We start from the raw sequence: 288,358 nt of genomic DNA, 5'->3' as shown, positions 1-288,358 counted from the left end.
TTAAAGGCATATAAAGAGGTGCATCCCATTACCCATCCAAAATCAGTCAGGGATCTAAATGGATAAGACAATGGATGATAAATTGATGTACATCCACAATAACATTACACAAAATTAGCCCCCCTGTAGATTACAATTACAATTGAAACGTTTGGATAATCAAGAAAACATTATTATAAAATCTTGGGGACTAGTGTAATAAACAGCCCAATCTCCCCTCTCTCTGACAGAGCCTCCGACAAAATTATAGAGTTGCTCAACTAATAGATATTTGTACATTTTTGTAAAAAAAACTGTTCTTTTTCTGTTAAATGATTAGACTGTGATGGACAACTTTAAGGATACAATTGTATCTTAAATGTCCTGATCAGGAATTGGGATAGAACATTTTAAAATAAAATCAAGCAAGACGTTCAAGCTTTTTTTTAGGGCGGAGGGTGTAGAATTAGGGTTTTTAAAGGATATCATGGTGGGGGGTAATCTTATGTTCTTGCAAAAAAATGAAAGGGTGCCTAGGCCACCCCAAAATATGTTTTGGAGGGATAAACAGTAAACACTCATGATTTGAACCAATCAATCAAGATTCAACAAAAGTTCTTACAGTTTTCAGTATAAGAGGAATGGAAATTACAATTCTTATATATAAAGTAATAATTATTTTTTTGTCTGAAAGATTTCAATAACCAAAAAGGTATAAATCTAATTCAATAACTACCGAACTGACGCAGGTCCCAGGATGGTTTTATGCTATACTTATGCCCCCTCCCTTCCCCTTCCAATACAGAACCCTTAGATGATAGGGACGCATCCCCTAGTTGACCTATAAAATATTTATTGCATATATGGATATAAATAGTTACAATATCATAAAAAGTGTTCTAATCTTTTTTTATCTGTCCTTTATTCTGAAAAGGACAACTTGAAATTTTTTTCTCTAAAAAATTGCCAACTGTGTTGCTTAGGAAAAATATATATTTTTACTTCGTCTTAAAACCAAATCTGTGGAAAAAAATTAAGATTCTAAAATTGTAGCAATAAGAAGAATTTACATTTGATTCTAAGAATGAAAGTAAGAGTTGCCTTGAAAGGGCAGTGAGGGAGGGAGGGGAGGCAAGAAATTGAGGAATAATCAGGGAGGGAGGGGACATTGGACATTAAATTAAACTGGTACCCAAAGTTTTATTAAACACGCTCTCTTAATTGTTGACCTAAAAACTTTGGGACTTGCAATAAATTTTGGTAAAACTAACAGTGTCCAAATATTTCATTCAATAATTTCAATATGCAGAACGGTTAATTTTGTTTATCATCACTGGAGAGGGAACATAAATTTACCCTCCATCTTATCCTCTAATATCCCTGGAAATAATGGTTAAAACGTATATATCAGCATTTCTCTGTCCTGTTGCATAACAAATATTTTTCTGATATGAGCAAACGATAAAATAAATATCAATAGCGAATGGCGAAAAAAAGCTGCACATCAACATATTATGGAAATAACACTGTAGGACTGAAAGTAGCCCGGTTCAAAAGTTTGTACCTTTTAACATCAATTTTGAACCAATCGTTTTGTATAACTAAAATTTATATTTTTAAAAGTTTACATTTTTTCACAGAAAAATATTTCACAAATTCTTCCCAGGGCTCGGCAGCCGCACCTGTAAGACTCAAGGGAATCCACCTTTTACAATTTCTTGAATCAGCTGGAAGTCTAAAACTGTCCCTTTATACGTTATATGAGAATCCTTCTTTTAAAGTTTTTTTTATCTTTCAAGGCATCCCATCGGTTTTTAATTTGAGGCTTAATCTTTGCTAAGGTGCGGCGGCCGAGCCCTAATTCTTACTAAGTATGTAGTAACAGTAAGTATCCTTAGATATTTTTGTATCCTCGCCAATTTTTTAGTGTTACGTATAAAAAAAAAATTTTATGTAAAAAATGCAGTCTTCCTAGGACATAGCGTGTAAAGGACACATCACAAGGACATTGTATCTTATGAAATGGCCTACGTTGGTGAAATGATATAACTACTTTAGGGGATGCTATTTCAAAACTAAAAGAGGGATGATGGGTAGTTTTTCTAGTGTTTGTGCTTTACGTTATGTAATTGGGGTTAGGTTGGGTAAAGAGAAGCCCAACAGGGTTAGGTTAATGCAGGGATAGACCCGCAGGATTAGAGTAATCAGAAAAAAAACTATACCCCCATTATTTTCATCTTGTTTAAAAAATATGGGAATCTAGCTGGGAACTTTTAGGGAAATCAGTCTAGCAAGGATGTCCAATCTTTTTTTGTTTTTTGATGGGGGGGGGGGGGACCCTGGGAGTTGAAAAATTAAAATTTGCTGTTCATTAAGGCTATTGTTAATTTCCAACGATGCCCTAATTGTTCTTGCTTAAAGAAAAGGATAATAATACTATCAAGGCACTTGAAACCCTGGATCCGTGGAATAGACAATGGCCGTTACATTTATGTACATCCCCAAGGATGATACACCAAATTACCCCTTCTCTAGATAACAATTGGTGGTTGAAACGTTTGGACACCCAAATTCAATAAAAGTCCCCAAGTTAAGTAAACGAAAAAGAAAACGTTATTATAACCCTTTGGGTACTATGTAATATACAGTCCAATGTCCCCTCCCTCCCTGACTTAAATCGCCATACTAAAAGGCCAGTTATTTGTTACTCTATATAAGTTCACTATCTTTTATAAATTGTTTCCAATTATTGGATTATTTTGCCAGGCTACTTGCATTTGTAAGGCCTGTATACATTATTCTTGCAAAATATTAAAATATACATTGATTAAATATTGTCCTTATCCTTGTATATACTAGTGCTGTCGGAATTAATAATAGTTTCAAGGAATTACACGCACAAAAAAACTTAATTTAACCAAATAGAAAAACAATGATGACTACTAATATATGTAGCGACAATGGATCGTAATACGTAAACATAAATGCTGGTTTTGGGAAACCTCCAAGAAAATCACATTTCCCCTATAGCTTTTCCGACTATCTGCCGAACGGACACGGCAGTCAAAGTGAATTGAAGAGTAGCTTCGCTACTAAAATAATATATTTAAAAGATTAAAAAGTTGATGACAAGAATGACTACTTTTGTTAAAGCGGGCTTATAGATAGATCCGTATCTCGTCAACAGTAGAAATTGAAAAGCTCTTTAAATCTGTCTGATTTTTTATCTTATTTTGGGGATGGTGCCTCAACCAAGTGTCCCTTGAAGCTAGTGCTTAAATAAAACAGCCTGCAAAACCATTTAGAAAAATTTAACAATAATCATACATTTCTCTCATGTCTAAAAAATATAAAAATACCATTTACTTATATACGAACAAATACTACAGAAAATCTGCACTTTAAATAACCAGATTGAAACGTATTTAAAATAGTTATCAAGTTTTGCAACGGATAGTCAAAACTGTCAACTATCTAGCAATAATAGGCTGTAATATGTAATAGATAGAATTTCAAAATTTACCATTACAAATAAAATTTTAGTCAATTTGACACCTCTTTAAAGTTTAATCCTGAGATTAGAACTGTGGCGGTGATAAAATTCTGAATACTCCTTATGCTAACTTCTGCACACGCCCCTCGATTATATGAATCATAGGCGTGCACATCATAAAGAAGGGAGTGGACTATAGTCTCAGAAAGGGTGGACCTTTCCCTGATTTTTTTCCCCAGGTGCGGAATGGGGGTGGGAGGGGTTACACAATTATTTTCCTCAAAACCAACCCACCGCCCCAATCACCTACTAAAAAATCGTTCATGGGGGCGTGTAAACCCCTTCTGTAAAATTGATGAAAGTGCAAAAATGTGAGTCATTTCACCCTTTCATTCAAACAAAAATCGTGTGCATGCCCAATTTTTTTTCGTGGGGTTGATTAAGGTTCTTTTTTTTTTTGGGGGGGGGAGGGGTAGGTAAATCTTTGGAGGGAGCGGGGGAGGGACACAAAACCCCCATCCCCCTTGGACGTCCTTAGCTCATCTGTAGGCTGTAATATCAACCATTTTCTTTCATAAGGATTTTAAATCAGAATTAAACTAGATATCAAATAATGACGTCATAACTATATATAACAATTAGAAATTGAATAAACAGAAAATCTAAATTGAAAATCATTCTTATATCAACAAATCCTATTATATAAAGTAGTAAGCTTTTTTGTCGGCAGCGATGGATCTTTCTAACCGCTGAACCGATATGGTTTTCCTTTATGGTGAAGTTTCTTATAGGTTGAGGCACGGTTTTTAAAAACGATTTTGGGGTTGGGTATCTTCGCCCTAACAATAAAAAATAAATGCCCCCGCCCCAAAAAAAAAAAATTATAAATTGAGGAGGGGGTTCTTTTTTTCCCATAACACCTTTACTGCTCCTGGAGACTTCTAGGGGATTAGCCGCTAGTATATATATATATAATATATTGTGTACAGTTTAAATAATCTTGTTTATACTTACATGACATCATAGTATGTATTTGTTGGGTTTATATCAAGGACCTAAAAGGATAAGACAACGGGTGATAAATTGATGTATGTACCCATTGAGGATAAACAAAATTATCCTTTGTAGCTTAAAGTTATTGTATAAAGAGTTTGTATTAGTTTGGAACCAACCAATCAAAACTTTAAACCAAACCCAAATTTTATGAGCCAACGAATAAGAAATTGGGGTTATGAAACTTCTGGTACCAGTAAAATTTACAGTCCAATGTCCCCTCCCTCCCTATAATTAAAATTATATAATATTCATTGCCGCCTATTTATGAAAGATGTCTGCGGTTTGTTTTAAGATTTGCGGCTCGGTATAGGCTTAAAATCAGTTGTGGTTACGGCTGCCGAGCCTTAGAAAATCTATACAAGATTTGGCGGATTTTCTTATTTTGTACTTCCAAGATAAAATGTTCAAAACGGCACGATCTATAAATATAAGTTGTATATAGATAGATTTAAGCTTTATTATAAAGCAATGGGGGTAAAATCCCTTTAATCATTTACTGAAACAAATAAGACCCTTCTACCCTTTTTAAAAAATAATTTTAAACTTTTCTTCAGTTACTGTAAATAATTGAAATCCTTTGGAGCTCTAACCATGCAATAATTCTTAGAAAGCTTACTTTACCTAACCTAACCTGATATAAGCAAAAATAAAATTTATTAAATTGTGGATGGGAGGGGTATATATATTATCACCCAACCAACGAATAAAGGGACATTGCCACAATGGCTTGTTTCTTACCCAAACTCCCCCCACCCCATCCCTGAAAGATATTGCATCTCTTAAATCCACCCAAATTCTTGCCTCCCTTCCTTCCCTTTTCTGTGTGCATACATCTGCTTTGTGACATCTCCCCCCCACAACAATTCAGTCTCTACCTAGCTCTTGAGCAGGGTAGACCTACCTCGCCCCATCAACAAGAGCTGTGAATAGGAGATAATAGTATTTCAACAACAGCTTAACATTTTAAAAACAAACATTTCCCACAAAATTTCAACCAGAAAAAGATTTAAACGCGCGAAAAAGAAACAACCTGAAAAAAAATCCGCAACCCTATCTCAATTCACCACAAAAATTCATCATTTTTTAGGTGAGCAGTTTTAATATTTTTTGATGTACTTTTCTTAGTGTTATATAATATTGCAAATATTGCCTGTTATAAGCTTTGTGTGTGTGTGTGTGTGTGTGTGTGTGGGTTAGTGTAAGAGTCTGTGTGTTAGTGTTTGAGTGTTATTGATGCATTCATTGCCGAGAGCGAACATATATTCGTACTTTTGTGCGTGTGTTGCATATATTTTTAGTTATATTAATTGTCATTTCTCTAACAACATTTTCTCTTAGCATTCTTTATATTTAAATATTTCATGTCTGTTACACTAAAAGACAATTTAATGCATAATCATGAAATGTATCTATGTGTTGTAATCAGCTGATTTGTATTATGATTTGAGAGTTATAGCAGCAGCTAGTCCATTTGACCTTCACTTTATATATATTTAATGTAGAATTAAATATTTATGTTTAAATCTAACAATCAAATATCAAGAAAAGTATAAAAATGTTGTTTTTTTTTTATAAAAGAAAATTTGTAAAATTACCTACTATTTATTTTAAGATTATAAAACATGGACAATTTTGTCTAAATATAGCAAAGCAATTACAAGCTTACAAATCTTTTTTTAGAATTAGAAAACCTTAGAAAATTAATCAGAGTAAAAATAGAAATAAATATACCAAAATTCACTTGCTAAATTAAATGGTCGATCGGGAGGAGGTATAGACAAACAGACCTTAAATATAAAGTAAATGCGCTACTGACAAGAGTTTTATTTCACCTTAAATTTTTAATATGTAATTTTATTCTTTTACATAAGTTTCAAGTAAACAATACAAAAAAACTATTTTGATAGCACAAGGTTTAAGTTGAATATTTTTCCTTATTTTGATCTCATGCTGACAAAACTGATTAAACAATGGATATAGATAAAAGTGGATAATATGACAGCAGAAATTTTTTTGTTAATTAAGGTTGCTAATATAAACATCATTTATTGGTTAGCTCTTTCATCCAGTATGAGCAGATGGGATGGGAGGTTGTTATTTTTGCCAGCTACAAGTTTTACTTTATTAGGATACATGATAATCTGGAGTAAGATACAAGTAATTTTCATGTTTTTTATTATATTGCCTAAAATGTTAGGATACACTTTTAGAATCTTACATAAAGACAAAGATAATCAATAAATTCATCTGTTTAACATAAAAAGGTTGTCCTGTATATATTGATTTATTCTTATGATAAAAAAATTAAATGACAAAAAATGTCCTGTAGATTGTTGCGTAATAAAGAAAAATAGGTATATTAAAATCCATTATTTTAGCTGGCCCAAATATAAAGATAAAAGTCATACCTGAATTTTTTTTTTAAATCCACAAAACAAATGCCCGAAAAGTCAGAGGTTTATCAGATGATACCTTTGTAATTAAATCTTTTGTATCCCCCTCTTAAATTTAGTTTATTTTAAAAAAAAGAAATTTTAAATGTACAAACACAATTTGGTCTGTTAGCTTTCCTCGTATATGTATTTATTTTTTTTATAATGGATGTCAGGTCAATTTCTAAACTGTCCAGCTTGATACACATTTCAAGGGCGTAAAATACACTAAAGGGGACTCACAAATATGTTATAGAATCATTTAAACATCAACATTTAACATCTAAAATCGTTTTCTTATTTTGATGGTTTTAACAAAAATTATACCTAACATAAAAAAAATTAGTTAACAAATATTTTAATCATATAAGTGATAAATTCTTTAACAACATATATAGTTATACAGATACTAAGACACGGCAATTTTAATTTGTCTAATAAAAGTATACAAATTGTATTTTATGGTTTCTTTGTTTGACAATAAGTGTTGTACTCTACAGATGGGGGTGAGTTTAAATGCGTGCACTTGATTTTTTTTATACCCCCTCCCCCCTCTACCTCTTTGAACAATATCCTTTTTGGGTTGGGGGCAAAAATCAGTTTTACCCTTTCCCTGTGAAATTTCTTTCACAATTTGGTCAGTGGGCGTGTAATATATTTTATTTACCCTCTTACCCCCTCATATGCACTTCTATAATGGGGTGGCATTTATTATTAAAAGGCGCAGCCTAGCAACAACCAGGGCTAGAGAGTCTAGTCAGTTGTCACCCTCCTACCATTGTAATGGTTAGGGGTGGGCATTTGGGAGTAGGTTTCAGGCGTCTCCAAGCAGGGTATTTAAAGTAGGGGAAATAAATAAATTAGGCAGTGATTAGGGGAAAGAGGGGAAGGAGGCTTAATACAGGAAGAATAATAACAAAGGGGGGAATAGGGTTTCCTATTTTTTTTTCATTGAATGAAATTCTTTTTTTTTCATACACGATATTTAGAAAAGAAAATTAATGCCCTTTTCAACTTATTTTTGTATTTTAATTACTAAAGTCTAGATTTAGTTTTTTTCTATCTATTACAAATGCACTTTAAGTCCTTAGTTTCAAATATTTTCCTTATTATTAATATTTTAAAAACAGCGGTTAAAACCCATATTTAAACATATCAAGAACATAATGTAAAAAACTGTACAATTTTAAAAATAAATATATAAATAAAAATATAAAAAAATCCAGTTTTATATTATATAAGTTAGAAAATTATAAAAATAAACTGTTTGAATTAAAGTATGATTTAAATTTAAAGCGTTTTCCTTAATATTTTTGTTTGGCACCCCTAATTTTATGGTTTAGTTTTGTTTTCAACCTAAACTAAGGTAATATTATTGGTGAACATAAGATATAATTTGTATAAAAAGATATTAAAAATACATTTATTATTCAAACACATTTATTTTACATTTGAAATGATGTTAATATTTAAACTGTTTTTACCTCATGAAATGTCTTGAAAAATTACATATTTTCCTTGAATCTTTCAATTTTAAATTTTCCCCCCTTTGTTTTGATTTTATCATGAATATATAGAGGGTTATATTGATAATATATACATTTATATTTCAAAACTCACGTTTTTGTTTTGTAATGTTTTTAGCTGCTATATATTATAACTTTAAGAGTATTTCACAAAGATGATAAATTTATACTCTTATCAATTTTATTCATAGAAATTACATATACATAGAAAGTTCAAATATTAATTTTGTGTTAGATTTTGTGAGGTAATGCGAATATGAATTTTTACTTGTTTTTCCAAATCATTTTGACCCAAACCAATAAGATTATTTTTAATATTTATATAACTGCTTCTTTGTCAGACGATTGATATAAGCTAGAAACTTGAGTAAAGGTGGGACTGAAAGACAAAGGTCGTGCGAATAATTGGCTGTCAATTTCTCACTATAGGCAAGCAAACATTAAATTAACATTTAGATGAAGTATTTTAGTAGTAATTTGTTCTTGTATTTTTTAAACTTTCATAAAATCTCAGTATACTGCATGCGTATCATCAAATTTTGGTTAACATATCTAATAAAGTAATGGATAATGGATATACGTAGAGTGGATATATTAACAGGGAAATTTTGTGTTCAATCTAGGTTGCTAATATTGACCTTATTTATTAGTCAGTTCATTCATCTAGCAGGAAGTGTGGAGATGGAGTTAAGGGGATTCATTATTATAGACCGCTGCGAGTTTCACTTTACTAGAGAACATTAAAATCTGGTGCAACATCCAAGTAATAATATATCCATTCTAATAAAGTTTATTTCATTTCAGATCATGTTCTTTCAAAGCTCCTCACTGTACGAGATTCCTGGCGGCAACCTGATCCAATATTTCACCAGAATATTTTCATCCTACCAAACATTTGCGGCACAAAGATTTGAAGAGTACAAAACTGAAACATTGAGTGATAGCATGAACCAGAGTGATATGCTGCACAGGCATAGAATAATAGATAGAAATATGCAGTACAGTGGCCGTCCAAATAGGATGTATGGATAGTGTATATAAGTGATAAATTTGTACAGCATGTACATATCCAACCTCCCAACCAAGATTCAAGCCACCACCACTGCCGCCAGCTATATTAACCATAGTTGTTGTTGTTGTGGCTTGGCTGTTGATATCGGCATTCTAGAGAAATCTGATTTTATTTGTTGTGTAGTATACTCAAAATTATTATTATTATTATTAACTCATGTTTCATCAGCATTACTACAACTGATTATTGTGCTTTCAACTTTTAATTGTATTAATTATTTATGCAAACCCCTAATGTTACCATTTATAAACCTATTAATCTCAATAACTAAGTTGTTTTGCTTTGGTAGCACAGTTACTCTACAAGAATGTTTATTGAACGAAAAAATGAGCTTGCTAAAACAGTGCAGCTGTTTTTAAATGTTGCCTGTTTAGAAATACATGATTTTTTTCTATATTGCGGCGTAGTTTATAAAAATATTGAAGATCGGCGGCAGATTATATCGTAAAGTTAATAAAAAAAACCTAGCTCGAATTGAAAAAGGACGGTTCAATTGATACTTTTAACAACCTTCTGTGACTCTTTTCATCACCCGTCTTGCGGCAAACCAAAGCCTACCAATAGACACCGCAGCTTTAACATATATGTAATTTCTTAATTTAAAGATAATCAAATACTTGAAACACATTGCAAAAAGACTGGCCGTTCATTTGTCCGTTTGCTGTTTTTGATATTTGCTGTCATGGTTAAGTTTTTATCTGGGATCCGCAGCTACGGCCACTATCAGCCGCGCGGCTTTGTAAGCCACCAATAAAGCCTTATTGTCAACCGTGCGTCTGCATAGGCTGCCCAATCAGCCATAGTTTTACCAAAATTACATAAGCCTCAATTAGCCACCGTCAGCCGCAGCTAGCCCCAGCCATTCTGCTAGTGCCACTGTAACCGCAGCGGCTTTGAGTAGTTGTAGCCGCTGTAATACTCATTAAAGCAGCTTTGATAATACTAAAGTAGTAGCCGCAGAAGTTTACGCGAATTCGAGAACACTGAGCAGCTCGGAGGAATGACCATCAACCAACAGCCGCAGTTACACTCAGCAACTCATAGTCGCAGTCTTTAATAGTCACCATCAGCCACAGATACAATCTTACATTCAGCTGCAACTTTACTTCATCCTTAATCTTACAATGTAAATAAAAAGCTAAGCCTTTCTATAATAAAGGTCTGTCTGTACTTCCATATCAAATACCTCTCCTTTTTAATTTTGGACATGCTAGAATTCTACTATCAAATTTGCACGTAATTCATCTGATTTTTAGTATACAAATTCCGTAACATCACACCTTATGGGCGATTCTTCGTATTTTTCACAGTAGCTTTTCTCCTATTTCTAGCCCCTTCGGGGCCAATTACCTAACCCTGTGGGGCAATCACATAACCCAATATAACCTAACCTAACCTAAAATAACATATAAAAAGCCATTTTAAAAATACGACGAATCGCCCCTTATTGGGCGATGTTACGAAAAGGACTATTCCCCAAATTCCTTAACAAGTCCTTAAAATAACTTAACAAGGTACAATATTATAACAAAGAATCTCTATAGTCAAGTCCTGAAACAGAATCCTGTATCAAATCAATTTTGCAACAAATGTATAAATATCTTAATATGCTTATTTTGTTTAGACTTATAAATTGATATCTTGCTATTAAGTTCTTACACTCTACACTGCAGTTCTTTGTCCTATCGTCTGATTTAAGAGATCCTCCTTAATGAATATTGTCATCCTTGTTTATATTCAATGACACACTGAAAACTGTCCCGAATTTGTATTAATTTTGAGGAACAAGACTCCAGTTACGTCATATTTTTCTTTCCCGAAAAAGGGAAGGGGGAAAGAAAAAAGAGATGGGAGAAAAGGGGGTTTTCCCCATCTCTTTTGAAGAGATTTTCTTCCCCCCTTCCCTTTTTCGGGAAAGAAAAATATGACGTCACTGGAGTCTTGTTCCTTAAAATTAATACAAATTCGGGACAGTTTTCCGTGTGTCATATTCAATATTCAAGTTTTTATAAACAATATCTTTATTATTACATTTAAATATTCTTTACAAATTTTAGATTCTACTAAATATACATTTATTTTTTATATATTCACATAAAATTAATCAAAATCAACCTCAGACAGTATTTAAAATGTAAATGGTTTCTGAAAGTGAGGGCAAAAACATTAAAAATGAAATAAAAGTTTAAATTACTATATATCGTTTTACAGTACAAAAAGCTTTAAAATAGATTTTTGTCACATAAAATAAATCAATTAAAAATTTATTTCAAGCAAAAATCATACATATGTATATGACCCTAACCATTAAAAGTTTATTCAAATTTTGAAGATTTAAATAAAAGTATTTTTTCATTTCATTAAAATTTATTGATGATTCCTCAAAGTTTTTAAAGTGTAGATAATGTAAGGGAGGAAGGGAGGGGACAATGGATCTAAAATTCATATTTCTGACAGTGTTGTACTTTGGGTACCAGAACACATGCAACTTTTATTATTTTGGCAAATTTCAAAGACTTTGGGTACCAGCGCAAAGAAAGCCGGTTAAACAATTTCCAAAGCAGACGACTCTTACTTGAGTTTGAACTCTAAAATTGAATTAATTGCTCATTGTCCCCTCCCTTACTCCCTGAGATAATGTCCATACTTAAATTCAGATCCAGGGAGGTAGGGAACATTGGACTTTAAATTTTACTTGTTCTCAAAGTTTTAGTAATACGTCCTTTCATTTGTTGGCTTAAAACATTTGGATACTTTAATGATGTCGAAACTTTTTAACCACAAATTTTTATCAATAGAGGGAACATTTTCGTATATCAAAATTAGGGATGTGCTTCATTTTATCGTCCAATGTCCCATCCCTTTAGATCCCTGGGTACAGATATACTCGAAAACAAAAAGTAATAGGCAAAATTCAAAAATGCTGTTGATAAGTAGCACATCATTATACTTGATTTTTATTTTGAAAATCCGCCAATAAAGGAATATTTCTTTACCTTTCAGTAATTAACATTTTTTTTCTAGGATTTCTACGCTTTTCCCCTCTTATTTACTCATTAGATTTGTTTTAAAAATATCTGTCCCCGACTTTGTATTATTTTCCAGTCTTCGAAACCTATTAACATCCGCGGAATTAGGACCGGTTCTCAGCCATAATAAAAATCATATATAACATCGTATTACAGACAATTTTCCACAAATATTAAAATAAAAATCATAAAATTAATGCCAGTTGTGATTGCCTTGTCCATTGTCCCCTGGGGCTATCATCAATTTAACAGCCGCGGGAAGCTTTCTATAATACGATGCGATAGATAACTATTACAGTTTATAGATGAAGAAAATTTAGTTTTGCAGTTAATGAATGTCTTCTTCCTTTCCCAGGGGATTTCTCTTTGCTGGATTTTCTGAAAATAGACAAATATGTTAGATTTACAATTTAAAAATCACGCAACCTTTGCTTATAATATTTTCATCATTTATTGGGTGATATTGCCGTTTAATATATATACATCTATTTTACAACCCTAGAGGCTCAAGGAGCACTTGAAGTGGAACAGGGTAAAGTCAACACCATCCCACTTTCAGGTTTAGTATTAAAAAGAAGAAGGAAAACTAAAGGTTTTGGATGTGTCACTTTTTTCTAGGGTTGATTTCTCTCAGGAGGGTGGTGGTATCCACCCAAAATAGTTATAAACCTTCTCTGGAACTATGAAAAGCTTCACTTTAAAGTTGAACCATATCGATTTAGCAGTTAGCGGGATCTTTGAAAGTATCTTATATTGTGTACAATGTACCATTGTACATTCCCAGTTTAACTTAGTTTTTGTTGATAGGTTTTTAACTACATAGGACTGTATTTTCAGTTGGGGAATTAAATCCGTTTTTATATAAGCAGAAATATAATCTATGATTACGGTTTGGACTCTCTAAAAAACGTAATCTACCATTCCACTTGTATAAAATACTATTTATAATAATTTTTTTATGTAAAATAAAAATAATAACTAGAATATATAACTATTATGTTGATTTAAATAAGGAAATCAATGTTTATGAATACGCTGATATGTAAACATAAATGTACCATTCCAGTTTCGCCTCTATTTAAAGTGGAATGGTACATTTCAAAAATCATATCGGCGTTGATGATATCATCATCAAGAGAGGGGAAAGTGGAATGTTAGATTACGTTTTTAAGAGAGTCAAAACCGTAATCATAGATTATGTTTCTGCTTCTATAAAAATGGATTCAACTCCCCAACTGTTTTAATTTATCTTTGTTTGTAATACAAAAAAGAACTTATGCCTCGTCGTTAGCTTTTATGCATCTCAAGAATATAAACAAATGATTGAAAATTATAAACTCACATGTAAAAACCCCAACCATTCATCAAATAAAGTATGAAAAAAACTTACTACTTTATATTATTCCTATATAAAAGTAACAATGTTCTGTGTACTCGCTCTAAGCTTCTAAAAGGTCTACTCTTCCAATAGAATTCGCCCCTAGAATAAATTACCCTTCACCCCTAATCTTATTTTTCTTTTTAAAAGCGAAGCTTTTCTATAATTAGGGTCGGCCCGTACTTGACGGATATCTTTTTTGCTTTAATTTAGACATGTTAGAACAGTCCTATCGATTTCAAACTTTGCATGATGATTATTTTAGTAGTTAGATACGATTTAGAAAGGGTAGCAACTCTATAATCGTTACCAGAATGTCCGTACGTCCATTTTCAACATTTTAATTTTAAATTTTTTTTTATGAAATAATCATCCGATCGATCTGATTTTTGAAGTACTGGTTCCTATTATAATAAGGTACAATATTATAAGCGAAGCAACTATATAATCAAGTCCTAAAAATGTGTTTCCATAAACAGTATTCTGTATTTAAGAAGTTTTGCAACAAATTTACGTATAATTTTGTCAAAACTTATATTTTGTATATTCAAATCTGATTCTCTACGTCAAATCGTCTGTCATACCGTTTCAGAGCTTCGCTTTTATGGATGTTGCCATCCTTGTTAAAATTAAATGAGGAGGGTCGTCCTACCCCCTCCATTCAAAGGCCTCTAGGGGTGCATACGCTATGACTTTATAAAGTGATACAATATAGACATACTAGCGGCTACGCCCCTAGAGGCCTCTAGGGGGACTTGAGGAGAGAGTCGAATTTAATAATCAAATTTCTTATTTTAGATTTGAAAAGAAAAAGTAAAAAAAAATTTGGGGTGGCGAAAACTTTTTTTTGGAAGGGGGTGACTCCCCCCTCATTTTTAATTTTAGTTTTAAAAAATTAAAATTTTTTTTTTTTTTTTGGGGGGGGGGGATTTTTCATTTTTTGGGGTGGTTGGGGGTGTCCCACCCCCAAGAAAATAGTTATAAACCTTCCCGGGACCTATGAGAAGCTACCCTGTTAAGGAGAACCCGATCGGTTCAGCGGTTAGCGAGATCCTTCGGTACAAACATACAAACACACACACAAACACACAAACATCCTGTTACTTTATTATAAGGACTAGCGGCTACGCCCCTAGAAGCTTCTAGGGGCACTTAAGGTAGGATTGGGAAAAGTCGACCTCCTCAAAAGAGTAAAAAATTATTTTTTGGGGGGAGGGGGTGAAGACACACTCCCAAAAAATAGTTTAAAACCTTCCCAGTACATATAAGAAGCTTTACTGTAAAGAAGAACAATATTGGTTCAGCGGTTAGCGAGATCCTTGGGGACAGACAAAAAACGTTGGCATAATACCAGCTGAGTATCCACAAATTCCCCAATAGTAGCTGAGTATCCACGCATATTTCCCAAGAGTAGTTGAATATCCACACTTTTCCCCTATGGTAGTTGAATATCCACAATAGTTTCCTATTGGTATTTTCATTATATCCTTTCATAATGCTGATTCCCATGACAATAAAGCACATAAATGCAAGCAATTTACACCTTTTAACATCATTTAACTTTAATACAGATTTAGGAACCAAATATTGAAACATCCATAAAAGCGAAGCTTTGAAATGAAAGGACGAACTGACATTAACCGATAATAATGCATAAGTCTATATAAAATTATTGTAATTAGTGTAATAGTAAATTTGTAACAAAACTGCTTTTTTTCATTAGTTATTTTAAATAAATTATTTAAAGAAAACACTTCTTTGATATTTAGTTATTTAGGGACAAAAAAATATTTATTGACATTACCTACTAAATTATGTTTACTTTTATTTTTATAAATGCTGCTCTACTGCTGCTATAAGTTAATTCTATAAGATTTCATATCAAAACCTTTGTTACAAAATAAAAAATAATTGTTTAAAAACTTGTTTTTCCCCAATAGTAGTTGAATATCCACACATTTTCCCAATGATAGCTGAGTATCCAAAAATGACCCCAATAGTAGCTGAATATCCACGTGGATACTCAGCTGGTATTGAGCCAAAACGTTTACTACTTTATATATTAGGATATAGCTTTTTAGATGTATTACTTCATGTTAGTTAAAATGTCGACATAGAATGTTTAAATGTCCTGTATTATATTAACAGGGTTGGCGTTATATAAAGAAACATGATGGCGTGCTTGCCAAGTTTTTAAAACTTTCATCCTATTTTTCTTGTAAATTTAAACTTTGTCTGGATTAAGTAAGAACCAGAATCTTATTCTAATTCCATTATTAACAAGTTTTAACCATCAAAAAGTTTTCAAATTCTGGATAATCTTTGTTTTATAAATATACTTCTATTTATATTTGTTAAATCTAAAAATAAGTACTATTATTAATTTTTTTCATGTTAAAGATCGTTAGCTTTCCCTGGATAGAAAAAGCAAATTAAAAGATTATTAATTCCATTTTAGTAGACCCGGGCTAACAAAACTGGTATTAATTTTATGATTTTAATTTAAATAATCGTGGAAAATTGTTTTAATACGATACTGTACATGATTTTTCAGTATGGCGGTGAACCGATTCTAATCCAGCAGGTATTAATCGGTTTATTATACATACTGGATAAAAATTCTCTCATCCTTACAAAAAAACACTTTTTGGACTACTATTAAATCTTAATTGGGTTCTACAAACCATCAGTGTCTAAAATTTTCAACCAATAATTTTAATGAAGAGGGTCCAATAAAAAAAAATCAGCATGTTAAGTCATAAAAACTAGGGATTATTCAACTCTTTTTGGGGGGTTTTCTTTCCGTGACGTCATTAAGGGAATTTTTTCGTCTTCATTCAAATGCGTTGAGAATTACAATAAGAATCTGTACATAATAAGTGGGTCAACAAACCTGCTGGTTGAGTGGTTAGGGTCATCAGATAATTGTCATTCGTTGTAGGATTCCTCCAGAACTTTAAACTGGGTATCCACGTCCAGGTTTCGCTCTAGCGTCCATAAATACTCCTAAACATAAATAATTTGGTTAGTAAGCTGCCCTCAAATATAAGACAATTAAGATATTAGATTTAAAGTTAAACAACCATGCCTAAGCTGCAAGATAAATATAAAGATTATAATGCCACCTAATTAAAGATTAAGTTATGAAACTGTGTCTGCTCAAATGACGCATGGCTTAGCTATCTTTAAAGATAGCAAGTCATTGTGCAGCCAAACACATGCATTAGATCAACTTAGCCTTGAATAGATGTTTCTTATCACCTGGATAAATGTCTATGAATGCAACTTGTTCTTTTTTTACACAGGCTTTGTCTGTTAACAGTTCTTACTAAGCTTTAGGTACTTTCGAGGCAAGTCATTCCCATGACTTAAATGCTCAACTGACAGCAGATTTATTTGTGACCAAAGCGCCTTTATTTATGACCTTATATTGGTTGAGACTTGAACCCACAACTCCCAGACAACTAGCGAAAGTCTGGAACTAACCTTGGTGTCTCCACAGGTGGTTATAACTTTAAATCCAATGTAACCAAGAGCATTCAAAACAACCACAGCTGTTGCTTCAAGTCTAAAATAAAAATACATATATTCAAAACAACCACAGCTGTTGCTTCAAGTCTAAAATAAAAATATATTCAAAACAACCACAGCTGTTGCTTCAAGTCTAAAATAAAAATATATTCAAAACAACCACAGCTGTTGCTTCAAGTCTAAAACAAAATAATAGTCTAGTTTACAAATATTGTTGCTTTGGGTATGATGTAAAGAAATATATAAATACAATCACAGTTGTTGTTTTGGGTTTATATAACAAATTAAAACCAACTATGGGGGTTGCTTCCACCCTAATAATAAAATCATGTTTAAAAGAACCACAATTTTTCCTTCAAGGAAATCAAAAAGATATAAATTAACAACCACAGTTGCTTTCTTAACATTGAAAATAATGTAAATTAAAAAGCTACACTTGTTGCTTCCAGTCTAAACATCTGTTGATTTGGATCTAGTTTAAAAATATACACATTATGACTAACAACAGTTGTTGTTTTAAAAAAAATTTGAATATATTGGTTTCAACTCTAACTCTAATTTTAGGTTTGGAGATAAGATTTGAGGTAGCAACCACAGTTCTTGCTTTAAGTTTGAAACTAAAATTTTATCCAAAACAACAATAAATGTTGCTTTGAGTTGTAGCCAACAATTATACTCAAAACAACCACTATTTTTCCTGCAAGTTTTAAATAAAACTACACATTCTAAACAGCAAGTTAAAAATAATGTCATATTAAAAGCTAATGTTTAAAACAAAATTATGTCTAAATCAGGTGAAGCATACAATTAAATAATATTTCCTAAATGTTAAAAATAAGATCATATTGAAAACATTTATAGTTGTTCCTAACTCAAAAACAAAATAACATTAAAAGCTACAGCTGTTGACTCATGTCTGAAAATAATATTACACAGTATGGAGAATAAACATAAATATGTTTTTAATGTAACAAGAACAATATTCTCCATAAGTAGCACAGCAACATTTTCAACATTTTTGTTAAAACAAGAACAGCTTAATATTTGTATATATTCTCTACTGTATAGGTTAATAAAATAAAATATTGTATTCTATTTTTGGCAGATATTGTCAATAAATAAAGGAATTGGTATTTTGCAATAGATTATATTTAAATAGCCTATTTGATTTTAAAGTAAATTGTTACTTTATTATCTAGGTGATATTATAAGACAAACTGACAGGAGGTTTAAAGTTATAGAGTAGCTATGCTAAAAAAGAATATGTAAAAATAAGGAGATTAGAGCTACTTAACTAGGTTTTTATAAACTTTGTTTGTGTTTTATGTTTTTTTTAATTTTTTTAATTTGATAACCATGTAAAAGTACTTATTTTTGGTATATTTAATATTGATGTATGTTAGAAACAGGCTAGAACCTGCCCCGACAATGCAAAAAAAAAACAACTGCTGATATCTCAGACATTTAATGTCAAAGTAGAAAAATCTCTCTACATTATTATGCAAAGTTAGGACTTCCGGACAAAGGTCTTTATAGGTAATTATCCACTGGGGGCGATTTTCTCTTATCAAGAAGTCCAAACTCTTCATGTTGATACAATGTGCCTGTTTATGGGCGAAGACATTTATCCTACTCTTCCTATAAATGCCAAGCTAAAACAAAAGGAAAATTAAGTATAATATTAATGTCTTTAGTATAAAGCAGTGCGATCCAAAATCGAATCTAGCACCACCTCTCCGATATGGCAAGCGGTCATGCTTGAATAATTTTGTCTGGGAAATTGTTTGTGTACATATTTGTGTACAAGTTTGTACACTGGTACAGACTTTGGAATATATTATGTGAGAAGAATATTAATGTTCTTTCAGCTTCGCCCCATTAAATCTTCATTATACAGAATTACCAACCAAAATATATGGTATCCAGGTAGAGGGATAGATACTCTGAAGAATATTATTAAATCTTATTATACAGAATTAACAACTAAAATATATGGTATCCAGGTAGAGGGATAGATACTCTGAAGAATATTATTAAATCTTATTATACAGAATTACCAACCAAAATATATGGTATCCAGGTAGAGGGATAGATACTCTGAAGAATATTATTAAATCTTATTATACAGAATTAACAACTAAAATATATGGTATCCAGGTAAAGGGATAGATACTCTGAAGAATTATTAAATCTTATTATACAGAATTAACAACTAAAATATATGGTATCTTGGTAGAGGGATAGATACTCTGAAAAATATTCAATTTTAATTTTTTTAAAGCATCTATTCTCAGTGTTTCTTTCAAAATATATCTTAATATTTTTATGCTTCGTATACTTATGGATGCTGTATCCTTCTAAATGAAGATTTTGTTTTATAATTAATACTTTTTAAATTTTTTCCATTAATATTTCTAATCCTAGATAGGAACGTGTTAGCCAAGAAATTTGGAGAGGAGACAATTTAAATTCAAGTATCTATTGAGGGAGTCAGGGATCTAAAGGAATAAGACAAAGACTGATAACTAATGTAAATTTCCAATGAGGATATACAAATTTACCCCTTCTGTTGCCACTAATGCCTGAAATGCTTAAACACCCAACTTAATAAATTAACCAATCAAAAGTCACCAAAGCTAACGAATAAGAAACATTAATTTGAATCTTTGGGGAGTAGTGTAATAAAAAATCCAATACCATCTCCCTCCCTGAGAGAGAGTACATTCAATGTATTGTTATTCTACTTGTGGATAAATTAGTGCGGAAAATCCAGGGATCAAAGGGATAAGGCAATGGCAGATAAATTGATGTACATCCCCAATCATGATACACAAAATTGCCCCATCTGTAGTTGACAATTAGTGGACACTCAATTTTATAAACCGACCCATAAAAATTCCCAAAGTTAGTGAACCAATAAATAAGAAAACGTTGTAAAACGTTTGGGACTAGAGTAATAAACAAAACTTTGTCCCCTCCCTCCCTAGATAAATCCCTTATTTCATACATATCCCTACCCCTTGTCTAAAAAAAAGAAATTTAGTTACACTTTTGCTAAACAATTTTCATCCGCAACCGCCAAAAAACCGACGGTTGGTTAAGTAGAGTCCTTAATTTAAGATTTCATATACTTAAATACTTAAAGATAAAAAATAATTTAACAATAATTCAACAATCAATGGTCCTAGAAAATTATTTATCCTGTGTGTTTCTATTTTTTTTACTTTATTCGATAAATATTAGGTATTTTTATAAAAAAAACTCTAAAATTGATGATCTTTATACGTGCTGGTACGTGTTCAATATTTTAACAATTTTTTAAACCTATATAAGATAAAATTTAAAATTTTCATTTAATCTTTATTTTTACCTCTTTTTAAAATGGCTCTTTGTATAAATGTATGTTTTCTAAAACACTAATAAATTAAATGATAAAGCTATTTATAAATGCATGATTTTTGTTTTATATATTGGACTTTAGAGTAGCATTTGACAAAAAAGTCCATTTAAAACACTATAGGCTGCTCAACGAAATAAGTTTGTCTGTCAGTTTGTTTCGTTTTTCATTATATTTGATTGTTTAATTTTTCTTCGCTGCAAATTGATGTTGTAATTCTAGTTTAATCTAAAACTTTTAATGTACAAATTTTATCTGTTTTTAGCAGCGAAGCTACTCAATAAATTATTTTGTCCGTCATTAAAACAATTCTTTTTTTATGACAACTGTACTGTACATCTACTCTATGACTCTCTGTGTCCGTCAATGATGTGCTCCAAACACACCATCACAGGCTGCGACTTCAACGCCCACCATGCCAACTGGTTCTCCAAAGGAGAGGAGGATGCCAGAGGAAGAAAACTGGCTGACGAGATCTCTGACTCAGACCTAGGTATTCTGAATGAAGATCTAGACACAAGAGTCACCAGCCAGAATCAAAGCTCCCCTGACATCACATTGGCAACACCATCAATACTGCCATATACATCCTGGAAAGTGAAATCCAGTCTAAATTCTGACCATCTACCATAAATAATCAAGCTAAAGGCAGACATAAACACCTCCAAGTCTGCCGACAAAGTTTACATTAACTTTGCCAAAGCTGATTGGACTGGTTTCACCTCTTTTGCTGAGAAAAAGTTTTCCAGACTCCCAACCCCCACCTCATCCATCAGGGGAGAGAAGGCATTCAGGAAAATCATGAATGCTGCGGCCAAAAAGTTCATTCCTAAAGGTCGTATTGTTAACGTTCACCACAACATCCCCTCAAGCACCGTCAATAAAATCAATGAACAAGACAGGCTCCGGGTGCAACAACCTGATAGTGAACGTTACCAACTTCTCAACAAGGAAATAAGAAATGAGATCAACGAACACCGAAAATCACAATGGCAAGAACATCTCGAAAAATGTGAAGCAGGATCTCAGAAGTACTGGAAAACAATAAAAGGCATCTGTCAACCTCAAAAAACGCCTTCCAATACTGCCATTAAATTCAATGGTAGGATCATCTCAGCAAATGGGAAGATTGTAAACCTTCTCAATCGACAATACACACCATCAGCCCCCAAAAGACCATCAAAACAATTCCGTCAGACCATCAGACACATAAAACGGAAGAAGGCTGACAAGGTGTACAACTATACCCCCCAACAGGTCAAAGAGGCAACTAAAACCTCTAAGAACTCCAAGGCAAGTGGACCTGGTGGTATTTCTCCCATCATGCTCAAACACCTTGGAGACAAGGGTATAGAATATCTTGCAACACTCATTAACATCGCCATCAACACATCCATCATTCCATCCATCTGGAAAGTAGGCAAGATCATCCCGCTTCTCAAAAGTCGATTGATGAAGGTAAATCCTATCGGCCGATCTCTCTCCTGTCTCCAGCTGCTAAAATTCTGGAAAAACTCATCCTCCCAGAAGTCTCAGCAGCTGTAGACCTGCAGGATCATCAACATGGCTTCAGAAAGCACAGATCAACAGTGAGCGCTCTTCAGGAAGTTGACCACCACATCGCAAGCAACCTCAACAGGAAGAAACCCTGTCACCGCACCATCCTTGTTGCCATTGACCTCTCCAAAGCATTTGACACTGTTGATCACGAGCTTCTTCTGAAATATATCCTGCACCTCGAGTTGTCCGACACACTCATCAAGTTTCTCTGCAGCTACCTCCAAGGCAGACAGCAATATACTGTCTTCCGCAACTGCAAGAGTAAATACAGGGTTGTCAGACAAGGAGTACCTCAGGGAGGAGTACTGTCACCACTCCTTTTCAACCTCTACATGAGAACCCTACCAGCACCACCCGGTAACATCAAACTAATATCCTATGCTGATGACTGCCAGGTACTCAACTCAGGGCCGACTATTGACAAAATTTGTCATGAAATCAACCCCTACCTTGACCAACTAGTCAACTGGTATAAGGAACGCAGTCTGGAAATCTCTCCAGAGAAATCCACGGCAACCATCTTCACAACCTTCAGCAATGAAGTAAGCACGACCCTACCCATCATCATCAAGGGCAAAGATGTGCCGACTGTCAAGCACCCTAAGATCCTTGGAGTCACCTTCGACCCGATGCTCAACTTCGGGCAGCACGCCATCGCCACCAAGAAGAACGTGACCCAGCGCAACAACGTGCTGAAGTGCTTGTCAGGGACTGACTGGGGTAAGTCAAAGGAGACGATTGTAAACACTTACAAGGCCATAGGAAGATCAGTTCTAAACTATGGGGCACCGGTTTGGACACCATCTCTGAGCGCAACGAATTGGAGCGAGTTGCAAAGAGCACAGAACAATGCTCTGAGAGTAGCAACTGGTTGCATCAAGCTGACTCAGGTCAGCCACCTTCACCAAGAAACTAATCTTCTCCCGGTGAAGGAACACAATGAAATGCTTACCAACCAGTACCTACTCTCCATGCACCGCCCAATTCATCCCAATCACCACCTGCTGCATAAACCATCCATGCCCAGGAACATGAGGAACACCATCATCAACCACCTCCCTCATGTGGAACCCTACCTCAGAGATGGTCCACCAGTCGAACAGAACTACAAGAAGAGACTAAAGAAGATCCATGACGATGCTCACAGAGACTGCAGAAATAAGTATCCTGTAAATAAAGTTTTAATTACACGACCCCCTGCAATTAATATTCAGGAAGAAAAAAACACTTTCAAGACAGACGAGGAGCACACTAGCCCAATTAAGATCAGGATACAGCACTTTTCTGCCGTCAACAATTTCAAGATTCGACACTTCAAAGAGCATACGATGCCCAGATTGTAACATAGCGGACCACACAACTGAGCATCTTTTTAACTGTACTTTCAAACCCACTATTTTATCACCAACTGACCTCTGGACGCAGCCCAAAAAGAGCGCAGAATTTCTTGGAATATTGTAACTAAATTCATCTGCTTCCTGACCTGGCTACAAACAACATGTGCTCCACAAATTATGGATGTTGTCATTCTTGTTTTTAGTATGATTATATTAATGTATATATGCATGCAATGTAGCATGTTTTCTTTAATATTATAATAATATAGGTGATAATTAGATGCATTAACCATGTAACAAGCACGATCATATACAATTGTACAGAAGCTTTTTTTACAGATGCATGTCAGGCAAAAAAATCTTTCGTAGCTTATCAAAATCTATTTTAAAGTTACGTTTTTCTTTCTATTTGGTTTTTATTAGTTAATGATTAACTACTAGCGACTGCTTTTCTAGCACTTTAGAGGAAGAATAAGAATGTGGAAGAAAAGGGTACAAAAATAGCCAAAAACCATCCCAAAATATGAATAAACCATTCCAGGACGTATGTGATTCTTCCCTGAAATGGAAAACTCAATTGGTTCAGTAGTTTCAAGCTATAGGCAAAAAATCTTACTGCTTTATATAATGGAATTCTATTACATTTGAATATATAACTTTTTTTTTTTTTGGGGGGGGGGGGGCGCAAGCTATACCATCCCTCCTCCCATGTCTTTGAAAAAAGAATGATACTAATATGAATGATTCCCCATTGCAATATCAATTTGCTACAGTGCTGTGATCAAAACAAATATAATGCATACACCATGACCTTGTATTTTCTGTACAGGATTCATAAGAAGAATACATTACCAGCCTGTATTCGATACTTACATAAAAGCAATGAACAAATATATGCATTACTAGTCTAACAGAAAACAGATGAAAGAGATTACACGATTAACCAAAGTACATTTTTCTGGGTCACCATCTCTTTTGGAAGAAAACAGTAAAAGTGTCTGACTATGACGTCAGAAAAGAATAACAATTAACCAATGAGAGGCCGCTATATATTTTACCATTGTGAATACTGGCTTCTCATTGGTTAATTGTTAATTTTTTCTGACGTCATAGTCAGACACTTTTACTGTTTTCCTTTTGGAATATTAATTTTGTCCGAAAGCATAGAAGAAGCAAAAATAATGTGATTTGCCTAAGACGGACATTCAAACAATTTGAAAAGTATTTTACCTGATACCATGCTGTTGGTGCTGTTGTTGTTGCTGCTGTGGCTGTGTTGCCTGGTTTCATATCTTACCTGATGCCATGCTGTTGATCTCGTTGTTGTTGTGGCTGCTGTAGCTGTGTTGCCTAGTTTCATATCTTACCTGATACCATGCTGTTGAGCCTGTGTTGCCTAGTTTCATATCTTACCTGATGCCATGCTGTTGATGTTGTTGTTGTTGTGGGTGCAGTAGCTGTGTTGCGTGGTTTAATATCTTACCTGATACCATGCTGTTAAGGCTTTGTTGCCTGGTTTCATATCTTACCTGATGCCATGCTGTTGATGATGTTGTTGTTGTGGCTGCTGTTGCTGTGTTGCCTGGTTTGATGGATTAGGATGGAGGGAACCATTTATGGAACCTGATCTGGTCGGAAACTTGGCCTGGGTAAAAAATAAATAATATTAGCGTTCTAGCGGTATCGCCCATAACTTCAAGCTGCTCTGTATTTGAGGGGTGAAGATGGGTGGCAGAAAGATAGACAGAAAAGTTTACTTCTGTAACTATATTTTAATAAATTAAATTGTGGCTTCACGCCTATCCACTAGGACTTTGATTCAAAAGCAAAAAATACAAAATATCCTCAAACCATCCCAACCCATTTTAAAAAAGGCTTCCCTGATAGTCAAAATAAAATCAGTCATTACAGAGATCTTTAGATTCAATCAAAACACTGAATACTTCATGCCAATGTTTTTAAAGACCGTATGGAAAAACTGAGAATTTATCTCTTTAATCTTTAAGGCTTAAAAGGGAACCCAATGATTTTTGGGTTTTGCAAATGCCTATGGTCACAACACGCATTCAAATAAAGAAAACAATTATTATAGAAATTGCTATATTAATCATTAAACCTTTGAAAAAAAGCAAAAGTCTGAAACTTTAAAGTCAAGATTATTTTATTTTTCTGATGTTGAAAAAGTTAGGTGAAGCTTTGTTGAACACACTTTGTTGTAGAAAAAAAGTAAAATACTTACGGTCTTTAGTTTTACCTTTAAATATCTGACTTCTTGGGGCGTTAATCCGTACACAGCACAACTATCTCGGTTTGGGGTGCCTGACAAAATCAGTGTTTTTTCAAACCAAACTTTTTTTATTTGAATATGCATATTTACTAATGAGTAACAAGGAGGGAGGGGACAATGAGCTGTTTCTTACACTAGTCTCCAAAGTTTTATAATAATGTTTTCTTTTTTGTTGGCTCAACAGCTTTCGGGACTTTTATTGAATTGTATTTGGTTGGTTCATTGAGTTGAGTGTACAAAGTTTCAGCCTTCAATTGTAATCTACAGAAAGTGTAATATTGAGTATTATCATTGGAGATGCATATCAATTTATCGGACATTGTCGTATCCCTTTAGATCCACAAATGAGTAAAATCTAAAGAATCATGTTTACCAATTTTTGATATGCAAAATTTTCCAATACTGCTTAGTTATCAATATTTAATAATTTATGTTAAAACTTGGATTTTATAACCTAAAACTTTTTCATTAAGAAAATTATATTTTTTCAAAATTTAGAATTTGGAATATTGAAAGTAAAATAATAGAGCGGGCACGAGTTATATGTAACTCTTGGGGACCCTGTGCCGACATTCGATTGGGTCTTTGAGTATTAGCCAATAGCGCCGGATATATTAACACAGCCAAGTCGCAACCAAAGAGAAGAAAGCAATTTTCTGGCAGACAAAAAAAAGTCCCCACCAATTGGGCCAGATAGTTGCCTGGGTTATCCATCTATACTTATTTAATTTTGGAATAGAAATGTAATGTAAGAAAATAATTGTGAATGTAATTTAAAATGTGTTAAGATATGTATCAGTTTTATGTATGCAAAGATGGCACACATTCTGCAGAGAACGAAAAAAACTAGGTCACAAAAAACATGTCTAGGCAGCCGCAGACATTTTCACCAAACTGCTGTCATTTGATAGACATTGGATTATCGTATCCATCATCTGAAGTCCACGATATTTTTAAAATAATTGCTGGCTGGAAAATATTAAAAATTTAACAGCAACTTACTCATTTCCCTTTTTATTTCTAGTTGAAAGTAGCAAGCAGCTACCCAGCCATCTAAATAGACACAAAAATTGAGAATAAAAACCAATGGATTTAAATATTTAATAGATACATATGCAAATACTTATTTCTGTGTAGCTTCTTATGCATAAGATGTCAAAGATATATTTTGTATTTAGGCTAGAGGAAATATCAACGGTGTTTTCCCTAAATGCCTTTTGAAGCACAGAAAACTACTCACCCCTTATTTTAAAACAAAATTCAATAAAAAGGGGCTGTAGGTTTATTTTTCTTTAACTTTAAATCAAGTCAAATTAGGTTATATTGAGTAATGAGAAGCCCAGAGGGTTAGGGTACTGCAGATATAGACCCTGCTGGGTTAGTGCTCCCTGCAGGGGTTAGGTATAGGAAAAAACTATTTCCCCAAGGGGAGTTGGTTTTTTTAGTCTTCGACACTTTGATGGAAAGCATCCATATCTTATCACCAAAAAAGACCTAATTTTATGCAAGTGGGCATCTTTTTATGAAAAATTGTCCTTCGCATTCAGGTAAAAAATACTTAATTACTTTAGCCTATAGTTCTATAACGGATCCCTTAAAGTTTTTAAAGTATTACGAAATTTAGTTTACAAAAATATTGTAAAATCAACATTTATTGAATAAATAACCTTTCTTTATTATTAACCTTTTTATAATTTTCTATTGTTCTAGTATCTAAACATTTATTGAATGATTTTTTTACTATTCATAATTAAGAGGAAATGTATAGAATTGTGTAAAAAAAAACTTTATAAGTCTTACATAAAATGATGGAAATTAAGGATGTCATATTGTCTGTTTATTGATTGGTCACCGTGACCGCTGAAATTGGAATTTTGACATGTGGTCAATTCTCCTCGGTCACAAATTGCCTGGCTTAAAAAGCCATTGAGTCTTGGGCAAAAAAAACGAGAATGGTGGGTTTAAACGCCCCCCCCCCCTCCTTAGATCGATTAGGGTTAAAGCTACTTCATGAAAAACAGCCAAAGAGACATTTGTCTCAATTGTAAAACGCTGATAATTTAAATTTAAAGGCTTATATACTGTTACCTTTTCCTCCTTTTATTTACAACAAATTTGATAACTTTCATTGTTGGTTAGAGGACTCTCTTCTATCCTCAATAAATTATCAACTTTTCAATGCAGGAATAAAGGTATAGAACACGTCCACATTAGCAGGAAAATATTTGGAGAAAGCTCTTTAGAAGCGGTAGCATCTAGAGGTTTTTGTATTCGATGGGGTTATAAAGAATGGAAAATGACTTAAAACCATCCCGAGATACCTCAAGCTTAAAAAACAGCCTAAAACCACACTGGACCCTCTGGATACTTCTCTAAAGTAGTGAACTCAATCGGTTAAGTAGTTATCAAAATCTTTAGCTATAGACAAAAAAACTTTCTACTCTATATCATCTTTTTTTAAAATTATCTATAAGCTACCAAAGCTGAATTTTTAGCCGTCAGAGAAAAAACTTTCATCATCATTGTCTAATCCATGAACACCTGACTTATCGTAAACTTTATATCTTAATATCAGTGTTCAATATTTAATATCTGGGATAAGAGATTAGAAAAATGGACAAAAGTTTCAAATATCCATTGACTTTGCCAGAACAAAAAAGTACTTTAGGATTGTATACAAAAGCAAGAGGTTGTCTATCTGTGTGTTTGTAGCTTAAGCATTAGCTCAGTACTCGAGCGATATTGTTCTTCATTGACGTGAAGCTTTTTATAGGTCCAGTGAAGGCTTTTAAGTATTATGGGATTAGATTATTAGATTGGATAGCTCCAACCACCCAAGATAAACTCCCACAACCAAAAAATATTGTCTTCTCATTTACTTTCAAAATTAAATGTCTACTTAACCCTTCCTTCAAGTGCCCCTAGAGGCATCTAGGGGAGTATCCTTAAGTGGAAGGTTACAGTACATTTCAATTTTTATAGGTTGCTGTGAGTATTGGTGCAAAAAATGGGGACATGATTCCAGTGACGTCATATTTTTCTTTCCCGAAAAAGGGAAGGGGGGAAGAAAAAAAGAGATGGGAGAAAAGGGGGTTTTCCCCATCTCTTTTGAAGAGATTTTCTTCCCCCCTTCTCTTTTTCGGGAAAGAAAAATATGACGTCACTGGAATCATGTCCCCATTTTTTGCACCAATACTCACAGCACAATATATTTGATAAGCTTTAGATTTCATTAATATTTTGAAGTGATTTTTTTTTAATGTTTTGAAACTTCACAAAGGGTCCTTTATTCCTTTATGCTGGAATAAATAGCTATTGGTTTTCCCTAAATTATGATAGAAGCAATTTTCACTTTATTTATAACTATTTTCAGCACTTTTATGAGTATGGAAAACAATTTTCTCGTATTTATTCGAATCCAGTGGATAGGAACCGGTTCTCATCCATACGAAAAAACTATGTCTAACATCGTATTATATCCAGCTTTCTACGAATATAAAAATGTACAATCAAAAGATTAAAACCAGTTTTTTAGCCGGTGCCTTTGGCACCTCGGGGCTAAAAAAACTAGTTTTAATCTTATAATTGTACATTCTATATCCGCGGAAAGCCGTTTATAATACGATGCGAGAAATAACTATTGTGAAAACTTTATTTAGCATAAGCATAAAGGGAAACATTTCAGGATTTATATGCAGTTTTACCCAACCCTTCTAAGATTTAAATACCTCGCATTGAGCATTACCCACCCACCCCCCACAAAAAATAAGTTTTTATTTTATAACCGTGGGTTGTATTTAGTAACGAGGAAGTATTACGCTTCAAATAACAATTACAAGCTTCCTTTTTGAATTTCAATATTACCAATTTTATTAAAAGTACATTTATATGAATTTCCAATTGATACCAAGCAACACGAACAGTTTTTGCAATTTCTTGATGGAGGATATTGTGATTTGATGCAAATTTTTATCCTTTATAATTACCACTAACAAAACGTGCTGTTATGAATATTTCCAGTACACTTTTGCAAAACTATAAAGCTCATATTTTTGGACTACATATTGATTTGATTTTGATATAAAATTATTTGTTGTTTTCATTCTCTTTCTGAAGATTAAAATTTAATAATTAATTTGATGCCGAAAAAATTAAATACCAAAGAAAACTTTTCCATGTAAACTCAGGGACCCACGGTTAGTTAATTTCCATCAATTTTTTGAGAAAATATGCTTTTGTAACTTATATGATACTAGCGGTTGGTCCCCTAGCTTCTAGGAAATTTCAATCATAGGGATAGGGAAATACAGAAAAATAGCCTAAAACCAACCTGGTGTCTAAATGTGTAAATGAAATAGCATAGAACCACCCTGGGACTTATGTGTAGCTTCCCTAAAGGGATAAACTCAATCAGTTTTGTAGTCATCGAAAAATTATGCTACAGACAAATAAAAAATTGAAAAAAATGCTTTTAGACAGTATTGTAGTTGCCTGTTACAGGCTATTGTATCCCTCCTGTGACCTTAACATTAATCTATGATCGTTCAAGTCAACCTGTAACTTATCTTTTGATCGCTCAAATTTATACATTTTTTATAATCGCACAGAGACCTCAATGTTCCTCCACTCTCCTATCCCCCCCCCCCCTTTTCCTAAAAAGCCTTCCTAGCATATTGCTGTATATAGTGTACATTTATTACTTATATAAGACCGCTTAAAAAAACATTTAAATCTAAATTTAAAATTAAAAGGCTGTCAACACTGCCCCAAGGCGTTTTTCAGTCCTTGGATACTTGTATTATATTGTGTTAAACCTATAGTATTCATTATTTACAAAAGGAATAGTTTATTAATAAATTCTTAATGCAATGTAATTATTTATAAATGTTGATTATTAAATGTATATGTTGTTTTGTCCCAATAAATATTTGAATTTGAAACAATTTTAGAATACAGACAAATAAAAATCATAAAATTTATTTTTTTCGTTACTTTCTTAGAAGTAATGACATAATAATTTGAAGAAGGACTAACCAAAGTCAAAAAAACTCTATTTAAAGTGATCTAATATTTTAAAAAAATAAATAAAAAATTTATAGAGTGCTTTACTAGATCCTACAAATAGAGCTTAAATGTAATCCTATATTTTAGCCAGAAATCCACAAATATCTAAAAAGATAGAAGAAAATAACTTGTAAAGAAAATATTTATGGAAATATCTTCTGCTGACTAAACAAATATTCTTCTTTAAAAAACGGAAATTAATTCATTTTGGAAAGGAAACTTCATTTAAAATAATATTGACAAAATGATATATATATCTCTACGGTTTTCACAATAAAGGAAATTTATATTGAAAACAAACAATTGTGTTCAATATTAGAATTACATTTGTTTTTGTTAAAACAGTTGAAACTTTCAAATTATACTAAAAATTGCTTTTTATGGTGCAAAATAATTTCAGAAAAGATTTAAAGCAAATTTATACACTCCAAAGATGAATTTCCTCCCCTATCCAGGATTTTAGCACCTCACCCCCTCCCCAATTAAAAAGCTTAGACGTCACAGTGACGGATACATAAGTTTTAAATGATACTGTCGATAATATAAACTTATTCTCTGAAAAATACATGGTTCCAGCGTTGGGGACCTTTTTCCTCTTTTAGCAAATTGCTTAATGTTTTTTTTTGTAGTGACTTGGCTCTGTTAAAATTTTGGACGCTATTGGCTGAAATTTAAAAACCCAATTGAAAGTCTGCACAGGGTCTTCCACGGGGTAGGGACATTTCCCCTCCCCCCTTCCCCTCTTTTCTTTTACATTAATATGCCATTAACTATTTGGGGATGAAGATTAGTTAATTCAAAGTAACAATGCCCCATAGTAGTCTCTGTACCTATTGATCCAAGGAATCCTCATTTCAAAAATTAAATGGATGGTATGATGATTCATATATTGCGTTTATACAGTTGCTACGCTTTCTATATTGTACCTTTCTGTTACATGAATCATCATGCCAAGTTTGAAATCAATAGAGCTAACCGTCACAAAGTGACGTACAAACCAACGCTAATTATAGATCTGCTTCGCTGTCAAAACTGGTGCAATCTTTATTATTATAATGATAATGTGTATAGAATGGCCATGAATGTGGTGGTAATAGTTTATTCTGGTCACAAAGACTGAGTCTTTATACATTTAAGCTAAAAAAATTTCTTTCACTGCTAGTTATTTCTTTTTTCTTCCTCTAGAGGGGTGCTTCGAATTATATCAAATATAAATTTCCTTTTGGTCAGAGTGATTTCTTTCCAGTATGGCTTTTAAATATCAATATCTGCTGGATTAGAAACTGTTCTTAGTTATACTAAAAAATGATGTACCGTATCGTATTACAGACAATTTACTTCGAATAATAAATAAAAAACATAATATTAATTACAGTTTTGTTAGCCTGGGCGATAAATAAATATTCTTGATTATTATTTTAAAATGATTTCAATAAACAAGAACAGAAATAGAGCACCTCAAAGATTCTTTAATCATATGTTTATCAAAATTAACTGTTTTGCTACAGAAATGATAATATTTAAAAAATATTTTTACTATCTCACTTTTATAAAAAAATGCTTTTCAGAGAACATTTGTGAATAGTTATAAAAAAATCAAAAGATATTAGCCATCAAGATGTATATAAATTTGTAAAATTATGCAAAAAAAACAGTACAGCTAACTTTTATATCTGCATATTGGAAAGGGCATAAATAACCGCAGACATGATTATGTTATCATGGTGCATGGATTAACTCTTTATCTCATTTTTTCCAGGGGGGGGGGGGGTTAAGATTTTGTAGCGTGCTATTTACTGCATCACATATAATGCAGGTATTGATATTAAACATAAAAAATTACCCCAACATTAACAAAAATAATCATAATTGAAAAAAAAATTTTAGTCTTATAGATCAATGGGAATGTTATGACTTGGATGTTACACCAGATTTTAATAATCTATGATAAAGTCAAACTTGCAGGGGGTTAAATAACGATATCCTATCCCATCCCACCCCTTTACTCCTTCCCCTTCCCTCCTACTAGGTGACTGAACAGACCAATTAATAATGTCCATGTTAGCAACCTAAATTGACAACAATATTCCCCTGTCATAATATCCACGTCTATTCTATATCCATTATTAGAAATGTAACAGACTTTAATTGTTATTTAATTTGTTATTAATTACATAATAAACATTATTCAAATATCAATTTTATTCTATATTAATGGAAAGTTAAAAACAAAATTGGGAATTCCAACCCAGTTGGAAAAGTAGCCTTTACTGCAAAAACAAAACAAACACAATAATATAAATCTTTTGTATTATTTCTCGTAATGTCTGGACACAAATAGTAATGGACTTGTTCCTTTCCTTTATATTACATACTTACAAGAATATATACATTCGGAAACCGCCAATATGTAAATAAAGGGATTTTTCTGGTAGCTTTTTATAGTGTCTATAAAAATTACGTCATACTGGCATACCATTGGTCAATTAAAATTTATATATACCAATGGTAGTTTAGTCTGTGTATTGGCCTATCATTGGTTATTTTTTATAGGCAATATACACAGCTTCATTCTTCAACCTGTCAGTGAATTCTCTCTGGATATTTTGCTATATCTCTCTTTTTTTCCCGTTCTCTATTCCAATTTCTTCAATGTATTTATCTATATTTAACGTAAATTCTCTTTGTTCGTACTAATTAGTATGTACTAATAGGTTTTGCTAATTGTTTAAAAGTCTTAGCTTGTATTATATAAATTTGACCTTTTGATCTATCCAATCAATAATCCAAATAATTACTATAATAAAACATTTACTTAAATCTTACTAAACCCTTTACTAATGTTTACCTATATAATCATATACAATTAAATTAATGAGAAGCTAAGCCTTAGGAACATAACAGAAGTTGGAGGAGAGTGAGTGTGTTGCTTCAAATTAGTATTACATAAAAACAGAACATACACAAGAATATTCTTATCCATGTCTGAACATATGAACAGAATTTAACATACAGACCATTTAATAATGAATTTTAAATAAATCTTCAAAATTTTTGGATGTTTCTTTATTACCAAAGTGTAAATATTTTTTTTGATAAGGGAAAGTTACGTCTTTAAAACAAAAAATGAAAAAAAGGTTTAAAGAGGGAAAACTTATGATAAAACACAATATTGATGATTAGTGATTTTAAATAACAGACAAAATTGATGATAAACAGACTGAAACATCGATAATTGTATATTAGCTTTGATACTGGCGATTGGACCCCTCGCATATGGGTGCAGAAATAGACTTAAACCATACCAAATCTTGTATCTAAAATGAAAAAGCCTTACACCATCTTGGGAACAATGTAAAGCTTCCCGAAAAAGAGAAACCTCAATCATTTCAGTAGTTATTGATATCTTAAGCTTTCATAAAAAAAAACATCCTTACTACATTATAAGTTAGAATTATCTACATACAAAGATATACTACAATGAAATGTAAGTAAATAGATGTGCTATCTCATACTTTATAACGATGCTTGATTCAAAAAAGCATTCTATTGTCGGAATCTATAAAGTTGGTCAAGGTTAATGGTGTCTACTCGTGTTGCCAAACCATTAAATTCTAATCCCTATTTGATGCCCTGAATTGCCAGCTTTTGCCCATTATTTTCACCAGTTGAATGCCAACAAACATATAAATATGTAAACTAGATGGAATAATAATTTAAATTAAACAACTAAATACATATAAGGAAAACCAAGTTGACCAATTAATGCAAAAATAAAAATATGCGTATTTATTTCAGTAAAATTATTCGGCGTGGTGGGGAGGAATTTACTCAAGATAATAAGCCCATAAAAGTTCCCCTCTTCCTTAATACTGTTTCTTTTTACATTTTATTTACTTCACTAATGATACTTTTACTAATGATCAGGGAAAAGGGAATGTGATTCTGACAAACAATTCTTAAGGAAAATTTCCCCACAACCCCCTTCCCATTTTCCTTCCCTTCTTACCCACCCCTCTTCAATTACATAAAAAACAAAATATACTTCTACCTTACTTTTAAAAGGTTTCGCGATTTTTTTTGTAGAATTGATTGTTAGAATAGCTAGGCCTGACTAATGATAAGACCTTCATTTAATTGTCTAGTTTGTGTACTTTAAACTTTGGTAAAGCACTTGACGAATAGACAAATTAGAAAAGATGATATTTTACATCAACAAAAATAAAGCCAAAAATCCACACAACCCCATTTACTTTTTCTCCCCCCTTCTTACCTAATCCCCTTCAGTTACATAAAAACAAGTTATACGCCAACTTTACCCCAACAAAATATTAAACTTTGCGGCAATTTCAATTGGAATTAATTGGCTGAATAACATACTCTGTCAAAAATATAAAAAAAAATATTGGGACCCAAATATTGTTTCACCTAACTTAAAAAAATAACTTTTTTTATCCCTAGTGGCTACGCCCCTAGAGACCTATCGGTTAGATTATTTGGAAATAGTCCCTTTCGTAACATCGCCCCATATGGGGCGATTCGTCGTATTTTTAAAATGGCTTTTTATAGGTTTTTTTAGGTTAGGTTAGGTTATATTGGGTTAGGTAATTGGCCCCGCAGGGTTAGAGCCCCTCGGGGCTAGAAATAGGAGAAAAGCTACTGTGAAAAATACGAAGAATCGCCCCATAAGGTGCGATGTTACGAAAGGGACTATACCCGAGAATTTTTTAAAACAAGTACAAATGAATGGATTGGTATGAAAAACAACTGTGCCTGAAACCGCGACATAGCTGGACATATCTGATGTCTGGGCTGCGTAGTAAGACATGCTGCGGGATCTTCCTGAAATAGAATAGAAAAATATTATCTTATTTTAAAAATTGCACAAATATAGCCTTTCAAATACAAAAATAGTTATTTCTCGCATCGTATTATAAACGGCTTTCCGCGGATATAGAATGTACAATTATATGATTAAAACAAGTGTTTTTAGCCCCGAGGTGCCGAAGGCACGGGCTAAAAAACTGGTTTTAATCTTATGATTGTACATTTTTATATTCGTAGAAAGCTGGATATAATACGATGCTAAACATAGTTTTTTCGTATGGATGAGAACCGGTTCCTATCCACCGAATTCGAATGAATACGAGAAAAACATTTAAATTAAAATTAAAAGTTCTGCTATGATTTTTGATTACTAGGAGTAATGGAGGGTGGGGACATTGGGCTGTTTATTACACTAGTCCCCAAAGTTTACAGTAACGTTTTCCTATTCGTTGGCTGAATGAATTTTGGGTTGGTTCATGGAGTTTAGTGACCAAATGTTTTACCCACTAATTGTAATTTACAGCAAATGTATTTTTGTGTATCATCATCGGGGATGTACATCAATTTATCGGCCATTGTCTTATCCCTTTAGATCGAGTACCGTCACTCTATATTAATCTGTCCGCTTGTCTTGTTTGTCTAACTTCGCTTTTATAGATGTTAGACTCCACGTTTCATGAATACTTGCTCTAAAATATGCATAAAAAATTCGATAGATTATTATTCAGGTGTTGCACCAGACATTAATGTACTCTGATAAAGTTATACTCGCAGATGGCAAAATTTGCCACATCCTACCCCTTTACCCCAACCCTTATAAACGAACTGACCAACAAATAAAATCAATATTAGCACGTTAGATTGACGACAAATTTTCCTATGTCAATATCTACGTACGTATAAATCCTATATGAATTGTATAAATGCATGGGACAAAAACTTGAAAGAAGAGTCCAAATGCTAGACAGCTCAAATCAAATGGAAAACATTCTTTATTTCTATTTCTGTCTGATCAATGCTCAGAATATCTTTTAGTTTTTCTTCTCTCTCTCTCTCTCTCTCTCTCTCTCACTCTCTCTCTCTCTCTCTCTCTCTCTCTTTCTCTCTCTCTCCCTCTCTCTCTCTCTCTCTCTCCTTTTTAGGATTTTTCATTCGTCTTTTTTTAGTCAGAGAAAAAAGATAATTGAACTTAAATATTTTCTATTGATTTAATCTTTAAAAAAAAGACTATTATAATAATCAATCCTGATAAATTGTATAATGTCGGTGTTATTATCAGGCAATTATTTTAAAAAATGCCTTGGCCCATTAATATGCTTAACTCATTACAATTAAAATTTATTTTTTGAGACAAAAGATGCTAAATCAAAATGTTGATTCTATTTTTCCTGTGACGTAAACATTATGTGAAATTTTTCTTTTACATATCTATTTATTTGTGTAAGCTGCAGATGAACTTTGATGGAAATATAATTTTCTGCAGGTTAGGCTTTCTTAAATAGAGGCACAAAAACTAAATTCTTAAACAGGTTTATAAGAGCCTTTCTTTTGTCATTGAAATCAATGTTAGTTAAGGTTCTTTTTACGTGAAAATTTTACCGATGAATCTTTCCGATATGGTTCTACTTTACAACGAAGCTTTTCATATGTCCTTTGAAGATTAATAACTAACTTTGGGGAGATTACGACCCGCCCTCCCAAGAAAACTAGATAAAAATACTCCCCCCCCCCCATTTTTTTGTTTAATTTACCCCATTCACTAGAGGCGCTAGTAATGTTGAATCTGACAGGCAGAAAAAATGAGATGCCATATCACTTCTTGATATCTTTTCAGTTGAGTGGCCTTGCCTGCATAATTTATGCAAAAATATGTTGAAATTCAAATATCTATGGATTTTCTGGGTGAAAAGCATAATATTATTATTAAAAACGAAGCTTCTCTAAGATATGGATCTATGGTTAAACTGGACTTTATGTAAAAAAAATCTTGGGATGAATAATTGTTTTGTTATTTACTACAATTTATGAAGCATCAAAAACTATAGAATTTCAACGATTTTTTAAATTTTACTTAAGACTTTGATAATTGATGTATTTCTTCTATTATTTTCTTTATTTATACAGATATTTTTAGCTTATTTGTATCAAGTTTATGAACCCATGTTTTAATAGTAACACTTAACGCGTCTTCTCGTCGTCGAATCTGGGCGAAAACCGCGTCATAACAAAAGACATTACAAACAAAATCTATTGCTGTTACTTTACTTCTATGGATGTTAACATCCTTGTTATATGAATGAAAGATCTATTCTATATTTGACACCGAGGAAAAATAAAATGTCCAGGGCATTTTCATAACAGCTTTGGAAATCTTCAAACAAGGGCGCAACAATCATTTTTATTGAAGTGTTTATATTACTTACGTATTTTAAAAGCTTAGATTAACCTACTCTGTCGGTCAATTTGTATGTTTGGATATTTATTTTTTCTAGTATTCATTCGAAACGGATAAATGTCCGGTAGATTACAACCGGTTCTTATACGCACGAAAAAATGCATCTTATTATATCCAGTTTTCCACGAATATCAAAATTTACAATCATAAGATTAAACTAGTCTTATAATTGTACATTTTACATCCGTGGAAACCCTCTCCTATCTTATTTCAACTTTATGAGAAAAAACTTTTTTATATTATTTGTGCAATATGTGAGAAACTTTTCAGTTTTTATGATTTAAACAAGGATGACAACATCCATAACAGCGAAGCACAGAAACGGTAGGACAAACAGACATTAACACTTGTATAGTGTCTAAACTGAATTATCAGAATATAAAAGTATAAGAGTCGAAGCAAAATTGTAAGTAAATTTGTTGAAAGACTTCTTGATACAGGATAATGTTTATTGAGTTTATGGACATACTTACATTTTTTATTTTTAGGATTTGATTATAGAGTTGCTTCGCTTAAAATATTGTTCTTTGTTGTCCCAGGAATCAATATACCAAAAATCAGATCAAACGGATAATTAGATCACATAAAAATTTGCTGTTAAAAATTAGAAAAATCAACATGTTTAAAATGGACGTACGGATATTCTGGTAATGATTATAGAGTTGCTACGCCTTCTAAATCTTACCTAACTACTACAGGAATCATCATGCAAAGTTTGAAATCGATAGGACAATTCTAACATGCCTAAATTAACGAATAAAAGCTATCTATCTCGGACGGACAGACGTACGGACGGACGGACCGACCCTAATTATAGAAAAGCTTCGCTTTTAAAAAATAAAGTAAAAGTAAGTACAGGACTACTCAAGAGAAAAATTTCTACCTTGAAGTTAAAGTTTCTGAGCCAGGCATTTTAAATACCCTTTTAAACCCTATTGCATAAAACAAAGAAAATTTTTTAAGAAGCACCTAAAATACCAGTTATTAGGTACCTACTTTTTTGAAGAAAAATGAAATTTGTGATATCAAAAATAGATTGATTCTAGCCCAAATCATTTTGCTCAATATAATAGTTAACAATATAAATTTTGTAAATAAAACATTTTTGATGTTTGCCTCGAACTTAGTTTTTGTTTCAAAGTATAAGAACACATGAAATATATTCTTACATTTCAAACTTTAAAGATGGAGGATTTTTTTTAGAACGCTGACTCAACAAATTTGGTTAAATCCTACATAACTCGCATTAGCTGCCCCTTATATATCCTATTATATCAAGTAGTGGGCTTTTTTTTGTCTGTAACGAATGATCTCGCTAACCGCTGAACCGATCACATTCCTGATGCATTATTTGGGTGAAGTAAGGATAAAGAAGATTTAGGAATAGTCGCGAAGGCAAAATTTAGAGGAGGGGGGGGGGGGGTGGGGGGTGGGAATGTTTGGTCGACTATAGAATTATTTCATATTAACAAAAATTCTTTAAAATATATGTAGAGAACTTTTATGTACATTTAGACATGTCTTAAAAACTTTAGACACTATTATTAAATTTTTAATAGTTTGTTAATACAAGCAGTGTCCAATCTTTTCAACCAATACACAGGAAGGGTAATTTTGTTTATATTGAATGAGGATGTACATGAAGTTATTGTCTATGTCTACTGTCTATTGTATAAAATATTTTTCATGCTTGAAAGAAGCAACGTATGATACGATTTTAGGAAAGGTAATATTACAATTCCATGTTAGAGAAGACAATAGGAATGTTAAATTATTGGAATCAACATGTTTGCTTTAAACTTTTTTGAAAAGAACGTGTCCTAACTTTTGTGATTTTATTTTAACCCATTCGTGATGAGCTCCCAAAGCAAGGACGTCCAAGGGAGGGGGGGGGGGTAAAGGGATGATTACCCTCCCAAACGAATTTTTCATTTCACCCCCCCTCATTTAAAATTTACCCCTACCTTGGGGGTGCCGAAGGCATCCCCAACCATTTAGGAGGGGGTAAATACCCTCCCCCAAAAATAAAAAATCCCAAATAAAATTTTCCTGGGGGGGGGGTATACAAAATTTACCCCTTCCAACAGATTTCAGGGGGGTAATTACCCCTCCCCCCCCTTCAAGCAAATTTTACCTGCGTGGTAAATTTTTTTTTTTTTTTTTTGGGGGGGGGGTTAAAAAAAGTTTCGGCGCGCTTCGCACACCATTTAACCCCTCCCCCCCACCCTGAAGCAAATTACACCCCCATAATAAAAAAGCTTAGACGCCCCTGTCCCAAAGTTCAAAGTTTTGATTTAACGGGGTTCAACAAAATAGATTTTTTAATAATTACTCAACACAATTTAAAAAAGTAAGGTGTCACATTAAAGATCTTACTTTTTTAGTTCATAATGGCAATTTTTTTTTGCGTTTTAGTACCTTAAAGACAACTCGATTTTAAAAAATAAAAAAAAATAAAAATACTTTAAAAATTAGAGGTCTACCAAAAAACCCGATTGCATATCTAAATTCTATGGATCATTTTACATCTACTACTTACTATAAGCACCGACTAGCTATTTTTTTTAAAATCACAAAAGTTAGGACACGTTCTTTTAAATCACAATGGTTGCTTTTTATTAATCCGAGGTTTCTGTCATTTTCTAAGTGGATTACATCCCTCCCCTTTTTATTGAAATAAATTAAAAATATGAGAGGGGGAGTCTTTCTTCTGGTGTGAATTGTTACCATAAGCTAGATTAAGTAAGATTATGGCGGGAAAAGGGTCGGCCCGCATGGTTAGGGCCAAAAATATCCATTTACTATAATAAGTTTGATCCTTTTGTAAGAGAGAAACAGGAAATCTTTGAAAATGTATGTATTCTATATCTTTAAAAAAATTTTACCCTATTTTTTTTCCTTTTAAAAATAAAATTGAAAGTCGATGGTAGAAATACAGCACCCCCCCCCCCCCTCTCCTACCCCAAGAGGCTTCTAGAGGCACAGCCGCTAGTTTTAAATAAATAAGTTACCTATATAATCATCATGTAGTTGACAATCATACAATGACATCCTACGTGGCCGACCTAGATACAAAATTAATAAAATTAAGAAAGTTTTACTGCAAACGGTCAATCATAACATTTTTTTCTGATTGAACTAGTTCCATAATTAACCACGTAGGAAATAAAACAATCAATAGGCAAACAAATTTTAGAGCATGAAAATCGAAAATTCTTTAATAAAAATAACTGAATTCAAAAGATCTTCTTTAGCGAAGATTATTAAATGTTTGGAAAAGTTTTTAACTATTTTGTGTGAGCTTTCATTTGACGAAGCCCAATCTGTCCCACTTTTGAGCAAGACGATTCGTATATGACGTCATATAAAGGGAAAATAAAAAGGGAAGGGGGGTAAGAAAATCTCTTCAAAAGAGATGAGAGAAAAGGGAATCGTCTTGCTCAAAAGTGGGAGAGATTGGTCTTTGTCTTTCATTTAAATTCTAAGAAAATTAACGCATTTTTTAACAAACCTAACATTGATGTGGGCGTTCTACATAACTCCGCCCCTTGCATCAAATGCTAATAGTTTTATAAATATGTTTTATATTCATTTACAAAATTCATTTTATTTAATTATCCAATTCATTAATCAAATGCTAAAGATTAAAAACAATGAGAATTATTTTCTTTTTATAATTTGAATGAAATATTTGTATTTTTTATTATGTATTTAAAAGAACAATAGAAATATTAAATAAATAGTTTATAAAATTTTATTTTTAGTTGAAGTAGTATGAACTATATATAGTATTTATACTTATATATCGGTAACAGGATGTATATGTGCTCGTCTGTGTGTACTAATATCGCGGAACCGATATGGTTCTCCTTTACAGTGAAGTTACTATAGGACCTGGGAAGATTTATAAATATCTTGGGGGAGTATACCTCCGCCCTGGTTATAGAAATAGCCCATGCAAAATATGACACTCAATTGATATTATGTGACTTTATGACCGCATTCTTATATTGGATTAATAGATACACAGAATTTAATTTAAAAAACGATTCTTTCTCACGAGTTCAGGGTTATTTGTTATTGATATCTTTCTCTTTTAACAGTCGAGACTCCGAGAGACATACAATTCTTGAAAAATTTGATGCTCTTTAGAGCCTTACAGATTTTGCTCAAAAGTAAGGGAATTCTTTACAAAAAAAATCAGCCGTCTGTCACAAAGCAAATCACTTTTTCCTCTATAATTTCGATATCTTTGAGATACTGTCAGAGAGATCGACGGACTAAATTAGCGGAATCTTGAATGTTTCTCATGGATAACAGTAATCTTCTCAAAATATTTCAGAACATGCAGCCGAGTAAATCTTATTTTCTCCATAACGTTAGAGACTGACAGAATAGTAAATTATAGAGAAGCTTATATATGGATGCATTTAAAAGCAATATTAAACCTACCTATTTTTGAAGATTTTCCCCTCCGTCTTGAAAATAAGGATTTTTCTTTTTTAATAAGAAATATTTTTCTCAATTAATTGAAGAACAACTAATGGGCATAAACTGTTGTTGTTTGTATGTAATATTCCAGTAGAGATATGGTACACAGTAACAATCTGAAAATTGAAAATTAAATTAATTTAATAGAATTTCAGAAGGTTTAAAGAAAAATAACTTATTTAGTAAGAAAAGTATCCGAAAGACTCTTCCATTTCAAGAGTGGAGAAGGGTTAGCCTTCAATATTCAAATTTAGTAAAGTTAAACAATTTTCAATTGAAGTCGGTTTATCTAAATAAGATTAAGCTACCCTCTCTCAGGGGGATAAAATCCTTTTTGAACCTTTATAAAGAACCAGATTCGTCCAGTGGTAATCAAAAGATATTTGTATAGATATATACAATGAAAGACACATAATCTAATTTAAAATCTATCTTTCCCATTTTGCATCTATATAATCTACTTAAAATTGATCTATATTTTATTAATATTAGTATTGCAGACTTTTATGTTCAAAATTTTCCATGAATAAAAGTATAAAGGCAGAGCATAGACACTTACTTAGAAAGTATATTTAAAACTTTGTTTCAGTTTTCAAATATCATGCACCAAAAATATGAATATGTGGGAATGGTAAAAAAATTTAAAGAGACACTTTTAATATAGTATTTACAATTACAATACACTCTCATAACTGGTTTTATATACATGGGCGTGTGGAATCCTGTGCACGCCACTGCAAAGTCTATACCAAGAAAACTGAAAAGTATTCAAACGCGTGAAAAAGATCTGCATATTAAAGAGAATGGTATATACATATATGTAAATATACCTACATCTTTCTAATAAACTAGCGGCTTCGCCCCTAGCCTCTAGGGGCTTTGCCCCAAGAGATGGTAAAAAAAGTGTAAGGTGAAATTTGTAAAAAAAAAAATATTCCACAAAGGAAATCTTCCACAAAGGAATCTTCTACAAAGGACCAAGGATATTTCTTACAAAAAAAAAAAAAAAAAATGGGGGAGATTTTTTGTTTTGTTTTTGGGGGGGTTGGGGGTGTCCCACCCCCCAAGAAAATAGCTTAAAACCACCACAGGACCAAAAGGTATATACCCTGAAGAGTAGAATCCGATCAGTTCAGTGGTTACCAAGATCTTAAGGGACGGACGGACAGACAGACGGACAGACGGTCAGACGGACAGACGGACAGACATCAAGCTACTTTGTATTATAGATAGAGCAATGTTTATTTATTTTTTATTTAGAGCGAGATAACTACAAGCTAAAGCAAGGCTTGAAAATTAAAACATCAAATATATTTTCAAATTCTATTTTTTAAAAAAGCTCTAAATAAGTTTGACGAAAAAAAGCTGCTCATACGGGTTACAAATTCCTTGCAAATATGCTTATTATTTCTTACATACAACATAATCTAATTATAGAGAAGTATTTGTCGCATGTGATATGATACTATTACAGGTAGCTTGTAACATAAATTAATCACAAGATGAATTACATTATCATTATTCTTGTTACATAGCAGGAATAAGTATTATGAAAAATATTATAAATATTAACAGATTTATTATCAGACAAGGTTTTACGGCTTAAAAATTCTTAAGTCCAAAACAATAGTTGCTACTTTAGTAGTTATTTATTGCACATCATATTATATACAGCTTTATGCAGTTATTAAGATAAAAAATTAAAAGATTAAAACCAGTTTTAACCGATGCTATACATGATTTTTCAGTATGGCTGAGAAGAATTTACAGTCCTCTTCCTCCCTAAAGATGATAAAACAACTACATATAAGACTTTTTATTCATTTAAAACTTATTCATAATGCTAATGGATGTAGTCATCCTAGTTTTGAAGGCACTGGAAAAATGATTTAGAATTTCCAAATTTAATATTCTGTCAACAACAAAAACTATTTTGCATCAAAGCAGTGTGAATTTGTGAAATATGTAAAATTAAATTATTTTCCCAGCAAAGAACATTAAAAAAAATATTTGTTTTGAAAGTTTTGATAATGAAATTTTCAAGAAGGTGTAAAATTACTCCAAAACCCTACCTCTACCCCAAACCCCTTCACCCCACCCTCCCAAGATAACTCACTAGAAAAAAAATTAGGGGCAAGATTGATTTGCCGTCTAATAATTATCTCATAAATCCCAAGTAAAATTATAATTGTAAATTTTGGAAAAGATAAAATCTCTGAAATGCCTTTTATAATTTCTTACTATCTATTTTCCATAATTGAAAAAATCTCTAAATGCCAATTTCTTGACAATAAGTTGTTTTCAGATGACATTTTGGCATTTAGAAGTTGGCTACCGATTATTTTTGCAGATAAATTGGTAATAACAAGCATTTTATTTCAATAATGACATTTAAAACGATCGAAAATTGTGCGAATATAATGGAAATCTTATGAATTAACAAAAAAAAATTCTTACTTATCAGGAGTGAATCCAGTAGGGTCTTCTTTCCAAATCACAAACTTTAAAGTACTGAAGTGTAAAGTCAAAAATAGTTCAGAGATATAGGAGAACAAAATATATTATACAGAGAGGGGAAAAGCGGGTAAGGGAGAGTGAGAGAAAAAAGGCCCTCTCAGAGGAAGAATAACGCTCGTAAGAAGATGTATATTATAGGCCTAAATATGGAATTAAGATGTGGGACAGATAGAGATGCAACGAGAAAATAAGAGAGAGAGAGAGAGAGAGAGAGAGAGAGAGAGAGAGAGAGAGAGAGAGAGAGAGAGAGAGAGAGAGAGAGAGAGAGAGAGAGAGAGAGAGAGAAGAGAGGAAAGAAGAGAACGTATTTCGCGGCTGTAAAGCTAAGCACACCGCCCCTTTACCCTTTCAAGATATTTTTAAAAGGCATTAAATGATAAATTATTCTGAAGTATATATCTGAAGTATATCTTTGATATTTAAATGTGTGTTTTTGAGTGAAGTTTATATAAAGTTTTAAATTAATCATTAAAAAATCATTTATTTCTTTAATCTTTAATGAGTTGGACTTTTCTGCTTTCATATAAAATTATTGGATGTTATCAAAGTATTAGATCACTAAATGAAATAAGATAAAAGAAGGGGTGGATAAATATAAATTTAAAAAATGGGTTTTGGGATTCAACTCCCGCCTCCTCAAGTGCACTTAGAGGACTCTTGGGGGCGAGGCCGGTAATGGCTAATATAGAAAATATTTTTGGAGATATTTTATAATTGAATATAAAATTATTCAAAAGCTCATGGAAGATTATTATCAGTCATTAAAACAGAATTCCAAATCCAAATTTATTTTTCTTGTGACATATAAATGTTTTGATTGTATTAAGTTGTGGCGTGTCAGAGCATATAATATGAGGAATATGGATGGTTTCCGACAACAAATATCATCACAAAAAAACGCTGTAAAAGATTCTACGTTAAATTTTGTTTACGACGAGGAAAAATTACAATTTAAATAGCTTATTATAAGGGTTAAACAATAATTAAAATTTTGATAATTTTGAATTTGCTTGTATTTCTACAAAAGGGAAACGGGAGAGTGATGTAGATGATTTTTATCTATTTTCTGGTAATTTAAAAAAAAATCTTTTAATTTTGTCTGAAAAAATCTATCAAAATTGATTTTTTATTGTTTTTTCTTTATATGTCATAAGTAGCGCAACAATATGTATATCAAAGTAAAACTATATATAAAGTGTTGCTCTAAAACATACTAGAATGTATGTAAACTAAAATATAAATAAGGATGACAACATTGATGAGTTGCGAGCACTAAAAGTTCTTGCATAGACCAACGGACAAAATGAGTTATTGTGTATTCAATTGTCATAAAAAAAGTGAAAGAAAAAGAAAGATAAATTAATTTAATAGAAATGAAACCTTTATAACAATATTTCTTTGTCTTTAGTAGCATGATATTCAGACTGACGGACCAAGTAAGTTGTATGCTGGATGCTTTTTAGAAAGAGGCATCCAAATAAAAAAGCAGCAGTCTATATTAAATAGCAGGTGAGAAAATCACATTTCCCATAACGTTACAGACTGATGGATGGAAATACAAAGTAGATTATATAATTAGAATAGAACAACAGAAGCACTAGAAGATATTTAGTAGTCGGTCAACGAAATGTCTAACTAGAATTTTTTTGCCTTTTCTTTTGAAACCTAAAATTAAAAATTAGAATAGTACAACAGAAGCACTAGAAGATATTTAGTGGTCGGTCAACGAAATGTCTAACTAGAATTTTTTTGCCTTTTCTTTTAAAACCTTAAATTAAAAATGGTGGGATTCGATTCACCACAAAACCCCTCCCACTCAACCTCAAGTGCCTCTGTAGGTCTTTAGGGGCGTAGCCGCTGGTAAAAAATAGCAATGATTTTTGGAAGTTAATATATTATAATTATCTCCAAGACCTAATTACCTATTCATTATTATGTATATATAATTCATATTATTGTATTATGTACATTTCTTTTTTAAGTTTTGTATAATTTATTTTATAAGATTTGCTACAAATAAGTTCTTCTAATCTTATGACACTATTATAAGCAAAAGCAAAAGTTTCCTTGAAAAGTTATTATGACACAAACAAATAGTTTTATACTGCAAACAAATTGTTTGTTTTTTTAATTAAAAGAAAATTAAAACCTTAATAGTTATTTCTCGCATTATAAACGGCTTTCCGCGGATAGAGAATGAACAATTATAAGATTAAAACCAGTTTTTTTTCGGCACCTCGGGGCTAATAAAACTGGTTTTAATCTTATGATTGTACATTTTTATATTTGTAGAAAGCTGGATATAATACGATGCTAGACATAGTTTTTTCGTATGGATGAGAACCGGTTCCTATCCACCGGATTCGAATTAATACGAGAATAGTTATTTCTCGTATCGTATTATAAACGGCTTTCCGCGGATATAGAATGTACTAGTTTTAATCTTATGATTGTACATTTCTATATTCGTAGAAAACTGGATATAATACGATGCTAGACATAGTTTTTTCGTATTCATGAGAACCGGTTCCTATCCACCGGATTCAAATGAATACGAGAAATAATTTTAAACGATTTACTCAAAAATAGCCACTAAAATATTTATGACTATAAAAAACCCGGTTTATAGTCAAAAAGACATATAGATATTGTTAAACTTTATATTATGTCTGTCTGTCAATCTGTCTTTAGATCTAGCAAAAAAAACTTATTAGGTTCTAATTTTTTAAGAAAATGCCATTTTCGTTTTGAAAAATTTCATTCCTATTACTAAGTTCCAATTCAGAGTATTTTTCCTTTTTTTTATACCTAGGTACATAAACGTTTGGCTTATTTGAATAATTAAAATTGCGTTTAGCAATGTTGAGCAAAGGACAAATAAAGTATATTGTACGTCATATTGTGTTGAATAAAAAAGTAATTAATGAATAATAGATGTGTATTGGTCTATGAATTATTAGCTACGCTCAAACTTGTATCTAGGAAACTATTGATTTTTGATAGTTTTTCCAGCTACGACAACGCTCCACGCTCTGCCATAAATAGTTGGGCTTTCCAATATTGTATTTTTAACAGTGTCCTAATTGAATGGACTTCTGTCTACTTGATCGTCTTATCTACATTTTTATAGACCTTTTTTTTAAAAAAAATATTATAATTTTTTCCTTCTTGAAAAACCATAATGTTTGATTGTAGAGTTTTTATTAAATACATTGTCTTTTTATACGTAAAAGATTAACTACTCGTATTTTTTATATCACAAAACTACCATTTTTTATATTATTTTTTTGTTAATTTGAATATGATAGTTACAGTAATAGCTTTAGGTAAAATTTAATTAACTTAAAACTTTTAAATAAAATGAAAATTTAAACATTTAAACTTTTGAAATTTGTTTTTATTGTAAAAGCATGATCAAAATATTCGCATGAACAAAGACTAGTCTATTCATGACCCTGACTGTTTTTATATTTTCAATGTGAATGAGTTTATTTAATACATACATACATACTAGAGGTCCACTGAAATTGACTATTTAGAAGTGTAGAAAAACAGACCCTAATTAACAGGATAATCACATAAAAAAACGATTACAGAGTTGCTACGCTTTCTAATTTGTACCTAACTATTATAGGAATCATCATGCAAAGTTTGAAATCGATAGGAATATTCTATATTCACATTTTATAAGGTGTCTAATTCATAGGAATTAAAAAACTAAATGCTTATAAAATCATGTTTAGGTTACTGTATAATACATTGCTATAAAACTTTTTTTAACGAATATTATATTTGTATATTGCAAATTCTTTGGTACGGTTTCTTAAATCGAAAATGGCTAAATCCTGAGAAGCCTTAATACATACTTATTTCTTTGTCTATACTTACCAAAATACTTATTTAGTTTGAGTTAATGGTCAGTGGTTAGACCATAGTAAAAAAGTTATTACAATGTTTTGTTTTGATAATATTACCTAACTGTTAAATAAAGTGATCTTAAATATGAATTTTTTTAGTTTTATTTTATTGGGTAAGAATTTATATTTTATAAAATAAAATATTAAAAAAACCTTAATTGCGTTTTCAATATGCAATTTCATGGATAAATTTTCACCCCCTCCCTTTCGAGAATGTAAATTCAAAAGAAAACGTAAAAAGGATATTCATTTATAATTGTATTTTTTAACGATTTAAAAACAGGAAGCGCATTATGGAACTTAACATGCAGGGATCTAAAGAGATAAGACAATTGCCGAAAAAAAAATTTACATCCCCAATGATGATAAACAAAATTGCCCTTTTTCTGTAGATTTCAATCAATGGTTGAAACGTTTAGACACTCAACATAATGAACCAACCAATCAAAATGCAATAAAAGTCCCAAATTTGTTGACTCGTTGAGTCAACAAATAAGAAAACGTTATTATAAAACTTTAGGAACTAGTATAATAAAAAGCCGAATGCCCTCTCCCTCCCTGCACGTAACTTGGGTGTTAAAATAAAAACCAATCGCTTCACTTTTTTCTATATAAACCTTACAGTTTTGGTCCAAAACTAATAAAAAATAATACAATTCATGCCCAAGCAATGACAATGAGAAAACAATATTGAATTTTGAATCTACTTACCCTTCCAGAGCCCTAGAGCTTAAGACCTAGCCCTTGCAGAGAAATTTGCCCTACGCCGAAAGTGCATATTTTATTACAAATTTGTCTTTTTAAAAACCAATCGCTCACAATATGAACAACCATAAGTACTTAAAATCTTGTAGATAGACCCCATAATGTTTGGAGTTTTTGATGGGGCATGTAAAGACCTTTCTTTAGACACCTTAACAATGTTTCTAACACTATCTTAGCCAATTTGGCATCAAAAAGATCGACCTGGCAATCATCAAGAACTAGGAATAGACAGAGCCGTTATGCCTCAAAGTTGGATGGGAATGTCTTTTTTATGTCAAATTGGCATAGATTTAGTTAGAAACCTTGTTAAGGTGTCTAAAGAAAGGTTTTTACATGCCCCATCAAAAATTCTAAAATTATGGGGTCTATCTCCAAGATTTGAAGTACTTATGGTGGTTCAAATTGTGAGCGATCGGTTATTTTTTTAACACCCTTTATATCTATAATACAAAGTAGAACGATGTCTGTCCGCTAAACCGATCGGGTTCTCCTTTACAGGGTAGCTTCTCATAGGTCCCGGGAAGATTTATATTTATTTTTTGGGGGTTTGGACACCCCCAACCCCCCAAAAAATGAAAAATACCCCCCCACCAAAAAAAATCTAAATCTAAAATACGAAAAATTGGTTTGATTAAACCTCTGGGGGCAAAGCTCCTAGAGGCTAGGGGCGAAGCCGCTAGTATATCAAACAAAGGAACTTCGTGATGCTAATAATAATTAAGAAATTCGCCAAAAATAATTAACTGTTTAATTAAGTAAACTAGAATCATTTAAAACTACAATATGTTGGTATTGGTTATTTCCTTTTCAACTGTTCTCTTGAAATAAAATCAAATAATATTGGTCTGGACCACTGTACCTATTGCGGGTACTCATCATCTTTCATTTTAGCCCAGTTTTAATGTGTCAATGTCATATCACAATATCCATTACTAGCGGCTACGCCCCTAGAGGCCTCTAGTGTCACTTTGAATGTTTTTTATTTTTTATTTCATGTCTATGTTGCGTTCAAGTCTTAACGAAATTTTTGATTTTTTTTTCGATTTCTCTTGGGAGGGTGGTGGTACCCTTCCCCAAAATAGTTATAAACCTTCCTAGGACCTATGAGAAGCTACTTTGGTAAAGAGAACCCGATCGGTTTAGCGGTTAGCGAGATCCTTCGGTACAAACAAACAGACACACAAACAGACAAACACACATCCTGTTACTTTATAATAAGGATTAGTAGGGTGTATCAGTGGGTATGATAAAGGGGGTATAGTTGTGTGTCAACGTTTGTGATGCAATAGCTGCTCTGTTTACGATTTGTAAATAAAAATGTTATATGTTATTGATAAAAAGAAAGTTTTCCAAAATCCTGAACTTAGTAATTGCATTACATTTTTTTTATACAATAACTTTTAATAGTTATTTTTTAAAATTGAATAGCTATTTTATATCGGAAACCACATACAGCTTCCAAATTACAATTGACCAAAAACAGACAAACATCTTTATACTTTTATGGAGTTAGCTGTAATGATGAATATTAAACTTTTTAGGTATAATTGTTGGAATAGATCTTGCACAGTCAAAAGAATCTTGCAACGAAGGATTTGTAAGTATTTTATATTTAATTATCTCTTATTAAAATTAGTGAGTGAAGAAAGTCGCTCAAACAAAAATTCTTACCTTATAAAAATGAGGGATGAGGAGAAGAGGAGTGGAAAAGAAAATCCTTAAAAAAGAGATGGATAATCCCTCAATTTGATGACGTCACATGCTGATTTTTTGGGCGACTTTCTTCACTCACAGAAATTATGTTAATGCACTAATGTACTTGTGTAAAATTAATTGACAGAAAGGCTGCATGCATTATCAGATAACCTTGCCGTTGAATTAATCAAGTATAAGATATTCTTATTAGTTTAAGCACTTTTCACCACCTGTACATTTTTCATTTTTTTATGCAAAACAAGTTCAAATATATTCATAAGGATAATGTTTTTTTTCATATTAATTAAGTCTGAAATTGATTTAAGTAAATAAAAATTAATATTTTTATCTATTATTTTTTTAGATTCCAAAACTATGAATATTTTTTGGATTTCTGATAATTTAGGTCTTTTGTGGAAATGTGCAAACCTGTTTACCTGACACCTGTATTGTGGAGCTAGCTGAAAGCCAGGATGCCTGTGCTGCTGGCTCCATGCCATGTTCAGACACTGCATGCATGCTTAATAGTTGTGTCGGATATCTCTCCTCAGATTTCAGGTATACATACCTTACCCAAAAAATCGTTTAAACTGGAGAATTGTTAAATAAGTGAATATATCTTATGAAAAATTAAAAAAACAAGGATGAAAACATCCATAAAAGCAAAGCTCAATGATCAAAAAGAAGGTCTAATGAGCAATGACTGTAGAGTGTCAAAACATACTTTCTTTTTTTATGATTTGATTATAGAGATGATTTACTTATAATATTGTATCTTGTTGTCCTAGAAATCATCATTCCAAAAAGATATGAATAGGAATATTACATCATACAAAAAGTTATTGTCAAATAGTTAAAAATCAGCAAGTTTAAATGAAGGTATGGACTTTCTGGTAACGATTATAGAGTTACAATGGTTTCTACATTGTACATAGATGTTATAAGAACCATCATACAAAGTTTTAAATCGACAAAACAATTCTAACATGTCTAAATTAATGAAAAGTATAATCTGTTATGGACGGACGTATGGATGGACCGATTCTAATTATAGAAAAGCTTTTTCTTTAAAAACAATTATGGAATACTTGTTTTCTTTAGGAATGGGGTAACAAACAAAACATCCTGCCCATCTGGAGAGGTTTGGTGTGTAGAAACAGGTTTTTATTTAAATATAATAGATTTTTTTATAACAAAGCAGTGACTGTTTGTGTGTCTATTTAGGGTAGTATATTACAAGTTGCCTCATTAATTTTAATTTTTTTCAAAATAAGGAGGGGAGTCGGGGAGTATTAGTACTCAAGATGGAACTTTGTTTTTTGCATTGTTTAGATATTCAATTTATTGGATATTCATTAGTATCATTTTCTATTATAGTTCTATTGCTCTTATTCATTAAATTGGCAACAGAAGGAATTTTGACAATTTACCAGGGAAAGAGTGGAAGGGGGGGGGGGAGGTGTTGGTTCTTAAATTTTCATTCTTTAATAAGCAGATCCACATTTTTTATGTTTGATTTCACAATTAAATTAATCAAATTTACAGGAAAATGCACTAAAGACAAGGAATGCGACAAGTCAGCTCAGCAGACCATCAAATGTAAACCAGATGAAAAATACTGTGCGGAGAGTAAAAAATGTGTTCCAGACGATGACTCTGCTGGCAATAATGAAACCAAGAACAAGAAATGTCCACCTGGCACAGCCTACTGCTTGGAGACAGGTTTATGTAAGCCATTGAGACAAGGCAGACAGCTGGCGGATGAAATTATTTGCCCAGAAGGAAGTGTTTACTGTGCAGAGTTTGGAAAATGTTCTCCCAGTTGTGGTGTTGCTGTAGGAGGTAATTTCATCAACAATTAACTCATAACTGGCTCACTTTTATGTGAACTATGACAAATTGTTAATTTTTGTATCTTCTTATATTTTATTGCCTTATACTTTACAAACTCTCTTTACATATGTTATCTACTTTCTTTTTGTTTCTTTCATCATGTACCTGAGTCTGAAAGATTAACTTGCTAAAATTCTAATAATGATTCTTGTTGTAGTAGATGAGGGGTCAGGTGATTCTGGTGATGGTATAATGTGTCCTGCTGGTCAAATCTATTGCATCAGCAAAGGAAAATGCACAAAAGAATGCCAGATGGGTCATGATAGTCCTAAGGTAAATAAACAAATACAATTTTGTTAAATAGATAATATACAACAGGAGTTTGGTCTCTATCCACTTTGCAATTTCCGTCTCTTAAAAGATTTTCTTTATCATTGCTGGATTAAAGGTTGATGTTATACTTTAATCTGAAGTAGCAAAATATTCTTTTGAAGTAAAGATATTTTTAGTATATAATTTGAATGTTCTGTTATTTCTAGGGTATATCCTGTCCTCCAGGTAAAATTTTCTGCATGGAATCTAGAAGATGTGTTGATGATGACTTCAAGAATGCATTTGCTTTTGGAGATGATGATTCTGGTGCTATTGAATTAACCTGTCCACCAGGAACAGTTTATTGTCTGGCAACAGGTCAATGTATACCTAATGACAATGGATTTGGCTCAATTTATGATGATGATGATGATAACTTAGGTTATAGTTGTCCACCTGGAACTGTATATTGTCTTGAATCTGGGTCTTGTCAAATGACATCATATGATGACAATGACGATTTTGTAAGTCTTGATGATTTGGACGATGATGAAGACAGCATGCAATGCCCTATTGGATGGGTATACTGTATGCAAAAATCAAGATGTCAACAATCTTGTGATAATAGTGATAATGAAGATGATGATATAACAGACTGGATGGATTGCTCTCATGGAATGGTGTACTGCATGGAAACCTCTCAGTGTCAGAGATCTTGTCACCAAGATATGGATGATGACAACAATGATAAAGGTGTCCATTGTCCCGAAGACCAGGTATTGTTATTGATTAATCTTTTCCATTAATTTCTAGAATTAATTTAAAAAGTATAATTGCAACATTTTAAAATCTTTTTTTCTAAACTGATTATTTATTTGTAAGGTGTACTGTATGGCAGTAAAGGCTTGTGTGAATGACTGTGCATTCTTTGAGAATGGGGGCAGTGATGACAGTAGTCAGATGAATTGTCCTACAGGAGAGGTTAGTGTCAATTTATTATTTCAAAATAATATACATAAATACATAGTAAAAAAGAAATATTGTAGAAAGAATACAGACTTTTAGAACAAAGAAGAATTACCTTTTTAGGTTTACTGTATGGAGCAGAGCAGGTGTATTTCTAGTGGGGAATCCTGTTCTAATTCAACAATTACAGATGAAGAGCAGATTTCTAATCTAACTTGCCCAACAGGATTAGTCTGGTAAGATTATTTTAAAATTTTAAAATTGCTTTTCTGCTGGACACAAAGTTTTTTAGACAGTATTTTATAACAGCTCTTATGATTAAAAGCTTCAACTATGTTGTTTAGGTGTGGAAGTTCATGTGAATTTGACTGCTGTTCAGTAAAGACTGATTTGACTTCAGAATCTAATTACTCAACATGTATTCTGTCTGCACATTGTCAAGATCAAGAAAGGTTAGAAAATACTTACTTACATTTAAATATGTAGGTTCACTAATAAAAGGGATTTAACCAACATATTAATTAGCCTGTCTTGATGTGCTCCCTTTAATATTCATAATTCAAAACCCATGACTGTGGCATAACATATAGAGCATTGCCTTGTTGTCGGAAAGGTTTGAATCTGGGCCTGACAACATGTCACAATGAAAGACATTAAAAATGGTTCCTACTACTGCTATGCCAGGTGCACAATAAATAACAATGCACAGTTAGGACTTCCAGACAATGGTCATGCAATTAAAGCGTTGTTTATCCTAAGGTTGTTTGACAATATGACCAGATTTGTTTCAGAGGTACTCTAAAATAAGATCTTTTGATGTATCCCGCCCTCAAAAGCTTTCTGAGGTTCACAAATCAAACCATAACAACAATACTAAGAAATAAGATAATATCTATTTTACACGAAAATCTGGGCAATCTAAAGATAAATTTTTATGATTTCTAATAGCTAATTTAATGTAAGATCCCTATCAGTAGCTACAATCAATATATTCTTAACTTTAGCTGTTGCAAAGAGAAGTCAGGCAACCTGCAATGTTTTGGCAACTTGGATAATACACCAGAACTATCGCCAGAAGAACAGCTGAATAATACCTGTTCTATGCTACCTGATGATTTGCCAGTTGTGCAGGTATTAATTTATCTCTTAATTTTTTGTGTTTATCATTTTGAAAGTGATACTAAATTGTTCATACTGTTTTTCCTCTCTCTTTCTTTTTTTTCAACTTTACCTTCTATTACTCAACCCATTACTGGTCATTGGATACCAAATATCTAAAAAGTTGTAACATTGGATAGCTTAAAAACCAACACTCTAAATCAACATAAGGAGTAATTTTGTTTGATAAAATTAGGGAATTATATTAATCTATTTTCCATTGTTTTATCCAAAAAGAGCATTGTTAAAGACCACTATACTTTAACCCCACTTTTTTTCCACATGTATGACTTATAGGTTTATGATTCATAAACGTAATTGTTTTTGCTTTTCAGGAATGTCCAGACTTGGAGTGTCCAGTGTTAAGTGTTTGTTGTAATGGAAAATGCTTAGGATTTAGGAAAATAATTCATTCATTTTTTAAAATCTTGAGAATAAAATCAGATAAGATTTTACTGAAAGTGATTCGATGGTCAGATATTGTCTTTAAACCATTAGAAAGCAAAATATCTTTTTCATCTACTGGAAAAATAAAATTCCTCCAGAAAATTTATGTTTGATTAAGATAGATATACTGTAAGATGTCTTCAATAATTTTTTAAGAACCTTCTAGGAGCAAAAAGTAAGAAATTGTATACAATTTATCAAGTCTTTAATTTATGTATATATGAAAATGATATTTGAATATACAAGATTGCCTGAATACAAACCTTATGGCGCATCTGGTGGTAATGGTTCAAGTTCTGGACGTCCAGCGAAACCTGGGAAACCAGGAAAGCCAGGAAGACCAGGAGATGGCTCATCTTGCCCTAAGAATATGTTGTAAGTATCAATCTTTACTTATAATTATAAATATAAATCACCAGTGGCCTCTAGAGTTTCCTTATGTAAGGGAGGGGGGTCGACTCTTAACTTTTTGTTTTAAAAGAAAATAAATAAAAATAGTTTTTAAAGGGGATTTTTTTTACCCAAGACGATTTCTCTTGAAAGAAGGGTAGAGGTACCTATGAGAAGATTCACTGCACAGGATAATCATATCAATCCAGCGATTAGCGATTACAAACACATTAACAAACAGACAAAAATATAGGCAAACATTCTGTTACTTTTATATATAGGTTAAAGGATATTCTATAATTATCAAAACTAACCATGCCAATATTACTCTTAGACGAATTTTTCCCCCTCATTTATATTCTTGTTTATGTTATTAAATTAAACCAAAATATCTAATTAAAATATTCCTAAATGAAAATTTTAAAGAAAATGCAAGTAATTATAGCTGATTGTTTCACAGGATGATAAAGTATTTTAAAACTTTTATTAAATCATTAAATAATTCTACGAAATTAATGTAATTGAATTGTGTTTATATTCTGTAAACAATCTTAATAATCATTCTAATTTTTATCTGAATTGAATTTGACAAAAGCAAATAATAAAGCAAATTTTTTACTCAAAAATTGTTATAATTGAGTGCTATGTTATGCCTACCAAGAAAAACATTTAAATAAGGGGTGGGGGTTTGTGAACGACTAAGCACTCTGAGGGAAACCTCTAACCTGGTGTTTTGGAAATTATAAGTTATTGTACACAATTTTCTATTTGCAGGTATTGTAATGCAACTAGAAGCTGCCAGGACGCCATGGACTGGAGCTGTATGCCAGCCTGTAGTCCAGATCTAGTGAACTGTGTATCAGCCAACTATACCTGTGTCAGGCCAGACCAATGTGATCAAGGTATTTTTCAAACAAGGATGACAACATCTATAAAAGCGAATTAGAGAGTTTTACTTTTGTATCAATTTAGTAAAAAGATTTAAATGCTTAGACATTATAACTTTTTTACTAACAATTTAAAATCTACATGCAAAATTTTCCAAAACATGTGATTCCATTTAAAAAAAAATTGTTTAATGATTTCCAAAAGGTATAGTACATGGCACCTTTCCTCTGAAAGATTATCCTTATTTAAATGAAAGAGAGTAAAATATAACAAGAATGATAACCATCCATAAAATAGAAGCACAAATACCAGACATTTGGACAACGTGTGGTAGCGGTAAAAAAGATCACAAATGCTTTCATTATTGAAATCATTGTGAGCCAGAATATTTTTTTTTATCTGATGACATTAGTTTGTAATTTAGAAATGCAACGCTTATAACATCATGAAAAAACACAAGTCAAAACAGCTGAAAACCAGTTATTGAACGTACAGACTTTCTGATCAAGTCTTTAGAAAAGCTGCTATGTTTTAAATTTCTGTTCAGTTGAATGCCACAATCTATGCTTTGTTAAGTTGCCAACCAAAAATAAAATCAAAACATTTTCCAATAAGTATTTATTGATTTAAAAATAAGATTCCTACCCTTCATGCCTTTAGGGAAAGGGTATTAAAATGTTTTAAAAAGTAGATTAAAAAAGTTATTTTCAGTTTTAGTTGGCAACTTAATAAAAGGCGCATAGGGCGGCATTTAACTATATTATAAATATTTTAATTGATTGATTGGAACGTAGACGACCTTTTTGTCTTAAAAACCCAACTCAGTGCAGAAAATGTTAGCAGCTGAGTAACTGTAAATATACGTTCTTCTTGGAAAGGATCATTAACTTAACTTTACTTTGCTAATTTTAAAAGTTTGTATTTATATATTTTTCCTTTCCGCACGGGGATTTTTATTTCTGGGTTGTTATTTTTTTGCATCAAGTATCTTTTTATTAAATACAAGCGGCTATTACCCTAGAGGCCTCAAGGGGGGGGGGGGGAACTTAGCCCAATTTCATTTTTAGTTTTAAAAATAAAAGTAAAAAAATGTTTTTTTTTATTTTTCTCTGGAGGGGAGGGTGGTGGTGCCCCTAAAATAGTTTTAAACCTTCCCCCCAGGACCTACAAGAAGGTACACTGGAAAGGAAAATCATATAGGAACAGCGCTTAGCGGGATACTTTGGTACACACAAACAGATAGACATCCGGTTACATAAGGTTTAAGTACTTTATTATTTCAGTGGCCCCGCGAGTATGGATGTTCCCACCAGTTACTATTGGTGTTCAGTCTGACCAGCAGAATCTAGCTCAATTCAAGAATCTAACTACAGTTGTTAACAGCAAGGTACAATAATGTTTTCATTATAGTTACACTCTTTTATGTATTTTATATGCCTCTAAAGCTATAAACCTTCCCAGTACCTTTAGAAGCTACACTATAAAGGAAAACCATATCGGTTTAGCGGTTAGCGAGATTCTTCGTTACAGACGGTCACATATTTTGTCATTTTTTTATAAGGATTTGATACCAATTGTTTTTGTGATCAATTATAAGTTGAAAAGTTGTTTTTGGAATTCGCCCCTGGAAAAACATCCCATAACCTCAATTTTTCAAAGTACGAAAAATGATAACCTATATAATACTAGCGGCTTCGCCCCAAGAGGTTTAATCAAACCAATTTTTCGTATTTTAGATTTAAAAGAAAATTTTAAAGGAAAAAAAATTGGGGGGGGGGAATTTTTTTTTTCTGAGGGGGGGGAGTAGTCGACCTCACTATTTTAATTTTAGTTTTAAAAAGAAAAAAAAATGTTTAGGGGGGGATTTTTCATTTTTTGGGGATGTTGGGGGTGTTCCACCCCCCAAGAAAATAGTTATAAACCTTCCCGGGACCTATGAGAAGCTACCCTGTAAATGAGAACCCGATCTGTTCAGCGGTTAGCGAGATCATTCCCTACAAACAGACAGACAAACAAACAGACAAAAAAACAGACATCGTTCTACTTTGTATTATAGATATTCAAAACTTTTCTTAATATTTAGAAGTATACAATTGTATGGGCAAACTCACCGGAAGGCTACACATGGAAATATAATTCAACAGACAACAACACTCTATTGCCCATGTCAGAGAATCAGACTATAGATGCGGACACATCTCTAGTTCTTAGTAGACAGGCTAAAAGAACTGGCATGGGAGTAGCCGCTCTGAAAATAGCTTATGATAATGGTAAGTTTGAAATTTGATTTGATAATACCTAAATTTATTCCGTACGAAGTTTTAATTCCAAATATCAGTCCGTTAACTAGAAATGTTTAATTTGAAGTATATCTTTAAGATATAGATTTTAAGTGAATCTATCATATAATCTTTTGATAATAATTATCTTCTCTATAACATACTTGAACTATTATACCTTCTTCATGGGAAAATCTTTCTAAATTTCTTCACTGGTTTTATCTAATCATTGTTGTAATCAGGGAGGGAGGGGACATATGGTTATGTATTCCCTAGTCCAAAAAGTGTTATTACTTATTTTCCTATTCGTTGGCCTAACAACTTTGGAGACTTTCTTTGAATTTAATTAATTGGTTCATTAAGTTAAGTGTCCAAACGTTTCAACCCCTAATTGTAAACTAATGAAAAGGAAATTTTGTGTATTATTATTAGGAATGTACATTAATTTTGTCGGCCATTGTCTTATCCATTTAGATCCCTGAATACTTTTTACAGATTCAAAGCTACTTTTCCTCAAATTGCCTATTTGGCACTAAAAACCCCCCTTTTTTTAAAAATGAATAAAAATAGGCGAAATAATAGTTTTTCCCCTGCGCCTAATCCCTGCGTAGGGCCCTAGCCTTTCAGGCCTACCAAGAACCCAATCTGTCCTAACCTTAGCTAAACTAAAGTAATAAAAAATAATGGCACTTTGAAGGACATTACCAAAGAATCTAAATATAAGTTTAAAATAAACAAAGTTTTTTTTAGTTTTCCGTAATCTTATTTCTATAAATGGAAAATATTTAGGTTTTATTAAATTCTAAGTTCTTTTCTTAAATTCCATTTGTTGCAAAAACAAAATATAAATACAAACAAATTTTTGCAATTCTTCAGAATTTGCAAAGAAAAAATAACAAAAATGAAAAAAAAATAAATAAGATGATTTTCCTTAAATATAAAATTCATATAATTTTGTACTTTAAAGAGCCAGGGATGTTTTTCTGGGTGTTTCAACTTGTTCTACCTCCACTCAAACCCAGCCCTCTGGTCTTATCAAAAAGGTATAGTATTTTTTTTAGCATAGCAGCTCTTTATCCTATTTTATAAAGCAGCAAGATTTTTTGTCTGTAGCTTAAGATTTTTTTAATCGTAGAAAACTGTCTATACATGATTTTTCAGTAAGTCTGAGAACCCAGCAGATATAAAACGGTTTCGAAGCCATACTGGAAACGTATATTCATGAGTTAATATGAATCATATGTAAATGAAAGTCAAAATCTATGTCAATGTAATTGCTAAAAGAGCCCTTAAGTCTACACTATTTATTTTGTTAACATTTATTCTATTTAATTGATTGTTATAAACCAATGTAAATCGATATAAATTAACACGAATTGTAGGGTGTTTTTGTAATGGAACAGAAGAATTGCTTTGTTTTAATTACTTACCCTTAAGATAAATAAATCATACACATCTATTTTTCTTCGTCGGCTTAACGATTTTTATTTTTGATATATAACTTTTTCGAATATAAAACTACTAAGATTAAACCAGTATTGTTAGCTCCAAGGGCCAAAAGCTAAGTCTAACAAAACAAAACTTAATCTATGATTTGAATTGTTTGTAATACGATGCTATACAGGATTTTTCTTTATGACTAAGAAACGAAAACCGGCGGTTATTAATTGGTTTCCTAGCCTAATTGAAATTTTTTTTCGTGACATTTGCTATATAACATTTTTTTGTATTACTTCAGGGAGTTCGAGATAAAGGAAGGAGAAAATGGAACAATTTCACTAAACAAATATTTGACGACGAACAAGCCTTCTTATCATAAATCTTTAATTCAAAAGCTGAACAAAGGTATCAAAATATTCTATTCATTAAAGTAACATAACAAAATACGCGACTTTTATAGGACATACTTTCAACTTGTTAATGTATTAATGTGAGATAAGTTAACGTTTTAACTTTGTCTTTTTAGTAGCGGAATTACTCTTTAATTCAAAATGTCCGTCTCTGTGATTTTTATTTTATCTTTAGACTACTGAAAATTTATGTAAAGATTTCCTATTTCTCCGTTTCGCTTCTGATGGATGTTGTTATCCTTATTTCCATTTTAAAATATAAAATAGATATTTTTGATAATTTCTAAAAATACAAAAAAAATATTGTTTCGTGATTGTATGTGCTAAATATAGATTGTGTATTTTCTTAATTATTGATAACTTTCTCAAACATGAAATACTATTTTTATCTTTGAAAAAATTAATCATCGTTGCTTTTACTAGAGTCCTGGTTAAGCTGTAATACCCCCCCCCCCCCCCCAATCAAAATAAAATAAGGGGAGGGGGTAATGAGTTTTTATATTTATGCCTATACCTAACGTTTCCCTAATTTTCAATTTCATTTCAAAATGAGGTAGAAGGAGATTATCATCTCTTGGCAGGGTACTTTGTGTTGAAAGCGTAATATCGACTTTTGATTCAAGTAGAAAAATCCCTTTACCTCTGGTCAAATATTTTTTAACGTGTATTAAATAAGAATATTAATCCTGTTCTAGGAGGCTGTAATTTAAAAAAGGCCACCGAAGTACCTGGTATCTGGAGCGTCCTACTAATTTTAAATGGCCATAAAATCCACATTTTAAATCAAAATAATTATAATAATCAGAAAATGTACAATTTATATATATGCACATTTTTTCTCCCGTTTCTCTATGATCATTAATTAATGATTATTTTTTAACCGTTGATTTTATGTCGTTGGATGTGACAAAACGCTGCTTTGAGCAACTGAGAAGTATTTTAAAAACTACTTTAATTAGCTAAATATGCGAAATTAAACGTTTTGTTTAAGTTAAAGTGCTATTAATTATTAACTAAATATATTCAGTGTACAGTGAGCTGATTTCAATGGATGGCACTGGATTCTTGGAAAGTGGTCGGAAGTACATTACTCACAATGTACTTACAAAGTCCCCAATTATGGGTGTTAAGGTAATATATTTTAATACTAATGGGTGATAAGGTTATATATTTGAATATTTATAGCTTTTAGTTAGTAATTACATCTACTTCTATGATTTATATTTTAAAAGAAGGTGTATCAACTTTTTTTTTTATAGCTAGCCGGTTCTTTTAGTAAGTAGTAGATGTAAAATTTTTCATAGAATTCAGATATGCAATCGGTTTTTTTGTAGACCTCTTATTTTTTAAGTAATTTAAGTTTTTTAAAAAAATAATTAAGTCGGTTTTAAGGTACTAAAACGCAACAAAATGGCCAGTAAGAACAAAAATAGTAAGATCTTTAATTTGACCCCTTACTTTTAAAATTCTGTTGAGTAATTATTGAAAAAATTTATTTTTTTAACCTCGGTTTAATAAAAACTTTAGACCTAAATATTTTCTCAAACAGACATAAAAAACATGGGTTCATATATACCTTTAGAATCAGAAAAATATTACGAATCCATTGAAAGCAAAATTGAAAAAAAGTAAAAAAATAAAAAATTAAACAAATGGCCAATTGTATTTTTTGTTCAGGCAACACTATCGTCTTCCCTTTTTTACCCCCTCTTTACCCCCTTCCCATTTTTATACTCAATTCAAGAATTAAGACGTTGCCTGTACAATATAATATGATATTTTCATATAATTCCTTAAATTGTAGTTTATATACTATATTGTAAACTTTTTTTTTCAATTTTGCTTACAATTAATTCGTAATATTTTTCTGATTCTAGAGGTATATATGAACCCATATTTTTTTATCTGTGAAATAATAAAATTAAGTTCAAAGTTTTTATTCTCGTGGGTTTAAAAAAATCGATTTTTCAATAATTACCTGACAGAATTGAAAAAGTAAGGTGTCAAATTAAAGATCTTACTATTTTTGTTCATAATGGCCATTTTCTTTCTTTTTTTTTTGTTGCATTTTAGTACCTTAAAATCGACTTATTTTTTTTTTTTAACTTAAATTACTTAAAAAATAAGAGGTCTACAAAAAAAACCGATTGCATATCTGAATTCTATGAAAAATTTTACATCTACTACTTACTAAAAGAACCGGCTAGCTATAAAAAAAAGTTGATACACCTTCTTTAACGAAGAAAGTCAAGTATAAATGTGTCCCCTATTAGTGCGACAGAAATAGTTATTATATGGTAATATATTTTCTAAAAATTATAGATATCAGTTATAATTATATTTTATACTATAATTTATGACTTAAAGTTAAATAGGTTTAGGTTAGTAATTGCATCTACTTCTATGAATTATATTTTATCATGACGAATAAAGAATAATAAGTACAAATGTGTCTCTTACAATTGGTATTGTAAGGTATTATATTTTCTCGTATTTATTCGAATCCGGTGGATAGGAACCGGTTCTCATCCATACGAAAAAACTATGTCTAGCATCGTATTATATCCAGCTTTCTACGAATATAAAAATATACAATCAAAAGATTAAAACCAGTTTTTTTTAGCCGGTGCCTTCGGCACCTCGGGGCTAAAAAACGAGTTTTCATCTTATAATTGTACATTCTATATCCGCGGAAAGCCGTTTATAATACGATGCGAGAAATAACTATTAAAAATTACATAGCTTTAGGTCAGTAATTATATCTACTTCTATAATTCATATTTTAGATTTATATAACATTATGTTGGTAATTGCATATACTCTATGCTTTACTAGCGACTGCATCCCTAGCATCTCGTGACTCTATTTCAAAGTGATAGTCTACAACCATTCCAAGACTTAAATATCAAAGTGAAATAGTCTAAAACTAGTAAATGGAAAAAGTCGCTCGATGTGACGGCATAAAAATGAAGGAGTTGAGAGGAGAAGTGGGAAATTAACCCCCTAAAAAGAGATAGATAATTACTCATTTTTATGATGTCACATGTCTTTCTTTTGAGCGACTTTCTCCATTCACTTTCTCCAAAACTATGAAAATCTTAAGCTACTTAAAATAATAGGATATCTTAAATTTTATCGAGGAAAATTAAGATAAATAAAGTTTTTTTTTATTCTTAAACTACTTGTACATGAAACCATAAAATCTCAAAAGAATAAAGAATTTATTATAATTTTAGTTACAAATTTATATTGCTTATCTATAAACATATTATCATTGTATAGATTAAATATTCATTTGATTGGCAATGCTGAAATAATCTGACATTTAAAATAAGTTCTGCACGATACAAAATTTTGGTTAAATTACACAATTTGTGTAAGGATGCTGTGAGTATTGGTGCAAAAAATATGACGTAACAAAAAAAATTAGCCAATGAGAGGCCACTATAAATTTTACCATTGGTCAATAAAGGCCTCTCATTGGCTAATTTTTTTTGTTACGTCATATTTTTTGCACCAATACTCACAGCATCTGTTTAAGTGTTGGACATAAATTATTCAACATTAACTTACAACTCAATGATGATAAAGAAAATTATCCCTTTTTTAGATTCAGATTATGTGTTTTAGATTAAAGTTTGGACACTAAGAATTTGGAACGAACTTATTAAAATTTAATAAAAGTACCCAAATTTTTTTCTAGCAAACAAAAAAGATAACGTGGTTAAAATTTTTTGGAATCAGTGTAATTTACCATCCATTGTCCCCTCCCTTTCTGATAAAAATATCATAACCAATGGCAACAAGTACATATAAATTAGTAAAAAGATTAATTTGTAATGGAAGACTATGGATAATAAGGTTCCAGGACAAACGCAGAAGTCCCAAACGTCGGAGTGGACAAACGCAGGAGTGTCAAAATATTAATTTTATTAGTTATTTGTATACAGGTTAGGTTAGGTTAAGATATGAATATACAAATAAGCCCCCCGCAGGGGTTAGGCATTTAAAAAACCTAAAAAATAGTTTAAAATAGGTTAGGTTAATTATCTACTCCTGCTTTAGTCCACTCCGACGTTTGGGACTCCTGCGTTTGTCGTAGGACCGTTAATAAAGTGATGTACATCCTTAATGAAGATAATCACAATAAACCTCTTTGTAGATTAAAATTATAGGTTTCAGAGTTTGGATACTGTTAGTTTGAGCCAATCAATTACGACAAAGGTCTTTATAGTGTCTTTAAAAAAGACGTCATGCAATACAAATGACAAATGATAGGCCAATACACAGACTAAATTACCAATTGCAGAGGCTATCATACATTTTGATTGACCAATGGTAGGTCAGGATGACATCATTTGATATAGGCACTGTAAAAAGCTTCAAGTACGATTTGATAAAAATACCCAATGTTTTTCAGCTAACGAATAAAAAAAGAGCAGGTTTTAAAGGAAACTTTGTTTATACACATATTTGCTTAGATTGTGAACCGAGTAGCAAGACAGAGTGATTACAAGAATAAGATCTACTTTTCAACAATGAACAATCAAAGGTATTTCAGTTAAAAAAGAGAAAAAATAAGAAGTCGAAGAAAGTCCCCCAATGACGTCATAAAAATAAGGGATGGGGAGAGGAGGAGTTGGAAAGAAAACCCCTATAAAAAGATGGATAATCCTTTGTTTTTATGACGTAACATGCTGATTTTTGAGGGACTTTCTTCGTCTTCAAAAATTGTTCAGACACGACACCTAAAGACATTTGTTAAAATGTAATAGAAGTTGTTTGATATTTTATCAAAGATCAAAGCTCAGTTTCTCTTTCGTATTACAGTTTAATGTTCATTTTAGACAATATTTTTTTTAGATTGTCCTTTTTTGTAGCGAAGATACTCCAAAATTAACTTTGTCTGTCCGTCCGTAATGCTATAGTTTTTTTTGTTTAGATACCCCATACCAAAGAGCATTCAGTAAAAAATTACATTGTCCGTTAATTTGTCGGTTATGCTACAAAAGACAAATTTTTTTACTTTTAGAAACATTTCGTAATCGGATACTGTTTAATAATCTATGAATTCTTTATGCTTCGCTTCTTATGGTTGTTGTCATCCATGTTTCAATATTGTCATCCTTGTCTATATTAGTTGGGAACTGGCAACACCACCCTCCTCACAAATTCTGTGGTTGAATGAAAATCCACAGATTATGATGAAGCCAGCTGCCAACTTCTTTGGAAAAACTTGGATAAACTTAGGCAAAGCAACAAAAGCAAATCCTTATATAAAATCGACTATTATTGACAAGAAAACATATTTTCAAAACAAATCAACATAGTTTTTTTTTAATCAGAACTCAAGGGCATCATCTGCTTGAAATAGGATGCAATACACTAACGCCCAACAGACAACCATCCTTTTTGATTGTACGACCTTTGTCTGACAAGACCTAACTTTGCATATTGTAATGAGTTGCGCCATTTCTGTCATGCACCTGACAAAGCAGCAGTAAGAACCATACTGGCGTCTTTAGTTATGACGCAGTATCAGGCCAATATTCGAACCTATCACCTCCCCGACGACGAGCGTTTGCGTTTTAGGCACTTCTCCTAAAATTGCCTACAAAGCACTGAGCCTCTCCACTTATTTTGAATTAAATGAAAATAAGGAAACGTATTTTTTTAATGGCAAATTCCCTAGCAGGGCCTACACCCTGCGGGGCCTATACCTCCGGTAGGTACGTAAATGTATAGTACACAATAAACCTAACCTAACCTGACCTAAAGCAGCAAACAAACAAACTTTATATGATAGACAAGGCGATTTGAGGAATAATTTCTACTCTTTTTTTAAAAAGACAAGTTGTAGAAACGTTGCGCTGAAAATAAAATTAGTTTTTTTTTACAACAAAGTTTATGTATATAATTGTATTTTTCTTCTTACACTTCAATCTTTTTAAACTTACAATTCAATTTTAAATCAAATGCGATAAAAACTTTGACAAACAAATTTTTATTATTTATGTAAAAGATTAATGTAAAGAAAAACTTTTTTCTCTCTTCACGTTTGCAGTTTTTAACAAGTTTTTTTTTCTTAAATATCTTATTTGTAAGATTTTTTTATTTTTTAGATTTGATTCTTTAAATTAAAAAATTATAATAGACATAAAATTTCTGGCAATTCATAAATAGTTGAGTTGAGTCATATAATTTAAAGGAAGCCTGCAAGAATTACACATCTCTAAATGCTAAAATATTGAGTATAGAAATTAAATTACATCGCCTAGAAGCAAAATTAAAATGTAATCAGTTTCAGGCAACCTAACTTTCTGCTGTAAATAAGCTTTTAATTTCGCTATTTTCTCCCTTTACATGTTGCGCTGTCACTTGTTGATATAATTATTGTTATTATGTACTACAACCCACCAATCGATATATTACTACTTGGATGTTGCACCAGATATCCATGTTTTTTGATAAAGTAATGCTCGCAACTAGCTTAAATAACGATACCCTATATCAACCCCCTTTACCCATCCCCTCCCCTTCTTACTGTATGAACGAACTGACCAAAAAATTAAGGCCATATTAGGAAGCTAAATCGACGACAAATTTTTCCCTGTAAATATATCCACTTATATCCTATATCCATTAAACCACCCGACCTAAATAATGACTTTTTGAAACTGTATTGTTTATTGTTTTAATTGTGTGTTAGAAACGTATGCCATGGATTGGAATGGTTCTCCAGTAAAAAGTAAAAACATACAACTTCCTGTAAAGGTCAGTTATACAGAACTAAACACAACATTTGGTTTTTACTTTCTGTTCATTGTATATTCAAATAAAACATTATGTGTGTAGCAAAGGTACTCCATAATTAGTGTTTGCCTAATCGTTGCTTTTCCTTATAGTGCCTCATGAGCACATGGCACCAGCTTATGCCAAGTACGAAATAAATTTAAAAACAATCACGAAACCTATATGTGGGTTCCAGGTGTCGTTGGGGGGATGCTGTACGTATTGGTGCAAAAAATGGGGACAAATTTCAAATTGCTTTGGCGTGTGACGTCATACCCCCATCTCTTTTCTAGGGGGTTTCTTTCCTCCTTCCCTTTTCTTTCCCCTCACTTGTGACGTAAATAAACAGCCCCGTCAAATCAATTTAAAAATTGTCCCCATTTTTTGCACCAATACGTACAGCATCCGTTAGGGGGCAAAATGTAGTAAAATTGACGACCACTCCATTTGCCCCCCCCCCAATATTATTTTAGATTTATTTCACTAGTTGGTTATACCTGACATGACACCCCCATTTTTTTATAGATAAATTGTAGATAACCCTTATATACACCCCTCAAAAAAAAAGCTTAGACGTCCCCGATTACAATTTTTTTTATGTATATGGAGTTGTTGATCACCTTACCAAAGCATAGAATTTTAAAACTGTTTACCTAACCTTTTAGACGAAGAAGGAATAAGTACATAATAACAAACAAATTTGTAATTAGGTTGAATCTCAGAACGATGCTCCTGAAAGTTTGGATGTGCCCGGAGCTGACATTCCCCTCGTCAATGTTCAAGCTGAAAACAATGGATTTTTGGCAGGAGATCTTGCAGGTAGGAACATAGAGTAATAAAGAATCCTCAAAAAGAAATTTCAGGTGTATATCTCATTTTTTCGAATGGGAATTGACAAAGTGATTTTGAGAGCAAATTCTCTATTTGAATTAAAAATTAAGGAAAATTTAGTTATAAAAAATATTTACCAAATTTTATTAATTTCTCTGTTTTTCTTTTTGAAATTTATGATTAGATTTCTGAAACACTCAAACAATAATCTTTGAAATTAAATTTGCAATTTTCCTGAACATTCATAAAAGAAAAAAATATAATGATAGACCATGAATTTATCGCATCGTATTATAAACAGCTTTCTGTGGATAGTAGAATGAAAAATTATAAGATTAAAATCCGTTTTGATAGACCCGGGTTGCGTCAATTTATGATTCAAAGGGCGCCTTTATGAACTTTTGAGCAAGTGGATTAATACCAAAAATCTCGTTGTCTTAATTACAACTCACTAATTGATTATGGCTTAAGGGGGATGTCAAAATTTTCGGGTGCACGCCACTGACTCTAACACAATTACCAATTACTTGTTTTAGATTTGTATTACACAGACAAGGACGAAGATAATCTTGGCATCGCAGTCATCTACGCAGAGTCTTCAAGCCTTGGCAAGTGGCAGTTTAAGACAGGTAAGTTTAGTAAATTGATTTACATCCCAAATGATGAAAAGCAACAAGTACCCTTATAGAGAATAAAATAATTGTTTAAAAGGTTGTTAGTAGTTAGTTTGAACCTGCCAATAAAGATTTAATAATTATTTTTGATAAAACTTGTCTATAATTTTTGGGTACCAATTATAATTTCAGTACAATGTCCCCTTCCTCCCTCAGTGGGTAATCTGGATTTTGAAATATTCATCTTTTAGAATGATTTCATTGTATCGATTTCAAATTTTAAATGAAGTTTTAAATTTATTTTTATTAAACACTAAAACTGTTATCTAAAACTTAAAAAGTGATTGTTATAGCACTGATTGGAATCATAACTAAAAGCAATACAGTTGAGGGTCATCTAAAATTATGAAAAAGGACTAAATATGATTCATAATAGCTTCAATGATAAATGTAAAATAAATCTTTAATCTCTTATAATATAATCTATTTTTAACAATGACTATATATTATTTTTATTAATCTTCTAATATTTATTTCTTGAAAATTGTTTATCAGTACATGTTATGATCCAATATGTTTCTATTTATAAATTCTTAACCATCATTTATTAGTTTGCTTAGTCATTTTGTAACAAGTTTTGACTTAATATATAAATAATGCTGCAATATGCCGAGTTAGAACAAGGTTTTGGCAGCAGCACCATAAGCCACTCGGATTCGGCTGCAACTTAACACAAATTTGCAGCTGGAGCTTTGGTTGGCTGATTCTTCTTTCAAAGCCTAAAGCTTTTTCGAATCTGTGCGGTTAGTTGTGGCTGTTTCTTCAGTTATGTCTAAAGTCACTTGGTAAGGATGTTTGCGGCTGAGGGTGGCATAAAGTAGGGTGTTTAGGGTGTTGGTCGAGGTTTGGTCAAATACTACATTCTTTACTTATGGATGTTATCATCCTTGTATTTCATATAGAATCTGGAGAATGGAAGGACATCAAGGTGTCTGGTTACTATCCTGTTCCTGATACTATGCAATTAGACCAATCTTACAGGTTAGTAGTGTAGCTACTCTTTAACTAAAGTATGTCTGTATGTGTACCAGATATAATTTCGTCATGCACTTCACTGTTAAATTATCTCATTTTTGAAGTAATTATTCTAAATATACTTATGTTCCTTCTTACGGGAACAATAATCCCAATTTACAATATTATTAACATTACACAATGTGTATAATATTATTATTATTTGAATTTGTTATTTAAATTTTTATAGAGGAAGTGTGGGCATTACAGAACATATGAAAGAGCTTGCTTGCAAGTATAATAAGGGTAAGATTTATAAAAATAATAATAACGAGAATTGTTTCTCTATGTAGCATAATTTGAAAAGGACTCCATATAAACAAACAGCAATAAAAAAAACTACCTAAAGTAAAAATAAAATTTAATCCAATGAATTTAAAGGATAAGCAAAAATATATGGCAATGTCAGTCAAAGAAACAGTAACAAAAATAGTTGAATTTTAGTTAGTATTGGTTTTTCTAAAAACAAAAAAATTATCTTTACGCCTACAAGGACTTTTTATCAAAAACAAGCATTTTTCATTAATAGATCTATTAATTATTTTTTTTGGCATTATAATATACAGTTTTCAAGTTGATTATAACCTAACAAAGAATTTTAAACTTTTAAGTGAATATATCTGGTTTGAGAGGCTCTGAGTGTTGGTTGGATATATTTGAGCAGTGTGGGGATAACAAAGTTGTTTCTCCCATCAAATCTCTCAGAGGTAAACCAAGATCTTAATAAATAATTAGTTAGTCAAAATTCTAAGTAAACCCAAGGTTTATATTAGTTCATATATATCAACCTGTTAATATTATAAGAATATTGTATAATATTATTATTTAATATATTCTACATCAATATTAAATAGAAATAAGTGACAAATCTTTAAACTAAATTTATCAATAAAGTTAATTAAATGTATCTTCCAATGAATTTTGCTCAGTGTTCATAATTATAAACATGTAATCTTATATTTAAAATGTATGTGAATATAGGAGCGGACGAAATATTCAATACAGCCCTGAGCTGGTCATACTTAAATTATTATCATGTATAATAAATAAAACTGATAAATATACTACATTCCTGAAACCCTAATATGTAATAGATAATATATATATATATATATGCATTCTATTTCAGCCAGAAACTATTATTATTATAAACTGCAATCTCTTTCAGGAAGAAACCTTAGTAAACCATTGTAAAAACCTTATCAGTAACTCGCCCTAATTGTATGCACCTTAGGAAAATAAATCTTATCTTATCTTATCTAATTTAATTCAATGAAAAAAAAATACTCTTATCATAAATTGGGCCCTATGACAAACATAGGAGTCCCAAACGTCAGAGTGGACCATGCAGGAGTGGGACACATGTTGCAGTGAACCTAACCTGTGTAAAATTACCTTAACAAATGTTGAACCCTTAACTTTTTAATATCATAGACACTCCTGTGTTTTGTTATAGAGACTCCTGCGTTTTATTTATGAAATGTCCACTCCAATGTTTGTCCCAAAAATCCTGGGTTGTCCACTCCAACATTTGTTCCACTCTGGATTTGTCCCACTCCGACGTTTGGGACTCCTACGTTTGTCCACTCTGACTTTTTTCCACTCCAACGTTTGGGACTCTTACGTTTGTCCTGGAACCATAAATTGAAGTAAACACTTCAATAATTTGTATAATGTCTTCCAGGATATAATCTTTGTTGTTTCTGTTTAGAAATGTTGAAGCTGAATAAGAAGAAAGCCTGTATTGATTCAGGAACAACTCCTTATGAAATAGGTACATCTACCACAGATGACTTCAAAACTTCAACAGATTATGCTACAGGCAATATATATTAATACAATTTAAAATATCTTAGCAGTAGCACATTTGTAAATAATTGACATTTTTTCTTTATGAAACTATTTTGTAGGTCCTACAACCGGATTCTTTACAACTGGTGACTCAACAACATATTTTGAAGGTTCATCAGATTTCACATCTACATATTTTGAAGGTTCATCAGATTTCACAACTACAAATTTTGACTACAGTTCATCAGATTTCACAACTACAAATTTTGACCAAGATTCATCAAGCTACACTACCACTGACTATAGATCTACCAGACCTGATAAGGGGTCAAGCACTCCTTACAATGAAGCATCTTCTGCTGATCCATCAAGACCTTCTAATGAGCATACTACTCCTAGTAATGATGCATCTTCTGCTGATCCATCAAGACCTACTAATGACCGTACAACTCCTAGTAATAATGCATCTTCTGCTGATCCATCAAGACCTACTAATGACCGTACAACTCCTAGTAATGATGCATCTTCTGCTGATCCATCTAGACCTACTAATGAACGTACAACTCCTAGTAATGATGCATCTTCTGCTGATCCATCTAGACCTACTAATGACCGTACAACTCCTAGTAATGATGCATCTTCTGCTGATCCATCAAGACCTACTAATGACCGTACAACTCCTAGTAATGATGCATCTTCTGCTGATCCATCAAGACCTACTAATGACCGTACAACTCCTAGTAATGATGCATCTTCTGCTGATCCATCAAGACCTACTAATGACCATACAACTCCTAGTAATGATGCATCTTCTGCTGATCCATCAAGACCTACTAATGACCGTACAACTCCTAATAATGATGTATTTTCTGCTGATCCATCAAGACCTACTAATGACCGTACAACTCCTAGTAATGATGCATCTTCTGCTGATCCATCAAGACCTACTAATGACCGTACAACTCCTAGTAATGATGCATCTTCTGCTGATCCATCAAGACCTACTAATGACCGTACAACTCCCAGTAATGATGCATCTTCTGCTGATCCATCTAGACCAAATAATGGGCCATCATCAGTGGATCCTTCAAAGCCTACTAATGGAAACACAACTCCAAGCAATGATGCATCTTCAGCCAATCCCTCCAGACCTGACAATGAAAATTCTTCAGTGAGGCCAACAACATCAGGCGGGGAAACATCAGCGAGCAAGCCAAATGAAATTGACTTTGGCTCCAGTGTTGAGTTTGGCAAGAAGAGAAAAAGACAAGTTAGTGATGATACAACCACTCCTGAAAACCAATGTGTTGATGAAAAGGTAGAACATAAAAAATGTCATTATCATTAATTTATAGTACATTATCACTTAAAATATCTATTATCTAATTCTATTTTAGTTTGATATTCCTGGAACCAGAAATGTTAAACTCTTGTTGATTCCAGCAGATACTAGGATAAGATTCCAGCCCTCTAAGAAAGGACAATTCTGGGATAAAATACAGGTAAAAAAGTTTAGACTAAATTAAGTAATGTCCAGGCTTCTATGATGCCTAACATGACTTCCGAAAAGTTTTTGTTGGCAGTACCTTAGCATATATAATAAAATGGCAACGGTTGGTTACATTTAAAAGATAAACAAAGATCAAAGGTTAACTGATTATTTCCTTTTGTTCCTTGATAAATATAATTTTTAATATGTAGGCAATGAACAATACAAAGCTTGTATTTACTGCATGGGACGGTGCTGAAGGTCGTCCTTTCCAGACTCTTAAGCGCAGGCTTCCATACTGTTGCCAGGTAAACAACTTTTCCTAAGGGCAGCATCTATATTGGTGATTTTCCTCAAAATACCTGATGATTTAAATCAATTGAAACTACGGGGATTTATTTTGATAGGCTTATTAAGTACTGGGTAGACCAGCAGAATTAGGTCTTCAGCAGGGGTTAGGCGTAAGAAAAAAAACTACTATCCCCTTATTTTCCGTTTGTTAAATATTTTTGCGGGTGGTGGGGATTGGTCAATCCATGCTCAGCAAGTACTTCAAAGGAAATCACCTCTAAATTATAAGAGTCCTTTTTTTTCCACTTTTAGGGTTCTGTAGACTGATAAGTCTACTGTCTTTTTTTATTTTGTTCTGTGAATTTAAATTTTAATCATCTCTTTTCATTTCCTGCTCATGCTAAGAGTATTAATATCTCTATAGCCCAGTTCACAAAAGACAAAGGTTGACCTCTGAAAATTTTAGGTTAACCTATAGAATTTTTAGGTTGACCGATTTTATAAAGGTATTTGTGTGGGTTGTACTTGTTTAGGTTGACCTACAGAAAAAAAATGGTCTACCTTTAAACGTTATTTGTGAACTGGGCATATATTTCTCATTTGCCAGTTTAATTTGCTTAGGTAGTTTCTTTTGATCAATATATGTTATTCCCGTTTAGAGAAAATACTATCTAATGAAAGATTAAAACTAGGCATTTGCTAGAATCTATTAAAAGTTCTCTAACTTATCATCCACTAAGGTCTGCCTATCGATCTAACAGGTATTTCTCCATTTAATATGATTTTACTTTTAAGTGTGGTGGTCGATCCTCACTAGCAATGGACTTTACTGTCTTCTACATTGAGAGCACAGACTGCACTGGCAAACCTATTATTGCTCAGCCAAAGGTAAAAGTTGTAATAGCTATGTATCGCATTTTATCATAGACAACTTTCCACGGATGTTATAGTAAAATTTAATGAAGTTTAAACCAGTTAGTCAGCCTCTAACAAAACTGGTAATCATTTTTTGACTTTATTTTAATTATTGTAGAAAATTGTCGATAATAAAATACGATAATAGTTATTTCTCGCATCGTATTATAAATAGTTTTCCGCGGATATAGAATGTACAATTATAAGATTAAAACCAGTTTTTTATCCCCAAGGTGCCGAAGGCACGGGCTTAAAAAAATTGTTTTAATCTTATGATTGTTCATTTTTATATTCTTAGAAAGATGGATATAATACAATGCTAGACATAGTTTTTTTTATGGCTGGAAACCCGTTCTAATCCAGCGGATATTACTCGGTTTCTAAGCAATATTTGATATTTTATTAAATTTCTTGTAATTATATTAATGTGTATTTATACTTTATAACAGTTCTTTTGAAAAAAATATAGTTAGATTATTGATTAATTATATTCTATTTTGCTGAAAACAATCATAAAATTTCCCTTACAAAACCAAAAAGGTTAAAATTAACATGTATAACATGTTAATAAAATTTCTACTTTCCAAGTTTTTGATATTTGCTTCATGTTTTTATTAAATATTCATAACTATGTGAACTTTTATTACAATTACATTTCCTCTCTACATTAAATACATTAAAAGATATTTTGGTAAAATGAAGTTGATAATTTACAACATAGCTTAGAATTGTCAGAATATGAAGGTTTCTACCAAAGTCTATGTAAGTTGAATTTTAGTGTACTTTAGGAAAAAGGAAACCAGCTTATCTGAGCTAATTAAATCCTAATAATGCCCGGCTACATTTTTTTAGTCATGAATTATAGATGATGAAAAAAAAATATGATTTTTCAAAGTATAGTTTAGTATAGTGTCATATTCATTCTGATTCATTTTGTAACAGCCAAAATATAGGGTTTTTACTGTGTAAATTTACCATAATGAAACCATCTGAAAAAGTTGTGATGCATTTTTAGGATTTATTAGTTTTAATAATCTGAAATCCTTTTTTCAAAATTACACAAAAATCCAACTTAAATTATATAGACTTTGGCTTCTACTAAAAATTAGGCATAAAGTTCACCCTGTGATTTTGTGATACAAAATTTAAAATTTATTTGCTATACTTTATTAAAGCAAGGAAACCCTGTATGTACTTATGCCAGACAAAGAAAGTCAGTGATCCAAATTGATGTACATCACCAATGATGATTATTTCGGTACACCGACAGACCTCCTAAAGGGACAAACGTCCTAATGCGACAAACGTCCTAAACCTCATAATGCGACATACATCCTTGTGTGTGCGAATGGGGCGTTTGTCCATATTTAGGTATGGAGACCGCTCTTCTATGAGTACTACTAAAACCTAATTTTAATGCAATACACATAGACATTCTCATCGTCGGTTCGCTTGTTTAGAATGCTTAACCCTCTATTCCCACAAGTATAATACGAATTTGGTTGAGCTGGTGGAAGCTCAACAAAAGACCCACGCGAAGTATTATGTTGCTTTAACCTAAGAATAAATGGTTGGTTTTGATATTCGATCAGAATCATATAAGTATATTAAGTATTAAGGAAGGAAAATGTTTTTATAAAGTGTATTTATATCACAAGTGCATAAGTTAAGTATGGAAATATTTACAGGATAAGTGTTAAAATTATAAGTAGAGTAGGACAGAAATGTGCCCTAAGTCCCAAGCAGTGAATTGTGCTAAGTGTTAGAGTTCTAACATAAGGCCTGAGTTCAATTCATGCTAAGTACTAAGGGGCCTAAATTTAAACTACAATGCATGCCAAACAACTAAGTCATTACCTTTTTAAAGCCAGAAAGAGAAGTTGATGGTAGGAGAGTTAGTAAATAACTGAATAAATTCAAGAGGTACATGCTATAACATTAGCTCTGGACCAGGATTTTAGTGTTTGTCTGTGCAATTAAATATCTGTGTGTTAATATGTGACGTAAATCAGGCATGGTTGTAGGCATACATATATGTACTGGTTGTTTATATGATTACATTAACTATAAACATAATATCTTTAATAAACATATACTATTAGCAAATCACATACAGATTACCATGAATAGGCTGTCGTTACCCATATATGGTGTCATATAGGTAGAGACAGGCCTATGAATGCATAAATTGATACAAATAATGCCTTGGGCCTAGCTAAAGTAATTGTGTCTTGCCCCTGAGTGCTACTAGTTAATTGCAGGGCACGTGTCAATCAAAGGTTCATAATATGATCTATAAAGTGTTGATTTTATATCAAGCATAGATAGATAGTTGTGGATGCGAAGCATTTCTGTAAAAGTCTCATATGTACGTTCAAAGAATTTGAAAATTGAGGATCGCATCTCCATCCTAATGCGACAAACCTCCTAAACGACATACCCCCTAATGCGACAAACCACCTAAAGGGACAAACATCCTAATGCGACATTTCTTAAGTAAAACGTCCTAAAATTTTTCAAAAGTTATAAAATAAAAAAAAATCTTCCAAATTTAAGGACAAAATCCACCACTGCTGTTAAAAAAGTTGAACAATAAAATCCAATATGGCGATAAAACACACAGGGACGAAATTCAAAACCGAAATTTCTTTCTTGAATAACTTTGTCCACAGGGTGAAATTTAAAAATCCGTCCGACAGTTTTCCCAAAGTCGGTGTTGGCTACCCAACGGCATGGTTTCGAACCCGATACAACCTTGCATTAAAAATATCGACCCTTACCTCACACTTAATAAATGTGATATCACTTGAAAAGTTTTTGGGAGGTTTTACTTAAAAGATGTCGCATTAGGAGGTTTGTCGTTTAGGAGGTTTGTCGGATTAGGATGTTTGTCGCATTAGGACGTTTGTCGTAGTAGGACGTTTGTCGGTGTACCATTTTTTCTTCAATAGGTTAAATTTTTAGTAGAAACTTTTAAACACTCAATTTAATGAACCAAAGAATAAAAACCCCAAAGTTTTTGAGCCAATAAATAAGAAAACGTTATTATAAAATAAAATAAAAGTAAGATATAGAGTAGCATATCCTTCTAAAAAGACAGATAGAAATTTTCTGGCTAAAACTTTCAAGAAATACATATGAAACTTTTACATAAATATGTTTAACTCTTTACTCTCTTCATTCATACTTCTCTCTTATATATTACTTATATAAAAGTAACAAGATGTGAGTCTATCTGTTTGTACTAAAGGATCTCACTAACAGCTAACCTCGTTCTCCTTTACATTGTAGCTTTTCATATTTCCTGGGAAGGTTTATAACTAATTTGTTGAGTATACCATCCCCCTCCCAAAAAGAAAAAAAATGATTATCCTTCTCTAGTGCCCCTAGAGGCGAAGCTACTAGTATATACCATAAAAATAGCTAATTTAAACTGAATTTCGGACACAGATAAATGTAAAAAATAAGAAAACTTCTTTACATTTCAGCAGAGGCACCAAATTTAAAATTCTATTATAAAAGCGCAGGAATTCACTAAAAATGCCGCAATAAATTTTGAAATGTTGATAACATTAATGTTATACTTGTTAGACTGTTGATTCATGTGGAGTGTGTGGAGGAGATAGCTCATCTTGTAAGGACTGTAACGATGTTGTAAATGGAGGTAAGCACAAACTTTTCCCTGTATACTGGTCGTGCAGTGGTTTTAAGCTATTTTCTTTGGGAGTGCGACACCAACCCCCCTCCTAAAAAAGGAGAAAAATTAAATTAACCAACCCACAATTTTTTGTAATAAAAACAAATATGATTTTACAACCGTAATCAATGCGATGGAGATAATTGCTTTTAGTCGCAGCCACACATCAATGACACAGTTTGTCCTTGAAAAAGATGTAAAACAATAAATAGTTTATCTTAAAGTACCAAAACAAATTCATTTTTTCATTTTAATTAGAAGGTTAACCTATAGAGAGCCACAAAATAAATAAGTATATAAAATTTTGAGGGTAGACAAAAAGGTCATCGATACTACTTCTAACAATCCCCATAAACAGCTGATGTTTTATTTTCTTGAATTAGTTCATTAGTTAGTTAAAGCAGCTAATATTATCAGTTTTAAAGTACAAATAGCTAAGTCTAGCTAATAATTGAAAGAAACCCAACCAAATAAAAAAAAACTTTTTAATGAGGAAAAGTTAAAAAACTTTTCATTCTTTTAATCTAACAAGTTTAGTTTAATTCTGCTAAACTACGAGAGAGAGTCAGACAAAAGTTTAAATATCTTAATGAAACTTAATTGTGTTTGTAAGACATTCATACAATTACTTAAGGTGTTGATAATAACTAAAATATTTATAATAGATGTGCAACCTGCATTATGATCATGCACCCAAAATAACACCCCTTTTGTTGTCTGTATTACACTCCACTTGATTTGGGATAAAGTGGAGAGTCAAAATTCTAGTTTTGATAATTTAAGTTGTAATTTTAAAAAAATATATAATGAATTATTCTTTACCAGAGAGTGTTTTGGATTGTGGAGTATGTTACCCATCAGCTGGGAAAGCCAAAGAGGCACGCGACTGTCTGGGCAGCTGTCAGGGAAATGTTGTTATCAAGTAAGATATCGATAGTTTTAAAACTTAGAAGTCTGTTTGTATGTCTGACTGAGCAAATAGACATGCATTTGTTTGGTTAGTGCTAGGGTAGCGCTTTCTATACTTCTTTTATAATTCAACACTTAAAGAGCTTAGATGACCGTTTGTCTGACAGGTACGCAAATGTTTGGAATAAAATTTAGAATCTGAAAGATTTTAATTTGTTACATTTAGTAAAAATTGATATATTATTAATTAAATGTTGCATTAGATTTTTATGTATTCTAATAAAGTAATCTCGAAGCTTACTAAGGTAACGATCCACCTCATTTACCCTATTCCCTTCTTCCTGCTTGATGATCAAACTGACGAACCAATGAGGACCATTGAAGCAACCTATCTATTTTTTGTGAATAAATTATGAGCACATTAATAAAGAATCTTGAAATGCAAGATTAACACTAAACATTTATATTTATATATAACATTTTGATTTTCTTCTAGGACAAATCTAACAATAACTGGCAAGAGTAATAGAAACCAAGGACAGAAAGATGTTCAGGTAGCATATTTTCTTTAATTTTGTTTTCACAAAAAGGATGTGCAATTTTAGCGACAGTTTAAATTATAAGCTTAATTAGGCAAGTTTGTAATAAATTGGACAATTCAAACATTCCTTGATTAGAATTATAGGAATGCTTTGCTTTTAACAAAGAAAGAAAATCTATAAACAAGTTATAAAATAATTTTAGAAAACTAATTTTTGTTGTAAAGGTTTGTGTTCCTGAGAGCCAGGCTGGTAACTTTACTCAATGTGATGGCGTAGCTGGTTCTGGTGCCTGGATCAATGACTGTGGTGTTTGTGTGGGAGGTACCACTGGACTAGCTGAACATACAGGTAACTTTACTCAGTGTGATTTAGTACTTAGTTCTGGTGACTGAATTAATGGCTGTTGCATCTGTGTGGGCGGTACCACTGGACTAGCTGAACATACAGTTTACTTTACATTATGTGATTTAGTACCCAGTTCTGGTGACTGAATTAATGACTCTGGTGTTTGTGTGGACGGTACCACTGAACTAGCTGAACATACAGGTAACTTTACTTAGTGTGATGAAGTTGCTGGTTTTGGTGCCTGGATTAATGGCTGTGGCATCTGTGTGGGCGGTACCACTGAACTAGCTGAACATACAGGTAACTTTACATAATATGATGCAGTACCCAGTTCTGGTGCCTGGATTAATGGCTGTGGCATCTGTGTGGGCGGTACCACTGGACTAGCTGAACAAACAGGTAACTTTACACAATGTGATGGCGAAGCTAGTTCTGGTGCCTGGATTAATGACTGTGGTGTTTGTGTGGGCGGAACTTACAGGTAACCTTACTCAGTGGGATGGAGTAGACGTCTCAGGAGCCTAGATTATGGCTGTGGTGTTTTTGTGGGCTGTACCAATTATGCAAATCAGAATAGTTTGACTTGATATTAAGGTGCGAATTGGGGCCCGATCTGTAGGGTTAATAACAAACTTTAGAAATAAGAACCTCTTATTTTTGTTCATTAAGTGGGGTTACTTTAACTAACTAGGTGAACCTTACATAACCAAACTTAATGATTAATGCTGTGTGATAAGGGTGCAATCTAAAAGTATCCTGGGTACGAATTTAACTTTTAATTAAATGTAATATAACCAAATTATCAAATTATGTTGAATATGAACACATTAATTTGATATATAAAAAAATATAATTTGGTTATATAGTTGTCCTGGGAGTTTTAATTGATGTCCTCTAGTGGCCATGGCATAGTGAATTTAGAAAACTGTACTTTAGGCTTCAAATTGCAACCCTACGGGATTTTTATTTCAAATTTCAAAGGTAATGGTAAAGTTATTTATAGTTTGTTATTTATTTAAAAATGACAAAAAAGGACAGGCCTCTTTTTGTATTCAAAAAAGCTCAAATTTCAATAATATCATACATTTTCTATTAATCTTTTGGCTATTTATGCAACCCTTAAAAAAAATCTAATACAAAGTACATATCTTTTAAAGTACACATATTATTATGAAATAACTTTTGCCGACCAAATGCTCATGCTGTTTTCATATGAATATTTAATAAATTCCTAGGCAACAATTTTTATAAAAATAAACATTTACAAACAGAATGTCAAATTTTTACAATTTTGAAACAAACTTTTTGCATTTTTGAGGATATGTTGCAAAATAATATAAATATCGTAACACACACATAGACGTGAGGAAAGGGAGTAACAACCAGAGGTGGATTCTTTAAAAAATTTGTCCCACTAATCGCTTAGTGAGGCAAAATTGTTTTCGTGAAAAATCCACCAAAATCACATTAAAAATCTACAAAAATTGAACACAATCATAGAAGGGTTATTAATATATGATTTTGTTTATTTTTTGTAGATTTTTAATGTGATTTTGGTGGATTTTTCGCGAAAACAATTTTGCCCCACTAAGCGAATAGTGGGGCAAATTTTAAGAATCCACCTCAGCTCTTATATAAAGTGCTTTTTACAGATTTCTGTAATGATAACTTTTAGTCTAGATGGTACTAAATGAAAATAACTTTTTTCCATCTTCTACTAATTGATAACAAAAAATGGCGATTCATATTTCGATTCAACACTATTAATCATTTCTATATAAAAAAAACTCGAGACAACTTAGTTTTTTCTCATTATAAAAATAAACTACGCATACAATGTATTTTGTTTTTATAATAATGTGAGTATAGAATTATAGTTAAAAATAGAAAATGCTATCTAGCACAAAACTAAAGAAAAATAGGATACGAAACAAGAACAAAATTCGAATGTCTATCTGAAAGCGCCATAAGAATAAATTAAATATTGTGCCTACTATTACTACTACTTGATGACAAATAAAATCTGTTCCAAAACCCTTGGTTTGGTATACAAATCAGAACATTACCGACTTGTCTAGCAGAATACAAGTCCTTAATTTGATTTTTTTATACCATTTGGTAAAACCCTTTAAATGGCCAAAAGAAACAAACATACTCACTTTACTATAAAAAAATCATCTTTAACCCTTACTTACTCTAACCTAACCTAATATATTCATTACGTATGGCTAGGCCAAAAAGGCCACCAGGCACTCTTGAGGGAAGGCGAGAGGGGAGGGTCGACCCTCTACTTTTAATCAGTTTTATAAATAAAAAAACATTGTTAGGGGTATATTTCTTTCTAGGGAAAATTAATTCTTTGGATGGTTAAGGTACTCTGCCACAAAATGATTAAAATCCTTTTATGAACCTATACAAAGCTTTGCTGTAAAGAACAACCAAATCGGTTCAGCAGTTTACAAGATCCTTTAATGTAGACATACATCTTACTACTTTTATATATAATGATACCAGTAACTGTTGACCTCTGTCTTCAAAGGGATATAGAAAGCTGTAAATAGCCCAAAACCATCACAAGACTTACATTTTAAAAAAATAGCCTTAAACTATCCCAAAACCTAAGCAAAGGCTTCCTAAAATCGATAACTGAATCAGTTTTTTTTTGTTAAAATATTAAGCTGCAAACAAAGAACCTTTTTACTTTATGTAATAGTATCTTATTATAAAAAATTAAAGGTAGTAAATTGTTGATCTACTGTTGGTTTGTGGAATATTACCACTAATGAATATTGATGATTAGGTAAACATGGAGTGTGGAGGTTGTAAAAAAATCAGAGTCAGTCGGATACTGAAATAACTTTTAATATTAACAGAGTTAGATACTTAATTATTTTTCTATTTTTTATATTATATTATTTAGGTAAACATGGAGTGTGGAGGATTTGAAAAAAAATCAGAGTTAGTCGGATACTTAAATAATTTTTAATATTAACAGAGTTTGATTCCTAAATAGTTTTACATTAATATATTTAGGTAAATATGGAGTGTGGAAGATGTGAAAAAATCAGAGTCAGTCGGATACTTAAATTATTATATTGTATAAGAGTTTTATACTTAAATATCTTATATAAATATATTTAGGGAAACATGAGTGTGGAGGATGTGAGAAAGATCCACAAAATCAGGAACGGATACTTAAATAATTTTAGATGTAAAAGTTTTATGTTGAAATAAAAGTTTTAAAGAAGAAATAAAGTACACATAATTAATAACTATTGTATAGCAATCTTGGGGTTTGGACAGGACAATTATCTCTTTAATAGCATGAGGAGAATTAATTTTCGTTTATAATTGACTGACAAACGGACGGACATTTTAGATTTAAAGGAAGCTTAATCACAAAAATAAAAGACTTTCAGAGAAATAATTATAAGTCTGGATGCATAGGGAAATCTATGTCCCAAATGTGGCCAGCAGCTAGATAACTGCGGAAAGTGCAACCGACCAGGGTCAAGAAATTGGAATAGTAAGTAATTTTTACTATGATATTTCCTTTTATAAAAGTAACAGGATGTCTGTCTGTTTGTTTGTATGTACCGAAGGATTTATTCTATACATAATAATCCGAAGGTTTCTACAATTAAAGTCGGTCGGTCCATCTGGCATGTTAAAATTGTGGTATATATTTCAAACTTAATTAATGCTGTAACAGTTATAAATAATTTAGAAATCGTAGCAACTAAATACTCCGTAAGTATTTTTTTGATTTTTGGAGGAAAAAATTAAATGTCCCATTTCCTTGATTTTTCAAAGATGGATTCCTAGAAGGATTAGGTAGAATGTTATTAGTGAATCATCTTTATTATTAGATTTTCAAATGTAAGTATGCCCATATTAAGCATCAGACTTCTTTACTATTAATTATTTCTGTATGTATAGAATCATGTTGCAAACATTACGTTTAATTATTTGCTACACTTTATTCTTTACTAGCGGCTTCACCCCTAGCCTCTAGAGGCTTTGCCCCAAGAGGTATAATTACATCTTCTATTACCTATCCAGCCGAAAAAAATGCGAATGTATCGCAAATTTTCGCAAATAAATGGCAAATTCGCAAAATTAGTAAAATTTATTTTTTTAAATTGTGGGGGGGGGGAGATTTTTTTTGTTTTTTTTTGGGTGGGTTTAGGTTGTCCCACTCTCAAGAAAATAGCCTAAAACCTCCACAGGACCAGTAGGTATATTCCCTGAAGTGTATAATCCGATCGGTTCATTAGTTACTGAGATCTTAAGGGACAGATGGACAGACGGACGGACAGACAGACATCATTCTACTTTGTATTATAGATGTCCATCTTCAAATTATTTATAAAACTTAGGTTGCGAGAAGAATTTTGGAGATTTATCAAGCCAGGACTTTGATCTGCTAGCGTCAAGATACATCCAAATACAACTATCAAGTAAACTAATCATCCAAGGAGCGAAGCTAGACAAGCCTTGTCTATACATTGAGGTAAGAAAGCAGTAATCGAAAAATGTAACGTGTCAATCAAATTATTATCAAATTTGCCTTGTTTTTAAATGTATATGACTATTTTTCCTGCAAAATATTTATTATCCATCCTTTTTTTTTTATTTAATGTTAGTTTGACTATAATAAAGTACTTGAAATCTAATTAACATAATAAGATAGTAATTATCCTAAAATAATAAATCATTAGCTACCGAAGGAAGAATTTCAGGCATAAAAATTGCAGTATAATCAATTGTCCATTGAATCATTCTTGTATTGTCAGTAGCGAAGCAGCCTATAGCACCTATTCTATCCGTCTGCCTGTAGGTCCGTAGCGCTATGGGAAATTTAATTTTAACAGCTGCTATTTAAGATAAACTTATGATTTTCTGTGAAGATTCGCCCTTCCTAAGAACATCCTGTATAGAACTCATTTGGTTTCATACTACAAAAGACATATACATACATATATGTTTCTAATGATTTCTTGTCTTTCTTTTTATTTATCTTTATATTCTTCTTTCTCTTTTTTAACTCTCTCTTTTTTATGAACACATACATACATATGCTTTCGATTCTTATAATTTTTATCATCCTTGCTTCAGTATAACTGATTGCTTTAGGAGGGTGGTTTACAACGTAAACTGCAATTTGATGATGAAAACATCAAGCCCGGAGTTATCACAATGGGTGTGGAAGATCCCCCGATTGGAACCTTTACTATCTACTGTAGATTAGGTAATAATTAATTTTATGTAGACATGGTTCATAAACAACAAAAAATAAGAAGAAAACTGTAATTTTCTACTGAAGATAATGATGATATGAGTTAATTTATTAAATTTTATTATTATGTTAAATAATAGCAGCTAGTATATTGGGGCTTTCATTTCGAAGATTTAGAGGAGGGCTAAAAAATAGCTTAAAACCATCACCGGGCCTATGTGAAGCTTTCCAAAAACATAGATCCCAATCGGTTCAGTAGATATTGAGATCTTAAGCTTCATATATAATATTATACAGTGTGTTTTTTTTTATGAGCACTTTTTTGAAAGCAATTTTACCCCACTTATAGTTATCAGAATTTAATGATTAATGGCTTATTTTCTTCGTTTTTTAAGGGAAATTATGAAACAACAAAAAAAATTACAGTTTTTGTTGAAAAAGTACAGTAAAGTTGAAAATTAAAAACTTAGGTGTCAACATCTAAAAATGGTTTTAGCGCATTTTTCTTATGCTCAAATAATCAACCTTTTGCAAGAATGGCTGCTTAACACTTCAAAGTTGAGATATAGAGCTAAAAATGTATACAGATACTATTAGGGACATGTACTAGAACATATCAAAGTTTGAAGGTCATATCTCAACCAGGGAGGGAGTACTGGCCCCCCAAAGTCGACTACAGAAAATCCATTTTTTTAAGAAAAATGCGCTAAAACCATTTTTAGATGTTGACACCTAAGTTTTTAATTTTCAACTTTACTGTACTTTTTCAACAAAAACTGTAATTTTTTTTGTTGTTTCATAATTTCCCTTAAAAAACGAAGAAAATAAGCCATTAATCATTAAATTCTGATAACTATAAGTGGGGTAAAATTGCTTTCAAAAAAGTGCTCATAAAAAAAAACACACTGTATAACAGGATTAAATGTTATCAATTATATTATTTAATTGATATCATTAAAGAAACTACTTCAAATTTCAAAACTTTGGAAAACAACCTATGCATGTTATTAAAAAAATGAATCTAAAATTATATAACTAAAATATTGTTCATTATAGTTGAAATTTCCTTAATGTATTGCAACAAAAAGTTATTTTTATCCATTCACAAATTTTCTTATCGGACAAACTTTTAAATTGAAATTCTAACTCAATGTATATTTTAAATATGCTGGCCAGGGACAGGGGAGAAACAATTAAGGTTTGCCACAAAAAGGAAAAGGTTGTTTTCCATGGAGTTTTCCTCAAAATGCCTTGTTGAGCACAAAAACCCACCCAACTTTTTGAAGAAATACATATTGAAAAAAAGTGAAGGGGGATTATTTTTTTGTTATTTACTTTATAAAGGTCAGGTTAGGTTTGGTTATTATTTAGCTAATCGTTAGTCCCATTGTGTTAGGGCACCTCAGGTACAGGCCCCACAGGGTTTGGAATGCCGTCAGGATATAGGCATAGGAAAAATGTGTTCTTCTTACATAGTTATGACCTACTAATTATATAGTTGGATATTTTAATTATAGACTGTTGTAATGGTTGTAATAAAAAAAAACATAGATCAACAATATCTTTTTGACTATTGATAAGACGATATCAACTGGAAATAGATATGTTGTAATCTATTTTATAAATGTTGCTTTTTTTGCTCGATTTCTCTCTTAATTTATCCTATATAAACACTTTTTATCCAAAAGATTAAATTTTGTTGTGAAATTTAAATGAATCAAGAACGATTAAGTAGCAATGATTTTAAGATTTATTTTCTATGAGATGAAAATAGGGTTCCTTAAAAAAATCCAAAAGCTTTATTGGCGTTTGTTTGCTTATTTTCTCAGGTTAGGTTAGGTTATAGTACTAACTACCCCCGCAGTGTTAGGAATCTGTACGTATGGGCCCCACAGGGTTAGGGCTACCAAAAGGGCATAGGAAAAAACAACCCCACTATTTTTTTAAAAAATTTATTAAAAAATAAGGTAAGGAGGCAATTAGAGGAAAAACATTGCTAACACACTTAAATATACACAAACAAAGTATAAAAAAGATAAGAAAGAATAGAAAACACACACAAACTAATTTATTAAAGAGATGCGTCGCAACCACAAAATTAATTTTCTTTCAAATTTTAGCGAAAGAGAACAAGACCTTGGATTTGTATTCTCGCAAAAATGAGATGGTTAGAATATTTGATTCCAAACTAATTCAGGTAAAGATAATACTAAGATATTAAGATCTCTTTCTGATTATGTGTGTCACTTGATAACTATTTAACCACGAAGATCCTGAAAAGGTTTAAACTTATTTTAGGGGAGGGTACCACAACCTTCACAAGAGAAACCTATAGTCTTAGACAAAAGCTGAAAAATCATATCATAATTAAATAATTTTTTAAACTACCAATTATAAGAAGGCTAAAGAGGCGAGGGAGGGATCTAAGATTTTTAATTTTACTATTGAAGAACCTAGTAATAGTGTCCAACTTTTTATCTTTGTGACGTAACAAAAATCGAAGAATGAGAGGGGTGGTGGGAAAGGAAACCCCTAAAAAAGAGATGGATTTTTGTTACGTCACAAAGATAAAAAGTTAGATACTATTACTAGGTTCATTTTGACTGCTTACATTTAATTATTAGCTAAAGACAATCTCAAAATATTGAACTATAAATAAAATTAATTTGGTCTACTTGATAGGTTACAGGAGTTCAAGTTATATCAAACAAAACAAGAGAAAGACAGGTAAGTTTTCTTTAAAGGGACACAATAAAAACTGTCCCGAATTTGTATTAATTTTGAGGAACACGACTCCAGTTACGTCATATTTTTCTTTCCCGAAAAAGGGGAGGGAAAAAAAGGGAAGGGGGGAAGAAAAAAGAGATGGGAGAAAAGGGGGTTTTCCCCATCTCTTTTGAAGAGATTTTCTTCCCCCCTTCCCTTTATCGGGAAAGAAAAATATGACGTCACTGGAGTCGTGTTCCTCAAAATTAATACAAATTCGGGACAGTTTTTATCGTGTCTTTAAAGGCAAAGCCATTAATACTTTTTTTATATTATGTACTTTTCCAATTACCTTGATTTAGGAAATTTTTTTTTGCTTTTGTAAGTTTTCGTTTTATGCCGATTTGTTTACTTAAGGTTCAAATCCAAGCTTATTGTAATTCTTATAGTTAGAAACTTTTGAAATGTGTAAGGCATTAAATTAAATAAAAATCTGACATGTTAAAGTCCTTTTTTAATACAAATTTATTTGTTAGGCTGTGCTTAATGTCACTGGTTTACCATCAGATGTATCACTTTTGGATGATTTAACTTGCTTCTTTAGGTCTGTTAATTTTCTTAAAGAAATTGAATTGGTTATATCTATATGATGGATGTAACACCTAAAAATAGAAAGCATTATACTAATTCTGATTACACAGGGTTTTGTGAAATCGCTTGAACCTTTCTGTCATAATTAAGTTATAATTCGGGGTAAGGGGATGAATTTTTCTTAAATCTAAATGTCTTAGTGGGGTGATGCACCAAGCTTCACAAAATAGCCTAAAACCCGCTCATCACTCATACTAAAATTTTCTGAAAGTTGTGAGGCCGTTTATCAGTTCTTATGAAGACACACACACGTACACACACAACTTACTACTTTATAGTATAGGATCATGTATAGTTTGTATTTAGGAAAAAGACAAGTCTGCAGGGAGAGCTGATCAAAGGTGGCTACTACAAGGATGGATCAGTACACTGTGGTACCTTTACACCTTTGGGTGGCGGGGTTTATCATTTTGGACTACTTATCAGACCTTACAACAAAGCTATCAAGTAAGACATAATCATTTTTGCTTCACTGCAATTTAAGATTTTAATTATCTACTAAGAAATTAATATATTTTTAAAAAATTCTGCTATTCTGAATTGCGAATATGGAATAATTAAATTAATGTGTTTAACTTTCAAGTTTAAATTTTGAAAAAAAAACTTTTATCTTTTTCATTTAGATAAGAAAAAGAGTTCAATTGTTTTATCATTATAATAGATTTTATCAATGGATTTATCAATACTGGGATCTTACACCAGATTATCATGTACTCTAATAAAGCGAAACTTGTAGTTGGCTAAAATAACGATACATCCCTTGGCCCCTTCCCTCCTACTGGATGAAGGACCAATAAATGATAGGGACAAAGCATCCTAAATTGACGATAATTTTTTTCCTGTCATAAAATCCACGCATATTCTACATCCATCTGTGTAATTGTTAAGATCAGAATAGATACAAAACTGGCCATGAACTAGATCCTTGATCCATATAAGTACGATCTTTGGTCTGTTTTTAGTGAAATCCGATATACGCATTGGGGTCATTTTCCCTAATTTGACAGGGAGGGAGGGGATGAATTATAACTTTTTTACAATCCTCCAAACAAGTGAATTAATTCGAAAAATATTGAGCACTGTATTTTTTACCCTAAGCCTTACCGCTTTCGGGAGGCACTAACCCTGCAGGGGCTTATACCTTCGGTGCCGTAACCCTGCGGGGAAACTCAGTTTTCAATAAAACCTAACCTAACCTGACACAAAAAACCAAAATATATTACCCCTTTAATTTGAATTTATTCAAACGCTCCCATTTTGCATTATTATCCCTGCCTCCTTAGTAAAAATCTTCATTTCTTGTAAGTAAAAGAACTAAAGTGAAATACGTGCCAGGACAAAGTGATTCGTTAATGTATTTAAATTGTTTTATCCATTTTCGTGGATTTTCCTTATTATTTTGAAAATTAATTGGTCATTTAAGAGGACTAGTAACCTACAAATAAATATCAAATAAAATATTATGTTTATAATATAAAACAGTATAAAATCTTAATAAAAAATGGTTTTTATCAACTGTTTTTTTTTAAGTCACGAAGACATAAATTATGCAATTTAAATATTTTATAAATAAAAATAATATAAAAGTATTTTAGCTTTATATTCCATATTCAAAGTAGTTTTCAACACTTTCTTCCATCATTTTATCCCTGAAAGTACGAAATAGAAGAGAGTGGATATTGACAAGAAATAAATCAGCTTCTTGCCCCATATTTGTACTAAAAGCTGTTCTAAATAAAATATATGTATGTAGTGAATTTAGACTGTAAAATATGTTTAGAAAAAGTTTGGTATACCAGGAAAAATTTAAAGAAAGACAATAAAAACAAGTATTTTGGTGAACTGAACAGTAAAATGTTTTAAACTAAGAATTAAGAATATATATTTCAAAATTGCTAAACATGAAACTTTTTTGATTATGTACATATCTATTTATTTAAACGCAGTTTAATCTTGTGAATTTAAAAAAAATATGATACTGATTTTTTTTGTATATTTACTTTAGAGAACCTTATATAGAGAGAAGCCCTGAAAATTTAAAGACATTAAATTTTTCAGGGATAAAAGATTAAGCACCGGAGAAGCAGTGATAATAACGCAGGGACCCAAACCCGAGGCAGCAACACTCACCAAAACTTTTGATGCTATCAAAATAAAATTTGACAGAAATCTTCAGGTAAAAAATCATAAATTTTCAGGATTCTATAGCTGCCAAATTTAGGATCGCAAGCTGCTGCGGCTGCAGATAGATGTTACAAGCCCGCTGCTGTCATTATTGAAATGGGACTCACTGACTGACATTTCTACTACCTTACTGGCTGCGGTGGCTTCAACTCAAAAATTTGTTGGTCGAGTTGAGGTTACCACTATTTTTTTTTGGCGTCGATTAAGTTTGTTAATATAGTCTTCAGATTTATTGGCCAATACGTTCCTCCATGGTCAGGGGAGTGATGGTGAGAGAGGTGGGTGGGGGTTATAATACACAGCTGATAGAAACATTTTATCAGGGTATGCAAGAAATTCTCCCAATATCCACGTAATCTACATCCATTAGCTTGTATTTATATTCGTAAAAATAAGATTTCATGGAATCATTTATACAAATTTATTCCAAGTACATTTTATTTTCTCCATTTATCTGTTTTTAGGATAAAAGGAAGTTATTTATCATTTCCCTTGGTTCCAGGGATACAGAGATTAATCTTTTCTCCCAGAGAGAGAGGGGACATAGGGCTGTTTATTACACTAGTCCCCAAAGTTTTATAGTAACGTTTTCTTATTCCTTGTCTTATCAACTTCGGGACTTTTTGATTGGTTGGTTTTTTAAATTGAGTGTTCAAACGTTTCAACCAATAATTTTACTCTACCGAAACGACTATTTTGTGTATCATGATTGGGGATGCACATAAATTTATTGTCTTATCTCTTTAAATCACTGTTTTCCCAAACATCATTATACATTAGCTAATAAATTCAGATACTAGAGATAGATGTGGGTAGATACAATTTTTCTGTCCATTATCGTATCCCTGTTTTCCTGTGTTGAAAAAAACATGGGATTATAGGATATATGTATAAAAACAAAATATAGCTATCCTTAGGTGTTAACTGGACTATTCTTTAAATCCCCCCTTCATTAATAAAAAAAACATTGAGTCCATCACATTTCAACAATGATGGCTTTTTTATGCTCTTAGTGGCTGATATAAATAATAAAGCTAATCACAAACGGTTTATTAGGGACCCCTTAAAAATAAGGGTATCTTTAGCCTTACTTTAGTTTAGGGGAGATAGTCTACCCTTAAATTTAGTAATGTCAAGCTTAGGTAAAGATTTTGATAGGAATACTTTAACCTTACATAAACCTATCATATCAATATAAGGTACCCCCCACATCTACCCTTTTCAAACGATTCCCCCCCAAGGAATAGCCGCCATAACACTCACCATTCCCCTTCTCCCCCCGTCCCTTAGTGTTCTTTCAATTGGGGTTATATAAGAAAATTTTCATTAGCAAAGTTTCATTAGACTTAGAGGCGTTAAAAATTATCATGAATGAGGCTGTATATTCTATTTTAAGTATTCTACATTTTTTCCCTTAATCTTAATCTTGTTTTTACTACTTTAGAGATTTTTTGGCTGATTAATAAAAACTCTTCCTATCTTTTAAGTAAAAGATTTAGGAATCCCTATCATAAACCCCTCTCCCTTTATGATGCCCCAGCCTTATAAATCCTCCCTTTTCATATAATTCTCCACCTAGGGTTACCTAAGGGTGTCGTTAGTTTATTTTAAAAAATAATGAATAAAATTGTTTCTTAGCCTAACAATTTGATATATTTTTTTAACAAAAAATTTTGTGGATTAAATTAAACTTTAATACAATAGAAAAAAATCTTATAGAATCATATAGAACTTAAATCATACTCATTGTAATAAGTTATAAATATAACTCTTTGTAGAATTTAATTTTCACATCGCCATAGTTGTTCATTCAATTTAACAAAAAAGGATCAAAGATTCAGCACTCTTTCCATTTCAAATATTTGTTTATGAGTCATGTGATTTATCTATATTTCATGTAGTGCCTGTATACCAAGCAAAGAAATCATTCTGTACAAAAAAAAATTTAAAATCTTTCTTTATAAATCTTACATCTTTAAAGTTTAGAGAAGTAGCCGAAATTATGTATAACAAATATAGGATGTATGTCTGTGTGTGCGTGGGAATTGAATAGAAACTTCATTTGAAACTAATTAAGGCCATAATATTTTTTTTAATTCAAGCTAAAAGAACGATTTGCTGTTTTGAAAAATAACCAAAAAAATAATAAGGAAGTACAGCCGTACTACAGTATAATTAACCAATAGATATTATAGAACTAGATGGTCAATCGGGATCCATAATTTGTAAGACTTAACCCTTAACAGTTGGGCCCCTTGCCGCACCTTTATCAGTAGTTCAATGCTCCCCCCCCCCCCATTATCTCAGCTCCTATTAAAGCTAGAGTGCTAAAGAAATTTGTGCAAGTCCCCTGTTTGATAATGAATTTCCGACTTTAAGTGAGTGAGAGTCAATTTTAGCTTCCTCCACACTTTTATTCAACAACCTTTGTTTTTACATCCTTTTTTACTTAAGGGGGGAGATCACCAAAAAAACATAAAAAAAAACTTGGGACAAAATACAACTTTTTGGGAGATATATTTTTCATCCCCTCCATTTTATTTTATTTGGGGTAGGGATTCCTGAACCCCATAAAACATCCCCCCAAACCTGTAGTAGTACATCCTCATCCTTATACTAAAGTAACAGGATGTTTGTGTGTCTGTCTGTGTGTCTGTACCAAAGGATCTCGCTAACCGCTGAACCGATTGGGTTCTCCTTAACAAGGTAGCTTCTCATAGGTCCCGGGAAGGTTTATAACTATTTTCTTGGGGGGTGGGACACCCCCAACGCCCCCAAAAATGAAAAATACCCCCCCCTAAATTTTTTTTATTTTTTTTAATTTTTTAACTAAAATTAAAAAAATGATGGAGGGCACCCGGCACGCCCCCCCCCTAAAAAAAAAAAATTTTCTACCCCACAAAATTTTTTTTTTACTTTTTCTTACAAAATCTAAAATAAGAAATTGGGTTATCAAATTCGACTCCCCCTCCTCAAGTGCCCCTAGAGGCCTCTAGGGGCGTAGCCGCTGGTAAGAAATATAGGCATACAAGTCAATTTCAGGTTCCATGTATGATTCTGAAGGTACTGATCCTCCAAGCATAGACGTCCAAGGGGGGGGGGGGTGAAGTGGGGATTACCCCCCAAAACAATTTGAGGAGGGATAAATACCCCCCCCCCCCAAAATAAAAATCTCTAACAAAAAATTTTTTGCCGCGCTTCCTGCACATTTTTAATACTAAATATTTAATAAAATTTAAATTACCCCCCAAAAAATTTTACCCCAGGAGTAAATTTGGGAGGGGGGTGGGGTAAACAAAATTTACCCCTGCAAACAGATTTCAGTTGGGGTAATTAGCAAATTTTACCCCCAGGGTAAAAATTTTAAGGAGGTTAAAAAAAATTTGCGGCACGCTTCGCATGCCATTTTATCCCCCCTTAAAAAAAATTTCTCCCCCCCCCCCCCCCCACAAAAAAAGCTTGGCCGCCCCGCTCCAGGTATCCAGTAATTTTTTTAAAACTCCTTTTTTGAAATGAAAGAAACAGAATTTAAACAAAAAATTTGTAGAGTGTTGTGCAAGGTTGCCCCAACCCCCAAAAAATTGAAAATTGAAGAAAAAAAATTTGACAAGAAAAATCTTTTTAGTGAGTGTGGAAGGTCACCCCTTTTCCAAAAAAAAATAAATTTGAAATTGAAGACAAAACATTTTTTAAGAGGGTCACCCCAAAAATATTTGTACCAGGGGGTGTGGGAAGTCACCCCATTTCATGGAAGAAAAATTTTAAAAAATTTCAGATAAAATTTTTTTACGGGGGTGTGAGAGGTCACCTCACCCCCAAAAAAATTCAAAAAGAAAAAAAATTAAAAAATTGAAAATGGAAGTTAATTTTTTTTTTAATTTAAGGGGGTTTGGGAGGGTACTCAACCCCCAAAAAATATAAAATAAAAGAAAAGTATTTAAAAAAAAATTTAAGGTGGTGTTGGAGATCACCCACCCATGAAATAAAAAAGTTGAAAAATTAACAAATCTGTAAGGGTTAATTTCTTATTGCTCTATATGTATGACAGAATTTGGTGCCAGATAGACCATCTAGATCTTATATATCTATTCATTGGATGTCAAAGCTCTTCCCACCTCTACCTGCTTTCTTTTGAATTAAGAACCATTAGGCATTGCTAACTTTAATGTAAGCCTACCTTAAAGTTGTACTAAAAAAGCTTACATAAATTTGAAAGTAACCTTTATCAAACCCCCCCCCCCCCCCCAACCACCCTTCCCTATTAATTTCTACCTGCTTTCTTTGCAAAGAAAGGTTTAGGAATCCCTAACTATTTATGTAAAGGTAGCTTAATCCCCTCCCTATTTTCGATGCCCCTACCTTATGAATCATCCCTTTTGATCCACTTCTCCAAGCCAAAAATCCTAGGGTATCTTATCAAAAAAAGGTACCTTAACTAATTTTAAAAATAATAAGAAATAAAATTATTTCTTAGGATCTGACAATTTGATGTTTTTTCAACATAACTTTGTGTGGATTATTTTTAATTTTACTATAATAGAAAAACAAACTATAAGGATAGATCATATAGAACTAAAAGCTACTCTTTGTAATAAACATATAAAATTTGTTAACATGTGACTCTTTGTAGATTTTAATTTTAATATCTATATAGATGTTCATACATTTTAACAAAAAAAGTATCTTAGGTTCAACACTTGCCTATTTCTAATATTTGATTATATGTCATTTCATTTTTTGGGGGGTTGGGGGTGTCCCACCCCCCAAGAAAATAGCTTAAAACCATCACAGGACCAGTAGGTACATTCCCTGAAGATTAGAGCCCAATCAGTTAAGTGGTTACTGAGATCTTAAGCTTCAGACGGACAGACAGACGGACAGACGGACAGACGGACAGACGGACAGACAGACATCGTTCTACTTTGTATTATAGACTAGCGGCTTCGCCCCTAGCCTCTAGGGGCTTTGCCCCAAGAGGTTTGATCAAACTAATTTTTCGTATTTTAGATTTAAAAAGAAAAAGTTAAAAAAAAATTTTTTTGGGGGGGGGGGGGGTATTTTTCATTTTTTGGGGGGTTGGGGGTGTCCCACCCCCCAAGAAAATAGCTTAAAACCATCACAGGACCAGTAGGTACATTCCCTGAAGAGTAGAGCCCAATCGGTTCAGTGGTTACTGAGATCTTAAGCTTCAGACGGACAGACAGACGGACAGACGGACAGACAGACATCGTTCTACTTTGTATTATAGATGGTGCCTTTACCAAGCTAAGAAATCAATCTCTACAAAACGTTTTTTTAACCTTTCTTTATAAATCTAACAACTTTAAAGCTTAGAGAGGTTTTAGCTATTAAGTATAACAAAGACAGGACTTGAATAGAAACTACTTAAAAACTAATGAAAGCTATATAATGTTTATGATTTTTAAGCTAAAAGAACAGTTAGCTGTTTTAAATAATAACCTATAAAAAAATATTCTACCAAGAAAGTACACAAGTATAGTATAATGAACCAATAGATATAGTAGATCTAGATGGTAAATCGAGCCCAATAAGTTGTGAAACTTAATAAGGAATATCCAAAGAGGTAACTTTATCCCAAGAAAGTTAACTATTTAAAGATAACTTCTTATATATGGTATGTCATATGCTTTAAATCATGCGAGGGAATAAATTTTTAACCATATGATTAACCAAAGCAAAGGCTTATCCTATGAAAGACTATTTATAGATGATTCATTTTGCGAATGATATCAAAGGATAATTGCTCTTTCTAACCAAATTTTGTTTACTTTCTAACCAATATATGGTAGATTGATCCTCCCCTGTATTCCTGTTGGCTGAATTTGGGAGTATGTTTCTAGATTATACCTTTTAATAATTCTTACTTGATAATTTCTTTATTGGTGTTCCTTTTTTTCTTCAAATCTTGAATGACAGCTTTAAATGACTTATTTTTTATTACATTTTTTTCGGCAATGCTTCGCCTATCTATTATGAAGTGTTGATTTAGGGAAAAGAGAACACTGAAAACATTTTTTACTGTGCTAAGAAAATTGCTAATAAAACATCACATGTTTTATTTTAATAGAGAAAGAGGGGACAATGGGCTATTTATTACCAGCTTATACCAATAACGAAATTAATTTTAAAAAATCACAAACATTAACACTTGTATAGTGTCAGAACTGAATAATCAGAATATAAATGTATACGAGTCGAAGCATAATTGTAAGTAAATTTGTTGAAAAACTGCTTGATACAGAATAATGTTTATGGACATACTTACATTTTAAGGACTTGATAGAGTTCCTTTGCTTATAATATTGTTCTTTGTTGTCCCAGGAATCAATATATCAAAAAGCAGATCAATCGGATAATTAGATCACATAAAAAATTGTTATTAAAAAAGTAGAAAAATCAACATGTTTAAAATGGACGTACGGACATTCTGGTGATGATTATAGAGTTGCTATGCTTTCTAAATCGTACCTAACTACTACAGGAATCATCATGCAAAGTTTGAAATCAATAGGACAATTCTAACATGCCTAAATTAACGAATAAAAGCTATCTATCTTGGACGGACCGACCCTAATTATAGAAAAGCCTCGCTTTTAAAAATCATCCTGTACAAAACATTTTGAAGCAATTCATATAAATCTAATATCTTTAGAGGGGTAGCCAAAAGATATGGTGTATGTCTGTCTGTGTGTGTAGGACTGGACTAAGAACTACGCATGAAAACAGTTTTTAGTATCTTTAAAAGTTTTTTAAAGCAAGAATAAGTTTCCTTTTTTTTAAATATAACTAATGGCATATAAGAAGCTTCCATGAAAAGAAACCTATTCATTCCAGAAGCTAGCAAGATATTTTAAACATCCTTGATTACATCTCTTTTTTTATGACCATTGTATTTACCTTCACTTTTACTTTATTTCTAAAATAGCGGCTACGCCCCTAGAGGCCTCTAGTGGCACTTTAGATGTTTTTATTTGTTAAAGTCTCTACATTACTTCTTTATTTTACGATAATTCTCTTTATGTTACAATGAAGTCTCCCATATATTTTAAATATTATCGATTTTTTGTCATTTCTCTTGGGAGGTTGGTTGTACCCTCTCCCAAAATAGTCATAAACCTTCCCAGAAACCATGAGAATCTACATATTAAGGAGAACCCGATCGGTTCAGCGTTTAGCGAGATCCTTTGGTACAGACACACAGACAAACAAACATCCTGCTACTTTAGTATACGGATTTTAGCGCATATGAAGGAACATAAATTAATATATCAATCAGTTAAATGTAGATGAAATCAGGGATCTAAAGGGATAAGACAATAGTAGATAAATTGATACCCCGCCCAAATTGAATTTTGGGATGCCTAGGCAAAATTTTTGAATTTTGATCTCCCCCCCCCCCATATAAAAAAAAGCTTGGACGTCCTTGTCCTGTACAATTAGTGGTTGAAACGGCTGGATATTAAGATTAATGAAAATACCAATTAAATTTCGAAAAAAAGTCCCAAAAGTTATTAAGCTATTGAATAAGAAAACGTTATAATACAAATTTGGGGACTAATGTAATATTTTAGAAAGCCCAATGACCCCTCCCTCCCTGGATTGAATGAGAATTTGTACTTGCTTTCTACCTGACTTAACTAGATAAGATACCTTTTATATGTTAAGTATACCTAAGTAATTTTATGTAACCCTAATTAAATAATTAAAAAATAAAATCAAAAAATATGAAAGATAAGTCTTAATTAGAGTAAAGTTTTTTTCGTCTGCATAAATAGAAAAAAAGAAACATTATAAATAACTAAAAGTGTACTCATTGTAATAAAATTTGAATTATAGCTCTTTAAATGTAGAATCAAATAATTACATCTATTTTGTTGTTCATTCATTTTAACGAAAAAAAATAATTTGCAAATGTTTAGCACACCTGCCCATTTCCAATATTTGAATATGATTTGTGTTTTTTTTATATATATTGGGGAGGTTAATTTACCATATTTTCTACTAAAAAAATCACCCTATAAAAAATATTTTTAAGTAACCATTCTTTATAATTATGAAAATAAAAAAATATCTTTAAAGAGGCCTTAGATGGTTAATTGCTATTATGTATAACACAGATAGGATGTATGTGGCAGAATTTACAAGGAACCGTGCTCAAAAACTTAAAAAAGATAGAAATATTTTTTAAAATCTTTAGTTAGAAAAACAATTGGCTGTTTTAAGACATAACCAAAAAGGTACTCGTGTATCAAACCTGCTTTTTCTTGACATAACTTAATGTAACTAAGAACAAAATAGGAACCCCTAGTAAACTTCATAAGGTACCTTACAGCTTCCCTAAGTCTTACTTAACATTACTACATTTAGGAATACTTAACAATAACTTAGAAACTTCATAGGAATACTTAACTAAAAGCTTACATAAGCCTGACATAAGAAAATACCATTAGGGACACTTATCTTCGTTCGTGATTCACACTAATATAATGTGTAAATGGATTTATTAACACTTGGACTTTAAACCAGATTATAAAAGAACGATTCCCCACATCGAACACCTATACCCCATCCCCTTTCCTCCTACTGGATGAACTAACTGACCAATAAGGGATGTACATGTAAGCAACCTGAATTGGAGACAATTTTTTCCCTGGTATATTATCCACATATTTTCTACATCCAATAATGTGTAGCACTTTGATAATATGTTTGCCATAGCCAGTTTTAAATAATGCAATTTAGTCGACAAAACCCAAAACCTTAAAATAAACTTTGAAAGTTAGGTTTAAGACAAGCCCAAAAAATGTTAATGTATGGTTTAAAACAAGCCCAAAACATGTTAATGGAGATTTTCTAAATTTGTTTTTATATTCTGCGGAAATGTATATTAAAAATACGCATAAATCTAATATTACAATTTACAATTTCATCCAAAAACAAAACGATTTTGACTGTAAATGGGAATTATATGCTTTAAATTTGAAATTAATTAAATAAATTAATAATTTTAGATTGAGTAAAATCTTCACACCACACGTAACAATTTTTCTTTTCTTTTTTGTGTACTTCATTAGCCTATTAGTGTTTTTGACAAACATATTGTATATATTTAAATTTAAAACTATGGAATGGAGTTTTTTGTAAGCTCTTAAACAAAAGACAGACAAACACAAAGAATTATACAGAAATACTCCAACTTAGTATATAGGAATACAATGTGTTTTAGAAAAAACTGCGTTTTCCAGTTTTGGGAATCAACCAAAAGGAGCATGAAAAAAAATAAATATAGGTCCATATTCTCTGTAAAAATGTACATAACATTTACTTAAGGTGTTTTTCGATACCTCTAAAAATGTGGCTGTACTGATAGGTACATGTAGGTTAAAAATGCCTGATCCTAAATCTGTGACAACAATTAAATTCAATTAACTTATTTTTTTGCAACATATAGGTTGAAAAGTACAATATTAAATTAATTAAAGGTTAAATCAATGTCCCCATTTGAGATTTTTTACATATTTTCTTTTTTTGGCTACATGCAAAGTGCTTTTTAGGTTCTTCAGAATTTATTTTTTTCTATTTCTCTATTGCAAAGGCATTTTAAATTTTTCATAAAAAAATCTCTTTTAATTCCATGTGCATTTATAAATAAAACAAGTCATTTTTAAATTCATTTCAATATCTTAAAAAATAAGCAAGCTATATTAGTTTAAAATTGTCGTTAAAAGGGCTTCTAATTATATTATATTAGGTTAATATGTCACAACTGTCAAATCAAAAGAGATTAAGAGATTAAAAGGGGAGGGGCAAGAGGAGCGGTTATGAGATTATAATTGATAATCATAATTGAATCGTAACTAAAGCAAAAATAAAATTGGTTATTTATTCTTAAAAAAAACATTATTGAATTAGATTTTAAATGTAATTATTAGAATATTTGGTTGAGCATGCTATAATGTCGTTTTCAAGTAAAAAGAAGAATTTAATTGGACATTATAGCCCTAAATTCTGCAAGAATAAAGAAACACGCATACATTTTGAATTCTTGAAGCTCTAAAAAGTACTATTGTTTTAAGAGATATTAAAAAACACTTTTTATAAAATTGATCCATATTTTTATAGAGAAAAAGAATATATAATTATTTTTTTCATACTCCTAAAAGTTGTTTCCCAAAACCGGAAAACGCAGTTTTATTTGAAACACCCTGTATAAACAGACAGCTTTTTGTGGTTAACTGAGTTTCTTATAAGTACAACTAAAATTAAATTTAGGGAATATGAAAGCCTTTCTAGAAGCGTAGTATTCTAATAAATTTTAACTTCCTTAATAGTTTTGGTTACTAACCATGTATCTTTCTCTTTTGGCTGTTTATATTTTCTTGTTGCTATTATTGATAGACTGCTTTTGTATGCCAATTCTCAAAAAATATGTTCCAAAATGTTCCGTTGGTCTTTAGGTCATACTGCATACAAAAGATTCCTTTTCCCACTCTCCTTTTTATGACCCCTAAACATCTGCTCTGTAACTCACTTCGTCAGTTTTTCATCTATATTTTTTTTAGCTACTTCTCTTCTTATATATGTTCTCATCCTGTTTTCATAAGCTTGACTAATTACATTTCTAAAAATTTCTACATATTTTTTATTCTTGTCTTTCCTCCTAGTACTCAAACTTTGTAGACATTTTAGTTTTTGTTAAATAGATATTTTTTCGCCGTACTCTTTACCCATAGAAAACAAATGAACATATGTAGATTATTAAATTTAATTCTCTAGCCCATATCTCCCCTAGCCTACAGGAGAACCATCACAAAATAGAATAAAACCATAGAGCATGCTTCAAACAAACTTAAAAATTTGTTTTATAAACTAGCGGCTTCACCCTACAGATTTCAAGGGACTTTTCTTATTAAACACATTGCATGATATTGCATATTTAATTTTAATTTTTTTCAGAGCGAATCTTCATGTGAAGAAATATTTGCAAATCTAACTTTGGAGTTGATCATAGGTAATTAATTGTTCCATTTATAGGTTAAAGCAGGTGAAATGACAATGGACAATACATTGATTTAAATTATTGGTTGAACTTATTGAATACTAATAGTTTGCATCCATATAATTAAAAATAAACAAGAGTACCCAAAGTTCCGAACCCAACGAATAAGATAACGCGATAATAAAACTTTTGGTACCAGTCTTATTTATAGTCCAATGTTCCATCCCTCCGCGGATTTTAGGGTTTAGTATTTAATTGCTGACAATTAAAGGTTAAGGCATTTACCGTACTCTTACTATAAGTGGAACATTATGAAACAAGGATGACAACATCCATAAAAGCGAAGCACTGAAACGGTAGGACAAACGGCCATTAACACTTGTATAGTGTCAGAACTAAATAATCATAATATAAATGTATAAGAGTCAAAGCAAAATTGTAAGTAAATTTGTTGAAAAACTGCTTGATTAAATATAATGTTTATGGACATACTTACATTTTTAGGACTTGCTTATAGAGTTGCTTCGCTTATTACATTATACTTTGTTGTCCCAGGAATCAATATAATAAAAATCAGATCAATCGGATGATTATATCACATAAAAATTTCTTGTTAAAAGAGTAAAAAATCAACATCTTTAAAATGGACGTACGGACATTTTGGTGATGATTATAGAGTTGCTACGATTTCTAAATCGTACCTAACTACTAAAGGAATCACCATGCAAAATTTGAAATCGATAGGACAATTCTAACATGCCTAAATTAAAAAAAGCTATCCGTTACAGACGGACGTATGGACGGACAGACCGACCCTAATTATAGAAAAGCCTCGCTTTTAAAAAATTACATCTACCAACTTCTCATATTAAAGTAACAGGATGTCTCGCCGACTGTACCATAGGATCTGTCTCACCGTTAAACTGATAAGGTTTTCCTTTGCATGTAACTTCTTATAGATCCAAGGAAGTTTTATAACTATTTTGGGGAGAGTATCACCAACATCCCAAGATAAATTGTATTTAGAAAAAAATGCCCCCCCCCAAAAAAAAAATAATGTTTTTACTTTTCTTGGTCATTGTTGGTATGTAAAGCTTACATATGATTGTACTCAATGTAATTATATGTAAAAAATTTTAAGAATCTGTATGTGAGTTTGGTACCAATATGTTGACAGTCAAATTATCTGAAAATTCTACCATCACATCTGGAGACAACCTAATCTTCAAACCATGGAATAATATCAGAGAACACTTATCAGGTAAAACAGCATGATTTTGAACTTTTCATTACATCTGGACACAATCTAACCTTCAAACCATGAAATAATATCAGAGAAAACTTATCAGGTAAAAACAGCTTGCTTACAATTTAATTCTAAAATTTTTTACTAGCTGTTTTTTTGGGAGTTTTAAAAAGTTCAGGAAAATAGCCTAAAACTACCCAAAGACATTTTTAAAGCTTCCCTGAAAAGTACAATAAATTCGGATCAACATTTTTTCAAATTCTTAGCTTACTGCCTTACTTCTATATATATTAGGATTATGCCCGTTTCCAAGGTCATTACAACTACACATAAAAACCACAGATCCAAGAATAATTTCAATTTCATAAAATCTTAATTTTTAGATCCTGATTATTCTCTGGAGGTTGAGGGTTCTATCAGAGTCAGAAATCCATCAGAATCAGACAAGGTAATTATTGAATTAGGTTAGGTTAGAATAAAAGGTTCCTGCAGGATTAAATGGTAAAGTTGGCTACGATGTTTTACAAGTTTTGTAAATATCTTATTTTATAATGGAAAAAAAGAATAAATATAATTGGATGTGTTATTAACCCATTTTCCCCTTGTTTTGAAGTAAATTAAAAATAGGGGGAGGGGGGGGGGGGGATTGTTCATGAACCAAATATGACCAAAAGTAAAAAAACAACATCCCTTCTTTTAATTTTATTTTTAAAAAAGGAGGGGGTAGGGGGTTCTAAGCCCAACAAGACACTTTGAGGGAAACGACAATGTCTTTGATTGAATTTGATTATCACAGTTTAGTTTTATTTTGATTAACACTTACTTGTATTTGACATGTCCATTTAGGGTTTAAATAAATTAATGTTCCACTCTTGAATTAAGAAGGAGAAAAATATCCAATATAGCAAAATTAAATATTTTTTTTAAATATGAAGCAATAAAATATTATGCAGAGAAAATAAGAAAGACAATGCAATTGTAATCACAAAAGCCGCTAGTCTAATTAATATGATGCTTTTGCTTTTTGAAATTAAAATTGAAAATCGATAGGGGGACCCTATCCAACCTAAAGTGCCCCTACAGGCCCATTGGGGCATAGCTGCTAGTTATCAATTATTGACTTTACATGACATGACAAACAAAATAATACGTAATTCAATGTGTTTTTTTGACGGACGTAAATATTTTAGGTATAAAGTAGCGGCACCATAAAAAAAAAACAAAAAGTGTCTTACATAAGCTAGAATAAATTAATCTATTATACATAATACATACATCCCATAATATACGATTATACGATTATGTAAGAAATGTTCTTTATATCAATTTCCAATAAAAACCTTTTTGTATTTCAGATATCTCCTAGTTTCAGTCTGCTGGGCCCAACTGAAGTTTGTCCTGTCGGCCCTTTCAACATTAAGGTATGCATTTCATATCCTTTAGAAAAATAATAGGATGGCTGTCTATGTTTAAGTTCGTCTATACTCTATATGTACCAAAAAAATTCACTAACCGTTGGAACGATATTGCTTCATTTAGATCATGAAATAGAAATAAATCATCAATCCTTTTAAAATAGAAATACTTATTTCAATAAACAAAATAAATAAGGGGGGCTATAACTCAACTAAAAATGGCAATATCAATATCATTTTATAAATCGGCTTTTTAAGGAGGTTTATTTGCTTTTATTTTTTTTTGGTAGAAAAGGGATTTGGATCTAGGCAATATAATGACGTTTCACCAATGCATTACTGACAAGCATATTAGTATCTATAATACAAAGTAGAACGATGTCTGTCTGTCTGTCTGTCCGTCTGTCCGTCTGTCTGTCCGTCTGAAGCTTAAGATCTCAGTAACCACTGAACCGATTGGGCTCTACTCTTCAGGGAATATACCTACTGGTCCTGTGATGGTTTTAAGCTATTTTCTTTGGGGGGTGGGACACCCCCAACTCCCCAAAAAATGAAACCCCCCCCCAAAAAAAAATTTTTTTTACTTTTTCTTTTTAAATCTAAAATTCCAAAAATTAGGTTGATCAAACCTCTTGGAGCAAAGCCCCTAGAGGCTAGGGGCGAAGCCGCTAGTAGTAATATAATAGAATATATTTTACATTTTAGATAACCAGTGTGAAGGGATTGAAATTAAAAACCAGCAAGATTACCTACAAATTAGTTAAAGTCGAGGTAATTTTATAAAATAAAATTTTTTTGAAGAAGTAGCTAGCTTCAGGGGGGTGTAGGAGGGTGTAAAGACCTCCCCGTAAATTTTAAATTGGGAAGGCCTTTCTTCCCCTTTTTCATCCCTTAATGATGCTGTGGAGTGTGCACATCACGTGTTTGAAGATTACAATTAAGACAAAATACTTTGGTAGTGAAGTACAGAATCAAAAATTAATCTATTTAAGTAAAAGAACAGCAAAATAGTCGAATTAATGGTTAATGATGGTTAATCATAGAATCATTGTCAGGTGCTTCTTCCTGACCATGAATTTCTTGACAGGTATCTTAAGAGATCAAATTTAGACATATGACGAAGATGATTAAAGTAACTCCACAGATTATGACGTCATACGATGTAATAACCAATAAGCCTGGCCTCTTATTGGCTATTCTATCGTATGACGTCATAATCTTTGGAGGGACTTCCATGTGATTTATGACATATCTTTTATTTGCTAGGATTCTGCAAAGCCGCTGAACTATTTACTGAATGAGTACAGCCCTAGTAGTACAACAAGCTTTGCTGAAAAATCAAGATCTTATGGGGTTGAAATCAAGGCTGAATCGGTAAGTGATTAATTTCTAATACTTATATAACAGTAATAGGATGTCTACATGTCTGTCTGTGTATCTGTATGTTTGTATTAAAGTATCCAGAAAACACATAAACTGATATGTTTCTTCTTTAAAGTAAAACTTTTTTATAGGTGGAAAGATTTCGGGGGAGGTTACTATCATTCTCCCAAGATAAATAACTCCTAAAAAATGACCTGACCCCCCAATTTTTTTCTATAAATTCTTTATAAAACTAAAACCAAAAGTAAAGGGAAAACTTCCCCCTCCCTTTACTCAAGTTTACCTTTTATTCTAAAAATACTTGTACATTTGTTCATATGTCATATTTAGTATGGAAGTACTGTTTGTATATAATGCAATGTACATACTTTTATATCATATTGTACTTTTAAAGAACATTTTTTTCTATAGTTGATAAGTTTTACTGACTGCATTCTTTAAACAGAATCACATTAGGTAAACTACAGAATGATCAATAGCCAACGAATAATTTTCGCTTATAAAGTTATCATTTTGTTCAAAAAACTTTCTATTATTTTTGATTTTCATCGGATACTATAAAAATGGATATAGGTGAATATTTTAAGAGGTTCTTGCATATCCTAAAAATACAGGGTTGCTAATATAATGATACCCCTTATGAATTTACCCTATCCCCTCCCCTGACCATGGATGAATGTATTGACAAATGTCTGAGGACTGTATGATAATAGCAACCTTAATTGACAACAAAAATTCCCCTGTCACCTTTTCGACATATTCTATATCCAATCCATTGCTACTTGCGCTACCTATTGACAAAACTATATCTGTGATAGCATATAATAATTGTAAAGTGTATTTGTAGATTCTCCAACTTGACATTTCGAAATTATTGCCGCTAAAATGAACCAATCACATGTCTCTTTCTTATACAGACATCCAATAATAAGCTTATTTTTGCCAAGGATTGGATTATTTTAGCGGCAAATGCAGAAACTCAGAAATTTAAAGTTGTGTCATATAATTGTACATTTGTGTTGGTATAATGGATATAAGATTAACGTGGATATATTGACAAAGAAAATTTTTCGTCAATTTAGCTTGCTAATATGAACCTCATTTATTGGTCAGATAGCTTATCCAGTAGGAAGGTGGAGGATGGAATAAAGGGGTTGGATGGGAGGTATGGTAATTATAAACCAGCTGCGAGCATATCTTTATCAGAGTACATGAAAATCTGTCGCAACATTCAAGAAATAATATATCCAATGTTGTCAGAAGATATTTCTCATTTCTGATCTTGACATCCTCATAATAAACCAAAGTATAAAATATTGAGATACCTTTAGTAGCAAAAAAATATTCTATATCCAATGAAATGTAAGCTTGTATTTGTTTAACTTGATAAAACATGATAATTTTACAAACAAAAGCGCAAAAATTTAGGGTATGTCATTAATATTTTGATTCCTAAGGTCAGATAACCCTTAGATTTAGAAGCTGTTTATAGTGACAAATTTTACAACGTAACACATTCCCTTTCATTATAACGTTAATCAGGATACTTCGGCCAAACGTTGCATGTATCTTCAAATTTTTATGATGGATTGTGTAAAAATCTAATTTATTTTTTTTAAATGAAATTTTTGTTTAACCCCCACCCCCGTGGACATTTATGTTTACAACTGCCTAATTTATTGTTGCTCATATACCTAATGTACAAATTTACAAATACTAAAATAAACTCAACAAAGGGCATCAAAAAGTGAGCAAGAAAAAAATTTTATTTGTTGGTGATAGAACGTAAAATACAATTTATGACAGATTTTATTTTCAATTATGATCAAAATCACGCCAGGAAAATAAAAACTTTTTACTTTTAATTTCTGTATAAGGAAAATTTATGATTAATCTTTTATTACAAATATTTGGATTAATTTTCTCCAATAGGTATACATGTCCTTTCAATAAGACGTGTGTCTATCTATTGGTAATTAATATACAATACTAGATAATTTTTATTTCATCATTTGATACAGAAAATACAAGGGTTTAATAGCAGGGGAAAAATTGTCGTCCATTTTTGTTGCTAACATGGAACTTATTTGTAAGTCAGTTAATTCATCCAGTAGAAGGAGAGAGGTTGGGGTATAATTGGTGGATGGATGATATCGTTATTTTTAGCCTGCTGCGAGTTTCACTTTATTATTAAGCAAAAGAAATCTGGCACGTAACATCCAAGTAATAATATATCCATTATTTTAGCTTGAATTTGACAAGAGTTACCAGCTGAATGTTGTGATAGAAAATGGACAAGATACTGCAGAACAAAATATAGGAAAACTATAATTCTGGAATATTTCTCTGTAAAGATAAAACTGTCCTTAATTTTATGTACTGTAGTTTCAATTTCTTATTTGCAACTATGCAGGAGAAGGAAAAGCCTATTTCAAAATGGAATAGTTATTTACGCATCGTATTACAGACAGATTTCTGCGAATAGTAAAACGATGAATTTAAAGATTAATTCCAGTTTTGTTAGACCGAATTTTTCAGAAGAGCTGGAGGTGCCATGAGTGACGTCATAAAAATACGTCTATTATCCATCTCTTTAGGGGTTTCCTTTCCCACTTCTCTTTTCATCCATCCTTTTTGTACGTATTTTTATGACGTTACACATGACACTTTCTAACTCTTCGATTTTTATTTCTAGAAAATTGTTTGTTTATGATTTTTTCAGTATGGCTGAGCATTGGTTCTAATACACTAAATTTTAATCGATTTCAAATGAATACTGGAATAGTTATTTCTCGTATCGTACTATAAACAGCTTTCCGCGGATATAAAAATGTACATATATAAGATTAAAACCAGTTTTTTAGCCCCGAGGTGCCGAAGACACGGGCTAAAAAAACAGGTTTTAATTTTATGATTGTACATTTTTATATTCGCAGAAAGCTGGATATAATACGATGATAGACATAGTTTTTTCGTATGGATGAGAACCGGTTCCTATCCACCGGATTCGAATGAATACGAGAAAATACATTCCTCTGTTTGTGTTAACATATAAATTCAATTGTGTTTTTTTTTGGGGGGGGTAATTTAAATTATATTAAATATTTAGTATTAAAAATGCGCGCCCCCTACGGCACCGCCAAATTCGTTTGGGGGGAGGGGGTAATCCCCTCTTTACCCCCCCCCCCTTGGACGTCTATGACCTTATTATCAAGACATTTAAAAAAAATTTAAACAAACCAAAGAATTATGTAACATAATTGTGTAGAGTTCCGTAAACCTGGTTCAAATAACAGGATACCTGTCATAATCCGGGGTCCTCAGTTTGTTAATCCAGATGCAGCGTTTAAACTCAAGGTAAGCTAAAATTATTAAGGATATTTTTTTCCATAAGTAGCAACGATATTGCTTTTTAACTTACAGTTTTAAATAATCAATTAAAATTGTGACCCATTCCTTGGAAGATGTTGTTTAAACCTCCCTATAGCATCATAGCTTCTAATAAAGAAAGATGTTATTATGACTAACTTTATTTATAAAACAATCATAGAAAATAAGTCATATAGTTGTATTTGAATCCCTTTAACATGTTAAGCCTGCTTGTAGGTAATTTTAAACTAACTAGGAGCATCGTCCCTTGCACTTTGGAGCTCTGTTCTTTTAAAAGCTGAAATAGATCATTTGATCAGCTGAGTGATTAGCAAGATCTTAAAAGACAGACAAAACCCCGCTTCTGGTATTGGATATCAAATGGGCTACAACTAAAGTGAAAAATGTAAAATACTTTTTTTTAAATTGAAACAAAATGAACGTCCTTTTTTATGATTTAGGTTGACGTACAAATGTGTAATGAATCCGAGGACGAGAGCCAAGCCACTAATTTTAAGGTACACTCCTTGTTTGAAATGAAAGTTAAGTGTTGACTTTCTTCAAATTTATTGTTTTTTTTGTTAACTTTCAAGGATTTAGTATGAAATCAAATTTCTGCAAAACTTAGTTAATATTTAAAGAGCTAATATCTAATTGTATCGATTGTCCAACATTCTGCAATTGCATCATTATGATGTAAAACACTTTTAAAATAAAAACTAAAGAATACCTAAAAAAAAAAAACAACGAGGTTTCCTTGATTATTTTACTTTGCATGATTACTTATTCCTTATACCAATTTAGAAAAAATCGGATTTTTGAAGCTTCTCTATAATTAGGATTTGGACGTCCGGCCTTACATTAAGAATAGAATTCCAGAATTATTTATTACTTTATATTTGTCAATGTTCGTTTGTCTATCTGATATGTTATTGGATCCTTGTTATTTTAGTATTACTGGGACTCGTTCATACCTGACTTGGATCTCTCCAAGATATCTGGTAAATCTGTCTGTATACCTGTCTTTATTTTAGTATTACTGGGACTCGTATATACCTGTCCTGGATCTCTCCAAGATATCTGGTAAATCTGTCTGTATACCTGTCTTTATTTTAGTATTACTGGGACTGGTATATACCTGAACTGGATCTCTCCAAAAGATCTGGTAAATCTGTCTGTATACCTGTCTTTAATTTAGTATTACTGGGACTCGTATATACCTGACCTGGATCTCTCCAAAAGATCTGGTAAATCTGTCTGTATACCTGTCTTTATTTTAGTATTACTGGGACTTCTACATACCTGACCTGGATCTTTCCAAAAGATCTGGTAAATCTGTCTGTATACCTGTCTTTATTTTAGTATTACTGGGACTCGTATATACCTGAACTGGATCTCTCCAAGATATCTGGTAAATCTGTCTGTATACCTGTCTTTATTTTAGTATTACTGGGACTCCTACATACCTGACCTGGATCTCTCCAAGAGATCTGGCAAATCTGTCTGTATACCTGTCTTTAATTTAGTATTACTGGGACTCATATATACCTGATTTGGATCTCTCCAAGAGATCTGGCAAATCTGTCCGTATACCCGAAGGCAAACTGCAAGGAGGGAAACGATATAATATTACAGGTGAGCAGATTGGTAGATAACATAAATAAATGAGTAGGATGTTTGTTTATTTTTTTGTCTGCGCATCTTAGAATGGTATATTTTGATAAATTTTTTTGCTGACAGCTTAATTATATTCTATGATGAAATTTATTCAATGTGTTAAATGGAGGGGGTGGCAACTTCCTACAAAATTACGACCTTTTAAAACTAAGTATATGTTGTTAATTTCTTTAAAATGTTGATTCTCAATTTAATTATTGATGAAATTTTAACCCTATACAGTCGGGCCCCTTGCCGCACCTTAATCGGTCGGGGGGGGGGGGCGTTCAACGCCCCCCTAATTATCTCAGTTCCTATTAGAGCTAGAGGGCAAAATTTTTTTGTGCAAGTCCCCTGTTTGATAATGAATTTCCGACCTTTTATAAGTCTAAGTCAATTTTCGCTCCTTCACCCTTTTATTTAACAACCTTTGTTTTTAGGTCTTTTTTTATTTAAAAATTTCAAACGGCTGTAATTTTCTAAATTTTTGAAGCTAGAAGAAAAATTTTTTCCCAGGAAATGTTTATTTTTATGTAAATTTTACATTAGAAATATCAAAATATAAATTTCAGCGGCCGCAGCTGTCGCAGTCGGCGGTCGGCGGGAAAACGGCGGCGGATCTTCATGAACTTTTAATACGTTGTGTAGACATGTAGAAAAAGCTTAAGTTTAAAATTTGAAGTCTCTAAGTCAAAAATTGCGGCCACAGGAGCCTTTTAAAGATTTCTGGAGACCTGGAAGATCAGGACCTGCAGGATCATACCTGGAACCTGAAAGTGACTTGAACACCTGTATTTCATATAAGGATGTACTACTAGAAGATTTTTTAGTATTTTGGTATGATAAAATGCTTTGTTTTAGTCAAAAAAATATTTTTGCTCTTTACCTGGATGACCCTGCCAGGTTTGCTGGCATCCTGTGCCCGCCAGGATGGAGATATTCAAAAAATTCCAACTCTCAGTTATGTGTCATACCCATACTTAAAAAGTCAAGCAGTTTGGGCTCTTTATCTTTCACACACAGAAAATGAGATAGAAAAAACCGGATGGGGGGGCGTTCAACCCCCCCCCCCCGACCGTTAAGGGTTAAACTAGTTACTAGAATCCAACTTTTTAAATTAAACAACACTCAACATTCAAATTTTGACTTAAATTAATTGTTGCGCATAAACTATTTTACAGTATGGCTTCGAAACTGATTAACATCCGCAGGATTTGAACCAGTTCTCAACCATACTGGAAAATCATTTATAGCAACCTATTAAAGAGATTATTCGTAACTGGACAAATTGTCTCAAAGATCAGCCACGTGACGTCATAAAAATGAGGAAGATGAGAGGAGAAGTGATAAAGAAAACCCCTTAAAAATAAAGATAATCCTCTTATTTTCCCTCACATGGCTGTTTTTTAAACACTTTGTCCAGTTACCATTTTTCTAGAAATATTAAAATAAAATAAATCAGCTTTGTTAAGCTCAGCCTTCTGTCCCTCAGGCAAAACAGGTTTTAAACTTAAAGTTATACATTTTATTATCAACGGCAAGCTGTCTATAAAACGATGCAATGAATAACTATTCTTGTTTATAGTTTATTATTTATTTATTATTTTAGTTCTTGTAATATCAACCAGTGGTAATCTAACTGGATCCGCCAGTCACTTGGTGTCAACAGCAAGACTGGGGCCGTCAGCCATCACTGCCATGGAGCAGATCACTGTGGGGACCAGCAATAACATTGTGCTGGATGCAACACTGTCCGTGGACAAGGATAATACTGGAGAACAAATGCAGGTAATGGCCGAGGTATTTTTTGGATACTGTAGGTTTACTTATCATTGTATAGATGTTGATTTCTTAAAGGGGTATGCCATTCTACTCAGGGAGGGAGGGGACATTGGGCTGTTTATTACACTAGTCCTCAAAGTTGTTTAATAACAATATCATTTACTGGTTAACAACTTTGGGGATTTTCTTGAATTTTGATTGGTTGGTTTACTAAGTTGAGTTATCAAAGGTTTTAACCACTAATTGTCATCTACAGAAAGAGTAAATTTGTGTATCATAAATAATTGGAAATGTACAACAACTTATCGGCCATAGTCTTATCCCTTTACATCCCTGCTTTATACATACTACATCTATATCTACCATTTGCGTTGACTTAACTTTTTTTGTGGATTTCACCATTTAAATCAAAAACAAAATTGATGTAAAAATTAATGTCATCATTTTAAAATCTTTTGCATACTTGTTGAATCTATTTTAATTTGCTGAAAAAAATGTTTGAGTGAAATAGAATTATTATACTCTCAATATTTTACATATCAATTTTAAGATGCTCATTATTGATTCTTTTTATTTTCCTTAACAGCATTGTATTAAGATATTGTTTTATTTTTCATCATCTCATCTTATAACTGAAAAAAAAAACATTCTAAATTGTTTTTTAGTAATACTTGTTTTCATAAGTTTAAAGTAATCCTGCTATATTAAGTAGTAAGGTTTGTAAAACTAAAGATTTCGAAAATGGCTAGTCCGAATGGGTTTTACGTTTTAGAAAATAACACAATTGATGGTATATCTTAGTCCATCTGTCTGTCTATCATGCTGTAAAAGATAAAGACTAATTCTTAAAAGAAAATTGTATTTTTAAATGATTGATTGCATATTCTCTCTCATACCTGAGGTGAATTCAAAAAATTTTGCCCCACTAAAATTTAGTGAGGCAAAACTATACTATCTAAATTTTTAGCGAGCCTCACTGATTTTAGTAAGGCAAAAGTTTTTTTAAGAATTCACCTCTGCTCTATGATTCATTTTGTCATTAAAGATTTGTTTCTTCATTACTTATGGATGTTGTTATCCCTGTTTTATAATCGGGCAATTTAACTATTTTCAAATTTTAAGAGTGTGTAATTTCTGATTTCTAGTTTGAATGGTTGTGTGGAACAATGGATGGACAAGGATGCTTTGACTCTAATAACAAAAGGAAAAATCAATGATAGGATAAAATCACTTCAACTTCTAGTGGATCATCCAACTCCCCTCCCCCTACTTTCAATAAATTTTTGGGTTATATAGCTCAACAAGGAGTATAGAGAAACCTTACTTACAACTTTAACTAAAATACATTACTCAACAAGGATGACAACATCAATAAAAGCGAAGCACCGAAACGGTAGGACAAACGAACATTAACACTTGTATAGTGTCTGAATTGAATAATCAGAACATAAAAGTATAAGGGTCGAAGCAAAATTGTAAGTATATTTGTTGAAAAATTGCTTGATGCCGGATAATGTTTATTGACATGCTTACATTTTTAGGACTTGATTATAGAGTTGCTTCGCTTATGATATTGTTATTTGTTGTTCCAGGAATCAATATACCAAAAATCAGATCAAACGGATAATTAGATCACTTAAAAATTTGTTTTTAAAAAAGTAGAAAAATCGACATGTTTAAAATGGACGTACGGACATTCTGGTAATGATTATAGAGTTGCTACGCTTTCTAAATCGTACCCAACTACTACAGGAACCATCATGCAAAGTTTGAAATCCATAGGACAATTCTAACATGCCTAAATTAACGAATAAAAGCTATCTATCTCGGACGGACGGACGGACGTACGGACGGACGTACGAACCGACCCTAATTATAGAAAAGCTTCGCTTTTAAAAAATGTATTTATTTTTCTACACATAAAAAGCCCATAATAATATTTCATAAATTACCTCTAGTTGACACGAAGCTTTTAAAAGGGAATTTTTTTTATACTTTGTATACTAAAGCAAACTATAGAAACCGTTATTTAGAAATATGAATTTGTTATAGATATTATCAACTTTATAAAGGGATATAAAATACACGTGGATATTATGACAGGGGAAAATTGTCGTAAATTTAGGTTGCTATTTCCAATGTCATTTATTTGTCAGTTCGTTCTTCTACAAGTATCGCTTTATTAGAGTACATCATAATATGGTGAAGAATCATGTAAATAAATATATAATAAAATTATTCATTACTTTATAGAGACTTTTAAACAATCTCGTTCTTGAAGATTAAAAAGAATATATTTAATTTCTTTCATAATGAACAAATAAATGACTGTAAAATTTTCTCCTTAAGATGTCTAGAGATTGTTATTTTACCATTACAATAAAGTGAAAGTAATAGTTTCATGGAAAAAAAAACAGAGAACTAATAATTTTGTAATCATTGCAGAAGACTTTTTATTGTAAAAACTTTATCATTATTACTCAAACTAAACTATTATTTTTCTTAAATCGCTGTTAAAGGGTCAATATCTATTTTCATTTATACATTATTCCACAACGTTCATTATAGTATATTTTTTATTAGTCAGGTGTCCTTTTTAAAAAATCATTTTGACGTTTACTGGATTTAGTTTTTTTTAAATACAAAGTTGCTTAGAACTTTTTTTAGTCAAAAAATATAACTGTAAAGAAAAAATATTTCAAAATGCCGTAAAGTTATTTATTTCAAATATGAATATTACATTACACTTCTAAAATATTTTTTTATTTTCACAAATTTTATTAACAGTTAAACGATTTAACGAATAACGGTATACAATATTATTTAAAGCTTTAATATTACAATTTTGTAAAGTAATAAAGCATTATTAATTTTCTTTATTTACTTGATATAGGGTCTAAAATATCGATTTTAGTTTAAAAGCCTTTCTTTTTCAGATTTCGCAGCCATGCACCCAATCTGGGCAATTAGCCCAAAAAATACGTTTTAGCCGCTCAAAATATGACCAGTGGCCAAGTCCTGATATATATTGAATTAGAATATAATCAAACTACAACATTATTGTAACTTATTTTTCCATGTTTAAGTAACTAAGAAAACATATTCATCTTTTAAAAAAATGATTTTAGATACATAAAAAAAACTTTTTATTCATAATTATAACTAAGAATTTAATGATAAAAAATCTAAATATTTGTTTGTATCTTTTATAAAAAGAATTACAACTGGGCGTTAAACCAAACCCAATCAAGATTCATTGTATTGATAATGTTATTTTCCACCTACCTAGATATTAATTATCCAAAATATGTTGTCTTCCGATGAAATATCTTGCCCTGGTACTTTTCCATGAAGAAAATAATGTTTTGTTTTGATGATAAAAAAAAACAATTGTGTAGATTGAAAGAACAATACTTCTGATGGATTTTTTCTGCCTCTTTTCAGGAAGGAAGGGGAACTGTAAATTACATTGGTATTCAAAGTTTTATAACCTCTTTATCTTATACGTTGGTCCCAAAACTATGGTTACTTTTGATTTGTTAATTCCAAACTTATAATGTCAAATATATTGTATTATCACTATCTATTCCTGGCTTCTATCACACAGTAGTGCAGATTATTCTTTCAAAACTATCTATTAAAATAACTTTTTTATATATATATTGTATTAATAGGTTACTTATTCGCGATTAATTGTCTCAAAAAACTTTATTTTTATTAGTAACATCATAAAAATTCCATCAACAGATGCTTTAAATAAAAATACAATAACTATATACTAGTTAATAAACAATTCAATAAACTAAAAGAATATTTTATAACTTGCTGGAATAATCTTTAAGAAATATTCTATTTTTGTGGCATTGCAAAAAATATTTGTCTTATAGTTAAAAATTTTTATTGAAAAAAAATACTGAAAAAAAATAAATATCATTGCTTTATAACATAAAGATTTGAGGAAACCATTGGTGCAGAAGTTTTGAAGAAAAGTTATGTAAAGCTAGAACCTAACAGCTTACCACCAAACAGGTAAACTAATACTGTTATTTTACATTTACATTCCAATTAAAATGGTTAGACTATCATAAATTCAATATTTCAAACTCTATTAACACAATGTCGAGACAAAAAGATTAAAGGGATAGTTGCATGAAGTGCATTTAACAAGTTTGATTGAACGCATGTATAAGTCAAAGAAATACTATCTAACATGTATAATTTTGTATTACAATAAATAGCAATCAATTTGGCACCAGCAAAATAGTTATCATGCTGTTTTTATGAAAACAGGACAGTCATTTATGTTACATATGATATATTTTAAACTACCTGGTAGAAAATTTAAATTCTTTTAAATATATATCCTATAGATGTAGTTTTAACTATTGAACTGAAAAAAATATGCATTTCACTAAATTCAAGTTTAAATGCACTTCGTACAACTACCCTTTTACCATAAAAACAAATCCAAAACTTAATGAACACTAAAAGACTTTTCAGAAACTGAAAAATGCACCAATTAAATTTTCAGTTAGAAAATATTTTGTGATTATTTGAAAAAGATAAATGTACTTAAAGACAATTAACAAGCAATTCAGAAGAAAATTACTTTAGTTACAACATGAGCGTTGTTGTATCAGTTGCTGGAATGAATTCTACATCTTCAATACAGGTAATAATTTATTTTTTATCAGTTATTGACAAAGTATTTTATTTTTATGAGAAATGAGGAATTAAAAGCTAATTCAACTTTTTTTATTCATTCAACTGAAAAAACAAGAACGGATGTTCCCTATTGAGCACTGAAACCACCTTCATCCCTTATTTTGAAAATAAAGAGTAGGTGGGGAGGGGGGGGGGGGTGAGAAGTAATATAGATTATCGTTTGTTTGCTTATTACTTTAAGGGGTAAGGCAATGGAAAAAAAAGCCGTCACCGTATTTTTTTATTGATATAAATATGAGGGGAAGGGTTTCATTACTCAACAGACATTTTGAAAGAAAGCACCCTAGATTCATTTGATTTAAGGTTGATGTTGTACCTGGCAGAACACCAACAGTTACTTTGCTAACCATCAAAGAAAAATACAATCCTAATAACAGAATCACAATTGATGGTAAGCTTTTAACAAGGAATTAAAAAGTTTTATTCACATTTATAAATTGTTGATATGTTTCTTTAATCTAAACCACTGTAACTTACCTATAAAACAATCAACTTGAACCTGTGTCCAATGGAGTCCAGTTAATTTTGTAAATACTAGAAATTTAAAATTTCAGCTCAAGTGTCTGGGTCAGCAAGAACTTGTGTCCAACAGAGTCCAGTTAGTTTTGTAAAGACTATAAATCTTTTTTTCAGCTCAAGTGTCTGGGTCAGCGGGAACCTGTGTCCAATAGAGTCCTGTTAGTTTTGTAAAGACTAGAAATCTTTTTTTCAGCTCAAGTGTCTGGGTCAGCAGGAACCTGTGTCCAATGGAGTCCGGTTAATGAAGATGGCTATGTCTACCTAGACAAATTGAGCTCTATTTCAAGGTAACAATTTAGTTTCAGGTTATAAACGTGCTTTTGAAACTAAAGCAGATTTTTAAATATAAACAGGTTTAATTTAACTATATTTGAAGCTCAAATACTAACATATTTAATTTTTAAAAGGTTACTAGTTAAAAAAAAAGTTAATAGCACTAGAGATATCTACCTGCACTTAGGTGTTGAGGGAAGGGGGGTGGGGGGAAGTAAACCCTCCACCTTCAAGTTTAGTTATTTAAAAAAAAGTTAAAAACATTTTTTGGTGGGGGAACTTTGATGGGGGCTTATTTCTCTTGGGAGGGCTATAACATCCTCCCTAAAATAGTTATCAACCTTCCATGGATGTATGAGAAGCTATACTGTTAAACCACATCAGTTCAGTGGTACAGACAGACATAGATCCTGTTTCTGTTGTAAAAGGATATAATTGATGATTTTCTTTTTTTGTGTAGGTCTGCCGAGTATCAATGTTTCCGTAGAGATATATCTGTCAGGAAAACAAAACTTTTTTCATTTACACACAAAATAAACTTTTCATCTTTTTATATTTTAAAAGTTGCAAAATGAAAATTTTGCAAATATTAAAGAAATATTTCGCAATTACCTATAGAAATATTAATTTTGAAACAAAGCAACTTAATTATAAATACATTAAATTCGGTAATTTTTACTTTAGCAATAAAACAGTAACAGCATATTGACTGAAAATTTATGTTCATATAGCTTATAAAGGTAGTTTTATATCATATCTTAGCAAGCTTGTAATGTGTTTTGCATTGGAAAAAAATATGTTGTTGCTTGTTATATTTCTCCAGTTACAAACATCTTTAAATATCTTTCTTTAATATCCATGAACCATATTCTATTTTCTTAAAAACCATCTGCCTTTACTGACACAAAAACATATGCAGAGTATTTTTAAACGAGTGAAGTAAAGAAAATAAGTTTTGACAAATTATCAACAGAGAGTTTCCTTTGGAGTTGCCAGCACCTTCAAATATTTTTAAGGGACTACAAGGAGGAGCCAGGTAAATAAACCTTCTCCTTTCTGGTCATCTTGATTCCAGGGTTGATTACTGTTAAATGGCAAATGCAATCACCTGTATAGAAATTAAATCAGTACTTTTAAATATTTTGAGGAGACTACACTTTATAAAAAATACATTAAAGTACCCCCCTCAAACTTTTAACGCTCTTATTTTACCCCTCTAAAAAAGCTTTGACTTACTATGACAGGTATCATATTTTAATCACTTAAATATGGATAAATAGGCTTTTTTTGCTTTTGTTTATATTATTCTTTTTGCTACATGTCTAAATGTTGATTGAATAAACAATAAATTATTTTTAATACTTACAAAGTGATTAATTAATTTCATATTCTTCATGATATTATTATTATCTGTATAGTATGAAACGAAATCGTTTATATCGTATGACATAATCTTGAAAAGTTATTTATAGAATTAGAATATAAAAGGACAGAACAAGATTTTGAATTTCCTCTTAATCCATCTTTGCAAGAGAAAAATGTTGCAAGTATTATTTATTTATAGTTAGATACATGAAATGGGTAAGAATATACATAATGTATTTTTTTAGATATAATTTCTTTATCAATAAAGAGTTATGTATTAATGTATCTAACTATATGATTTATTTTCTCTAGATACAAATTTAAATTATATCTCTCCTAATACACAGTGATGTATTCATGTATCTAACTATATGATATACATAAACTTTATCTCTCTTAATACAGAGTAATGTATTCATGTATCTAACTTTATGATATATTTTCTCTAGATACAAGTTTAAACTGTCAGCAACACATCCTCTTCTAGGTAAATATAATTTACTTACAAGTAGATACCAAGAAATGCTTTTCTATAAAGTTCCTGTCGAGCATTGAATCCTCCCCCCTTATTTTGAAATATTTAGATAAATGTAATGTAGAAGTGAATTGTTTTTTCTAATGCCTAACCCGTGTGTAGGTGCTTAAACCTGATGGGCATGTACTTGCCTAACCCTATGGGGCTACCCAGTAATAAGCAAACAAACGAAAAACTAGCTTCCTAATTTTCAATTTTTTTAATGGGAGGGGAGTGGGTTACTAAGCACTTGGAGAGAAATATCCAAAAATTGTTATGTATCTAGAATTTTATCTTGGGGACGAGATTTTTCATATGTAAAAAGACTTAGGAAACCCTAACTCAAAGGTTAACCTAAGAAAATTTATAGGATTTGGTCCATTATGTTTTTTTTTATATTTGTTGTGATAATTTTTACTACTTGATTTTTTTAGTGCCATTGCATTTTTTTCTCTTGAATTAATTAGCAAAACTAAATTTGATATAATATATTTACTTATGCAAAAAATAAAAGTTCATCAAATGAGAAATAAGTATAAGGAAAGCTGACTATAATTCCTAAAATTACATTCATGAAAGTTTGTATCATTAATATGTAATTAATCTAAAAAATGAATAAAACAAAATGTATATTTTTTCTCGTATTCATTCGAATCCGGTGGATAGGAACCGGTTCTCATCCATACGAAAAAACTATGTCTAGCATCGTATTATATCCAGCTTTTTACGAATATATATTCTATATCCGCGGAAAGCCGTTTATAATACGATGCGAGAAATAACTATTCCTGTTTTATCAAAGTTAGATAGAATAATTACAAATGAGTTAATCAAAAACCAATTTTGTTATTACTTTTTCATTTTATGAACTAAATGAATTTTTCATTTTTATTTAATTTTTTATATAAATGTTACATTTGTTTTTAAAATAACTTTTCACTAAACTTAGATGTATTATACATATGTTAGTTTTCATATTTTCTTTATCAAAGACATAAAATTGAACTTTTAGAAGCGCATCTTTTTTGCCGAAAGTGTTTACGTTTGTTTATATTTTACATATATTAACCTACATTATGTTGAATATTTGAAAATTTCCAATCAAACTTTAATTTTCAAATAAATATTTATACCTGTCAGAATTTATATTACATTTACTCAAGATATTTTGATTTTTAATATCAATTGAAATATGGGCTCGTGGGTTTTAGTTCTGAGAAACCTCCTCAAAATATAATTTATGATTACATTAGCATGAAATTTCATGTAACAAGTATACACAATAGTGCTATTCTTAAAAGTGTTTTCTGGTTCTTTAAGCATAACCTTTATGGTGGGACCCCCTATATCTAATATAACCTAACCTAACCTAGCCTAATTTGATAATTTTCTTTTTCGTACAGGAAGTGCTGAGGCTTCTTTGGTTATCAAAACTTTGTCCCCGCCCACTCCTGGACAACTACAGGTATAAAACTTTGTCCCCGCCCACTCCTGGACAACTACAGGTACAGAAAATTAATTTGTCGGAGTAAATTTTGTTTGATTTACTGTTTTTGTTTTTTTCAAATGCGCGTGTCCTTATCCTTAAAATAAAGTTAGGTAGGGAAGAATGTCTTTTTTTTCTAAAAGTTCTCGTTAACTACAGTATTGATTTCGTTATCCTTTTTTGTTTTTCCTATCAAAGTCAAAGACAATTTTGAAAAAAGTATGGTTTAAACTGCACCAGGAAGTATTAATTCAAGAGACTGAAGACTTCGAATGGATTGTACTGTGATTTCAAAAAAGCATTAACAACTCAACAATCTATTATATCTAGGTGACTCCTGAGAAAGGTTTTGGAATGAGAACAAAATTTAGCATCCAAGCTGTTGACTTTGTAGATGAAGATACGCCGCTACTCTACAATTTTGGTTTCAACTATAAGGATGAGAAGAAAATTAGGTAAATTCAAAAAGGTGTTAATGGCGCGGTTTCATACATAACTACTGTCTATCCGTCCGACTGTTCCTTTAACCAAGATACTAACGTAAATTCGTTATGTAACTCTTTTGTGCCTGTCTTTTTGTATTTATAAGCGATTTTTTTAAAAACTCTCTCAAAAAGAAATTGTTACCAAATCTTTAAAATTTTACTTACGGTTGTCCCTTCATGATTATTTTAGGTTAGGTTAGGTTTAGTAAAGGTTAAAAAAACCCTGCAGGAATAGTAACTTTAAGGGATATGGCCATGTTGTTTTTTCTTCTACTAAAATAAAACAAAGGACTGTGAGTTTTTTATATGGTTTAAAATTAAGTTTTAGTGAAAGCTTCATTCTTCTTGATTCATCATACATCTCGAAACTGTATAAACCTATGACGTAAAAGAATACTGTCCGGCCGCCTAAGAAGAACGTTCATTCATAAAATGTGCTACATAAGACATGACATATTGCTACATATTTATTATAATACACAAAATATCATTCCATACATCAAGGACAAAAGAAAACATTGTTAAATATCTAGCACAAGATAAAGAAAGAAAATTTAGTTTATTAATCTTTCGATCTTTAATTTACGGTAAAATCAGTTTATTTTTAGATAGGCAAACCTATTCGATTATGAGATAGGTTAAATCTCTATACTAAAATAGGAAAACAATTCTTTTAAATCTTAATGATTTGTGTCTGTATGTCTGTCTGTCTCAACGGTTCTGGGAAGGTTTATAACTATTTTGAGGGAGGCTACCACAACAATCCCAAAAGAAATCGCCCTCCATAAAATGAAACCCTTCCAAAAAAGTGTGGGTGGGGAGGGGGGAGGTCGATTCCACAACCCCCTCAGCCGTTAAATCAATATAAAGTAAACTTTTATATCTAGAGCGAAAACTAAAAACCATCCAGAAAGAACAATTATAAATTAGCATCGATTTTCGTAAAGACAGTAACTTGTAGATGAGTGGAACACACAAGTAGATTTGTATTCCGGACAGGACTAACACGTTCATTAGAAAAGAATGAAAATATAACTTTCAACATCAGTTATATAACTTACAACTTTAGGCATTAAGTCAGGGAAAAAGTAGTTTCAAAAAGCTAATGCAGAAAGTATTGCAAAATGTAGGTCTTAACTATGTTACAAAAAAATCGAAGGAAGAACGGCTGTTAATTACTTTTATAACGACTTCACACAATTTTAATGGCGGATTTAGATTGCTTATACTTGCAGCTCTGGGTTGTATTATTGGCGGCTGTGGGTTGTATTATTGGCGGCTGTGGTTTGTTTTACTGGCGAAAAGAAATTATTTTTGGGCATTAAAAATTGGCCAGCAGCTGTGTTTTACAGATTCAACGTCTAGTTCTATTTCAAAATAAATAACATAAATAAAATAACCAATTTCAAGATCGTCATATAATTTAGATACATCACGATATTGTTGTAATTTTTATGAACTGAAAATTTATTACCCATTTGTTCCCTGATTTCCGAAGTTGTACGACAGATAACCCAATTATTGCAAAAACTATTTTCAGCTACTCATAATTATTAATATAATGTATGATTATAATTACTATTTATATATATATTATACATTCAAAATTTTAACTTTTTAAATTTATATTTTTCTTGGGAAGTTTGAAGCTTTTTCTAGCTAGTAGTAAATATTGAGTTAGGATGGGGGTGAAACGTACAAAATCGAAAACTAAAATTCAGCTGACCCTAACTTAAACTCTTTAATCCTCATGTGATGAATATCTACTGTTTGTTGGCTGCTGTCGTATATATCACTTCTTGGATAAACAGGACTGTAAAGCAATTTTTGTACATCTCTTTGTTTGGATACCCCAATATAAACTCCTCTAAAAATCATTTTCCATTAAAACCTTAGTATAGCAATATTTGTTAAAAATATATTCTTTCTTTATCCTCGTCATTCATTGAAAACTAGAGAAAAAATATGGCTAGCTTGCACATTCAAAGATATTCTCAATTTTTCATCATTCATAAGTTGTTCCAAGATCCCTTTATCCGTAAGAAGAGTACAAATCCTGTCCCTCATTCATTGACCGTTTTTTTGGGCAGGGATCTAAAAAGATAAGAAAATAGCCGATAAATATATGTACATACCCAATTATGATACACTAAATTACCCCATCCGTAGATTATAATTAGTGGTTGTAATGTTTGGACACTTTACTTACTTACTTATCCGCGTCTTGCTTTTTCAGCAAATTCGGCCACTGCAATCCTCCAGGAGGGACGGTCTTTAGCAAATGCTTCTGCCTCTCCCCATGTCAGTTCCATCCTCTCCAGCTCTTTCTCCACACTTTTCTTCCATGTTGTCCTGGGTTTACCTCTGCTGCGCTTTCCAGGAGGGTCCCACCTTAGGCATTTCTTGGGGAACCTTGAGTTGTCCATTCTTAGAACATGTCCTAGCCATCGTAATCTCCGCCCTCTAATTTGAAATTCGATATCCTTTTCATTTGTCTTGTTGTACAGATCATTATTTGATATCTTATTTGGCCAGAAGATTCGACAAATCTCCCTTAAACAACTGTTATGAAAAGAGTTTACTTTGTTCATTTCATTTGTTACTACTCTCCAGCATTCGGACCTATACAGAAGAACAGTTTTAACATTGCTGCTATATACTTTTAATTTTGTTTTTAAGCTGAGTCTCTTGGATCTCCAGATGTTTTTGAGACTCTTAAAAGCAGTTCTAGCTTTGTTAATCCTGGTTTCTATGTCAGCTTTAGCGCCATCTTTGTTGGTAATTACACTTCCAAGGTAAGTGAACTTATCAACATTTTTGATATCATTACCCTCAATCTTGATTGTCTCCTGTGCTGTAACTCCTATGCTCATTACTTCTGTCTTCTTGACATTTATGAATAGACCTACTTGTTTGGTAAAGTTTACAATTCTGTCTGTTTTATTTTGGAGTTGTTTGATACTAGATGATATCATTGCTAGGTCGTCAGCAAAGTCTAAATCTTCTAGTATACCATGGATACCAAATTGTAGACCTCTTGGCCTGTTATTTGTTTGTCTCATGACCCAATCTATTACAAGCAGAAAAAGAATGGGGGATAGTATACATCCCTGATGAACTCCAGTACCAATCTTGAAGAATTCTGTAGTTTTGTTATCAACTGCTACACAAGCTTGAAAGTTTTCATAAAACTTGCTAATGATAGTGATAAGTTTAGTTGGGATTCCATAACTTCTGAGAATTTTCCAAAGAGTGTTTCAGTGTATAGAATCAAAAGCTTTCTGGAAGTCAACAAAGTTTATGCGTAGGGGGATGTTCCATTCAGCACAGGCCTCGATGATGTTTCTTAAGGTAAAGATCTGGTCGATACAGCCTCTACCTTTCCTGAATCCTGCCTGTTCTTCTCTAAGCTTCTTGTCTATAGCTTCATCTATTCTTGCTAGTAGTACTTTACTTAAGACTTTGCTTGGTATTGAAAGTAGCATTATTCCTCTCCAGTTATCACAAACAGCAAGGTCGCCTTTTTTTGGCAATTTAATAATAATACCTTTGACCCAGTCATCTGGAAGCTTCTCCTTCCTCCAAATTTTCCCTAGTAAGTCAGTCAAGACCTTGACTGCAGTATCCAAGTCTGCCAGAAGCAGTTCTGCAGAAATCTGGTCTCCACCTGGTGATTTATTTAGTTTCAGACCTTGAATAGCTTTTCTTACCTCTTCATCTGTTGGAGCTTCTGTGTTAATCTCCAATTCTCTTCCAGGTTCTGGGCTGGCTGCTGTTTCTGGTTCTGGTCTATTTAAACTTCTTCAAAATGTATTTTCCAACGTTTTAAGACCTCCTTTTCTGATGTTAGGGGTTTGCCATCTTTATCTTTGACAACTTGACTAATGTTATGGTTCTTGCCACTTAATTGTTTTGTTATCTTATACATTCTTCTCAAGTCACCTCTTTCTGATGCTTCTTGAGCTTCTTCTGCCAGTTCTTCAACGTATTTCTGTTTGTCAAATCTAGCACTCTTCTTTATCTCTTTATCCTTAGAAGCATATTCAGCTCTAAGTCTTTCTATCAGCCTCTCAGATTTTGCAGAATTTTGGACACTTAACTTAGTGAAAAACCAATAAAATTCAATAATTAGGCCCAAATGTTATTAAGTCAACAAATAAGAAACGTTATATTAAAACTTTGTGGACTGGTAAAATTAATAGCCCAATGTCCTCTCACTTTCTGTTGTTTTTGGTCAGTTACTGTAGTGTTGTAGTTTTTGAGGGTTTAGAATGAGTTTTTAAGTCTTAAGTTAATATTGTAGTTTAAAGAATTATTTAAAATAGTTATTTACCGCATTGTATTATAGATAGCTTTCTGCGAATATTAAAATGAAAAGTTAATAGATCTTAACCGTTTTTCTTAGCCAAAATTGTTAGTATTTTTATGAAATTAATTTCTAATATTACTGGAAAATTGTCTATAATACGATACATGATTTGGAACTGGTTCATATCCAGTGGATATAAATCGGGTTGTAAGCCAAACTTGAATATGAATTCTTGATATTTCTGTGTTAACTTATTATAATCACACCAAATTAACTTTACTAGGGTAATTACATTCATGTGTTTGAATTACGTGAAATTATAGAAGATTTTGAAGGAAAAATCTAAGTTTTGTCATTTGTTTAATTACATATGAATTGTACAGTTTTTCCCCCTTTTGAAATTTCCATATAGTAGTATTTTTCTGTTGGATTATAATATCCTTCATTTGAACCAATAATGGACATAAAATAACACACTTAAAACGCAAAAAAATACGCAAAATAGTTTTTCTTTGGTGCAACAACTCACTAATACAATTGAATTTAAACTAATTTGAATATATTGTTTTAGATGGTTTGAAAAGGATCTATTAGTTTCCGAGGTGCTGAACAAACTGCTGCCAGCCTCAGAAAAGGGACTCGATCTTGTTGTCAAAGTTTGCGATGCTTATGAGGTAAGGTATAATTAGAATCTGTGTCTCTTGCATATGGCAACGAGGCTGTTTGTGAGTAGAATGTGTTTCTTAGTAAAAGTAACGTCAATTATTCAATTATTGTTGTATGTATAAATTTCGGCTACGCCCTTAGAATCCTCTCTTGACGTAGGGGGAAGGTGTGGGGGGGGGGGGGGGGGAGGCAACCCCTTCAATTATTTACAATTTTAGTTTTTAAAACAAAAAGAAAACAAATTGTTAGCAGAAATTTTTTTCTTCTTGAGACGATTTCTCTTGGTGGTAATCTCAACCAAATAGTCAAAAACCTTCCCAGGATTAAGAAAAGCTGCATTGTAAAGGAAAACCATACCGGTAAAGCTGTTAGGGGGACCCTTCGGTACACACGGACAGTCACACTCAGACACAGACATCCTGTCACTTTCATATTAGGATTGACGTAGAATTTCTGCAAACTTATATAGCATTATTGGTCCTTAAAAGACATACTGTTAACATACACATTTAAAACTTTCTCTCAAATGTTGTTCAATAGTTTCATTAAAAATTGTGGGTTGAATGATTCTCCTCCCCATTTTGGTTTTGCAGTAATTAATTGTGCAGCAGCTTTTGCTAAATATATGAACTTTTGGGAAATGTCCCTTTCGTAACATCGCTCCATAAGGGGCGATTCGTCGTATTTTTAAAATGGCTTTTTATAGGTTATTTTAGGTTATATTTGGTTAGGTGATTGCCTAACGGGGTTAGATAATTGGCCCCGCAGTGTTAGAGCCCCCGCAGGGGCTAGAAATAGGAGAAAAGCTACTGTGAAAAATACGAAGAATCGCCCCATAAGGTGCTATGTTATGAAAGGGACTATACCTGAACTTTCTTAAAATATGAAAAGCTAAAATAATGTTTGGTTCTATAGTAGCTTTCTTCCCTAGAAATGAGACTGATAGAAATGTCTGACATATATTATACTGTCTGCTTAATTGACACACTCAAAGTAGTAAGGTCACAGAGATTAACAAGAATAATCAAATTCATATGTAATAGAGCAAGTGCAATAAATTTTAGATAATTTTAGAATAATTTTAGATGAATAATAACAATAAACTGCTATGACAGAGAAATATTCTGTTTACTTTCGGGAATTTATACAAATTGTTAAGCTAAGAATTATACAAAACGGTATGAAATCGATATAGTATTACTTGAATGTTGCACCATATTTTCATGTACTTTGATAAAGTGATACTCTCAGCTTGCTCAAATAATGATAGAAACCAACCACCCCTCCATCCCCTTTGACTGGATGAGCGAACTGACAAATAAATGAGGTCCATAACAGCAAGCAAAAATTTTTTCTGTTAATAATTTCACGTATATCCCTTATCCATTGGTAAGGCAAAGCCTTTTAAACTGAAAATGGCACAATCTTAATTTATTTATATCTGTGACTTAATGGGTTATGTGAGCTATTTTTTAAGAGTACAAATATAGACGTACTTAATTATAGAGTAGCAGAACTTCTAAAAGCAAATAGAGACACACTCACATTTTTTGTTTTTATTGACATATTACAAATCCAATCTACATATTTATACATACATTTATTGCTTTGTGTATTACATATATGCAATTATATGTATATATACAAAATAGTTTTCTTTAAGTTAGAAAAAAAGTAGAAGAAAAAATAATATTTTATTTGTAAAAGAATTTACTACGCGAATTACTTTTTTCGACTCTTTGATCGCAGGGCATTTGTCTGGTAGTCTAAACTTTGTAAAGCTTGCCTTTTTGTATGTCTATGAGCAGATTCATTCCTCCCACAATTTAAATGATAGAATTTAGGCTCAAGTTTCAACACATCTCCTAACCTTTAACCAGACATTACTTATTACCAATTGAAAGTTTTTCTGTAAGGAACCAAAAAAAGAAATGTTTTACTTCTTTCTCGGAATAAATATATAAAATCTAGATTATCAATATCTGTATTAGACCAGTAGAAACTCAGTGTAAAATAAATCCATTAGAAGATATATATTTCGTTACTAAACAGCAGTTAATTTTTCATTTCATCTATAAGGTCAGACTCAGAGTTTATTTTTTAGGTTAACGCTATGCTTATGAACATCTAGGATAATTAATCTATTTTTTTCCAGGCTTGTACTGAGGAAAAGGGTGAGAAGACGCTGACAGTAGACTATACTCAATTAACTACTCAAGAAATTGTGTAAGTAGATTTTTTCTTCAATTCAAGAGACACTTCTTTTCTTGCTTTATTGGTAAAAATAAAAAAAACAAATACCCAGTAATTGCAACAATGCACATAGGGGCAACAAGGGGCAACAATTCACCACCCCCAAATCAAGTTTTAAACATTCTATGAGTATTATCATACCCAATGTACATCAGATTTCAAAGGAATCGTAAAAATACGCTTTTTAAGTAAGCATTCTAATGCATGGAAGTCAAGAAATGCAAAAAATTTCTTACAGAAAAAGGCATTTTTTTGTGTTTCACCAACAATTTTAAAAGTATTATAAAATCTCTTAGAATTAACGTAATTAGACAAAATAACTTCTGATGAGTCATGCATTACATATATTTTGACAGTATAAAAGAAAAAAACACAAATTGAAGAAATTAGTCCTAAATAATTCTAGTTGAAGTCAAGATTTTAGTTTTTATTTGTTTGTTTTTTAATCAACATTTGAGAAGACAGTAAGAGGAAACATGTTTTCGCCGGGTGTCGCCGGCTAAAAAAACGATATTTGATTACCCAAAGACATATTTTAATCGCCAGTACTGGTTTCATTTACCCCCCCGCGCCCCCGTAGGGGTTTTTAGCCTGTTTTCTGAACGTGGGTGCACGAAAAGCTTGTAAGAAAAGGCGTTTAAATGCGCTTTTAAAGTCAAAACTTAAGATATAATTCAAATAAATAAAAGACACAAAAACATAGACATATTGGGAAATATTTATTCAGACTTAGAATTAAAGTTAATAATAAATATTTTCAAGTTCTTTTGCACTAAATGATGGGGAGGAGAGGGGGGGGGGGGCTAAACCTAAATCTAAACCTCTTCATGTTTGATGTTTTAATGTAACTAAATAATCGTTTCTATAGATTCTTACAAATATCAGGGATCTAAAGGGATAAGACAAAGGTCAATAAATTGTTGTACATCCCCAATGATAATACACAAAATTACCCCTTGTGTAGATTAAAGTTAGTAGTTAAAACGTTTGAACACACAACTGTAAAACTTTTGGGACTAGTGTTATAAACAGCCCAATGTCCCCTACCTCAAAATTAGTTAATATGCAAATAACGTGAGGTTCTTATAATCATTCTAAATTGGAATTAGCAAGTAGTCTTCTGTCTGTCTATTGGCAATGCTTTGTTTTTAAATTATGTAGTTACAGGGTATTCATGTTTAAAGTCAGCAGTTTTATTTAGAAAGGGAGGGGACTGTTAATTACACTAGTCTCCAAACTTCAAAGTTTTATAATAACGTTTTTATATTCGTTAGCATAAGAACTTCAGGAAATTTAATTGATTTTTTATTGGTTGGTTCATTAAGATGAGTGTCAAAACTTTTCAACCACTAATTGTCATCTACAGACAAATAATTTTGTAATATAGTTTATTAAATATGTATTTATTAAATATGTATCAATATTGGGGATGTACATATCAATCGATTATTGTTTTGTTATTAGATCCCTAGGTGTTAACATATAATACAAAGTAGCTTGATGTCTGTTTGTCTGTCCGCCCATCCCTTAAGATCTCGCTAACCACTAAACTGATTGAATTCTACTCTTCAGGGAATATATCTACTGGTCCTGTGGTTGTTTAAAGATCTTTTTCAAAAATAAAAATCCCCCTCAATTTTTTCATATTTCTATAATTAGGGTCGGTCCGTCCGTACGTCTGGTACAGTTAGCTCTTTTACTTAACTTAAACAGGCTAGAATTGTCCTATCGATCTCAAACTTTTCATGCTGATTTCTACAACATTTAGGTACGACTTAGAAAGCACAGCAACTCTATAATCGTTACCAGAAAGTCAGTACATCCATTTATAACAAGCTGATTTTTACTTTTTTGACAACAAATAATGGTTTTGAATGTTAAAAATATCCTATTCATCTGATTCTTTGAATACTGATTCCTATTTCAATAACGTCTATTGTTATAAGCGAAGCATCTCTATAATCAAGTCCTAAAAACGTCAGTATGTCCTTAAACAGTAACATGTATTTAATCAGTTTTAATTACAATTTTGTATAGACATGCATTAATATTCAGTTCTGACACTTCACAAGTGTTAATGTTCGTTTGTCCTTCCATTTCAGAGCTTCGCTTCTATCATGGATGTTGTCATCCTTGTTTAATTATATCTTGGGGCAAATTCCCTAGAGGCTAGGGGCGAAGACGCTAGTGTACATATAAACAGTAAACAAGAATCATAATATCATTATAAATATAGATATTAGTTAATAAAAATTTATGTTAATCATGCCCACATTTATAATGGATTTATTAAACATAAAAATAAAGTGAAACTTGTAGCTTGCTAAAAATAAGGATCCCCATCCACCCCCATTTACACCATCCCCTCCCCTCCTACTTAAATGAATTCCATGACCCCAAATTTGACACTTTGAACACTAAAATCAGACTACAATTAACCTAGTTACACTTTAAAGGGCCCAAAAAGCTAGTGATAGGGTAGCTGCGCTACTAAAAAATTCTCATATTGCTCTGATAACCAAAACCCCTAATTAGACATTTTAAACACGAAATTCAAGATAGTTGATGGATAGATAGATGGATAGATAGATGGATAGATAGATGGATAGATAGATGGATAGGTAGATGGATAGATAGATGGATAAGTAAATGGATAGACAGATGGATAGATGGATGGATAGATAGAGGGATAGATTGATCAATTGATAGTTGATGGATAAAGAGATGAATAGTTGATGGATAGATAGATGGATCGATATATAGATGGATAGAGAGATGGATAGATAGATGGATAGATAGATGGATAGATAGATGGATAGATAGAAGGATAGATAGATGGATAAATAGATGGATAGATAGATGGATAGACAGATGGATAGATATATGGATAGATAGATGGATAGATAGATGGATAGGGTAATGGGGGGCTATTTTCGAGAGGGGTAAATCTGGTAATTTTCTATCTACCTTCATAAAATGACCTTTATCTCCATGTTCCTTTCAAATGACAGAAAAAAACATAAAAGCAAATTTGTTTGTTGTTAAATTACATACAAAAAAGTGCAAAATGAAATTTTTGTGAGATGAATTTTAAGGGTACTAAATAATTAAATCCCCTTTTTGGTTGATTTGCCCCAATGTGCAATGTATACCCAGGGATCTTAAGACATTGTTTTATAGTTTAACGTACATACAAAATTACTGCTACTGTAGATCAAGAAAGCCCAATCTGTCCCGATTTTGTATCACTTTTGAAAAGTGCGATTCCTGTGACGTCATATAAAAAGGGAAGGGGGAAGAAAATCTCTTCCCTTTTCTCCCATCTCTTTTGAAGAGATTTTCTTCTCCCCTTCCCTTTTTCTTTCCTGAAAAGTATATGACGTAACTGGAATCGCACTTTTTTCTCCTGTAGATCAAACGTTTTGCTGATAAAGTCCCAAAAGTTTCAAGCCAGAATTCGAGTTTTTATAAAAAAAACTTTATTCCTTAACTGTTTTTTTTTCTCGTTAAATGTACGTTTACACGTTTTATATTGTATTTTGTTATTTTGCTATACAATATCATAACTAATACAACCCAAAAATAAACAATGATACTTATTATCCTTTATTTGCCTTTTTGTGATGTATATAGAGCATAGACGTCCAAGAGGGGGGGGGGGGGTAAAGTGGGGATTACCCCCCCCCCCCCCAAACGAATTTGGGGGTGCCGTAGGCTTCGCGCGCCATTTTACCCCCCCCCCTCCAAAAAAAAAAAAAAAAAAAAAAAAAAAATTACTCCGCCTCTTAAAAAATTTTTACCCCCCCCCCCCCTCCTCCCCCACATAAAAGCTTGGACGCCCCTGATATAGAGTGTACTTTTAGTTTTACTAATCTCCAGGTTATTACAAAAATTTTTTGGTTATTAATATATTGTAAAACCTTTTTCCTTACTGGATTTATTTTTATATTTTGGAGCAGTTAGACTTCAGTAAAGTGTTTGACAAAGGGAGAGGTAGGTTACGGGTAAAATCCGTAAAGGTGTGTGTTTTAAGGCTTAAAAATAGTAGTAGAACAATAATTTTCACTAAATATGTGTATTACTTCTTGAAAAGAACTATAGACAAATTTTTTTTCTCAAAAGTTAACATAAATTTTTTTCGTTCTCTTACTTTTTTATCTTATAACACATAACCTTTACGGATTTTACCAGAAACCTACCTCTCCCTTTATTTTTTCTCAACATTTTTATAATTAAAACAGGGATGGAGGATACTTTGGAATGCAAATATACTGATACCCAAAGTTTTATATAAGTATTATCTAATTTGTTGGGTAAAAAACGTTTTGTACTTTGTAGATATTGATTGGCTGTTACAAACTAGCTTTGTTTAAACTTTTCCACCAATAATTTTAATTTACAGATTTTACAGGATACTGATGATCTTCATGCTCCTAATTTACTATGAAGCGAGGAAATAATTGATTTTGATCTATTTTGTGTTTAGAGATCTAAGTGAACAAGGAAGTAAGCTAGCAAAGGAGGGATCCTGTGTCACTTCTCTCAATTTTATCCATGAAATAATACAGGAAATTAATATTTGTCATGTATTTCTTAATAGGAAACTAATTTGAAATGGTAGCTCATTTACTCTATACATTATGACCGAATGTCCGTTCCTTTCTGTAAATTTATTTAAGCTTTGTCCTTTTCAACCTTTTTAATAAATTAATATAATATGAACCCGTTTATATAACATATTAACGATTTTTGTCATGCCTTTAAGATATTGCTAACCATGGAATAGGTTTAATTTTAGAGAAACTTATCATAAATCCCGTAATGGGTTTTGGCTATTTTAGATAACATTTAAAAGTAATTAAGTTATCTATTTCATTTATTGATATTTAGTTTTGACTTTTTTCGACAGACATCATTATTCTTTTTATTATGAATATACTTTACCTTTAATAACTATAATTAGGTTTATGATTAGTACTCAAATTGAATATTAATGGTGTGAACAGACTGTAAATCTCTCCCCCGATGGAAATGGTGACACTAAGAAGATTTTGTGCAAACTTTATTCAGATGTTTTTGCTCAGTGTGCAGGGTAAGTTATTTGTCGTATACTTACTCTGCAATTGCACAGGGATCTAAAGTGATAAGACAATGGCGGACAAATAGATGTACATATATCAACAATTATATACAAAATTACTCCTAATGTTGATTTAAATTTGTGGTTAAAATATTTCGACACTCAACTTAAAGAACCTACCAATCAGAATTCAACAATGTCCCCAAAGTTGTTGAGCCAACTAATATGTAAACGTTATTGTAAAATTGTAGGGTCTAGTGTAATAGCCCAATTTCACCTTCCTCCCTGAGATTTAATCATACCCTATCAAGCCGAATTTATTGTTTGCCAATTCATTAAGAACGTTACCACTGTCCGGAACAATATAAATATTTTATTATGTACTATATGTTAAACTTAAAGACGGTGCTGATTTCATCATCAAATTTCATGAATTATGTAATAGAAAATAACAAATCCTCCAACTTTTTGTTCTATATTTTTGGTTGATTGTTTCTCAAGTTGTATTTGTAATATATTTTGATTTAATGGAAAAGTTTTGCTATATATGATTACAAACATAAACATGGAAAGATGTTATTAAATTCTTAGTCCAATTTAGGCACTAAATCTTATTTCTCCTTAATTTTTATGTAAGGTTTGATGCTGTTTATGTCCATAATGGCATTAAATTTCTTTTAAAACGGGTGGTCAAAATTAGCCTACTGAATATTAGAAAAAAAACAGGCTTCGGCTACTTCTTAGAAGCTCAGAAGTTTTTAAAAATACTAGTTGGTATAGATCAGCGGCTAGGCTAAATTTCAGCTTTAATTTGGCGACTGTCATATGTAATAATTCAATATTGCTAACTGACAAAGTACTTTAACCATGACTTTGTTATATATATAGTTAAATTTTAGAATAGCAATCCATATCAATATAAAGATTATGATGTGGTGCTATTATGATAAATCATTTAGTTGTATTACTGAAAACATTTTCATTTATTATACACCTACCTTTTTCTTCAAAGATTAATCTTTTCTTTCAACTTTTCTGTAACTATAATCTTATAATGGATATCTATAATCATGTGTACAAAAAATGTAAAACAAATTTAATAGTTTTTTTTCTCAAAATCAATTGATGTTATATTATTACATTATTTCAAATCAGCACAATTTAAAAATAGTTCAACAAAATTGCCCCCGGAAGGAATAATTTTGTCATATGAATAAGAAAAAATTTCCTACTAAATACTACAGAAATTGTATTTTTGAAGCTCTAATCTTATTTTAATCCATTCTTTAAAAAAATAAAAACTGCATGAAATTCTAATGGCCAACCCTGCGTTGCTATTACAATGTAGCTTGTAGGTTACATTTAATAATGTATAGATTTAGAAAATTCGTATGTATTATGACAGTGGACATTTTTTTTATCATGGAACTCATTTATTGGTCAGTTCATCCATTAGAAGTGGAGGGAATGATGTAAAAGAGATGAATGAGAGGTAACGTTGTTTTAGCCCGTTGCAAGTTTCACTTTAGAACATGAAAATCTGGTGTAACATTTAAGCAACATCAATTCATTTTACATATTTGTTTTAGAAATTTGCTGACAAGTTCTGACTGTGGAAATAAAGACGAGGGAATTAATCTATTACAGTTTATGGTCTCAAAACATTGCAGCTTAGAGGTGACATTTATTTATAATTCCAACAGTCTATAGTTATCAAGACGGATAAAAAACAAATATTTTTTAAGTCAATACAAAAAAAATATTTTTAATTTTTGCTTCATATATTTGCTGGAAACCTTTATGAAATATTTTTTTTGTAAATGTAATATAATAAAACCATCTTTAAACTTAAATAAAAATTACTTATATGCTCAATGCAACCGTTTTAACTATTTATAGTAATATACTATATATAGTAAAGAAGAACCATATCAGTTCAGCAGTTAGCCATATCCTTCGGTACAGACAGACATACACACTCAGAAAGTCATCCTGTTCCTTTTATATAAGGATATATTGAAACAATAGTTTTTTTATTAGTTGAAAGCCATTACACTTGGACTGGATCTAAGTAAGAACATACAGAGCTTACAAACAAAGTGCACGAAAGGTAAGTTCTACTGCTACGTCAGGCGAGTGTGTTGTTAAAGTAAATCAATCATATGTGTTCTGCTTTAATCAGATAAATCTTACATAAACAATAAGAGCTTCAACGGAAAAGTTAGGAATAGTTATTTCCCGTATCGTATTATAAACGGCTTTCCGCGGATATAGAATGTACAATTATAAGATTAAAACTAGTTTTTTTAGCCCCGTGGTGCCGAGAGAGGAAGATTGGTGTGTTTATTACTCTTGTCCCCAAAGTTTTAAAATACGTTTTCTTATTCGTTGGCTCAACAGTTTTGATGACTTCAATTAATTTCCATTGGTTGGTTTATTAAGTTGAGTGTTCAAACGTTTCAACCAATAATCTTCTCTGTAGAAGGGTTAATTTTGTGTGTCATCATTCAGGATGAACATCAATATATCGGCCATCGTATTATCCCTTTCGATCCCTGGCAGGTTCCCAATCAGAAATGATTGAGTGCACATCAGTGTAGATCATTATTTCAATAAAATTTGATGGTTACTGATAGAAGTTTGATATCTTCAGTCAAAAATAATTCTCTTCAAAAAAAAGACAGGGTCATTCAGAAAATGGTATAACCCTATATTTATCTAACTAGCAACTACGCCTCTGGAGGCCTCTAGGGGCACTTGAGGAGGAGAGAGTCGAATTTAATAACCCAATTTCTTATTTTAGATTTAAAGAAAAAGTAAAAAAAAATTGGGGGGGGGGATTTTTCATTTTTTGGGGGGAATGGGGGTGTCCCAACCAGGGGCGTCCAAGCTTTTTATTTTTGGGGGGGGTAAAATTTTTTTAAGGTAGGGGGGTAATTCGGTTTTGGGGGGGGTAAAATGGCGCGCGAAGCGCGCCGCAAATTTTTTTTACCCCCCCCAAAACCGAATTACCCCGGGGGTAAAATTTGCTTGGGGGGGGGGTAATTACCCCCCTGAAATCTGTTGGCAGGGGTAAAATTTGTTTACCCCCCCTCCAAAATTTACCCCCGGGGTAAAATTTTTGGGGGGGGGTAAGTTAAATTTTATCAAAAATTTAGTATTAGAAATGCGCGCGAAGCGCACAAAAATTTTTTTTGTTAGATATTTTTTTTTTGGGGGGGTATTTACCCCCCCCAAAATTGTTTTGGGGGGTGAATACCCCCTCCTAAATGGTTAGGGGTGCCTATGGCACCCCCAGGGTAGGGGTAAATTTTAAATGGGGGGGTAAAATGAAAAAAATTTTGGGGGTGCCTACGGTACCCCCAAATTCGTTTGGGGGGGGTAATCGCCCCATTACCCTCCCCCCCCTTGGACGCCTATGGTCCCAACCTCCAAGAAAATAGTTATAAACCTTTCCGGGACCTACGAGAAGCTACCCATTTAAGGTGAACCCTATCGGTTCAGCGGTTAGCGAGATCCTTCGGTACAAACACACAAACACACAGACATCCTGTTACTTTAGTATAAGGATAGTAGCCCATATATCCAGGGAACGTCCAAGCTTTTAAGTTTCAGTAATTGAAAAGGAGATATTTCAAAGGTTTGAGTGGCGTAATCTAAAAATTTTGACGGGGTAAAATATAGTCTGATATAGGGTATTTATGAAATAATTAGTTTCACTGAGAAAGGCATAATGGAATAGTTATTTATAGCATCGTATCATAGACACAGTTCTCCGCGAATAATGAAATGAAAAATTATATTATTAAAGGGTATTCTTTTAGTTTAATTCATGTTAAAGTAAATCTAAGGGGTTCCTTTCCTATTTGGGACGAGTAGAAAAATAATTTGTAAATATTTCGGGAGGGTTGCTCACTTATGAATAATACGATCTGACATTAAAGTTATATAATCATTCTTTCCTTTCAAATTTAAATAAATGACTTTGATTTTCTAACAAAATCGTCAATACGCTTGCTTCTTTATAACGTGTCTCAAAAATCAGCCATGTGACTTCATGAAAATTAGGGAGAGGAGAAGTGGGAAAGAAAACCTCTAAAAAGAAAGATCGATAATCCCTCATTTTATGACGTCACATGGCTGATTTCCGAGACACTTTGTAAAGTTACTGAAATTATATTATGTACATTAATATAATATTAAATTTTTTCACCTATTGTAGTTAGTTTTCTTCTTCTTAGGAGATCTGAGTGTAGCTGCTCTAAGAGTCGAGAGAATGGGATATGTTCTTATTTCAGGTAAAATTGTAGGATTTTTTCACCTGTGACCTGATGGTTTTTTCTGCCTTATGTCCTATATAGTCTTTTTTTCCATTCGGTATCCTACCCTTTAAGTCTTTTTTTCATTTAGTTTGTTTTTCTCATTTATCAAGAACCCAATAGAGGGATATATTATAGCTTAAACAAATACCTATTTAGGTTTTATTATGATCCGGTTAGTTCCCACACGCTGTGGTTAGGGTAACTGGTAAATTACACCCATTTCACTTTAAATGGGAAAAAAATCTATCTCAAAAACTAGTTTTTATGTAATTCTAAGGTTCAAGTATTTTCATTGTATTTTTAGCTTTGTTTGTATCTTTTTCTATCATTTTGCATTTACGTACAAAAAGTAAACCTAAAACTAATTAAGAGAAAGGATTCTTTTTCTAAATCCTCTTGAAATATTTGACAAATGTAATATATTGCTATTAGAGCATAGGAATTTTTCTACTCTAATTTAAATACCAAACATTCTAAATGCTCTGCCGTTCCTTAACCTTGTTTGGTTTCAAATAAAAAACATTCAAAAGTAATAGAATGTGTTTTCGTCTCTGTCTGTCTGTAGCTTAAGATCTCGCTATGCAGGGAAGCTTCTTATAGGTCCAAGAAAGGCTTATAAATATTTTTTTGGAGAGGACACGTCCATCTTCCCAAGTAGAATCGCCTTTGGAAAAATATAACCCGGCCAAAAATTAGAAATTTTTCCGATGCTGTCTAAAATGGTGCAAAAAATGGGGACAAATTTCAAATTGTTTTGGCGTGTGACGTCATACCCCCATCTCTTTTCTAGGGGGTTTCTTTCCTCCTTCCCTTTTCTTTCCCCTCACTTGTGACGTAAATAAACAGCCCCGTCAAATCAATTTGAAATTTGTCCCTATTTTTTGCACCATTTTAGACAGCATCAATTTTTCCTTTCCAAAATGAATAGAAAAGAGTATGGTTGACTTACCCCTCCCCCATCTCAAACGCCCCTAGAGGCGTAGCTGGTAAATATCTAACAAGTCCCCGTAAGGCCAACGTAAATGGGGTAAAATGTTCACTTGCGGTAAAGAAGATTTTGTTAAACATTCTGTGCCAGAGAATTGTAAATAATTACAAAACTTTTCGTTTTTTTCCAGAAAAAGATTTTAGCAAAAAAATAACAAGACGAGTTTACTAAAAGTAAAACTAGAAGAGGAATATTTTATCCAACTATTTACATGTAGATATTCTATATAGAGCAAAATTATTGTGTTAGGTTTAGACATTTAACTGTTTGTATATGTGTTTGACCCAAAAAGACTACGTAGTAGCGTTAAGGGCCCTGAGAAGGTTTAATATCATTATCGAAACGCTATCTCAGCTTTCATAGGAAAAACGCCTTAGAATAACATTACTACCTCCTCCTCCCCCTAAAAAAGTATCTATACTTTTTATTTTCTGAACTAAAATTTAGGGTGACCTCTAGAGGCACAACCGCTAGGAAGTTAAAAAAACCATTGTTTCAATTTTATTTTGTAGATGAGAAGAACAGTCGAGATCCAGATCAGCTCTTTAGGAAATTTTTAACAATATAACAATTATGTAAATAAAAACATAATCATTCTTATATATTTAACAAAAAAGATTGTATACTTTCAATGCATCATTCTTTATAGAATGTATAGGATTTCTAGATTTGTTGGGGGTTTACTCAAAGTGATAAGAATAAGTGGGTGAATTTTTCTTTTGTTTGTTTATTACTTTAAGTCAAGTAAGATTATGTATTACTAGTGGGTAGCTCCGTAGGGTTAGGACTCCGTAAGGGGGTCCCCTTACATCATCTGCATTTAAAATAGAAATAATGGGGGAGGGTTCCAGTGCTTGATACCCACTTTGGGGGAAAGCTTTGATTTGTTAATGTTAAAAATTACAGTAACGGAAGAAAAAAGCGAGAATCAGCATTGTCTAATTTTGTTAACTCTATTGTAAGAAGCTTTACACCAGACCAGGTATATAAATAGTATATATCTAATTATACTAACTCTATTGTCCGTTTCTTCACACCAGACCGGGTAGAGAACTAGTAAATATCTAAATTACCTCTATTGTTTGTCTATAATCTTTTAAATCTATTGAAAGAAGCTTCAGACCAAACCAAGTACATACATAGCTAGATATCTAACGATACAAACTCTAATATTTGTCTACACTTTAATGCTATAAGTAAATTTGTTATATTCAGATTGAAATCTTCCTAAGCGCTGCCTTCGCTGGTTTGGATGCATTAGGCTTCAATAACAATGATACGAGGTAAATGTTTCTTTGATTCATTGTTAAGATACCTAAGAATATAAGGTTAAATAATACCCAAAATACAAGCTAGGTGATTGTCCCGCAGGGTTAGGCAGTTGGTCCCGCAGGGTTAGAGCCCCTTGCCGGGGCTAGAAATAGGAGAAAAGCTACTGTGAAAATCGAAGAAAAGCCCGTTAAGGGGCGTTGCCACGAAAGGGACTATATCCATTTATTTATTTATGTAAAACTAGCGGCTTTGCCTCTAGCAACTAAAAAGGCCTATGTGAAGCTTCTCTAGACTATAAAACTCAATCCGTTTAGCAGCTATCAAAATATTAAGCTTCAGAAAAACCAAACTAATTTTATACAAGCGGCTACGCCTCCATAAAAGGCCCAAACCCACATCAAAACATTTTTAAAGCCACCCTGAAAAGTACAGTCTATTCAGACCAGCAATTCGAGATCTTTAGCACCAGACAAAACATTACTATTTTATATTATAGGATAAAATAGATAATTCATGTCTGTTACTTTATATTCACAAAATTGGGTCATGGAAAGTACAATATGTCTGACTTACAGGGATCTTTAGTGATAAGATTAATTTACATCCCCTATGATGATAATCAAAACAATACCCATTCTGTAGATTGATATTATTTATAAAAGTTTAAACACTGCTTGTTTAAACAAACCAATTTAATAAAAGTGCTAAACATTTAAAGCTTATGAATGAGTTAACTTAGTTTTATAACTTATAACTGGGTACAAGGATAATGTACATTGTACAGTCTATCTACCCTATCTTCCTGACATAAAATCAACAGACAAATCATAGATATGTAATTTTGGTTTCTGTTGTATAATAATGATAATGCTTTGTTGTTTTATTCAAGGCCAAACATTAATACAATAAATAGTTGAGACTACGAAACTGACATCATAGTGGGCCCCATTCAAACTTTTTTGAAAAAAGTGTTTTAATGACGATTTTAGGTTAGGTTAATAATTAGCAGAGTCCCGAACGGATAGTATCCCTCTCAGAAAAAGCCATTGAACAAGAAAAATCTCTGAAAATAGGGAGAAACAACCAAATTAGTGAATTCTAGAAGAAATACACATTAGACTTAATAATATTTAGTTAGTTTCGTTCTCCCAACTGCTGTATCAATTACTTATTAGACCAGAAAAATAATCGAAAGAGACATTTTGTACATACATTGTATGAAAAAAAACGTTCTTTTTCTCTAACTGGTGAATGCGTGAAAGAGACCTGTATTTGAAGGTAGCAAAAGTATACAAATATCCTAAATCCATCCTAAGACTGAAATAAACAGATAAATAGTCAAAGACCATCCAAAACCTGTGTTAAGTTTCCAAAATAGAATGAAGAGCCCAATCGGTAAAAGTAATTTTCGAAATTATAAGCTGCTGCAAATTTACAAATTTTTTTTCATATGCCCTTAAAGTATCTTGCGACCAAACATTCCACCTGTTATTGTTATAAAAATAAGTGGAAGTGGAGGGGGGATTGGCAACAACAGTTTTTTTGCCAGAAAAAGTCTAAAAGAAGATTCTGTGATGAAACAACTTTCTAATTTTAAATTAATAAAATCTAGGAAAGATAAACATTGAAGATTGGATTTATGAATATTTGATTGGGTACAGGACACTAACTCCACTGCAGATCAGTAGATTTAGGAATCTAGCAGTTGTTAATCAATGATTCTGACAAAGCAGTCAAGTTTACTTTACAACAAGTCTACAACAAAACGTTGGTAACACATTCGATTGAACATGTAATTCTACAAACAGCACATACACCACTCCCAACCCCCCTACAATAAATGAAATAAATAAATTGAAAATAAGGGAGGGGGTTAGTTTTCTCTTTTTTTAAGAATATGCCCTTCAGGGCCTAATCCTGAGGCGTTACCCCCTGCATAATGTAACCCAACCTAACCTGACCTAAAGTAAAAAAGAAACTTACTCAAAGCTAGCCCCCTTTTCAATTTATTCAATTATTAATTCAGGGGAAGGTTAGGAGGTTCTGTGCTCGACTTGGCACTTTAAGGGAAATCTCCGAGGGTTCTAGGGGCAATTAAGCCCCCTTTTAAAATTCCTTTTAGGGGATATATAGACATCGTGTTACTTGTATACATGAATAAATATTAAATTTAAAAAGATCTCAAACTATTTTGACAAAAGTGCAGCAAGTGTTCTTATGTAAATGGTTCAATAGCAAACACCGTGCCGTAGAGAAAAAGAAAATATTTGTATTACGAAGAGAGATAGGTTGACTTAAATGGCAAATAAACTAATCTACATCTCTTTCATCTCTTAGAAATAAATATAGGAGAGAAAGAGGAGGGGTATAGACTCATAGAGGGAGGGGAAATTATTTTGTATTCTTTTTTATTTTTTCTCTATATTTTAGAATTGATCCTGACAGTACTGCAAAGAAAGATGTCATTAGGCTTAAATTAAGGTTAGCATACAAATACATCTTTATATTCGGGGTAGGGAGGAGCAGAAAATAGCCTAAAACTATTTCAAGACTTAAATATCAAAAATGAAATGGCCTAAAACCATCTTGAAGCCTAATAGAAGCTACATTGTAAAAAAAAAATTTGTTCAGCGGTTAGCAAGTTAAAGTTTAAGGACAATTATGTGTGTAATCAGCAAAGCATTGTATGTTCACAATATTTCATGTGTAAAATTATAAAGAGAAATATAGAGCAAAATAAACGTACTGACATATCGAAATTAAAGAGTTTTGCGCTACTAAAGCTTTTATTTTTTCTAGAGAGTTAATGCAGACCATCCATGATTCTTACATGGCAGAAATGTGTAAAGGTAGTTTTCAAACTTTTTTTATTTTTTTTTTTAAGATTTGAAACAAGAATATAATATATTTATCACAATTTTAGCGTTAGATATTTTAATATTTGTAATATACATATGAGAATGGATATAAAATATGTGGATATTGTGATAGGGGAATTTTTTCGTCAATTTAGTCCCCATATTATTGGTCAATTACTTTGTGCGGGTTGAACATAAGCAGGTTTTTTCTAGGGAAGGATTGTTAGCCCCTTCCAAACCCCCTAGACTGGGGGAAGTGACCAGAATTCAGTCTGGCATCTACCCTGGGACCTTTCCAGCACAGTAGGACTCTTCTGGTGTAGCTTCCAGGGTCATTGATGTACGGTGCAGGATGGACGGCGTGCACGTACCTGGTCCCCCATCCCAATATTGGTCAATACGCTTCTCCATTGGAGAGGATGGGCTAAAGCCATCGTTATATAAGCCAGCTGGGAGTAACAATTTATAATGGTATACAAGAATTATCACAATATCAAAGTGTTCTACATCCAATCCATTCATATTGGTTATTTCAATCATCTCTAAGATTCCCAGAGTACTCATCAAATGCTTTGTTTAGGTTCAAGTGCTCAAAGTGAGCCAGAAACTGTCAACACAGACAATATCAGCATCTCTGTCATCAAGACTGAAATGTCGCAAGGTATTAATCATACAAATATGATCACCTACCTATCAATTATCAACGCTTTAATTGCACGACCTTTGTCTGAAAGCCATAACTGTTCATGGTAATAAGTTCCGTTTTGACCAAAGCTTTAACTTACTTAAACAATTTATACTCGCGAACCCTAAATAGGAATCATTTTTAGCTTTTGGTTATGTCGCGGCGTTCGCCCAAGATTTGAACCTCCCGACAGCGAACGGATACGCTCTATGATACGCCACATTACCGTTAGCTGTCTTGTTTTTTTATGGGAACTGAAGTTATAAACGGAATTACATTTTATAAAAAGAAATAATCAATAACCTTACGGCATTGTATATCGTTTATATTTGTGAAAATATGTGATCCTGTATTATTGAAAATGGTTTTCTATATTTGAAGATTCCTAGAGAGATCTAAATATAATACATATATATTGAAAATGTATGTTGATATATTCTGCAAATATTTTTGCACATAAAGATGAATGTGCAGTATCCATGTTATGCAATATTTTAATTTTTTGAAACTACATAATTTTTTTGGGGTATAGTCCCTTTCGTAACATCGCACCTTATGGGGCGATTCTTCGTATTTTTCACAGTAGCTTTTCTCCTATTTCTAGCCCCTGCGGGAGACTCTAACCCTGCGGGGCCAATTACCTAACCCTGTGGGGCAATCACCTAACCAAATATAACCTAGCCTAACCTAAAATAACCTATAAAAGCCATTTTAAAAATACGATGAATCCCCCCTTATGGGGCGATGTTACGAAAGGGAGTATTCCCTTTTTTTTGTATTTAACTATTACATATAATTTTTACCTCATACAGAGACGCTTTTTGGTAAAATTTATTTTATATTTCGAACAATATATGTTTTTTTTTAAACTCTGGTTATAGGTTACTGAAAAGATACAAAATAAAGGGCAAAAATTATGCTAAAAAATTCAAGGCTGTTTATAAAGTAGTAAGTTAAATAAGTAAAAATATCCCATAAAGTCTTGTAAACGGCTGGGCTGATAGTTAAAACTTTTTGGAGAAAGCTTACTACCTCATATGTGTAGGTTATAAGCTTAAATGGAAGAGTGCAACATCCACCCCTAAGTAAATGGCATATTGAAAAGTTACCACTTCAAACGTCTTTCTTATCGATTCTAAGCCTTTAGCATGTTAAATAGGGCTGTAAAAAGAGCTCAAATATAATGCATTGGATATTGTTTTTGAATTTATTACTTTATTTTAAAACAATATGTTATCTATAAATCTTTCTTCTTGACTCTTTTTATCATTTTTATTCATTCTTATAAGATATCTACTACTATTTTTTTTCAAGAAAGGTCTATGGCACTGGTCGCCGGAAGGAAAAAGCAGTTTTTTGAAAGGGGCTACTGAGATTATTTCAGATTCTGATTTATACATATATAGACAAATAAAAAATACAAAAAACGAAATCAAAAGCGTTCCTTCTTGGGAGAAAATCCGGGAAAAAGATTTTAGCTATTTTAAACCTAAAATTCACAATTGGGAATCCTGCAAAAAAATATACAAATATTTTAACATGTCATTGCTCAGCACTTAGAAGTGGTAGAAAAATGCTCATAACCTATAGTTTTCATAAAGGTATAAAACGTTTTTGTACTATTATTAGTTTTTGAGCTGTCCTCTAAAGTATACTCAAGTTTTAAAAATTCAGTTTTTTCATGAATTTTAAGTTTGATACTAGTTACACAAACCTTTTTAAAATTATATTGCTTAGCACTTAGGAGTTATATAATTATTTTATATAGGTACATTTGTATATTTTGTGTAATTTCAATTTTAGCTTAATTAAAAATTGTCTTTGAAATGCGTATAGTTTGTAGTAAGAACCAAGGAGGGAGGGCAGAGTTTATACACTTATAGGAAATGAAATGCAGTATAAAATTTTGCCCTGGATGTTTTTGGGCTTGTTGTTATAGTTATTAACCTGATTATTTTTGTAAAATTACATGATTAAATATACCAGTAAAACTTTGAAAATTGAATTTTGGCACTTTCCTTCTAGGGGCTAATGGGGTAAAACAGCCCCTAAGACACTAAAATCTAATGTCTGAGCTTATTTTTAGAGATATCAAGCTAATTTTTTTTAATGTAAACCTTTTTTGGCATAATTTAGCTAGGTAGCCACTAAATGTTTCACTTTGGCACTTTCCTTCTTGGGGCTTGTGAGGTATTTCACCCTCCAAAACACTTATATTAGATCTCGGGGCTAGTGGGGTGAAACAACCCCCAATTGTTAAGTTATAAAATACAAGGAAGGGGGGGGGGGAGAGAAAGTGATTCTAAGCATCTTCCAGCATTGACCCTTAGTATTTTTTTAGTAAATATACTAGGTTTATGTTTGATATTTGCTTTATTGACAAAAAAGTTAGGTTTCACCATGTTTTTATATGAAAAAAACTTTGAAATGTTAAGCATTGTTTGGTGCAATATCATCGAATGTTTTGATGAGTTCAAACTGTTGTTTAAAAGCTTTGACACAAAATAAATTATTGTGATTAAAAATGTATATTTAGAAAAAGGGTTGGTAACTTGTAAACAGTTTAATTCATGTACTTTTGCAATTTACAACATTTGATGCTTTTCAGCTTTGTTATTTTATTTTGTTCTTTGAACTCAACAAAGCATTTGATGATATTGCATTTAAAAATTGCTTTACATTTCAAAGTTTTTTTCATATAAAACCATAGTGAAACCTAACTTTTTAGTCAATAAAGCAAATATTAAACATAAACCTAGTAAATTCACTAAAAAAATACTAAGGGTCAATGCTGAAAGATGCTTAGATTCACTTGCTCTTGTTCGTGGATAGTCCCCTTTTGCTCTGAATGTTTGGGCTAGTTGGTATAGTTATTAACCTGATTATTTTTGTAAACTCTTTTATATGATTAATTATCAATAAACATTAAGTTTGACACTTTCCTTCTAGTGGCTAGTGGGGAAAAACTTCCCCCAAAACTACTAAAACTTTAAGTTCTGGGCTTTTTTAAAAAAATATTGGGCTGATTTTGTTAATGAAAACTTTTTTTCTTCAAATAACTTAACTAAATAATCACTATAGATTTCAATTAGGCACATCTTTTAAGGACTAAATTTTTTTTTATCTATGATGTAAAATAAGTTTTTATTAAAGTTCAACATGAAATCTTTGAAAATAAGCTCATACCTCATAATTTTTGTATTTTGGGGGTGTTTTACCCCAATAGCCCTTAGAAGGAAAGTGCCAAAATCCAATTTAAAGAGTTTTACTGGTGAATTTAATCATATAAAAGATTTTACAAAAAGAATCCGGTCAATAATTATAACAAAAACAACCAGGGCAAAATTTTATACTGCATTTCATTGACTAGTGTATAAACTCCCCCCCTTCCTCCTTGGTTCTTACTAAAAACTATACACATTTTGAAGCTTAAATTGAAAGTACCTAAAATATACAAATATACCTACCTATATAAAATAATATATATAACTCCTAGGTGCTAAGCAATATAATTTTAAAAAGGTTTGTGTAACAAGTATCAAACTTAAAATTCAAGAAAAACTGCATTTTTAAAACTTGTGTATACTTGTGAGGTTATGAGCTTTCCAATGGTATGCGTAGCATTTTTCTACCACTTCTAGGTGCTGAGCAATGACATGTTTAAAATGTCTTTATATTTTTTGCAGGCTTTCCAATGTGAATTTTAGGTTAAAAATAGCTAAAATCTTTTTCCCGGATTTTCTCCCAAGAAGGAACGCTTTTGATTTCGTTTTTTGTATTTTTTATTTGTCTATATATGTATAAATTAGAATCTGTAATAATCTCAGATAGCTCCTTTCAAAAAACTGCTTTTCCCTTCCGGCGACCAGTGATGGTTTCATATTTTTTGTTGTTGTAAATATACCTTTTGAACTCCTTATCAAATAAGTGTATTTTTATATAATTACGTCGTAACAAATCTAAATTATGATAATCTAAAGCTAATTGCAATGCAACGCTTGTTTATTCATCCATTAACTCTAGGGGAATTCTTTTATACCTGAATTTTCCAAGAATTTTAAGTTCATACAAAACATCTTACTACTTTATATTATAGGATATTCTTTATTTAGGTCCTCAAGAAAAATACTACTTTGACTCAAGTGTATCTGATAGATATGGTACCAGCTCTTTAGGTAATATTATGTAGTGACGATTGGCTATGAGTCCTGTGGAAACGTTCGGTTGGACAAAGTAAATTAAGAATAAGCTTCACTTCAAAGAAGCAACAATAGTACATAGTATGCATATTAAAAAAGGAACACATATTTAGAGGCAGTGGTACTAGCCAAAAACCTGTCTGGCCACTACAATTACATCAGAACATCCATAAAAGCAAATCGCAATAAATCAGTCAAATGAACAAATGGGCATTGACAAAAGAAAGATTTGAATAAACGTCAGAACATTATCAAAAGCTAATGAATAATTCTGCCATGAAACAATCAACGAGTTATTTGATATTTGCCTCTAAATGACTATGAAATTTTTGCACTCACTAAATTTTACTTAGATCACTGGCACAGAAACTAACTTAAGGTGAAAATTATTTTAGTATTGAAGGATAGTATCTACAACCAATACTCCAAATGGGACTGCGGAAGACTAAGGTAGCTTTAGAATAGTTTTTTTTTCATTAAAAAATAAAAAAAAACTTATAAGAGTTATATAAGGTAACTATAGTAAAAACGTTTAATGAACGTTCCTCTAACGGTCCTCTATTTGTACATTTAACAAAAACATTTTTACGAATTAATGATAATTTTTATACATATAGTTTAGTCAAACTAAAGTTTACAGTTTGCTATGTTTTATTTTTATTTAGCGCTGATGGAACTGAACTTCCTTGTGTTGGCCTCTGTTTGGCTACAGCCATTCTTGAACAGGTCAGCCTGATACAATAAATATAGAATATTCAATGTGTGGATATTGTGAAAGATTCTCGCATACCCTGATAAGCTGGCTAATATAACGATACCCTAAATCTTAACCCCCCCCCCCCCCTCCTTATGGCTTTACCAATCCTCTCGCCTGACCATGAAGGAACAGATTGACCAATGTCGGAGGACTATATTAGCAACCCTGATACAATATCCAGGCATTCTTTATCCATTAACTGATCCTTGATTAATTTAACTGACAGTCATTTGATTTTCATATCAACCTTTTTTTTTATTAAACATTTTTCTTCAAATCATCATGTTCTGATTTTTATATTAGTTTTCAAAATATGCATCATAAAATTTGATAACAGTTGTATAACTTTATCAAATAACATATTTACATTACATCTTCAAAAAAAGGATTTAAAAAAAAAGAAAAACAAATATTGTGCAAATGCGTGTTATTTTATTTTATTTCTGTGTGTTGATGTGCATAAGTTGCGTAGCCATTATCTTAGAAATCTAAAAACATATATTTAAATATTTTATGAATTTTATGTTTAACTGTTCTAAAATTGACTAAAATTTACTAAAGTAACAGGATGTTTGTTTGTCTGTGTATCTGTGTGTCTGTACCGAAGGATCTCGCTAACCGCTGAAACGATCGGGATCTCCATAACAGGGTAGATTCTCATGGGTCCCGGGAACGTTTATAACTTTTTTGGGAGAGGGTACCACCACCCTCCCAAGAGAAATGACAAAAAAGTGATTTTTTAATATCTGGGAGACTTCAACGTAACATAAAGATTTATCGTAGAGACTTTAACAAACAAAAACATTTAAAGTGCCACTAGAGGCCTCTAGGGGCGTAGCCGCTAGAGCTTAATATAACTGTTACCGTGCACTGTGTAAAATTGACAGTACGATTCTTACTCTTACTGACATACTAACGTACAGATTCTAAATGTAAAAAAAAGCTTCGCGTTATAATATTTTTGTTTCAGGATTTTATTACTCCATCATCTGATTCCTTTGATGTTTACAAACCAAAGTTGGTCAGCAAAATTCATGATGTTAGGTAATTTTACCAGGGTAATAAAGGGACATGACAATGGCCGAAAAATTGGTGTACATCCCTAATGATAATATAACAAATTATTCCTTCTATAGATCACAATTTGTGGTTGAAATGTTTGAATACTCAACTTAATGATCAAACCAATCCAAATTCATTAAAGTCCCCAAAGTTGTTAGGCCATCTAATAATATAACGCTATTATAAAACTTTAGGGATGAATGGGTGTACGTAAGATCCAAGTAATCATACATCTATTATTAATACTAATTTAGATTTCTGAACCTGTGAATGGTATGGATATGATACAATGGGCGCCCAAGCTTTTTTATTTGGGGGGGATAAAAATTTTTTAAGGGGGGGTAATTTGATTTTGGGGGGGATAAAATAGCGCGCGAAGCGCTCCGCAAATTTTTTTTAACCCCCCCAAATATTTTTACCCCGGGGGTAAAATTTGCTTGGGGGGGGGTTATTACTCCCCTTTAAATCTGTTAGCAAAACAAAATTTACCCCTCGAAAAATTTACCCCCGGGGTAATTTTTTTTGGTAATCACCCCATTACCCCCCCCCCCTTGGACGTCTATGTATGACACCACAGCTACAGAAGAGCAGAGCTATTATTAATACTTATTTAGATTGCTGAACCCTGTGAATGGTATGGATATGACACCACAGCTACAGAAGAGCAGAGCTATTATTAATACTTATTTAGATTGTTGAACCCTGTGAATGGTATGGATATGACACCACAGCTACAGAAGAGCAGAGCTATTATTAATACTTATTTAGATTGTTGAACCCTGTGAATGGTATGGATATGACACCACAGCTACAGAAGAGCAGAGCTATTATTAATACTAATTCAGATTGTTGAACCCTGTGAATGGTATGGATATGACACTACAGCTACAGAAGAGCAGAGCTATTATTAATACTTATTTAGATTGTTGAACCTTGTGAATGGTATGGATATGACGCTACGTCCACAGCTACATAAGAGCAGAGCTATTATTAATACTTATTTAGATTGTTGAACCTTGTGAATGTTATGGATATGACGCTACGTCCACAGCTACATAAGAGCAGGGCTATTATTAATACTTATTTAGATTGCTGAACCCTGTGAATGGTATGGATATGACACTACAGCTACAGAAGAGCAGGGCTATTATTAATACTTATTTAGATTGCTGAACCCTATGAATGGTATGGATATGACACCACAACTCCAGAAGAGCAGAGCTATTATTAATACTAATTCAGATTGTTGAACCCTGTGAATGGTATGGATATGACACTACAGCTACAGAAGAGCAGGGCTATTATTAATACTTATTTAGATTGCTGAACCCTGTGAATGGTATGGATATGACACCGCAGCTCCAGAAGAGCAGAGCTATTATTAATACTTATTTAGATTGCTGAACCTTGTGAATGGTATGGATATGACACCACAGCTACAGAAGAGCAGAGCTATTATTAATACTTATTTAGATTGCTGAACCCTGTGAATGGTATGGATATGACACCGCAGCTCCAGAAGAGCAGAGCTATTATTAATACTTATTTAGGTTGTTGAACCCTGTGAATGCTATGGATATGACACCACAGATACAGAAGAGCAGAGCTATTATTAATACTTATTTAGATTGTTGAACCCTGTGAATGGTATGGATATGACACCGCAGCTACAAAAGAGCAAATCTATTAATACTTATTTAGATTACTGAACCATGTGAATGGTATGGATATGACACCACAGCTACAGAAGAGCAGATCTATTATTAATACTTATTTAGGTTGTTGAACCCTGTGAATGGTATGGATATGACACCACAGCTACAGAAGAGCAGATCTATTATTGAAGAACCTATTTCCCTACAACTCAATATTGGACAGATGAAGACCACGGATGGTTATACATTGAGGGTAATTTGATAATATACTTATTTGCAAAATGAAGGAAAGAATACAGCTTTCTAAAGGGATAAGACTAAACTATGGCCGATAAACTGATGTAAACTCCCAATGTTTATACTGAAAATTACACATTCTGTAGATTTCTATTAGTGGTTAAAATGTTTGGACACTGAACCTAATTAAACAATCAACAAAATTCAATAAAAGTCACCAAAGTGTCATAAACAGCCGAATGTCCCCTCCCTCCCTGGAAAGGATAACAAGAATGTTTTAATTGGTTTTGTTTGGGAATGTAGAACGACCTTATATATTTAATATATAAGTATTGAAAAAAGACTGTATTTAAATAATTTACTGAATTCCATTATAATAATTCAACATATGCTTTTAGTGTGGAATGTTTGTGAATGATGTTTGGACTGATGAACACTGTGAAACAAGAGGTAATAATTCATTTTTTGTTGAAACCAACCAAGCATGTTTTATTAATTGACCTCACAAAGAAGACTGTGCTAAATCCCAAGAAATAAATATCTTATAAACTTTCGGATTATAAAAAATGATAATTATTTCTATGTTTTCAAGCAATTAACTTTAAAGAGAGATAATTTTGCTTTCTTCAGAGTGCTTACTGAGCAATGAACAACAACTTATATATTTATTTCTGAAATAATTTGAAAAATTTAACTTTGCGATGACAATACCGGCTGTGCCCTACTCTGCTACCCAGTACCCACTGAAATATAACCTAACGTAATAGTCAAATAAACGAATAACCCACTAATTTTTTATTGATTTCTGAATAGAAGGAGGGGAAAGGGTGGGGGATTCTGTGATTTGAGGGTCACCGCCAAGATTTTATTAGATATATGAAACAACAACAATACATGACTAATTTTTAAAATCTAACTTTTTGTAATAATTCAGGTATAACTCCCCTGGGAGATGGAACAGCCAATGTGAACTGTGACTGTTCCATACCTGGCTACATCACTGTGTACCTGGTCAAGGATGATAAGACTCAAAAGCCGCTCCTGGAAATGACTGAAACATTTGCCTTCAATAAATATATTCAATTCAGGTAGGTTTCCCTCAAAGTGCCTAGTGGAGCGTTAAAAAAACCCTTCCTTTTTTGAGAAAAAATAAATAAAAAGGGAAGGTGGTTTTGTTCAGATTTTGGTTAGATTAGGTCATATTGGGTTCTCGGCCTCCTATCCCCATCACTTTTAAATTGATTTTAAAAATAGGGAGGGGGGGGGGGGGGTTAAAGCCCAACAGGCACTTTGTGTGAAAATATCCTTTTTCTATCTTGTTTATTTTTATTTTTAATCACGACTTTTAACAACTGAATATAAAGTTTTTTAAACTTACATATATATGAAGTATAACAGAGCATTTACTTTAATATAATAAGCCGATCCATGAACTAACCTTATGTAAAATGATTGTAAAGGGCCAACAGACCAGAAATTATTATTTGTAAAATTTTCAATTTAGGATAGAAGAAAACTACCAAGAAGTAGTTGGAACCAAAGTAGCGGAGTTTGAGAGTCATCTACATCAACAGCTTGTCAGTATTATCAACACAAAGCCGGAGAATATTATCAACCTTAAGACTTGGCCTGGTAGCATTGAGGTAGGGGTGCTTTTCCATGAAAGGACCCATGAAGGACTGAAGCCCTACCTAGATAAATTGAAAGTAAGGGGGGGGTGGGAGATATTCTATTCCTTTGCCTAATTCCTTCTGGGTTACCCAGTACCCAATATATCTAGAGGTTGAAAAATTCGAGAACAAACCAATCAAAATTAAAGAAAAGGTATCCAAAGTTTTTAACCAACAAATAAGCAAAATTTTATATAAAACTTTGGGTACAGTTCAATTTACAGTCCAATGTTTCCTCCATGCCTGACAATGTTTGAAAAATGAAAAAATTATAACTATGATTAACTGTAATCAATTAAATATTTTTTAATATGAACAATATCTAAGTGTTGTTTATTTATTTTAAAAATACTAGCGGCTACGCCCCCTAGAAGCCTCTAGGGGCACTTAAGGTAGGAGGGGGAAAAGTCGACCTAATTCCATTTCAAATTTGAGTTTCAAAAGAGTAAACAAATATTTTTGGGGGGAGGGGGGTGAAGACACCCTCCCCAAAATTGTTTAAAACCTTCTCAGGACCTTTAAAAAGCTTCACTGTAAAGGAGAACAATATCAGTTCAGCGGTTAGCAAGTCTTTGGGACAGACAAAAAACGCTTAGTACTTTATATAATAGGATATATTTAAGGTTGCATTTAATCTGGTGGCCCCCACCAACCTGGAAGCTGGCCAGCAACAGCAGGCCTATGAACAGTTTGCACAACTGCTGGCGGACGGTCAGCTGGACATCAATGACCTGGCCGGTCAACAGATGACTGTTCCTGCTCAGTGTGTGGATAACTGTAGTAAGAAAACTGTTGGTAAGTTACAATTTAATTTTAAGATTGCCTGTACCAATTTTTTATAGTGATTATTTTCAGGGCGTCTAAGGAGGTGAGGGTAAAAGGGTGATGTCCCCTTGAACTAGTTTGGGGTTCTATATGAACCCTTAAAATTTTTAGAAATGTATTAGATTACTCCCACACCCCTCACTGACGTTGGTCGTTTAGACGTCCTTTTTCTTTTTTTCAAAAGTAGTTTTAAAATGACTATTGAAGACAAAAAAATTTTCCCTAAGAGACATATCCCTGTCTTAACCTATGTTTTGTATTTCTCTTACAAAGCATATTTTCCGTCATATTAGATATTAAAAGAAAGGAATAGTTTATCTGGAAAAATACAAAAAGCCATACTTTTTTCGTCAGTGAGATAATTTTACTATGGTTTCAGTTAAATTCCAGTCTTTTAGTCGCAAACAGCCGTATGGCGACCTATGCGGCCACGGTAGTTAGGATATGATGATGAATGCTACTCTTTAGATGCGGTATTAATTGTCGAACCGTGAAAATTATGTTTTATAGTCCTATCCTTTAAAGTAGTATGCATTTTTTGCCCGCAGCTTAAACTTTCATTAATTAGTGAACCAATAAAATTCTCCAATTTAAGGAAGCCTTACATATATCCTGGGATAGTTTAAGGCTATTTAATAAATAGATAAAGGTTTGGTAAGGTTTTAGGCTATTTTTCTGTCTGTTCCTTCACTTTTAAATTTAGAGCCCCTGAAAGCTAGGGTACATCCCCTAGTAAGTTCTTATTAGTGGACTAATATTTTTAAATTTGAAAAAGTGGGACGTAAGAAATATTTTCTCAAGTTTACATATCCATTTCTGAATATAGTTGACAAATATTTAGGTTATGAAAACAATAATAAATAACATTGATATTCAATCATCTTTATATACAAACAAAAAAGAAAATAATCCAAACAATAATACATAAAAGACATTGATAAATTTGTCCATAAGTAGCGTAGCAATTACAGTTTTATTGAAGCTTTTAATAGTGTCTCCAAAAAAAATGGCAGTTGTTATAACGTTGGGCCGAATTTACGTCATATTTTAAGAGAATTTGACGTCAATCCTAATGGTTCGGTCAAACATTCTAACATTTGTCCACTTTTTTTTTTGGAAGCTTCAATTTTAGTTCATACTGAAAGGAATTTACTATATTATGATAAAGATAAATTAGACTCAAAATGATTTTGAAAAGTTTAACGTATATATAATGAATAAACAAACGGACAGTCTATATTTACTGTAAGCATGACCACAAAGAATATAATCTATAAGCATGCCTACTTCAAAAGAAAAAATTCATAAGAAAGACCAGATTATTCCTGTATAAGTCTGATGAAAGTAATTTGTATTACAGATGATCTTCCACGAATACTATAATAAAGTTAATAGTTTTGTTAGCCTGGATTTTTGGCCCCTCGGATCTAACAAAACTGGTTTATATCTCATAATTTTTTATTTCAATATCCGCGGAAAGCTGTCTATAATATGATTTGATAAATAACTATTAGGGATAAGATTACTAAACATACTTCGTATTAAAGTTTCACTAGAAATACTTAATGATGTACATTTTATTTGTTTCTTGATGTTATACAGTTAGGGAGTTGAATCCATTTTTATAGAAGCAGAAATATAATCTATGATTATGGTTTGGACCCTCTAAAACTGTAATCTACCTTTCCACTTTCCCCTCTCTTGGTGAAGATATCTTCAACGCCGATACGATTTTTGAAATGTAAGATTCTACTTTCCCTTCTCTTGGTGAAGATATCTTCAACGCTGATACGATTTTTGAAATGTAAGATTCCACTTTCCCCTCTCTTAGTGAAGATATCTTCAACGCCGATATGATTTTTGAAATTTAAGATTCCACTTTTGCCTCTCTTGGTGAAGATATCTTCAACAAGAGAGACAAAAGTGGAATCTTATATTTCAAAAATCGTATCGGCGTTGAAGATATCTTCACCAAGAGAGGGGAAAGTGGAAGGGTAGATTACAGTTTTAGAGGGTCCAAACCATAATCATAGATTATATTTCTGTTTCTATAAAAATGGATTCAACTCCCTAACTGTTATAAGCTAATTTATCAAAATGTCGAATTCATCAATGTCATCATAATAATTAAAGAAGGTGGCGTGAATAGAGGTTTTGCCGGAGTAGTGTATTTCCCTGTTTTTTAGGTTTTTTTGACACGTTCCTTAAACCCTCTGTCGCTCGCGTATGGTTTGAGGTATTTCTAATTCAGCATTTTTGAATTTATAAGTACAATATATTTGATAAGAAATGTAAATTCCATCTTTCTGAAATAATCCAATTTAGATTATTAAATTAAACTTATTTAGCTGTATATTTTTACTAAAATCTACTTTCTTACATACATGTTCACTTTAATCATAATAATTAGATTTTAAGCACATTAAAGCATATGTACTTTGAAAACTTATCCTAAATTTTACTTCATTTTTCCTCATGAAAAAAAGGGTTTCTCTAATTGTCGTTTTATGCTTTTGATGTAATAATAATACTGTATACTGAGCTGGATCTTTAAATTACTTTAGTGGTGAGACAGATCGGGGCGCGCCGAATTTCAGCCAATCACAGCGCGGCATTTCATAAAATGCTGTGCTCTCATTGGTGGAAAGTTGGCTCACCCCGATCTGGCTCACCATAATTTTATGATTTAAAGATATAGCATGATGAAAAGAAAAAAAAAATAATTCATTTAAAATCATACTCCGGGAGACTTAAAATCCCTATTTCTGGGGGAGGGGGCTATATAACCTCCCATAACTCGAAACTAGTTGAAAAATGATTATTTTAATTGGTGGAAAAAAACAGGAAAAATATAGTTCCTTCCTTATTTTAAGCAGTTTAGGCTAGTTAGTAGCTTTGTTAAAGTCAAATTATCACAATTGTTTCACTTTCTATAAACTTTCCTTCGGACATAAAGCATCTACACTGTAAAGATTCGGCGGTTAGAGAGATCCTTCGGTACATAGACAAGCAGACGCACAGACAGACATTCTGTTATTTTTATATAGGAAAAAGTAGAATATATATTTTTAACTAGATTCCATTTGAATAAATAGAATGTATGTCACATACAATAAACATGCTTTTTATACAATCATATTCAATACATTTCTTTGCATTTTGCAATATTTTCAGAAATTTAGAGTTCGGTTCTATGGTGAAGAAATATTAAAGTAAAACTAAAAGAAAAGTTTATTACAATTTTAGAAGATATATGTTAAGCGCATTAATCCTGGTATAGAAGTAATATGATATTTGTCTGTTTGTCTGCTTGTCTATAGTACCGAAGAAAACTTATATAAAAGTAATATGAATAAAGTAAAAGTCTGACTGTCTCTGTTACGAAGGATCTCTCAAACCGATGAAACAATATAGTTATCCTTTACAATGTAGCTTTTCATTGGTTTTGGGAAGTTTTTAAAAACTATTTTGGGGGAGGGTAGTGGTAACACCAACCTAGAAAAAAGGACACCCGATCAAAATTAATTGTGTTATAGAGTCCTCAACTTTATACTGAAATAGCACATATCCAATCTTAACTATTTGTATTTCAAAATTCAAATTATTTTTTCATTTCTTTACTCCTGAATTTCTTTCTTATATAATTCTAGTTCAAACTTATTTACATGTATAAATATGCAATAACAACACAATAGATAATATTTATAGGCAAATTATTGAATATGTTAGTGCATAATAATGTTATACTAAAAAATAATAAGTTATCTATTTGTTAAGGATAATCAAAACATTTATTGCAGATTTTCCTTATTCCTTCAGTATTATTCGCCCTAAAACTTATTCGCAGCTAAACTTTTTAACCAATACTTTTAATTTATATAGAAGAGATAATTTGTAATCATTTGTGATGTGCATCAATTTATCATCCTTTGTCTCAACCCCTAACATAACTGAAAAAGTGATATAAAGCACAGTCTCACCTAGGCTCGACGTAAACTTTAGAATTAAACACAGTAATCGATATATTATTATTTGGATGTTACACCAAAAAGATGATAGCAGCTGGCTAAATGACGATCCCCCCCCCCCCTCCCCCATCCAATCCCATTGATTTATCCACTCTCCTTCCAACCAATAAATGAAGTCCATATTAGCAAGCTAACTAATTTTCTCCTGTTAATATATCCACGCATATTCTATATCCATTAACAGACTACAAACTTTAATTCCCATTTGATCTGAAATTTTCTATTCTGAGTCTGGATAATGTACACTTTACAGTTGACCAAGGATAGGGTTATGGCATTAAAAAGATAATTTGCCTCATCTTAAATTTTGTGTATTTCAATTGTAGAAAACATGCTATTAAAAGATACTTTTAAGGGATCTTAAGGAGTTCTGTAGATTACAATTATTGGTGAAAATAAATTTAATTTAATAATCCAATCAAGATTTAATGAAAGTCCAAAAGCTTTAAGCCAGCGAATGAGTATAATTTACAGCTCATTAGCCAGGGGCGTCCAAGCTTCTTTTTTTTGTGGGGGGGTAATCACCCCTATACCCCCCCTCCCTTGGACGTCCTTGTCATTAGCTTCTCCCTTACTCTGTAAAGTAATTTATTTTGATTCAGTATTAGTTATCTTCAGAAAATATATCCATCTCTCTGAAAGTTGAGCTGCTACTTTTTAAAACTCGATTAAAACTTAGTGTCAATAAATTTAATATAACGACATGTACTTACTCTATTTAGAATTTTTTAAAGTTTGGATTTACATATCAAAATATGGTTGTACAAGTTTACTTATAATGTATTATTTTTCAATAAGAAATTAAATTCAAATTTTATCATAACGTGTAGCCTCCCTATCTTTAACCCCATTTTCAGTCGATTTGAATCAATTCCAAAGTGCCTGATAGCGTGACGTTTCGTGCTTTTTATGACACCAACGACAATAAATCGTTGAAAATATAATTTTCACATTGGGACACCGATCTTTAAAGGTATGCATTGCTGGTCTACCAAGAACAATTATGTGTTACTGATATATTTATTATAAAATACATACAATATTTATTTTGTAGGAGATGCTATCCTGCCAATAGTTGTAGCTGCGTGTGGAATGGCTGTGGCTCTTTTTATCCTTGTTTTTATCATCTGTGCTGTCTGCATCAAGAATAAGAAAACACAGGATAAACTCAAGCCATTCACGGTAAGATATCTATTTTTAGACGAATCTTAGTTCTCAATGACGTCCAAGCTTTTTTATTTCGGAGGGGTAAAATGATGGTTTGAAAGTTTTTTTGGGGACAATTTAATGTATTTACAAAAAAAATTAGGGGTGACTACAGCATCCCAAAATTTGTTTTGGTGGGGTAAACAACCTTCATTCCCTCTTCCCATTTGTTTTTGTTATTTAACACCCATTAGACCATTAACCCCTTGCCATGAAGTGCTAATTACAATTTATATTAATGGATAGGTCTATAATAATTCATAAAATTTTCTGAATGTAGGTATTGGAATAAGTTTAATACTTTTAGTATGGAATCTATTTAGTATGAATCTATCCTATTAGCTACCAGAATCTTAGTAATTTTAGTTTTAAATGTAAAAATATAAGTAACGAAATTCTTCTAGAAGTTAGCTTATCCTTTCATACAATTTCACTATTCTATTGGACGTAATCGTTCTTGTTTTGTTTAGGCTCCTGGAAGTATGCAGCCTACCTACAGATCTGCACAGTTTGCTGATTCTCTGGAAGGAACCAAGACCAGTCTAAGGTAACAAAATAAATTTTCAATTATGTAAAAAATGTTTTGTTTTAACTTCTTCAGTTTGTTGCATCTAAAGAGTTTAATATTTTATGTTATGGGTAGCGGCTATTGAGATATGGGTTGGGAGTAGTCGAACCTCCACTTTTTAATCTAAATTTTTGAGGGGCGATTTCTCATGGTAGAGTGGAGTTGCCCTCCTCAAAATAGTTGAATCCTTTATCGGAAATGTAAGACACTTCACTATAAAGGCGAATCATATAAGCTACAAACCAAGGCCGTCCATGGGGGGGGGGGTAAAGGGGTGATTACCCCCCCCAAAAAATTTTACCCTGGGGGTAAATTTTGGGGTGGGGTAACAAAACTTTACCCCTACCAACAGATTTCTGGGGGGGTAATTACCCCCCAAGCAAATTTGACCCCCGGGGTAAAAATTTTGAGGGGGGGGTAAAAAATATTTGCGGCGCGCTTCGCGCGTTATTTTACCCCCCCCCCCCCCTTAAAAAAATTTTACTCTCCCAAAAATAAAAAAGCTTGGACGCCCCTGCTACAAACACACATCCTATTGCTATTATAGAAAAGATAGAAGAGTAGAATAATCACCAAGTAATTTCTACGCTAGAAATAAATTATTCTATGTTTAGAAATAGAAGAGTTAGTGGAGTAGAATATTCACTAAGTAATTTCAACTCTAGAAATAAATTATTCTATGTTTAGAAATAGAAGAGTGAGTGGAGTAGAATATTCACCAAGCAATTTCAACTCTAGAAATAAATTATTCTATGTTTAGAAATAGAAGAGTGAGTGGAGTAGAATATTCACCAAGTAATTTCAACTCTAGAAATATTTTATTCTATGTTTAGAAATAGAAGAGTGAGTGGAGTAGAATATTCACCCAGTAATTTCAACTCTAGAAACATATTATTCTATGTTTAGAAATAGAAGAGTGAGTGGAGTAGAATATTCACCAAGTAATTTCAACTCTAGAAATATATTATTCTATGTTTAGAAATAGAAGAGTGAGTGGAGTAGAATATTCACCAAGTAATTTCAACTCAAGAAATCAAACAAAGAGTAGTATTCAACTTCTTGATGAGGTATTTTATTGAAGAAAATTTTTTGGTTTAAGATTTTAATTTAAAAATTGGATGTACTTTTCAGAAGAAAAAAACTATTTGTGTTTGATTGGATATAAATTCAAAAGCTTAAAATTAGGCTTGCCTTCCCCCATTTTTAACCACTCCAGGCAAATAACTATTGGCTCATGTCTGTGCATGCAGCATAACATAGAAAAGTTTTAGGGTATTTAAGGGGTCAGAGGCCTGTATCAACATTAAAAATGACAATAAAAACTCTTTTGCTTTTTTGTTTCTTTCAACTTTTAAAACATAACTTTAAAGGCTTGAATTTAAAAATCATTTAGAAAACATTAATGAGATAAATTAAAATCCATTTTTGAATCTATTGCAGGACCGTCCCAGATCCCAGGACTCGTGGGGTGTGCCATTCCCCGCCAGCTACAAGGAGCCGTCCAACGAACAGATCAGCCAGACTCAACCCATACCTGAGAATGTGGTAATTGTTTTTTTTTTAATACAAACCCATTACAAAATCTAATTCTTGAAAGATAGGGTATGGTAATGAAAGATAAGGGAAAATTAGACTGTTTTATGATCAAATTCATTTATTTGTTGGCTGTTGGCACTTTAATTCTATTTATGTATATTGGTTGGATTTTTTATTAATATGATACTATTTTTATTCTGCATAGGGTTAATTCTGATTGCACATAAATTTATTGTCAACTGTCTTTTTCCCTGATACTATTCCATCAATTTATAAAATTTGTGTCTTTTAATTACTTTGGGGGGCGAACATATCAATAGCATTCTTGATTGGCGATATTTTAAAATGTATCTTTTTAAGCTGCTGAATCGAAGAGTAGAGTTGCTCCCTGGAACACCAGAAGCTAATGAATAGTTCAAAAACAAAATCAATTATTCAATTCTTAAACTGCATATTTTTATCAATAGTGAAAACAATTTATTAAAATGAGTTTTAAAAATTGTTTTCTTAATTTTTTTCTCTTAATATACCTATTATGAGTTTGTAACTTTATTTTTTTGCTATAGATGTGGTTTATATTTTAATCAAATAAATATTTTAATTTATTTAGTTTTTTTCTTGAATTTATCATTATATAAAGTAACAGTCTGTGTGTGTGTGTCAGTTTGTTTTTACCGAAGCGTCTCGCTAACCGTTGAACCAATGTAGTTTTTCCTTTACAATATAGGATGTAGCTTCTCCTAGGCCCTGGAATGGTTAAAAACTTATATAGGTGAGGTTACCATTACCCTCACCTATGATATAAAACATAAAATCTTCATATTTAGATTTCCACGTAAAATTTGGTATAATACATAAAGGTAGATGTAAAAAAAATATATACAACCTAAATGTCAGGCATGGGGCACTATCAAAAGTTTGAATATGATTATTATTAAAAGCGAAGATTTTCTATAATTAGGGTCGGTCCGTACGTCCGTCCGTCCGTACGTCAGAGACAGAGCTTTTTTGTTAATTTAGGCATGTTATAATTGTCCTATCGATTTCAAACTTTGCATGGTAATTCCTGTAGTAGTTAGGTATGATTTAGAAAGCGTAGCAACTCTATAATCATTACCAGAATGTCCGTACGTCCATTTTAAACATGTTTATTTTTTTACTTTTATACCAAAATTTTTTATGTGATCTAATTATCCGAATGTTCTGATTTTAGGTATACTGATTCATGGGACAACAAAGTACAATATTATAAGCAAAGCAACTCTATAATCTTGTCCTAAAAATGTAAGTATGTCCATAAACATTATCCTGCATCAAGAAGTTTTTCAACAAATATACTCACAATTTTGCTGTGACTCTTATTCATTTATATTCTGATTATTCAGCTCTGACACTATACATGTGTTAATGTCCGTGTGTCCTATCGTTTCAGAGCTTCGCTTTTATGGATGTTGTCATCCTTGTTTTTATATTAAAGCGCAATACTAACATATCACATTTATTGCATTATAAGATAACACAAATCAATAAAATTTTAAAACATTAATATATAATATTTTGATAACAAGATAATATATTTGATATATGGTATTGAGTCTTACATTTTTTTTTATATGATTAAAGTATTATAGGAAGCTATAAAAATATACATGTTTTTAATATATAAATAAATATTTTATTATAATTTACATTAATTTGAAAGAAAAATGAGGATATAAGTTAGCTAAAACAATAAATACTAAAAAACATCAACAATATTAAATAAAATTAGTGTTACATTAAAACTATAACAAAATTAAACTAAAACTTAAATATGAAGTTATGGAAGTTATCCAAATGGACTGTTAAACTGAGGCATCCAATTAAAATTTCTTACAAAATATCCAGCTGTATTTGCTAGGTGACTCATCATTCCTAAACAAGTATATAGGTTTAAAAACTAATAAAAGTAAACGTATTTCGATATGCGGTGTGGCAAAATAAAAAAAGTTAAAGTCTTAGGCAGGAACATATGTGTAATTTTTTACTGAATTTGCATAGATTTGAATCTCTTAAAGTAGGGAATATAATTCCTCCAATAAACAAAATATATATAATTTCTTATGATAGCTCATATACGTCTTTGTAAATTAAGAAATCCCTAACTTTTAGGTTATTACTAGGTAATCTATAGGATTTTGACTAATTAAGTTACAGCTATTTAATACAATTGTGCTTCAAGATTGCATGTTTAGCTGGAAGGATGTATGGAAAAATATTCATTGTGAAGTATTATAGACAGTGGTCCATTGATAGGAAAATGAAAATAACTCCGAGCAGAACCAGTTTTTATCCAGAGGATATCATTCAGATTCGGGGCAGGTAAAGGATCTTAGGCTTAACAAAATTTATACTATACCTGGAATAACAGGAAATGGATGGGGAAAAACTTTAGGCACTTGAGCACCCTGGTAGGGTGGCGCAGCCTCTGCATAGGCATAGTTGGAAGTTCCAGATCCTGCGGATTCATAATGTGGCGGCACTGCTGGCTGCTGCACACTTGACTCATACCTGGTAGCGGCCTTAGTAAAGGCTCCAAAATTAAAATTTAATTTTGGCAAAAATTGTGTGAATAAATTCTTTCTGTTTGGATGATTTACAATTGGTGCAAAAACTTTGGATTGGATAAATTCAATTGGTTGGCGGACAAAGGACCAGGGATCTTCTATATTTGCACTAGTTTTATCATTTTCTGGAAGAATTAGATTGTCTTCTTCAGAGATGTTTTCATACAGCTTTTCTTCTGAATGATTTTCATACAGGTCCTCATTTTCATTTGGTCTTTCAGGTTCTGTGATTATGTAATCAGGTGTTGTTTTCTCTATGGCAGCATTTACTTCAAATAGTTCCTCAAGTCTCCTAAACGTGTAAAATTAATAAAAAATCCTCCAGTAGTTTATTTTTGTACAGATGTTTTTAACTGTTTTTGATGTGAGCGCCTTTTTTATGCATTTCATTCCATTAAGAGATTGTTCCAAAAAAAAACTTTGTGTTTTTCCCATTTCAAAGATTTTAGTTCTTAATCTATTTATAAAATCAGTTTGTTAATCACCATACTTTTTATAAGGTACATAAATTACTATCTAAACATTTGAAAAATCATATATAATAAAACAATCTCTTAACAAATTTTAAGAAAAATATAGTAAAAGCAAGGATGAATGTAATATTTTAAAATAGGATTTTCATAGGATAGTACAGGAAGGAAAGGAAATATTACCTATTTAGCTAATCAAAAAACATAGAAAAAATTACACATTTTTCAATCATTCATGCATTTATATTCAAACGTCTGTTTTATTTTAAAATACCAATTTAAATTACATATATAATGTAAGCTTTAATTGTTTAAAAATATGCTTGAAAGAAATTCGAAGACCACATGCGCCGAGCTGTAATTTCAAGAGTTTACCTTTAGGAAATATTTTCATAATGGCAAGAACAGTTAGGAAGAGAGGTAGTGTGTTAGAAACCAGTTATAATGCCTGGTAGCTTAAAGGCTATGTTACCCAAAAATGTATCACTTAAAAATTGATTCAGCCAATTTTTCCACCGCATACCTCTGAAATGTAGGAGTTGAGAGTTTTAGGAAATACATACAGGAGACAGTAAAAGGAAAAGGATTTAAGGAATAAATAGGATTTTGGAATACTTTTACTGCAAAATCAAACTAAAAATGTTTTTTTTTATCAAATTTCGTCGTGTTAAAGTATTGTAATTGAGCATAAACCAAAAGCGGTGGTGTTCTGTTTTCCTTATTTGTTTGTGTAATTATTAAACCAAATCCCATACAATTTTTTTATTCTTGCCTTAGTATTAGGGTTACCTTAGCCTTACAAATATACCAAGGAAAATGTATGATTTAGGAAACTTCAAAACTTCAAAATGTTTTATGGAAAAAAGAGGGGATGTTTTATTCGAAGTAAAACTATAATTTTAAATAAATGTTAATAAGTCATATTCCATTTTTTCATTCAAATTTGGAAAACGTGATTCTTTACAAGTGCAAAATTGTTTTTCATTTAGGGGAATATCAAAATGTAGTTTTTATGTGTGTCATAGCTAACCTTGATTCATTGTATTCATCCTCAACAATGATGTAATCAATAGGATTACCATAGAACTCATTTTCCTGATCTAATTGACTAACATTGACTAGAGATCCAAAGTGCCAGTGTGTGGGGTTGGCCCTGCTGTATCTGGGCACCAGGTTAGCCCTGTAATATTCATTTTATTGTCAGAGAGGCAGGGACAAAGTTATGAAACATGTCAACCCATTCATTGGATACAAAAAAAAACATATTAATCTAGGTCAATAAACAGATCACAAACTTTTGCATCATGATTTAAATTTTCACACATGGGGTAGTTTTGTTTAAATATTTTAAGGGAACAAATAATTTATCGTCCATTGTCTTATCCATTAAGATACCTGGGTATAGTCACTTTGTGTTTAAATTCACTATAGCTAAGTATACATTGTAAAATGTTAGCAAGTATTTTTTATTTTTTTGTTTAGTGATATTTTCATATACTTTACTTTTGGATATTGTCGTCTTTGTTTTAAAATTAAGTAATAATCATATCCATGTTAGTGTCGCAGAAACAAAAATTAAATACTTCAAGTTTATAAATTATAGCGGCTGCATCCTTTGCATCTAGGAGCTGTGTGTTCAAAGTGAGGATGGGCCTGAAAAATGGCCTATAATCACCCCAAGAATAATTTTAAAAGCAAATGACCCTATAACCATCAAGAGGCATATGAAAAGCTTACTAAAAATGGAAACTCAATTAGTGCTTTTCGAGATTTCACCAGATACAAAAAAAACTTACTTGTTGAAAAGATAATATCACATGTATAGCTTACCTTTTAGATTTGTGGCACTCTGCGCCTGACATATCAGTAATGGTATCTATGACTAGCTGAACTGTTTTCGCAAAGAAATCATAATTGGCAAAGGAAGCATTGAACCTAAAAAATAAAAGAATTGATTCTATAAACCAATAGTCAGCAGCCGCTGTCAAATTAAATCATGTTTTTAATCTTTAGATTTACTTTAAAAGTAATATAATGAGCCAAATATTTTGAAAAATCATTAAACCTTTAAAAAAAAGTATTGGTTCGTCCTGTACATGCAGTGTTAATAACACTCACGTTTCGGGATTGCGCACGATGTGAACAACCAACATACTACCAACCCTTAAATTGCAAGACCTTTGTCTGATAGTCCTGTCTCTGCATGGTACTTAGGTGCGCCTGGTAATACGCCAAATCATTATACCCCTGCTCTAGCAGAAGTAGATACCATTTTAAAGAAAACAATGTTACTTACTCTCCTCTGCTAGAATCACAAGCACTATGATAAAAATGTTACTTACCCTCCTCTGCTAGAATCACAAGCACTATAATAACAATGTTACTTACCCTCCTCTATTAGAATCACAAGCACTGTGATAACAATGTTACTTACCCTCCTCTGCTAGAATCACAAGCACTATGATAACAATGTTACTTACCCTCCTCTGCTAGAATCACAAGCACTATGATAACAATGTTACTTACCCTCCTCTGCTAGAATCACAAGCACTATGATAACAATGTTACTTACCCTCCTCTGCTAGAATCACAAGCACTATGATAACAATGTTACTTACCCTCCTCTGCTAGAATCACAAGCACTATGATAACAATGTTACTTACCCTCCTCTGCTAGAATCACAAGCACTATGATAACAATGTTACTTACCCTCCTCTGCTAGAATCACAAGCACTATGATAACAATGTTACTTACCCTCCTCTGCTAGAATCACAAGCACTGTGATAACAATGTTACTTACACTCCTCTGCTAGAATCACAAGCACCATGATAACAATGTTACTTACCCTCCTCCGCTAGAATCACATGTACTATGATAACAATGTTACTTACCCTCCTCTGCTAGAATCACAAGCACTATGATAACAATGTTACTTACCCTCCTCTGCTAGAATCACAAGCACTGTGATAACAATGTTACTTACACTCCTCTGCTAGAATCACAAGCACCATGATAACAATGTTACTTACCCTCCTCCGCTAGAATCACATGTACTATGATAACAATGTTACTTACCCTCCTCTGCTAGAATCACAAGCACTATGATAACAATGTTACTTACCCTCCTCTGCTAGAATCACAAGCACTATGATAACAATGTTACTTACCCTCCTCTGCTAGAATCACAAGCACTATGATAGCAATGTTACTTATCCTCCACTGCTAGAATCACAAGCACTATGATAACAATGTTACTTACCCTCCTCTGCTAGAATCACAAGCACTATGATAACAACTTTTCATCTGTCCCCTATATGGCCCTAAAAGTAAAAAAAAATAGTTATTTTTTCTATAACAGGGCACTTTATAAATCTCTCGCAGTTCTTTGCCACAGCCGTTCTAAATCGAGCGTCTACCCTATTTACTAATATTTACACCATCTGCAGTTGTAGATATTCATAAAGGAGGCCTATATTAGCTAGTGTCGTTTGAGAAATAAACACTAAGATATTACTCATTGGGCCAATTCCAATAGAATTTTTTTTTTGCTTGTCTCGGCGTTAGGGTATCCAATGATCAATAGACATGAAAAAATTGTAAGATTAGGTAAAATCCTTGGCTAGCCTAAGAAATGTATATAGTATTTAGCCCAATGTCTATTGCTGCTGCAATGAAAAGCCTAGATTTAGCAAAGAAAGCTTTTACACTATGAAGAAAGATCTTACCTGAATCTGTAAGCAAAACTGCTCTCAGAGATGACACATGATCTTTTTCTACTGAATACCAGAATCTAAAAATATATTTCAATGTGAAATGTGAAAAATAAAAAAAATATGTAAGCAAAATTGATTTTTAGGGAAAAAAAGAGCGCAAGATGTCGTCTTTTCGAAGGTATTATTGAAACCGACAAATTAACGGACCTACATATTTCAGTTAAAGAGTAGCTGCAATACACGCACAAAAACCAGTGTACCTAGCATGATCGCTTCTGATAAAGTCTGCCCATTCGCTAAGATTTTGTGTTGGTGGTGGAATTGTTGGCATCCCTAGACCAACCTCCTGATACTTAAACCTGAAATAATTAGAAAAGTTCATCTTTATTACAAATTTCTCATTTATTGTTCAAAAAACTATGGTACAATGATAAAATATTGATTTAATGGTTCAAACTAATTCTGTCCAAATTTGTCAACTTATTTATCAAGTTATAGATAAATTGATAAATTCAATATGTTTATCATCATTCAGAATATACTTCAATTTTTAATCTATTGTCTTATCCTGAATTGATAATATTTCCAGAATGGCTTTGAAACCGGTTGTTATCCGCTGGATTAGATCTGGCTCTGAGGAATACCGGAAAAGCATTTATCGTATCGTCTTATAGACTTTAAACACACGAATAATAAATAATGAAATTAACACCAGTTAACCTGGGCCTTCGGCTTTCGGGGATAACTAAACTGGAATTGATCTAATATGTTTTATTTTACTATCCGCAAAAGGCTGTCTATAATTTAATGCGATAAATAACTCTTATAATTATTGAATAATTCTTTTCTAAAAATGTCTTACCGATCACGACCTTTAACTTCTTCTTTCTTGAAAACCTTTGTATCAGACAAATCTTGATTGTGTTTTCTCATCATCGTAGCTATTTCAGCCTCGGCCTCTTGTCTAAATTAGATAGAATCGTTTTAAAACTCAAACTCATTTTTTGGCCAGTTCGTTAATCCAGTAGGAGGGGAGGGGATGGGATAATGGGGTGGATTATTTTTATACATTGCGAGCTTCAATGAAAATAGATTAATAATATGTCAAATCAAATAACTTATCAATAGAAATCTACGATATTCATGGAGGAAGGGGACATTGGACTGTAAATTATTTCTTTCATAAAAGTTATTACCTGTACATAATAGTGAGAAAATCTCCTTTATTTCCATTACTTTTAATAGATTCATAGGTCTCAGGAACCTAAAGTAATTCATAGTTTTCATCAAATCCTAATTCTTTTAGACTGGAATCAAATTTAATTCAAAGAATGAATATTAAAATTAATTAGTATTTTTTGGGTTGTGCTTATTATTGAAATCTAATTCAGGACCTGGTATGGTTTTAGACAATTTCAGACCTCAACTTTGAAAGCAAACTAATTAGTTAAAAATATGATGGTTTTGAAATTTAAATGATTTTTAAGTAAAAATGTGACCGAGCTTTATTCGAGTTTTTGCACACTGTTAAAGGACTTCAATACAAAAGAAATACAATTAAATTGATGGATGTATAGCAATTTTAACAAACAGCGTATGATAGCTTGAATAAAACGACAAACTTTAAGATTTATATCAAGGAAGTAAAAAAATACCGCTTTTTGCCAAGATTCTGGCCAGTCTTGACTGTCCTCAGTATCATTAAAATTTATAAGAGTATCCATAATTATAGCTCCTTGGAACTCAGGCCACTCTCGCTCCTAAATCATTTATTCATATAATTTTCTAATTTTAACAGTAGATCTGTTAGAGTAAAATAATAGATGGGGAAAAGGGTTAAATAACTGTAAGTCTCCACCCTGAGGGCCCTGATTCGACTTTCAAGGGGTTTTTGAATATCAGTCAATAGCGTCGCAAATATTAACACAGCCAAGTCGCTACAAATGAGCAGAAAGTAATTTGCTTGCAGATGAAAAAGGTCCCCAACACCTGGTAGTTGTCTTGCTTATATATAGTTTACACTGTTTACATAAGAAAGATAATACCTTGAAAATTTTGTTGAGGAAACCTCTTACAAACTCATGGCTTCCCTGTATCAATTCAACAAATAAAATTTAATGCAAAACTTTTTTAGAATTTCAGAAGCAGCTTATAGTGCCTAATAAACTATGACGTCATACAATAAAAATGACGAAAGCTACATTTATATAGACCAATGGTAAAATATATAAACTTGCCTATCATTAGTCATGTATATTGTATTAGGTCAGTTTTTATTAGGCCCTATAGGCTGTTTCCAATTTCGGCATCACTAGGTTTGTCAGTTACTCTGTTTGTAATTTACACAATAGAATTGTTAAATCGAATCAAAAAGGAAAAGCATCACATTAATTTCATATTTATAGATTTGTTTTCAAACATAGAAAAACGTGTAAAACTAGGCTTATCAAAAGTGTACAATTGCAAAATTTAGAACCAACGAGGTTGCACCATGGGGTCTTTGATCGGCGATGGTAAGTAAATTTCTCTTACCCTCTTTTTTTATCTTTATCAATTAGATCATACAAAACAGTCTAAAAATATATTCGACTGCTTTTATTTTTTAATTTGTTTCCCTGACTGCCTTGTTCTTCATTATCAAACATCACGAAGTAAATTGAATACCTGAAATAAAAAAATATCAATGATTTTCGCCTGTTTTCCTTTAAATCACCTTGATGAGCACAGAAACCACTACCTCCTTATTTTTTAAATGAATTAAAAATAATGGGGTGAGAATAATAATGCATTTCTGATGTTTGTAACTGTAGGTAAGGTTGGGTAGAAAGTATCCCCGCAGGATAAAGTCACCTCAGGTACAGGCACCACCTCATGGGGAGGCATTTTGCTCGCAAGGAACTTTCAAAAATAGCACTAAACTCATTTTTATAGATTTATGCCCGTCAAGGTATGAAGACAAAAGTTAAAACAAAACTAAAATTTAATTGCCAGAAAAGCAATACCATTCTATACTTGCACTACAAAATTAGGAGGTGAATGTGAATAAATTTTCCCTATACCTGCTCCCCTGAATACTTACAAGAGTTTACAATCAGAGTGAACCATCGCTCTGGCACTTTCTAGCACAGCAGCTATGCCAGCTCCGTTATCATTAAATCCATCAGTAGAAGCTAGAAAATAAGTAGTATTATTGTTAAAAGCAAAATGACTTCATAATTTTTGGTTATATTCGCCCTTTTGCCTCGATTCCTTAAGCCTAATTAATGCATCTCAGTTCTTTAATAAATTCCAATTAGCTTAACAAAAGGTTAATATTTTTATTGTCATGGGTTATGGCAAAAAAGAAAAAAAATAGATTGCACCCTTATGTAGCATTCTTTGTTTTACATACAGACATATCCTGAATATAGAGCAGCTACGCTGCTCAAAAACAACTTACGGACAGTATCCCAGTGAGCACCAACAACGATAATTTTGTCCATTTTGGTCCCATAGTGTTGGCCAGGATAAATTCCAATGAGGTTGCCACCTTGTGGCACATCTTTGTTAGGCCAAAACTAAAACAAAATTCATATCAACTCGATATTTTTACATTTTGATCAAATTCAAGAAAGATATAAATCTTTATCGCCTTTTTATATTACAAACTATCAAAGGTTTAAATTCTAATTTAATACATATGAACATAAGAATTGATTTTTATCGCATCGTACTATAAACAGCTGTCCGCAGATTAAAAATTTCAGTTTTGTTGGCCCTGGTTTGTTATGCAATGCAAGTTGTAGGCCATAAAATGAGCAATTTCATGCTATTAGTAAAGAGTCTTAACAGAGGAGAAAAAAGTTTATTTGACCAAATAAATCTCTTTTTTTCTAACAATATCATCTGTTTATTTTTAATAAAGAATAACTTGAAAGAAAATAAATACACTTACCCACTCATGAAATTGGCTTGGAATAAATATTTGAGTTCCAGTTAATAGACCCAATCGTCCCATATTGGTGGCTATATATCTTCCTAAAAACAAGGACCAATAAGATCATAAGTAGCGACGCCAATGTGTCTTTAGTTAGACTAACATGACTTGATCATTAACGACTTTCCCTCTTTTAAATTTTAGTTTAATAAAATTTTGGGAAGTTTTTTTTGACGATTTCTCTTGGGATGGTGTAGGTACCTCCTCCTTAAAAAGTTATAAACCTTCCCTGGACCCCTTCACTCTATGGAGAACCATATCGGTCCAGCGGTTAGTGAGAAACCTTTGGTAAAAACACACCAACACAGAGAAAGACAAACGTCCTGTTACTCTTATACATATATATAACAAGCGATGGAGCCCCTATTATCTAGGGGCTTTGTATTTGAAGGGGTAGAAAAAGGGGAGAAAATAGTCTTAAACCATTTACAATTAAAAAACCTAACTAATTATAGGATTGTAAAATAACTATTCGCTTCGCTTTCATTAGATATAAGTGTCCTTGATCTATATCAATACTTTCATTAAAATTTCTTTTGGCTACACAAATTTCGAATGACATTGATATAAAAAATAGCAACACCTAAACAATTTATGGATCCAATTCAAATGATTAAAATTATTGAAGCAGGGAAAAAAAGCCAGAAAAAAAGTTAAATGTCCTTGTTGACTAAGAGTATTTTTGTTGACATAAAAACTCACAAATAAATTACAATTTTAGTCGACATAATGTTGAATTTAGAGCGTTAAATCTAGAAAATAACGTAAGCAATAAATTGTTTTGATGTCAATAGATTTATTATAACTTGAATCTCACAACAGAATAAAGTGATACTTGAAGCTGGCTAAAATGTCAATCTCCCCATCCACCTCCCTTACCCCTTCTCCTCCCCTCCTACTGGAATAAATGATGTCCATCTTAGCAACCTAAATTGACGACAATATTTCCCCATGTCCTAATATCCACGTATTTTCTTTATCCACTGATATGTCGATATAATAACAGCTCCAAAGATTAACAGGATATATACGTCTATATCATTGATTATAAATTATAGTTTAGTTCCGATGTTTGTTCATTAATAACAAAGACAAATTGTTAAATCTGTCTAAGGACAAATTACGTACTAAAGTAGAGAATGAAAGACATATGCAGGGCTTGGCAGCACTGCATCAGCCGAGACTAAGCCTCAAATTTAAACCCATTTAGATACTTTGTTTTTTTTTTGAAAGGAGAGTTTGTCATATCTGTGTCTGGTTTAGACTTCCAGCTGATTTTTAATATGGTAAAAGGTTTATTTCCCTTGGGCTAACGAGCCTGTGAGAATATGGAAGAAACAAAGATGGCAACATTCAAAAAATGCCAAGACCACATTTATGGATGGACCAACTGATAAATTGAGTTATGGTGCAGATATTCAGTGTTATAAAAAATTGTAATAGCGAACGACATACCAACAATAGTGAACTAAAAAGTAGCTTCGCTACAAAAAAAAATGAATATATCAAACTGACCTAAGCTTTGTTTTTATGCTTGAATTTCTAGACAGAGAGCAAAGTAAAGCGACTGACATACCAGCAATGGTTAATTAAAGAGTAGCTTCGCTACTACAAAAACTGAATATAACATACTGCCCTACTCTTTCCTCTTTGCCTGAATTGTCAGACATATAGTAAATCAACTACCGACATACTAACAATCCTTATAATAAAGTAACAGGATGTTTGTGTGTTAATCTGTGTGTATGTTTGTACCGAAGGATCTCGCTAACCGCTAAACCGATCGGATTCTCCTTAAAAGGACTCTCCACAGAAAAATCAACTTTGGATTTTTAAAAATCTAACCTGAAACTATTATTCTCTGTTCAATTTTAGGCATTTTTTGTTTTTGTGGCATCGCGATCGAAGCCCTTTGAAAATTTTGTCCGCCGCCTATTTGTACTGCCGCTATAACAATATATACTACACTTTCCTCCACTCAATATATGTTTGCCGCTAAAGAACATTTGCTCCATTGCAACCGGCCGCTCTACGATTTATCCTCTTCCTTGACTGGACAATCCTGCCGCCTCCATTTTGTGTTCGCCTCCGCCAAATATAACTATCTTTTGCCGCAGTTGCCGCATTCATCGCCCTTCTCCGCCGCTACTCCGCTATACATTGCGTACGTAGCTATACACAACACCCCCAGCCTCCATTTAATTTCTGAACAAGGGAGAGGGGAGCATGTATTAAAAAGCGACGTACAGCGGAGTAGCGGCGGAGAAGGGCGATGAATGCGGCAACGGCGGCAAAAATAGAAGCTAAAAATCACTAAAGCAGCACAAATTAAATGGCGGGAGGATTCATCTAAAGGAGGTAAAAAATTTCAAAGGGCTTCGATCGCGATGCCACAAAAACAAAAAATGCCTAAAATTGAACAGAGAATAATAATTTCAGGTTAGATTTTCAAAAATCCAAAGTTGATTTTTCTGTGGAGAGTCCTTTTAACAGGGTAGCTTTTCATAGGTCCCGGGAAGGTTTATAACTATTTTCTTGGGTGGTGGGACACCCCCAACCCCCCAAAAAAATGAAAAATCCCCCCCCTAATTTTTTTAAAATTTTTTTTAAATTAAAATTTAAAACTTTTTCTTTTAAAATCTAAAATAAGAAATTAAATTAATAAATTCGACTCTCTCCTCCTCAAGTGCCCCTAGAGGCCTCTAGGGGCGTAACCGCTAGTAATTAATAAAGAGTACCATCGCTAAATCAACAAAAAATATAATATATCTTACTGACCTACAATCTGCTTTATGCCTAAATTGCCAGACAGAAAGCGACCAACATACCAACATGATTAAAGAGTAGCATTGCTCCAAAAACAACAAGACAGATTATAACAAACTGACCTACGCTCTTCTTAATGCTTGCAATCCTAGACGGATAGCACACAAAGCAATCGACATACCAACATTAGTGAATTAAAGAGTAGCTTCACAATTTAAAAAAAAAAACCGAATATAACAAACTGACCTACACTGTCCTTCATGGTAGAATTGGCAGACCGACTCCTGTGTTGACGGATTGTTTGTTACCATGCAGTTTATGATCAGGGATACAGGGAGAGGTAAATGAAAGAATGGAACCTAGTAAAAGTGTCTGACTCAGATTATGACGTCAAAAAGAATTTACCAATGAGAGGCCAGTATACACTGTTATTGTAAAATTGTAAAATTTATAGTGGCCTCTCATTGGTTAATTTTATTTGACGTCATAATCTGAGTCAGACACTTTTACTAGGTTCGAAAGAATGTATAAGATGGATGATTACACTCAGTTGTAGCAAAGACCAAGGGCGCCCAAGGTGGGGGGGGGGGGGGTGATTTTTTATTAATTCATTTGATTGTACCCTTCAAAGCCTTTACCCCATAACAAATTTACTCAGGTGAGGGTGAACATTTTTAGGGGGAAGGATATAATCCCTTACCAGGTTAGAGATTCAGGTAAGAGCACAAGAAAGATTTAAAAAAAATGGAAGTAAGCATGTTTTAAATCCCCCAACAAAAAACTAATAAAGGAGTCTTTTTTATCCTTTATAAACATCCTTTTATTCATGATTAATTTAATTTATATCAATTAGATAATCTATTTTTCTTTTACTCGATTATCCACACAGGGATCTAAAGGTATAAGACAATGGACGATAAGTTGATGTACATCCCCAATTATGATAATAAACAAAATTACCCTTTCTGTCGATTATAATTATTGGTTTAAACGTTTAGACACTTCTAATTTGGAACAAACCCACTAAAATTCAATAAAATACCCAAAAGCTATTGAGCTATCAATTAAGATAACGTAATTATAAAACTTTGGGTACCGGTATAATTTACAGACCACTATCCCCTCCCTCCCTGGTTGTCTATGGCTTGAACAATAAAAATAAATGTCTATTTAGTTACACATTAAACTTTGCCTTGAAACAGGGCAATTTCCTTTCATTTGAATCAAAAAAATCAAATTGGTTTGTACAGATTAAGCAATACTATTTTATTGTCCAATATACTATTAAAGATTTTTTATCGAAAAATATTGAAATGCAGCCCATTCTAATTTGGAAGTATAATTACTTTCTTACTTACAGATATGCATCAACGCCAAACCATGTGTTATATAGATATAATGCTGCATTTTTCATTTGGATAAATAAAAACATACTACGATATACAAATCAACAATTAAACTTATGAGTGTAACTTTGCTCATTTGTACTATAAATCATTTAAATTAAGTCGGAAATACATTTTTAAAGTAATGGTTTTTTTTGCTGCGGAACACCTTTAGAAAAGATTCAATATTAATTTTCATCATCAGAAGGTGTAATTTTGTCTATCATCATTGGATTGGGAACATACATTAATTTAACGTCCATCGCCTTATCCCTAAAGATCCCTGAAAAAACTGGCAACATGTTATGCATGGTAACTATCCTTGGATATGTAAAGGCCTTGTCCATCAACAATTTTAACCGATTTCTAAACAAAAGAAAATTTAAGATAAAATTAAAACATATTTTAAATTTAAAAAGGGACGGTTAAGACTCTTCCAAAGCATTGGTTAGGCTCCCGCAAGGTTCAATAGGCTTTGGCCGAGCTAGTTAAAAAATATCACTTTTGGCTGTAATTTTGATAATCCTCTATGAATTACAAAAAATCAAATGTTTGGGTCTTTTACTCATATCCATAAAGAAACCAACAAACCCCTCACCCTCTAAATTCAGCCCTTCGGGTGAATCTTACTGTATAAGGCCCTATCCCTAAGGGATACTACCTCAATGGATCACATTTAACCATAACTTAAAATTAGCATAAAAAATACATCTTTTTTCAAAAGTGTATTTATATAACACGTGCGATATGATAAAAGTTTTATAGAGTCTAAAAATTGTTTCAAATTAAAAACATGTCATACTTAAAATAAACACTTAAGCTGTAAAAAAACAGATTAGAGAGTAATTTTCTGAAATGTCATATACACAAACAGACACACATTCTGTCACTTTTATAAGTATAAAAAGATAAAATATAAGTTGCAGGTGCACAAAATAATTCTTACAATGTTTGACGAACGAACAGACAAACCTCGATTATAGAGTAGCTTTGCTACTAATAATACTTACTTGTCTGATAAATGTGGATCTTGTTGTTTGGTATCAAAATAGACTGGTGCCTCCTCCTTACCAGCATCGATCCTTAAAAATAGAAAATTAGTTTTTTGTTTTCTTTAGTTTTTAAACAAGGCTTTTCTTCATTTAAGGTCAGTCTTTATTAAAGTTAATAAGCATGTAAGAATTGTCCTATTGATTTCAGTCTTGGTTTAACGATTTATGTAACAGTTAGATACAATTTAGAAAGCATGGCAACTTTATAAGCAGTTACAGAAAGTCTGTAAGTTCTTTTTTATGACGATGTTTATGTTTTTCTTTTAGACACAAATTTTTACATGGTATAAATATCATGTTTGCAAAACTTTATGATTTGTTAGGCTTCTCTTTTATGGATGTTATCATCCTTGTTTAAATCTAAAACTGAAAATAAAACACCACTCTCCTGACCTAAGCCGCTACTAATGAGTAAAAGAAAGTGAAGTCCCATTAATCAAAAAAAGTTTAATTACGCTATCGCAAATTAATCAGCACGTCCCTGGATTAGAACATGCCTTGTAATTAAGAATTTCACATCCTTTGTAATTATGTTGTTATGCTGGTAATAAATGCAACTCGTTAATTTATATTTCTAGTCATAAATAGCCAAGACTAGGAGGATTGGGTACAATATTAGCAAAAATTTCAAATCAGTCAGATATTTTTTATGGATTACAATAAGAACACAATAAAAATAATCAAATGCATTCTTTTTGGTTAAAACATATTGAACAATGTATTATAAGAAAATAACGAGATGCCATATACCCCAAAACTAAAATAATTTATGGGGGTAATGGATAGAACTACCTTTTTTTCTCCAGGGAGGTGTAAACACCCCCCCCCCCCCCCCCCAACACGCAAGTGTATTTGTGACCTTTGGTGAAGTTATTATGCAAAAAAAAATATTATGGGAAAATTTTTAAATGGAAATATGAATATAATGAAAGTAAAATTTATGCATCAGTAAAATCCCATGAAATGCAAGTGACACCTCAAACCGCCCCTCTACGTAAATATGAACAATATAAATCATAGATTTTAATACTTCAGTAGATAAGTTTTGTGAAATTATTTGTTCCACAATTAATCTGAGAGTTAAATATGTAAATTTTAAATAAATCATTTAAAGGTCTGATTTTGCAAGAAGTAACTATTTTGTACATATTTGGTTTTCTAATTTTACGATCAATATTATTAAGATTGTTTACTAAACCATTAAACAACTAAAACAAAAGATTTTTAGTACCAAATATTAATTTGACTTTTAGATGGAGAATTGTAGTCCTTAAATATTTTAAATTTGCGTATAATCTTGGTCTCTATTTATTCTCTTAGTGAATAATTCAGAGCAGTCCAGTTGAATTCTAAGGGAAATTATTGTGCGTTAGTCCGTCACTCCATGCAGCAGAGCTTTAGGATGTTGTATCTAGTTATGCCTCGTTACACAACTATAGGATCAGGTCAGGAATACACAGAGATTTAGGATGGTGTATCAAGTTATGTCTTATAACACAACTATAGGATTAGGTCAGGAATACACAGAGATTTAGGATGGTGTATCTAGTTATGCCTCGTTACACAACTATAGGATCAGGTCAGGAATACACAGAGATTTAGGATGGTGTATTAAGTTATGTCTTATAACACAACTATAGGATTAGGTCAGGAATACACAGAGATTTAGGATGGTGTATCTAGTTATGTCTGGGTACACAACTATAGGATTAGGTCAGGTATACACAGAGATTTAGGATGGTGTATCTAGTTATGTCTGGTTACACAAATATAGGATTAGGTAAGGAATACACAAAGATTTAGGATGGTGTTTCTAGTTATGTCTGGTTACACAAATATAGGATTAGGTAAGGAATACACAAAGATTTAGGATGGTGTATCTAGTTATGTCTGGTTACACAACTATAGGATTAGGTCAGGAATACGCAGAGATTTAGGATGTTGTATCTAGTTATGTCTGGGTACACAATTATAGGATCAGGTCAGGAATACACAGAGACCAAGGATGGTGTATCTAGTTATGTCTGGTTACACAATTTTAGGTTCAGGTCAGGAATACACAGAAATTTAGGATGGTGTATCTAGTTATGTTTGGGTACACAACTATAGGATCATGTCAGGAATACACAGAGATTTAGGATGGTGTATCTAGTCTGGGTACACAAGTCTGGGTACACAATTCTGACATGATCCAAAAACAATCAAACAGATGCATAAACATTTTATTTAGAGGGTTCATTCAGACATGACGTTTAAATCTCAGTCTTAAAAATTCCTTTCCCAAAACTTCCCCACATAATTTTGAATAATTAAATAATTTTAATTTAGCAGTAAGACAATGGACTATAAATCAAATGTTTATGTTATTTTTTGCATTTATCAATGACAGAAATCCAATTTTTGAATAAATAAATTAGAAAACAAAACTTATTGCGTTTGAATGTTCTCTTCTGACACAATATCATGTCATCCAAATAATAATTTTGGTTTCTAATATTTGTTTTACATTAATAATTATTTTATAACGTGACAACATCCATAAATATCAAAGAACAAAGAAATACTGGAATGGCCAAACGAACAAAGTTATTTATAAATCATATGTTCAGTTGTCATAACACAGAAAAGAGAGCAAATATGTCATAGGTAAATTAACTGAAAATTTTCAACTGTCTATCTTTAATAGCAGATATACCCATATCCCGCATAGTGTTACGAACTGACGGACGTAAAGATAAATTGAAATATAGAGTAGTTTCGCTACTAAAATAGAAATTAATTTGTCAATGTTATATATTTCATACAAGAGAAGTAGACCTTGATTAATTTAGATTTTGATGGCAGTTAATTGTTTTAAAATGTGAGGCTTTTCTGAATTTAGGATTTGTTCGTTTGTCCTTCTGTCTGGTCGCCTGTCTAAGTCTTTTAGTCTTTCCGTTATTACGTATACTCTAAATGTTCTATCTGCAATACTAGAGTCCCATTACGTCCATGAAAATGTTCATTTTAAGCTTTTTAGCACTAAATCATTTGATATTTAATTTTTCTCTTAAATTTAAATAAAAATTTTTTATCTAAGGACGATCGGAAACACTTTTACAATCTTTTAATTTCCCCTTTTTCCAAAAGCATTGCTTTTGATTTAAAACCTTCAAATAATCCTTAAACAATTAGGTATGATCTTTAAGGCGTGACATAATAGATTTAACATTTTAATTTGATTTATGACATATATTATTTACCTTAACCTTTGCTAGTAGCGATGCTACTCTATAATCTACTTCGTCTGGCCATTCCTCCGTTCGTCAGTCTGTCCGTAACGCTCTGGGGGAAATAGATTTTTTTCTGTGATTATATCTCTAACCAAAGAGCATCTATAAAGAACTTACTTGGTCCGTCAGACTGTCGACAATGCTACAAAAGACATATATGTATAATTATCTGTTTACACAGTTTTCGTGATTTTCTATCATTTTACATCACATATTCTTCCTAGCTTATTTTAAAGAATTACTACAACTAAACATCTGCTCTATACCTCACTTTTTCCGTTTGTCCATCCATAATTATTTTTGCTTCGCTACTTTTGGATGTTTTCATTCTTGTTTTAATATTAGCTATAAAATATAATCATTTTCCTCGAAATTTTATTTTGCCATTTAAATTTTTGAGGATCCACTCTGCAATTGCAAATATCCGTATGAAACATTTGGCAGTAAATAATATCCTAACGTTTAAGTTGTATGTTATGGCTTTCTAGTACATATTTATTCCTAAGGCCATTAAATAGATAAGATTCTTTGTGAGATAGACATCATTTATATATTTGATGAATCCTCATGATTGACTGTCCATTCAAATGCTTTGTTGACAATTTTTGCTTATATGCTTTGCTATTTTTATTAGTGAAGGTACTCTATATTTCATTTTTACTGTCCTCCTGTCTGTCAGTAAGTCCTTTAGTCTGTTAGTCCGAGTTTAAAGTAAACGTATTTATTTTGGCTGCTAATAAAGATGAAATACTGATTTTCTTTGTAAATATAACCTTTTTAAAGAGCATCCAGTATACAAATTACTTCTGTCCGTATGTCCGTCAGTCATACTACAAAATACATATATATGAAACAGCGTATAGTGTCCAATAAAAAAGGACGTCATACAATACAAGTGACCAATGATAGGCCAGTATAAAATGTACAATTGGTCAATTACAATGTATACAGGCCTATCAATGGTCATTAGTATTGTACAACGTCATTTTTTTATTGATATGAACAATGAACATCTGTCTGTTTGTCCTACTATGGTATTTTTGTTTTTGGCTACCAATAGATTTTGTCATCCTTGTTTATGTTGACAATATACTTCTTGTTTTATTTCTCACCGAAAATCTTCCAAGTGTAACGAAAATGTGCCTTTTTAACCACTAAGTAACGCCAATATTTGTTATCTAAGTTATTATACTACTTAAGCAATTGTTATTTGTTATTGCAAACGTTAATTTAAAATAGATGATCAATTTTATTATTAGTTTACTTTAATTTATTTAAGAATTCATTGATTAAAAGCTACATAAATTTAGTCTCCGAAAGTAACAAACTATCCAGTATCAGGGATCAAAAGGGATAAGACAATGATTGATAGTTGATAATTATCAACAATGATAATAAACAAATGTACTCCAATTGTAGATTAAAATTTTTGTTTAAAAAGTTTAGACACTCCAAGTTTGGAACCAACCAATCAAAATTAAATATAAGAGTCCAAAAAAATGAGCAAATAAAAAATATATCGATGTTGCAAAATTTGGGTACTAATATCTACGCTCAAAAATAATTCACACACAAAGTGCTTGGCTTATAACGAATAACCATCTTAGATGTTGAACTAATTAGAAGATAGCATAATTACAACTCAATTAAAAATGTAATTAAGCAATTACTGTTTTAATGATTATAGTTACAAACAAAATACCGTTTATTTATTTTTATTGCAACTAAGCAAGATGACTATTAAAATTTAAGTACGCCTTTTTTTGCATTATCCTTTAAATAATGTTCTAAGGTTCAGTTTAACTCCCCTCCTCCTAAAATTTTAAATTTTTCTAAAACATTTTTTTGCGATTCTTTATTTAGATTAGGTAGGTTCCCGCAAATAAAGTTCCCCTAACTAGAAGCTAGGGGTGAATTCAATAGTCCTTAAAATAAACAATAACTGAATAAGTTTAGGATGTGAAGCAAATGATATAAATTTGCCTTAAAACAAGCTTATAAGTTTTTTTTGTGGAACGGGGTGGGAGGGGGTTAGTGTGTGTTTAGAGATTGTTATGGCGACAATTACGGTTACTATTATGAAGGATCTATTGTTACCCATAGATAGAAGGATTAGTCAATTCGCAAATTTACAATGTATTAATTTACCCCATAACCATTCTATGCAATTTTTTATTTGATATAATAGTCTAAATAAATAATATTTAATAAACTCTAAACCATGATTACTTTTATAATAATTGCCAAGAACGATCAAAATTATCTATAATCTATAGCTATCTATCTATAACTATATCGGGGCGTCCATTTTTACTCTAAAACTAATAGGACATATGGACAGACACATACATAAGCCTCCAAAATACAATGACATAAACAGGCATTAAATCTTATTATCAAATACTTTAAGTACACAACAATATTATTTTTGAGAATCATTTATTAATGTTTTATATATTTTAATTGTAAGTACAATTTTACATTTTATTCTGAACATGGTATACTGTTCTTTTAAAATTTGAAATATCTTTAATCGAATGTCAGTAAAGAGTAGTGCAACCAAAGGGTTGGTCACTTTTGTTGTGTAGGGTGTAACTGTACTGGGTATATATAATGACCACCACCGATAAATAATTACGTGGATGTTTCACCAGACTTTCAGGTACTCTAATGGAGTGAAACTTGTAGCTGGCTAAAATTATCCTCCAACTACCTCCTTTACCCGATCTCCTCTTCTCCTACTGGATGAAAGAACTGACTTATATATAAATTTCCTTTCAGGTAGGAAGGGGACAATGTTAATTACACTAGTACACAAAGTTTCATAATCACGTTTTATTATTCATTGGTTTAAAAAATTTGGGTACTTTTATGCAATTTTTATTGGTTTGTCCAAACGGTTCAACCAATAATTTTAATCTACAGAAGGGGTAATTCTTTATAATCAATGGAAATGTAAATCTATTTATCGTCAATTGTCTTATCCCTACTGGACAGATAAAAATATAAGGAAAAGAACAATGAAAATATCTATAATTGTTATTTACTTAATTAATCACGGAGGTGTACTTTAGTATTTGGTGTAGCTCCTCTATGACTACGGGATATTTTGTACAAATGAAAAGCTTTAAAAAATGATAACTACAGTGTCAAATTAAATTTTTAAAAAGAAAAATAGTTTTTTGATACACACAGACAGACAGTCACGCTGGTACTTTTACAAAAGGTTTTGACTCAATACTTCTGCCAACGATTGACTTTACTAGATTGACTTTTTTATAACACAAATAATTTTCTACGTTAGCTTGATAAATCCGAATCTTCAAGGACATTTGATATCGTTATATCCTAATTTATCTGATCTTTGGAATATTGATTCCACAGGGTACAATGTTATTAGCGAAGCATCTCTATAATCTCGTACTAAAATTGTAAGTTTGTCCTTAAACAGTATCATATATTTAAAAAATAAAATTTTGTTTAGACTTGTGCATTAATATTCTGCTTATTCAGTTATGACACTCTAAAAGGTGTTAATGTTTGTTTGTCCTGCCATTTCAGAGCTTCTCTTTTATGGAAGTTGTCATCCTTGTTTATTATTAGTAACTTAATGCATCTACGCGACGACGATTAATTGAGCGGTGCCAGACAGTTGGCTCATGTTAGAAATTTAAAAAAAAAATAGTTTTAAGGATATATTTTTTAGATAAGCTATTTTGACTGAAAGATTAAAAAATATTTTTAGTAAAGGATATAAATTGTACTGTTAAAAAAAGTTTAAAAGACTTAAGAAAACTTGGGTTCTTTTATTAAATCTTTAACGGTGAAAACTAGCAGTATCCAAGTTGTTGGATAATTTTGTTAATCAAAATTGTCTTATCTCTTAAGATTCTCGATTACATTCAACTCCCAACAACTTATATGCAATTTTAATTTTGTAATGACATCATTGTGGAATAGTGATTGGTTGGTTTATTTAGTTTTATCAACTTTTCCAGCACTAATTGTAATCTACAGAAGTGGTAAATGTGTATATCATCATAGGGAAGGTACATCAATTTATCGACCTTAGGCTTATCCCTTTAGATCCCTGTTTAAAACTCAAAACGAACCAATAAATGAGTACTATCCTTACAAATAAGTTATTGACAAGCTATGCGTAGTAATTAACGTTTTTTTATGTGCCCAACTTTTTATCAGCTATGGTTAATTAAGATTTTAACACTCTCTTATTTCTACCTATTAATTTTCCTCATTTATACACGCACAAAATGTTCTAGTAAAATTCGCTTTTGTTTTACAAGCTCTGTCCTTATAGAAATATGTGTGATTTGATGAAAAGTATTGAAGAAAGTCAACTAAAATTTTATAAACACTTTGGCTCTAAAGTTTTCTGAAATTTCCGGGTACTTTTATGAAATGTTTATTTAATTGTATAAATTATAAGTGTCAACACTTTTCAATAACTAATTTCTATCTACAATTTTGTTTATCATCGTTGCGAATGTACATTGATCTATCGTCCAAAGTTCTATCTCTTAAGATACCTGATCAGTTTGAAACCAATTCTATAGTTTATTGCGATATAGTATCTGCATAAACATATCACTGACATGATTCAGTGAAAATATACATTTCAGATTATGGATGGAGTCCAAGCTTTTTTCATGGGAGTAAAACGAGGAGTTTCAAAGGTTTGTAGGGAATATTTTCTAATTTTTAGTGAGGTAAAATGAGAGGTTTTGAAGTTTGATGGGGATAAACACCCCTTAATCCCAAACTTCTCATATCGTGGACGTTAATTTTTCACTCCAAATTTTATCTCTACAACTATTTTTTTTCTGCATCCGCTGGATCAGAAATGATTATTAGTCATACTAAAATCATGTATGGTATCGCATTATAGACAATCATAATATTAATGCCAGTTTTGTTATCCGGGCCATGGAATAAATTTTATATTTATCGTTTTTCTATCCTCAGAAAGCTGTCTATAATACGATGCAATAAGTTCATATTACCTGTAAATTTCTTGAAGATAATCATTTTGTGGAATGTTGAAAAAATCTGCTTCAGTTGGCATACGGGGATCTTCATTTATTGGGATTTTGTAATTGTAATATTTCTTCAGTGGAGATCTAAAAGAAAATTAGTTAATTATTTAAAATATCAAGTCTAATGATCTTTGTCTTGAAGTCTATGATTTGTAAGATACGTGATATTGGACTGTCGCTTATACTGGTCCACAAAGTATTATAAAAAATTGCTCAGGTTCAGGTATAAGGTATAACCAACAAGCGAAAAAAATCTAAAATAATATTTGGGGGGCAAATGGAGAGGTCGTCAATTTTACGATGTGTTGCCCCCCAACGACAGCTGAAAACACGTATAGGTTTCTTGATTTTTTCAGAATTTATCTTGTTATTGGTATAAGCTGCTCAGGTTGTCTAAACTAAAGGTGTACAATTTAATATAAATTTTTTTGTCATGAATTTGCACGGAAGGAGGGAAAATTGGAGTGATCACAATAGCTCGAAACTTTGGGTACTATAATAAATCTTGTTTGGTTAGTTCAAACTATTAATATTTATAATATCAATCAATAACTTTTGTTCATCGTAACTGAGAATATGCATCAATTGTCTTATCCCTTAAGATTCTCTCGTATTTGCGTGTATACCTACTTTACATATTTTTGTACTTAAAATATTTGTATTTAATGTTTTAGTTACCTGAAGTCAAATGCAAAGCTGAATTTACTTTCATTCATGGCAATAGGTCTAAAATAAAAAAAAATCCATAAAATCTTGGAAATCATTAATTTTCTTTACTTTCAACACAATCTTCACATTAATAATTCTCACAATAAACATAAGTTAATATAAATAGTTAGAATTTCTCAAATGAAAAGGAAAATTATGATTAAATTTTATCACTCATCTATTTAAATACAGAAAATAAGCTAATTCTGAGTCCGGTTGTGTATAGTACTTATTTTGTACATGTAGTTTTCTAAAGTTTTATTAGTTAAAAAAATAAACATTAAACTTTTAGAAGCAATGAAACATTGAAATACACGAAAAGACGTAAGTAATCAAGGAACTATTAAATTCTTAATTTTCTATAGTATTCTTCATATATATTGAATATAGCCCTGGATTATAAACAATAAAATATAATATGTAATATGTTATCTTAATGTCAATAAATGCACTATTTCCTAAAGAAATATTTTAACCAAATAATGCATAATAATTCTTTAAATTATCATTTCTTTATTAAATTATCGTAGAACATATTTCACCTTTTTGTTTAAACAGCCAGCCAGCGATTATTTTATAATCTGCTGCAAAATCATAACCATCACAGCTAGATTCACTAGAAATAATAGGCAGCCTGGCTGCCCATGTCTCAATGCGTCATGAACATTGTGCTGTGTGAAAAACCGAAAAATACTTACTCTTTTTTCCCTCCAAATTGTTCTTCCACATATTTTTGCTTTATCGTCTATGATTGAAATGTTTTTTTTATTTGTTGAAAGCAAAGCTTTTTTTTTGGCTTTTTACATGTAGAAATACATAGATGTAATTGTTTGAGTCTAGGAAACTGCATTGTTGCAACATAAATGAAACGGTCTTTAACTATGAATTTAATTCATGTGTCGTTTAAATTATAGAAACTGCCTACACTGGCGACTTCTCTAGGGAGGGTGGCGGTACCCTCACCCAAAACAGTTTAAACATTTCCAGGACCTATTAAAAGCTACACTCTAAAGGAAAACCATTTCAGCGGTTACAGAGATTCTTCGGCACAGACAGGCTGACAGACAGACATATAAGATCCTATTACTTTTTTAATAATTATTTAAAAAACATTTCCTCAAGTGATGGTTCAGTTGTAGTTGTTACTTCATTTATAATTTCATTCAAATTACTAAAAAAAAGATTTTATAATTGTTTATACTTAAGGGAATGAGTTTGAAAGTCGACCTTCTACTTTAAACTTTAGTTAAGTTGTAAATGTGGAGATACCCCTCCCAAAAGAAATAATTTCCCTGTTCCTATAAGAAGCTTCACTGAATTTAAAAACCGTAATGGCTTAACATAAAAGACTAACAGACATTCTGATATTCTATATAAAGAATGGTGACTTGCAACAAATTTAAATTTGCGATTACAATCTGGATTGCACAAAAAAGTGAAAATTTAATAATATGAATTTTGCCATTTTTGCATTTTAATCATGAAAATTCTAAAAGATTAAATACATATGAGACCTTCTTTCAGACAATTCAGCCTTGATGTGTTGTTTTTAGAATGGTGTTCTATGGTGGGTGTCTTAATAGAATACTTTAGTCCAATGGTTGGTAAAATTTATGGGTTGACGGACTGAGGACCATTGTAGCAACCTAAATTTACGACAGAGTTTCCCCGGTCATAAAATCCACGTATTCTATATCCATTCAAGCAACGTTCTACTTTATTCTTTAAAATATTTAGAAATATACCTTCTAAATTTATTTCCATTTTCTTCCTCTAGGCTTGAGGCGGCGGCATTAGGTCCATTTAGAGCTTCAATAAAGATAGTAGCATTCTAAACAAAATAAGGATTACAATTGCAATAAAGCGTAATCAACAAATGTGCCAGTTTGGCAATAAAGTAAGTACATATGATGATTAAATCATGTATGTCTTTATTCTTCACTAGCGGCTACGCCCCTAGAGGTCTCTAGTGGCACTTTAAATGTTTTTGTTTGTTAAAGTCTCTACGATAATTCTTTACGTACGATACCTCTTTATTTTACGTTGAAGTCGATTTTTTGTCATTTCTCTTGAGAGGGTGGAGGTACCCTCCCCCAAAATAGTTATAAACCTTCCCGGGACTCATGAGAATCTACCCTGTTAGAGAGAACCCGATCGGTTCAGCGGTTAGCGAGATCCTTCGGTACAGACACACAAACAAACATCCTGTTACTTTAGAATAAGGATTTTTATCAAATGTGTTAAGCTTTGAAATTATAGATGCATTTTATGTTATAAAGTAATTTAAGCAGGACTCGACAGCCGCGTGCCAGAAGACTATAAGCATCAGGAAAATCAACCGTTTACCATTTTAAAAATCTTCTTGAAGTCAAAACCTGACTCAAATATAACAATCTCTCTTTTCAATGCATCCAAACGGATATAGATTTGAGGCTTAGTCGCTGCTGACACACGGCTGCCGAGCCCTGATTTTAAGCATCTATAGTTGATCGAGTACACCCTCTTTTGACCAGAGAGAAAGTTTAGAATAATTAGAACATAATAGGATTCTTAAAACCGAAGGGCGCTAAGCTCGAAGCTTTTCTACATTTATGGTCCGTTCATAACAGATCTAAACGTTGATTTCTAAAGATTTCTGTAACATTTAGGTACAATCTTTAAAGCGCAGCAACAAGGTATTCTCGTAAGGTTTAATTTTATTGATCATCTTGGTATATAATGTTTACATAGATAATTAATCTTATTACCTTGATTTTAAAATGGTTAATCCTATTACGATAAAGAATATGATTAAGCATAAAATGCACTCTAAAACTATTTTTGTTAAAATTTTTAAATAATATTCAATTTCTTATAATTATTTAAAGTTTAGTTACTCAATAATTCGTTCGTCACAGTCCACTCGAAGCGACAGTAAGAGAAAAAAAATTTCCCAGACATAAGGCCAACTGTTTCTAAAATGTCCCAAAGAACATATAAATTTAGTGGAAAAACGAAAATCTTAAAATGAGGCCTTTTTGAGAAAATTAGATTTGAAAATTTCAAGTTCAATTTTCACCCCCTAGGAGTTACCGAATAATCATGACAAGAAAAGCAAAGATTATTTATTTAAAATTTTGAATAAGTTTGCTTTAATAAAGTTCTTCATAAAACCACTTCTGAAGGGAGTTAATTAATGGCCATTTTTATCAATTGCTTTGCTAAGGTCACGGAAATTCAGCCTTAAATAAATCATATATAGAGAGGTTTTATGAAAGACTTCATAAAAGCAAAGTTGTTCAAAATTTTTAAATAAATAATCTTTGCTTTTCTTGTCATGATTATTCGGTAACTCCTAGGGGGTGAAAATTGAACTTGAAATTTTCAAATCTAATTTTCTCAGAAAGGCCTCGTTTTAAGATTTCAAGTCTTTTATACTAAATTTATATGTTCATTGGGACATTTTAGAAACAGTTCGCCTTATGTCTGGGAAATTTTTTTTTCTCTTACTGTCGCTTCGAGTGGACTGTGTCGTCCGACCTTCTGTTTTTTTTTCAGATTTTAATGTTGTTGTCATCCTTGTTAAATTAGTAAATCTTATTTGACCCAAACTTTTACTTTACATACAATACTGGGTGTGATATTTTTTGGACCATCCCTCTTTTGGAACATCAATCTTTTTAAATGCGAATTTTTTTTTCTAGATCAGGGCGTGTCCTTTCATCCGTATTGAGTAGCTTTACTCAAAATTTTGAAATGTTAGACTCTTCATAATAATATGAAATCTTTTGAGGATATTTATAAAACTTTGTGTGTAACCTTATTGTCATTATAATAATATTAAACAGAAAAAACAGCCACGCATTTTTCACCTGTAAGCATCAGGTAAAACGTCATGTAATAACTATAAAATTCGACCGAATGTCAAAACTTCTTTCCAATCTTTGAGTATTGAAACAGGTTGATGTTTGTGTGTGACTGCCAAGTTCTGCGGGAAAGATTAAGGCGAAAATAACTTACCCCTGCGGGTTTTCCATAACTTTGTTTTAACAGAAAGAACAGAATAGCAGACCATCCTAAAAAGTAAAAGTATAAATATTTGGATTTACTCAATAGTGTTGGACTGTATATTTGAAACTTTTAGGTTTTCATTTTCTATTTGAATTTTGCATATTCCAAATTTCCATTTGCCCTCAAATTTAATTTTTAAAACTAACAACACATTTTGTGGGTTACATCAAGTCAAGATAGATAAGATGGAGTTTCAGAGGGTTTGGTGGTTATCCACAATGCTAAAAACTATGGGGTTTTCATGGTTTTGGTAGAGAAATACGATTCTACATACACCCTGGCAAAATCAGGGGGTTTGGATAAATCCCCTACACTTCACGCCCCCCCTTAAATTTTTGCGCACTTCGCGCACCCTTCTGGGAAAACTCTAAGGACACCAATGCCTACATATATGTCTGTTAAATTGTTCAGTGTCTATGATTAACTATTTTATTTACTTTCACACAAGGACATAAAAGAATTTCTCAATATTTTATTAGGCTTTGTTCTACTAGTTAATTACATCTATAAACTAGGTAATTACATCTATAAATCAATCAAAGACATTAGTTATTTACATTTACTGGTTATAGGCGAAAACTTTCACACTCTATAAAAGTGAAATGATTCAATTGCAGACAGGGATAGATCATCTGAATAAAAACTTGTTCTTTATTTCAGTACTAATGGCTACGCCCCTATAGGCCTCTAGTGGCACTTTAAATGTTTTTTTAATAATACGTAACCTTTCTATGTTGTGATCAACTATCTACTTTTGTGATTTCTCTTGGGATTATAGATAGTTAGGAGAACCCGATCAGTTCAGTGGTTAGCGAGATCCTTTGGTACAAACAAACAAGCAGACAAACACACATCCTATTACTTTATTATAAGGATTGTCAGTTAATAACAACCAATCTTTGTTACAAATTGAGATATTTTTATTAAATAGGTTATGCATGAAAGAAAAACTCTTTCTGATTAAAATTGTATTTCAATATTGACACTTTAATTAAAACATTGATTTTTAGCGCACAAAATATTGAAATTTTCCTAAGAAAGACAATTGTTTATAAGATTGGAAACAATAAAACCATTATCTAGAAAATAAAATAGACCAATGGACTATTTTATATACTCTGTTGTTAAAAAAGGGACATAAATTTAAATGAATTTTAATAATATTTTAAGCATCATTTCTTTGTCAGTCTTAAAGGAAAGTGGATATTTCTAGAGATGCTACTCATTTAAAAATCACTTCCACTTTAATAGGAACTAGCGGCTACGCCCCTAGAGGCCTCTAGTGGCACTTTAAATGTTGTTGTTTGTTAAAGTTAATTTTTTATGTACGATACCACCTTACTTGACGTTGAAGTCTCCCCTAAATTAAATTTTTTTTTGATTTTTTTGTCATTTCTCTTGGGAGGGTGGTGGTACCCTCCCCCAAAATAGTTATAAACCTTCCCGGGACTTATGAGAAGCTACCCTGTTAAGGAGAACCCGATCGGTTCAGCGGTTAGCGAGATCCTTCGGTACACACAGACAGACAGACAAACATCCTGTTACTTTAGTATAAGGATATACAATATACAAAGTACATAGGTTGATAGTTGATATGTTAAACCTACCTAACTTAAGATAAACATTAAAACAATTAGAATACATTGTTAAGATTTCTATTTTTCTCTTTGTTCCTTCTGTTTACATATCCTTATATAAATAACCCTAAATATTTACCAGAAAGTGTAGGGCAATAAAAAATAAAGAAATCTAAAACCAAATAAAAAATTACTTGTATTGTCATATCCCTGTTCTAAAGTAGGGAAAGGTTAACCTCCTTAACCACCAATCCATATTTAGCTGGCTATCCTCATTTTTTCCTAATGTCAATTCGTATGTTATTATCCTCCTATCATAAAAAGTAGTAAGTTTTTATTTTGTCTGAATCTTCAGATTTGAATGACTACAGAACTGCACATAGGTCTTGGGTTAGTTTTAGGCTATTAAAATTTTAGATTTGAGCCTTGGGATGGTTTTAGGCCATTTTTCTGCCACCTTCTTTCACCTTTGATTACAAAGCCCTTAGATTTAAGTCTTGGGATGACTTTAGGCTATTTTTCTGCCCACTTCTTACACCTTTGAATTCAAAGCCCGTAGCCGATAGGGAAGGAGGAGCAAATAGTGCCTAATAAAAAAGGACGTCATACAATACAAATGACCAATGACAGGACAGCATATATTTTAACATTGGTCATTATAAATGTATACTGGCCTATCATTGGTTATTTGCATTTTTTATTAGGAACTATTTGCTGCTTCCTAGGGACGCAGCCGCTATTTTTATTATTCAGAAAGCCCTGCTTTAAACAAATAATGTGCTCACCTTGAATAAAATATAAATACATGCTACAAAATCCACTTCTGTATCCAACATTAATGGCAGGTTTTATCTGGAAATAATAAAAATATATTATTACATATTAACAAGAATAAGAGTGTTTTCAGCAACAACGAGATAACAATATATAAAACACACTATCCCTTAAAATATGAAGTCTTGTCGGTAGCGTACTGTAAATAGAAATAGAAAAGGCCCGTCTTTCCCTTTTTTAACCCACCTAATGATTTCACACACCGCTCGTGAAGAAATGTGCACGCCACTTTTAAATTTTACTCACTGAAAAAAGTCCAAACTTTTCAACCAATAATTGAAATGTGCAGTGGTGTTTATCACAATATTGGAACTATATGATTTATATATTTTATATATATGTGTCTTTATCGCAAAGGCAATAACTGCTAAACCGATATGGTTCTCCTTTACAATGTAGATCATCGTAGGTTTTGGGGAGATCTAACACCACCATCCAAGGAAAAATCGCTCCTAGAGGCCTCTAAGGGCGTAGCCGCTAGTAGAATTTTCAAAATAACCAGAAAAGGACAAAGGTAATAATAGACGGAAAATAAAAACACAAAAAAATATGAAAAAAAGATAGGGCTAGAGATAGAAAAATAAAGATAGAAAAAGGGAGATATTGAAAGAAAAATAGAGAGATAAAAAAAAGAGAATATGTTTTACTTATAGAGAAATGACATGACCACTTAAAGAGTCGCTTCGCTACTATAAAATCACACTAAAAAGATGTTCAATGCTTCTCTACAATTGTCACCAGTTGAGGTGATTCTAATCTTTGTTGTCATCCCTTTATTTGTGCATATTATATTTGTTGCTGAGTCATTCTGCTAAATCATGCAATTATATATTATTATGTGTGAAAGGAAATTTTTACCAGTCATTTTATTTTCTTTAAATTTATGCTTTTCAAAGGGGTAAATTATTTACGTATATTCAACCTACTCCCCCCCCCCCCTCTCTTTCTCTACTTGACCTGACTAAAGGTGTATATTAAAGGAGTAATAGACGTACCCAAGGACTAAAAAAGGAAATCTTTTATCAGGGATCTTAGGGGATAAGACAATGGAATATAAATTAATGTACATCTCCAATGATGATAAACAAATTCACCCCTTTTGCAAATTTAATTTATTAGTTAAAAATGTAAATTTGTACAGTTTTAAACCTTTATAAAGTTGATAGTGCCTATTCTTTTTATGAGCAGATTTTGAAAATGAAAAAACCTAACTTGATATCTTATTAGCTATCTAATTACTATCATATTGGTCATTTATTGATAATGTCTGATAAGTATGTAATTTAAGTTATTTTCCAGTATGGCTTAGAAACCGATTATTATTCGCTGGATTTGAACCTGTTCTCAGCTACACTGAAAAAAATATCAGACAATTTTCCACGAATAATAAAAAAATCTAAAATTTTGTTTTAACCTTCTAATTTTTCATTTTAATATCCGTGGAACAATGTCCATAATACGATGCAACAAATAACTATTTTTTGTTCTCTATAAGTAAAACTTTGTATATTAGAAAAAAAATGGTTTGATTTTGCTTCGCTACTTCTGAAATTTAATACTCTTGTTTAAAATTCATTGTTGATATAGTACATGTAAAAATACCCATTTTCCCTTGAAAAAGAAAAGGTAAATACTTGACTTTTAAAAGTAAATATAGAATTTGCATGCTTAAGATTTTAAGAAAATCAAAATGTATAAACAAATATAACTTTAAACAAACAATGATAAGTTTTTTTTTATCTATTATTAACAAGAACAAGCTAATATTGTTTGATTCACTTCTACAAGAGACAAAATTAATTGAAAATGATTGCTAAAATCGAAATATATCTTTGAATAGTGTATTTTTTTGAAAATACGCTTAAAAACATACTAACTTTAAAATACTTAAAGATATTATCTTTTAGATTTGTATATATACTCCCTAATTTCGTAGAAATACTCCTCTTTAGTTTTGAAATATTTTTTACTCAATATAACCTTACCTTACTTAAAATTAAAGTAATAAACAAACGAAAAACCACCCCCCTCCCCATTGATTAAAAAAAGGGGATCTTGTGAAAGTGACTATATTTTTTTGAAAGGGGTTAATGATCTCCCTCATTTCTTAGAAAATAGGCTAAAACCTTACAAAATCTAAAAAAACGATTATCTGAAAAATGCAGGAAATCTTTTCTTGGCATTCAAAACATTTATCTCTACTGTGAAAAACCATATTCCCCAAGATCAGATATTATAACCTTTAACAATTTTATAAAAATTAGCTGGAAGTCTAAACTTAACCCAAATATGGAAATACCTTTTTTCAAGAAAAAAAATTCTAAAAATCCATACATCCATACGGTTTTAAATGATACGTAATGATGTCTAACGCGTGGCTGCAGAGCCCTGGTTAAATCTATCCTATCTGGTTTAAGATTTGACATTAAAACTTGAAGAAGGAAATAATTTGAGGTTTATTTATTGTTATTACCCCGTTATGATTTGTAATATGTTTCTAACTTTATGTACAGTGGCGTTCACAGATTTTTGCAAGGGGTATGTAAAAGGCAGAAGGCAGAACCTCCATTTTAAGGCGGTTGATTACAAACCCCTACACCTCTCTTTCGCACATTTATGCTTTTATTTACTAGGATGGTAGCATCCTTAAAAGCTAAGCTTATCAAATAAGACAGTAAGACATACGAACAGTAACAACTATATGGTGATAAACTTAAACATAAATTTAAAATTTGAATCATGTATGTATTTATGTTGCTTAAATATTGCCTGATAAGGGATATACTTACATAATGAAGACTTTATTACAGAGATGCTTGGATGTATTCAAATCGTAATATGAATTACTATTTAAATATCAGAATAATGGGTCAATCTTATCATTAAAAACATATTTGGTAACAAATGGTAAAGGTTATCGAGCTGCTACGCTTATACCTTATTGCCAAAGGAATGCTCGTGCAAGATCCACATAAATGTGAGGATTTGCTATAACTTGTTATTTGCATTTGAAAATTCATATTTTTTTCAAATTTGCGTTTTGCTTCATATGATTCGTTTATTTAAAATTTTTTTTCTTGAAAGCAAAGCAGAAAAATACTGTTGACCTTCCAATTTTAAATTTGAGCTTGCAAAAAAGGTTGCGTAAAATAACTGTTTCTAATCTCTAACTATTGCACTTAAATTTCTGGTTTTTGAAATTTAATTCCCTAGGTCAAGTGTTTTCAGGGCGGGAGGGCAGGGACAATGGAATTTAGATGATTAAAACCCTTAAATATTTTTAACACTTTCTTCTGCCATTTACATGAAAATATTTAGGGGTAAGATTAAATGTTAATTTGGTTTTAAAAAGTAACATTTTAAAACTTTTCCACATAAGGGGTTATTTATTTATAATGATTAGGGGGAGGGGCGATCAATTTATGCCTGTAGTCCTATTAATGGGTTATCATAAACTCTAATAAAGTGAAACTTGTAGCTTATTAAAACAACTACCCCTTCACCTCCCCTCCTACTAGAAGAAAGAAATGACCAATACATGAAGTCAATGCTAGCAACCTAAATTGACGACAATTTTCCCCCTGTCATAACATCCACGCATGTTCTATATCCCTTTTCACATTCCTTTAAATCCATGAGTGTTTTGTACTCATATTTTGCTTGAGGCATGCATATATATTTTCATGATTTTGAAAATAAATAATTGATTTCTTAATGTTGACCAATGCTACTTTATAAGTTTTCACAGAATGGTAAATTTTGACACTATTTTATTTTTATATCAGGTTATTTCCTCACAAAGTTTGATATTTTATTTTTATTAACTATTAAAGGTTTTATCCTTTAATTAATGTGGCCATTAATAACATTTTAACGCTGTGATGTTTTGAACTAAACATTTTAAATCTATTCTAAATATAATCTAAACCCTTCTATGTATAATGTATATTGTATATTGACCAATTACAAAATACATATTTAGATATAAAGCAGAGTCGCAGGAAGAGTGGGAACTAGGATTTTAAATGATAAAACAATGAATTTATATACAACCTAATTTGTGATAAATTCCTCATCTGTATATTAAAATCCTTGCTAGGAAAAGTGGTGGAAAACAAAACTAGTTTGTACCACACAATCAGGATCATTTGTATCACTAAACTATTTAAAGTTTGGCGACCAGTTTTATGTAAAGTCCGATTTTTCCTAACCCTTTTCTTAGAGGCAATAATTATCCTTGTGAAGTGTACTGCATAATATAGCTCATTATTTTTTCCATTACAGTCTAACTCAGGGTCCGTGTTTGTACAGTACATTAGGGTTGTTCTAATTTGTTATCGATAAAAACATAGCATAGTGTTCAATAAAGCTCTTTACCTTAAGGAAAATTAAAAGGCTGGAAATTTTGTTTGAATGTCCTTAATGTCCTATTATATAAAACACTTTTGTTGTATGAAACTTAAAATTTCAATAACTACGCAACTGATTGAGTTTGTTCTCTATATGGAAGCTTCGGAAGTCATGGGTTGGTTTTATACTATATTTCTGCCCTTTTTAACCCTGTGAATGCAGATTTCCTAGAAGATAGGGGTACAGCCTCTAATAAAAATATATGATAGTTTCTAGGTTTACTATCCCTATTTACTAGGCAAATTGCAATATATCCAAAGTGTACTACATAGTTTTTAAAAGTAAAGCTTTTTAAACAATAATAGTCAGTTTTTTATAATCATTAGATTATCCTATTATATAAAGTAGTAAGGTTTTTTGTCTGTAGCTTAAGATTTAAATAACTACTGAACTGATTGAGTTCTCCATTTTATGGAAGCTTATTATAGGTCCCGGGATGGTTTTAGGCTATTTTTATATCCCCTATCAACCTCTTTGTATACAGAGCCCCCTAGATGCAAGGGGCACCTCCGCTATCTATAATACAAAGAAGAATGATGTCTGTCCGTCCATCCGTCTGTCTGTCCGTCTGTCCCTTAAGATCTCGGTAACCACTGAACCGATTGGATTCTACTCTTCAGGGAATATACCTACTGGTCCTGTGGTGGTTTTAGGCTATTATCTTGGGGGTGAGACTCCCCCAACCTCCCCAAAAACAAAAAATCCCCCCACCATTTTTTTAATTATTTAAAATAGTGTTGGAGTGGGGGCATCTCCAGGTAATAAAAGATGTAATTTTACCTCTTGGGGCAAAGCCCCTAAAGGCTAGGGGCGAAGCCGCTAGTTAAGAATATAGTCGTAACATCAATTTCAAACCTATTCTATTTACTAGAAAGACCTCACTTCTACTTTATGCATTACTAGCGGCTTCGCCCCTAGCCTCTAGGTTTTATCAAACTAATTTTTAAGTGTTTTAGATTTTTAACAAAATAATTTTTTTTTTTTTGGGGGGGGGTATTTTTCATTTTTTGGGGGATTAGGGGTGTCCCACCCCCAAAGAAAATAGTTATAAACCTTCCCGGGACCTATGAGAAGCTACCCTGTAAAGGAGAACCTGATCGGTTCAGCAGTTAGTGAGATCCTTCGCTACAAACAAACAGACAGACAGACAAACAAACAACGTTCTAATTTGTATTATAGATGATTTTTTTATGCCAATTTTAACTTACAAAATGTCTCTCCCATTAACTGGATAATTAAAATGGTAAATACTTGGACAATAAGGTAAAATATTAACAAAATTGTTAATTTATCCATATCAAGCATTAAGCAATTTAACCACAGATCATCGGATCTTTGTTTATATATATAAAATTTTATAAATATGCTGCTTTTTGAACGTTGCCATCCTTGTTTTTTTTTCGATTTAATAAGACATATGTGCGTAAACTTGCAAAAAATTATGCAAATTTTTTATTTACATATTAAGATGCAAATAAAATATACATAATTTTCAAGCTTATTTTTCTACATACAGGGTTGGTCTGTTTGTCTATAAATATCAATAATTTAAGCATGTCTGAATAGTTCTATCATTTTCAAACTTTGTAAGATGGCATAAAAAAGCTTGAAAACCCCATAATCAATTACCAGAAAGTCCGAATTTCCAATTGAATAAATATAATATTTTATCTTCAAGAAAAATAATAATTTTTTTCGTAATTTTTGTAATATTGATTCTTGGAACGTATTGCATAATAAGCAAAGCAACTGCAGTATACTCTTTTATATTGTATTATATCCCTATACAGTATCCCGTAGTTTTGAATTTTTTAGATAAACTTAAACGGATTTTTTTGACAACTAATGTAAAATATCAAATGCATTGTTACTTTGTTAATGTTTGTTTGTCTAATAATCAAATGTATTGTGCTTCGCTTATTTGGATGTTATCGTCAGTGTTTCTAAACACTAGTGCATACACAAAATATTAATTAACAATCTTCTTTCAACTATGGCTTAGCAACCGTAGAGAGAAAAAAAAATTCTGTCGCAGCTGTTAAATCTACAGCCAATGATTTCAAATGAACCTCAGCCGTATAAATAACATGCTTGTTTGCTAATCAAGAAAAATGTTCTATGGTGTATATACGTTTCTAGTATTACTGTGTTAGTTGAATATCAGACTAATAACAGCCATGAAATAAAAACTAAATTCCGTCTAAAATATCGTAACTGCAATCAGTAATCGCTACGTGTAAAATTGATAACGTTAAGCAGTGCAGTTTGTACATTTCTAGTGATTATAGAGTTGTCACGCTGATTGTCCTGTCAAAAACTGTGACGTCAGTATGTCAACACGAGTAAGTATTTACAATGTCATAAACTGTCGACATGTCGATATTTTGTCAACAATTACCATTAAGGTCACAATATTTGGTTCTAAAATGACATGTCGATATTATGGTTCCTGGACAAACGCAGGAGTCCCAAACGTCGGAGTGGACAAACGCAGGAGTGTTAAAATATTAATTAAAGTATTTCTATACAGTTTAGGTTAGGTAAAGATACGAATATACAAATATGCCCCCAGCAGGGGTTTGGCATTTAAAATATGTTAGGTTAGGTTAAGTGTCCACTTCTGCGTTTGTCCACTCCGACGTTTGATACTCCTGCGTTTGTCCTAGGACAAATATTATATCAGTCACGAACACGTTTTACTCAAGCCATAAATAATAAAAACCCTTGAAATTGTATACATATTAGATATGAACAAATGACAGTATATATAAAACTTTGTTGTTATGAAACTTTTAAATAATTTTCAAACAATTGGTTTCTAATTGGAAATTGCATAATATTGGTTTACAAAATTATAACACGTACAAACATTATTTCTTCTAATAATTATTCCTAGTTATATTCAAATTGTCAATATTATTTATTCAGAGCATTAGTGGGTGGTAACACCCAACAAACAGATAATTTTAAAGGCATGACATCCTCTTTTTTAATCCCCTAAAGAAAAATACCCCCTTACAAAGCCCTGTGCACCTCAATGATTCAGAGCATAAACAATTTTGGGGCTTTTTTAGAATTGTATTATACGGTATAGTAACACCGTTACTTTTTTAGACAGCAACTTTAGCAACACTTGTAAAGAAAAGTGCTTTGAAAGCTGCTTAGCAACTTTAGTACAATGGATTTATTATTACTTGGATCTTACACCGGATTATCATGTACTCTAATAAAGTAAAACTTCTAGCTGGCTAAAATAATAATTCCCCATTCCCTGACCTTCCCCTCCTACTTACCAACAAAAGATGTCCATATTAGCAACCTAAAATTGACGACAATTTTTCCCTTTTTATAATATCCATTCTATCGAAATTGAATGTTGACATTATGGCATTACATAAAAGGGGTATAGTCCCTTTCGTACCAACGCCCCTTAAGGGGGGTTTCTTCGTATTTTCACAGTAGGTTTTCTCCTATATCTAGCCCATGCGGGGGTCACTCTCTAACCCTGCGGGGCCATTTGCCTAACCCTTATGGGCAATCCCCTAACCTAATATGACCTAACCTAACATAAAATAACCTGTCAAAATCTATTTAGAAAATACGACGAATCGCCCCTTAAAGTTGTTATGGGTGACATAGTACTGACAAAACGATGATAACATAACTACATGATTATGATCATATACCACTTTAAGTAATAATAAATCGTTTACATTATAAAATTAAAGTTTTGAATTTTGATTTTGCTATTATAATAAAATCGATGTCACTGCCGTAAATGAATGATAAATAAATATTTTTTTAAACTTCACACAAATAAGAAAATAACTGTCTCGTTTTGGTCGACTTGAGGACCGTTCTTTAAGGTCTTCCTTGCATTTGGTAACTATTATTTATCTACCGTGGTTATTCTCTGCTCACATATACGTCTATATAAACACACACATACACATACATACGTGCATACTTGTGGAGGGGGGGGGGGTATGTTTGTACATGAGTGTGCATTCTGTTTGACAGCGCGCTTCATTATTGCGCGTTTCTATGGTGTCTATACGATGAAGCAAAGTGAAAAATCGGCTAGATAAGAATTTTAAGCTATTTTCTATTTAGCCAATGGTGGATAAACACGATTTGGGTTGGAAACAGTTGATCGTGAAATTAAGGAAAATTTTGAAGTGTAAATCTCTCTAATATTCAGTTAGGGTAGGGACACTGGACTTTAATTTGCACTTTTACTTTATAATTATAACGTTATCTTATTCATTGGCTAAAAAGCTATGGGTACTTTTATTGAATTTTGCTTAGTTTGTTACAAACTAGTAGTGTTCAAACTGTAAAACCAATAATTTTTGTTATGATTTTATTTATTTTTCTGAAGAAAAATTAGATTGTCAACATGATTACCTTCGACTAAGAGGGTTGTTTGCTCAAGGAACGTCCAAGCTTTTTTTTATCTCGAAGGGGGTAAAGTGAGGCGTTTCAAAGGTTTAAGGGAGAGGTAATCTAATGTATTTTTTAAATTTTGGAGTTTGGGGGTAAAATGAGTGGTTTTTAAGTTTTATTGCATTGATTATTACACCCGCCCATGGATGTCTGTGTTTTATTAAACCTAACTCCTCCTCTCAAATTCTCAAAAATCTTTAATTTTTTGCTAATCATTTTTTATGCTGTTTAATGGTTATGCTCTTTTTTTACATAAATACGAGGGAGGAAAGGTAATAAAATATTGAAGGGTAAAGGAAGGGTGAGTGCCTTGTTGATTCTAGGGGTTAGAATTTTTTAAGCAAAGCTTTTATATACTTGTAGTATGCACTAAATTTCATTTTTACACAAGGTCCAGTTAGCCTAATGTTATTTTTTAAATAAACGAATTGAAGATTCACTATGTCATGATAATGTACTAGCGGCTACGCCACCGAGAAGCCTCTAGGGGCACTGAAGGTAAGATTGGAAAAAGTCGACCCACCCCACTAATTTTTAATATGAGTTTTAAAAAGTTTAAAAGTTTTAGGTGGGTCTTTTTATTGGGAGGGTGGGGATACCCTCCCAAAATACTTTCCCTGAACTTTCAAGAACCTTCTATGTAAAGGAGAACCATATCGGCTCAGGGGTTAGCAAGATCCTTTGCTACAGACAAAAAAAGCTAATTACTTTATATAATAGGATAGGATTGCAAGTTAAAAAATAATTGGAATTAAATAGAAAGCTAGAATTTATTGTAATATGTTTAGGCTGTTATACACTCAACTTTAAAGGACAAGGATGACAACATCCATAAAAGCGAAGCTCTGAAATTGAAGGACAAACAAACATTAACCATTAACACTTGTGTCAGAACTGAATAAGCAGATTATTATTGCATAAGTATAAACAAAATTGATAGAATTGTATCTTGTATTGGGGGTCAGTTCTTACATCCAGTAGGAGGGGAGGGGAAGGGGAGAATCGTTAATTTAACCAGCTACAAGTTTCACCTATATTAGAGTACATGATAATCTGCTGTAAGATCACAGTAATGATGTTATATGTTTTTTCAAAAGTAACAATATACTCAGCTGTTATGGATGTAGTCATCCCAGTTATGTACATATTTACAGAACAAAACGTATTGTCATGATTAATGGGAAAATATAAACACAATTTAAAGTTTTTATTTTAAAAGCGAAGCGTTTCATCATTTAGGATTGTCCGTAGTAGATTACTCTGATTGTTAATTTATACATGTTAAAAACATCCTTTTCATTTAAAACTAAGATTGTTCTTGTAACAGTGAGGCAAATAGTAGAAGGTTTTTTAAACATTACCAGAAAGTCATTATCCAAAACATTTTGATATTTTTACTTTTATGATGACCTAACTTTCTAAATATTTTCTTTCAGCCAAGCTTTTATGCATATTATGCTCCTTGAATGCATATGCCTCTTGGCATGGGAACTAGATAGGAAAGTGTACTATTTTATATTGTCTAATTATGGCTAATTTATCAAAAAACAAAAAAATATATTTTGCATTCCATTCTAAACATACAATTTTATGATAAAGGTCATCATTTTATAAAAACATTTGAATTTATACGAATTTTAGTTGATAAAATAGTATTTTTAATTTCTGACAAAAATGTTAACAAAACCTTTTGAATATAATTAAGATTTTAAGAATGAATGGGCAGTGAATTTGATGAGGGTAGCTTGCTCTTAATTAAATTAATTTAAAGTTTCACTCTAGATCTTAAATATAATAAAGGGCAACTTTAATTAATTTTTTATACCTTTATATACCGTTTCACTGTGTATAATGATGATTTTCCTCTAAAAGTTTATACTAGACTCCAATATTTTTTAGCTGGAAAAAAGATGAAATCTAAATTCCAAGGCATACTCTAAACATTTTCACTAATGTCGGTCAGACAAAAAGTTCATTAAAACTTGCAGAATAATGCAGCTGACAATCCAATGACAAAGCTGCAAGCACTTTCAGCAGTTACTTATAAATATGCAGGTTCACCTAGTTTTTTTTATATAGAAAATAACATTTAACTAAATAGAATCAGGAATAGTATTCTAGAAATACGACATTCAAGTTCACAGAAAAGTTATAAAATAGCATTAAATCTAATATCTATAAAACAAGTAAAATCATATTATAAATGTGGTGATACCTACCACAAACATATGTTAAGGAGGCGAAGAAAAGTTTTTAATAGGGGGAGGGGCAGTTAAAGTACAAAAAAAATGTTAAACTCAAAACTACCCATCCTATCGTTTATAAAAGCCATTCATAATCAAGGCGTATATTTTAGGGTGTCTAAAAAATACTATATACTATACTAAAAATACATTCTCTGTTTTGCTCTTAACTTTAAGAAACATTGATAAAACACTTACTCATGCATTTTTTTTAACTTAGAAATGCCATTAACATATATGTCTGGTACCTGGAAGGTCCTGCTGACTTTGAATGGACATAAAATTTTCTGGAAATAATAATTTTACATACATATACATATATAATTATATCTTGTTCCCATTACTCTAAGACAAAAGCAGAAGTTTGTTGTCCGCAAATTTTCCGCCACTGAAAACTACTATAAAACAACAAATCAAACGAGGTTAACGCCATCCAAAAGTAGCGAAGCACAAAAAATCATGGTATGGAAAAGCTGACAAAGTGAGTTATAGAGCAGATGTTGAGTTGTCATAACAAAGAAAAGAAAGAATATACAAAAATTCAAAGAACGAGATTTGTATATGTCATAAAAATCTTCACTAAAAATATCAGCTGCCTATCTTCAAAAGCAATCACATTTCCCCCATAGCTTTACTGACCAACTGACTGTATGCCTGACTGACTGGCAGGCAGACTTATAGAGAAGCTTTGCTACGGAAAACGACGTATTAATGCTTGTACACGAAAACAATGCAAATATGATAAAAATGATGGCCAGTATAATTGGTAAATCAAATGTAATTAACTCCTTTGTTCTATTGTCTTTATCATAAATTACAATTTATTTTAGTTTTTGATTAGCAGCAAAACTTCTGTAAAACTAGCTAATTTACATACGTCTGTCAGCCGACGGAATGATTTTATAATCATAATTACCAAAGATGTTCAAGGGGGTATTATTAGGAAGGGGTATTTATTTATCTCAAATTATAAAAAAAACATTGATGTATAACTATTTTTATAGCACAACCACGGTAAACAATTACGATTTTTATCTTTTGTAAAATTGTTAGAAAGTTGAGGGGGAAATTTCTTATAAAAATATGATTGTTATCATTCTAAATCTTCATATTTTTCATCTAGAAACAAACATTGGTAGATTCCCTTTGATTGACTTATGGGTCACATCTATTAAACTTTCAAGCCCCTGCAGAGAGCTGTATTCTTATTTTAATTTAATCCTCTTAAACTTAAAGTTTTATAACCACATTATCTTAATCGTTGGATATTACTTTAGGTACTTTTTATATATTTTGGACTGGTTGGTTTCAAACTAGTAGTGTCCTAACATTTTAACCAATTGTTTTGATTTTCAGAAAAGGTAATTTTGTTTATCATTATTGATGAAGTTTATCAATTTATAGTCCATTTTCTTTTTACTTAAGATACCCCACTCCTACAAAAAAGGGGATAATTAAGGGTGCTCCACTTGCAATATTCCGGGATATTCCATAAACATTTACATTCTTTGCTAGAAAATGGGCAGCTATTTTGGAAAAACAACAAGTCATAACAATAACTTATCATTCGATGACGAATCGTAGAAAAATATTATCTTTACTTTTTACAGCTACTCTGTGAACAATTTTACTGTCAGCTATTCTCTTGAAAATAGAGAACTGACCTCCCTTCTTATTTTTGATAAAAATTATAAATAAGGGGGGATGGGTTAGTTTTTCGTTTGTTTATTTATTACAATTTACGTTAGGTCAGGTTAGGTAAGGTAAGGTAATATTTGTTTCTGGGTAGCCTGCAGGGTTTGGTTCAATGGTCAACTAGGATTGTGTTTCAAAGGGTTAAGGCCCCATAAGAACAATGTAAAATTGTATTTCTAGGTAGGGGGGGGGGGGGGGGGATATTCAGTATAGAACCAATTAATCTATAGTACGAGTAATAACAAACAGGATTAACATATAAATAAGATATCATGTTTGTAAAGGGATGGTTGTCTGATATTTGTTACTTTACAGCAAAAAAACAACAACACTTCATTATTCATGTTGATAGGTGATTCAAAAGTAGCATAGTAATTGAATTTAAAGATTTAAAAAAATAAATAAAGCCTAAAATCATAACAAATTCAGTTTTGTCTGTTTTTCAGATAATAAAAGCCAGCAATAAATCTCGTCAGATTTAGAGAAACAAAAACATTCCAATTCCAAAATAAAGGGGAATACGTCTGTTTTTTTTAGATAATTTTTGCATGTCGTGTGTCGAATAACTGCTTAGCTATTATAAATTAATTGTAGGAAAAAAGGTTTGAATATTTATAAAATTAAAAATAATTTAAAAATATATGTAGGGGAGTTTTTCTTTTGTAAAACAGTACTTTTTCATCTATAATACAAAGTAGAATGATGTCTGTCCGTCCATCTCTCTGTCTGTCCGTCTGTATGTCCGTATGTCTGTCCGTCTGTCTGTCCGTCTGTCTGTCCGTCTGTCTGTCCGTCTGTCTGTCCGTCTGTCTGTCCGTCTGTCTGTCCGTCTGTCCGTCTGTCCGTCTGTCCGTCTGTCTGTCCGTCTGTCTGTCCGTCTGTCTGTCCGTCTGTCTCTTAAGATCTCGGTAACCACTGAACCTATCGGATTCTATTCTTTAGGGTATATACCTATTGGTCCTGTGGTGGTTGTAAGCTATTTTCTTGGGGTTGGGACACTCCCAACCCCCAAAAAATGAAAATTCCCCCCCCCCCCAAAAAAAAAAAAATTCACAATTAACATAAATTATTGGCAGCAGCACCAGAATTTTTTTTTAAATTATCTCATAGGGCAAAGCCGCTAGTACATCAAAAATTAAGATTGGGTTATGTTCAGTGCTCGATATTTACATGAGGGAAAGCACCCATATTATTTTTTGTGATAACCCTAGTTATATCTGTGAGAAAAATATGATATTGGGGTCAATCAAATGGGTAAATTATGCCTAGAGAACAGGACAGAGTAGAATGGGGATACAGGTATAAATATGATGTAAAAATACTTTTGATTGGGTAGTCATTCTTCAGATACACAATACAACAGTAAGATTATTAATAAAGGTAGGAGAGAGTATAAATATAGAGTAGAGATACCCAAATGAGATAAATAGATAACAGTGTATTAAAAAAATATTTTTATTTATCTAATTATCCTATTTTGAATATAGAGTAGAAGAATTCAATAAAATTTAAATGATTGAGTTTTGCATTTTTGGGAAGCTTTGAATCGGTGTAGGGATCGTTTTAGGCTGTACTTTTTAAGTCTGGTTTTAGGCTATTCCCCCTTAATACCTCTTTCAAATATAAAACTTCTAAATAATAAGGTTGCAGCCGAATTGAATATTAAATTAGTAAGGTAACTAAATCTACAATACCTATTGTTTATGTTAGATTTATTTTTATATCATTAGGTCTTGCCATTATGATCCACGGGTGATAAGTTTAAACTGCCGGCTAGGAATAGTATTTATTATTTTCAGATCATGCCTGGCCATATCAAGCTGAGCAAAACTGGGCTGCCAGATCCGGATCCATCTGACTACCTGGTCCCCTCCATGGACACCAGGAGGAAGGACATGGCCAAGCCTTATGATACAAAGGTAAAATATTAAGGTCACAAGGTTTTTACCCTTAAAGTACATGTCGAGCAATGAAACCCATTAGCTTATTTTTAAAATAAATTGAAAACAAGTAGGGGTAGTATTTTTACTACTTTTCCCTGCGGGACTAAACATAACCCAATTTAACCTAACCTTACATGACCTAAAGTAACAAACAAAATAAAATAAAATTGATACCCCCTTATATTCATGCAAGGTTTTCTGTGCTTAACAAGGTACTTTGCCGTAAATCACCGAAATCAGCTGTAAAAATTAGTCAATTTTTTATTAAACCAAGGTTCATAAATTTGTTTTATTGTGTAATTAAAGTCAGATGAATAGTAAGATTCATTTGTTCATAGTGTAGAATATCTATTTAATTTAAGGATTGATAATTTTTTTCCCACAGGGATCTGTTTGGATTCCTGACCCCAAGACTGGAGGATTCCGGGAGGGTATCCTGGAGTCAGGAGACCTGGATGATCCCAAGAGCAAGTGTGTTGTGGCAGTGGCCCATGAAAAGTTCACCCATAAGGTAGGTTTTATTTGTAATAAAAAGTAGCTCATCGTTGAGGTAGTGATGGGTTCGAATCCACGTCATAATAAAGGCCGCTATCTGGTACCAAATTAAAAGTGATAGCAGAGGGAATGTTTTAGCCCTAAACAGGTACAACTCATTATCTCACATTGTTGAGACTTCCAGATAAAGGTCATGCAATCAAGGGGTTGGCTGTTTTCAATATTTGGGATGTTAGTGCCTTAGGAACTACTATGTTTAAATTAGATATGTTTAATTCTAAGCATAAAAAATTACTCTTCAAGTCATAAAGTCACCAATTATTTGATTATTTTAATGTATTATTTGTTTCATTATGTGTATTTTATTGGTTATCTATTTTTAAAAGCGAAGCTTTTCTATAATTAGGGTCGGTCCGTCCGTCCGTCCGTACGTCCGTACGTCCGTCCGTCCGTCCGTCCGTAACGGATAGCTTTTTCCGTTAATTTAGGCATGTTAGAATTGTCCTATCGATTTCAAATTTTGCATGGTGATTCCTTTAGTAATTAGGTACGATTTAGAAAGCGTAGCAACTCTATAATCATTACCAAAATGTCCGTACGTCCATTTTAAACATGTTGATTTTTTTACTTTTTTAACAACTAATTTTTATGTGATCTAATCATCGGATTGATCTGATTTTTGGTATATTGATTCCTTGGACAACAAAGTATAATGTATTAAGCGAAGCAACTCTATAATCAAGTCCTAAAAATGTAAGTATGTCCATAAAAATTTTCCTGTATCAAGCAGTTTTTCAACAAATTTACTTACAATTTTGCTTTGACTCTTATAAATTTATATTATGATAATTAAGTTCTAACACTATACAAGTGTTAATGTCCGTTTGTCGTACCGTTTCAGTGCTTCGCTTTTATGGATGTTGTCATCCTTGTTCTTTCTTATCTTAATGCATAAATATTTTCATCATAAATAATATCAATATTTAAGAAAATCTTTAATATTGTTTCTTTGTGAACAAGCTTTACTTTTACCATTGATTCAATCCTTGTTTTAATGTGTTTTTTAAATTTGAGAATCATGATGATTATATCTTTTTTTACCAAAAACAGTTATTTAGTAATAGCTAAAAAATATGAATCTTTATATAAAAAAATAGGCAATATTTTCTAATTAAACTTAAAAATATACTCATAAAGGCCAAAACAATGACAAGAAAGTATTAGACAAGAATGATTTAAAGAAAAGTAGATTCAAAGATTGTTTTACTGGTGGTTTTTAGAATGGATATATTATTCGCATCTTACATCAGATTTTCATGTTCTCTAATAAAGTGAAACTTGTTTGAAACTGTCATAATATCTACACATATTCTATATCCATTGTTTTTATTATGAAAAAGAATAGTTTTTTTTGACAAAGGTTGTTCCATAAAGTTTAATGTCCAACTTAATTTCTTTCTATCTATATTTTTTTTCTTACACTCTCGCTCTGTCTTTCTATCTCATAAAACTACAAATGCTGCGGCCGATTTAAATCTTTGCAGTTATAGCTGCTACTGGCTACATTTCACTTTAGTTGCTGCTATTGTGGGTGGCTTTTGTAACCTGTGGGAATCAACGTCAGGATCCAGATCTGTAGTTTTTATTTTTATATATTTTAATATAAAAAGTAGTTGTGAAATTTGGTTACTTATCCAACTCAGTGCAATAATTAATTAGTAAGTAATTAGTATGGTTTATTAATTTTTAATTGTTTTAATGGTTTTAGGCTGCTGAAGTAGGTAAGGTGAACCCTCCCAAGTTTGAAAAGTGTGAGGACATGGTCAACTTAACCTTTCTTAATGATCCATCTGTTTTCTGGAATCTTAAAACGAGATATCAGTCCAAGCTGATTCATACTAATTCAGGTATGAGTAACTTCAAACCAATTTTTTATAGAAAAAAAACTTAATTCCATTATTAGCCTGAACATTTTTTGTCTTTTTTTGTCAAGAAAGTTATAGCCTATTTTAATAATCATGATAAATATGAAAAAACTAAGATAGTTGAAAGAGAACACAATCTTTATTATACATAATATTTGAAAAGGTAGGTTCAATTAGATGTTACTAGGATTGTTCATGGTTGTTGTGAACCCCTACAAGAGGTACCCTCTCTACACCCACAGGGTTGCCAAAGTATACCTGGGAAAAAGAAGAAATGAGGTTCCCCCACATCTCTGGGCCATTGCAGAAACTGCCTACAGAGGAATGATCAACAATCAGAAAAATCAGGCCATGCTGATTACTGGTGAGTCAGGTGCTGGTAAAACTGAAAATACTAAAAAGGTTATAACCTACCTAGCTATTGTTGCATCTTCTGGCAAGAAATCTGAAAGAAAGATCTCAATTGAAGATCAAATTGTTGCTACTAATCCAATTCTAGAATCCTATGGAAATGCTAAGACCTCGAGAAATGACAACTCATCCAGGTTTGGTAAATTCATCAGGATTTTCTTTAATCCATCTGGTAAGCTTGCAGGATGTGACATTGTTTCTTACCTTCTTGAGAAATCTAGAATTACTGAACAGCAAGAAGTTGAAAGATCTTATCATATCTTTTATCAGATGGTTCAAGATTATGGAAATACAATTGCTAGTGGACTGAAAAATTTATGCCAACTAAGCAATGATATATATGACTATTCCTATGTATCTCAAGGTAAGACTAAAGTTGAATCTATTGATGATAATGAGGAATTAGAGTTTACTGAGGATGCATTCAATGTTCTTGGCTTTCTTCAGGAAGAAAAGCTCAATTGTTATAAACTTACAGCTGCTGTTATGACATTTGGTGAAGTTGAATTTGTTCAAAAGGGAAGAGATGAGCAAGCTGAATGTCCTTGCATGAATGAAGGATCCTTTACCAGCAAAGCTGCAGCACTGTGTGGTATTGATGTTACAGCGATGATTAAAGCCTTCTGCAAACCAAGAATCAAGGTTGGTACAGAATGGGTTACAAAAGGTCAAAATGTTGAACAAGCAACCAATGCTGTTGGTGGGATAGCAAGAGCTACTTATGAAAGACTTTTTAAATGGCTCATTGAAAAGTGTAATGAAACTCTCATTGATTCACAGATGAAGAAGACAATGTTCTGTGCTGTGCTTGATATTGCAGGATTTGAAATATTTGACTACAATGGCTTTGAACAACTATCTATAAACTTTGTCAATGAAAAATTGCAACAGTTCTTTAATCACCACATGTTTGTTGTAGAGCAGGAAACTTATATTGGAGAAGGTATTGATTGGCAAATGGTTGATTTTGGATTAGATTTGCAAGCTTGTATTGTCATGTTTGAAAAGCCAATGGGCCTTTGGGCTATATTAGAAGAGGAATCATTATTTCCAAAAGCAACTGATAAAACTCTAGAAGATAAATTGAATGCATCTTTAGGCAAGATTCCAGTCTTTCTGAAGCCTCAATCCAAAACAGATAAACACGCTCATTTTGCTATTAATCATTATGCAGGTATTGTTTCTTACAATGTATCAGGTTGGCTTGAAAAGAATAAAGATCCTGTAAATGACACTGTTATTGAGGTTATAAAATCAACTAGCACCAACGATCTTCTAGTTCATCTTTGGAGAGATCATCCTGGCCAACCTACATCTGTTGTGAAGGATGATGGTAAGAAGAAAAAGAAAGGTAATGCTGGTAAAACTGTTTCTTCTGTTTACTTACAATCTCTGCAAGAACTTATGAAAACTCTAAACAGCTGCGAGCCACATTTTGTAAGATGTATAGTTCCAAACAATCATAAACAGCCAGGAGCAATTGAAGCTCCCTTAGTAATGCACCAACTAACTTGTAATGGTGTTTTAGAAGGAATTAGAATTTGTATGAGAGGATTTCCCAACAGAATTGAGTACAAAGAATTTAGAGAAAGATATTGGATAGTTGCTAAAGAGGAAATTACCAGTAGTGAAGATGAAAAGAAAGCTGTGCTGGCCTTGATGAATAAGATTTCTTTTCCTGCAGAGAATTACAGACTTGGAAATACTATGGTGTTCTTTAGAGCAGGAGCAATGGCTAAATTAGAAGAAATTAGGGATGATATTGTAATGAAATTAACAAGAAAACTTCAAGGAGAGGCATTCAAATACTTGAAAAGAGCTGAATATATAAAGAAAAGGGATAGAATTGAATTGCTTACTGTGTGTCAAGCTAATCTAAGAAAATACCTGAGATGTAAGGACTGGGGTTGGTTCATTCTTATTCAGAAAACAAGAAATCTTATTGGTCTACCTAATCCAGAGGAAGAGTTGAGACAGCTTGAACAAAGAGCCAAAGATACCTATGATGTTTATATTGAAAAGCTCGAGCTGAAGGCTAAATTGGAGAAGGAAAATGAGGAAATAGCAATAAGAAACAAAAATCTCAAAGCAAAGATTGAAAATGAGCAGGGAAATATAACACATCTACATGAAAAACAAGCAAACATCAAATCTGCCAAAGAGGAGTTAGATATGAAGTTAACAGAAGGACTTTCTGAATTAAAAACAATGGAGAATGATAGAATTAAGGCTGAAAATGTTAAAAAAGAGAAAGAGACTGAAGTGAGAACACTTAAATCGGAACTACAAGATCTTGATTTGCTAGTTACCAGACTTGAGCAAGAAAAATCAGGAAAGGATCACACCATTCAAGGACTCAATGATCAGATTGCCCAGCAAGATGAGGTAATTAACAAGATGAACAAGACTAAGAAAATTATTTCAGAGGGAGTTGCTAATTCAGAAAATGAGAAACAAGTTATTGGAGAGAAGCTTGATCACTTGCTAAAAGTAAAATCCAAACTTGAAAATACATTGGATGACTTAGAGAATTCTTATGATAAAGAAAAAAGGGCAAGAGCTCTTGTTGAAAAAGAGAGGAGGAAGATCGAAGGAGACCTTAAGATTGCTCAACAACAATGTGTTGATATTGAAAGAGATAACAAAGAACAAGAAAATACCTTGGCCAGAAAAGAAAAGGAACTAAGTAACTTACAAGTAAAACTGGATGGTGAGCAAGTAAATGTTTCAAAGAGTCAAAAATCTATCAAAGAACTTCAGGGTAGAGTTGAAGACTTAGAAGATGAGTTAGAAGCAGAGAGGCAAGCTAGAGCTAAAGCTGATAGACAAAGATCTGATATGGCTAGAGAGTTGGATGAGTTAAATGAAAGGTTAAATGAAGCAAGTGGTGCTACAGAAGCTCAGATTGAACTTAATAAGAAAAGAGATGCTGAAATATCAAGACTAAGAAAAGATCTTGAAGAGGTTGGTATACAGCATGAGTCCAACATAACCAGTTTAAAAAAGAGGCATCAAGATGCTATGATGGAAATGAATGAACAAATTGAACAGCTTTCAATCCTAAAACACAAGTAAGATTTCTATTATTTCTTTAAATTGTAAAAAAATGCTTTAATCATTTTTCTTTCAGCATATTGTATAAAATATATTCATTTATATATAAAATATAAATAATTTTTAGGATTGAAAAGGATAAGTATCAAATCATCACTGAAATTGATGAGCTGCGGGCTGGCACTGAGGAAGTTGACAGATCTAAGGCCAGTGCTGAAAAATCTTATAAAAGTCTTTCACAGCATCTAGCTGAAATAAACAAGAAAAATGATACTTCCAAATTCACTTTAGCTGACTTTGAAAATGCAAAGCAGAGACTAAATGCTGAAAATGCTGATTTGCTGAGACAACTTCAAGAGCTTGATAACACAGCTTTTGCTAATTCTAGAACTGTCCATTCACTAGCTGCTGCACTTAAGGAGCAACAAAACATTTGTGAGGATGAATCTAGAGAAAGAGCTGCTTTACTAGCAAAGTACAGAAATCTAGAGCATCAATATGATGGTCTTAGAGAACATTATGATGATGAAATAGTAAACAGAGATAACATTTTGCACCAATTGAAAAAAGTTGAAATAGAATCATCTGCTGAAAAGAAAAAATATGAAATAGATGGTCTCAAACTTATTGAAGAGCTTGAAGGAGCAAAGCTTAAATTACAAACAAGACTTGCAGAGGCCGAAAACACACTGAACAATCTTAACAACAAGCAAATTCAACTTGAAAAGGCAAAAAATAAAGTTGAATTAGATATCAAAGATATGACTGTACAACTTGATCAAGCTGTTTCATTTAATGCTGCTCTAGAAAAGAAAGCAAAACAATATGACAGGTATGTTTTCTAATATAAAATGTAATTATTTTAATTTTACTTAATTGGTCATTTGATTATTTATCTTTAGAATTGTTGGAGAATGGAGAGACAAAGTTGAAAGTACATCCCTTGAGTTGGATTCATCACAAAATGAAACTAGAAAAGCTTCAGCAGATCTTTTCCAAATAAAGAATGCTTATGAAGAATCAGTTAACAAACTTGACGAGGTCAGAAAGGAAAACAAAACATTGACTAATGATATCAAAGATATAATGGATCAAATAAGTGAAGGTGGAAGATCAATTCATGAAATTGAAAAGATTAGGTAAGGAGAAAATTTGAAGTGTGATAGTATTTTAAACATGTATTTTGGCATAAACAAATAATCTACCTTCTTTATATTGGACTTACAAAATTCAGAAAAAAATTCTTGAAATTTTAAGTAAGAAAACAATATTCTTACTTATTTTGAGATTTATTAACAATACCAGAAAAAAAATTAAATACTATATATAGAAAATATTTTAAATGGGATTGAAAAAAATACTATTTAAGTTTAAAACCAAAAAAATCTTTTTTTTATGTTTGAATGTTTAATTTATAGAAAGAGACTGGAAGCTGAAAAACTTGAATTGGAATCAGCTCTTTCTGAAGCTGAAAGTGCTCTGGAACAGGAAGAAAATAAGGTTAGCAGTCAGTTGACTTTTAACATAGCCTTTACAGTGCATTATGAATTATTAGTATCAAAGCGTCTTTATCTTTATTGGTCAGTATTTTTATCCAGTAGGAAAGGAATGTGAACGTAATATATAATTCATTTGTCATATGGACAGATTGAAGCAAACCAGGCCCCTCTTTACTCCCATATACTCCCTAGACTACTATTTTTTTCACAAAGCTTTGCTTCCTTTACAAATCATCTTCCTGTGTAATTGTATTATTCTATGAGACAGAAAGGTTTCGTGATTATGTTAGAAATCAAGTGAAATATAAAAAATTCCACAATTCTGTAATCAAAAGTTAAAGATTTAATCTAAGTAACTGGGAAAATGTGATTTTTGTGAGAGGCTAATAACGATTTAAGGGTGCTTTTTTATACAACACAAGCTCTAAAATGTAAAGCCATTTATATAATCCAATTAAATTTCACTACTCTAAAGGATTTTAAATTTTATTTATGAAGGTTGTTAGACTGAACATTGATCTTGCTCAAGTGAAACAAGAGATAGAAAAAAGGTTGTTGGAAAAGGATGAAGAATTTCAGGTAAGTTTCATGCATATGGATAACAGAATGTAAGAACATTGTTTTTTTTTTAAATTGTGACCACAGTTAGAATTTAAGGACAAAAAATTTAAAGAAATCTTTGAGTTAGAAATTCATTGCAAATTTTATTCATTCTAATCCAATATATACCCATTATTGTATTTTCTTTTTCTAAGAGAAAAAAAAATGTGTTGTATACTTTTAGATGACCCGAAAGAATTATGCCAAAACTCTGGAAAGTATGCAGTCTACTTTGGAATCTGAAGCCAAATCTAAGGCAACGTTTATTCATTTTTGTAGAAAAGGGGGGATATCCAGAGTGATATTTTATCATATTGTTACAATTTTTTATATTACTATATTTTTATTTATTGCTTTTTTTGTGTGCTACATTTGGACATAATTGTCCTTGCTTCATAATCTTAGATAATTGTATCTAATTTTTTGTTTATCATATATAAAATTAAAAGATTAAACATAACTAAGCAGGATATCAAAAATGATAATCTTAAGGACTTTTGATACCCCTATGGCTGTTTGAGAGGGGTCTATCAGGGGGTGTAGAACACCCCAGTCAAGGTTGGTGGCACCTAGTGGGGTTTATTCAACCATACACCTTTCTGCACGCTTCATAAATAAACTTACATAATTTCAAATATTCAGGTTGATGCTCTAAGAATCAAGAAAAGACTAGAGGCAGATGTATTGGAGCTAGAAGCTGCTCTTGAAACTACTAATGCTGCCAACATGGATATTCAGAGGAATATTGCCAGGCTTCAACAGAATATTAGACAAGCACAGGTCAGGCTTGTGACATATAGCTATTATCTCAATTATAGTTGCATCTTTGATATTAAAACAAACAATATAGGGGGAGGGGTTAAATAACTGTATACCCCCACCCAATGGACCTAGTGCCGACTTTCAATTGGGTCTTTGCATATCAGCCAATAGGGTCGGAAATATTAAAAGTTTTGATAGCAGACACACAACACTTGATTAAGGTAGTTATCGGGATTATATATCTATTCTTATACATTAATTTCTTTGATTATGTAGTTATACCTGGTACTCACATCTCTAGTATAGGTATATCTAGCATGTGTATGGCCATAAAACAACAGAATACCAATAAAGCATAGACTAATAATATAGATATAACTTTTTCTCATTAAGATTCATATATATTAAAATAAATTTGCGTATACAAGAGCACTTGAATTAATGCTTTTAAAATTTCACGCTTTCCTAATATATGTAGTAACAGTTGTCATAATAATTAACTCTTGGCATTAGAGCTTCACACCCATATAAATATACTTTAGATTAACTTGGATGACGTGAAAAACTCAAAAGCTGCAGTGCATGACCGATTATTGAGCTCTGAACGCCAGGCCAATACCAACAAAAACGGCCTTGAGGAGGTCAGAACTCAACTAGAACAGGTAACAAATTAATCCACAAAGATTAAAATTTGTTTTTTTAAATTTTTTTTATTTGTTATATTATCCCATCCCATAAAAAAGAAAAGAATCTATTAACTAAAAAATGACGCCACACTGGCCTACCATTGGTCAATGAAAATGTATGCTGGCCTGTCCTTGGTAATTTAGTTTGTGTATTGGCCTATCATTGTATGACATTTTTACAGGCACTATAAAGAGCTTTTTTTCTTTAGTAAAAATGCTTGAAATAGGTTGACCGTAACAGACGTGCTCTTGAGATGGAGCTAGCTGACACCAATGAAGTTCTTGGCGAACAAACTGTACAAAACCAGGTAAGTACTTTTGTCAATAATTTTTTTTACACATTATGGCTCTTTCACATAAAATACCTTGTTAGGTATTGTTAATCCATACTCCTATTTTTGAAATAATTTGAAAAAAGGGTTGGGTCGTTTCATCTGGTTAGCCCCCCAAAGTTGGAGCACTGCAAGTTTAGGTTCAACAGGTTAGGGTCCCTAACAGAGGTAATGCATGAGAGTATGAACAAAGAGACTGCGAACTGAAAACAAATTAAATTCTAAAGGAATTATGGTCCAATTCTAGATGATTAGAAAAATTTACTTAGGCTCTGACTGCTGGCAAACGCAAACTGGAGCAAGAAAATCTAAATCTTCAGGTAATTTTAAATTAATATTTACTACAACCAAACCTTTGATTATAATACAAGTAAGTTCAAAGCGAAGACACTCCACAATGTTAATAATCGCCTTAAACATTTCGTGGAAACGTTCTTAGCTGCTACTTGTGATAGGTGGCTGATATTGGGTGAAAATTCCCCCTACTAATGTGAATGCCCTGGCATGTAACTTTGTTTGCCAGTCACGCTACAGGAGACCTTTTATTTTCTGTGTTGTGTAGAAATAAAAGTAAGAGTCCGATACATTCATTTATAAGACTTTAAGATTTTTTATCTTCCAAGTTTACTAACTTTCTTATTCTCTCTGTTTTTTTCTTAGCCACTGAACATCTGCTTTAAAAATCACTTTTTTTCCGTTTGTCCATCCGTGTTTTTTTGTGCGTTACGAATGGATGTTGTCATCCTTGTTCTTTTTATATTTACTATGTCATAAGCTTGACAAAACAAAAGTAGGTACTACTTAAAACATATGTATTATGAAAGCAAATACTGTGATTAAATTTACATAACATAATATTTAATCTCAATTCTTAGAGTAAAATAACAAAAAATATGACAGTTTTCGGTCATATAAAGACGTACTAATCAGTAACTATAAGACGTATGTACATATCATGGGTATTATGTTATGGATCTGACGTTTAATGGAGAGGGTGGCTGACTCTTTGTAGTAGATATTTCGTAATATTGGTCTTTTCATCAGTCTGTGCTACTCTAGGTCATACTTATTTCTAAAAGTGAAGTATATTTTTCTGATCTAATGCTCAAAATATCGACCGAAATTCCTTGTTTAGATTTCTTTAACCACAGAAGATCTGCTTTATAACTCACTTGGTCAATTTATTTGTCTATTATATTGTGGTATCCGCCGAGGATAAATGGCAGACACCGGAGTTCAATTAGATTACGGCAGTGTAACAGACGTGGACACCTTACTATAGAGAAGCTACGCTTCTCTAGCATTCACTAGATAATGATCAACATCTATTTCAGTTGTCACTTTATTGAAGGTTTAAAAGATACTGAAGTTATATACAACAAACAATAATTACATGGATAGGAATAAATAATCATAACATAAAAGCATCATAATACATATACAATGGTCAGTTTGGGCAATAATGATCCCCCATCCCTGAAAAGGGTGGGGGAGAATTAGGAATACAGTTAACCATAATAAACATGACAGATTCAATCATTAATTTTAAGCATAGGGAGGGGGTCGCTAGACCCCTTCCCCAGGACTCGGGGGAGGGCCATTGACCCTCCACCGAGCCCTAGATCAGGGGTGCCATAGGCATGGCTCACGGTTGCCGAATACCACAACTCTCCCCTTGGAAGGCTGGGAGATGATTTCCCTACCAGACTTCCGACAGTGGTTGAGGCCTTCGGTCCGCTCCTTAGGGCTAAGATATATATACAAACGATAATGATTCAATGGAATCCTAGTGGTGAGTGTCTTCTTAGGGTTGATGGGCTCCCAATGTGGGGTAGAAGGCAGAGGCTGGCTTGGGTTGGACACGTTGGTCAGCGCCGGCAGGTATCAGGTTTGCTGGTGGCACAGTTGTTGCTGGAACGGTCAGCAGTGGGGCCTGCTGGTTGTTGTTGGCAGCGGCTGGGGCGCTGGCTGCCAGGTTAATCGTCTGAGCAGCGGCCTGTCCTCCTGAGGGGCCGCGGGGTCGGCCAGAGGGCGGTCCTGGCCTACCTGGGCGGTCATGCCCGCTGTCAGTTGATTTCATAGACACCATTTCCTCGGCTGCTTCCCTGCCGATGGGGATGGCATCCCAGTCCACTGAAAAGTCCCGGGACTTGGCATGGTTGAGCCTGGCTCTAGCCAGCGCTTTCCTATACAAAGCTGGATGGTACAGGAACACTTGTGATATCGCATTCAGGGCTGCCCGGACTCCTCCTTGTGCTGCTGCCAGGGAAATGATGGTTAGGTCCCCCAGCAGTTTGAGGATCAACAACAGCAAACACAGTATGGCTGCGCCATCTCCCCACTCGTGGATGGCTTGTCTAAATCCAGCCCAGACATCCAGGGCTGCCTCTCCTTCCTCCGCCAGTCGGTCAATGTTGTAGGACACTATCCCATGGTCTCCTGTGGCCGAACAGCTGCCTTGCTGAACGCAGGAGCCATAGGATAGGCCGGTCAGCATGGCACTCTTGTATGCTGGGAACGCCAGCAGTTGTTGCCAGTCGTTCAACTCAGCCTGCGAATACAAGCCACCTGAACTGAAGTCATCTAAGGGTTCTGTCAACAATTGCTTAGGCGTATCCAGCGGGGGTGGCCTTTTCTTGGGAGCGGGGGTTAACTCTATCCAGCCTTCCTCCGCGTGCACAGTCAGGGGGTAGGTGGAGGAGCAGGGAATCTTGGTGGCGTGTTCACTATATACCCGTGTCACAGCGTCTACAAAACCTGTGGGCTCTACTGGCACTTTGTCCCAACACTCCTTGTGTTCGCGGACAACGTATTTATGACGTTGGCAGGTCAGCTGCAGCAGGATGTCTCCCCTCAGTACCGAGAACGTGCTCCCCTGGACACGCACCGGGTGGGCCGGGTCTAGTTGCTGGAGCTTCCAGCAGTTGGCCGCTACTTCTTCTGCTGCGGTGCTTTTCATGCGCGTTTCCAGGGTAAACCCAATATAACCTGCATGTATTTGTGCTTGAAGGGGAACGTCAACATCCCTGGCCGACACTCTGGGCAGCGCAGCCGCGGCTGGGTCAGCTGCCACGAACAACGCTGGATGGTTGGTGGCATGGGCCTCGAAGTCGCAGTTCACAATCGAGGTGGGGTTGGTCATGTTGATGAAAAACTGGGCCTGATGGTCAACCAGATATGCATCCATCACCAGGCTGGGCTGGAGGCTGCGGATCAGCCTCAAGGGGCAATCTCTTCCCAGGTGGTCCCACACGTAGGTTGCTTCCCCAGTGATGCAGGACAGCTCAGAATGGGGACACTCTAGGGTCAGGTGGTCAGACTGGGACTCCACCCGTCCATCCTCCACCACATAGGTCTCCTCCTTGACCAGCAGCCGTCGCTCCTGGAGCACTAATTCGTTGCGGTATAGCTGGCCCTCGAAGTGGACGTCCTCCCCTTCACAACCCACCCCCTCGGGGCTGTTGACGAGGGCGCCCACCATATCGATGGTGAAGAACAGGGGATGGTTCAGCTGGAACGTCAGTGGCTGGGTCTTGCCTGGCAACGTGTAGACTCGGTTCCTGGCCAGGTCTCGGCACGCTTCTGGGTCTATCTTGGTTGGCCTCATGAGGGTGGGGACCGAGGTCACCTTGAGGTGACCCCATACTCCACACCTGAATGTCCACTGGGACACGGTGAGCTGACAACTGTACCCGGTGGTTTCCCTCACCTTGACTTGCTGCAGGACGTGTACTTCATGGCCCAGGGGCACCTCCTGGTGTAGGGGCTCCGTGTTACACATCTTTTCTTTATTGTAGGATGTGACATGGGTGGGGTTGGCACAGTCCCATCCCACCAGGACGTAGCTGGTTGTAGGCCACACGGCTGCCAGCAGGAGGCCCCACAGGACCATCCACCAATGGGAGAGGCTTCCAGGCAACCATCTTCCTCGTACACGCGGCTGGGGATCTTCAGCTCTGGTCACGGCTGCTTCTTGGGACTGGACACGGCTGGGCTGCTCCTGGCTAGATACAAGTTTCCATTGAGCGTTATCTGTATGCGGCCGAGGCACCCCGATACCCTCCCCAATGACAGACTGGCAAGCGACTGGCACTTGCCTGGGTGTCGGCTCCCCTAGCCCCAAGTGCTCCCTTCCCTTGTCCAAAGCATGCCCAGTGGCATGGGGCTGAAGTGCATGTGGCACAGGCTCGCCCTTACTCACTTCCCTCCCCTGCCCTAGGAACTCAGGTGCATGTGGCACAGGCAAGTCCTTGTTTTCCCGAATTTCAATCTCCCCAGCCTCTGGTGCAGGGGGCACAGGCAAGGCTGGGTTTTTACAATATCTTGGATACAACACATTAACAAATTCAACTTATCCTGATGTTGAGCAGCTGGGTTCCTCTGGCTGGCAGGGGGCTCTGGATGGCATGTAGCTGGGCTCTCCCTGCAGGCTGGTGGCGCTGGCTGACTGGGGGTGACGGGTGTCACCCCTTCCTCTGGGACCGCTGGCTCGTTCCAGGACTCAGGTCTCTCGGTGGCGGCGACGGTTGTCGCCCCAGACATCAGGTTGGAGGCTGGCTCGTTCCAGGATCCAGGTATCTCGGTGGCGGCGACGGTTGTCGCCCCAGGCACCGGGTGGGAGGCGCTGGATAGCACCCCCCCATCATCCCAGGTGGCGACGCCGGGTGGCGTCCCATACATCGATGCAGAGGCGCTGGCTAGCACCTCCTGCCTCTCTCGTTCGGCGGCTGCCAGGGCCTCCCCATACACCGTCTCAGGGACGCTGGGCAGCGCCCCTCCACTCTTGCTGGGTAGGCTCAGTCGGGCAGGTTCCATCATGTTGAGGCTAAAAGGCTGGGGCCTCAGCACCTCTGGCTCGGCTATGTTGTTGGATTGTATCAGCTCTGGCCCCAGATGGTTAAGACTGAAGCCTAGGCCAACCCGGTTGGGTTCAGCCGCGCCGCCCAGTACGTTGATCCTAGCTGGGACAGTCCCAAACTGCGGCATCCCATCGGCTCGGTCCGCAGCTCTGGGGGCGGCTGCTTGCTGTTGTGGTGCTGGGGGCGCGCTCCCTTCCATGTGGGCCACTCTGCTGGGCTTCCCTGGAGGGGCACCCTTATCGGCGGTGCGCCTGCGGCTGGCTACCTGGGCCCAGTCAGCTCTACAGTCGGCCGCCGTGTGACCGTCATAGTGGCAACGCTCACACTTGGCAGAACGGTCACGGCGTGGCTGGGTGCGTCTCTCCTCTAGGCTAACTTCCACAGGCGTTGGGCAGTCTCGAGCTTGGTGGCCTCTCCCCTGGCAGCGGAAGCAGCGACCTGGGACCTTGTCATCTGGAGCGACCTTCCCCATCTGGTGGAGACCCGGAGCCAAGGAGCCAATCTCCATTGGCTCCGACTCGTCATATTGGGGCAACTGGATGCAAGCAGATCCAGTCAGCCCTTTGGTCGAGTCCACTAAGCATACACCTTCCTTCAGTTGCTTAGTAACCATGGTGACGGTGAACATGGCCTTACGAGTGTACTCAGGTACACTCGTAATTTCATGGTTCATCATGAGGCGTTTTACATTGGCGTTACGAATTCCACGATTTAATTCGTCCACCAACAACTCAAGATCCTCATGGTTGTAGGCGTCCCTATACAAGGCGCACTTAGTTGATATGTACGCTTGTATAGGTTCTGTCGAGTGTTGCTTGTAATCCCTAAACGCTTGTTTAAGCGTTTGGGATTCAAAAGCAGGGCGAAATAGCAATTCACACTCGGCCTTGACCTGTTCGTAGGTCAAGGCTTGGCCTGCCTCGCCAAACAGATGGGACGCCATTTCCGCCGCTTGCCCTACCAGTGACAGTAGGAGGGCGTTGCGGCGGTTGAGGGAATCATGAGGTGGCACGCGGTAAGCCGCCCATGACATCTCGAGTCTGCGGATATGGGCCGACCAGGATTGCTTGGGCGGCCCTCTATACTCCGGCAGATTGCTCAGCATCAGCTTGCGGTACTCGGCTGGGGCCGGCTGAGGGTCATCCTGGAGCCATCCTGGGGCTTGGTCACCTCCTGGGGCTTGCTGCTGGTCCATTGGGTCAACGGTTCAACGGCGGGCACAAAGTTATACAGTACTAAAATGAATGGTTTGTCACTTGAGGCTTTCTAGCCTAACAGCCAACACTGTTTGTATCACTAGGTTGGTAGTTTAGTTGCAAAGATATAATTTAGCTGTACTTATCACTAGTTAGGTGCTGAGGTTGTAGGGTAGGCTGGTAGGGGTAGATAGATGTTGAGGGTCTGAACTGCTGTCAGGAACTGATTGGGTTTTCCTTTATCACACTAGAGCTAGAAGGAGAGAAGCTTGTAATTCTTTATTTGCTAAAAATACCCCTGTTAAATGCTATCGAGTAGCTCCGCTCCGGTGTGTGTGTGTGTGTGTGTGTGCGTGAAATCTCCTGTCCTTGCAACGCGCGTCCGCACCGTCAAATCCGCGCACACGGGGAAAACGCGCTCTCACCCCTCAACTCGCTCTCTCATTGGTCCGCTTCGTCCGTTGAATTTATGATATTTTCCGCACTCTGTTGCGCTACCCGTGAATGGCGCTCTGTGTGTCCGATCGCTAGCCCCACACTACAGACGGACTTAGTCTAGTGTGGGTAGGAAGGGGGAAGCGCGTGAGGGGACGGGGGTAACTCCGTCCGTTTCCCCTGTGAGGGAGGGAGGTAACTGTGTGCTGGTGTAATAGTGCCTTTTCTTCTTAATCCTAGGCTTATCTATTATATCACCCTGATTGTATTTGCCTTCAATGGAGAGGGGCTCCTCCCTTTCCCTTGGAATAAGGGGTGTATTGTTGTTGTGCTGTGGGCTTGAGATGTTTTGATTGTATATCAGGGTCTTTATTATATTACAGCTAGCTTCTATTTTTGTCCTTATCACAATTGCATAACAGATTTGTTTACCAACTCTGTTCTATTTTTAGCTGTTATCACAATACACAATAAATCCAAGCCTGTTCTATTCTTAGATTTATCACAACACAACAATTTGTTTGCCAAGCTTTGCTCATAAATCTATTGTTTAGCCATCACACCAGGGTGGTAATCCCTGCAATGTAACATAATATCTGTTTTTCTAGATGGGTGGCTGCGTTGTAGCCTCTCAGGATACTTGGAGTTGACGTAGTTTCTCTCTGTTCTGGTGCACTACACTCGTATGTTAGCTCGCAGCTTGCAGCTATGTGGCATGTTTCAGCCTATCGGCGGCAGGGAATGTCCCGTCCTGCTAGCGCCGCTGATCCAAATCCGGCTGATGGCGGCAGGGAATGTCCCGTCCTGCTAGCGCCACTGGTTCGGATCCTGCTATTTCTTGCAGTAAAGTTGGCCTATTTCCAGCCGTTTACACTTATTTGGCTTGTTTCAGCCGGTCCGCAGGCCTGTTTCAGCCCTTTTGGCGCTCAATTCTCCGTTAGATATCAGCGCTGCTCGCGGTTATTCGTCAAATTTCGCTGTCTCGCTTCCACAACTGCCGGATGCAGAGTTAAACTTTGCTGTCCAGGGTGGGTAATTCAGGTTGCTTGCGTCAGTTTTGCCAGATTCACTGCTGGGAGTACCTTAGCCTCAGATGCGCGTCTGCTCTACACTTGTGGTTCGCCGTAATCTCACACAGCTGTCACCAAAGTTGTGGTATCCGCCGAGGATAAATGGCAGACACCGGAGTTCAATTAGATTACGGCAGTGTAACAGACGTGGACACCTTACTATAGAGAAGCTACGCTTCTCTAGCATTCACTAGATAATGATCAACATCTATTTCAGTTGTCACTTTATTGAAGGTTTAAAAGATACTGAAGTTATATACAACAAACAATAATTACATGGATAGGAATAAATAATCATAACATAAAAGCATCATAATACATATACAATGGTCAGTTTGGGCAATAATGATCCCCCATCCCTGAAAAGGGTGGGGGAGAATTAGGAATACAGTTAACCATAATAAACATGACAGATTCAATCATTAATTTTAAGCATAGGGAGGGGGTCGCTAGACCCCTTCCCCAGGACTCGGGGGAGGGCCATTGACCCTCCACCGAGCCCTAGATCAGGGGTGCCATAGGCATGGCTCACGGTTGCCGAATACCACAATATTATGTACTTTACTATTAAAAGTTGTTGTCAATCTTTATTATAAAAGCAAAGCTTTATACCATTTTTTTATGAAATCAAATTTTAAAAATAACGGTCCTTCTACCAAAATATGAAAATTTTATAACCAATTTTGTAATTGGATTATTTCTATACTGTTATCCTTTTGATCAAATTTAAGAATTATGGATCTAGGCTTTATGTGTCTAACAATTCATCTCTAAAGCCGATGATTGCGAGAAAATTACATTAATCACCACTCCACCTTCAGCCCCATTTCAAAGTAGTTCTTGCAGAATGTGCGTAATTGAAATAATTTAAACTAAAATATTAATTAAAACTTTTCCTCAATTCTTTATACGAATTTAAATCTATACAATATCTTTTTTAATGAAAAAGAAAACTGTTCTCTTTTTAGCTGTTTAACTAATTCTCTTAATTGACGTATGTAAGGATTTGGTAAAGTCCCCATATAATATAGTGTATCAATCATAACCCTAATTGTGGGTAGGTGTTGATTTTGAGTCTAAACCGTGGCATCGTGGATTACTCAAGACGTGCAAAGCTATGTGAATAGCTTTGTCCATAAACAGGCAAAACTCATTACCATGCACATTTACGACTTCCTGGCAAATATCATGCAATCAAAGGGTTGATTGTCTGGTGAGTGTTAATGACGCTATATAATAGTAATTCCTAAGGTAAACTTAAATGCAACATGTCATTCCCTATTTTATTCTTAAAAATAAGGGATAAAACAATGGACATCAGTTTGATGTATGTACCAAACTATGATGAACAAAGGTACCCTTCTGTATATCAAAATTATTGGTTGAAAAGTTTGGACAATATAAATTTTGAATTATCCAATTAAAATGCAATCTAAGTACCCAAAACTTCGGGCACCCTTGTAATTTACAGTCTTTAGAAATATGTTAAAAATAAAAACAGGGTTTTGGGGTATTTTAGATGCTTGAATAACGATTAAAGAGATAAATCCGTGGTTTCATAAACGGATTAAAAAAAAAATTTTCTTCTCATTTTTGTTAATTTCTTCTGGATAATTCTTTTATTCTCTTATGATTTTAAGTTGATGGAAGACCAAAAAGTTTCATTATTAGTACGTACATTTAATTGGTATATTTAGGTTTAATTAAAACTAGAGTTTTCTATTTCAAATCCATGGTTTCTTACTTTCATAACAGGAATAAGGTATAACCTACATGCGAAATAAATCTAAAATTATATTTGGGGGGGGGGGGGAATGGAAATCGTCAATTTTACGATGTGTTGCCCTTCAACGACAACTGAAAAACACGTATAGGTTTCGTGATTATTTCCTGATTCAATTTCATTGTTTGTTTAAGCTGCTTTCATAACCGAATTATGAATTTTTACATAATATTTTTTTCTCGTTTTTATTAACTTCTTCTTGATAATTCTTTCTTTTCTGTTATAATTTCAAGTTGATGGAAGACCAAAAAGTTTTTCTAGCTATATGGTACGTACATTAATGAGTATTTTTATGTTTAATTAAAACTAGAATTTTCTGTTTCTAAGCCATAGATAATTCTTTTCATAACAGAATTAAGAATTCTTTTTATCTGTTATAATTTTAAGTTGATGGAAGTTTTCGTAGCTAAACAATATAGACGTATATTAGTAGTGGGTATTTTTATGTTAAATTAAAACTAGAATTTTCTGTTTCAAAGCCATAGTTTTTGTATTACACCTTTTCTTTCATTATTCATTGCAGTTCTTACGCCTGTTTATTATTTATAATAGCAGCGGCTTAATGCTGCTGAGGCTGAATGCAAGGTTGCTGCTGCAGCAGCTTAAAGTGACTGAGAGAGTGTGTTGCTGATTCTTTCGTCAAGTTGCCAATTTTTTTCTAAATCTGTACAGTTGTTTGCTCCATCTTCTTCAGTTTTGTCTTAATTATTAATTATTTAAACGGCTACAGCTGCTAAAAAAGGCGTTTGGTCAGATGGCTGCAGCTTCCGGTAGCTGGACTATTAAAGCTTCGAGTTAAACGGTTGCGACTGAGTCTTTCTAAAATAGTAATGTTTCTATTTTTTGGCTGCGCTTTCTATGGATATAATTAATTTTGTTAATTTTAGAATGACTTAGATGAGCTAAGAAGTGAAGCCCAGCTATCAGCTGAGAAAGCAAGGAATATTATGCTGGATGCTGCCAGGTATAATATTTACTTCTGTTGCTTAAAATCTCTGTTACCTCATTACGTTGAAATAATGTCTTACGTTTTATAAAGCGAATGACGGATAACTATTTGAGTTAATCTTTGTTGTTATATAAAATTCAATCTTAGCATTATGATTATTGTAATAATTAGGTAAAATTTAGAGAGCATAACAACTCTATAATTATACTTATCCCATAAAGTTTGTATATTTATTATAATCAAATGTTTACCTTTTTTAAAAGCAATATTTTAAATGATATAATTATTTCACATAATTTAGTGGAATATAGCTCCACAGAATCATTAAGTAGAATTTCGGTGTTCTTTTTAGACTGGCGGATGAGCTGCGTGCAGAACAAATGATGGCCCAACAGCTAGAAAGTGACAGGAAGCTACTCGAGGCTCAGGTCAGGTCATTATTATATGCAGTAATAAGAATTTTAATCTTAGATAATCGATTGAGCTGTAAATTTTTGGGAAGCTTTACATAAGTAACAGGATGAAATCAAACATATTTTCCCTAGATATTTTTTTCTTTTTTCAATTTCTTTAACTAAAAGGTAACGACTGTATTAAGTAGACATAGACCATAGAATGACTAAAACTCCGCAAAAAAGTTCCTGTAAGTCTGGATTTAGTATTTAATGTAATTATTTTTCTTGTATTCATTCGAATCCGGTGGATAGGAACCGGTTCTCATCCATACGAAAAAACTATGTCTAGCATCGTATTATATCCAGCTTTCTACGAATATAGAAATGTACAATCATAATTGTACATTCTATATCCGCGGAAAGCTGTTTGGAATACGATGCGAGAAATAAATATTATGTTTTATAATTTCTCAACTTAAACAAAATGCTTAAACAAATTAATTATAATTTGTTTAAGGTGAAAGATAAAGAAAGTCAATTGGATGAAGTTGAACAATCTGCTCTAAAGGTAAATTGAAAAGTTTCTAAAAAATCAATGATATATAAATTACATGAAAACAAACATTTTAGCGAGACTAATTAATAAAAAAATCGGAAAATGAATTTTTTTGAATAATGATATCAAAGCAACCTCGAAGTGTTATGAAAATACAGATGCTTAATGTACTTTTTATCATGCTTTGGGCATTGTCCTATTTTTATAATTTAAAAAAAGAGAATGACCCTATAAACTACTTTTTTAAAGTTACAAGTAGATTACACGTAATGTTTACATTAATCTTCAAGCTAAGGTCTATTAAATTTTAAAACATTTGGTTATAGTCCCTTTCGTAACATCGCACCTTATGGGACTTTTTCTCCTATTTCTAGCCCCTGCAGGGGGGCTCTAATCCTGCGGGGCTAAGTTACCTAACCCTGTGGGGCAATCACCTAACCCAATATAACCTAACCTAACCTAAAATAACCTATAAAAAGCAATTTTAAAAATACGACGAATCGCCCCTTATGAGGCGATTCTACGAAAGAGACTATTCCCAAACATTTATGAACAAAGCAATCAATTACAGTCTGCCAATCTTTTAAGAGTGGAAGAAAAGCAATGAGTAAAATGGAAACAAGAATTAGAGAGTTGGAGTCTTGTCTTGACCATGAGGTATATAGTTAGATAGACCGAAAGATAGGTAGAGAGAAAGATAGATAGAAAATCAATAAAAAATGGAAACACGATTTAGAGAGTTAGAGAATTATCTTTTTTCATGAGATATATTACTGATAGTTGGGTAGATATTTAGAGGTATAGAATGACAGATTTATATAGATAAAAAAAATAGATAAAGAGGAAAGTAATAAGAGTGTTGGAGTCTTGTCGTGCCCATGAGGTATAGTATTCGATAGTTAAATAGATAGACAGAAAGGTAGATTGAAAAGCAATTATCAAAATTGTAAATAGATAATTAGTTAGATTTATGGATAAAAGGTGCTTTAAAAGCTTAAGATCATATGTAAGTAATCCTTACTTTCAATAGACTAATAAAAAAAGGACCTTTCTAAAGAAAACAAGCATGTTAACATATACAAAAGCGAAATTTAACTAATCAGACAATCTAACAAACAAACATTTACAAATATAAGTTTAGAATTTACACACAATTTAAAAAGTTATATATCATGATTATAGAGTTGATATGCTTTCTAAATTGTACCTATCTATTATAGGAATCATCTTGCAATTTTGGAAAGTTTAAAATCGCTGGTCAAAGCTATCTGTAAAGGATAGACTGACGGATAGACCTACCCTAACTGTGTAAAGTATGGCTTAAAAATATACGTCCAATAGTACAAGTAACATTAATTGCTGTCTTACAGAGTTGCTGAAATTTCAAATTCTAAAAGTCTAATAATCATAAATTAGACTTGGCTAAGAAAATGAATAAACAGCATTTTATAATGTTTAACTAGTACTTTTAAAGTCATGAATAGATTTATTTTTATTATTTTGGCGTTAAATAAAATATTACATAATTTATAAATTTGATGCTTAGATACCAAAGTTTTATAACCTATTACATTATTTTTTATATCATTCTTTTATTTTGTGTTATATTTGTGTAGACTTTTGTACTTTTTGTAGATTAATATCCTACAGAATTACAGTCATTAAGGAATATCCGTAGTTCTTTCTTTATTACTAGCGGCTTCGCCCCAAGCGGTATAATTACATCTTTTTTTACCTACCTAGCGGAAAAAAATACGAATGGATCGCAAATTTTCTCGAATAAATAGCGCATTCATAAAATTCGTAAACATTCGCAAAATTCGTAAATTCGTTTTTTGGGGGTTCGGAGGTGTCCCACCCCCAAGAGAATAGCCTAAAACCACCACAGGACCAGTAGGTATATTCCCTGAAGAGTAGAATTCGATCGGTTTAGTGGTTACCGAGATCTTAAGGGACGGACGGACAGACAGACAGATAGACATCGTTCTTCTTTGTATTATAGATGAATAGATGTTTATTTGGTGTTATTATTTTGGTGTTAGATAAAATATTACACAATTTTTTTTATTGATAGATTAAATACTTTAAAACTAAAGTTTTATAACCTATTCCCCATTACAGGTATAGTCCATTTCGTGGTAACGCACCATAAGGGGCGATTCTTCGTATTTTTCACAGTAGGTTTTCTCCTAATTATAAACCTATTGAACTTAAATTGTAGATAAAAGTAATTTTTCTTAAGATAAGTAAAATTGTAATGTATATAGAGATCACATATACTATTCAAGATTTACTTTAGCAAAGCCTTTGATTCAATCAATTATCTTTGAGGTTCCTCTCAAAGTGCCTTTTCTTTAAGACTGGTTAGATTGAGTTTATGTTGGGTTCAGGGTATCCACTTAGCTGGTTAAGGCACTTATGGGTTAATGCCACTTTAAGAGAAACTATTACATATTTTTGTTTTAATGTTTTTTTTTCATTATGGGACATAAAATTCATACTTTTTTAGCTGAGAAAATGCGGGGATTCTGTGAAAAATGTTCGAAAAAGTGAAAGAAAAATAGCCGAACTAACATTTCAACAGGATGAAGATAGAAAGAACGGGGAAAGAATGCAGGTGAGTTTTTATAACAGGGATGACAACATCCACTAGCTGGGCTCTGAAGCCGCGCGTAGGCTGCCTGAATGCCTCAGACAAACCAACTGCTTATATACAGGACGCTGTTTAAGGACATTTTTAAGACTCTATTACAGAGTTGCTTTGCTTATAACATTTTATTTTGTTGTCCTAGAAATAAGTAATCCAAAAATTGGATTAATTGGATAAATATATTACATAAACAAAATTTTGTCAAAAAAGTTATAAACGTATTACATACTGACATTTTATGTGGCTATGTTTTTTAAAACGTACTTTACTGATCACCATGTCAAGTTTGAAATCAATAGGATAATTCTGACTAAATCAGCGAAAAGAATAACTGTTATGGAGGGACGGACAGACCGCTCATAGTTTTAGAAAGCTTTGCATTTAAGGAAAAAAAGGGTGTTTTTGTGTTTTAAAGATTATAATTTCCATTATTATAAAGTTATAAAGATATAGATACCTTAGTTTGATCCAAGATTGTTTGTTCAGGGTTTAATTGACCAACTGCAGAGTAAAGTACGCACTTACAAGAAACAAATAGAAGAAGCGGAGGAAATTGCTGCTCTCAACCTGGCTAAATACAGACAGGTTCAGGTAAGCACTTTGTGTACTTGGGTATAAGATCAAATAGGAGAGGCTGTAGAAATAGCTGTCCTGAACATAGCTAAATACAGACAGGTTCAGGTAACCACTTTGGGTACTTATAAGAAACAAATAGAAAAGGCGGAGGAGATAGCTGCCCTTAACCTGGCCAATTACAGACAGGTTCAGGTAAAGACTTTGGGTACTTGGGTCCAACAGACAACCAACCGTTAAATTGTATGCCCTTTGTCTGAAAAGTCCGAACTGTGCATGATAATGAGTTGCACCTGTTTATGGGCCAAGGCAATCCCCCAACTTTAACTATTTATATCGCTCCCATGGTTTTGGGCAAAGATTCGAGCTTATCACCTCCCTGACTACGAGCGGAGGGGCTACTTGTTAAGCAACGGTCGTGGTTAACAATGTCCCCAAAGTTTTTAAGGCATGATATTGTTCCTAGTTTTGTTTTTCTATCCATGTAAAGCTGTCTAAAAAATTAAACTATTACTTAGTTGAATGCTGAGGAGAGTGTATCCCAGGCCAACCTGACTGAAACAGCGCTTGCCAAAGTGAAGCTGGCCGACAGAGCAGCTGAGGTCAGCATGGGCAGACAAATTTAAACAGCATACATATTCTTAGTCAAGGTATTTAGCCAGCTGTGAGCATCACCTTACAGTTCATGTAAATCTTGTTCAACATTCAAACATTAATATATCGATTCAAATAAAATACAAATAAAAGATTTACCTGATTATTTATTGATTCAAAATTTTATAATTAACTAAAATGGTTAGTTATATAAAATGACATATCCTTATACTAAAGTAACAGGGTGTTTGTCTGTCTGTTTGTTTGTCTGTGTGTCTATGTGTCCAGAATGATCTCGCTAACCACTGAACCGATCGGGTTCTCCTTAACAGGGTAGCTTCTCATAGGTCCCGGGAAGGTTTATAACTATTGTCTTGGGGGGTGGGACACCCCCAACCCCCCAAAAAATTAAAAATATACCCCCCCTCCAAATTTTTATAAAATTTTTTTAACTAAAATTAAAAATGACCCACCCAAAAAAAAAAAAAAAATTTCCACTCCCAAAAATATTTTTTAAAATTTTTCTTTTAAAATCTAAAATAAGAAATTGGGTAATCAAATTCGACTCCCCCATCCTTGAGTGCCCCTAGAGGCCTCTAGGGGTGTAGCCGCTAGTTTAGTGATAAACTGATTAAGCTTAATTGCAACTTCGTCAAAATGAGAGTTTTTAAAAGTAGCTTATCCTAAATTGCATTTTTCTAAAAAATTTAAAAAGGCCAGCTATTTATTTATTAACATAGTAACAATGCCTATTATCATACATCTATGACTTTCAAAACATTTTAATTAGTTGCTAACAAAAGAGGTATTCAAAAGTAAACAAAGAAAATTAATTTTCATCAAATATAAAAATAAACAAAAAATTCTTTGTTATGAAAGCTCATTTACTTTTCTGTAGTACTTTTAAAAAAGAAAAAATTTTTATATCTATTAAAAGCGCTGCAATATAAGAGAAAAAATATAAAGCAATAATTGTCGATAAATTCAGTAAGTGTCTGCTGCCGCCAAAACTGCACTACAAGCCGCGCAATCTCAGTACCAGTTGAGTAGCTGTTTTCAGCCGCAATCTATCATACAAAGTAGTACAATATAAAGTAGTAGGGTAACTAGTATACTAACCGATTCTACTTTTTATGAGAACTTCGCATAGGTCCTGTGATGGTTCTAGGCTATTCATTTTTGGAATGATTACAGGTTTTTATGCCTAGCCGTAGTTTAATTTAAATCAATGTATAATTTTAGTTTTTCAAAAAAAAAATTTATTTAAACGTGAAACTAAAAAAGTAAACTACAAAAACCTATTGTCAGACTTACATTTGTATCTGCTTCTAGAGTTACTCTGCTACTAAAAATATATTCTTTTCTCGAATTCATTCGAATCCGGTGGACAGGAACCGGTTCTCATCCATACGAAAAAACTATGTCTATCATCGTATTATATCCAACTTTTTAGCCCGTGCCTTCGGCATCCCAGGGCTAAAAAACTGGTTTTATAATTGTACATTCTATATCCGCGGAAAGCCGTTTATAATACGATGAAAGAAATAACTATTACATAATTTGTTATTTTTCTTATTTTTTAGGTATCTGTAAATGAAGTAGTCAAAGCTTAGTGATGAATACAAACAACTGCAAAAAATCTACATGCTCAAAATCTTTCATTTAATTATTAAATATTGTAATATTTCTTTATTGCATCGTGTTGAAGACAGCTTTCTGCGAATAGTAAAATGAAAAATTAAAAAATTAATTGCAGTTTGTTAATATTACTGTTTTATTGCTCATAGAAAAGTGTCTACAATATGATACATGATTTTTCAGTATGGCTAAGAACCTTAATCCAGCGAATCATCATGGATTTGGCAGTCATATTGCAAAAAAATATTTCTACATTATAAAATATTCAATATTTAAATTGTAAATAATTATACTAGGAAATTAATCTAATTATATAAGTTTATTCTAAGTTAACTAACAAATAAATACAGATTTTAATAATATTTGTATAAAAAAAAACAATGATAAATCGTATCCGATTTAGAATACGCTTCATGTTTACAATGCAACGTAACGAGTTTAAACTATTTTTTTTTAAAGCGAAGCTTTTCTATAATTAGGGTCGGTCCGTCCGTCCGTCCGTCCGAGATAGATAGCATTTATTCATTAATTTAGGCATGTTAGAATTGTCCTTTCGATTTCAAACTTTGCATGGTGATTCCTGTAGTAGTTAGGTACGATTTAGTAAGTGTAGCAACTCTATAATCATTACCAGAATGTTCGTACGTCCATTTTAAACATGTTGATTTTTCTACTTTTTTAACAACAAATTTTTATGTGATCTAATTATCCGTTTGATCTGATTTTTGGTATATTGATTCCTGTGACAACAAAGAACAATTTTATAAGCGAAGCAACTCTATAATCAAGTCCTAAAAATTTAAGTATGTCCATAAACATTATCCTGTATCAAGCAGTTTGCAAAAAATTTACTTACACTTTTGCTTCGACTCTTATACTTTTATATTCTGATTATTCAGTTCAGACACTATACAAGTGTTAATGTCCGTTTGTCCTACCGTTTCAGTGCTTCGCTTTTATGGATGTTGTCATCCTTGTTTTTGCTGTCATTCATATGTCAAATGTTTTGCTCAGATTTTCAGGGAAAAATATTGTATTTTAGTTTTAGCTATATGGTCTTGAAAACAAGAATATGGATGACAACATCAAAAAGTAGCGAACACAAAAAATCATGGCTGGACAAACTGTGTTCAGTTGATACAACAAAGGGAAAAAAGAGAGAATGTGCAAAAACTCAAATAAAACACGGAACCTTTGAAAACTTTAATAAAATAGCTTTAAATCTATTAGAATTAGGCCTTTCCTCATAATCCTATTTGACTTGATCCATTTTAAAATAGGCGTGAGATATTAACTCAGGTTTTAAGAGAGGAAAGTATTTTGTCCACAAAATTTTATGATGCTTTTGTACCTTTAGCAATAACACTTTCCAACACAATTGTAAAATATGACTTTTTCTACGGTCTTGAACAAAGACCGACAATTTTCTTATAAGAACAATGAAGTAGCGGTCATATGCTTGACCTGATAAACAAACTTTACCCTTTCATTCACTACATACAATTGCATTTTTCCTCTATGATTTTCTAGTAGAAAATAGCTAGTGTGTCGTATTACTAGCAGCTGCGCCCAGGGGCGTCCAAGCTTTTTATTTTGGGGGGGTAAAATTTTTTTAAGGGTGGGATAATTCGGTTTTGGGGGGGGGGGTAAAATGGCGCGCGAAGCGCGCCGCAAATTTTTTTTACCCCCCCCAAAATTTTTACCCCGGGGGTAAAATTTGCTTGGGGGGGGGGTAATTACCCCCCCTGAAATCTGTTGGCAGGGGTAAAATTTGATTACCCCCCCCAAAATTTACCCCCGGGGGTAAGTAAAATTTTATCAAAAATTTAGTATCAAAAATGCGCGCGAAGCGCGCAAAAATTTTTTTTGTTAGAGATTTTCTATTTTGGGGGGGGGGTAAATACCCCCTCCTTTATGGTTGGGGGTGCCTACGGCACCCCCAGGGTAGGGGTAAATTTTAAATGGGGGGGGGTAACATGAAAAAAAATCGTTTGGGGGGGGGTAATCGCCCCATTACCCCCCCCCCCTTGGACGCCTATGGCTGCGCCCCTAGCATCTAGGGGGCTCTATATTCGAAGAGAAGAAAAAAAAAGCCTAAAACAATACCCAGACTAATTTTTTTCTAAAGAAGAACCATATCGGTTCAGACAAAAAAAGCTTGTTACTTTATATTGTAGGATAGACAGCTTCCCGTCAATATTAAACAAAAAAATTATTAGGTCAAAGCCAGTTTTAATGGCCCTAAGGCCGGAGGCCCAGGCTAGCAAACCTGGTATCAATTTTATTTGATATCCTTGTAAATTTGTCTGTGCTTATGCCATACATGATTTTTTAGTAGGGCTTGGAACCGGTATTGGAAATACTATTCCAAATGTTTTTTTTAAAAATATGTTACAAAGGCTTAGTAGAACCCTCATTTAAAAAATGGCAACTGAAAACGCATGACTACACAAAAAAAATAATATTTTAAAAAGAAAAGAGGAGAAGTTAATATTTATTAAACCACGCATAAGGCTAAAGGCTATGGGCGCAGTGAATAAATTTTTTAAGTGTCAGCATTTATTAATCCTTCAAATTTAAGCAATTTAGAAAGCAATCTATACATACACCCACACATGTGAATAGGGTAAAATTGCTTAGCCTCACAGATATAGAACAAAATATTATCGTGTGAAGAGGGGCAATGGGAAAGTCAACTACAATTTCTCACAGTTGTCTCAAACAAAATGTAGGTTTTTCAGAAGATTGATATAAATAGAGATTGTGCCGTGTTTGAGATTCCATTACCAGGGTTATAGATTTGATTGTGGGTTAAATAATGTGTGTTGCTTAACTATAAAAATGATAAAAATATGGTGTTTGGACAGAAAAGGAGACATTTGGCTCCCCTTGGTTATCCTGGATTGTTGGACCATTGCGTTTGAATGTCATGGACAGCATCTCCGCCCGTATGAGGTAATTGACTAGGTAAAAACTAAGTTTTGTTTGAGTTAAGTGTGTTCTATGTACAGGCGCACAGAGTAACATTTATAATATAACACATCGCAAAAAAGAGTAAAGCTCTTTTCATTCTTCACAAATAAAAGTACAGACAATTAAAAGAAATAGGAAAATTTATATTTTTAGTTTAGAAGATGTAAAAAAATAATAGATTTTCCCTAATAACTTAGCCTAGTGTGAAACTGACTTTATGAGTGTCTGTACCAAAAGATCCCGAAAACTGACTGATATGGCTCTCCTTTACAGTAAAGCTTTTTTATGGATCCTTAAAGGTTTGAACGTATTTTTATATCAACCTTTCAAAGTGAAATCACCCATGAATTTGTATTGGGTTAAAAGGCCATTTCAGAAAATTCCTTTTTATCTGCATCCAGTGAGTCAATTATACAATTTTGTGCAATAAGAATATTAATTTCAAAGCAATCGACACATTAAAAAATAGATTGATTTAATGTCTATACCTGTATACCTGATTCTTATATTATACCCGCTTCCCTCGAGGCTATAAAGGCTTACTTGGAAATGCCCCAAATTTTATAGTTGTGCGTGTCTATGTTTGTGTGTGTGTGTGTGTGTGTGTGTGTGTTTATGAGTATGAATGTGTACTGCTTCTCCTTACAGTTTTATTTACGCATACACGCTGTGAAAATACGCTGTGTTCCCTTATATACTTTCTCTTACAGTTTTCTCAAAATTGTATAGCTCTTTTTTACAACTGCTTTGGTGCTAATTTACATTTTCTATTCTATAAAGTATTGTAATATAGACAAACAGCATAAGCTAATGATAGAGTAGACTTAATGTTCAATTCAAAATGCAAACAGATTTTCAAATATTTATTATATTGGATTAAATGCAGTTTTTTGAGTAAATAAGATTATATATTGATACTATATTTAGAAATGATTAAATATGTTAATAAGTCAAAACTACTGATTATTCAAAGCTGGATAGTTCTGAAGTAGCAGGATGTCTGTCTGTATATCAGGACACCAAACAACAGGATGACTGTCTGTTTAATTAATACAACGTATTAATTAACTATGCACTTTGAAGGGGTAGAATATCTGCCTATGCAAACTATCTAAAGTAGTAGGATGTCTGTAAATAGCTGTATTGGTCTTAATAAAGACTCGAACCCAAACCAGATAATGTTCTGTGTTAGGACTCTCAATATCAACTGACTTAAATATATTTTCTCTTTATTCTTTCTGAGAGCAATTAAAGAGCAATTAAGAGTAACAATTAACATATGGTCTGCAAACTTAAATATGACATCACAACATAAATATATGACATTTACCCCCTTCTGAAACCATCCAGCTAAGCATGGTTTCACCATCCATCAGGTTGATCCAATAAACTAGGATCAATGTCTTCACTGGGTGAACCTACATCGAAATTAACCCCGGCCTCCAGTCCTTCCTCTCCTTCACCCACTGGAGGAGGAGTGTTCAGCGCCCCTCCACCAACCTCAGCCGAAACGCCCACTGTTGCCGCTATGACAGCATTACTCGCTGCAGCAGTTACAGGCCCTCCTACTGCCACCATCACAGCATCATTTACAGCTGAGGCGGTATCATTCGCAACAGCCACCTCTGCAGCAACCGCTGGCCCATCTGCCGACATTGCCACTTCCATTTCAACGCCACCAGTGACCTGAACACCTCCCGAGACCATCATCACTCCGTTGCCAGCCCCAGCACCGTCAGAAGTTCCAGCCTGCTGCAACTGCCAATATGACGCCGCCGGTAAGTCATTGTTTATTCTGCGCCGGATCTCGCTAAGCTCACTAAAAATATTGGACAGGTGCCTTTGCACTTCAGCCTCTTTTTTCGCCATCTCAGTAATAGCCTCTTGAACCTTAGTTCCCTGTCCTGCCAAAACACTTTCCACTTGTTGGCTCACCTGCTGTCCCAACTTGGCTGAACTACTTTCCCAATTATCAGTCATTGCTGTCTGTACACTTTGTACCATATAAGAAGTCTTTTGCTGTGCAGTAGTAGCCACCATTTGCTGCATCTCTGTATCTACCTTCCTTATACAGTCCATTAGATCCCTCTTATGCGAGGCCAACATATCTTTAATCCGATTATGACTGTCCGTCTGCCAAAGTTTCTGTGCAGTGTTCAAACTTTTGACTGATTCTCTTACAGCTTCACGAATTTTTTCCTCAATCATAGGCTTTAGAGTCACAGCAACAGAATTACTGATTTTACCTATATCTTCATCACTGAGCGGCGCCAAGCCACGTTTGTCATTCTTGCGCTCAGCCTTATTTCTCTCAACCTCAGCACGTAAATCTGGTAACTCCCTCTTTTGTTTAGGCCCAAGAGAATCTGACCCAGCAGGCCGCTTGACCACGCCCCTTCTGGAAGTACCTTCCCCAGCATCATTATAAGCATTGCTGGCTCCCCTTCTGGAAGTACCTTCCCCAGCATCATCATAAGCCTTGCTGGCTCCCTTAGACCTGACCGACCCAGCAGCCTGATTTGGCACAAACTTACCAAATCTGCGCCGTCCATCACCAGAACCAGTATCTGCCACCTTTTCAGGCTTGTCCGTAGTAGGCTCAGTCCAACTGTCTATCTCCGAACCACTCTGATCACTGGGCAGACGATCCCTGGAATCAAGCTCAACTTCAAGACTCACGTTGCCAACATCGTCCTCATCATCATATCCAGGCTCATACCTGGGGGATTCTACATCATACTGCCTCCTGTCATCTCTTCTATACACAACATGCCGCCGATTAGATCTGCCAGCTTCCAACATCTCAACAGACGGTTCACGCTCCTCCCGCCGAGGTGGGGCAGACGGCCGCTGATACCGCCTTTCGTTTCCATCTCCATTTCCTGATAATAATCAATAATTAAATATTAACATTTTAATATTTTAATATTTTAACATTTTTCATATATAAGACGACATTCAAAACGAAATACTTTACATAAATTATATTTATCAGGGATGCCAAATTTTAATTACTGTTTTCCCGATAACGCGAAAATTTGACGCAATTACACAGTCTGCCTAGACAACCAACACACAGCAATCCAATAACCACCCCAGCAGCACCCATCACCGCCATAACAAAATGCTGCCAACTATTAGTCAACCAATCAATTGAGGAATTATACAAATGTACAAACCAATCTTCTGTCACCTCTACAACAAACGCATTTGAATTAGCAGCCAATTCCGAAAGTTTAGCCTCTTCCACAGACTCCAACACCTGTCCTTTCTCTCCCTTATCCAGCAGATGCTCAAAATTCAATGGTACCTTCAACCAACTATCCTCCAACCGTTTAGTCTGAACCAGCTGCATTCCTGCCCCCTTATTGCCTAGATATAATCCAGGTTTAACTCTCACGAATACTGGATTTTTCCTACACTCGACAACCATCAACAAGGAAACATTTTTAACTAATCTTGTGAATGGTTCTACAGCAACAATTCTATCATCCATAAACAGAGAAAAATGACCAAGATAACACGGCAAATCTGCTCCTATAGTCACATTCAACCATCTTTTTTTACATACAGACACAAGCTCCATCTCCCCCAGATGTTGTACCAACAAATTTCCGACTTGCTTGATGTTGGAATGAAACAAATTATTCTCCCAACACCCCTGTTCTGCCTGTAAAATCCTTTCCACTTGATGATAGGAAGAAGTTAACTGTAATAATAAAGCACCATCCTCCTCTTTTTTTCGCATCCAAGGAAAGAAATTCTTTTTAGCAGTTGTAATCCACAAAACTACATCAGGAACGTTGGTATGAAAATAATGCAAATCAGTCAGAAAGTCAGAAAACTCCACTTTTTTCCCCAGTTTTAATCCCAACGAAAACTGTGGAGAAATCGCCAACCAACTTTGGCCACCCTGATTATTAGCATCATCCGCCATATTAGAAAATGTAAACAAAGTTAAATTCACAATTTCAACAGTCCGAAAATAACTAAAATAACGTCTATCTTCCTGTGATCTATTGTGAACTATCACTCGATCAAGCCCAAGCCGCAGATCAGACTCCAGACAGTGTGCCCCAATGAACTGGTCCTCAAGAAAACAACTGTTATCAGGTAACATTGAAATTTGTATATTTTTCAAATAACTTGTAATCTGAACTTCTTGAAAAGTATTAGGCACAAAGGTATTATTTAAATAAATACCATCTCCTCTGCACTGAGGGTCAATCCCATACGTCATCATATCATCATACAGGATGCTACCATTTATGAAATAAGTCAGTGACCGGTCATAAAACGCTACAGGCAACCGTCGTCCATCTATGTCTAACACCCTCTGTTCCTCCATCCTTTTACAATCTTCACTAGAAATTAACTCATCACTACTAACAACAGCTGGTGCCCCTAAATGTAGATGGCTATATTTGCCGCAATACCAGGTGTGAACCGTTCTGTCGACGTGACATTGTACCGCGGGCAAAAATCTCACTCCAACTTTTTTTAACAGATGACCGCTGACTGTTCCATTAAACTCATGCTGACCAAATACTGTACATTCTGAAGCCCTCAACTCAGGACCGTCGCCAACACACTCCTTTACTTGCACAGATATCACATCAGCACCACAAGGTAACAAACACAATCCCCAAATTAAAAAATATTTACCTGATTTAAATTTATTATTATGACCAGACATTATTAGCTGATAACTGTTCACCAATTCACCCGCAAATATCAACTGATTTAGCCTTTCATTGCAGGGCAACTTTCTACCTACTAGCTTTGTCAGCACATATTTGTTATTAAAATAATCAAATAACAATTCATGAACTCTTATTATAATATATTTTTTTTTTTAAAATATTTATATGTATTTTAATAATATTTTTTTTTTTCTCAAAAATAATTATTATCAGCTCTCCTTTCCCTACTTTCTCCGTCCTCGAGTTCCTATCTGAACATGTACCACAGGACCCCCTACCTGAGATCTTAACCTCCTCCCAGTGTCCCATAAATATTTCGCCACCCGTGATCCACTTTTCTTAATTGTAACTAATTTTTCAGGTGAAGATTGTGGCGGCGCCGTAGTCAAAAACGATTGTTCCGATGGAAGCTCAACCTCGTCAAAATTACCCTCAGCTACAGGAGCAGGCACCACAGATTCATCTGTCACTCCCACCTCTACTCCTTCACCTACAGGTATAATTTCTCTATTCTCATTCTCTGAAACTCTGTCATTATCAACCTCAACCTCACTCTCCTTCTCCTGAATCTCGTCACTCTGTCTTTCCTCTGCCAACTCAAAACCATCATTTTCAGATGACAAATACACAACATCTTCACTCTCTCTCTCCTCTACAGTTTCTTTCTCTACAGGCATATTGTCAACCTCCAAAAATATCTCATCGGACGGACAAATTTCAGGTAAAGGAAAAACGTTAAAATTAACCTCCTCCCCTAGAACTTCCGTTCGAGCATGAATTTTTCGAATCTTATCCCTAGCTACAACCTGATTTTTCTTGATGGGATTATTCCCAAAAGGTGCCAACTCATACAATGCATCCGAAAATTTCTTAACCACAATAAAAGGCCCTCCATAGAAAGACTGTAATTTCTTGGACACGTCAGTTTTTACAATATTAAAGAAAGCATAACAAACATCTGTAACTCTTAATGCTTCCCTCTGTACTCTGTGTTTATTTTGAACCTCTAAATATAACTTGGATTTTGTAGAAATTCTCTTAATTACATCCTCCATATTTTTCAGAAATTCCAAATACGACCGCGAAGATGAAGATTCAGCAGACGGAACTGGTGATAGGAAATCGAGAGGAATACGTGGCTGCCGACCAAAAACCAGAAAAAATGGAGAATATCCAGTTCTAGTACTCTTGGAACAGTTAATCACTAACGTAGCCAAAGGTAATTTTTTAGCCCAGTCCTTTGTTCCATGATTTTCATCTACCTTCAAAGCAGCATACAAACTTTGATTTTGCCTCTCTACAGGATTCGAATTTGGATTCCTGGGGGGAATTAGGACAGTATCCACCCCCAATCCTTTCATCACGCCTTTAAACACATTGCTTGTAAAATTTGTACCTCTATCCGATCTCAAAGCTCTAAATAATCCATAGGTAGGTACAAAATTTTCCAATATAGCCTTTACAGTTGTTTCAGTTTTAGCATCAACCAACGGACATGTAAAAACATATCTAGAAAATAGACAAACCATGATTAGGACAAATTTAACCGTCTGTCCCTGATGATAACATGGAGTCCAAGGTCCAACCAGATCTACGGACATATTAGCAAAAACTTCACTACTTTGAACAGAATGAGTTATAGGTGAAACATGTTTAGGATTACTTCCAGCCTTTTTCAAACATGTAATACAACTTCGTATTCTCGATTCCACAAACTTGTTCACGCCAGGCATAAAAAATCTCTCATTTATTTTACGTATTGTCTCCTGCACACCTCTATGTCCAGAACCATATCCACCATGAGCTGAATCAAATATATCATTGTATAAAGAAAGAGGCACTACAGGCCTCTCGACGAAACCCCCTTCGGCCAAAGGCTGTCTGAAAATTACAACCCCCTCTAGCACATACATGTGGCCAATAAGATTGTACAATAGTTCTTTTCTGCCCGATAACTCCGCCCTCTCATAAGACGACAACTGTCTCCTTTCCAATATCCATAACCTTATTTCATTTAGGATCTCGTCCTGCTGAAGACTACTTTGCCAGACAAACTCAACATCCGCCTCATCCTCTGCAGAATGTACCTGCATAATAGAGTAGATTTGATCCAGAAATGGTGAATCATCCAGGTAAGGATCCAAAATTTTATTATCTGTCTCTCTACACTCCTGACAATCCTTCAGTCGATGATTCTTACAATCTAACTCAGTTCTCGACAAATAATCTACGTTCACATGCTTAGTCCCCTGTCGATGGATAACTGTAAAGTCAAAACTTTGCAGGAAAGTTATCCATCGATAGGTGACACCGTTTATTGATCCTTTAGCCCAACGTTTATAATGCACTAGTGAAATACTGTCTGTCCGAACCAAAAACTCACGAAACCTACAAAAGTGTAAAAAATTCTTTAATGCATATACTAATGCACCTAATTCTCCTTTATAGGAAGGATAATTTTGTTCTGCAGCATTACACTTCTTACTACAGACACCAAACACTCTCTCCACACCATCCTGTTCTTGCGAAATAATCCCTGCAAAATACTGAGAACTATAATCTACATCCACAATAAAAAGATTAGGATTATCCCATTGAGGATAGCCTTTACACATTTCAGTCTTGAACATTTCCATAAATTCAGTCCATACTCTGTTCAACTCTTCTGTCCACTTTATTATAGTGTCATTCCTGTGACTATCCAACATGCACGACCTCTTGGCATAATCAGCAAAATATCCTCTGTAATAATTAGTAAATCCCAAAAATTTCTGCAACTCCTTCCCTGTTCTAGGCTTGCCCCAATCCTTAATCCGTTCCAGATATGCAGGATTCATTTTCAATCCATCGGCACTAATAATATGTCCCAAATAATGGCATTCTCTAGTCAATAAATCACACTTATCTAAATTTAATTTCAGGTTGACCTGCCGAAGAACTTGAAACAGTGCCTGCAGATGCTCTACATGTTCCTCTGGACTTGATGAAAACACGATCAGATCGTCCAAGTAGCTGATACAGAATCCATACATACCTGGCAAGATAGACAGCACCTTATCCATCAGAGCACAGAACAGGCTGGGTGCATTACACAACCCAAATGGCAACCTGTTAAACAAATACATCCTGTTTGCTGCACTAAAAGCTGTTAACGGTTTAGAGTCTTCATCCATAGTCATCGAATGGTAGGCAGCTGTCAAATCAAGAGTACTGAACACCTTGCCAGAACCCAGCTTCGTCAAATTATCCGAGATCAGTGGCAGCGGCCACGCCACCCGCTTAGTCACGTTGTTGAGGTTGCGGAAATCGATGACAAACCTCAACTTAGCCTCTGCTCCAGGTGCAGCCTTCTTTTTCACAGCAAAGATAGGACTGGACCAATCCGAGAAACCCTCCTCAATAATGCCAGCATCCAGCCATTTGGTCAACTGTTCCTTCAATTTAGCATCGTACTCTGGATTCAAAGGAATATTTCTGGCCTTCACAGGTTTAGCTCCAGGTAACAATTCTATATTATATGTCATTAATCTACAATCACCAATATCTGAATCATTCATTGAAAAGATATCAAAATTTTCCAAACAAATTTTAATAATCCTGGGTTTCAATTCTGGATTTTCCTTAATCATCTGATTTTCATCTAACTTCAATTTTTGAATAATAAACTGTACCCGTTCATGCATTTTTTGCCCCGACAACTTTTCTGGCTTATCCAATTCATTAATTGTTTTATTACAGGTAACATCTTGATTATCCATGATGAAACAATGCCCCATCTTCACATTTCTCAGCAAGGTAATAGGTTTTATTGACGCATTAACCACATTAACCACACAGGACCCATCTTTCCGTGGCTGATACACCCCCTCAATAATCATAATCCCATTGCCACTTGTCATCTTAGAAGAATTAGGGGACACGTACCAAAGCCCATCATTCTTTAATCCAGTCACATGCACCACAGCGGTAGATCCTCCAGGATAAAAAATAGTTTTATCCAGCAACTTCACATTATACTTCGTTGAATATAACTCTCCAAACCCACCCCCCTCCTTTATCCCTGGCAAGGTAGGTTTAGATGGAATTTCAGAATTCATTCGTCCGGACAAAATAGGAATTTTCTGTATCTCTGCCACCACCTGTTTCTGTAAACAGGAATTAATAGGAACAGATTCCCCACAAAATTCAAACTTATCTTCATCCAAACAAATATTAATTTTATTCTTTTTCAGGAAATCAGATCCAAGATTTACCAACCTACTCGTCACCTCAGGTACATAAAATATCTCCGTAAACACAGCTTGAGTTCCAGCAAATCTAAATTTCAACTCAACATATCCAATAATATTAACTTTCTTTAAATCTACTGAATATGCTGATAATTTAGCAGGACAAAACTCAACTCCATGTTTATCAAGAATTTCTCTAGATATCAAAGAATTAAAATTATTTCCTGTATCAATAATTCCTAACTCCTTCACCGGAATATCAGCCCCAGGCACAAGAAATTCTAAATCCGCACAAATAGGCATTTTCGTTATCTTCAAAAACTTCACAATCTCTTGAAAACACTAGTCATTATAATTAATATATCCATATATTTTAGATATACATCATTCCACTACACAGCAGTCAGCCCCTCATCTGTCACCAGCCGCCAACATACTGTTCAATTTATGAAATCCTGTACATCTCCCAAACTACCAGCATCACACAGCTACACTCCAAGTTTTTTTATATACAGGTAAGTACCTCTCGAAGTATTCAACCTTGCATAGGTACTTATCAAAAAATAATATACAGCAGATATATATATATATATATAAATATATATATATAATGTTTTCATTAACACGATCACACCTTGACTGACGAATAAACAAAACAGTAATGCTTTATAAAGTTGAAAGCAATAATGTAAATACAAGACAGCAAAATTAACTATTTACAGTACTATAGCCTATATAATGAATATGAATAAAAGAACGATCTATAAATTTCATCCTAGAATGAGATTTATACATCAAATCAATCATATCCATTACATAGGATATTGCTGGAAATTGTTTCTGGCTATGTCAGCAATCATAGCCTCATACTGTTTCTCATCTCTGCTCTTTTCAGAATCCACAACAGGCCCCACCTGATTGCCCCACCTATCCACAACAGGCCCCACCTGATTGACTGTCTTCTTCAGAAACTGCTCAGGTATTACCCTATTATTAGGCACTCCAGGACCCTCTTTCTTTTCGCTACCGACTGAGAAAAACTTAGCTTTGGTCTTTCCTATGCGAGAATCAGGAGCTGGCGGCTTGCCATCTCTCTTCTGCCAGCAACTAGCCACTACATGACCTTTTTTCCCACAATACCAACAAATCATAGTTTTAGCCTTCGAATTCAGAGCCCCAATCACGTTCTCAACCTGATCCCAAGGAATATCATCATCCCCTTCAATCCACGCATTATTATCGCCAATCTCAGTCCTGCCCTCCATATCAGATACATGCACTTCACTGATTACAGGCCTAGCTTTCACCTCCCTAGAATCCTCTAGCCTCAACCCTTCCATAGCCTGAGAATAACAGGACGTTACATTTTCAGGTGATACGTGTCCAGAACGAGCCCAGCTTACATAATGCTGACCTCTGCGAATCAAATAAGTCAAGAAAGCACTGTAATCTTCCAGGTAATGCATAGATTCAATGAAATTAGCCATATCTCTAGCTAAATCAGAAAACAGCAAATTCTTAGCCACATTATTATAGAAATCACGCCAAGATTGTCTAGAAATTTGACCAGGATGCATAAGCCTAAACAGACGCAATTTAGCATTGAAAAACACATCCACATTCTGACCACTCTTTTGTTTCAGGGCGTAAAAGAATTCGGTAGCCGACTCTGTATCAGCAAAGGGTATCACCAACCTTCTTATCAACAGGTAATAACCTAAAGCACTTAAGGAAGCATTAGCCTCCGGCGTAATCAACCTCCCCATCTTCTTCCCTTTGCACTCAAAAATCCTATTGTACAGGATGTCCTTGAAAAGCATAGGATCCTCCAACTTTGCGAACCTAGCAACCCTCCATAAGGATAAGAAATAATCCTCAAAATCAATGTTTCCATCCCAAAATGGAGCATCCCGCACAAAATCACTATCCCACTTGACTCCTCTTACAAGACAAAACTCCTTAAACTGCTCCTCTACAGTCTGTTGGCTTACACTACCGCCGGCCACCTTTTTATAGGCCTTAAGCACGTCAGCCCTTTCCTCAATTAAAGGAAATATATCCAACAATTGATTTTCATATTCGGTCAGACAACTCTCACGAACATTCATCCAATTTCCATTCCCAACAGGACCTAAAAACTCAATCTGCGAAAACTTCAAATGTCCAGGAGCACTTTTCCCTCTTTTAGCCTCAAAATTTGTAGAATCCAATTTAGCCTCCACACTCAAACGATTAATGAAAGATGTATTAAACGAATCATCCCCCGTCGCCTTGACTGCAGATACACTAGCCCCCATACTTGTTTCATACAAAAAACCGCTAATATCCCCATCCACTGGCAATTGCGCCACCTTTTTCTTAATAGTAGCCAAATCAACATCATAACCTAACTTCTTATGCTCATCAGAGTTCTTAAACTCTTTCACCTTATTCTCCAGCCGTTTATTCGCCGCCGTTAACTTATCCACCTGATCTTTGACAGTCGTATGCTCCTGCAACATTGCCCTAACATATTTTTTTATGCTTTCAGGCACAACGTCATTCTCCACCTCGCCCAACGCCAACTCCACATTCGCATTGGCACCTGCACCAGCATCCTCAGCCGCAGCATCCTCCTCCTCCCAATGTTCGGGAGTTCCATCATCATCCTGACTGTCATTCTCCCGAGGACGTTTAGGCGGCCGTCCACGCTTGCCTTCAGTTTTACCCCGCTCTCCTTTTTCTCCATCAGCCATATCCGAGCACTGGAACTAGATCCGCCGTGAAATTTAGATCAAAAGAGTTAAAGAATGAAATTCCACAGAAACCTGAAATATAAATCAAGTTAGAAATATAAAAACTAAAACAAAACTGTGAAAAATCCGAGATAAAAAAATATCTCAAAAAGTGAGTGACTTCAAATTAAACACCACTTCCCCCACCCTTAACTCAGCAGCAGGTCCAAATAACACGTAGCACAATAAGACTGCGCCAAATGTAATATAGACAAACAGCATAAGCTAATGATAGAGTAGACTTAATGTTCAATTCAAAATGCAAACAGATTTTCAAATATTTATTATATTGGATTAAATGCAGTTTTTTGAGTAAATAAGATTATATATTGATACTATATTTAGAAATGATTAAATATGTTAATAAGTCAAAACTACTGATTATTCAAAGCTGGATAGTTCTGAAGTAGCAGGATGTCTGTCTGTATATCAGGACACCAAACAACAGGATGACTGTCTGTTTAATTAATACAACGTATTAATTAACTATGCACTTTGAAGGGGTAGAATATCTGCCTATGCAAACTATCTAAAGTAGTAGGATGTCTGTAAATAGCTGTATTGGTCTTAATAAAGACTCGAACCCAAACCAGATAATGTTCTGTGTTAGGACTCTCAATATCAACTGACTTAAATATATTTTCTCTTTATTCTTTCTGAGAGCAATTAAAGAGCAATTAAGAGTAACAATTAACATATGGTCTGCAAACTTAAATATGACATCACAACATAAATATATGACAGTATTATTTTTTTTTGTCTCTAGCTAAAGCTTTACTGATTAAGTACTACATTTAATGGGTACTTTACATAGGTCTCAGGATTGTTTTGGGCTAATTATTTTTTAGATTTAAGTTGTTGGATGGTTTTAGGCTATTTTTTGCTTTCCTTGACCCTTGCCTAGGCCTTAGATACTTGGAGTGCAGCCTCAAGATACTAAGGTTGCAGCCTCTAGTAAAATCATGAAATTAGAAAGAAATCTAAATCTAACCCTCCTGTTTTTCCTTGTTGTCCATTTTCTAAAAATAAAATTGAAATCATGGAAGGGTGTGGTAATATTTTACTTGTTTGTGCTGCATTATGAGGGTTAGGTAAGGCTACCTAGTTATATAAATGACAAAAAAAACTTTGAAACGGGCTAAGCATTGCACATGTAAACAAAATTCCGAGCATAAAGGAAAGAAAGGCCTTTTCATTTTAATTTATCCTACCTAGCTTGTTTAGCTTGTATTAAAGGCTTTCTGTTTAAAATAATATTCTAGTTATTTAGTTAATGAAATATTGTGCAAACGTGTTACTGAATTTATTAAAAATTTACTTTATTAATGATGAGGTTCTGCAGGACAAAACGTTACTGTCTTGTTTGAATTATGTGTTTTTGCCAATGGCTTTGCATCTAGCCTCTAGGAGTCAACCCCAGGAGTAGATGAAGGTCAAACCCCCTAAGTTAATGAAGAAAATATTTTTAGTTTTTATTATTTCTTTGGAATTATACATTTCTATAGCATTAAACCTGCACTGAACGAAAATTTAAGTTGCCCGAAAATTGTGAAATTGCTAAAAGAATAAACTGTCGAGTACTAGATAGTTTCTCTTTTATTGATGTTGTGATTTTGTTTTATTTTCAGAGGTAAAGGTGATAAAATGACATGTACAGTTTGTAATAATAATAATTCCACACCATGTGGAGGGTGTGGCAGTGTTCAGTATTGTGGAAAAGTAAGGCAATTTATATAGGCAAAGCAAATTAGGTTCGTTTGTCCGTTCGTCTGTAACGTATTCGATTTCTCTGATCCTATATATGTATCAATGGATATAGAATAAAGGATATTGTAATGGGGGAATTTTTGTAGTCAATTTAGGTTGCTGATATAGTCATCAGATATTGGTCAATATGTTCCTATATGGTCAGGACGTAGATAGGGTATATTCATAAGGGCGGGGTATCTTTATATTAGACAGAAAGGAGAAACATTTTATTCATTTCTGTATCTTTTTAATTCTTGTGTATCGAACGCTATTGTAAAGTCAAACTGTATATTTAAGACAAATACTTAATGATACTTAGAAAGAACACTGGAAAATAAATCAGTCTATCATACAATAAAAATGAATAAATTTCTATTTTGTTAGAATGAAATCCTTTGGTATAGAACTTGGTCAATATTGTTTAGTTTTTAACTTATATAGTATATACAATATTGAGTAACTTGCACACTATAAAAACAAATATGAAACTCACCCTGTAATGTCAATCATGCATTTAACCCAAATTAAAACTCTCAATGATTGACATAAAAAGTTAATAACAATTTTGCAAGGGAATATTTGTAGTAAAAAAGCTACGCCTTAAATTTAAAAATAAATATATTTTTGAGTTAGTTAAAATTTTTTCTCTGTCGGCCTTTTTACCTTAGAACAGTAAGATGTAATGTAATATAATCAATATAAGTGAAAATTAAAGACTATTAAGAAAAAGTTAAACATTTCAGACTTTTAACCATTATATAAAAGTTTTTTTAAAAATAATTTTGAAAAAAAATTGGACGAAGCCCAATCTGTCCCACTTTTGAGCAAGACGATTCCCTTTTCTCCCATCTCTTTTAAAGAGATTTTCTTCCCCCCCCCTTCCCTTTTTATTTTCCCTTTATATGACGTCATATAGGAATCGTCTTGCTCAAAAGTGGGACAGATTGAGTTTCGTCAAAAATTGAAATTACTTTTTTTTGTACGTTTCATTTTAACATAAATCTGATATAAAATGTGTTACTTCTTATAACTATATTTTTTGATGAGTTACAACTTGATTAATAATTTGAAGGAATGTATTTTTATTTTTATTATAGGAATGTCAGAAAAAGGACTGGAAGCAACACAAGGGCTCGTGTAAGAATTATAAGATTGTGAATACTGCAGAGGAACATGGAAATCATGCTGTTGCAAGCAGGTATATATAAAACATAGCGACTGCGCCCCTAAAGGTACTAGAGGTGGGGGAGAGTGGTATTAGTGCTATATTATAAAATATGGTTAGAATTTTTGAGTGTTGAATTTTTTTTCTTGGGGCGATTTCTCTTGGGAGGGTCGTTGTTTCTTCTTTCAGACTATTTATAAACTTTCCTTACACTGTAAAGGAGAAACATGTCGGTTCTTGCCCATTCTTTCAGGGTTAAACTTAAATATTTAATGTTTTAAACCTTCAAGTGTTCCAACTAATTGTTCTAAAAACATTTTATCTTTTCCATAATTGTAAGACTAAATTAAACAATGACTTCTTAGTTTAAAACACATAATTTATTACAGAACAAACAAAAGATTTTTAAAGAATGATTTGTAAGTAATGAATGTCATATCTGAGAATAGTTATTTTTCGCATCATATTAAAGACAGCTTTCCGCAGATAAAATAAAAAATAATAGTATTAAAACCAGTTTTGTTAGCCCCAAGGTGTCGAAGGCCCGGGCTAACAAAACTGATATTGATTTTATGAGTTTTATTCTAGTAATCGTGGAAAGTTGTTTGTAATACGATGCTATACATGATTTTTTCAGTATGGCTGAGAACCTGTTCAAATCCAGGGGACATTAATCGGTTTCGAAGCTTACTGGAAAAAATATTTTTAAATTATACCTAGTTGTCAAATAAACAAAATAATATGCTTTTTTCTTGCAATTTATCTCTTAATTTTGTTTAAATGTAGAGATATAAAAGCTGGCGAGAAGTTGATGGTAATGAAACCTGACATTATTGGACCAAGACTTTTTCAACCACAGCCATGTTGCTTGGGTAAATTATATTTTTTTCAACTGAGAAAGAAACCATAAAAATTAAGGCTTTGAAAAATATCTTTTTTTTTTACACTTGCTTGTTATATAAATACTTTCAAAGATTTTTCTCAGAGCCTTAAAAACAACACTATACTTATATTAAATTTTTTGGATCTAGTGCAGTTACGTAAGCCATTTGACAGCCAGAAGCCTTAAAAGTTCATAGATTTTTTTAGATTTTCCTTACCAGGAACATTTTAATTTATATCATATGATTTTTAAAAATCAACTTAAAATAAATACAAAAGCATTTAGTAAATTTTATATTTTAGGAACATATGGGACATAGGACTTTCTAGTGTCATGGCTTTTTATCTTATCTTAAAAAGTATCAACAGACTTTCATAAGATAAATGTTCACAAACTACTAGTAAACAATAGTTGCATATTTTATATTTAGGTTGTCATGCTGGAAACAAAAAGTTGTTGTGTTGTCAAAAGTGTAACCTGCCTGTGTGTTCAGCTAAATGTACTGCAAGTACATTCCATCAGGTATCAATAGTGTAACCTGCCTGTGTGTTCAGCTAAATGTACAGCTAGTACTTTCCATCAGGTATTAATAGGGTAACCTGCCTGTGTGTTCAGCTAAATGTACTGCTAGTACGTTTCACCAGGTTTCAAAAGTGTAACCTACCTATGTGTTCTGCTAAATGTACTGCTAGTACATTTCATTAGGTATCAAAAGTGTAACCTGCCTGTGTTTTCAGCATAATGTACTGCTAGTACATTCCATCAGGTATCAAAAGTGTAATCTTCCTGTATGTTTAGCTAAATGCACTGCTAGTACATTCCATTAGGTATCAAAAGTGTAAGCTACCTGTGTGTTCAGCTAAATGTACAGCTAGTATATTCCACTAGATATCAAAAGTGTAACCTAAACGTAACCTACAAGTCTGTAAGGTTTTACTGAAACAAAACATATTTTGTGATTAGTAAAGAAGTTTTTTTTGTTTCATCAGTTGAGTTGCCAGTGGCACCTTTAGTGGCTGGTTCTATCTCAAAAACACTTGGTTCGTTGCGTCTGTGACTGCAGCTTTGTTTAAGCTGCCTAGATGAGTGTGGCCGTGGCTTTAGCTTTAGCTTGCAAATGTCCTGTTGGTTTCATTATTGTTTTTAAAAGCAATAAGATAAGACAATCGCACACACTTATTAAAAGATAAACGTTGCTATTTGTAGAACATGTTATGTGTTTTTGGAAAGTCAGATATAATCAATTACTTACCTAAAAACAATTGATGACATACATACCAGGGAATTTAAGGGATAAGACAAATTAGGTATAGTCCTTTTCGTAACATCGCACCTTGTGGAGCGATTCTTCGTGTTTTTCACAGTAGCTTTTCTCCTATTTCTAGCCCCTGCGGGGGGCTCTAATCCTACAGGGCCAATTACCTAACCCTGTGGGGCAATCACCTAACCCAATATAACCTAACCTAAAATAACCTATAAAAAGCCATTTTAAAAATACGACGAATTGCCACTTATGGGGCGATGTTACGAAAGGAACTATTTCCGAAAAATTGAAAATTACCCTTTCTGTAAATGAAATTATTAGTTGAAGGTTTAAAATTGCTGGATTAAAACCAACCAACCAAGATTTAATAAAGGTACCCAAAGTTTAAAAGCTAATGAATAAAACTTTGGGTACCTGATTTACAGTCCTTAATCACCTTACTCCTTGATACAAACACTTGCAAAATATCGTCAATATTTTGCAACAAAAACAATGCTGAAGCTCAAGATTTTCAAACAAACAAAATAACAGCCAGAGATTTTGCACCCGCGAAAATTAAATATATTGTCCATATTTACAAAATATATACTTAACATGAATTGTTGATGAAAAATTAAATATAATATCATGCTGTAATTATTATCAATACAATACAAGTAAAAACTTTAAATAAATACTACAAATGAAATATTCCTTTTAAAAAATAATTTGATTTGTTTAAAATTTGTTTTAGATGGAGTGTGCTTTAGTTCATAAATACAAGTCAAATCTGCCAGGTATAAAATTATATATAGATGCATACAGGATATTGAGTACTGGTTGTCTGTTAAAATATAACATCAAATTAATTTCAAGTGAAAGGTAAAAATTTATCTTAGAACAACAGTGCATATTTAAGCCTAAAGATTTGTAAAATGTGTATAATTATTGTTTTCAGTTGAATTTTGTTACTTGTGACACAATTAAAAAAACTCCTGAAAAATTAGATTTTTTAAAAATAGAGAACAAGAACTTCTAAGTGTCCTTCTATTTGATTTATCTTTTGACCAATTGACTTTTTTACGAAGTCTCATCTCTTAAACCTTACTCTTTCTCTTACATTACTGTCAGTTTCTTTAATTTTGTTTATTTGTTTCCTCCAAAAAAGGATGATTTGCAAAGTTGTTGATTTTTTATGAACATAATTAAGTTTTCCATGATAAGGGTTCATTAATTTTATTTATATTGCTTGCAAAAATGTGTGCAAAAATTATCTTTTGAATTAGATCTATGAAAGCTTTAGGACGAGCATTAATTCCGATTTTAACACTTTACAGACACCAATGAGACAAATCACACATATTAAGGGCTAGGACAATGGATGATATATTAATCACTATCTTATTCTTGAGCCTGTAATAAAAGTTTTACCTTTGGTAGCTGGTAGATTTTTTGGGTTTTATAAAAACAAGATTGGAAACAAAAATACTTTGCGAGTTTAGAAATAAGATCCTTTCCCCCAAAAATACATATATATTACATATGTTTTTTTAGTAATTTTAAGATTGCGTTAACTTCACTTTGGTTTAGAAGAAACTCATTGCTTAAGATTGCCACCAACAACTTCAGTTTTTTGAGGGGTTGAATTTAGTAGTCCACTTGAATATTACGGGAAAATGAAAAAAAATGCATTAAATATTTTAGAAGGGAAGGATGTCCCAATTACATGTGTTTTGCCTCTCAGAATTCTTGCCCTCAAATATTCTAAGGTATTTTTATTTCTTTTATTTTGCGCATATTCTTTATTTTCGGCATCTTGTGAAAGTGATATTGAACATAAGTAATTAAGTCTAATTAAGTAAAAACATTTCTATATTTTATTGTACACTATCATTATGTAACTGATCTTAACCTATTAAAAGAATTCTTTCACTTGGTTCATTAAACTGCTTTACTAAAAATCTTTGTTATTTAATGTTATTCATCATTATAATGATTTTAGCCTGAGATTTACACGTCTTTATTGGAACTGGAATCTAATAGCGAGGTAAGCAAGGACGTACAAGCTTTTTTTTATTTTGAGGGAGGTAAATTTATGGGTTTAAAAGGTTTGAATGGTAAAAATTAACTTTAAAACATTATTTTAATTGTACTTGATTGTTAGGATAGGTTATTTATTTAGTTATAAAAGCCATTCTACTTGAAAATATAAACTTGATCTTAAAATATTATTTTTATGTTTTAAACCTAAAAAATGAGTCATACCCATCACAAAAATAACACAAAAAAATTTTTTTTCTAATAACAAACAAACTTTCATATGTGTTTTATGTGTTTAGGAGATAAAAAAGACAGAAAAATGGGCATATTACAAATCAAATGTATTAGGTAAAGTTTTAATTTTACTTGAAATTAATCATGCATGTGTATATTTATTAAGAGTTTTAAATTTAAGCTAATAATAAAGAAAATTTATTAGAATTAGACATACGGACGAACATCAGGAATCTAAGGGGATTTATTGATGTATATCCCCCAAAATGATACACAGAATAACCCCTTCTGTGGATTACATTAAGTGGTCAAAACATTTGGCACTCAACTTTATGAACCAACCAATCAAATTCTAATAATAGTCCCCAAAGTTGTTAAGCCAACAAAAAATAAAACGTTGTTATAACACTTTGGAAAGTAGTGTAATAAACACTAAACAGCCCAATGTCCACTTTCTACTTGCATTCTGATGCTGTAAAGATAAAGGTGCTATTATCCCTTGATAGTAGTTTTGAAAACAATAGAACGATTCTAACATGGATTAATTCTAGATCCAGTAAGAACAGAGAGACATAAACATCATCCATTCTTTGAAAGATTAGCTTTCAAAATAAAATTTTGCATCTTAGATCCAATAGTCAATTTAGGTTGCTATTTCTCCTGCCATTTAATTATCCATTCGTTCATCCAGTAGGATGAGAGGGGTAAAGTAGTTGTAGGTGGAGAGAGGATCTTTATTTTAGCCAACTTGAAGTTTTACTTTACATAATGCTCTGGTGTAAGATCGGAGTAATAAAAAATCGATTATTTTAGATCCTTTGCTGAGTTTATCGCTTCCAGATAGTAATGAAGAAGATTATGAAAGAATAATTGGTATCATTCTCACAAATGCATTTGAAGTTGTTTCAACGCAAAACCTTCTAGTGGTAATAATATTTCTTTTCACTTTTTAACTTTACAAGCGGTTCGGTTGCGCCCATAGCATCTCTGTGAGACAAAAAATATAGCCTAGTGTGATGAGACATATGTGGAGATTACTTAAAAATTGAAACCTATAGGTTTTGTTGTTAGCAAAATTATAACAGACAAAAAGCAGCTTACTATTTGATAAAATAGTTATAAATCAAAAAGTTGGTTGTCTGTTGGCTTTTATTTTACAAAACACTCAAAATCCAAAAACACCTTGGCTAGCAAAAAAGTTAGAGTTGCATTAGCCATACATAGATTTAAAGGAATATGTAAGACATAGTTGACCCAAACCCAAAGACTAGCCAAAAAAATTTTATAAAAAAAAAAATTCAAATTTTTATATGATTTCACCTAATATAAGATTAAACAGTAAATCTTATATATTGTTGTAGGGTTTATACAGAATTCCGGCCATGATGAATCATGATTGTATTGGAAATGTTAGGGTTAGTATGGACTCAGGTAAACATTTACTTGATAGCTATTATTTTACATATTACCTATTTGGGGCGGTTCTTTGATTTCAAGTGATTATCTAGAGAACCCTAGGGCATCAACCGATTGTAATGGGATGCAATACTCTAACACCCAATGGTGTTTATTAGGTTAAGTAACATCCAACAGAAAACCAACCCTTTGATTGCACTCTACGAGTCATAATTCTTGGTCATTGGGTTATTCTGACTTTGATTCTATTATGTTCCGAAAATGTAGGTATTCTACAACTAATAAAATTCCACTTGCATAGAATATAATAGAACACCTTATTAAATTCTTCAGATCTATATGGTTCTAAACATTAACAAACACTAGACTTATATCCCATTTGATTGTAATTCTTTCTTTACTATAACAAGAAAAATAACTTTCCAAATTCCAAGAACAGTTGAATTATAACTACTTATCCACCACTTTTTGTATTTTTTTTTTTTTTTTTAATAACTAAATATTAAATATTAAATTTCAAGGCCCTGCTGCAACTGCGGCTACTGCCTTTTATATGCGGCTGAGGTTGAAAAATATGTCATAAGGCTAACCATGCGGCTACGATTGAGAAGAATTAAGCTGCCCCAGCTGTGGATGGCTGAGGCTGTGGGTTCTTGCAGCTGGATTAAATTCTAAAAATACGTGACTAAGATCTGATGTAAAAGTTGCAAAGGCCATAGCACTGGCGGGCTAGGATTAGCATTTCCTAATAGAATGCGGCAACCGAACCCATTTATTTAAAATATTTTATATTATAAAAATGTTCTGTATATTTTAGTTGGGTTAATGACTGTAACCGCCAGTGTTCCAATTAAGAAGTCTCATCCCATCAAATTTAACTATGTCAAGGTATTCAAATATTATAATTGGTCTTCCAGACTTAATTTCAGGATCTGTACAATGGTAATGCTATACTTAGACAGCACAGCTTATCAATAACTGACTTACATCTGTCTGTATGTCCTGAAGTATTTGTCTATAGATTAAATTGTTTGGTTGGTAATTAAACTTGTTAAACTAATTTGTACTATATGGTCTCTTGATGCACTTAATATTTAGGGGGAGGAACTACTCCTCTACTTTCAGTTTTAAAAAAAAGCTTTTAAAAAAATAAGGTCCTTTTTTTCAATGGGCGATTTTTCTTCAGAAGGTGGTGGTACCCTCCCCTAAAATAGTTATAAACCTTCCAGGACTAATATGAAGCTACATTGAGAACTTTATCGTTTCAGTGGTTAGCGAGATCCGTTGGTGCATACAGAAAGACTTATTAAATCTAATTTATAGTCTTGTTGTCTAAAAAATAATGTCATTTCTATTCTTTTTTAATTAACAATAAAATATAATAAAATACTTCTGCTCTGCTTCCTACAAAAGAGAAAGTAATTTCTTAAATTAAAAAGAAAATCTAGCAAATATTATCTTAAGTCGAAGTAAACTATGCCTAACAATGCATGAAATTTGTCACATACTTTCCATCAATCTATGTCAGACGTGTTGCCGCAAGGGTTACATTATTTTTAGGGTAAATCACTCTCACAACTCTCATAACTAGGACTAACAATAGTTGAAATTGAAAAAATACAATAGTGTAGGTTCGGGATTTTATGTTTGTTGGATAGTGAAAATTGTATGAGAAATAGTAAAGCATCACCTCCCCCTCCCCCCCTCCCCCTATCTTGGTTATATATTTAAAAATCGAAACTGTTATACATTGATTTGCTTTTTTTTGTCACAATAAGATACAATTTAAATAGAGTAGCATCCTAATTTGGCACAATGTTATAAGTAAAACATATTGATCAAGGGGAATCTTTATGGTGCCTATAAAAATTACGTCATAAAATACAAATGACTAATGAATATGATAGGCAAATACAGAGACTGAATTACCTTTTGCAGACAAGTATACATTTTAATTGACCAATAGTAGGCCAGTTTAACGTTATTTTTATAAGCACCATAAAAAGCTTCATTAAGTGTTAATTCTTCCGATTTTTTATCTTCGCTTTATGGATGTTGAAATCCTAGTTCCATTCTGAACGTTGGGAAACGATTTTTAGAAAGTATTACGAAACTCTCCACTAAATATTTAAATTCGTGTGAATGGGAAGAATCGATATATTATTACATGGATTGTTCACCAGATTTTACTGTAGAGATAAAATGATGCCCTTAGCTGGCTGAAATAACGTTACCCTCTATTAACACTCTTAACCTCATCCCCTCTCCTCCTACTGAATAAACGAACTGATTAATAAATGATGTCTTTATAAGCAGCCTAAATTTTCCCCTTGTCATAATATCCACTTATATTCTATATCCATTGGGGACGACAGATTTGACGTGAAACTAGACGGAAAATCTGCACTTTTTATATATTTTCCTGAATTTTTGTGTTAATTTCGCATTTCTAAATTGTAAGATTAACTCATTTTACCTTTTGCATTTAAATTTGGGAATATGGTTTTAAGTAACAAAACTTATCTATAATTCAATAAGTCCGTTTGTCTGTAAGAAACAATGTATTCGAATAATTTGATTTTAAAAGACTGATAAATAAGATAGCTGGCTTAAAAAAAACATGATCAATAAGCATGTACTCATTGTTTATTCACTACTACCCTATCTATAATACAAAGTAGAATGATGTCTGTCCGTCCGTATGTCTGTCTGTCCTGCTGTCCGTCCCTTAATATCTCGGTAACCACCGAACCGATTGGATTCTACTCTTCAGGGAATATACCTACTGGTCCTGTGGTGGTTTTAGGCTATTTTCTGTGGGGGTGGGACACCCCCAACCCCCCAAAAAACAAAAAAATCCCCCCCCATTTTTTTTTGCTGAAGATTTCCTTGGTCCTTTTACGAATTTCGCCAAAAATTTTTTTGGATCACCTCTTTGGTCAAAGCCCCTAGAGGCTAGGGGCGAAGCCGCTAGTTGATAAAAAAAGAGTGCAAAAAATTTTCTATTCATTGTGTAGCTCTTAAAAATGTACATTTGTTGTACACAATGCCCTCCCAAGTGACATGGAAATTTAAGGTATGCTCTCTCAGGAATGTGCATTTACTTTATACTTTTCTTAAAGTCATTGTAAGTAAAAATTTTTTAAAAGGTGGGTAATTTGCTATTGGGGGGGGGGAGTAAATTTGCGCGCGAAGCTCGCCGCAAATTTTTTTAACCCCCCCCAAAAAAAATGTTTACCCCGGGGGTAAAATTTCCTTGGGGGGGATTGTTAGGGATTTTTTTTTTGGGGGGGGGGGGGTATTTCCCCCCCTAAAATTGTTTGGTGGGGTAAATACCCCCTTCTAAATGGTTGGGGGTGTCTACGGCACCCCCAAGGTAGGGGTAAATTTTAAATGGGAGGGGTAAAATAAGAAATATTTTTGGGGTGCCTACGGCACCCCCAAATTCGTTGGGGGGGGGGGAATCACCCCTTTACCCCCCCCTTGGACGTCTATGGTTTGATACACTCGATTTTTTGTGCATGATGGTTATAATACTAAGATAGTCAGTAAGATATCTTTTTGATAAGAATTGACAAATTATGCATTTATTCATAATTTTGATAAATACAACATTTCAGATGTTCCTATCTCTTTGAGAAAAAAAAGTCCCACTACACTTTGATAAAACGTAGAAATTTATACATAATCACCAAATTTAACAGAAAAGAATATTTTTCTTGAGTTTGAACGTACGTAGGTGATAACTTTAAGTTTCAATAGATGAGAAATGACGAAAATTAAAAGAAATGTGTTTCAAGAAGTAAAAGGAAACTAAGAATTAATAGCAACGTTGTATTTCAACTTTTACGGTGATAGGGCCTTCGGCTTCTCGTAGTTAACAAAATAATGATTAATTTTATTTTTTAGATTTTTTATTGTGTATATTTTTATGTGTATTTACACAATCTTTACATTAAGTATTTAGACAATGAAATGAAAAACCTAATTAATTCCAAAAACAAATAGAATAATGGTCTTATCATTTGGTCAATGTGATTTTAATTAGGACTATTAGAGCACTATGAGTATTAAATACTCTACGGTTGGAAAACTCGAGATCAACTATAGACGTTTATTTCCCATATATATCTTTCATGGATCTTGATGCAATAAAGCAAGCCGTTTTATAAAAAAAATCTGTCGAAAATATTTCATAAGGTAAAAATCTAAAAAGTTGTTGCTCATATAGAATAATATTTATACCTTTGACTTAATATTCTGCGTATTAAGTTTTGACACTCTACAAGCATTCATGTTCGTTTGTTCTACCGTTTGATTTCAGAGCTTCATTTTCATTAATGTTGACAAGCCATCCTCGTTTTCGTATTGTTCAAATTTGGTTTAATTAGCGAAAGCGAATTGGATTATACTTATTGCTCAATGTCATAGTCAAAAACGACGAACTTGCCTTGATTTTAAGGTGTTATAAAGTACATTTAAGAATATTTAAATTGTATACTGTATAACTTTAGAAATATGCAAAGAATTTAAGTTTGCGCTTTCTCATATAATGCTCTAATGAATATTTAAATGTTTAGAAGCAATTCGTTTCTACAATATATCGTAGTGTCTATTTTTATTTTCAGTTTTGAAAAATAAAATTAGTTGGAAAATATGTTAGAGTTTGTGTCCACAAAGATCTTGTAAATGGCTTGACTGAACGTTACGCAATTTTTAGGAAATTTTAGTCTTAATTCAAAATAGATTAAAATTTATTTTTCGGGGGGGGGGGGGGAATGCTTAGATCTAAAAAACCGACGGAATTGAAAGACTTTTTTGAAACTTTTTTTGTGAATAAAGTTTCTTCATAATTCGAATTCTCCATTCGCGAGTCTGATTTCATGATAATTTCAGGCCTTGGATCCCACCTGGATCCGCCAGGAACAGCTGAATGTGAACAAATTCTTTACCTGTGGGTGTGCCAGGTGTTTGGATCCCATGGAGCTCAACAGTCTAGTGTCCGCACACAGGTATAGTTATTTATCGTATCGTATTTCAGAGAGCTTTTCTTCGGGTATTAAAATGAAAATATATAATATAAAAACCAATTTTGTTATACTCACTGGCCGAAGGCCCGGACTAACAAAACTGGTATTTTTTATGATATTTATTACAATATTCGAGAAAAATTGTCTGTAATACGATGTTATCATAATTTTTCAGCATTGCTCAGAACCGGTTCTAATCCAGCAGATCTTAATCGGTTTCGAAGCCATACTTGTAAATAAATTCTAAATTGGGAAATCAGCGACATAAACTTTGATGAACTTGTTTTGCCACCTAAGGTTGTTGAATTAAAATTATAATGGGTTACAAAAAAATATGATAATATTAGAAATAGTCCCTGTTTTGAAGGCCTGTGGACCAACAAAACAGAAATAAATCCTATAATTGTGTACTTCCGACGAAGCCCAAAATACATAACTTTTGCACCACGTCGTCTTAAAATGAGGGAGATGAGAGGAGAAGTGGGAAAGAAAATCCCTAAAAAAGAGATGGAGAATATGACGTCACAGGAAGACGACGTGGTGCAAAAGTATGTATTTTGGGCTTTGTCTTACTTCCCTATCATTTATAAAATTTGATAGATTTCTATTTATGATTTTTATCTAATCGACAATTTTTTTCATAAATAAGTTATTGATTTGTTTAGCTGTACAAATTCTGGATGTTCTGGTGCTGTGATTCCTGTAGAGCCTCTGAATATGAGAGAGAACTGGTCTTGTAATAAGTGTAATCAAATTGTTGAAGCAAGTCATATTAGGTAAATATTAATTTTATATTTGACAAACTATATTTTTTTTAAAAACATTATTTTGCATTTGATATTTTATGATCATTAATCATGTAGAAGTGGGGCAGTAGCGAGCACAAAGTTTTGACACTCAAAATCAAGGGGGGTTTAATTTTATTGTCAGTTGGGTGGATACACCCTACTTCTACATGCCCCTGAAGAGGGGTTTGTTAATACTAAATAATTGTGTTAAAATTATAATTGTTATTACATCGTGCTACATATAGACTAAGATTGGATCAACTGCAGTTAACGGTAAAATATTCCTGGTAACGAATATTTCCAAAAATCTATTAATTTTAAAGGCTGGTAGCTGCTAAACGGCAGAATGTACAGATCATACCCGCACATCGTTTTAAGCGGCATGAAAGGCCTACAAATAATCTGGAATAGCCATAAATCAATAATGCACAATTATTTCGCAGTGCAGAGAAATGCGCGAAAAGACATAGTTTACGCGTTTTTTCTTCCGTAAAGCTTTCCCTGTGCATCATTGGATCTTGGCTATTTCAGATTATTTGTAGGCCTTCTTATGCCGCTTAAAACGGTGTGCGGGTGTGTATAAAAAAAATACAAAACATCCATTATCTTGTGGCTGAGTTTCGTAATATTTCTTTTATATATATATATATATATTTAACCAAAAGGATTCCTATAACGATTTAATCACTATAGTAGTTTTGACAACTAGAATAAAACCACTCACCCTATTTACCAGATATTCTATTTCTTATTTTAAAAACATTTTCAAATACAAGAAAATATCAATAATGAATATAAATTAGTAAATATTAAATATTAGGAGTATGGTGTTGGTAATTAAGCACTAGGTTGGCTTCTCAATTTTATCTGAAAGCCATAATAAAAAACAAGTTATACAACATGCAAGAAAAATATTTTTATTTTGTAAGTTTGCACAAAAAATAGAAGTATTTTTAAAAAGTCACAAAACCTTACATTTCATTTTTTTTATTAGCAAGTTTCTCTACAATACGTGGTTGGACAGTAAAATATCTTTTCTGATCATTTTGTGAAACAAAACAATTTTTTTTGTTATTTTCGAAAACAGTAAAAGTGTCTGACTATGACGTCAGAAAAAATTAACAATTAACCAATGAGAAGCCAGTATTCACAATGGTAAAATATATAGCGGCCTCTCATTGGTTAATTGTTAATTTTTTCTGACGTCATAGTCAGACACTTTTACTGTTTTCTATTCTTCAATTTTTTGTTATCTTCAAAATATAATATAAAATTGCATGTGTTTTATTGTACTTTAGACTTTAACAAAGCATTTGATAATTTATCCATATGATTTTGAACTAAAATCCATAATATTTTTGTCAGTCCCCTTGAAAACATTTCACTTGCCTCTACAGCAAAAGCCGTTCTTATTTGATAAAAATATTAAAGTTTTCATAATTCAATTAACCTTTTAATACAATAATTATGATTTAGGAAAACTCTTAAAGATTTTGAGAAAGATTCAATGGGATTGAACCCCAACAACATGAATGATGTGAAAAAGTTGCTCAACAAATATGAAACTAAACTACACAGGTAAAATTTTTAAAAAACTTAAATGATAATGTAATTGTTTAGGTAATTTAATTTACTATTTAATCCGTGTTTGTTATGAAGCGGTTTTTCTTTAACAAATATTTTAGTAACCTTCACAGAAGACCCTTGATGGTTTTTAGCTATTCCATTTTCTTATTTTAGTCTTTGGATTTTTTAAGCTATTTTTATAGCAGTTTAATTACAGAGCCCCTAGATGCTAACGTGCAACCGCTAGTATAGATTATAACAGTGTAAGGATTCCAGAATGAGATTTTCATTTTGATATTTATATCTTTTATGTTTCAGAAATCATGGTTTGTTATGCGAGCTGAAGCAGATGATCATTTCTGGATATGGAAGACTTCCAGGTTTCCAGGTAAAATAAATATTTGGTGCTTTCCTACATAGTGCTTGTTGCGGACTGAAATCCCCCTCACCTCCACCTGCTTTAATTTTGATAGAAATTGAAACAAGGAGGGATTTTTAAACTATGCATGGGGTCCTGTACTTCTGTATCCTTATTCTTTGGGGCTACTCAGAACCCAATATAACCTAACCTGGCCAGGCCTAAAGTAATAAACAAACAAACGAAAAACTAACCTCCTCCCCTTTTTTTATTTTATTTTTGTTATTAGTTAACATTGTATTATATACCCTGGTTATTCCTCCTCTATCATAAACAAAAATATATTTTTATTGTGTATGTATTTACCTTCTACATTTGAACTAGTTTTCCCTTTTGTTTATGAAAGTCTTCCTACGTAAATAATCTTTTCATATAACTAAATAACGATTCATTTTGAAGAAAACTATGGCTTTTAGGTAAATCATGTGAATAAAAGTTTTTCTTGATAAGTCTCTAATGATTTATGTCACTAGGGAAAAATTTCTTTTAATTTTGTTTAATCTACTTATAAATTTTCTTATCTATACTTAAAAAATTGTAAGTTGTGTTTGTGATTAATATCTATATCTGTCTAGGGCATGTTTTGCGCTATTTAGCTGTTGTAAGCTCCCCTAACAATATAATCCAAAGAAGAAGAAAAATACTCTCAATTTTCCCAAAAATAATTAGTAATGAATACTGTATATGTTTAGGTAGAAGATTTAAAGGAGAGTGATCATAAATATAAACTAGAGCTGTGCAGTGATGTTCTTGCTGTTCTTAATATTGTAGAACCAGGGCTAAATCTAGGAAGAGGTAAATATATACTAGAATTATATAGTCATGTTCTTAATATTATAGAACCAGGGCTAAAGCTAGGAAGAGGTAAATATAAACTAGAATTATATAGTTATGTTCTTAATATTATAGAACCAGGGCTAAATCTAGGAAGAGGTAAATATAAACTAGAATTATATAGTCATGTTCTTAATATTATAGAACCAGGGCTAAATCTAGGAAGAGGTAAATATAAACTAGAATTATATAGTCATGTTCTTAATATTATAGAACCAGGGCTAAATCTAGGAAGAGGTAAATATAAACTAGAATTATATATTCATGTTCTTAATATTGTAGAACCAGGGCTAAATCTAGGAAGAGGTTAATATAAACTAGAATTATTTAGTCATGTTCTTAATATTGTAGAACCAGGGCTAAATCTAGGAAGAGGTAAATATAAACTAGAATTATATAATCATGTTCTTAATATTATAGAACCAGGGCTAAATCTAGGAAGAGGTAAATATAAACTAGAATTATATAATCATGTTCTTAATATTATAGAACCAGGGCTAAATCTAGGAAGAGGTAAATATAAACTAGAATTATTTAGTCATGTTCTTAATATTGTAGAACCAGGGCTAAATCTAGGAAGAGGTAAATATAAACTAGAATTATATAGTCATGTTCTTAATATTGTAGAACCAGGGCTAAATCTAAGAAGAGTTAAATATAAACTAAAATTATATAGTTCTGTTCTTAATATTATAGAACCAGGGCTAAATCTAGGAAGAGGGAAGTATAAACTAGAAATATATAGTCATGTTCTTACTGTTCTTAAATTTAATCAGCTCCTATCAAACTCATATTTGAATGGTTTCTAAATTTAGGTTTGATACTGTTTGAATTACACTCAACTGTGGTTATGTTGGCTAATATGGAGTTTGAAAGAAAGCATAATGCTAACCAACTTTTAATGAGGTAATATTCCTTTTTTGAAATCTATCTTCAGTTTTATATAACTGTAAAAGAATCCATTTATCATTAAATATAAAAATCTTTCAAACTATAAATCTATCAGTAAATTCATTACAAATAATGTAAATAATTGTTAAATGCATATCTGTTTGTCTCTATGTTTATTCTTAATCTATCTATCTAAATATCTTATTAACTATCAATCTATCTGGAAGATTCCTGGACAAGGCACGTATGAATATGAACATGCAGTCTTCTGGGTTACTTTTTCTATTTATTTGTATTATCTCATCTAACTACCCATCTATATGAAACCAGGAAGGTTTCCAGACACCCTATCTATCTATCTTTCTTTATTTTTATATTATTCTATCTTTGTAGGTTGTTGGAGGCAGAAAGATTCCTGGATGAAGCAGGCATAATAATGAGCCTGGAACCAGCAGGAACACCCTATGCCCATATATCTGCTAATGTTCGCGGGTAAGAAAGCATACAACAATAAATTACAGAGTTTAAGTGGAGCATAATTTCTCCCCTAAATCCTTTAAACAAGGATAGCGACATCCATAAGTAGCGAAGAAAAAAAATGGAAAATATATGAAAAGTTATTTGAAAATCACAAAACCTTTTCAATATGTTCTTTGAATGATTTGATATTTATATTTTTGCAGTATGAATGACAGATCAAATATTTTAATATATTTTTTGATATTGGGAATGTTCACAAAAAAAGACCAAGTAAATTGTATAGTAGCTTTGTTACTAAAGATGGTAATCAATACTATTTAATCGTTTAAGCAAGATGGACAGAAAAACAGACATACTGTGGTATGCGGCAACTCTGGGCCATGCAGAAACCAAGACATTATAGTGATGCTACGCACCCAGCTAAATCCTGTTATTCTACAATTGTAAAGCCACCTGAAAATATGTCAGATAACGGTATTGATTTCATCTCTCAGTTGTCCTGCAAATGGAGGGAGGGGTGTTACCCCTCCCTCTCCCTTCTTAAGCACCGGAACCTTCCCCTTCAACCACCAAGTTATCAGCACCACCTCAGCCCTGAGGATAAAGGATCTAAGCCTTCCCTCACCTGATAGAATCACCCCCACACAGACTGTTGTTGTCACAGTAATCATCAAACCTTCCCTTTTTAGTACCCAGACCTACCACTCAACCCCTCTATGCTTATCTACCTATTGGGCTGTTCCATGGGCTATCCTGCCTCCCCCGGACAGGGATAGCCATCCACCTAACCATTGCAACTATCTATGTTTTACTTGTATGATTTACCTTTAACTATCTTTATTCCTAATCCATATGTATTTATATTATGTTGTACAACTTTAGTAATCCTTAGACCTTCAATAAAGGAACAACTGAAAAGCTCTGTTTATTATTTAGTGATTGTTAGAGAAGCGTAGCTTCTCTATAGTATAGGTGTCCACGTCTGTTCACACTGCCGTAGTCATTTGAACTCTGGTGTCTGCCATTTATCCTAGGCGGATACCACAACTTTTGGTGACAGCTGTGTGAGATTACGGCAAACCACAAGTGTAGAGCAGACGCGCAGCTGAGGCTAAGGTACTCCCAGCAGTGAAACTGGCAAAACTGACACAAGCAACCTGAATTACCCACCCTGGATAGCAAGGTCTAACTCTGCATCCGGCAGTTGTGGAAGCGAAACAGCGAAACTTGACGGAGAACCGCGAGAAGCGCCGACATCTAACGGAGAATTGAGCGCTCAAGGGCTGAAACAGGCCTGCGGACTGGCTGAAACAGGCCAACTAAGTGCAAACGGCTGAAAATAGGCCAACATTTACTGCAAGAGATAGCAGGATTCGAACCAGCGGCGCTAGCAGGACGGGACATTCCCTGCCGCCATCAGCCGGATTCGGATACACGGCGCTGCAGGACGGGACATTCCCTGCCGCCGATAGACTGAAACAAGCCAAGGATTCGAACCAGCGGCGCCGCAGGACGGGACATTCCCTGCCGCCAACAGTCGGATTCGGATATACGGCGCTGCAGGACGGGACATTCCCTGCCGCCGATAGGCTGAAACACGCCAAATAGCTGCGAGCTGCGAGCCAACATACGAGTGTAGTGTACCAAGCAGAAGAAACTACGTCAACTCCAAGTATCCTGAGAGGCTACAGCGCAGCCACCCATCTAGAAAAGCAGATATTATATCACATTGTAGGGATTACCACCCTAGTGTGATGGCTAAACAATAGATTTATGAGCAAGGATTGGCAAACAATTTGTTGTGTATTGTGATAAAACTAAAAATAGAACAGGCTTGGTAAGCAAATCTGTTATGTATTGTGATAAGGCCAAAAATAGAATCTAGATGTAATATAACAATGCCTTGATAAACAATCTAACCACCCAAGCCTCCAGCACAACAAATACACCCCTTATCCCAGAGGAAAGGGAGGGGCCCACCATCCATTGAAGAGAATACAATCAAGGTGACATAACAATAGGCCCAGGATTAAGGAAAGGGGCACAATTACTTCACCACACAGTTACCTCAAACCTGTAACACCCCCCTCCCCATAGGGGGGGAACGGACGGTTTTACCCCGTCCCCTCACGCGCTTCCCCTCCTACCCACACTTAAATAAGTCCGCCCACAGTGTGGAGATAGCGACCGGGAGAACAGAGCGCCATTTACGGGTCGCAGAGCTTAGGACGCAACAAAAAAATTCAACGGAAAAAAGAGAGATCCAGCGAACCAATGAGAAAGCAGATTGAGGGATAGAAGCGCATTTTACCTGTGTGCACACTCTGACGGCGCGTAGGCGCGTTGCAAGAAGAGGGGATTTCACACACACACACACACACAGGAGAGGGGCCACTCTATAGCATACAACAGAGATATTTTTTTAGAAGAAAAACTTGCAAGCTCCTCCCTCCCTATCTACAGTGTGATAAGGAAAACTAAATCAGTTCCTCAGACCAGCTCAGACCCTCAACATCTTCCTAGCCCTGCCAACCCTACTTCAAAGCTGAGTGGCTAGTGAAAAAAATATATGTATATATAAATACCCAAGTGATAAATAGTGTTGTTTTTTTGTATCATGGGTGCAAGTAAGGAATACTAACCTCACCATACAACACTGGAGACTGAACGAAAGTACGCCTACCCTGTGGACATAGCCTGACTTGATGCCCCACACTGGGCAGTGGTGGTGTGTACCTTGCCCATAGACCCTCATAGTTGTGAACTATATACAGAGGAAGCGTGATTTTTTGGAGCAAGGAGGAAAGCTAGCTAGCTCTGGGGATATTCCTATACACGTATATATATATGTGGGAGTGTAGCCATATATATAGATAGCCTACATATCCATATATCTACTAGCGGATACGCTCCTAGAGACATCTATGGATACCTAACATATTCCCTTTTATCTCTAAGCTAAGACCCGCTGGTTATCACAGAAATCAAGAGCTATACTGGAAAGGAGAACAACTCAGGCTCAACAGTTAAACAAGACGCTGGCACCAACAGACCAACCCCCTGCTACTTATCATGGGGACGCTCCAGCCACAGAAACTCTTGAGCCAGGAGGACAGAGCCTACGGCTACGTGGACTACCACCCTAATTACACAGCTATAGTATATATAATAGGGGTGAGCCGGCTCGAACCTCCTTGCGGCGCGGCTACTCTACTCTGCTCCTATATCTACAAGATAAGAAATTGTCAGCCCCTAGCCCGACGTGCGGCAATAGAAGACATTCCTGATTGGGCATTAACTGTGTGCCTAGGCATGCTGCTGGCACTGTGGTGGACAGAAGTCTTCATTTGGACCATAACCACCAACATCTGTACCCCACCACTCTCTGCTTCTTCATACAAGGTGCTGCTTCTGTTATTACTTTGGCCTACTGTGTTGAGTACAGTGAACATAAAACACATGCCAGGTCACAGACCCCTGGTCCCTGAGATGCCCTTGTCTGGAAGGGTGACTGAATGTCCGCTGCACAGCTCCTGTACAGTTGGTGCTCAACGCACGAGAAATGGAGATACTGGACTGGGGATTGTTGAACCTGTATGTGTCCTCCTGGGGGTGTTGAACGATGCAACTGAGCCTAATGAGAAGGTGACAAGCTTCAGAGACTTAGTGGCCAGCCCCAAGATGGACACTTCCACCAGAACTGAGACTCCAAAGGGGCCCAGCCCTAGGGCCAGTACCACCTGTTTCTGGGGTGGAAAGGTCCTCCCTGGCGCTGGCCTCACCAATCTGGAGGATGGGGAGCTGTCCCAGGGGAATAGGCTCTTCACCCAGATGCCCGACGCGTACCTGGGGGTGGGGGAGCCGCCACCCAAGCCTCCCTGGGAGCCCCCAGGCATGGAACGACTGGGGACCGGCCTAAGGATGGGGAATGGTGACCTGCTGCAGTGGAAGGCTTTACCCAGCACGGAGGGAGCAGGGTTGACCAGCAGCAGTGAGGCTGTTCCCCCACACTCCAAGACCAGATGCCTCTACTCTGTTGAACCACTGCACATGACCCAGCCAAGTCCCCCCATGCTGCTGAAGATGGAGGCCCACCAGGATGCAGAGCTCCAACTAGGGAAGTCAATAAGAAGGCCACCCCCTGCCAAAACCAGAACCACCGCAGGGGCTCCCCACCCGCAGCTGACGGAGCCTGGCAGGGACGCATTCCAGCTGGCAACTCTGGCCCAACTCAGGTGGCTACCAACAGCCTGCTGGCAGTCCAGAACACAGTTCAGGCTACCATCAGTATGGCATCTTCTGGGCCTTGCTGGTTCAACTGTGGGTACCTGTCCACACACTGGCCACAGATACCCCCCAGAGATCATAGCCCCCCTTCCGACTGGCACCATCAACGGCCTTTGCTACCAACTACCTGGCGTAACCGGAGGCAGGATCCCTCATGTGGAGAAGCACCTGCAGAAGCTAAGGCCAAGGCTGGCCGCGCCACCCAGGAGAGGAGAGCCGCTGTTGGATGGAAGGGACCTGTGTGTATGGGGAGGAGGCTGAATGTAACCAAGGAGCCACCACAAGCAGCCCAGCACTGCCTGACCCCCAGTAGGGGAGACCCTGTTTGTCAGCTGGTGCCCCAACTGGAGGAGGAGAGACCTGGCAGGTTGATACACCCTGGGGAAGCCGGACTGATGGGACCCAGCTGGACGAAGGAGCGCTGCCGCTTCAACGGCCACACAGCCGCCAAGTGTAGAACCGGTTGGGACCAGGCAATGAAGAAACACCAGACAGCCCAACAACCTGCATACAACCAGTCTGACATCCAGGTCTACCTGGAGGGAGATGCCCAGCCTTCACCCCAACCAGCTGCCGCCGCTGGGGCCGCGGCTTCCCAGGAGTCTGTGTCTCAGATTGGGACCATAGTGGCCAGGATCAACGTGCTGGGAGGAGCGGCTGAACCCAACCGGGTTGGCCTGAACCTCAGCCTCAACCACCTGGGACCGGTGTTCGTGCAGCCAACCAACATTGCGGAGCCAGAAGTCCTGCGGCCTCTGCCGGTCGGCATCAACATGATGGTACCCGTCAGACCGCGTCCCCCGAAGGAGGAGGTAACCCCTGTCACCCCCAGCGAGAGCCGAGGGGCGCTACCCAGCGCCACCGGGACGGTGTACGGGGAGGCCCTGGCGGCTGCCGAGCGGGAGAGGCAAGAGGCGCTAGCCAGCGAGTCTGAGTCGATGTATGGGACGCCAACCGGCGTCGCCACCTGGAAGGAACGAGAGGTGCTTCCCTGCACCACCAAGCTGATGTTTGGGGCGACAACCGTCGCCGCCACCTGTGAAGACTGGGGGGTGCTATCCAGCGCCCCACGCTGGTGCCTGGGGCGACAACCGTCGCCGCCACCGAGAGACCTGGACCCCTGTGAAGACTGGGGGGTGCTATCCAGCGCCCCCACGCTGGTGCCTGGGGCGACAACCGTCGCCGCCACCGAGATACCTGGACCCCGGAACAAGCCCGCAGCCCCAGAGGAAGGGGTGACACCCGTCACCCCCAGTCAGCCAGAGCCTCCAGCCAGCAGGGAGAGTCCAGCTGTCCCTCACCCTCAACTGCGTCCAGCTGTCTACCTCCCTCAACCAAGCCAGGGTAATTGTATTGCACTGGTGTACCAGGAAGTTTGTGCTGGGTCAAACTTGCCTGCGCCCCCTGCATCTGCCCCAGAAACCAGGATATCAGCCATTACCAGCCAAACTGAAGAAGCTTTGACCGCTGCCTGGGGAGTAACTCAACTAGATGCGCCAAGTGCCGAGCCTAACCATAGAAGTAGAGGATCCCCAACAATTATGTCTACCCAAGATGGAGACGATGTGCCTGGACACCTTCAGGCTAGGGGAGGAAATCAGGAGCCTTGTGCCTCCAATCCACCAGCAGCAGCGGCCGTGGATGGGCCTGTCCCCCAGCCAACTAGAGCAGAGCCACCCTTGCAGATCCAAGACAGCCTCCGGCACAGGGGATGGACTGTTACCTTCCCCTACCCTGCAGGTCTGACTGCCATGCACCACCCTGCCAATGTCCAGGATGAGCCTGAGGGAGGCAACGTTCCTACAGTATGGCAACCACCACCTGCCTGCGTTGACAGAGACCCTGGAAGCCGAATGAACCTGACCAGCCCCGAGGGCAAAGAAGCTGCGCCTGCATCCAGTAGCCAGCCTGCCAGCCGCAAGGTGACCAACACGATGGAGACCACCAGCCCAGTAGAGAAACCTGAAGAGGTGTATACCAGGCGGCTATTGGTCCAAGCCCCCTCATGCGCTGTGCCACCCCTGGAGGTTGCCAGGGTGGCCTCAGTGGTACACATCCAACGGCCAGAACATCCAACAGGACCAGCTACTCCAGCAGATATAGCAGATTCCGTTCGACCTGGGGGGGGGCTGGAGTCTACCACCGTTCAGCAGCTGGTATCCTGGCGGACCCATTCCACAAGGACAACAAACTGAAGGCCGCAACCACTGTCGGAAGTCTGGCGGTGCAGACAACCCCTCCCAGCCTTCCGAGGGGAGAGTTGTGGTATGCGGCAACTCTGGGCCATGCAGAAACCAAGACATTATAGTGATGCTACGCACCCAGCTAAATCCTGTTATTCTACAATTGTAAAGCCACCTGAAAATATGTCAGATAACGGTATTGATTTCATCTCTCAGTTGTCCTGCAAATGGAGGGAGGGGTGTTACCCCTCCCTCTCCCTTCTTAAGCACCGGAACCTTCCCCTTCAACCACCAAGTTATCAGCACCACCTCAGCCCTGAGGATAAAGGATCTAAGCCTTCCCTCACCTGATAGAATCACCCCCACACAGACTGTTGTTGTCACAGTAATCATCAAACCTTCCCTTTTTAGTACCCAGACCTACCACTCAACCCCTCTATGCTTATCTACCTATTGTGCTGTTCCATGGGCTATCCTGCCTCCCCCGGACAGGGATAGCCATCCACCTAACCATTGCAACTATCTATGTTTTACTTGTATGATTTACCTTTAACTATCTTTATTCCTAATCCATATGTATTTATATTATGTTGTACAACTTTAGTAATCCTTAGACCTTCAATAAAGGAACAACTGAAAAGCTCTGTTTATTATTTAGTGATTGTTAGAGAAGCGTAGCTTCTCTATAGTATAGGTGTCCACGTCTGTTCACACTGCCGTAGTCATTTGAACTCTGGTGTCTGCCATTTATCCTAGGCGGATACCACAATACATCTTAAATCTTTATCTATAATACAAAGTAGAACGATGTCTGTCTGTCTGTTTGTTTGTGTGTTTGTCTGTTTGTTTGATCTCGCTAACCGCTGAACCGATCGGGTTCTCCTTTGCAGGGTAGATTCTCATAGTTCCCGGGAAGGTTTATAACTATTTTCTTGGGGGGTGGGACACCCCAAACCCCCCCAAAAATGAAAAATACCCCCCCCAAAAAAAAATTTCTTTTTAAAACTAAAATTAAAATAGTGGGGTCGACTACCCCCCCCCCCTTATCTTATACTATAAGATAAGACAAAGTTTTATAAGAATATGTTTATATTTTTCAGAAATAAAGAACAGCTCCGTCAATACATTGAACAAGTAAAGAGCATGTAAACTCATCAAGAAAGAATTGCAGCTCAACTAATTCACTCTCTAATTTCTGCCAAAATCCAAAAGCTTCTAAAGACAAAATTTGATAATTTATCAATCAATCATTTTCTCATATCTGTATTCCCAAATTTAGTTTTATTTGTTTCTTTGTATGTATTTATTATTTAGTATTTAAATTTTTTGTTGGTGATCGATTTGAATTTAAATTTTATGATCTAGTAATAGATTAATTTTGAAAATTATTTCTTTGCGGCTTTGGATGATCACCTATTAGTTTTCCTAATATTTATGTTAGATTGAATTATTAGCTATGTTAGCTTTTTTATATCCACATTTTTTTGTTAATTGTTACATTTGCTTTTACAAAATATATTTATATCTATCAAATAAGGTTTTGTATTAAGCACATTTATATTGATTTTATATAAGGTTTTTGTGATTTTCTATTATTTATAATGTTCTGCTCTCAGGGAAAGTTAGCTCTCTTCATTTATCTAACTAGGTTATAATTGTACCATCGATTTTAAACTTTGATTGATGATTCCTATAACAATTAGGTACGTTTTTTTAAGCGTAGCCATTCTATAATCGTTACCATCAGGTCCTTACGTCCATTTAAAACATGCTGATTTTTTACTTTTTGACAATAAACTGTAGTATGTTTTTATTATCCATCTTCTGCTTTTTTGAATACTGATTCCTAATACAACAAGGTACAATGTTATAAGCAAAGCTTCTCTATAATAAAGTCCAAAAATGTAACTATATCCTTAAACAGTATCATGTATTTGGCAGTTTTGCAACAAATTTATCTCAATGTTGTTGTCATCCTTGTTTTTTTAACTACTGAACTCTATAACTCACTTTGTCCGTTTCCATCATTGCTTTTTGTGCTTCTCTACTTATGGATATTATCAACCTTGTTGTGTACTCATTAATTAAAATCTTTGTGTATCATTTCTAAAAAACAAATGAATAAGGTTGTTTAAAAGGGACCACCCACGATCAAGGATGTTTATGAGCTCCGCCCACTTATATAAGATGTTTATAAGCCAAGCCATATAAAAACAGAAATCATCTATTTAGTATTTATGTGGTATCCGCCTAGGGTAAATGGCAGACACCAGAGTTCAAAATGACTACGGCAGTGTGAACAGACGTGGACACCTTTACTATAGAGAAGCTACGCTTCTCTAACAATCACTAAATAACAAACAGCATCTATTCAGTTGTTCCTTTATTGAAGGTCTAAGGATTACTAAAGTTATATACAACAAACAATAGCTACACAGATAGGAATAAATAATCATAAATAAAAGCAATATAATACATATACAATAGTCAGTTTGGGCAATAATGATCCCCCATCCCTGGGAAGGGTGGGGGGAATTAACAATGCAGCTTAACCATAATAAGGCTGTCAGATTCAATCATTAATTTTAGGCATAGGGAGGGGGTCGGCAGACCCCTTCCCCAGGACTCGGGGGAGGCCCTTCCCCGAACCCCGGTCAGGGGTGCCATAGGCATGGCTCACGGTTGCCGAATACCACAACTCTCCCCTCGGAAGGCTGGGAGGGGGTCTCCCTGCCAGACTTCCGACAGTGGTTGAGGCCTTCGGCCCGCTCCTTAGGGCTAAGATATATACAAATGATAATGATTCAATGGAATCCTAGTGGTGATTTTCAGGGCTGATGGGCTCCCAACGTGGGATAGAAGGTAGAGGCTGGCTTTGGTTGGACACGTAGCTCGGCGCCGGCAGGTGTCAGGTTGGCGTGGGGCACAGCTGTTGCAGGGCCGGTCAGCAGCGGGGCATTCTGGTTGTTGTTGGCAGCGGCTGGGGCACTGGCTGCCAAGTTGACCGTCTGAGCTGCAGCCTGGCCTCCCGAGGGGCTGCGGGGTCTTCCAGAGGGCGGTCCAGGCCTGCCTGGGCGGTCATGCCCGCTATCGGCTGATTGCATGGACACCATTTCCTCGGCAGCTTCCCGGCCGATGGGAATGGCATCCCAGTCTACTGAAAAGTCCCGGGACTTGGCATGGGTGAGCCGGGCTCTGGCCAAGGCCTTCCTGTACAAGGTTGGATGGTACAGGAACACTTGTGACATCGCATTCATGGCGGCCCGTACACCTCCTTGTGCAGCTGCCAGGGAAATGATGGTCAGATCCCCCAGCAGTTTGAGGATCAACAACAGCAAACACAGTATGGCTGCGCCATCTCCCCACTCGTGAATAGCTTGTCTGAACCCAGCCCAGACATCCAGGGCGGCCTCTCCTTCCTCCGCCAGTCGGTCGATATTGTAGGACACGATCCCATGGTCTCCGGTGGCCGAACAGCTACCTTGCTGAACGCATGAGCCATAGGACAGGCCGGTCAGCATGGCGGATTTATACGCTGGGAACGCTAGCAGCTGCTGCCAGTCGTTCAACTCAGCCTGCGAATACAAGCCTCCCGAACTAAAGTCATCCAAGGGTTCTGTCAGCAGCTGCTTGGGCGTATCCAGCGGGGGTGGCCTCTTCTTAGGTGCGGGGGTTAGCTCTATCCAGCCTTCCTCCGCGTGCACAGTCAGGGGGTAGGTGGAGGAGCAGGGAATCTTGGTGGCGTGGCCGCTATACACCCGTGTCACGGCGTCTACAAATCCTGTGGGTTCCACTGGTACTTTGTCCCAGCATTCCTTGCTTTCACGGACAACGTATTTGTTGCGTTGGCAGGTAAGCTGGAGCAGGACATCTCCCCTCAGCACAGAGAACGTGCTCCCCTGGACACGCACCGGGTGGGCCGGGTCTAGTTGCTGGAGCTTCCAGCAATTGGCCGCTACTTCTTCTGCTGCTGTGCTTTTCATGCGTGTCTCCAGGGTAAATCCAATGTAGCCTGCATGTATCTGGGCCTGCAGGGGGACATCCACATCCCTGGCCGATACTCTGGGCAGCGCTGCCGCGGCCGGGTCGGCTGCCACGAACAATGCTGGGTGGTTGGTGGCATGGGCCTCAAAGTCGCAGTTCACTATTGAGGTGGGGGTGGTCATGTTGATGAAGAACTGGGCTTGATGGTCAACCAGGAACGCATCCATCACTAGGCTAGGCTGGAGGCTGCGGATCAGCCTCAAGGGGCAATCTCTCCCCAGGTGGTCCCACACGTAGGTTGCTTCCCCAGTGATGCAAGACAGCTCAGAATGGGGACATTCTAGGGTCAGGTGGTCAGATTGGGACTCCACCCGTCCATCCTCTACTACGTAGGTCTCTTCCTTGACCAGCAGCCGTCGTTCCTGGAGCACTAATTCATTGCGGTACAGCTGGCCCTCGAAGTGGACGTCCTCCCCTTCACAACCCACCCACTCGGGGCTGTTGACCAAGGCGCCCACCATGTCGAGGGTGAAGAACAGGGGATGGTTCAGCTGGAACGTCAGTGGCTGGGTCTTGCCTGGCAGCGTGTAGACTCGGTTCCTGGCCAGGTCTCGGCACGTTTCTGGATCAATCTTGGTTGGCCTCATGAGGGTGGGGACCGAGGTCACCTTGAGGTGACCCCATACCCCACACCTGAATGTCCACTGGGACACGGTGAGCTGGCAACTGTATCCTGTTGTTTCTCTAATCTTGACTTGCTGCAGAACATGTACTTCATGGCCCAGGGGCACCTCCTGGTGTAGCGGTTCCGTGCTACACATCTTCTCCTTATTGTAGGCTGTGACATGGGTGGGGTTGGCGCAGTCCCACCCTACCAGGACGTAGCTAGTTGTAGGCCACACGGCTGCCAGCAGTAGTCCCCACAGAACCATCCACCAGTGTGAGAAGCTACCAGACAGCCATCTACCTCTCGCACGCGGCTGGGGATCTTCGGCTCGGGTCACGGCTGCTTCTTGGGGCTGGACACGGCTGGGCTGCTCCTGGCTAGATACAAATTTCCATTGAGCGTTATCTTTGTGTGTCCGGGGCACCCCGATACCCTCCCCAATGACAGACTGACAGGCGACTGGCGCCTGCCTGGGTGTCGGCTCCCCTAGCCCCAAGGGGTCCCTTCCCTTGTCCATGGCATGCCCAGTGGCATGGGGCTGAAGTGCGTGTGGCACAGGCTCGCCCTGACTCACGTCCCTCCCCTGCCCTAGGAACTCAGGTGCATGTGGCACAGGCAAGTCCTTATATCCCCAAATTTCAATCTCCCCAGCCTCTGGTGCAGGAGGCACAGGCAAGGTTGGGGTTTTACAATAATTTGGATACAATACATTTGTTAAATTTAACTTATCCTGGCTCGACTGGAAATGCTGGGCAGCTGGGTTCCCTCGGCTAGCAGGGGGCGCTGGATGGTGTATGGCTGGGCTCTCCCTACAGGCTGGTGGCGCTGGCTGACTGGGGGTGACGGGTGTCACCCCTTCCTCTGGGACTGCTGGCTCGTTCCAGGATCCAGGTATCTCGGTGGCGGCGACGGTTGTCGCCCCAGGCACCAGGTTGGAGGCGCTGGATAGCACCCCCCAGTCATCGCAGGTGGCGGCGCCGGGTGGCGCCCCATACATCGACTCTGATGCGCTGGCTAGCGCCTCCTGCCTCTCTCGTTCAACGGCCGCCAGGGCCTCCCCGTACACCGTCTCAGTGACGCTGGGTAGCGCCCCTCCACTCTTGCTGGGTAGGCTCGGTCGGGCAGGCCCCATCATGTTTAGGCTAAAGGGCTGGGGCCTCAGAACTTCTGGCTCGGCAATGTTGTTGGGCTGCACAAACTCCGGCCCCAGGTGGTTGAGGCTGAAGCCCAGGCCAACCCGGTTGGGTTCAGCCGCGCCTCCCAGTACGTTGATCCTAGCTGGAACGGTTCCAAACTGCGGCATTCCGTCGGCTCGGCCCGCTGCGTTGGGGGCGGCTGCTTGCTGCGGTGGTGCTGGGGGCGCGCTCCCTTCCATGTTGGCTACTCTGCTGGGCTTTCCTGGGGGAGCGCCCTTGTCTGCAGTGCACCTCCGGCCGGCTACCTGGTCCCAGTCGGCTCTGCACTCGGCCGCCGTATGGCCAGCATAGTGGCAACGCTCGCACTTGGCAGGACGGTCACGGCGTGGCTGGGTGCGTCTCTCCTCCAGGCTGACTTCCATAGGCGTCGGACAGTCTCGGGCTCGGTGGCCTTTCCCTTGGCAGCGGTAACAGCGGCCTGAAGTCTTGTCATCTGGGGCGACCTTCCCCATCTGGTGGAGACCCGGAGCCAAGGCGCCAATCTCCATTGGCTCCGACTCGTCGTAGTTGGGCAACTGGACGCTGGCTGATCCCGTGAGCCCGTCGGTGGCGTCCACTAGGCACACATCCTCCTTCAGCTGCTTGGTAATCATTGTGACGGTGAACATGGCTCGCCTCGTGTACTCAGGTACAGAGGCGATCTCATGACTCATCATTTCACGTTTCACATTAGCGTTACGAATGCCACGATTTAATTCATCGATTAATAACTCGAGATCCTCATGGCTGTAGGCCTCCCTATACAAGGCACACTTTGTGGATATGTATGCTTGTATAGGTTCTGTCGAGTGTTGCCTGTAATCCCTGAAGGCTTGCTTCAAAGTCTGGGATTCAAAGGCTGGACGAAATAACATTTCACACTCGGCCTTGACTTGTTCGTAAGTCAAGGCTTGGCCTGCCTCGCCAAACAGATGAGAAGCCATTTCCGCCGCTTGCCCTACCAGTGACAGTAAAAGGGCGTTGCGGCGGTTGAGGGTGTCATGGGGCGGCACGCGGTAAGCCGCCCATGACATCTCGAGTCTGCGGATGTGGGAACTCCAGGATTGCTTGGGCGGCCCTCTATACTCCGGCAGGTTACTCAGCATCAGTTTTCGGTACTCGGCTGGAGCCGGCTGGGGGTCATCCTGGAGCCATCCTTGGGCTTGGTCGCCTCCTGGCGCTTGCGGCTGCTCCATCGGGTCAATGGTTCAGCGGCGGGACACAAAGTTATAAGGCAATATTATAAATGGTTTATCACTTGAGGCTTTCTAGCCTAGCAGCCAACACTGTTTATCACTAGGTTGGTAGTTTAGCTACAAAGATATAACTTAGGTGTACTTGTCACTAGTTTTATTCTGAGTTTGTAGAGTAGGCTGGTAGGGGTAGATAGCTGTTGAGGGTCTGAACTGCTGTCAGGAACTGATTGGGTTTTCCTTTATCACACTATAGATAGGAGGGAGAAGCTTGTAATTCTTATTTTCTAAAAATATCTCTGTTAGATGCTATGGAGTAGCTCCGCTCCTGTGTGTGTGTGTGTGCGTGAAATATCCTTTCCTTGCAGCGCGCTTACGCACCGTCAAATCCGCGCACACAGGTAAAACGCGCACTTATCCCTCAACTCGCTCTCTCATTGGTCCGCTTTGTCCGTTGAATTTTATGATATGTCCCGAACTCTGTTGCGCGACCCGTAAATGGCGCTCTGTTCTCCCGGTCGCTAGCTCCACACCGTGGGCGGACTTAGTCAAGTGTGGGTAGGAGGGGGGAAGCGCGTGAGGGGACGGGGTAAAGCCGTCCGTTCCCCCTGTGGGGAAGGGGGAGTTCTGTGGGTTTGAGGTAACTGTGTGATGAGGTAATGGTGCCCTTTCTCCTTAATCCTGGGCTTATTGTTATGTCACCTTGATTGTATTTTCTTCAATGGAGAGTGGGCCCCTCCCCTTCCTCTGGAATAAGGGGTGTATTTGTTGTGCTGGAGGCTTGGGTGGTTAGATTGTTTATCAAGGCATTGTTATATTACATCTAGATTCTATTTTTGGCCTTATCACAATACATAACAGATTTGCTTACCAAGCCTGTTCTATTTTTAGTTTTATCACAATACACAACAAATTGTTTGCCAATCCTTGCTCATAAATCTATTGTTTAGCCATCACACTAGGGTGGTAATCCCTACAATGTGATATAATATCTGCTTTTCTAGATGGGTGGCTGCGCTGTAGCCTCTCAGGATACTTGGAGTTGACGTAGTTTCCTCTGCTTGGTACACTACACTCGTATGTTGGCTCGCAGCTCGCAGCTATTTGGCGTGTTTCAGCCTATCGGCGGCAGGGAATGTCCCGTCCTGCAGCGCCGTGTATCCGAATCCGGCTGTTGGCGGCAGGGAATGTCCCGTCCTGCGGCGCCGCTGGTTTGAATCCTTGGCTTGTTTCAGTCTATCGGCGGCAGGGAATGTCCCGTCCTGCAGCGCTGTGTATCCGAATCCGGCTGATGGCGGCAGGGAATGTCCCGTCCTGCAGCGCCGCTGGTTCGAATCCCGCTATCTCTTGCAGTAAATGTTGGCCTATTTTCAGCCGTTTACACTTAGTTGGCCTGTTTCAGCCGGTCCGCAGGCCTGTTTCAGCCCTTTGAGCGCTCAATTCTCCGTTAGATGTCGGCGCTTCTCGCGGTTCTCCATCAAGTTTCGCTGTCTCGCTTCCACAACTGCCGGATACAGAGTTAGACCTTGCTATCCAGGGTGGGTAATTCAGGTTGCTTGTGTCAGTTTTGCCAGTTTCACTGCTGGGAGTACCTTAGCCTCAGCTGCGCGTCTGCTCTACACTTGTGGTTTGCCGTAATCTCACACAGCTGTCACCAAAAGTTGTGGTATCCGCCTAGGGTAAATGGCAGACACCAGAGTTCAAAATGACTACGCAGTGTGAACAGACGTGGACACCTTTACTATAGAGAAGCTACGCTTCTCTAACAATCACTAAATAACAAACAGCATCTATTCAGTTGTTCCTTTATTGAAGGTCTAAGGATTACTAAAGTTATATACAACAAACAATAGCTACACAGATAGGAATAAATAATCATAAATAAAAGCAATATAATACATATACAATAGTCAGTTTGGGCAATAATGATCCCCCATCCCTGGGAAGGGTGGGGGGAATTAACAATGCAGCTTAACCATAATAAGGCTGTCAGATTCAATCATTAATTTTAGGCATAGGGAGGGGGTCGGCAGACCCCTTCCCCAGGACTCGGGGGAGGGCCTTTGGCCCTTCCCCCAACCCCGGTCAGGGGTGCCATAGGCATGGCTCACGGTTGCCGAATACCACATTTACTTACAAATATTCTTTCATTACAGAAGCCAATAAAAGATATCATTTTATTTATTCTTTAAAAAAATATAATCATAATCAAATAAATAAATTGATTTTTATTTTCGTTTGTACGACCTTCTGTGGATTTTTTTATCCTTTTAGTTATCAAATTTTTGTGTGCTCCCTTCTATTTTGGAATGTCGACAAACAATGAACAGAATCTAATTTTCGAAAATTTTTACTTAAATTTGAAGATTTATGAATTAAAAAATACTAGCGCTTTTTACTTAAAATATGTTAATTTAAGTTACCTAGTAAGTTTTTCGCTCTAATGCGTTTGTCTGTGTACCAACAGATCTATAGTATAGATGTATATACAGTTAACTACCTGCCTAACTTTTTCAATGATCTAAAACTTTGCAGACGGTTGTTTTTCTTTAGCTGTTAGAAAGCTCATAAGCTGACATTGCAAAAAGGTTGTAATTAATTAAAATCACCAAACTTTTGGAACATAGGAATCTTCCCTAAAAATTTCAGATGTGGAAAGGAAGAATAGTTATTTATCTAGTACTAAGATAACAAATTAAAAGACTAATTCAAATATGGAATGTATTTTTCAAACAATTCATAGTGTTAAAAGCAGTCAATAGGAGAATAGTACAGGTACATCCAAGGCATGTCATTGGTTCAAACTAATAACAGATCTTGGTACGTAAGGGCATATTTTTTCATTTCGTTCGCAATAAGTATAAGACATAAGAAACTTTCTAAAAATTATACCGTCAAAAAAAAACGTCGAACTATTTCTTGAATGAATTCTTATATAACAAAAATAAGCAACGGTTTTGTCTAATCCCTTTTTAAGTTTGACGAAAACTGGACCATCTAGAAATATTATGCCACTTACCAATAATCGTTTACAGCATATCATATCCAATATGTATCCTTACAGTTGGTTCAATTCAGATTACTTTCTTACAATTAATTTTATTAGATATGTACATGAATTTATCGGCAATTATATTATCCCTTTACTAAGTATATTTGCGATTACTTTTATTTAATGAAATCTTCTAATTTTTAACATGTACAAAACGGCCTGCTGTATTGCATCAAGATCCATGACAGATCTATATAGGAAATAAACGTCTATAATCGAGCTTGAATTCTCCAAGTAAAGAATGTTAAAAACTCATAGTGCTCCAATAATCCCTATTAAATTCTCACTGACCAGAACGATAAGGCCCATTATTCTACTTTTAGCATCATTAATTCAGTTTTTTCAATTCATGTTACTATTTGAATAACTTTGAAGTATTTGATTTCTATTCATAACACAGAAAATTTAAATTTATAATAAAGTAAATCTAAGAAAACTTAGTTTTAATATAAATTGATTCGTGCGACACTCCCGTAATGTGGTCTGATATTAAACTAAACATTTTAACCCTTTCAGGACGAAAATTTGAAATGAAAAATATTAGGTGTATATTCTTTAAAAAATGTTAAAAAAATTAAGCAAAACGTTATATCGTGTATTGTTTTACATTAAATATAGATAAAACAAAAAAATACTGAATAAATCAGTTAAACAGATATTATAAAATAAGACATTAAAGTCGTAATCTTTATGTGCAACTTAATATTCTTAAAAGAAAGAGAGAGAATGGGTCGATAGAGAGAGAGGGAGAGAGAGAGAGAACGAGGGGATAGAGAAAAAAGAGAGAGAGAGAGAACGGGGGGATATATATAGAGAGAGAACAGGGGGATAGAGAGAGAGAGAGAGAGAACGGGGGGATAGAGAGAGAGAAAGAAAGAGAGAGAACGAGAGAGAATTAGGGGATAGAGAGTGAGAGAGTGAGAGAGAACGGGGGGATAGAGAGAGAGAAAGGGGGGAGAAAGTACATATTGAATTTTTGTATAAAATAAGATTTGAGTAAATATATCATTAAATAGCTTAAATACAAGATATTTTTTTTGTAATGTATGTAAAGCAAAGGAAAAAAAAAGATTTTGACTTTGACTTCATTGAAGGACATAACAGTTTCAAAAATTTTATTGTCGAGTTTGAATTCAATAGGACAATTCTAATATGCCTAAATTAACAATCAGAACTATCTGTTAGGGATATTCGGATGGACAGACTAACCACCACTGTAGAAAAGTTTTGCTTTTAACAAGAAATAGATCATTAATATCATACAATCCCTTTTCAAACTGACCAATAAATGAGGTCCATATTGGGAATATTTACACAATTTTTCAGCCATTGATTAGTAAATGAGAAAATCACATTTTCCCCTAATCCTAGCCAACAGACGAACGGACAGACATTATGAATTATAAATGAGATTCGCTACTAAATGAAACAGCGGAAAATGAATTTTGCAAATGTTCCATTATAATCTTGATAAAAAATGTAATCCAAAACAAATATTTTAGCTATAGGCGTACAGAAGTGCATTGCTTTCCAAAAAATTAAACCTTCTATATTAAATAGCAGAAGGGAAAATAAACATTTCTCCTACAGTAATTTTATTTATTTCAGAGCACTTAAGACAGAAAGTAAAACTTTTTTAATTTAAATTTATTGACTTCGCTACTATCATTTAACAGATAAATTAGGATGACAAAATCCATAACTATAGAAGCTCTTGAATTAAAAAAATAAAAGGCAAAGCAAATGAAATCAAAAAGGGTGCACAAAAGACAGACATACTGAGTAATGATACTTAGTGGTATTTAAATCTTTACACAAAACATATCTTCGATAAAAGCTGGGAAAATTATTTAAGAGCATTACCGATAGACCGACAGACAATATTATTCTTAGAGTATACATGCATTGGTCAGCAAACATAAAATAAGCCTTCTGTCTTAACCCTGAAAGATCGGGCCCTCTACAAATTCTTAATACATCGGATTTTATACCTTAATATTTGCATCAGCCTTCTACCTTTCCAGTACGGATATCTAATATTCTCAAAAACATTACAGACCAGTGAACAACGTGAGCTGTAGGCTAGTCCCTTTATATCCATGACAATTGTTAAATTAATTATAAATATCTTTTTTTTTAAAGTATATTGTAATATTTCATAAAATGTTGAATATTCTGAAGGGGCCTGGAAATAGCAGCCAATACAAAGTTTATCTCATTTAACGAGGTGAAGAACAAGAGCCAGGGAGTGAAGGGACTCACAACTAAAGATTATTTGGATCAACTCACACCAGAATTGAAAGAACAGCTGTACAAAGTTT

General features: G+C 33.7%; 7 protein-coding genes and 1 long non-coding RNA gene across 12 annotated transcripts; 6 read left to right on the top strand and 2 right to left on the bottom strand.

Moving 5' to 3' along the window:
- Positions 1-5,258: 5,258 nt before the first annotated feature.
- LOC145322016 (uncharacterized) lies at positions 5,259-9,825 on the top strand. The gene is made up of 2 exons (XR_013880485.1): positions 5,259-5,615; positions 9,291-9,825. It is a non-coding gene; the product is annotated as an uncharacterized LOC145322016 (long non-coding RNA).
- Positions 9,826-16,858: 7,033 nt separating this feature from the next.
- LOC145322015 (uncharacterized) lies at positions 16,859-45,446 on the bottom strand. 4 transcript variants are annotated; one of them, XM_080163744.1, is made up of 8 exons: positions 45,372-45,446; positions 42,876-43,030; positions 41,435-41,488; positions 35,915-35,983; positions 26,030-26,109; positions 25,320-25,435; positions 17,452-17,533; positions 16,859-16,971 (listed from the first exon to the last, which is right to left on the bottom strand). In XM_080163744.1, exons 3-8 carry the CDS (start codon positions 41,472-41,474, stop codon positions 16,894-16,896), a joined length of 465 nt encoding a protein of 154 aa, XP_080019870.1. In that variant the 5' UTR covers positions 41,475-41,488; positions 42,876-43,030; positions 45,372-45,446; the 3' UTR covers positions 16,859-16,893. The 4 variants fall into 4 exon arrangements, with proteins under 4 accessions (XP_080019870.1, XP_080019871.1, XP_080019874.1 ...); XM_080163745.1 differs by having other exon boundaries at positions 26,045-26,109; XM_080163748.1 differs by lacking the exon at positions 41,435-41,488 and having other exon boundaries at positions 26,045-26,109.
- Positions 45,447-49,334: 3,888 nt separating this feature from the next.
- LOC145323000 (uncharacterized) lies at positions 49,335-84,424 on the top strand. Its single transcript, XM_080165387.1, has 37 exons — positions 49,335-49,461; positions 51,655-51,710; positions 52,215-52,366; positions 52,910-52,968; positions 53,354-53,650; positions 53,859-53,974; positions 54,181-54,729; positions 54,836-54,934; positions 55,043-55,155; positions 55,264-55,371; positions 55,924-56,050; positions 56,413-56,477; positions 56,771-56,899; positions 57,689-57,816; positions 59,086-59,189; positions 59,886-60,072; positions 61,049-61,124; positions 61,820-61,926; positions 62,959-63,062; positions 66,413-66,483; positions 67,072-67,181; positions 68,641-68,705; positions 69,434-69,542; positions 70,091-70,183; positions 71,131-71,209; positions 71,433-71,488; positions 71,854-71,949; positions 72,954-73,064; positions 73,153-74,351; positions 74,431-74,535; positions 74,735-74,830; positions 75,609-75,701; positions 79,320-79,392; positions 80,251-80,347; positions 80,831-80,888; positions 81,101-81,224; positions 84,363-84,424. Exons 1-37 carry the CDS (start codon positions 49,434-49,436, stop codon positions 84,422-84,424), a joined length of 5,301 nt encoding a protein of 1,766 aa, XP_080021513.1. The 5' UTR covers positions 49,335-49,433.
- Positions 84,425-84,672: 248 nt separating this feature from the next.
- Positions 84,673-164,025, top strand: LOC145322014 (uncharacterized). Its single transcript, XM_080163743.1, has 56 exons — positions 84,673-84,747; positions 85,601-85,734; positions 86,358-86,472; positions 88,581-88,657; positions 89,143-89,187; positions 89,703-89,770; positions 90,124-90,264; positions 91,876-91,993; positions 102,979-103,033; positions 104,163-104,282; positions 104,651-104,715; positions 105,623-105,688; positions 106,388-106,453; positions 106,949-107,056; positions 109,313-109,385; positions 110,334-110,422; positions 110,896-110,952; positions 111,961-112,069; positions 113,700-113,878; positions 115,018-115,076; positions 117,824-117,901; positions 118,487-118,544; positions 118,901-118,988; positions 119,310-119,403; positions 119,850-119,891; positions 120,363-120,425; positions 121,204-121,241; positions 122,672-122,733; positions 123,085-123,209; positions 128,120-128,222; positions 130,370-130,440; positions 134,954-135,035; positions 135,474-135,559; positions 137,137-137,224; positions 137,588-137,657; positions 139,789-139,845; positions 141,370-141,406; positions 141,764-141,839; positions 142,073-142,140; positions 144,560-144,610; positions 144,929-144,978; positions 145,568-145,648; positions 149,785-149,847; positions 150,267-150,321; positions 150,537-150,597; positions 151,599-151,672; positions 153,469-153,598; positions 153,981-154,032; positions 154,517-154,670; positions 155,087-155,225; positions 155,876-156,047; positions 161,160-161,287; positions 161,782-161,858; positions 162,859-162,946; positions 163,320-163,424; positions 163,776-164,025. Exons 3-56 carry the CDS (start codon positions 86,421-86,423, stop codon positions 163,827-163,829), a joined length of 4,467 nt encoding a protein of 1,488 aa, XP_080019869.1. The 5' UTR covers positions 84,673-84,747; positions 85,601-85,734; positions 86,358-86,420; the 3' UTR covers positions 163,830-164,025.
- An 872-nt stretch (positions 164,026-164,897) lies between these two features.
- Positions 164,898-194,902, bottom strand: LOC145322011 (uncharacterized). Of its 2 annotated transcripts, none has more exons than XM_080163741.1 (25): positions 194,833-194,902; positions 192,420-192,475; positions 190,166-190,251; positions 189,539-189,591; positions 189,119-189,167; positions 188,391-188,438; positions 187,680-187,796; positions 179,345-179,416; positions 178,658-178,700; positions 177,196-177,235; positions 174,142-174,224; positions 173,647-173,764; positions 173,287-173,377; positions 172,826-172,871; positions 172,253-172,300; positions 171,863-171,967; positions 171,404-171,471; positions 171,070-171,171; positions 170,468-170,566; positions 170,220-170,284; positions 169,754-169,814; positions 168,322-168,426; positions 167,522-167,671; positions 165,814-166,313; positions 164,898-165,329 (listed from the first exon to the last, which is right to left on the bottom strand). In XM_080163741.1, exons 1-25 carry the CDS (start codon positions 194,852-194,854, stop codon positions 165,244-165,246), a joined length of 2,313 nt encoding a protein of 770 aa, XP_080019867.1. In that variant the 5' UTR covers positions 194,855-194,902; the 3' UTR covers positions 164,898-165,243. The 2 variants fall into 2 exon arrangements, 1 of the variants encoding a protein (XP_080019867.1); XR_013880484.1 differs by lacking the exon at positions 164,898-165,329 and adding an exon at positions 166,867-167,016 and having other exon boundaries at positions 166,179-166,313.
- Positions 194,903-209,477: 14,575 nt separating this feature from the next.
- LOC145322010 (myosin-4-like) lies at positions 209,478-236,458 on the top strand. The gene is made up of 21 exons (XM_080163740.1): positions 209,478-209,594; positions 210,004-210,129; positions 211,882-212,020; positions 212,226-215,520; positions 215,631-216,335; positions 216,406-216,642; positions 216,922-217,003; positions 217,501-217,581; positions 217,787-217,858; positions 218,245-218,382; positions 218,907-219,026; positions 219,278-219,358; positions 219,652-219,702; positions 229,613-229,689; positions 230,027-230,102; positions 230,587-230,637; positions 231,214-231,282; positions 233,135-233,242; positions 233,762-233,866; positions 234,367-234,498; positions 236,026-236,458. The coding sequence occupies exons 1-20, from the start codon at positions 209,478-209,480 to the stop codon at positions 234,472-234,474; spliced, it is 5,838 nt and encodes a 1,945-aa protein (XP_080019866.1). The 3' UTR covers positions 234,475-234,498; positions 236,026-236,458.
- Positions 236,459-244,130: 7,672 nt separating this feature from the next.
- On the top strand, positions 244,131-248,752 carry LOC145322999 (uncharacterized). Its single transcript, XM_080165386.1, has 6 exons — positions 244,131-244,252; positions 246,678-247,255; positions 247,495-247,551; positions 247,989-248,029; positions 248,363-248,500; positions 248,741-248,752. Exons 2-6 carry the CDS (start codon positions 247,066-247,068, stop codon positions 248,750-248,752), a joined length of 438 nt encoding a protein of 145 aa, XP_080021512.1. The 5' UTR covers positions 244,131-244,252; positions 246,678-247,065.
- Positions 248,753-252,391: 3,639 nt separating this feature from the next.
- On the top strand, positions 252,392-277,499 carry LOC145323293 (SET domain-containing protein SmydA-8-like). The gene is made up of 19 exons (XM_080165722.1): positions 252,392-252,478; positions 253,606-253,706; positions 254,460-254,545; positions 254,987-255,078; positions 256,554-256,596; positions 257,504-257,568; positions 257,802-257,846; positions 258,139-258,187; positions 258,887-258,999; positions 259,435-259,504; positions 260,307-260,377; positions 264,386-264,501; positions 265,185-265,295; positions 266,784-266,885; positions 267,192-267,261; positions 267,984-268,086; positions 268,941-269,031; positions 269,410-269,508; positions 277,067-277,499. The coding sequence occupies exons 1-19, from the start codon at positions 252,404-252,406 to the stop codon at positions 277,113-277,115; spliced, it is 1,551 nt and encodes a 516-aa protein (XP_080021848.1). The 5' UTR covers positions 252,392-252,403; the 3' UTR covers positions 277,116-277,499.
- The last annotated feature ends 10,859 nt before the right edge of the window (positions 277,500-288,358 follow it).

This window comes from Acartia tonsa, chromosome 6, assembly GCF_053477335.1.
Source record: "Acartia tonsa isolate MP-2025a chromosome 6, ASM5347733v1, whole genome shotgun sequence".
In the NCBI taxonomy this organism is placed as follows: Eukaryota; Metazoa; Arthropoda; class Copepoda; order Calanoida; family Acartiidae; genus Acartia; species Acartia tonsa.
The sequence above is the reverse complement of the archived record's forward strand: the minus strand, read 5'-3'. Positions and strand labels throughout refer to the sequence as shown.

Bases quoted from the DNA above. Each gene is read 5' to 3' on its own strand.
- LOC145322999 (XM_080165386.1), top strand. From the start codon at position 247,066: ATGACAAACCTCAACTTAGCCTCTGCTCCAGGTGCAGCCTTCTTTTTC. The intron at 247,256-247,494 runs GTAACAATTCTA...GTTTTATTACAG, and splicing joins CTTCACAGGTTTAGCTCCAG to GTAACATCTTGATTATCCAT. The intron at 248,030-248,362 runs GTACATAAAATA...CATATATTTTAG, and splicing joins CAACCTACTCGTCACCTCAG to ATATACATCATTCCACTACA.
- LOC145323000 (XM_080165387.1), top strand. From the start codon at position 49,434: ATGAATTTTTTTAGTTTTATTTTATTGG. The intron at 56,900-57,688 runs GTAAGTATCAAT...TTCTATTTGCAG, and splicing joins TCTTGCCCTAAGAATATGTT to GTATTGTAATGCAACTAGAA. The intron at 71,489-71,853 runs GTAAGATTTATA...TAAACTTTTAAG, and splicing joins TGCTTGCAAGTATAATAAGG to TGAATATATCTGGTTTGAGA.
- LOC145322015 (XM_080163744.1), bottom strand. From the start codon at position 41,474: ATGTCATTGTATGATTGTCAACTACATGATGATTATATAG. The intron at 26,110-35,914 runs GCACAGTTGTTT...TGATTTTGTCAG, and splicing joins CAGCTATGTCGCGGTTTCAG to GCACCCCAAACCGAGATAGT. The intron at 16,972-17,451 runs GTTAGTTCCAGA...ATTTATGTTTAG, and splicing joins CCACCTGTGGAGACACCAAG to GAGTATTTATGGACGCTAGA.
- LOC145322011 (XM_080163741.1), bottom strand. From the start codon at position 194,854: ATGTATTTATATTTTATTCAAG. The intron at 172,301-172,825 runs CAGGGAAACAAA...GTTGAATTGATA, and splicing joins ATAATGAAGAACAAGGCAGT to CAGGGAAGCCATGAGTTTGT. The intron at 167,672-168,321 runs GTAAGCTATACA...TGAATATTACAG, and splicing joins GAGTGCCACAAATCTAAAAG to GGCTAACCTGGTGCCCAGAT.
- LOC145322014 (XM_080163743.1), top strand. From the start codon at position 86,421: ATGGGTGTGGAAGATCCCCCGATTGGAACCTTTACTATCTACTGTAGA. The intron at 120,426-121,203 runs GTAAATAAACCT...TATTTTCTCTAG, and splicing joins GGACTACAAGGAGGAGCCAG to ATACAAGTTTAAACTGTCAG. The intron at 145,649-149,784 runs GTATTAATCATA...TTCTTTATTTAG, and splicing joins CAAGACTGAAATGTCGCAAG to GTCCTCAAGAAAAATACTAC.
- LOC145322010 (XM_080163740.1), top strand. From the start codon at position 209,478: ATGCCTGGCCATATCAAGCTGAGCAAAACTGGGCTGCCAGATCCGGAT. The intron at 217,004-217,500 runs GTTAGCAGTCAG...TTATTTATGAAG, and splicing joins TGGAACAGGAAGAAAATAAG to GTTGTTAGACTGAACATTGA. The intron at 230,638-231,213 runs GTAAATTGAAAA...CAATCTTTTAAG, and splicing joins TTGAACAATCTGCTCTAAAG to AGTGGAAGAAAAGCAATGAG.
- LOC145323293 (XM_080165722.1), top strand. From the start codon at position 252,404: ATGACATGTACAGTTTGTAATAATAATAATTCCACACCATGTGGAGGG. The intron at 253,707-254,459 runs GTATATATAAAA...GTTTAAATGTAG, and splicing joins AATCATGCTGTTGCAAGCAG to AGATATAAAAGCTGGCGAGA. The intron at 265,296-266,783 runs GTAAATATTAAT...ATTATGATTTAG, and splicing joins GTTGAAGCAAGTCATATTAG to GAAAACTCTTAAAGATTTTG.